This window comes from Coffea arabica, chromosome 2e, assembly GCF_036785885.1.
Source record: "Coffea arabica cultivar ET-39 chromosome 2e, Coffea Arabica ET-39 HiFi, whole genome shotgun sequence".
Lineage (NCBI taxonomy): Eukaryota > Viridiplantae > Streptophyta > Magnoliopsida > Gentianales > Rubiaceae > Coffea > Coffea arabica.
In genome coordinates, this window is record NC_092313.1 from 4,732,345 (window position 1) to 4,991,622 (window position 259,278).

The 259,278-nt window shown below is 37.4% G+C and overlaps 38 protein-coding genes, 1 long non-coding RNA gene and 1 pseudogene across 83 annotated transcripts; 23 read left to right on the forward strand and 17 right to left on the reverse strand.

The window, feature by feature from the left end:
• Positions 1–379: 379 nt before the first annotated feature.
• On the reverse strand, positions 380–2,735 carry LOC113730266 (adenine/guanine permease AZG1-like). Its single transcript, XM_027254847.2, has one exon. The coding sequence runs from the start codon at positions 2,355–2,357 to the stop codon at positions 579–581; it is 1,779 nt and encodes a 592-aa protein (XP_027110648.1). The 5' UTR covers positions 2,358–2,735; the 3' UTR covers positions 380–578.
• A 15,995-nt stretch (positions 2,736–18,730) lies between these two features.
• LOC140036524 (CBL-interacting protein kinase 2-like) lies at positions 18,731–19,615 on the reverse strand (the record flags this gene model as incomplete). Its single annotated transcript, XM_072078310.1, has 1 exon — positions 18,731–19,615. A coding segment is annotated over one exon (729 nt), but the record flags the coding sequence as incomplete, so codon positions are not given.
• A 48-nt stretch (positions 19,616–19,663) lies between these two features.
• Positions 19,664–23,535, reverse strand: LOC113730268 (uroporphyrinogen decarboxylase, chloroplastic-like). 2 transcript variants are annotated; one of them, XM_027254851.2, is made up of 7 exons: positions 23,380–23,535; positions 23,159–23,253; positions 22,077–22,198; positions 21,727–21,837; positions 21,310–21,498; positions 20,677–20,802; positions 19,664–20,319 (listed from the first exon to the last, which is right to left on the reverse strand). In XM_027254851.2, exons 3-7 carry the CDS (start codon positions 22,101–22,103, stop codon positions 19,804–19,806), a joined length of 969 nt encoding a protein of 322 aa, XP_027110652.1. In that variant the 5' UTR covers positions 22,104–22,198; positions 23,159–23,253; positions 23,380–23,535; the 3' UTR covers positions 19,664–19,803. The 2 variants fall into 2 exon arrangements, with proteins under 2 accessions (XP_027110652.1, XP_027110651.1); XM_027254850.2 differs by having other exon boundaries at positions 23,159–23,477.
• A 799-nt stretch (positions 23,536–24,334) lies between these two features.
• LOC113730270 (5-amino-6-(5-phospho-D-ribitylamino)uracil phosphatase, chloroplastic) lies at positions 24,335–28,413 on the reverse strand. The gene is made up of 11 exons (XM_027254852.2): positions 28,186–28,413; positions 27,963–28,082; positions 27,606–27,674; positions 27,361–27,465; positions 27,224–27,278; positions 26,477–26,550; positions 25,983–26,066; positions 25,751–25,891; positions 25,212–25,277; positions 25,010–25,119; positions 24,335–24,702 (listed from the first exon to the last, which is right to left on the reverse strand). The coding sequence occupies exons 1-11, from the start codon at positions 28,291–28,293 to the stop codon at positions 24,534–24,536; spliced, it is 1,101 nt and encodes a 366-aa protein (XP_027110653.1). The 5' UTR covers positions 28,294–28,413; the 3' UTR covers positions 24,335–24,533.
• Positions 28,414–29,079: 666 nt separating this feature from the next.
• Positions 29,080–32,193, reverse strand: LOC113730271 (uncharacterized). 2 transcript variants are annotated; one of them, XM_027254855.2, is made up of 6 exons: positions 31,678–32,193; positions 30,869–30,956; positions 30,663–30,749; positions 29,991–30,035; positions 29,654–29,772; positions 29,080–29,543 (listed from the first exon to the last, which is right to left on the reverse strand). In XM_027254855.2, the coding sequence occupies exons 1-6, from the start codon at positions 31,758–31,760 to the stop codon at positions 29,507–29,509; spliced, it is 459 nt and encodes a 152-aa protein (XP_027110656.1). In that variant the 5' UTR covers positions 31,761–32,193; the 3' UTR covers positions 29,080–29,506. The 2 variants fall into 2 exon arrangements, with proteins under 2 accessions (XP_027110656.1, XP_027110655.2); XM_027254854.2 differs by lacking the exon at positions 31,678–32,193 and adding an exon at positions 31,402–31,662.
• A 1,554-nt stretch (positions 32,194–33,747) lies between these two features.
• On the reverse strand, positions 33,748–36,783 carry LOC113730272 (WEB family protein At2g38370-like). 2 transcript variants are annotated; one of them, XM_027254857.2, is made up of 2 exons: positions 36,313–36,783; positions 33,748–35,390 (listed from the first exon to the last, which is right to left on the reverse strand). In XM_027254857.2, exons 1-2 carry the CDS (start codon positions 36,478–36,480, stop codon positions 33,963–33,965), a joined length of 1,596 nt encoding a protein of 531 aa, XP_027110658.1. In that variant the 5' UTR covers positions 36,481–36,783; the 3' UTR covers positions 33,748–33,962. The 2 variants fall into 2 exon arrangements, with proteins under 2 accessions (XP_027110658.1, XP_027110659.1); XM_027254858.2 differs by having other exon boundaries at positions 33,748–35,387; positions 36,313–36,781.
• Positions 36,784–44,699: 7,916 nt separating this feature from the next.
• Positions 44,700–45,305, forward strand: LOC113730274 (uncharacterized). The gene has a single exon (XM_027254860.2). The coding sequence runs from the start codon at positions 44,700–44,702 to the stop codon at positions 45,303–45,305; it is 606 nt and encodes a 201-aa protein (XP_027110661.1).
• A 3,397-nt stretch (positions 45,306–48,702) lies between these two features.
• Positions 48,703–50,275, forward strand: LOC113730273 (LOB domain-containing protein 3). The gene is made up of 3 exons (XM_072081362.1): positions 48,703–48,835; positions 49,125–49,377; positions 49,573–50,275. The coding sequence occupies exons 1-3, from the start codon at positions 48,822–48,824 to the stop codon at positions 49,981–49,983; spliced, it is 678 nt and encodes a 225-aa protein (XP_071937463.1). The 5' UTR covers positions 48,703–48,821; the 3' UTR covers positions 49,984–50,275.
• A 5,797-nt stretch (positions 50,276–56,072) lies between these two features.
• LOC113733466 (LOB domain-containing protein 15) lies at positions 56,073–57,384 on the forward strand. 2 transcript variants are annotated; one of them, XM_027259831.2, is made up of 3 exons: positions 56,073–56,284; positions 56,433–56,694; positions 56,813–57,384. In XM_027259831.2, exons 1-3 carry the CDS (start codon positions 56,271–56,273, stop codon positions 57,227–57,229), a joined length of 693 nt encoding a protein of 230 aa, XP_027115632.1. In that variant the 5' UTR covers positions 56,073–56,270; the 3' UTR covers positions 57,230–57,384. The 2 variants fall into 2 exon arrangements, with proteins under 2 accessions (XP_027115632.1, XP_027115633.1); XM_027259832.2 differs by having other exon boundaries at positions 56,075–56,284; positions 56,436–56,694.
• A 4,388-nt stretch (positions 57,385–61,772) lies between these two features.
• LOC113730275 (peroxidase P7-like) lies at positions 61,773–64,066 on the reverse strand. Its single transcript, XM_027254861.2, has 4 exons — positions 63,804–64,066; positions 63,136–63,327; positions 62,591–62,756; positions 61,773–62,410 (listed from the first exon to the last, which is right to left on the reverse strand). The coding sequence occupies exons 1-4, from the start codon at positions 64,014–64,016 to the stop codon at positions 62,016–62,018; spliced, it is 966 nt and encodes a 321-aa protein (XP_027110662.1). The 5' UTR covers positions 64,017–64,066; the 3' UTR covers positions 61,773–62,015.
• Positions 64,067–69,408: 5,342 nt separating this feature from the next.
• LOC113730276 (protein NRT1/ PTR FAMILY 5.1-like) lies at positions 69,409–74,266 on the reverse strand. The gene is made up of 4 exons (XM_027254862.2): positions 74,007–74,266; positions 73,292–73,509; positions 71,814–72,370; positions 69,409–70,405 (listed from the first exon to the last, which is right to left on the reverse strand). The coding sequence occupies exons 1-4, from the start codon at positions 74,107–74,109 to the stop codon at positions 69,526–69,528; spliced, it is 1,758 nt and encodes a 585-aa protein (XP_027110663.1). The 5' UTR covers positions 74,110–74,266; the 3' UTR covers positions 69,409–69,525.
• A 9,541-nt stretch (positions 74,267–83,807) lies between these two features.
• LOC113729276 (uncharacterized) lies at positions 83,808–84,471 on the reverse strand. The gene is made up of 2 exons (XR_003458123.2): positions 84,172–84,471; positions 83,808–84,055 (listed from the first exon to the last, which is right to left on the reverse strand). It is a non-coding gene; the product is annotated as an uncharacterized lncRNA (long non-coding RNA).
• A 3,892-nt stretch (positions 84,472–88,363) lies between these two features.
• Positions 88,364–92,695, reverse strand: LOC113733443 (uncharacterized). Of its 5 annotated transcripts, none has more exons than XR_011840106.1 (5): positions 92,023–92,693; positions 90,705–91,263; positions 89,899–89,971; positions 89,027–89,300; positions 88,364–88,709 (listed from the first exon to the last, which is right to left on the reverse strand). XR_011840106.1 is itself a non-coding variant. In XM_072078312.1 (4 exons), the coding sequence occupies exons 1-4, from the start codon at positions 92,671–92,673 to the stop codon at positions 89,163–89,165; spliced, it is 885 nt and encodes a 294-aa protein (XP_071934413.1). In that variant the 5' UTR covers positions 92,674–92,695; the 3' UTR covers positions 88,910–89,162. The 5 variants fall into 5 exon arrangements, 2 of the variants coding, with proteins under 2 accessions (XP_071934413.1, XP_071934412.1); XR_011840104.1 differs by having other exon boundaries at positions 88,364–88,712; XR_011840105.1 differs by lacking the exon at positions 88,364–88,709 and adding an exon at positions 88,736–88,866.
• Positions 92,696–99,210: 6,515 nt separating this feature from the next.
• Positions 99,211–101,695, forward strand: LOC113733494 (BTB/POZ domain-containing protein At3g56230-like). Of its 2 annotated transcripts, none has more exons than XM_027259866.2 (3): positions 99,211–99,528; positions 100,727–100,903; positions 101,035–101,695. In XM_027259866.2, the coding sequence occupies exons 1-3, from the start codon at positions 99,349–99,351 to the stop codon at positions 101,491–101,493; spliced, it is 816 nt and encodes a 271-aa protein (XP_027115667.1). In that variant the 5' UTR covers positions 99,211–99,348; the 3' UTR covers positions 101,494–101,695. The 2 variants fall into 2 exon arrangements, with proteins under 2 accessions (XP_027115667.1, XP_027115669.1); XM_027259868.2 differs by lacking the exon at positions 99,211–99,528 and adding an exon at positions 99,539–99,959.
• Positions 101,696–102,559: 864 nt separating this feature from the next.
• On the forward strand, positions 102,560–103,587 carry LOC113733444 (BTB/POZ domain-containing protein At3g56230-like). Its single transcript, XM_027259812.1, has 3 exons — positions 102,560–102,742; positions 102,832–103,008; positions 103,129–103,587. The coding sequence occupies exons 1-3, from the start codon at positions 102,560–102,562 to the stop codon at positions 103,585–103,587; spliced, it is 819 nt and encodes a 272-aa protein (XP_027115613.1).
• A 3,269-nt stretch (positions 103,588–106,856) lies between these two features.
• Positions 106,857–108,794, reverse strand: LOC113725305 (transcription factor bHLH61-like). Of its 2 annotated transcripts, none has more exons than XM_072078314.1 (4): positions 108,637–108,794; positions 107,927–108,052; positions 107,578–107,751; positions 106,857–107,411 (listed from the first exon to the last, which is right to left on the reverse strand). In XM_072078314.1, the coding sequence occupies exons 2-4, from the start codon at positions 108,050–108,052 to the stop codon at positions 107,313–107,315; spliced, it is 399 nt and encodes a 132-aa protein (XP_071934415.1). In that variant the 5' UTR covers positions 108,637–108,794; the 3' UTR covers positions 106,857–107,312. The 2 variants fall into 2 exon arrangements, with proteins under 2 accessions (XP_071934415.1, XP_071934414.1); XM_072078313.1 differs by having other exon boundaries at positions 108,553–108,794.
• A 6,593-nt stretch (positions 108,795–115,387) lies between these two features.
• Positions 115,388–120,218, forward strand: LOC113730279 (ribosome biogenesis protein NOP53-like). Of its 2 annotated transcripts, none has more exons than XM_072078315.1 (12): positions 115,388–115,747; positions 116,392–116,564; positions 116,646–116,694; positions 116,795–116,820; positions 117,056–117,136; positions 117,224–117,334; positions 117,460–117,548; positions 118,620–118,739; positions 118,888–119,010; positions 119,247–119,313; positions 119,398–119,524; positions 119,928–120,218. In XM_072078315.1, the coding sequence occupies exons 1-11, from the start codon at positions 115,579–115,581 to the stop codon at positions 119,500–119,502; spliced, it is 1,113 nt and encodes a 370-aa protein (XP_071934416.1). In that variant the 5' UTR covers positions 115,388–115,578; the 3' UTR covers positions 119,503–119,524; positions 119,928–120,218. The 2 variants fall into 2 exon arrangements, with proteins under 2 accessions (XP_071934416.1, XP_027110666.1); XM_027254865.2 differs by having other exon boundaries at positions 115,394–115,747; positions 119,445–119,524.
• Positions 120,219–120,877: 659 nt separating this feature from the next.
• Positions 120,878–124,394, forward strand: LOC113730280 (uncharacterized). Of its 2 annotated transcripts, XM_027254866.2 has the most exons (6): positions 120,909–121,199; positions 121,330–121,393; positions 121,949–122,056; positions 122,160–122,258; positions 122,697–122,822; positions 124,002–124,394. In XM_027254866.2, exons 1-6 carry the CDS (start codon positions 121,170–121,172, stop codon positions 124,139–124,141), a joined length of 567 nt encoding a protein of 188 aa, XP_027110667.2. In that variant the 5' UTR covers positions 120,909–121,169; the 3' UTR covers positions 124,142–124,394. The 2 variants fall into 2 exon arrangements, with proteins under 2 accessions (XP_071934417.1, XP_027110667.2); XM_072078316.1 differs by lacking the exon at positions 122,160–122,258 and having other exon boundaries at positions 120,878–121,199.
• A 1,651-nt stretch (positions 124,395–126,045) lies between these two features.
• Positions 126,046–132,744, reverse strand: LOC113730281 (sister chromatid cohesion 1 protein 1-like). 4 transcript variants are annotated; one of them, XM_027254871.2, is made up of 20 exons: positions 132,613–132,744; positions 131,902–131,970; positions 131,723–131,781; positions 131,571–131,615; positions 131,445–131,464; positions 131,235–131,311; positions 130,516–130,633; positions 129,585–129,657; positions 129,397–129,475; positions 129,120–129,232; positions 128,270–128,343; positions 128,013–128,165; positions 127,725–127,893; positions 127,571–127,653; positions 127,284–127,491; positions 127,112–127,190; positions 126,868–127,001; positions 126,678–126,765; positions 126,460–126,572; positions 126,046–126,357 (listed from the first exon to the last, which is right to left on the reverse strand). In XM_027254871.2, the coding sequence occupies exons 2-20, from the start codon at positions 131,967–131,969 to the stop codon at positions 126,275–126,277; spliced, it is 1,836 nt and encodes a 611-aa protein (XP_027110672.2). In that variant the 5' UTR covers position 131,970; positions 132,613–132,744; the 3' UTR covers positions 126,046–126,274. The 4 variants fall into 4 exon arrangements, with proteins under 4 accessions (XP_027110672.2, XP_071934420.1, XP_071934419.1 ...); XM_072078319.1 differs by lacking the exon at positions 132,613–132,744 and adding an exon at positions 132,194–132,409 and having other exon boundaries at positions 128,013–128,162; XM_072078318.1 differs by lacking the exon at positions 132,613–132,744 and adding an exon at positions 132,194–132,409 and having other exon boundaries at positions 127,725–127,890.
• A 311-nt stretch (positions 132,745–133,055) lies between these two features.
• LOC113730282 (protein VAPYRIN-LIKE-like) lies at positions 133,056–134,836 on the forward strand (annotated as a pseudogene).
• A 1,194-nt stretch (positions 134,837–136,030) lies between these two features.
• On the reverse strand, positions 136,031–138,492 carry LOC113730283 (amino acid transporter AVT6C). 2 transcript variants are annotated; one of them, XM_027254874.2, is made up of 5 exons: positions 137,716–138,483; positions 137,324–137,467; positions 136,960–137,163; positions 136,372–136,837; positions 136,031–136,240 (listed from the first exon to the last, which is right to left on the reverse strand). In XM_027254874.2, the coding sequence occupies exons 1-5, from the start codon at positions 138,092–138,094 to the stop codon at positions 136,114–136,116; spliced, it is 1,320 nt and encodes a 439-aa protein (XP_027110675.2). In that variant the 5' UTR covers positions 138,095–138,483; the 3' UTR covers positions 136,031–136,113. The 2 variants fall into 2 exon arrangements, with proteins under 2 accessions (XP_027110675.2, XP_027110676.2); XM_027254875.2 differs by lacking the exon at positions 137,324–137,467 and having other exon boundaries at positions 137,716–138,492.
• Positions 138,493–139,447: 955 nt separating this feature from the next.
• Positions 139,448–144,764, reverse strand: LOC113730284 (amino acid transporter AVT6C-like). 5 transcript variants are annotated; one of them, XM_027254879.2, is made up of 7 exons: positions 143,667–144,764; positions 142,988–143,572; positions 142,254–142,406; positions 141,740–141,943; positions 140,398–140,577; positions 140,112–140,284; positions 139,448–140,017 (listed from the first exon to the last, which is right to left on the reverse strand). In XM_027254879.2, the coding sequence occupies exons 2-6, from the start codon at positions 143,385–143,387 to the stop codon at positions 140,112–140,114; spliced, it is 1,110 nt and encodes a 369-aa protein (XP_027110680.1). In that variant the 5' UTR covers positions 143,388–143,572; positions 143,667–144,764; the 3' UTR covers positions 139,448–140,017. The 5 variants fall into 5 exon arrangements, with proteins under 5 accessions (XP_027110680.1, XP_027110677.1, XP_071934421.1 ...); XM_027254876.2 differs by having other exon boundaries at positions 140,112–140,577; positions 143,667–144,762; XM_072078320.1 differs by having other exon boundaries at positions 140,112–140,577; positions 143,652–144,762.
• Positions 144,765–146,037: 1,273 nt separating this feature from the next.
• Positions 146,038–150,372, forward strand: LOC113730285 (alpha-soluble NSF attachment protein). The gene is made up of 9 exons (XM_027254880.2): positions 146,038–146,292; positions 147,047–147,096; positions 147,210–147,282; positions 147,823–147,902; positions 148,250–148,401; positions 148,867–149,026; positions 149,107–149,154; positions 149,453–149,533; positions 150,036–150,372. The coding sequence occupies exons 1-9, from the start codon at positions 146,148–146,150 to the stop codon at positions 150,114–150,116; spliced, it is 870 nt and encodes a 289-aa protein (XP_027110681.1). The 5' UTR covers positions 146,038–146,147; the 3' UTR covers positions 150,117–150,372.
• Positions 150,373–152,545: 2,173 nt separating this feature from the next.
• On the forward strand, positions 152,546–155,360 carry LOC113730286 (uncharacterized). Of its 5 annotated transcripts, none has more exons than XR_011840107.1 (2): positions 152,546–152,801; positions 153,315–153,513. XR_011840107.1 is itself a non-coding variant. In XM_027254883.2 (2 exons), exon 2 carries the CDS (start codon positions 153,515–153,517, stop codon positions 155,210–155,212), a length of 1,698 nt encoding a protein of 565 aa, XP_027110684.1. In that variant the 5' UTR covers positions 152,546–152,801; positions 153,324–153,514; the 3' UTR covers positions 155,213–155,360. The 5 variants fall into 5 exon arrangements, 4 of the variants coding, with proteins under 4 accessions (XP_027110684.1, XP_027110686.1, XP_027110688.1 ...); XM_027254883.2 differs by having other exon boundaries at positions 153,324–155,360; XM_027254885.2 differs by having other exon boundaries at positions 153,335–155,360.
• An 8,047-nt stretch (positions 155,361–163,407) lies between these two features.
• LOC113730287 (wound-induced protein 1) lies at positions 163,408–164,392 on the forward strand. The gene has a single exon (XM_027254888.2). It carries the CDS (start codon positions 163,643–163,645, stop codon positions 163,973–163,975), a length of 333 nt encoding a protein of 110 aa, XP_027110689.1. The 5' UTR covers positions 163,408–163,642; the 3' UTR covers positions 163,976–164,392.
• Positions 164,393–175,608: 11,216 nt separating this feature from the next.
• Positions 175,609–178,357, forward strand: LOC113730289 (uncharacterized). 9 transcript variants are annotated; one of them, XR_003458305.2, is made up of 6 exons: positions 175,615–176,248; positions 176,758–176,827; positions 176,931–177,022; positions 177,150–177,199; positions 177,280–177,329; positions 177,953–178,357. XR_003458305.2 is itself a non-coding variant. In XM_027254893.2 (5 exons), the coding sequence occupies exons 2-4, from the start codon at positions 176,039–176,041 to the stop codon at positions 176,981–176,983; spliced, it is 333 nt and encodes a 110-aa protein (XP_027110694.1). In that variant the 5' UTR covers positions 175,609–175,692; positions 175,841–176,038; the 3' UTR covers positions 176,984–177,022; positions 177,280–177,599. The 9 variants fall into 9 exon arrangements, 5 of the variants coding, with proteins under 5 accessions (XP_027110694.1, XP_027110692.1, XP_071934424.1 ...); XM_027254893.2 differs by lacking the exons at positions 177,150–177,199; positions 177,953–178,357 and having other exon boundaries at positions 175,609–175,692; positions 175,841–176,248; positions 177,280–177,599; XR_003458304.2 differs by lacking the exon at positions 177,150–177,199.
• Positions 178,358–178,990: 633 nt separating this feature from the next.
• LOC113730288 (staphylococcal-like nuclease CAN2) lies at positions 178,991–181,377 on the reverse strand. Its single transcript, XM_027254889.2, has 9 exons — positions 180,939–181,377; positions 180,625–180,680; positions 180,404–180,518; positions 180,197–180,307; positions 179,909–180,096; positions 179,761–179,817; positions 179,526–179,685; positions 179,363–179,431; positions 178,991–179,270 (listed from the first exon to the last, which is right to left on the reverse strand). The coding sequence occupies exons 1-9, from the start codon at positions 181,056–181,058 to the stop codon at positions 179,172–179,174; spliced, it is 975 nt and encodes a 324-aa protein (XP_027110690.2). The 5' UTR covers positions 181,059–181,377; the 3' UTR covers positions 178,991–179,171.
• Positions 181,378–185,270: 3,893 nt separating this feature from the next.
• Positions 185,271–186,262, forward strand: LOC113730291 (copper transport protein CCH-like). Its single transcript, XM_027254894.2, has 3 exons — positions 185,271–185,458; positions 185,538–185,613; positions 185,781–186,262. The coding sequence occupies exons 1-3, from the start codon at positions 185,450–185,452 to the stop codon at positions 185,936–185,938; spliced, it is 243 nt and encodes an 80-aa protein (XP_027110695.2). The 5' UTR covers positions 185,271–185,449; the 3' UTR covers positions 185,939–186,262.
• A 2,126-nt stretch (positions 186,263–188,388) lies between these two features.
• On the forward strand, positions 188,389–192,657 carry LOC140036525 (cation/H(+) antiporter 3-like). The gene is made up of 3 exons (XM_072078324.1): positions 188,389–189,032; positions 189,541–190,557; positions 191,227–192,657. Exons 1-3 carry the CDS (start codon positions 188,832–188,834, stop codon positions 192,331–192,333), a joined length of 2,325 nt encoding a protein of 774 aa, XP_071934425.1. The 5' UTR covers positions 188,389–188,831; the 3' UTR covers positions 192,334–192,657.
• A 2,088-nt stretch (positions 192,658–194,745) lies between these two features.
• On the forward strand, positions 194,746–195,465 carry LOC113729077 (uncharacterized). Its single transcript, XM_027253407.2, has one exon. The coding sequence runs from the start codon at positions 194,859–194,861 to the stop codon at positions 195,300–195,302; it is 444 nt and encodes a 147-aa protein (XP_027109208.2). The 5' UTR covers positions 194,746–194,858; the 3' UTR covers positions 195,303–195,465.
• A 1,063-nt stretch (positions 195,466–196,528) lies between these two features.
• LOC140036527 (cation/H(+) antiporter 4-like) lies at positions 196,529–200,928 on the forward strand. The gene is made up of 5 exons (XM_072078329.1): positions 196,529–196,537; positions 196,660–196,718; positions 196,863–196,899; positions 197,959–198,951; positions 199,738–200,928. Exons 4-5 carry the CDS (start codon positions 197,986–197,988, stop codon positions 200,848–200,850), a joined length of 2,079 nt encoding a protein of 692 aa, XP_071934430.1. The 5' UTR covers positions 196,529–196,537; positions 196,660–196,718; positions 196,863–196,899; positions 197,959–197,985; the 3' UTR covers positions 200,851–200,928.
• Positions 200,929–202,310: 1,382 nt separating this feature from the next.
• Positions 202,311–204,983, forward strand: LOC140036526 (cation/H(+) antiporter 15-like). Of its 2 annotated transcripts, XM_072078326.1 has the most exons (3): positions 202,311–202,778; positions 203,229–203,362; positions 203,493–204,983. In XM_072078326.1, exons 1-3 carry the CDS (start codon positions 202,472–202,474, stop codon positions 204,654–204,656), a joined length of 1,605 nt encoding a protein of 534 aa, XP_071934427.1. In that variant the 5' UTR covers positions 202,311–202,471; the 3' UTR covers positions 204,657–204,983. The 2 variants fall into 2 exon arrangements, with proteins under 2 accessions (XP_071934427.1, XP_071934426.1); XM_072078325.1 differs by having other exon boundaries at positions 202,311–203,362.
• A 1,383-nt stretch (positions 204,984–206,366) lies between these two features.
• On the forward strand, positions 206,367–208,306 carry LOC140004304 (arogenate dehydrogenase 1, chloroplastic-like). 3 transcript variants are annotated; one of them, XR_011840110.1, is made up of 7 exons: positions 206,367–206,759; positions 206,889–207,057; positions 207,159–207,314; positions 207,459–207,556; positions 207,649–207,718; positions 207,797–207,891; positions 207,977–208,306. XR_011840110.1 is itself a non-coding variant. In XM_072078330.1 (7 exons), the coding sequence occupies exons 1-7, from the start codon at positions 206,506–206,508 to the stop codon at positions 208,040–208,042; spliced, it is 888 nt and encodes a 295-aa protein (XP_071934431.1). In that variant the 5' UTR covers positions 206,371–206,505; the 3' UTR covers positions 208,043–208,306. The 3 variants fall into 3 exon arrangements, 2 of the variants coding, with proteins under 2 accessions (XP_071934431.1, XP_071934432.1); XM_072078330.1 differs by having other exon boundaries at positions 206,371–206,759; positions 207,817–207,891; XM_072078331.1 differs by having other exon boundaries at positions 206,379–206,759; positions 207,474–207,556; positions 207,817–207,891.
• A 147-nt stretch (positions 208,307–208,453) lies between these two features.
• LOC113730295 (protein RETICULATA-RELATED 6, chloroplastic-like) lies at positions 208,454–214,488 on the reverse strand. Of its 2 annotated transcripts, none has more exons than XM_027254900.2 (7): positions 213,591–214,488; positions 212,967–213,096; positions 211,894–212,424; positions 211,207–211,314; positions 210,551–211,099; positions 209,522–209,635; positions 208,454–208,982 (listed from the first exon to the last, which is right to left on the reverse strand). In XM_027254900.2, the coding sequence occupies exons 1-7, from the start codon at positions 214,232–214,234 to the stop codon at positions 208,836–208,838; spliced, it is 2,223 nt and encodes a 740-aa protein (XP_027110701.2). In that variant the 5' UTR covers positions 214,235–214,488; the 3' UTR covers positions 208,454–208,835. The 2 variants fall into 2 exon arrangements, with proteins under 2 accessions (XP_027110701.2, XP_027110702.2); XM_027254901.2 differs by having other exon boundaries at positions 213,321–214,482.
• Positions 214,489–217,191: 2,703 nt separating this feature from the next.
• Positions 217,192–224,547, forward strand: LOC113730298 (uncharacterized). Its single transcript, XM_072078332.1, has 12 exons — positions 217,192–217,425; positions 217,534–217,579; positions 218,813–218,985; positions 219,088–219,269; positions 219,393–220,418; positions 220,526–220,603; positions 220,819–221,143; positions 221,228–221,427; positions 222,080–222,156; positions 223,006–223,107; positions 223,987–224,173; positions 224,265–224,547. Exons 3-12 carry the CDS (start codon positions 218,814–218,816, stop codon positions 224,352–224,354), a joined length of 2,439 nt encoding a protein of 812 aa, XP_071934433.1. The 5' UTR covers positions 217,192–217,425; positions 217,534–217,579; position 218,813; the 3' UTR covers positions 224,355–224,547.
• Positions 224,548–226,482: 1,935 nt separating this feature from the next.
• On the forward strand, positions 226,483–228,696 carry LOC113730299 (uncharacterized). Of its 2 annotated transcripts, none has more exons than XM_072078334.1 (2): positions 226,483–227,594; positions 227,695–228,696. In XM_072078334.1, exons 1-2 carry the CDS (start codon positions 226,576–226,578, stop codon positions 228,317–228,319), a joined length of 1,644 nt encoding a protein of 547 aa, XP_071934435.1. In that variant the 5' UTR covers positions 226,483–226,575; the 3' UTR covers positions 228,320–228,696. The 2 variants fall into 2 exon arrangements, with proteins under 2 accessions (XP_071934435.1, XP_071934434.1); XM_072078333.1 differs by having other exon boundaries at positions 226,493–227,594; positions 227,680–228,654.
• Positions 228,697–229,477: 781 nt separating this feature from the next.
• LOC140003853 (uncharacterized) lies at positions 229,478–235,280 on the forward strand. 5 transcript variants are annotated; one of them, XM_027254915.2, is made up of 9 exons: positions 229,478–229,787; positions 230,576–230,731; positions 231,108–231,208; positions 232,087–232,140; positions 232,645–232,896; positions 232,995–233,057; positions 233,669–233,737; positions 233,895–233,940; positions 234,882–235,280. In XM_027254915.2, exons 1-9 carry the CDS (start codon positions 229,754–229,756, stop codon positions 234,941–234,943), a joined length of 837 nt encoding a protein of 278 aa, XP_027110716.1. In that variant the 5' UTR covers positions 229,478–229,753; the 3' UTR covers positions 234,944–235,280. The 5 variants fall into 5 exon arrangements, with proteins under 5 accessions (XP_027110716.1, XP_071934436.1, XP_071934439.1 ...); XM_072078335.1 differs by having other exon boundaries at positions 229,479–229,787; positions 230,531–230,731; XM_072078338.1 differs by having other exon boundaries at positions 229,479–229,711; positions 230,531–230,731.
• A 4,101-nt stretch (positions 235,281–239,381) lies between these two features.
• On the forward strand, positions 239,382–242,089 carry LOC140003854 (PRA1 family protein B1-like). Of its 3 annotated transcripts, XM_072078341.1 has the most exons (3): positions 239,382–240,256; positions 240,725–240,754; positions 241,534–242,089. In XM_072078341.1, exon 1 carries the CDS (start codon positions 239,552–239,554, stop codon positions 240,203–240,205), a length of 654 nt encoding a protein of 217 aa, XP_071934442.1. In that variant the 5' UTR covers positions 239,382–239,551; the 3' UTR covers positions 240,206–240,256; positions 240,725–240,754; positions 241,534–242,089. The 3 variants fall into 3 exon arrangements, with proteins under 3 accessions (XP_071934442.1, XP_071934441.1, XP_071934440.1); XM_072078340.1 differs by lacking the exon at positions 240,725–240,754; XM_072078339.1 differs by lacking the exon at positions 241,534–242,089 and having other exon boundaries at positions 240,725–241,486.
• A 3,012-nt stretch (positions 242,090–245,101) lies between these two features.
• Positions 245,102–248,458, forward strand: LOC113730301 (probable leucine-rich repeat receptor-like protein kinase IMK3). The gene is made up of 2 exons (XM_027254917.2): positions 245,102–247,513; positions 247,600–248,458. The coding sequence occupies exons 1-2, from the start codon at positions 245,542–245,544 to the stop codon at positions 248,217–248,219; spliced, it is 2,592 nt and encodes an 863-aa protein (XP_027110718.2). The 5' UTR covers positions 245,102–245,541; the 3' UTR covers positions 248,220–248,458.
• Positions 248,459–252,141: 3,683 nt separating this feature from the next.
• On the reverse strand, positions 252,142–256,463 carry LOC140036529 (sorting nexin 2B-like). 2 transcript variants are annotated; one of them, XM_072078342.1, is made up of 5 exons: positions 254,509–256,460; positions 253,764–253,973; positions 253,428–253,688; positions 252,947–253,033; positions 252,142–252,523 (listed from the first exon to the last, which is right to left on the reverse strand). In XM_072078342.1, exons 1-5 carry the CDS (start codon positions 255,547–255,549, stop codon positions 252,443–252,445), a joined length of 1,680 nt encoding a protein of 559 aa, XP_071934443.1. In that variant the 5' UTR covers positions 255,550–256,460; the 3' UTR covers positions 252,142–252,442. The 2 variants fall into 2 exon arrangements, with proteins under 2 accessions (XP_071934443.1, XP_071934444.1); XM_072078343.1 differs by lacking the exon at positions 252,947–253,033 and having other exon boundaries at positions 254,509–256,463.
• Positions 256,464–259,278: the final 2,815 nt, after the last annotated feature.

Genomic DNA, 259,278 nt, shown 5'->3' on the forward strand with positions numbered 1-259,278 from the left:
ATTATAAAACGAAATTGAAATCGAAAATTTCGATTTCAAAAACTCTATTACCGAATTCGAACCAAATTCGCATAATTCGAAATCGAAAATTCCGATTTCAGTGCCGAATTTCGAATTATTGATTTCAAAAATTCCGAATTCAATTCGAATTCGATCGATAAATCAGAATTTTTCGATTTTACACACCCCTCGAAGGCATGACATTTTGACCATTTAGTTCCTGATTTCAAGAGGCCAGGACGTAAAAAATCTATACAATTCTATAAACTGAAAGGGTGAAAGGTGAATTAATCCTATATCTGTCTAGAGGATCGCAATATCACCGGCAGATTAAAAAAATTTAAAAAAAAAAAACCAAAAGAGCATATGATAAAGATGATTCATTCAAGAATCTAAGTAGTACTGTATTAACACTACTGTACACCATGAATTAAGAGCTTATCAACTAAAATGTCCTCTCTCCCTTTTTGCTTTTTTGTCCCCTCCAAAATTTAAAGAAAATTGATCACGTTAACCAAAAGAAATTTGGGAAAAAAAAATCCCTAATACTACTACATACGACGTGTATAATCACCCCGTTAAACATCAGTCGTACTTTTATTACTTCCATCCACAGGGGCGGCAACAGGAGGAGGAGGAGTGATTCCATTATTATTCGTAGCTCCACCATTACTGCTGCTGCGTCGTCCCTCCTTAATCACCCCAAATTTCCTCAAACAACTCTCACCCCAGTCCCACAAATGCAATACCACGTAAGTACCGATCCCACCAATCAGACCGTAGGCAATCGAATACGTCAACGGCATCAGTAGCAACGTCATAAACGCCGGTATTGCCTGCCGCATGTCATCCCACTCCACCTCCACTACAGCCCTCATCATCAACACTCCCACCAGTATTAGCGGCGGCCCCACCGCCCACGCCGGAATCGAAGCCAACAACGGCGTGAAGAAAAACGACAACAGGAAATACCCAGCCACTGTTAGCGCCGTCAGCCCCGTCCGTCCCCCCTCCCTTATCCCGGTAGACGACTCAATGAACGCCGTCACCGGGGACGTACCTAACAAGGACCCCACAACTATAGACGAGGCGTCCGACATGAACGCGAAATATTGCCCCTCGAAATCACCGTTACTGTCTGTAAAACCTGCAAACCGCGCCATTGAATATAAAGTTCCGGTCGTGTCCAATATATCGACGTACAGAAAAGTAACTAGGGATTCCCAAAAATGACCTTTCCCAATACTTTTGAAACTTAACGCCCCAGCCGTGCTCTCTATCTTATGAACGTCGACGACTTTCTTGAAGTATTTGTAGGCGGAATTCCCAGTAGCCGTGTCGGGAAATGCCGTTACTCTGGTGTTGCGAAACCAAGAAACGGCGGTTACGAAAACGATGCCGTATATCATGGCGCCTTTAATGTTCTTCACCAAACAGTAACCGATGATAACGAAACCCACAACTCCAAGCCAAAATGTAGGGCTCTCCATGCGCCCATGCAAGCATAAAATGTCGCCGGACACTGTCCCACCTGGGAGAAGCGACACCGTTCCATTCGATGACGTGATCACCGGCGCCACCGATGCGCGGGACGACCGCGGACATGCTGCTAGGGTCACCAGCGTCGACGAGCTGTATCCTACGAGTCCAAGCCCTTGATTGTTTTGTAGTCCGATGAAAGCCAGAAAAAGGCCTATCCCAGCGGAGGATGAGATCCTCACGGGCTTGGGGACAAGTTTGGCGAGCCTGGCGCGTAAACCGACAGCGGAGATGAATAAGAATATGAGGCCTTCGATGAAAACTGCGGCTAACGCGCTTTGGTAAGATACGTTGCCGGAGCCGTGGAAGCCGACGACTGTGTAGGCGAAGTATGCGTTGGTTCCCATTCCTGGGGCTAACGCTAAGGGCAAGTTGGCGAATAAGCCCATGATGACACAGCCGATTAGGGAGGAAGCGACTGTGGCGACGATCAAGTCCTTCCGAGTTTTCTCGAGACAAGCGGCGTAGCCGGGGTTGACGGGGTCGAATTTGCAGGAGTCGTCAGGGGTGAGGAGACGGAGGTTCGGGTTGTTGGTGCAGTCTGCGGGGGAAACGGTGGGGTCGGAGCAAAGGGGAACGCAGTCAGAGACGGAACAGGTGCCGCCGGAGTCGGAGAGAATGGAGGCGTTTACGGCCAAGATGTAGGCCATGGTGAGAAAAGTGGCGGTGCCTGCTCGGAGCTCGGTGGTAAAGGAGGTGTTGCGCTCGTTGAGTTTGAAGCGTTTTCCGAGTCGGCTCTTGGCGACGGCTGCGTTCAGCCGAGTTATCGCCGAGGGCTGGGGGGCTGTGGGAGGGGGTATCCCAGACTCCACGTCCATCTGGGGGATTGATTGTCTGGGCTAGTGCCAATCAGTAGCCTAGTTAAATAGGGATCTCCGTGTTAAATGAATTAAAGGGTTATCTTTCTTGCTTCAAACTCTTTACTACTACTACTACTAGTAACAGTAGAAGTAGTAGTAGTAGTAGAACTGGTAGTAGTAGTAGTATTTGTTAATGATAACTTGATGCGATACCCCCGGGGCGGGCGGTGGGGATGGGGATTTTTATTGGGGTTTTTGTTTTTTCGTGCGGGGAGTTGATTGGAGTTGGTACAGTAGGAACTAAGGAATTAGTACTAGGCAGCAAATGGTTCAAGAAGAATTAAAGAGAGAGAGAGAGAGAGAGAGAGAGAGGCACTTAAAATATATTCTAGTAGCGAAAAATAAAAAACTATGGGACAATTCTAAGTGGGAAAAATCTTTACTAAGAATTTAATATACCATGATAGGTAAAGAACTTCCTCTGGAGCTCAATGCTACATGGTCGACTCGAGCATTGGTTGGCTTTGAATTTAGGTTACGTTTCAAAATTTGCGAAAACATAACATGTTGAGCACTAAGACTACATACGTACTAGTTTTCATGTCAGGCGGCTTCTTCACGTACACCAGCGGGGAGGACTGCTACACATCTTAATTATAGTATTTAATTTTCATCAATCCACCGTCGTCTCAATCATGAATTGTATTGCTGAGTGAGAAATACTCCCGTAGTAGTATGGTATTTACTATTACGGGAATATTAAAAAGAAAAAAGAATATTGACAACTTCTCGTTTCGCGGATGTGGTGGTGATCATGGAACGAGGAGATATAAATAGCAACAATAAGAAGCGGCCAAAAGTGTCTTTGGTATCCTCAAAACAATACTGTGAATGTGATGATGATGATGGTCTTCGCATCTGGAGGAAAATGAAAGGACTAAAAAAAATAATATTAACGAGGACATATATCATCAACCCAATTATCTTTAATTCTTCTTTTTCAAGTAAGCGATATCATATCATCCTAGTTACAATTCATCTCAGCTTACCAGTCAATTCAATCCTTTTTTTTACTATCTTTCAATTTTCGGAGACATGATTAGATACTTCAACCCAACTTGCATCTATCAAGAAAAAATAGTCTTCGTAGTTGGTATTGAACATTCATGAGCAAACCAATTGCAGTTCACGTTTACAATAAAAAAACTGAATCAAGCTGAAGCCAGCTAAGTAGCAAATCCAAGTTTGAAATTTTGAAGGCAGTTCACATAGGGCCTATGTGTGTGGGTCTATATATATATATATAGTTGACAAATGCAGTTTGTTAGATTCGATTAGCAATTTGGCTGTTCCGCACGGCAACTTGAAGATTACGTGCATGGACCTTGGACAGCATGCTACGTTATTCAGGTCGGAGGAGGATGTAAAATTCTCCTCCTCCTCCATCCTACTCTCAGTATTTATGTAAACTTGGGGTTGGTCAAACACCCCCCCACAAACACCACAAAGAAAAGAAAAAAAGACCGGCTTAAAATTATGGAATGGATTCGTTTCCCATGTTCTGGAAAAAAAGGTATTTAGTCAACGAAGAAAATGCCGACTCCATAGATGTAGTCCACAAAACTCGCGGCTTTATCTGTATCATCAAATCAGCAACACATGTACACACTGCCCATTCATATTGGAAGATTCCGCTTCTGCTGAATATACCCACAGATTCTCCCGGCTTCGGCACCTTAAGTTGGACCTGACTAGAGGATATACAATGGTGTATGTAAATATCTTGAAGACTAGAGCTATGGAGTTTCCTTGTACTTTCCTTAACTGATAATGATGTCTAAAACTATGCTCTTAATTCCTAAGCAACGCAAAGAGGGAGGAGAAAAAAAAAATACTAATGCCGTGAAAATTGGTTACGATACAAACCTATTACGCTTGTAAGTTGAACTTAAAAAAGATTTTTTTTTGGTTTCCCTCTAGTACCCAGCAATAGGTGATATAGCCTCACTTTGAGAGGAAAGTGGCTCCTACCCTTCAATCACAAGGTGTGGTTGAATTCCAACTGGCTTTGGACAAAAGCAATTACTATTAGAAAGTTCATCAAATGATGCCAGCATAAGACTAAGAGAAGTTACATAAATACGTTAATACTATAGCTAGTAAAGTTCGCACGCATGTATAGATATATATATGCTTTCATTTGAAATGACTATCAATGGTCCTCAAGTAGTAGTGTGTAGTGAGGGGATTAGTTCTTTTTTTTTTTTTTTAACTAGAAAGCAGAAAGAGGCTCCTCCCTCCTGTCTTCTTTTGTCTAGTGAGAAATGACGTGAGATTTAAGTACAACTTGCCATAAGTTGCAAGACAACCAAAAGTTTGATTTTTTGGGGCTGCGGGAAGAAAAATCTCTCCCTCGAACTCGACAAGATCCCCTGTGGGGTTTCTATCCCACATCGGTTCGGGGGGGTTTGGGGTTTGGGTTTATTAAGGTCTGCGGGAGCCTTCAAAAGTTGCCGGCTTTTGAAGGTTTCTCGCAGGTCAACTTTAGTAACGAAAAAGTCTGAGTTTCTCAGTCATCGGAAAAAGACAGAAACCTCGGGGAGGTGATCTCTCCATTTCAGTGGGTGTCTGGGGGGTCTTTACTTCTTAGCAGCGGGGCACCCCTGTGGGGTTTCTATCCCACATCGGTTCGGGGGGGTTTGGGGTTTGGGTTTATTAAGGTCTGCGGGAGCCTTCAAAAGTTGCCGGCTTTTGAAGGTTTCTCGCAGGTCAACTTTAGTAACGAAAAAGTCTGAGTTTCTCAGTCATCGGAAAAAAAAAAAAGAACTCGACAAGATCCCTCCATCTGCATCAACTCATGACTTTAGACGATTAAAAAATTGGACGTTAATCATGCGACGTTTCTTTCAGGATCCAAACTAGAATTGTAGGCCAAAAAGGGTGATTTCTGCACTAGCAGCACAATTATGCCATTTAAAATCTTATTTCCATATGGGATTTTTGTTGTTACGAACATTGGTTGTGTACATAAGACAATTAGCTTATTGTTTTCCTATACTCATAGTTCGACTTAATCACTTTAACACCCACTTAAAAGAAGATAGAAGAGATCGAAGGAGCAATTCTGCATAACGAGAAAGATGCACGGGTGAAAGAGTAGATAATGTCGCGTTTTCTTAGGTAGAAATTTCCCTTTACATGAGTTGCATGAATGGATAGAAGCTGGATAAATTAAGCTCTCAATTCAAAAGCAGAACAAGAAATGATGGTAGGGGAATTTTTAGTTCGCGTCTGATCAGGCCTCTCTGTTAGTCTTGTGTAATGTAAACTTAGAAACGAAATCAAGAAATACGGTACAAGTGAAAAATATGGTGGCAGGTTAAATGTCAACAGTGTTCAAGAAAGTACGATACTGTGTAGCCAGCACTCAATCCCCAATAATTGGTCAGCCTCTTTAGTCTTTATGGAAAGTAAAAGCTGGCACAAATATTTTGCATTTCCCTGAACGCAACGGAAGGATGGATAATGTAGATTGTAGACGCCCCAATTCAGTTTGGACATTCTTGAATTTTTTATATATAAATAAATAAAAACATATGAAGGGGTCAGAGGATGGCCTTTGCCGGTTGCCAGAGTTGGCTGTGATAATTAATGGGTGGTAGAAGAGACATTACTAAGAAAAATGGACATCTCTCTTTATTTGGGTACACTTGGCTTTGTTTGGATAGAGTATTATTTCAAATAATTATTTGGAATAATTACTGTAACACTTTTTGTGATGTGATGTTTGTTAAATAAAAGAGTAGTTGAAAATATCAAAAGCTGAATTGAAAAATGTGTTTACGATGCAAGCGAAAAATTTTTTAAAAAAAATTTGCTATCCAATCATTTTTCAACTTTGAAGTTTTTCAGACACGCTGCAGAAGCTAAAAAGTTATAATCGTCATATTGAAATTAATTAGGGAATCATTATGCTATCTTCTCTCTCGTAATATCATTTTTTATTGTTGGTTACATGGTTACACCTTTGCCAGTTGTCAGAGTTGGCTGTGATAATTAATGGGTGATAGAAGAGGCGATAATTAATGGGTGATAGAAGAGGCAGTACTAAGAGAAATGGACGTCTCACTTTATTTGGGTACACTTCATTTTCATTTATCAATTTTGAAGTTTTTTAGAGACGTTGCAGAAGCTAAAAAGTTAATTAATTAGGAAATCATTATGAAATTAATTAGAAAATCATTATGCTATCTTCTCTCTCGTAATATCATTTTTAATTATTGGTGTTATAAAACTAATAAAATAAGGTACTATAATATCAAGTGAAATATTGGAGAAAGAAGTAGAGAAAGAAGTGGAGCAATGGAGAGTGATATTATTATTATTCCAACTAATACAAAAGTTCATTCCAAAGGGTGTCAATGTACCTCTATATATAGGTACTACAAGATTAAAGGAACAATCAATCCTATTAAACACCCAATATTACAAGAATATGAAGAAACTTATGAAACGGTTCTTCCACTACATGAATAGATTTATGGATTGTAACTTCTATACATAATGTAATCATAAATCAAGAATTAATCCTCTTGGGAATACAAAGGGACATCCATACTTTTAATTGTTTCATAACACTCCCCCTTGGATGTCCATTACACAAAGAATATGCCTCGTTAAAATCTTACTAGGGAAAAACCCGTCGGGATAAAAATCCTAGTGAAGGAAAAAGAGTACACTATTCTTGTGTATTAATTTCTCCCCCTGATGCAAACATCATTTGAGATCTTTTAATCGTCGCATTCCAATATTCTTCGCCAATTGTACTGAGATATGGTACTTCAGGACCAAATATCTCTTCATCTTTCTCTCACGATCTAAAAGAATCTTTATTAGGATCTAATGATCTGACAACCATTGGAGTACTTAATATATGTGCCTTGTCCATATAAAACCGCTTTAATACCTTCCGAGTATATGCAGTTTGGTGAACAAAAATTTTACTTTTTAAATGCTCAATTTGTAAATCAAGATAGAATTTTGTTTTTCCAAAATTCTTGATCTCAAAATCTTTCTTCAAATATTCAACATTATTTTGAATCTCTTCAGGAGTTCCAATCAAATTTAGATCATCAATATATATAACAATGATCACAAAATTTGATCCATTTTTCTTGGTAAAAACATATGAACATATTGGATCATTGGTATAACCTTCTTTAGTCAGACATTCATTGAGGCGATTATACCACATACGTCCAGATTGTTTTAGATCATACAAAGACCTTTGTAATTTAATAGAATAAATATTTTTAGAATTTGATTTGCATGCTTCAGGCATGTTGAATCTTTCGGAAATTCTCATATAAATATCATTTTCAAGATTCCCATATAAATATGCAGTAACGACGTCCATTAGAAGCATATCTAATTTTTCATTTACTGCAAAACTCACAAGATATCTAAATGTGATAACATCCACTATAGGTGAATACATTTCATCATAATCAAATCCAGGCCTTTGTGAAAATCTTGGACTACAAGTCTTGCTTTATACCTCACAATTTCCTTTTTCTCATTTCTCATTATCACAAATACCCATTTATATTCTATTGATTTTACACCTTCAAGTGTTTGGACTACAGGTCCAAAAACTTTTCTTTTAACCAATAAATCCAATTTAGATTGGATCGTATCTTTCCACTTTGAACAATCATTTCTATACCGACATTCATCAACCGATTTAGATTCATGATTCTCATCAACTTCTATAATATCAAGTGCTACATTTCATTAGGCTCCAATTAAATTTTTTATGATTTCATTCTCTTCAGGAGTTGGCTCTTCAGGAGCAACCTTTTCAAGAGGTTGAATTTTGTCATGACATTTAATCTCCAGAGATATTTCAAATCAATTTATACTTTGTTTAGGTAGGCCGGCCTTAAATTTATTTGTAGCACTCGTGCATGTCCTTCAGGGACATCAATTTTAGCTAGAGTATTTCCTGCAGGAATAGTTGATTTAATGACTCTTCTGGAGTCGATAAATATAACTTTCTACAAATGAAGAATTTCTTGAACTTCTAGTTCACATTATTTTGTATGAGGATCGAGGAAATTCAATTTTTCAGGTGATTTCCTTTCGGTTGATTTTTTCCTCCCCCTAATGTCGGGAATCGTAGTTCATTAAAATAAATAAATCATTCAATAGATCACCCATCAATATTTTACGATATTTAATCGTAAAAGGTGATTCATACCCGACATAAAAATTAAAAATTTTTTTTTGGAGCCATATATAATATAAAGGGGGTATGTATAAATATTTGTCGACTCTCAAATATTTTCACTTTCGTCAAATCATGTATTCATTGGGATCAGTAAATTTCTTATTTACTGCAGGTGATGATTATAAATCAAATGAGAATGAAGACAACTATATCGATAACCATTTCTCTCTCGAATGGTTATTATGATATAATTAACCTTTATCTCATTTGATTTCTAAACATGATCTCTATTATTGTCTCATTTAGTGTCTCAATTTGATATCCATTTCAACGGATATTCAAATTCAATAAATTTTTCGAGACATGATAAAAAATAGTACTTTATTCATAATAAACTTTTCTCCTACAGGGAGAAATATAGTAGTGGCTCTTCTGGAGCTTTCAATCATTTATACACTACAACTGATTGTATTTGTCTCTCTCATTGGAATATAGTGTATATAGTAGCACTTATTAATGAGACACATATCATTGTCACCATAATTCTTATGGGACAAATATCATCACCATAATTTTTTTTTTATCCCAAATATTTAACATTCATTTCTTCTTCAGGAAGAAAAGCTAATTACTATTATAAATTAAATCAAACATCATACACCTTCAGGGTGTTTAAAGAAATTGGCCATGTGAATATGCGATTATAATTTTAATTTGTCAAATGTACTTCAGGACATTTATCTTTAGGATCCTTATTTTCTTGTTCTCATCATTATTATCCCACTTCAAGTGGTAATATTTTCTCTTGTCATGGTAAAATATATATTTACCAAAAGTATAGTCATAGCAACAAACATAACTAATAAATTGAAATTTAGTCGCATTCACTTCTGGGAATGGACTAGAACTAGCATGCAATAAGTACATAATACTTCTCAAAATTTCTCTCAACATTGCTACTACAGGAGCATATTCGAGAAATCAATTGTGGAGAGTATTATTTTTAATATATCTTATGAGTAAAATTTTCTCAACACAATTTCAACTGGGAAGTAATTCTGAAAATTGCATAATTATGTTCTTGTAGCCATAGGTAAATTTATCATACCAGGCTTTTGAAATAATGACCATCTTCTGGTAGTCAAATCTTTTCGTTAAAGAACGACCATCTTCAGGTGATCGAATCTTTTTCTTTAAATATTTCAAAGGACAAGTAGATCCTCAAATATAATTGATTTTTTATAATAACATCTCCAAAACTCAATGCATCAGAATATAATTATTTATAACAAATAATTATAAAGATAAATAAGTAAAATTAAAAGGAGAAATATTACCTCAAAGATATCAAATAATATATGTTTGTGTTTAGTGGTTGCTCAACAGTAGGTACTTGTATTTTGCGATAATTCAAATATTAGCCATAAGAAATTGAAATAAGTTTGTGGGTCAGAAATTTACCTCAGAAGTTACTTGAAGAAATGCAGGCAGAATTTTGGCAAAATCTCCTGTTTCACTTTTGTTCAAGGTAGAGCCTCCGTTTTCACCTTTTGCTCAAAAGTAGAGATTCGTGCTGATAACATGTTATAAAACTAATAAAATAAGGTACTATAATATCAAGTGAAATATTGGAGAAAGAAGTAGAGAAAGAAGTGGAGCAATGGAGAGTGATATTCTTATTATTCCAACTAATACAAAAGTTCATTCCAAAGGGTGTCAATGTACCTCTATATATAGGTACTACAAGATTAAAGGAACAATCAATCCTATTAAACACCCAATATTACAAGAATATGAAGAAACCTATGAAACGGTTCTTCTACTACATGAATAGATTTATGGATTGTAACTTCTATACATAATGTAATCATAAATCAAGAATTAATCCTCCTGAGAATACAAAGGGACATCCATACTTTTAATTGTTTCATAACAGTTGCGCCTTTACTAGTTGCCAAAGTTGACTGTGATAATTAATGGGTGATAGAAGAGGCAGTACTAAGAGAAATTGACGTCTCCCTTTATTTGGGTACACTTCATTTTCATTTTTCAATTTTGAAGTTTTTTAAAGACGTTGCAGAAGTTAAAAAGTTATAATCGTCATATTGAAATTAATTAGGGAATCATTATGCTATCTTCTCTCTCGTAATATCATTTTTAATTATTAGTTGCGCCTTTGCCAGTTGCCAGAGTTGACTGTGATAATTAATGGGTGATAGAAGAGGTAGTACTAAGAGAAATGGACGTCTCCCTTTATTTCGGTACACTTCATTTTCATTTTTCAATTTTGAAGTTTTTCAGAGACGTTGCATGAGCTAAAAATTTATAATCGTCTTGTGATAATTAATGGGTGATAGAAGAGGCAGTACTAAGAGAAATGGATATCTCCCTTTATTTGGGTACACTTCATTTTCATTTTTCAACTTTGAAGTTTTTCAGAGACGTTGCATAAGCTAAAAAGTTATAATCATCATATTGAAATTAATTAGGGAATCATTATGCTATCTTCTCTCTCGCAATATCATTTTTAACTGTTGGTTACGCCTTTGCCAGTTGCCAGAGTTGGCTGTAATAATTAATGGGTGATAGAAGAGGCAGTACTAAGAGAAATGGACGTCTCCCATTATTTGGGTACACTTCATTTTCATTTTTCAATTTTGAAGTTTTTCAGAGACGTTGCAGAAGTTAAAAGTTATAATCGTAATATTGAAATTAATTAGGAAAACATTATGCTATCTTCTCTCTCGTAATAACATTTTTAATTATTAGTTGCGCTATTGCCAGTTGGCAGAGTTGACTGTGATAATTAATGGGTGATAGAAGAGGTAGTACTAAGAGAAATGGACGTCTCCCTTTATTTCGGTACACTTCATTTTCATTTTTCAATTTTGAAGTTTTTCAGAGACGTTGCATAAGCTAAAAAATTATAATCATCTTGTGATAATTAATGGGTGATAGAAGAGGCAGTATTAAGAGAAATGGACGTCTCCCTTTATTTGGATACACTTCATTATCATTTTTCAACTTTGAAGTTATTCAGAGACGTTGCAGAAGCTAAAAAGTTATAATCGTCATATTGAAATTAATTAGGGAATCATTATGCTATCTTCTCTCTCGCAATATCATTTTTAATTGTTGGTTACGTCTTTGCCAGTTGCCAGAGTTGGCTGTAATAATTATTGGGTGATAGAAGAGGCAGTATTATGAGAAATGTACGTCTCCTTTTATTTGAGTACACTTCATTTTCATTTTCCAATTTTAAAGTTTTTCAAAGACGTTGCAGAAACTAAAAAGTTAATTAATTATGGAATCATTATGAAATTAATTAGGGAATCATTATGAAATTAATTAGGAAATCATTATGCTATCTTCTCTCTAATAATATCATTTTTAATTATTGGTTGCGCCTTTGCTAGTTGCCAGAGTTGACTGTGATAATTAAAGGGTGATATAAGAGGCAGTACTAAGAGAAATTGACGTCTCCCTTTATTCGGGTACACTTCATTTTCATTTTTCAATTTTGAAGTTTTTTAAAGACGTTGCAGAAGTTAAAAAGTTATAATCGTCATATTGAAATTAATTAGGGAATCATTATGCTAACTTCTCTCTCGTAATATCATTTTTAATTATTAGTTGCGCTTTTGTTAGTTGCCAGAGTTGACTGTGATAATTAATGGGTGATAGAAGAGGTAGTACTAAGAGATATGGAAGTCTTCCTTTATTTCGGTACACTTCATTTTCATTTTTCAATTTTGAAGTTTTTCAGAGACGTTGCATGAGTTAAAAAGTTATAATCGTCTTATGATAATTAATGGGTGATAGAAGAGGCAGTATTAAGAGAAATGGACGTCTCCCTTTATTTGGGTACACTTCATTTTCATTTTTCAACTTTGAAGTTTTTCAGAGACGTTGCAGAAGTTAAAAAGTTATAATCGTCATATTGAAATTAATTAGGGAATCATTATGCTATCTTCTCTCTCGCAATATCATTTTTAATTGTTGGTTACGCCTTTGCTAGTTGCCAGAGTTGGCTGTGATAATTAATGGGTGATAGAAGGGGCAGTACTAGGAGAAATGAGAGTCTCCCTTTATTTCGGTATACTTCATTTTCATTTTTCAATTTTGAAGTTTTTCAGAGACGTTGCAGAAGCTAAAAAGTTAATTAATTAGGGAATCATTATGAAATTAATTAGGGAATCATTATGTTATTTTCTCTCTAGTAATATCATTTTTAATTATTGGTTGCGCCTTTGCTAATTGCCAGAGTTGACTGTGATAATTAATGGGTGATAGAAGAGGCAGTACTAAGAGAAATGGACGTCTCCCTTTATTTGGGTACACTTCATTTTCATTTTTCAATTTTGAAGTTTTTCAGAGATATTGCAGAAGTTAAAAAGTTATAATCGTCATATTGAAATTAATTAGGGAAACATTATGCTATCTTCTCTCTCGTAATATCATTTTTAATTATTAGTTGTGTCTTTGCCAGTTGCCAGTGTTGACTGTGATAATTAATGGGTGATAGAAGAGGTAGTACTAAGAGAAATGGACGTCTCCCTTTATTTCGTTACACTTCATTTTCATTTTTCAATTTTGAAGTTTTTCAGAGACGTTGCATGAGCTAAAAAGTTATAATCGTCTTGTGATAATTAATGGGTGATGGAAGAGGCAGTATTAAGAGAAATGGACGTCTCCCTTTATTTGGGTACACTTCATTTTCATTTTTCAATTTTGAAGTTATTCAGAGACGTTGCAGAAGCTAAAAAGTTATAATCGTCATATTGAAATTAATTAGGGAATCATTATGCTATCTTCTCTCTCGCAATATCATTTTTAATTGTTGGTTACGCCTTTGCCAGTTGCTAGAGTTGGCTGTAATAATTAATGGGTGATAGAAGAGGCAGTACTAAGAGAAATGGACGTCTCCCTTTATTTGGGTACACTTCATTTTCATTTTTCAATTTTGAAGTTTTTCAGAGATGTTGCAGAAGTTAAAAAGTTATAATCGTCATATTGAAATTAATTAGGGAAACATTATGCTATCTTCTCTCTCGTAATATCATTTTTAATTATTAGTTGCGCATTTGTCAGTTGCTAGAGTTGACTGTGATAATTAATTGGCGATAGAAGAGGCTGTACTAAGAGAAATGGACGTCTCCCTTTATTTGGGTACACTTCATTTTCATTTTTCAATTTTGAAGTTTTTCAGAGACGTTGCATAAGCTAAAAAGTTATAATCATCCTGTGATAATTAATGGGTGATAGAAGAGGCAGTATTAAGAGAAATGGACGTCTCCCTTTATTTGGGTACACTTCATTTTGATTTTTCAACTTTGAAGCTTTTCAGAGACGTTGCATAAGCTAAAAAGTTATAATCGTCATATTGAAATTAATTGGGGAATCATTATACTATCTTCTCTCTCGGAATATCATTTTTAATTGTTTGTTACACCTTTGCCAGTTGCCAGAGTTGGCTGTGATAATTAATGGGTAATAGAAGAGGCAGTACTAAGAGAAATGGACGTCTCCCTTTATTTGGGTACATTTCGTTTTCATTTTTCAACTTTGAAGTTTTTCAGAGACGTTGCAGAAGTTAAAAAGTTATAATCGTTATATTGAAATTAATTAGGGAGTCATTATGCTATCTTATCTCTCGTAATATCATTTTTAATTGTTGGTTGGATCTAGATATTACTTTATAAAATGATAAACTTTAAGAGAAATTAGTATAATTTTTAAAAATGAAAAAGAAGTCAATAAAATAGTCAAAAATCTCATGAAAGTTTCTAAAATTATACATCTTACATCTGCAGTGGGACTTGGGTAGAAACGAAGAACAACCAAGCAATTATTATCATATGTACATCACTAGACAAAAAGGATATATTATATATATATATATGTATATATATATATATAGAGAGAGAGAGCAATGCTCATCCTGATTAAGTCTTTCAATTAAGACATATCATATGACATATCTTTGAAATAATGGCACAACAAAGCGCAACTCAAAAAAATATGTCACCTTTAGCGCCACAATTATCAAACAGAAACAAATATATATATGTGTATGTGTGTGTGTGTGTGTGTGTGTGATTAATAGAAAATGAAATCCTTCTTCATCTATAAATTTTGATAAACTCCGACGCTGTTTTAACATATTATATGTGTTTCTTTGTCACATTTTTTCTGTAATGCTTAAATATAGTAATCGCTAAACATCATTATCCACCTTATATACTACAAAACTAGTGTGAACACCCGTGCTACGCACGATGCTGACATTATTGAAAAAAATGAAAATAAAAGGGTGAATTAAAAAAGATTAAAAAATTATATCAACACAATTAAAATATAATATCTGTCTAACAATAGTTTGAAATATGATAGAATGTGTATATTATTCAAAAATTACCTTTTTTCAGAAGATAGATCCTAAAAAAATAATAGAATTTTATATTAGAAAATGAATTATATATGAATAAAAATGAATGTAATTAAATGTTGTTAAAATGAAATACTTACAAATATTATGCATTCGATTTGATAATCTTGCATGAAGGTGTGAAAACTGTTCACACCAATCAATTTTTAGTACGAAAGCCAAAATTGGTGATTTAATTAATTCTGTTGAATTTTGTGGAATGTGTACTACAAATGAAAATGCACGATCTTTGCATGAATTGATTCGTTGGTTGAACAACCTATCACCATTGTCCTGAGAGTTAAGTACGTGCGAAATTCAAAATTAGTGTAATTGTTTTTACATAGTTTATAAATAGTGTTATAAAAAATAAACATATATAAAAAAATTCTACATTCTTTTGTAATTCTCTGAGATAAGAAGTATCACAACCAAATACGAATCGTGCATGTCTGTCCTGTAAATTAAGATGCATGTTACTACTGGAATCTTTGATTTATATATTAACATTATACCTGTTTGACAAATAAAATGTTATATACAATATAGAAAAATTTGTTGAAATTAAAGGTACATGAAATTAATTACCTAACAACAGTGTCGACTACGTCATTACAATGCATACATACTGTTTTTGAAAAAATGACCTTCACATAGTTGTACACAATTTTTGCATAACTTATAGAACATGTTTTCTCTGTTAATACTCTGAATATAAGCAAGTATTCGAAAATATTTAACCTAATAAGAATGAAAGAAAGTATAGATTATGATTATAAAATTAAAAAATTTGTGCAGTTATTAAATTAAATAGAGTAAGTTTACTGTATGCATGATTGTATATTCAGATATCCATATTCTCTTTGAATTTGCTATCAACAATGCCTGTGATGTTGCAAAATTGCTTGACCTCAACCACGTAACTAACTTTCGAGTACATGTATCATTTTCAAACCTATGATTTTTTGAAATACATGTTGATAAGAGTATGAAATAACATTAAAAGTTTGATGTAGTGTTATTGATGGAACTCACCAACTGTGCAGGTATCGAGCAAAATCTAAATTGTAATTGATATACAATTTGCTAGTTCCAATTGTACAAAGTAATGGTCCTGCATAGCATGGTTATATTCGCTAAAAAACTATTCAAATTATATAGAGTATAAGTAAAAGCATTTGATTTACCTCTGAAATTTCATACGCAAATACCACATGCTAGTAAAATATTAATTTTTATAGCAGACTAATATTATAGGATTTGTAGTATATTCAATAACTTGATACTCAAATCACCGATGAGACAAAGTTTGCCTAAATAAGCTTTACAGTGTCCTAACTCTTTGCAAAAAAAAAAAAGAGGCTAAATAGTCCTAATTGGCATCGCAAGTAACGGCAACGTGCCAGTGGCATCTAGACCTAATTGTGTTTTTGGTCAAAATCTGGTCCTAATTGATTCTGCTGTTTCTTGATCATGTTGTATCCTTTCGAATTAAAATTATATTAAAATAGCATGTGAATGAGCATTTGTCTTTAATGAAGGAGTAAAAAAGATTTAAAGTATAAATAACAAACTATAAACGGTTTATGAAATATATTAGGGGAAAGTTTTAAATTTTAAATTTGACTGGTGATAGGGTATTAAAATAGCATGTGAATGAGCATTTGTCTTTAATGAAAGAGTAAAAAGGATTTAAAATATAAATAACAAATTATAAACGGTTTATGAAATAGATTATGGAAAAGTTTTAAATTTTAAATTTGACTGGTGATAGGGTTGGTTATAATCCATTACTTTTTATGTATTAAAATAAATACAAAAATTTAGAAAAAAGAATGAGAAGTTTGGGAGTCATTGAGAGGGTCTATGTTAAAAACTCCTTCTGCAATACATATAGATATATAGATTTTAAGCAAACTCCCGCACGCCATTGCCTCGCTCATGAAAAATGATGTACAGCGGTCGGCCTCTACGAGCATATTGTTCAAACTCGATTATGGAACACCACGAAACATTTGGAATTGATCGTTGAAGTATCTTCTTCTCTCTCTCTATATATATTTTTTAACAATAGCTTTTATGTAATAGGAAAATGACAAATTGCGAAAGCTGAACTTCAAAAAGAAAGTGAGTCGTAAAAGATTGCAGAAAAGTGATTGATTGGTAGCAACTCCCCAATGGGAAAGCGCCGAATTGAGAAAATTTTTTTTTTTTTTTGCGGGGAAGAGTTAGAGGAGTGGTAAGAAGGGATAAAAGTGATTTAGGTGCAACTGCAAGAAAGAGCATTGTCAAAATCATTCAAATTGTGGCTTTCTCAGTCCAGTGGATGGTCTAAGCATGAAAAGTTAAACAGCTGTGACGCTACGGGTCACTCCCGTCATTGGGTACAATTTCATACTAATTCGAAAAGGAAAATGAAGATCGGAGAAATAGACACGTAGATTGGAAGGTCTTTATTCCCGGATTGCTGCAGCAATTAATAGCACCCAATTGAAGGATAATGGAAAGAACCAGAACCAAAACCAAACAAATTTTATAGATTCACACACCCAATCATCATCGCCATGTGTACGGGAACATGCTTTCCCAAATTATACACGCAATTATATAATCTTCTTGATTGAAAGTTTTATGCGACACACTTTGCATAGGCGTCGTCGACTGTGTGGCGTGGATGACAATTGAATTGAGATGCAACACGCATGGAATTTGCCAGGGCAGGATAGGTTCGAGGGAAATTTCTGCATCCTTGTTTGGATTGGATTCTGATTTTTCGTAGAAAAATTTCCACGTTCAATTGAACAGAATAAAAGTCAAGTGGCACCCTGCTAGAGCGAGCTTCTATCTGAGTGTAATAAATTTCCATGTTTTGCCGGTTTGGTCATTGCATTTCATCAAAATATAAATGCATTTGTTTAAAATGTAAATCAACTTGAATACAATAATAATGTAAATGTAGTTCGATTTTGTGAACCTCAAACGTATCATATAATTAACGTACATCTTACAATTTTTTCGACCAATTCAAACCATGAACCGTTTAGGCGACAGTAACAAGTCTCGGCCCTATCCTGAAAGCCTACTTCCTGCGCCTTTCAACTAAATGGAAAGGAAATATATATACATTTTTTGGTAATGATTGCGCATTGGGCCAAAACGTGCAACTTTTACTGTTGGAAGTAAGGGGCTACTTGATTGATGTAGAATCCAGTCTTTCTTCCCAACCGAATATAGAATTGAACACAGGTTTTCATTGAATTGGACATCATTTGGCAATAATTAGTCATCTTCAACCAATCGTAAGAAGGAAAGAAATAAAATTTGATGCTTTGTTCTTTATCGTAGTTTAATCAATGTACGTACGGTGCCATACAGCTCGCCATCACAAAATTGTACTAAGTTGTTTTAGTGATTGATGTCTCGAGCTTTTCTTCTTTGTTGGTCTCCTCTCCTGAGAATATGAACCTCTGGGGTTCTAAACAGGGCCGCCAAAATTCTACGGATTGAGAAGAAAATGAAAACCTTGAAAGCTGACCCAAAACTTTCTAGTAGTATTAATTTCTAGATATGGCCACCTCGGATCACAGCAAATTCATTCACCGATTACTTCCATATTATGGCCAATGGATCTAGTGTTGAAAGTCCATTCAATTAGACAGTTCAATTAGAAATGCTGTATAATGAATCCACACAAAAGGAAAGTTACAGAAAATGAATATGGCGGCGATGGGACAATTTCCAGGAAACAGTCACAAAAGGTTCATATAAGTTGAAAATCATTTGCAACACGCATTCAGACAGCAAAACATACACACATGGAAATCATTTGAACTGAGTTGCTGCTATTGTTGTTTCTCCTATCTCACATGTTTCTCGTCGTCATCATCACTGCTATTGTTGCTGCTCGCCTTGCCAAGCCCAGACAATTTCTGTCAAAGCCGGTTTTAGATTCTGTTGCAACACCTTCAGATAATCCAATGCATCTCCGCTTGACTTTCTAACCTCCACCAAGTGAAAGGACGAAGTGATTTCGAAAATTTCAACATCGATGGACACAGTCCCATTTCTACAATCGTTCGGTTGCTCCAATTTCATCACCCCTCCTTCCTTCTTCATGACTTTCAGCTTTAGACGTCTAGCAATTTCTTCAATTTTGGATATGAGAGAGGGTGCGGACGTTTTTGATATAAATTGCACTTCTTCCTTCTGATCATTCCTCACAAACAAACCAGACAAGTCGAAACCCGTTGAAAGGGAGATTATGTCAAATGCATTGAAGTTAGTTGGCTTTGGTACTTCTAGCTTTGTCTCGGTAGAAGGACCGCTGCAACACTCATTAAGATCAAATGCAATATCAGCATTTAAGGGATTCTTTCCCTTGTCCTCTATACTTGCTCTTAAATCTCTCTGATCCAGCCCTTTCCTGAACCAAGTGTTTTCCATAATTTTGGCTATGGAAATCCTAGTGTGTGGACTTGGGTCGAGGATCCTTGATAGCAGTCTGCGCACTTCTGGAGGAACCCAATTTGGGCATTTGTACTCAGCCTTGCTTATCTTTCTATACATATCCATAAGATTCGATGCATAAGCCATGTGGCCAAAATTTTTATTTTTTACATCTTACAGCCTGTAGGACCTATGCAGGTGACAGAGATAGACTCTCAAAAGTTTTAGCGCAGATAGGTTGTTTTACATTCCACTCAAAAGTTTTACATCCTTGAGCCGCAACTTGCCAAAAAAATTGACTAGTGCTATAACTTGGCTAGCAATACAAGTCAGTTCAAAATCAACTATCTCTACACAGGAATCTAGTATCTAAGTCCTTTGGCAACTTCAAAGAAATGAGCAACGTTCTCCTCCGGCGTTCCTACGATTATGCCGTGTCCAAGATTCAAAATATGTTTACCTTTTCCAGCTTTCCTGACAGTATCGTTGATACGGTTGGTGATGAACTCTTTTGAACCGAACAGAACACCAGGGTCCACATTACCCTGCACTGCTACGTCAGGGCCTAAGCGCCTTCGACCTTCAGCCATATCAACAGTCCAGTCCAAGCTGATCACATCCACACCCGTCAAAGGTAGTCTCTCGAGCAAGCCTCCTGAACCACTCGCATATAAAATCAATGGAAGTTCTGGATGACTTTGTTTCACGGAATCCACTATCAGTCTTAAATAAGGCAGACTAAACTCCTCAAAGTCAACCGGACTCAGCTCTGTTGCCCATGAGTCAAAGATCTGAACAGCTTGAGCTCCCTTGTCAGCTTGATACCGAATATACTTTGCCATAGAGGTTGCAAATTTTTGAAGCAGCGCATGAAGAATCTGCATTTAACCCCAAAAAAAAAAAGGATTTAATTACAATGTCAATTTGTGACATGTCATGCAGGGTCAATGTTTTCCTATAATGTTTTCCAACAGTACAAACAATCACTGAGACCTCTTTCTGAGCCTTCTTAATTGTGCTTTAAAAATTATTGCGGTAGGTGAAAATGAGCTAAAAGTATTTCAAGGGATTTTTATATTCTATTTACTGCAGAATATAAAGTACGGAAGACAAACCAAGTGGACTGTTAGATAGATCCACATACATCGCAACTTCATCTACAAATTTTGGTAAAATAGATGTTTATATGTTTTCAATCCAAGAAATGATCGCAGAGAAGGGTACACTCAGTTTACCTTGGGCTGTGAGAAAGCTAGCCTTTTGATTTTTGTAAAGTGCTTGGATGAACCACCTTCAACCACATATGATGCTAGGGTGAAAGGGGCCCCAACAAATCCAAGCACTGCTGCTTCATTGTTAACCTGACCAAAGAAAAGACATGTCAGCGACCAATTAAGTTAACCTCACATTGTTAATTCCATTAGATATCTGTGGCAACCTATATCCTACATTAGGAATGTTGGAGAGCTGGGATATGCTTGGCGAATGTGATCTTATAAGATGCAAGTAGACTCGTGTTCGACTATGTAAAAAACAATAGTAATCGATAGTTCCGTTTCTTTAGATGCAGATCCATTGCAGTTGAAGTGAAGAAAGTATCAAACTAGAGAACAGTATCATGGGAAAGTACCACAAATGTCCAAGAAAAATCTGATTTTCCAAATCTCAATGTTTCAACTTAGTTTTTCAAATGTAAAAGAAACACAATGTTTTCAGTTTTGAGAAACATCTCAAACTGCACAATTATCTTATAGTATACAGTAGGAAGGTCAAAGTAATTGAGCATATAAGATTAACTAGTTCCAATGTGCAGAATTATTTCCTGCCTCAAATGCTCATTGAAACAACAGAAGGAAGTGGAGCCAAACCTCCTTCCGCAAGATTGTTAAAGCTTCACCAACATATGGAACTGACTCTTCTGGAATGAATTCTCTAACTTTCTCAACATCAGCAGCTGTGCTCAGAGGATCAAATATGACTGGGCCTTTTCCTTTTACTATGTCAAATGGGATATTCATGCCAGAAAGTGGGGTAAGAATGTCTGAGAACAGAATGACCTGCAATAATGAGCAATAACAGAAGAAGCTTGTGAGAGGAAATTGTCATTTGCAGTACATTAATCAGCAGTGCAGCATACATCCTAAAGGTAAATGTAGATTTGCAAGGAAAACCTAACTCATCCACAAACAAGCACTAAGAATGATGCTTTTGTAGGTAAACAAAAAGGATTTTTCAGTTGCAATATGCTCCACAAAAATTACAAGGTGCTATGTACACATACATACCCCATCAGGCCGAAACACTTGCCACGGCTGTAGGGAAATTTCCACCACAAGGTCGACATTTTCTGATCTTTCACGGAAAGATGGATACTTCTCGCATATAGCTTGATAGCTCTATTAAAGAAATGCAAAACCACTCAGCCCTCAGTTGAATGATACACTGACACTTAGAGAAACAGTGTAGAAAATGACTTGAATGTAAACAATTTTAGCTGTAAAATTCCAGGCACACTCAAACCACAGGACTGCAATCACTTTCCTTCATGCAAACTCTCTTGGGTATATAAACAAAATGACATTGTATTGACATGAATAAGAGAAACATCATCCAAACAGTAGACGTATAAACCTGCCTTCATGTACCTCCCAGCTTGTCTCATCAGCCAAACCGGTGGTCTGTCCACTACTTTTCCTCGAGCAGCATTAAGCAACAAAGGCTCAGTGACACTGATGGTTTTTGGTTCGGCAACAGTCCCTGGAAAATGGTAGGGCCGTATTTAGAAATTCCAAGTCAAGTCATCACCCAACATAGGACCTTAAAGGCAGACTTAATTCCTAATGTCTGTCTGGAGAGTAGTACTATTTGGATTTGATTTGACCAAATTTTTTCTTCAGAGAATCATTTCCAGAACTTGGATTCTCCTTGCATTACTGGCAAAAACATCTTAGGCTGCATGTCCTGTTTACTACACCAACTAGCACATCCAGTATGCCACAAACATGTGTTTCCAAAGAGATGCACACAAACTAGCACCAGAGATGTCTACGTATATTTTTCACCCATAGTTAAACTTTACAGAGTGATTGACCATGTGAAATGCATCTAAATACCTTTGAACATTTTCCAAACAGATAATTTTTGAGCTGTACATCCAAATGGTAAAATGAAGTTTGATATGATATCATCCGAAGGCTGTAAACCCTAACTACACAGCACAGACAGAAAACACGCAACTGATCCAGGAATTTGCATAAAAATATAAGCCGGTATCTTAATTCAGAAAACAATGAGTGCAACATAATCATAAATAGAATTTAGCCTCCGAATCTTCCATGTTTTCAAATTATGTTTCAGAGCATTGAGCAACAGAATTAAAAAATTCAATTGGGGTCCCCAATTTTTCTAAGGTTTAACATCATATTTTAAACCACCGAACGACAGGATCATGTAAACAATTGAGCTCTAATTGAAAATTAGTTTCTCTACCTCAACAAAGATCTAATCCTTCAACGGTAGAATCCAATGGCCAGGAAAAATTACATAAGCAAACACGAACAGAATTGGACCCCACTAAAATTAACTTTAGAAAGATCCGAAACGCGTTGACAATTGCAGTCACAAGTGAAAACCCCAGTTAAAAAGCTTCAGATTATGCATCAAGATTAAACTCGTACAGGGCAAAAAAATTGATAAGTTTCTAGCTTCAAATTATACCTCCAACGGCGCAGCATATGCTGGGACTGGGCTTGGAATTCAAACGCCAGGAACTGAAGTTTGAATTTGAGGAGATTGAGAAAGAAGAAACCGAGCTGTAAATGCAAGACATTATTCTATCTAATTGAAAATTTTGTCAGCAGAAACAATCAGATAAAATTGGGCCTGAAACTGTTCTCGAGTCTCCCCCAAAGAAGAACTTGTATGGGATTTTGATTTACCTTTATTGCATGGGGTGGACGAAAGAGCTTGGATAAACAGATAAGGGGACGAAATCTATCTTCCTTAGACTTCAGACCACTTCCCATCTCCGAATGCAAGTCCACGGGGTCCACTTTCGTGGCTTTAACTTTTTGGTTTTCTTGTTTACCCATTATTTTTTTTTAGTATAAGTGAAATGATTTATATTTGAAAACTCTCGTTTACATTCTCTTATTTCATATCATCCGATCTGTCTTTCAACAGTTTTCCCTATGTTGCTTTTTCTGTTAATAAAAATTTAATTTTTCTATGGACTTTTGGGTTAACAAAAAAATAATTTAAGAGGCGAAATTATCTCACCCGCATGTCAGTCACACAGGTCATCAAATTTTTTTTTTTTATGTTTTAATGATAAACACATCAAAAGAAGTGGGTGAATTAGCACTAAAAGTTTTAAAATTACCAGCACTGATCCCCGAATTGCTATACTTATAGAGAAAAAATTGACATCAAGGATGCATAAAATATTCAACACTATTTGAGTGGAATATGAAAACACTTGTGCGAAATGACAAAATGAATTTACTCTTAATTTTTGGCTAAAATAATGCGAAATTGGTTAAATTTATCACGATTGCCTAACAAAATTTAAACTGGTTTTTAAAAATAAATTACCCTTTATTGGCTTTGATCTTGAATTCTTGATGCATCTTGAAGGTCCACAGGCATTAATGCACTAGCACTAATGGGGCACCTGACCTGTTGCGAGAATTGCAGATAGAAGAAGGAACGCAGGTTTAGGCGCTACTTTCAACAATTAATGGCCTTTTAAGAGTTGGATTTATTGTGCTAGTTTATTCATTCCTTTCTTCGTTATTATTGGGTAAAAAAATAAAATAGTTTCATCCTTTTCACCCACACCATCGAAAATTCAGGCCCATTAAGGAAGTTTTCATTTCTCTACAAAGAAGGAAGTAACGAAGAAATAATCTGCTTTCCTATGATTTTTAACAATGAATGTTGTGTTCTGTACAAGTGAAACATATCACACTATCGATTTCAAGAGAGAGTAGCAGTATATCAATTTTGACGGAAAAGAATCAGGACATAAGCGTCACTTGATTTCAAATTGATACGAGCATGGAAATGGAGAACAGGACGATTCCCTCTGTAGTTAGAAAATTGTGTCAATAGTAAGCTTCCTTCTAGGAGGAGATTTCTCGATTATTTGCTTCTGCATGTCCATGAAAGAGGAACCTTTATGCGCAAACAATCTTCGAAGGTTGATAACAGAGAGCTCAGTAAAGCTAGCGACCGCAAGGTCAGCCTGCTGTAGCTCATACCTGCAATGTTGAGGCACCAAAATCAAGTTAGCTTTGCCGGGTTAAAAAAGAAGCTGAAAGACGAGCAAATCTACAATGAGAAAATGGCAAAGACAAGAGGTTGATACTCCAAACTGCTTGTATCCAAGTACTGAACGGGAAAACCTCTTCACCATCCCAATATGGTGATTATGCACATGCAAAGAAATCAAGTCCATAAAGAAGGATAAAATTGAGTAGCATATTGCAATTCGCTCGACCTTGAAACTTCACTACATCTTTCTGAAATAAAAGACAAGCACATACAATCATCAACATGAACACTTACGCTGGGTGAGCACCAATTAGTGCTACAGCCATCATTGTACAGTTATGAGCAGCAGTTATCCCCCTAGGATCATCTTCAAAAACCACACACTTCGATGGCTTCCTGTCCAACTGCAATATATTCTCAAGCAGATAAGCACACCCAGAAAATTAAACCAGTGTCAAACAAAAATTCTAGCTTTTTCATTTCCACCATCTTATACCTTCACTGCAGCAGAAAGAAACCTGTGCGCAATGGACTCCATACCATCTTCCTCGGCCACAACTGCCTGCACCAGATAGGTCATGAATTCAGACAACGTGCAAAAAAAATAAAGGAGAGAGACAAACAGGCACGGAGAGAAAAAGATGATCACATTAGATTCATTTTATAGATATCCAAGAGCATCAGGCTTGCTCTTTCAACCTATCACTGTTAGAGATTTAAACTGGTTCTGTAAGAGAGGTTTCAGGCAAGTACATGCAATAAATATGTCATTTAGTACACGTGCAATCAGACTGAATGTATGTTACCTTTGGGATTAGTGAAGGTCCCACTACCAGTGAGCACATAGTAAAAAACAAGGCAAGTGTGTGGACTAAGAGATAAACAAAGTTCACCAGACATAAATGGAAAATCAACACTTCGCTAAATAATATTTACGAGATAAGACTTGTTACAAGACACATTACTATACTATGGTTGTCATAACAAAAGGCAAAGCCTATATATTTATCTTGATGAAATAAAATAACATGCAACCTGAAAATACTTTATAAGACCCATCCTTTCCAACGCCTCAATCATACTTCTCCGATCAAGACTTGAGACGACAGCACAAGGGATGCGTGCAGTTGACACTGCATCTAACCAATCTTTTAGTCCTTCGACTGGTTTTGAAAGCTGATGATTGAGCAGATAAACTAGAGAATATTAATGATACTGATATGTTACATTTGTAACAGAAAAAAGAATGGTGCTGAAAGGTGTGGACCTTGAGAAGATTGTCATAATATAACTGCGAAAGTCTCAGTTTTAATCTGTCCATATCATTCTCTGCCTTCTCCCAGAGCAAAACCTTCAATTTTGCAGAAGATATTATGAATCAGACAGTAAGGAATGAAACTTGACTATTGCAGCTTCCTGCAGACTCCAAACAAACAGAAGAAGAATATCCCCACCCTAAAAATGAGAAGCATAAGACTATCCAGACAGGAAAAAATGAATGTTAATAGGAGGAATAATACATAGAAGTGCTTGTGCTTGACAATAGATGCCACTGGATATTACTACCTTATTCTTTGTACATAACAGAATGATATGAAGAACTAAAACAAATCATACTGGTGAAAACCAAGGCTCACAAGCTACTACTACCAATAAGCAAATAATAGTACATTCTGAAAAGAAATAATCATCAAATATGACAGAGAAAGTTTGGGATTCATTGTCCATTTGTTCAGCACTAAGGAAGCCAGAATTTGAAACCTTATGTAAAACATGTTCAGCACCAGCGTACAGCATGAGTCTTTGTATTTCATCGTCTTCAGGAAACTCCTTTCCTGCACAAAAGCCACATAAAAATGCACTTATGAAGTCGTAAAGGACAAAAGAATAAATTATGTTGTTGTTTAAAAGTCTATAGGAACTTTCATCTCCAAGCAGGAAACTAAAGACAAACAATTGAACAAGAAAGTAATCATGGGAAAATTGTGTGCACAGCAATGATTTAAGAGGCTGAACAGACAATTTAAAATAAGAGAAGAAGCTTCACCAAGTTCCTAAAAGTTTCTACGGGACCACATAATCAGAACTTTCAGGATTTGATCATCAATGCGAAGATTGCTACTAAGGGGGGGAAGGGGACTTTAGCCAACTACTTGCTTGATTACTGGATGTAGCTTTAACCACATGCACACACATGACCAATACTTTCATTCCTTTCCAGAATAATAATAGCAGATAAAATATCATCTTGATTCCATAAATTAGCAAACTTTTACTCCAAAAAAAAAGAAAAAGAAGAGGATATGGATTTTAGCTGTGGGAAAGGAGAAGGATAACCAAATCTTGTGCTCCTTATATTAAATACACATGGACAATTATACGTCAAAAGGCTCTTGTAACTTCTGTAAACAAGATAAAATTTCTTCCGTTGCTTTGCAACAAAACCAAGGTAAAGCTAAAATTCTGCTCCACAAGTCATGAAGCCATTGCAAGAAAAAGCAAATTCACCTTCCTCTGAGGCAAGTTTTTTCCAGGCATTTAACTTCAAACCTCGAGTATCAGCCTGAAATCCATCCAAATGAACATTTTGTTAATAAAAAAAAATTCTCGAATAAAAAGAGATGGTGGTGAGGTTGAAACTGTACCACCACATTGTCCCAAGAGAAGATAAGGCCATATGCTTCATCAGGTTTCATGGCATAACGAATTCTCTGAAGAAAACCTTCTTGCAGCCTATCATTCAAGAAATCCTGGACAAAGCAAAGACGTTACTCTTAAGTTGTAAGTGATAAGACGGTGCCATTGCAGCAGGAGCGGCGCATACACAATCCAAACAAAGCCAAATCGACAAAGAGTGCATCTAATCCAAGTAGCGCTTTCTGTAGCTTACCACATCGATTTTGAGGGGCCCATCTGGTCTAAAAGTCTCAAATCCCTCTCCATATTCAGCTCCAATTGCCTTCCCAAGAGAAGAAAAGGACAAAAAGAAAACAAATGACAGAACAAAAACGAACTTGATTAATATTGCTCTTCCAAGACACAAACTTAGTCCAAGGAACGAAAATCAGACCCAACTTCTACGTCATCACTACAGCTAAACAAAGATTATCTTCAGGAAGAAAAAGAGAGCCAGAGTCATAGAACTTATCTTTTTAGTAAATCTTTCAAAGAAAGACAGTTAAATTACTACCTGTGCGTAATCAATGAAGAAAGAAAACAAAATAAAGGAGCGGAAAACCGAAAGTACCTCTTCGATGAAAATCCTGGTGGGGATAATTGGGAACCCATTTCCTTGGGGCCCACAAGCCTTGCTTATGACCAGGGAACGATTCCGATGCTGGCCTACTGAGTTTGAACGTTTAAGTCTCTGTTAATTTAGGAAATTTATTTTAAAAGAACAAATGGTGATATGCTTGCTAATCATCGAATTAATACAGAAATAAAAGCAATAAGGCGAAAGAGAGACGAACCGATAGTCGGAGCTGTGAAGAAAACTGAGGAGTGAACGACGCCGAAGAGAGAGGGTGGTGGAGAATAGGCGCGGAGGAGGAGCTGGTGCAGCTCAGAGCATTTTCCATGTTCAATTCAACCACTCACCAGAAAAGAATGGTGAGTAGAAGCCTCGGGGGGTCCGGAATATGAATCCAGGACACGAGGCCGGGGCGGCTTTCAACACTATCAGCCTTGTAATCTCTTCCAGAGAAGAGATGTTGTAGAACATCTTGGGCCTTTATTATTGTTCGGTTTCAAAGAACGTTGACTTGGGCCTTTTGAAGTCGAAGCGGATGTGGGCTTTTATCCATGAGTTAGCAATGGAGCAAATTTTCATTTGTTTCACCAAGTTAGTTAGCAAGTGGTACATTTTATCCATAGTAATTTTTCCCCTCACTAGCTATGTCACAATTTGATCATCAAATCAAAGTTCTAATTTCATTTATAATTCGGAAGTCAAAGAAGTATCATTTGTTATTATCTACTGTGTGATCTTTTTTTTTTTTTTTTCGACACAGGGGTGTCCGGGTCAATTCTTACGGGGCCCGACTAATCCCCTGCGCCCCGGGCCTTGGCGCCCCAACCCGACCCAAGCACGGTAAGTGCGCGGAGGAATCTTCTGTGTGATCATACGGGCAAGCTTTCACTCTTTCTGCAAATATTTCTTTTGTTGTTCTACTTCTAAGTCAAGTGCAATGTTTATCCCCAAAAAAAAAAAAAGAAAAGAAAAAAGGTAATGAAGTGCAATGAAATGTAACCTGCCTTTAGTCGCGTAGTCTTCTTCATTTTAAAATTAAAAATGATGTGAACACACATTTTAGGGGAGAGTTTTTTTTTTACACTTTTTAATTTAGAAAATGGCTGGAAAGAAATTGCGCATCAACGGAGGAAGACGTACTGTATATACAAACATAATGGCCACAAAATAAATAAATAAATAAAACCAGTCATAGTGGAAGACAAAACGCAGCCTTCAAGTGGAGGACAAAACGCCCCAGTGATCAAATATATGTTCTCCCAATCCAAAGGCCGAAAGGGGCTCCACTCCTCATCTCCTCTTAGGACAATCATCAGATCACAAATATAAATAATCACGGTTGCTTTTTTACATCTTTTGGGCGTAGTAAAATTCCTAAACTTAGTATGTACAATAGCCAAAGTGACTTGCCTCGCTTTATGTAAGCAATGGCCCAATTTTCCAATGTCTGCCACTGCCCGAAGGTTGTTTTTTTCTCAGTCATTCAAGTCAAGACTCCAAACATCGTCAACAAAACCATGCAACCGATCCAAAAATGGAATTCAAGTCCTCAGCGGATTCGGGGACCACTTCTTTGCCCTGTTTCATCAGATGAACCAGTTAAAAAAGTGCCCATCTCTTGACTCTTGATGCTGCAGAAACAGAAGCACCTATAATATAATAGAGGCAAAAAAGAGTAGAAAGTATACCAATTTTTGCTGTCAAAGCTGTCGCTGATCTCAGACCAGAAAAGAAAGCTATCTGAATCGTGGGGATCATCACAGATATCGTCTTCAAAACCATCAAAGTATCCATCTTCTGCATAGTTCTGTGACCAAATAGGATTATTTGGAATACAGCTATTAAGTTAGAAAACCACAGAAGCACGAAGATAGGTAAAATCTTTTATCTCTTCCTATCTCCCTGAGGAGGACAAACAGGAAAGGTGTAATCTGGTTGAAGTACAGTCGGAAATCCGAGGATCCACCAAGGTTAATTATATTTCTGATAAAAAACAGGCACAAGGATTAGATGAAACAGACACACCTCGTCGTACTTCCCCACTTCTGCTGAGTCCGCTTCATCATCCACCTACAGATAAACAATACGAGGACCCCAAAATTAGATAAAGCTCTTATCTTGGAGTGAGGAGAGGCAAGGTATTTTCTTTTGATTTTAACATAAGAAGCTAAACCAGATATGACCACCATAATACAAGACGTGAAACGTAACCTCCTGTGTAAGATCATTTTGATTTGACTTGCACATAATTTGGCGGAAATGCTAGGACCAATTACTGTCAATACATTTTTCAGTTTTCTAAGGAATTCCTGGAGTTAAAAGCAGCACCAACATACATAGGCTTACAAGCAACTTTAGTAGGAGTACAAGATTTTTGCTGACTGGTGCAAAAACATGTGTCAGGATATAAATATCACTTGTTTCTTGCTATTCATTCAGCGTCTTGTGAACTGCCACATTACTACATACGATACAACTGCTACACAGATGTTTATGAAAATCTAACAGAATCGAAAAGAATTGGCATATTAAGACCCAAAAAGAACTGGTCACCCTTGCTAACTGTATCGAGAAGTACTCACAAAAATCAGTAGTGGTTTTAGAGATCTCTTTTTTTTTGGTTGAACCGTGAATACATGTTTAAAGAATTAAATAATGCCCAAAAAAAAATCATAAACCAAGATTTGGTCACTTCACCCATGACATATCATTTTCCTCTTCGAGCAGAGCTTTTGTGTGAGCCGAGTTCACCTTTTCCGCTTTCACGAGATATGGTTGCCTCTCCTAAGAACACCAACAAATGAACAGACAGAGTAAATAGCAATAAGCAAAGAGAAGGCCGAAGCTTATTCCGCCTGTGATATTAAACCTCCTTCCATATTAGTGAAGCATACCGTATTTACCTGTTTAGACATTTTCTTCCACATCTCAAAGCCCTTGCTATCAATTGCAATCTCATTTTCCTCCTTGTGAATGTCCAACAATTCTTCCCTGAAAAATCAATCAATTTGTAAACTTATTTTGTCCTGTCTAATTCTACTCTTGCAGTCTTGCTTCATAGCTGAAAGGGGGGCGATGAATATAAATAGCTACCTACTCGGGTAAAAGCATCAACCAAGAATTAAAAAAAAAAATGGAATATAATTGGCAGTTTGCATCTTTACGCAGACTATTGAATTGCACATGCTCCGTAACTGTCCGACACCCTTCCAATGACTAAAATTTAAGAATCCATAGTCTAGTGTTTTATTCTCGCTTTGCCTCCTAGAGAACAAAAATTACAAACTAGAGCTACTCAACAGGAAAAAGGGAAAAAGAGAAAAAGGGTTAAATTGCAATAAACAATAATAATGCAAGCATTCCCAAAAAAAAAAAAAGGAAATGTGCTCAAGAATCAGACCCAATATATGAAGCAATGTAATGTGCAATGTAGTACATGAAAAAGCGGAATGCTGATCTGGGTTGATCTTCAATGTTCTGCGATTTAACATTTCCGCTCTGCCGCTGCCCTTTCAGTTTCTTCAGGCTATTATTTGACTCACACTCATGCATATCAGCCAAAGCAATTGCTACAGAACGACCACACCTTTCACCGCAATATACCTCAAAACCATACACTTTCACATAAAGATTTATGATTTCGATTTTTTTTTCGTAAAGAAAAAAAAAAGAACAAAGTTAGAAGACAAAAGATACAGGAGGAGAAAAGGACCATTTCTGGAAAGCACTTCCATCAGGACCACGGCGAATTGGGTATGCATTGACCCTTTTTCTCATTCTTGGCTGGTACACCATCCCCGGACTCTGATTGCCCTCCTCTCCTTAAATAACCTTATACAACTTCTGGATATAAATGCCGATTACTGCATCTAAAAAGCAGGTGAACAGTGTTGGCCAACCAGACTTGATGATGGGTTACACATTTGGGCTCATTTTTTGCGCGAGCGGGAAGCAATTGCGTAATTGAATCGCTGTTCTTTTTTCACTTTATAATAGTGAAAAGATTACCCTTTTCCCGCGGTGACTCAAAAGTTGGATTTTTTTTTTTAACAGACGATTGCTTAATAGACACGTGAAAGCCGTGAGGAAACACTCGTCAGCATAGCATTGGGCGGAGAAGAGAATAATCACGCCACGTGGCGCAGGAGGGACAAATTCTTCATCGCAGTTGTGAAGCACAGCTCCGGCCTTCTCCATAAAATAAGGTAAAAGATTTCTTTCCGGGGCACAAAGGAAGCTGAAAGGGCAAGTGAGCAACGTAAAGCTGAGCTGATGTATCATGCACTAGGATTCTTCTCTACTAGTCTCTGTATTTTACTATTTTATGAAACCATCCGATTATATCATTACTTTTCTTTTTGATCGCTAAATTAACATACTAGAGAAGAATGATATATATATATATTTTTAGAATATTTGGACATTTGGCCTTATTTGGATTGCCGGTTTCCGTCGAAAAATTGCGTCGTTTTCCGTGATCATATTTTCCTATTACCTTTTTTTCTCACATACATCAAATCGCTACAGTAATTTTTTCATGAAAAATCACGAAAAATACAATCCAAACACAATCTTAATATTTGATGAAATACAGTGGCCAAATATTTGATCATGATAACTGTGAGATACAGTGGCCAAAATGATAGGCCATCAACGCCGCTGTAGTAGCCCACAGGCCATAAATGACAAGTGATTTGATAATTGGGCCTTTGTGAGCCTATTTTGGAAAGGTGGGGATGGTCACATTAAATCTTGGACTTTGACCGCGCACCCCTTTTGATTGCTTTCTTGGGATCATTAAATTTGGGGTTTGACGAATGGGTGCTTGAGGCACTCCTTAAGATAGAGACGTTAATCTTTTGGAAAGAGGGAAATTAACTTAGCAATGTGTTTAAATGTGTATAATAATTGTGAGTTGTATGTGTATTCATATGTTAATCATATACTGTATTAAGTAAAGTATTAACAACCATTAGAAAATAACTTCATTTAGTCAACTAATATTAATTAGTACTCTTAAAAAAGGTTTTTGGCACCCCATCTATGCTAAATTAATTAATGAATGAAACTACCCTCCACTTCTTTCTTTTTCGTTCTCTCTCTTTTTTTGGGCACAAACATTTGGAGGTAATTGTGCGTTTTTTTGTTCTTTTCCTTTGAAATTTATGGCCAATTAAAGATTTGAATATGTTCTATATACCGTAAGATTGCTTTTTGTTAAGTTTGGTGATGATTGCTTGCAAGAATTATAGTTTGTACTACTATAATTGGAGGTTATCTTTATCATAGTTGGATACATCTCAGGCAGTGATTGATTTAGATTTTCAACGACATTATGAAGTCATAATGAATAAGAAAATGATTGATGTAGAAAACTATGTTGAGTTGATTGAAAAAAAAAGAAGATGATTTTGATTTAGAGGAGCAACAAGCATGAGTTGGGGACATGATGAACAAGGAGGTAGATGAAATGCCATGAGTAACAATAGATGATACAGGGTATTTTCGAAGCTCAAGAACATAGACCAATGCTTGGAATGCCAGAAGCTTTTATTAGAGCACAAATATCATTTGTCTAGATTTAAAGTGGTGATTAAAGAGGTTGGCATCCTTCCTATCTAGAAAGTCCCCCGCCAGAAGGCAGAACGACAGTGGCTCTCCAATTCTGAAATGCGCAGGAACACCAGCATCCCCATACATATCATAAGCTGATATGAGCAGTTTACTAGCTTAACACTGATAGAATTGAAAAGTACCATGAATTCACAGATAATCAGCAGTATACATCCGAAATTGGCCTATATAAACCATTGCATTAAAACTTCTATACAGAAGATACACTCAACACCTTAGCAAATAACTTATAGGAGACAACCTCTCAAAATCCACACAAATTAAGCAAGCCTAACACGCAACAAATTATCTGGGAACTGAGAAAGGGGGCAAGTTATTAGCATGGGGAATAAAGCAATTCCTCTATAAACCAAGATATAATCATTAGACCTGTGCTTTTTTCTTGCTGTGCCTGGGAATACTTACATGAATAAATCCAAATTTCTTCCTCTGAGTATAGAATTGCTTGTCCAGAGTCCCATCCTTCATAGATTTTGTAGGGTGCAACAGAAGTCCGCTTTGTTCACGAAGCATTTGGCTCAAAGACACCTCTTGCCTTTCAGCGTGGCTGTCAACATGATTTCCCACTACAATATCATCTTGCAGAATCAACTTCCTGCTTAGTATATCGCCAATGGAAATGGTAGACCTATAAACTTTGTCTTTAACAACATTTGGTTCATTTTCATTCACTGCCTCAGACCCTCTCTGGGCAGAAGCTGGACGGGAGTTTCTAAACCTGAATTTTGCAGAATTATGCCCCGAGTATCCCATTTGATCCACTTCGGTAGCACCCTTACCACCGTCGTCGTCAAATCCCAACCTTTTCCTATCACAACCGTCTTCACTGCCCAAAGCCTCTTCAAGGGATTTTTTACAGCGTCTAGTTTCTTGTTTTGTTGTTTCTAGCTTCTTCAAGATGGTTACTTCTGATTGATTTGCGCAATCAGTCTGGCGCAAGGTATTCATATCTACAAACTTGGTCTTACACAGCTCTTCAGCTTGTTGGGCCTTGTGAGTAAGGGAGTTGTACTCCTCAATGGACAGAGTTATTCCACCAGGCTTATGCAAGAATATATCTGGTGAATTGTTGCCATCTAATAGAGCACTCCTTTCGGCAAGAGCAATAGCCTCCACAGCCTTAGCTGCTTCTTCCATTTTTCTGGCAGCTGTTAACCTCATTTCAGCCATCTTGATGCTGGTCTTTGTTCGTTCAATTTCGGACATTGCCTTCATAACCTCATATCTGGAAGCCTCTGTCATTTTCTTGAATTGCTCAGCCTCAAAATTTACTTCTTTGACATCCCTCAAGATGTCTATTGAGGTTTCGGGGTTCTTGGGAGTTGGCAAATTTCGGTCTTCATCTGGCATTACTCTGCATCTATCACAATCCTCCTGAGCTGATAGTAATTTAGAAGAATTTGGGATTTTCCTATCGCTGTTCTTTTCAAGCAAAACATTTTCTCCCTTCATTTTATTATTCAGAGTCTCAACAGAAGCTCGAATCACCGCAAGATTTGTGGTTGTCTTACAGAGGTTCATCTTAGCTTGGTTCAATTCCATTGAGATTAAACCAGGGGAGACAACAGGACACAAGTTTAATCTCCCAGCTGAATCCTGGCTTTCTGGACTTTCCATGAAAGCAGTCATTTCTTGAATTAAGTTCAACTTTAGGCCTTCAACAAATCTTTTTGTAGCTTCCACTTCCTTCAATACATTAAGCGTTTCCTGCTCTTTCATGATGAGGTCCCTCTCCAATTGTGCAGCTTGCTCCTCCACTTTATCAATGTCAAAGACCTCAGTGCCATGCTGCTAAATGTTAAAAAACAAGATAAAATACAAACAAAAAACAATCATTTGTCATACATAACAAAGTAAAAATGTCAGAAACACTTTCAATTGTGGAAATGTGACTTAGTTATCAAGTAATTCTGGCAAGTCAGGGTGGAAAGTCTGTGTTTATGTCACAATTAAATCCACAAAATGTAATCCAGAGCCTTGAATTCATTTGCTTTTTGCAAGTTCCATAATGATCATGGGGCATATTATCGTGTTTATCTTAAGCCCACCACAGTTTCTTTAGTTGAAGACTGTTTAGTGTGTGACTTTCTAGAAACGAGTGTAGAATAGAGTCTGATGCTCCCTGGGAGCAGGAGGAGTGTTTAAATACGGAGTTGTTTCCAAAAAGAAAGAAAAAATAGCGTGAATAACAGAAGTGGGATCTTAGTGCAAAGAATTAGCTACTGCTACTAGTTGTGGAAGGAAGACAGGCATATTGCTGCAACAGGAAATAAAATATAAGCCCAAACAGAGAATTGTAAGGTGAAGGCATCCAACTGAAACCTAGGGACGAGTAGCAAAGTTAAGTAAATTGGGCTATGACTAGGTGAAATTCATCAGCTAAATCAGAAGTTAACAGCATTGTTTCGTGCTCATTTGATGCAAACATCGTTCAATATTGAAGAAGATCATGTAAACTGTAACAGAGTTACAGAAAATTAATTCCTTCAATACCTCACCGAGTAAACAAAATGTAACTTCCGGTCCCCCTCCTAGTTATGAAAGAAGAAAACATTAAGATTTTTGACGGTGCTACCCATTGCAACAATCGACTGTACGAGATTCAGAATCACCAATGATATTCATTGCAGCAAAAATGAGTCCCAACGGTAGCACCATCTTCGAGTGGTAACTTGCGAAACCAAATAGAGCGGAAGTAGAAAATTTTACTTACATGGTGAGCAGCCAAACCAAGCAAGTGATGGGGCATCCAAGGACCACCCCCTCCAAAACGGTCTACAGCCTCCTTAACCGACTCAAAGGGCGGTGAAGTATCGATTTCAACTCTGGGATTGATCACCTTCTTGGTCTCTGTCATTGCAGATTCTGTGGCTTCCGCCATAACATCACCTGCCAAGTGTCCCCCCTGTATGTATGTATATTTCAGAGGTCAGCAGTCAGCAGTCAAGAAGTCTGTTTTTTGTCAAGAAGTCTGTTGAGGCAGTAGAATTGGAGAATCCCACGAATTGACTGCCGGCAATTTATAAGTAGAAAGAAGGATGAATTGGTGACACTGTTGGTGTTAGTGACGGGGAAGGTGACGGGTAATAATGATGTTTTGGGAGTGTAAACGGGGACCAGGTAAAGATGGCAGTTTTTCTGGCTCACCACTGCACCACAACTCCCTTGATGAGTGTGTGAGCGTACTGTCAAGCTGTGTGTGTGTGTGTGTGAGTGCAATGACGGGATGGCATGCACAGTTGATAGACACGGAAAGAAAAGGTAGAAAAATTAGAAGTTAATGTGAGTGGTCCAATAATTTACTAGTAGTAATTTAGTACAGTAACTAGTTACAAAAGAAGGAAAAAAAAAAAAGGAAATTCTAAAGTTGAATGGAGAGTATTAAAGTAGTATAGTAAAATTAAAGTAGTATAGACGAGGAAGGGAAAAGTGAGAAAACAAGAAACAGACACAACAGATTATCTTTGTTTAGTACCAGTATCATCTTTTATTTCCCCTCCTTTATGGCGCAAAACATGGATTTTTTCCTGGAAAGAGTTCAGTCAAGAACATATCTTCTGAGATTGAGATGCATAGATAAACAATCTTTGAATCTTTTTTGATTCATCGATAATGCATGTAGCATTGATCTATACCCTGTAAATCTGCAATCATACCAACGATTGAGTATTTCTTAAAGCTTATTTAAATCTCCAGACAAGAAATATAACCCTCCTAAATGGGGACTGGGGCGAGTTGGTTTTAACTGTCCATCCCTTTTTTTTTTCCCCCTTGACTCTTCAGACTTTCGGTCTGTAAATGGCCAGGTTTTAATGTCAATTCAGAGCAGTTGGTTCCCAGTCATTTTCTTGAGCTTGTACTCCTCCTCACTCGTGCTACTCTCTCTCCTTTTTTTAAAAAAAAATTTTTGGTTGGGTTGGGTGCTCCTCAGCTCTTGCTTTTCATCCAACCTGAAGAAGGTTGGTAACTTGGCATGGTGAGGACGATCACGCTATAAAAGCCGGAGGACAGGATTAGGGGATGGTTCACACAATCGCACAAGGAAGATTTGACTAAAGAAAAAGAAAAGCAGCCCACAAAAGCAGGTCATGGAAGAATGGAACCCTTTACTTTGCCAAAAGCCATATTATTAATCAGGCACACAAATGAATGGAAAGGTCATTCACGGCGAAAACCTTTTGCGTGATTGCAGGAACCAAATTAAAAGTAGTGTTACCCCGAGCATAGGATAGGACGCCTTCCCCTTCCCTCTCCCCACTTGCCTTTGAGTCACCAACTTGCCTTACCGTTGCCTGCCTACAACTCAGGATGTCGCATCTTTCACCTTATCTTCAATCATTACTTTCTTCTTACGACCAAAACCCCATTTAGCAAATCAGTAGAAAAGCCTCGGTGGGCTGGGGTGGGGTGGAGTTTAAACTTTATTTTTTATTAATGTGTCACTATATGTGATTTTTCTGGTCCGATAATTGTTCAATTCTCGTCAATTTCTCTAAATTTTATTGGACCTCTCTCCCCGCTGATGCAGATTAGAATAGAAGTAACAGGCTAATTGTTGCCGTCTGATAAAAAAAAAAAACCAGTAAAAGATCTCCCCATAATTGCCACTTCGACTGCAAAGTATTGTAATAATTCTATGCAAGCTAAGGTCGTAAACCCATCATCCTATCCACGTTTGGTGAGGTTTTGAAATAAAAATGCATTTGCAACCCCGTGATAATACTACTATAATAGTGGTGTAATAGGAAGTTTATACAAGTAGTATAGTACAAAAGTGATCCTTATCATTATATGTATGGTACCACGAAAAGTTTCCAGCATAAAGCTTTTGCCTGGCGAGTGGTGACCTCTCTTTTCACCTATTCCCACGTAGAATCTTTTGGTGACTGATTGTGTGAAGCGTTGGATTTGTCAAGATTGACGCGAAAAGTTTTTAGTAGTTGCTTTCATAACTGATGTTGCTTAAGCATTTCCAACTCGACACCTTTATCGAATCTTTTTGAGCTTTGCATTTTTCGCCAAATATTTTAAAAAAAATGTTGGAAGACAGAAGATTAGATTTCAATACTAGTCGCCAATTTGTTTCCAGACCGGATTGGAGTGAAGCCAAAATGCATTGCCGATCGAGTTTAACAGAAGTCCATATATCGCTATTATTACCTCTTGACATCATTATATATTCAAAGAAAAAGAAAAAGAAAAAGATTCGTCATCATGTACGTAAAAGAAGTGGATGTCATGTTGTAACTACTCCGAGATAAGTCCTAATATTTACCATTTCACTTTCTACAAGCAATTCATTTGCTCAATTAGTTGAAGAGTTTTGTTTACTCTATCCATTATATTATATCTATCCATTTTCCGTTCAATGCAAAACTACGTAATTCCATTACTAATTCAGGGGTGTTTAGTAAATAGGTTTCAAATTCAATTATATCCATAAATGATTTTTATTTATGCCCAATTGTACCCATAGTCTTCTAATTTGGAATTTCACGCCGCATGATTCAGATGAGATTAGGTAAGCATTTAAGGATGAGATCCTTGAGTTTGTCAGAGTTGCAGTTACGTGTAATTATGTTGATTCAGAAATTAGGCCATCCATACTAAAATTGAATTGAAACTCATTTACCAAACATCCCCTAAATATGCATTCAATGTATTGTGCCACATCAGCAATATTAGTAAATGAAACTACGTAGTTTTGCATTGGACATGAAAGTGGATAGATATAATGGACAGAGGATCCCATCTGGAGCTGCATTTCACGTTTAAAATACACGAAAATCATCAAGATTTTAAGAGAGTTAATGGGATGAATTATGCTGAACGGTACTAATGGTAGATGAAATAGGAAAAAACGATAATGCTGAAAGGAGGTCTCAATTTTCTGTCTCAAAGCAGATGATGGAGGAATATGGGTTCATCATAGTTTTGTTGAAGGATGCTGACACATGAACTACCATAATATAGGATTCATTCATATGATTCATCCAATTGCCCTCTTTCATGAGAATTGAGAAGCCAGACCCTCCCCTCCCGCAATGTCATTTTCCTAAAATTGAACATAATTATAACGCTATCCCCCATGCACCACAATAGCGTGTGAAATGAAATTATTCATTATCAATCCAGGGGGACCCGAACCATCGATTTCCTCTGCCCTGTGTAGCAAATTTTCATTTCTCTTCTCGGATCTTCCCTCTCTTCTTCAATTCTCTAGTGTGAGCTTGTAATTTGATGATTTTTCTTAGCCTACTTTTCAGGATGAGATATTTTACCAAAAGTGGTTTTTTTTAATAATTTATTTCACGAATTATACGTTTTACGAGTTCCAGCTAAAAAGCAGTGAAAAGAAAGAATTTTCGGGCCGTGGAGGAGATGCTTCGGATGCCCTCTTTAAATAAGTGGTCCAAAGTCCGAAAGTGAACTGGGTCAGTGCGTGCGAGTAGTCATTCTCTTAAATCTGTAAGTTCTGAGGTGGCCCAATGATATTGGATGTTGATCTGTAGCTCAGAAACGGGTGACTTGAATTGGGGATTCATAATTGGATTGTTAGCAGCCTGCATTTATCTTAAACCCGATTTGGCTCGGCACGAAACAAATAAAGGCCTTTACATCTCCAATTATTAAGCACAAGATTCAAATCCTAAACTAATATCCTCAACTGTCAAGTAAGCACACAATTCAAATCCTAAACCTGACGGTGAATAAGGTTCTAAGAGGTCTCTCCTGCCCAGGGAGCCAACCCTAGTAGTTAAACAGACAAAGGCTGTAGTGCACTATGCATCCACAGTTGGCACTTTTCAGCATGGCTACTAATGTCTGGCTTTTCGACCTCGCAATGACATCAGTTGATGAATAGAGTCCATTGCTATTGTCCCTCTAAAATATCATTCCTCTTAGATGGATGAATCCAAGCCTACGGCCCGGCTGTAACTACAAATGCGGCCCACGGGAAGCCCTTGAAGTTGGAAGTAGTAAGTAACCTTGTATTGATTACTAGAGTGTATGATTAGAAGATTGATTTGGCTAACAGATGTTTAATGGACACCCGTCAAGAAACATTTCAAACGTTATTTTTTTTTAAAAAAAAAAGGTGCCTAAATATAGAGAGGAAATAAATATATTTATACGATAAATTAAGTGTAATTTAAACGTATTAACAAGTGTTCCATTAGAAAAATCCTCACAAGAATCATATGGAGTAATCAATAATGTCATCGAGCATTAATCTGATGACAATAGTCAAGAGCAGTGCATTTCGCTGTATAAAAGGTAAGGTCGAAATTTCATTCCTTGAAATCTTGTTTTGAGTAGCTCATATTTTGGTTATATGACAGAGGCGCAGTCTTGTGATTAATCAGTTATCAGTCAAAAAGTATTCAAGTGTGGCGCAAATCTTCCACCGCAGAAAATCTGGTGTCATGAATGCTACAACGACTATTTGTACACCCCTTCATAATTACTGCTATAGATGGATGAATGATGCATCAATTTGCAAAATCTCTTGTTCTCATTACTGGAATGTGAACGTTCTCGAGAAAGAATTGCCGTGTCTTATACTCTTATCATTCACAATCAAAGGTATCACTACGTTTTAATTCATACTGGTTTGGGTAAAAGTTTTGCATTTATTAAGATTGGCGGCACGAGAAGCAATGAACGGAATTACGAGGGAAAGAAATAAACAAGTGATTGACCAAACTATGAGCTTATAAAGATAAAAAAAAAAAAAAAAAAATCCTCCCACCCCTTCCTACATTTTTCGTACCCTCAATTGTCAAGCAAAGGAAACTTGAACCTACCTCCAATTCTCATACAAAGGATTGAAACGCGGAAACTAATAGTGGAGAATGTTTTAGAAGTCCTCCCTTGATCACTGGGCTAACCTCAGTGATTAAAAAAAAAAACAATTGAGCTTATTAAATAATTCTAGTATCCTAGAAAAAAAAAAATAAAACCATTATGATAAAGTCAAAAGAAAAACAAGATTTAAAGGAAAAATGCGCTCAAGAATTAGTACTATCAGTAAGGGGTGTTCATGGATTGGATAATCAATCCATTTGCAATTTCGCTGATCCTAGCCACAAGTAGCAGTTCAGTAAAATTGCATTCCACACCTTAACCCTATTCAATCGGTTAACTGCTAACCGGTTAACTTGTAGGATAAGTTCGGGTATAATATAGAGTAATCTAATCCTTTTGTACTTATAGCGAAAAATAAAAAACAGAATTAGATTAATAAATAAAACAATACAATAGTTATCTAAATGAATAAGAGTGGTTAATTCTCCAACTCTAAAAACGATTAACAAAATCAAAAATCAAAACGCAATAGATAATTAAAGCATAAATATTTTCAACATTTGTTTTTGTTTTTTTCTATTTCTTGAAAACTATTAATTCATTTTTTATTAAGGATGACAGGTTATTTCACAACCAAACATGTAAGCTCTATAAATTGAAGACAAAATAAGTAGAGTGGTAAAATGGATAGAATTTATGAGAAAGGAAAAAAATTTAGAAGAAAGACAACAAATAGAGTAGTTGAATAAATGAAATCAGTAGCGACGAACGTGGGAAATGGAAAAAATAAATAAAAAATAAGGTTAAATATACAAGTTTATAAGTTGTGAAAAATAAAATGTATAATGGTTTGGATGCTAGTTATCTTAACTAACCTTACACATATGGGATAGTTTCGCGTAACCACAGTTTTTTAAATTTAAAAAGCATACACTAACCTAATTTGTCAAGTACCATCAAATAATCTAACCATTTTTTAAAACTATGGGTTGATTACCCAGTTTTTTTGGATTTGACCGATTCGCTTTTTCGGTTCTTTATGAACACCCCTAACTATGTATCAGTTCAAGCATCCTAATTGTTGAAATAAGTCTTATTTTGGGCTTTGACTTGCACTGATTACATGGTTTTAAAAGTAAACAAGAGCAGCACGAAAATAAAAAACCATGTGGAAACCGACTGTCACGTGGCGTGAGGAATTAGCATGTGGATTAAAATGGTCTGCACCTTTGAACCCGCAAGGAGACCCGCTCACTTGATCTGTTTTTTTTCATCCCCACCACTGTTTCTTCTTTCAGTCGTAGGAATTTGTAAGCATATGTCACCTGACAACAAATGATTAACGCCAATCATAAATTTCGGCGTACCTCACCGCCCGGGGGTAGGTTTAGCCGCTCAGGGGGTGCTTTTGGGAGCCGAGAACGTGGAAAATTGCATGGATGATGGATGAAATTTTGCTTTCGTCATCGTATAAATTGCTTTAAAATTTCTTTTGAGAGATTAAACTTATTTCGTATGCTGCTGTGTAAGATACACCTTCCTTTTAGAGTATGCAAGGGTTTATGAAGTCGGATGCACGGCATGATTTATGACGCGTTTATAGAAGGTAAGAACGCAATTATTAAAGCTGATTATTACTGCTGTGATTTGTTTTTCATTGTTAATGTACGATCAGTTTTAGTTTGGATTAAATATGATTCTACAAATTATGGTGTTAATTAATTCTTAAGCGGTAGACAACAGGCTATCTGTGCTTGATTTTTTTTTTTTTTTTGGGGGGTCGAAAATTGATGGTTCAGCTAGAGAAGTAAATGCTATATGTAACCTGATATCATGATATCCAACAATATGCATTAGTTTTTATTTGATGATTGTTGATAGACAGAGGCATTTCATAATAATAATATGACTGGGATCCATTATGTTAATTACTAATTGCTTAAATGCTCGTACCAAACATAAATATCTTTGTGCCCAAACACCCTTGGTTTGCCTGCTACAGATTGAACTCCAGCATACGGAGTTCTGCATGGTTTTAGTAACAGGACCATGAATTAATTAGACCTCATAACACGGGGGGAAAAGTCTTGTTATGTGATCGATGGCATGAAACTTCTTCTTCATCTTCAGTTTGTAGATTTGCATGGTTTTAGGATGGTATTGCAATTTGCAAGCCGTAAAGATTGAGCTCAGAGAGCAGATTCCGATGGTCAAGACTTCTTTATATTTCCAACTCCGATCGGAAGGAGCTTCTATCATTTCAACGAGGATTTTAAGTACAGAACCATCATCAATTAACAATCATTTCACGCCTGGTATTCAAGACTTAAATGCACGTTTTTGGTCGTCCCATCACAAGTCAATTTCTATTCTACTAATTGTATCATGATTCATGATGAACAAAACTTCTTTTAACCCATTCCATATTTCCAGTGCTAGTTAAACTACTGCATCAGAACAAATTCTTTAGCAGCAATAATTGCTCCAGAAACTTATTGCAGCCACTGGCCAACCGATTCTAGATTTGTCTGAGCAGCAGCTCAAAATCGTACTGATCATGCCTTCATTACCGTATATTATCGCTCGTGGCATAAATAATAATATGCTATGCGCACGCCATTTTCAGCAATATATATAGAGCTCTTCTTCAGTGTGAACTGAATGTCAACAACTTGTTTTACCTCCTCTCACCAGCCACTGCAACAACTTCCCGCAAACAGACATGGACCACTTTAAGGCTTCTCATTTATTGCCTTAAATTCATCTTCGCACTTCTAACTATACATATCCTTTTCTAAGTGCTTTTATCATCAAAGATCAATACAGACGGTGGTCCAAATTCAAACCAAAAAAGAAAAAAAAAATTAATTAACGTAGTAATTAATCCCCCCGATTACTCACTTCTATTTATGGGCGCACATGGATGATCTGACTCAAACTAAATATTACTACAAAACCTTTCTAGAACTAGTATCCCTTTGATAACAAAATAATTCTCTGCAGATTTAAAATCGGGGTTTCTTGATTCAGAGCCCAATGATCAATGTGCATGGTCTGCCCTCACTGTTTTAAATACTCGTAGCAAAGTTTTTAATGTCAAACATCTTTTAAAGTAGAGTAGTAGTAATAATATAGAGAGAGAGAGAGAGAGGGTCCAAATGCCACAACAAGTCTACTAGATAAGTCATCTTTACTTCTCATCGACTCCATCTTTGCCTTGGATCTTGAACTAGTGAGACGCAGCAGCTCAGAAGTAAGAACCAACAAGGAGACAGCTCAAGAAAAGAAATTATGCACAACAGAGGCCAAGATCTCCCACCTCCCAGATTCCTTCAAATTAAGCAGGATGACAAATTTTTCTCAAGGCTGTTGTCCAAAGAAAGCTCTAAAGGTGAAGAAGCCTCTTTCAGGGTCCTGTACTACGGAGGAAACACAGGTTCGATCCCCTTCACGTGGGAATCTCAGCCAGGCACCCCAAAACACACATTTTCTGATAATTCTCTCCCTCCTCTCACACCACCTCCCTCTTACCAGCTTAGCACCCCTAGGAGGAAAACCATGCAGAAGCACTCCAAGCCCAATTTCTTCAACTCCATTTTCCCCCGAGCTTCTTCGAAAAAATCAGCCTCGTTTTCACCACCATCTTCCTTATCATACTCATCATCGTCGCACTCCTCGTCATGTTCGCTGCCATCCACCCCAAAAAATACTTCCGCCATCCACTTTGGGCTAGATGAGGATGATGATCATGACCACATGCCCACTTCACCGACTTCAACTTTGTGCTTTGGTGCCGGAATCAAATGCGCCGGCCAGTCTGGAAGCGGTCACCAACCAATGAAGAATGTGATGAAGAAGGCGTTCCTGTCCATTGTTGGCCATGGTACTAGGGCTTAGATGATACACATGGAAATTGGAAGTCTGTCCATTTTCAACACCATATAGAGGGAGTGCCGATTTATTTAGGTGCATCTTTGTCAAAATCTAGGGTGTTAAGAATGTATTGTGACATATTTGGTTCATGATTAAATGAGTGAAATATATTCACTATACCAATTCGGAGTAGATTAGCGTTGGTCTTTTTTTTTTTTTTTTAAATTTTTGGGGATGATGTATTTGGTCCATGATTACGTGAGTGAAATCTATTCACTCTTCCAAACGGGATAAGTTTAGCGTTCGCCTTTTTTTTTTTTCCCCTTCCTCTTTTTTTTTTTTTATTTATATTTTTGCGAATTATATGAAAGCAGATGTATCTAGAACTTGTCACCGGAAATAAATGTTACCTTTCACCTTTGTTGCTTCATTAATCAAGGGCATCTCATTGACATCGTTGGGGAATTAGGTCTTTGAGAATTCTTAAAGACCTAATTAATTGGCAATAGAAGCATTGGGCATTTCATTTTTATCTTTTTTGGAAAATTTTTTCCCTTTTTTTTTTGTAATTTGCTCTATCCGCACCTTGAAATTATTTTAATGCCGCTCAACTTTAACGGACGCGAGAGCTGGCAAAAATCGGTAACAAACAAACAAAGGGGAAAAGTGAAGCCCTGTAAAACCGTGGAAAACGTAACCGATGGAAACGGAAATTAATTATTGTGGTCTACAAATCCGCACTGTTTTTGACGGAAGAAGGAAGGCATATGCCACGAAACTAGCTGCCACATGCGCTGTCCCCAGCAAACTGTTACGCCTCTTAAAGGCGTATAATATATTGCGCTCTGAATCTCTTGCACAAAGAAATGGAACATTAAAGAAAACAAAGAAAAGAAAAGAAAAGAAAGGAGAAGAAAACCAGTTCGAAAACAAGGTGAGGGTTTATACTTTGGCCTCAAAGGTTATTGATATTTAACAAATCCCGTGTGCAAAGCAGTTCGAATCTCTTCGGTGTCAATATTTGATGCCAAATTCAATGTTAATTTCATTTATCACGTGAGAGTAAAGGAAACTTGAGATATATTAAACCAAATTGAGTTATTAAAAATTTTTTAAAAAAATATAACATTTGGTATAAATATAAAAGTAGTACTGAGTTGCTAATCAAATTTAGATTTAAGTGAAAAAATTTGCTACAAAATTTATGGGGGCATCAAGGATTGCTATACGGACAATGATGATTGGCGAAACTTTAGAGATGAATTTGATTAAAAACAAACTTGGTGCCAATGGAAATTCTCACGACGACTCTGAAGATATTATTATGATTTTGAAAGTTACAGATATATTTAAAATTTCTTCTATCGTTATGTCTATCCAAAGTCCGATTATGAGGTACAAACTACCTTTGGCACTGATATATTATTAGTCGACCTTGATATTTATAGCATTTATAGCATTTCTTTTCAGGGTTGTTGATCAACATCACTTTCTCCTCCATTGGACATAATTTATTTGAGTTCTTCCTTGATACTGCATTGGTTTGTTTTCTTCTTCTTTTCTTTCTTTTTTTTTACATCCCAAACACTCATTATATGTCACCAGCATAGTTTAGATCATACAGTATATGTGTGGGCACTACTGCACTCTTACTTAGGACCAGAGAAACAAATTAATTAGCGTTTGGTGGGGATTCTGATGCGTAGATTTGAATTATGTCTCTATTATCATTTACTGAGGCTGTGTAATAATAAATAGGAGTATGTTTTAGAGTATACGTTTTCCAAAAGCCAAGGCCTGTGTAGTCGCTATCTCTGTCGAATGTGGGCTTTTTCTGGAAGAGCCTGTTGGTTGGGGCGTCCAGAAGGCAGTCCGATATTACGAGGCCCAGTACAATTTTCTTAGTTTTACCATAGCCTAAGATAGTGTGACAGAATACCAATCGGCAGGCCAATACACTGAGGCCCATACATCTATGGCGCAATCAACTCGAATTTTACCAAGGAGAAAAGAGCAGAAGAAGGCAATAAATAAAAAAATATTGAAGAGAACTTAGTTACAACAATATTTTTCTTGGAAAATAAAAAGATGTTTTTCTAGGGTAAGTTATAAAACTTTCTAGCTTTCAATGTCTTGTTTAACTTTATAAATTCATCATTCATTGATATATCAACATCCTCGAGTTTATCTTACATAACGTATTTAGAGTCTGTCTAATAGGTGCCAATTGGACACTCCTATTAAGATAAAGATGTATTTCAAGTGTGAAATTTTTGAAAATATAAACTCGTCTCTTTTATCACTTAGTACTAACTTATAGGATTATCGTTTTAGGTGCATACTCTATTAAACATCAATGCTGATTGAGAAGGTAAAAGAAAAAAAAAAAGAGTTTCATCCTGCAGCTTCATTTATTTTACAAACTCCGCACTCCTGGCAGGTACCCTGATTTTATTTTTGCACTGTCAATTGATAAAGTCGAAGTTATTTTTGCACTCCCGCCAAACTCCTTCCTCTTTAATTAAGCTAGCAGGAACTCAAAAAAAAAAAAAAAAAAAGAGAGAGAGAGAAAGAAATAGAAACTCCCCACCACCTTAAAACTACGAGATCAACGAGAATTTTCAAATATATTATTCAAAAGAACTGGCACAATACAATACGCCTAATTCATCAGAACTGAAAAACTTCCGTCCCCATTGTTACAAGCATGTGGCGCAACAGCATAGAGCAAAAGGATGTAGCACTTGAAGCTAAACAGTATTTAGATATGTAAAAAAGTTCATAACTATAAACATTGCATGAACCCACAGTGTTAATTATGATAATTTCTCATTTTACCAAAAAAAAAAAAGAAAAAAGGATCATGGAACCTCGTTGATCATCGATCACTACGTTCAAAATAAACGTAGGTCTTGGATTGAACGATCAATTTTTGAGTGATCAATATTTGTTGGCACAATTGGGGAATTAGTTGTGTTACTAAATAGTTTTTTTTTTTTTCTTTTTTTGGGGGTGATGGGATTTGTTGAGGCTCGTTCGTCCGTCCGTCCTTCCTGGAAGATGCCTTTCGTTTCTGCACACACACACACACACAGAGAGTAGTGGGAGGATGGTTTGTGAAATAGTTTGTGAATCCGTCTCCTCGTGCAATACATTGATCAACACAAAAAGATCATCCTTCATTGATGACCCTCATAAAACCAAAAGGGACTCAACCCACTAACTTTTCAGTTTTCAGACTCCCCCCGTTCCATTCCACTCCACTCCACTCCACTCCACTCTCTATTACAACTATGATTTTGTCACTTTCTTACAAATCCTTTTATCCTCTCTTTCTCTTTCTCTCTCTCTCTCTCTCATTTTTTTTTTGTTTTTTTCCCCTTTTTTTTCCAGCATATCTTGCCTCTCAAGCGTTCTTTTTAACTCCGCCTCCTCCTTTTCTTCTTGCTCTTTCTCTCTCCCACTCGATCGTGTTCGTGTGAGGCAACAACAAAGACCATTTGCTTACCAGCTTTGCCTGCAGCCCAAGTTGATGCCTCAATGTCTGCGCAAAGGTATTAGTCTCCTCCCCTCTCACCAGTCACTGATAATATTTGCTACTATCATTTTAATGATCAATTTTAGACCCAAAAAAAGAGAGAGAGAGCTAATAAAGTCTTGGTTTGGCTATTCTAATATGTATTTGGGACGTGATTGTGTGCGAGCCTCAGCACTAATTAATGATCATCGCCGTTTAAATTAGTACGTATAATTAAGGTGGGCTGAAAGGGATAAAATTAAAATCAAGTAACGAGTAATTCCTCAGTTTCGGTGCACTAGTAATTTTTATATATCTATTGAAAGTTTTTGCAGGGAAAAGGTTGAGAAGGTAAAGATAGAGCCGGATTATGGGCTTAAGGGATTGAATCAAATAGGAGGAGGAGGAGGAGGTGAAGGCGGGAGAGTTATTAGACCTTGCGCCGCCTGTAAGCAAATGAGACGACACTGTTCAGCAAAAAAATGTCCCTTTTCTCCATATTTTCCCCCTAACGAACCTCTCAGATTTGCTTCCGTTCACAGAGTCTTTGGTGCAAGCAATGTGTCAAAGATGCTCGCGGTATGTGGTAAATTGATCAATAAAACCCTATTCATTTTTACACAACATATAAACTTGATCCGGGTGTTTCTGTATGATGATTTTTCCTTCATTACGTTGTTTCTTACTTGCCCCCCCCCCCCCCCCCCTTTTTTTTTTCTGTCCTCTTAATGAATATACTTAAACATCTAAAAATAACTAGATAAAATGTTGCAGGAGGTCCCGGAGAGTCTAAGAGCAGAGGTAGCAATTAGTCTTGTATACGAGGCAGATGCGAGGCTAAGAGATCCTGTGTACGGATGCACCGCAGAAATTTCTGCTTTACAACGGCGAGTCGAATCATTGCAACAACAACTCAATTCAGCATGGGATGAACTGCTCAAATACAAGAATCCCCATCATGAAGCCGATATCTTTAACGCAGAGCCCCCACCTTCCCATGATGTAGCCTTGCTTCCTTCCGTTGCCACCACCGCTGCTTTCCCTCCTCCCCCTTCTCCAACAGTACTGCTAGTGCCACCGCCCCCTCCCACCACCTCAGGTTCACTTCTCCTTTCATCCTCTGCTTCGTCCAACCAGTACTGCCCACTATCTGCTGCCGCTGATTTCAGCACCATATCAAATTAAACGACAGTGATTAAATGAAAAATAGTAGTAGTACTAGACTAGCCCTTGTTATTAAATCGTCTCGTTATCCTTTTGCACAGAAATTACTTAGAATGTTGTCGGTACAGCATGTTGTTGAAGCGTTAGTCTCTGGTTGGTAGCCATATATGGGCATTAATTTTCCTTATGAATGCCCTATACAGTGAGGAGGGTGCATGGATTGTTTCTTTGTGTTAAGGTTTTGTGAATGTTTCCTTCAATATTCCATACAAAATTACATGCATGCAAGTACTGGTCCGTTGATGTGGCTTTTAATTTGCTGATACTACTAATTAACTTTGGAATCACTTTTATATGATTAATGTCCCCCTTTTTATCTGTTTTAACTTATGCTTTTGAATTTTTAACGTGTCTAGCTGGCATTTCTGCTTCAGTCAATTCGAGTTGACAATCATCACAATTTCAGTTTTTCTCTCAGTGAATATATAGTCTAAAAAACCACTAGGGCTGCTTTCCTCTTCTTTTTTTTCTTTCTTGGTAGTTTGGTTTCGAGTTGAGATAATTTGAATTGTTGAACACGATGCTAATAGTAATAGTCGTCAGTTAATGGGTAACTTTGGTCTTAATCCATAAGGAGAAACTATTTGCATGCATGCTTGTGATGTACTACTGCTACTTACTAGCCAAATTTACGTCACCAAGTTTCTAGCTCTCGATTCTCCTTACCTTTTTTTTTTTTTTTGCCTTAGACTGGATTAAGTATCATAAAATGTGAAAAAAAGACTAGTTTGTTCCCTTCGCGTTTCTTCAAGTATACCTCAAATTTAACCCAAGGTATTTGGCTAAGATGTTGAATTACCATCTGAAGGTCCAGGCAAGTCTTTACGGGCGGAGGCCATGATCTTCCCAGCTCCTCCCAAATTCCTTCACTGATTAAACGGAGGATGGACTATTCCCCTGGCTTTTGCAAGTTTGTTCATGAACATCACTCTTTTTTTAAAAAAAAAAAATATTTCCAAGAAAAAACAATAAACATTACCTTAATCGTGGAACATATTAATTTCTTGCCTTTATGATGTTCACAGATGCTGTTTAATGCGAATAACAAAACAAATTTTCCAAACACATACGTGTCATCTATATTCCATTAGATCATAAAATGGCAATACAATCTAATCCCTAGGCGTAGAACCAAACCAAACCAGAGACAACAAATAAGTACTGTGTGTCTGGATAGGAGTTTATTTGAAATATTACTCGAAATAATTATTATAACATTTTTTTTATGTGATGTATCTAAAATAAAGCGGTGTATTTAAAAATGTATCTGAGATACAAGTAAATATTTTTTTTTGTGCAAATAATGCTTATTTAAACACATTATCACCTTTCTTATTTAAACACAATATCACAAATAATGCTTGTACAAAAAAATGAGTGCAACTTTCTAAGCTTTTGACTACACTTGGCAATTGGGCGGGTGTTGGGGGTTGATATTGGGTTTCACTTAAATGTGTTATATCCAACTCGCCTAATTTTAGACTGGGTTAATTGTGGTTTGGGTCATATTGGGTCATCTTAAAAGATCCAATCACGCATTAATTAAACTGAAATTTTGATGAGAGAGATACAATTCTCAACCAATTAGTTCAAATATCACTATCCAATTCATTTGAAAATTCTTGGAAAAATTAACGCAACATTAAAACGTGTCCAATAACAGCTTAACCATCCACCAGTTACCAATACAGCACATTCTAATCCTTCAACAACTCACTGAGGAAAGATAAACAATTACTGAACATCCCGAAAATGCTAGAATTCAAAGCTGAAACTAATTTGCTTTATGGCACTTGGGCAGCATTCAACTCCAATGATATAACAAATGGACAAGTACTGCATCACACGTAATTCAACCGGCAAATGTCATCCAACACATAAAAGCTACTGAGGGGTGGGCATCAAATGGAACATCTCAAATTGACACGTAATTTCTTTATTTGTTTTCTAAATTTAAGTTGGATAATGGGTGTCCAACATAAATATCCAAATCATCCAAAATATATTTGAATTTTTATTACCCAACTCAAAATTGACCCAACACCCAAATTATCCAGTCCAACCTCTGAAATTAATGTGTGGGTTGGATGGATTGTTGGGTTTTGGATATAATTGCCAGGTCTACTTTTGACCTGCAAGACCAAGTCCCGATTTAATGGGCCTTTTCCGTATTCTGGTAGGAGCCTGTGCAGTCTGATCCTGATTTTTGACCTGTGGACTGAGGCTGAATGAATTTGGATCCAACATTGTTTCATATGGTTAAGTTGGCCCTTGTAAAGGCCCGTATACTGCACAAAAATGCTCTTGTCTCAAAGTCCATATCGACCTCCGCCAATATCACCTTAAAATAATGGAAAACCATAAAAATCAGACGCCAAAGTTACCAAACTCTATAGCTGCTTATTTTTTTAAATATTACTTAATTAATGAGTATTAAATAGATAATTTTTCTGTTCTCCAAATAGAATTCATTTATCATGACTCACTATCCTTTATTATTAATTTTTTTTTTGGGTCATACCCACCCCAAGTAAAATATAAAAACATAAACTTGTGTGAATAAATGGGCTTGGATTGGATTATTTTCCATTTATCTTGTGTATTAATTTTTTTTTGAGCGGTCAAAACTTATTGTCTTGTGTATTCGGCAGTCAGCCTTTTTGTGTAATTCTCCCGCACTAGTTAGAAAAGAGGCAATGGGCGCCACAAACGGCCTATGCCATATCGCAAATTCACAATGAAGGAAGGCCATCTTGTAACCGTGGGGAGGGAATTGGAAGGGGCAACCTGTCCTCATAGGTAGAGAGCCGATATCATGAGGACTAAGCTAATAATAATCAGTAATCAGGCAACTTGACTTAATGATAATGATAATGAGGGGTTTGTAGCCTGGGGCAGAGTGAAGATAAGGGCGACCTGTTTGCCTTAAGATAAGGGTCAAACAAGAATCCATGGCGTCACTGCCTTACACTTTAAGCAAAATTTTATGCATTTAAGAAATAATAATAATCAAACCCCGTCCCCCCCCCCCCCCCCCCCAAATTTTTGTTATTCCCCCCTTCAAACCCCTCCCCATCATCACCCACTTTGAAATAACATCTCATGACTCCACAGCCAATCATGTCTTCTTCTCTCTTCATCTGTCCTTCGCCTACCCAGTTTCTGAGTAGAGTTTTACTGTTTCCTACATCACTGGGTCTGGGGTTTATCGCTTTCATTGGCTTTATCAAAATGGACCATATGGCTTGAATTGCAGCCAGGCTAGTGATGAAGTGATTCTCAAAATCAAGGCCCTTTTGATGTTTGCGGCCTTTGTTTATTAAATCAAAGATTTACTGGAATGCTCTGCGTATCTTCTGTGCTTGTGTCTGGTTTCTGCCTGATCTGCTGTAAAAAACAAATAGTAATTAATCACAGCAAATACTTCATTTGGTCTATTAATCACTCCGAGCTCACGAGAGAGAGACGAGGCATCAAAATTCATGCGTCTGCTTTTCTTTTTTATTGTGCTAGTATTTCGTGGGATCATCAATAAATGGTCAAGTGATAAGGGTTATATAACCTCCAATCCATGCATGGACATAGCGGACACAAGTTGTTTTGTAATAGCTCATCCTATGACTTTCACAGTTTTTTTTTTTTTGGGCGTCTCAAACCATTCAAATACGAAAGATTCAATGGCAAATGGTATGATGCATGGACGGAGCTGGAGACCGGAGAGGGCAACCTCATCTAAATTCCAAGAAAGTTAACCTTTTCTCCCTCTAAACGTGGAAGATTTTCAAAAAATTTTCCATATAAATTTCAGCTGTTACCCCACAAAACTTGAAAATTTTTCTTGTTATGTATCCGAGTTTTTAAAATGATAAAATTAGCTCTTTCAAAATAATTTTTCTCATTCAGTGTATGATCTGATGGATGATACCGCAACATATTGTTAACAGTAGTATATGCATATATGTTGGTAGGAAATGTAACTGATCACATGTTCATAAAAATCGAGATTAGGACTTTTTACTTCCTCTTAAAGTCTCAATCTTCATTATTTCAAATGGACCTAAGCTAGGCTGCAGAGGTGCTTTCTCAATAATCCATTGATCCTAATTAAATGGTCATTTTGTGTTCCGAGCTAGTTATCCCAATTAAACAGGATAGTTTGATCTACCCAAATTAACTGCAGAAATAATAATCATAATAAGGATATGCTTTGCGATTTGACCAAATTTTTCTATACTTCTATATGCTGAATTCGCATAATCTTGCTAGTATATTAATTGCTTTGCAATTAGTTATCAAAGTTTATCAATGCAATCCTTAAAAACATGGAACAAAATCACTGAGAATGAACCTCGAGATAGATGATACGCTTGAGCTAAACCATGCCACATTTAGACTTCCAAACACATTAATTAGATCCTATCATCCTAACAATGTCAATTATTTCTGATGATTATGTAATTGGAAGTATGCTTCACTCCAGTGACAAAACAATCCTCAACCAAAAAAAGAAGGGAAAAAAAAAATCAAAAGATTTGTCTTTTCAAAAAAGAAACAAACAATCCTTGTATATGTTGACGGAATGTTTCAGCAATTAAAGATTTTTCTTTTTGGTGGTAGTCACTGAGGTCTCAAGCGACCACTTAAGATTATGAGCCTTCTCGACTCTGCATGCAAAAAATCGTATAGCAAAAGCACTAAATGAAGAATTTGTACCAAATTATGCATTTCATCATTTAGAACTTCAATTTAGCAGCTTCCCAGATGTTTGCATCGTTCTCGTGCTGTCATGGATCATTCAACACTCTCTAATCTCTATACTAAGTACAAACTCATCGTCTACAATTCAAATTGGTTGCCGCTAATCCAACAACTTACCGTCTCCAATCTTCCATCACGTTCAGAAATCAAGAAGCTTTATTTTTTCCGTTTAATGGTTGAGAAGAGAGGTGTTATAATTGCTTCTACTTCGACTTTGCTTCCAGTTGTTAAATAGCGGTACCAATGAAAATGACGCCATAAGTTAAATCGATCGATGGCATGGACTTTAACCACTTCTCAATTGAATCAGGTCTTCGTCGCTCAATTGAATCAGGTTTTTTCGTCCCACCCCTTTTTGCACATTGTCGATTCCATGTACATAGTTAAAAGGAGGAAACGGCAGAACCCAATGAATCTTCAAGATGATGCTGCCTAAAGTATATTATTAATTTTTTTTGAAGCAAGAGAGATGAAAATGAAATTAGAAATGGTCAATTTAATGAAAGCAAGTTACTGACAATGACAAAAAAACCAACAATCCCCAGACTAGTGACTTGGGGAAGTATCTATCGCAAGTTCACAACACAAGCTCGTCTTCTCTATCACTTTACCAAGAATGGAATAATTTTAGGTGCATTAATAACGATCAAACATTAATTAAAAGAAAAAAAATCTCCAATGCGACCATTCATTTACTAGTATTTATAGGGTTATCCGAAGATGGAAGCAATTTCACATGCACCAATATTCTAGTTTTAACAGCAATCAATCAAAATTAAAGTGGGGGGAGAATTGGATTGAATGATAAGTAGGAGATCCTAAATTATACTTTCTACTTACCAAAAAAAAATGCAAAATTGAATAAAATAGGAGAAATTGTTAGAAGGAGATTTTTGGTTCAAAAACCTCTCACTTACCAAAACAAAAAAAAATAGAAAAACAAAGAAAAGAATTGAAGCAAAGCTAATCCCTAGTGGATGCTACATAGCTTGAAGAAGTCAACACTCTCCACGTGAGGAATTCCTGAGCATATATGCAAATTCAAAGAGTAAACTCGAAAGAAGTCCATGCTCTATAGTTTCGACTATATAGTATACCTCGCAGGTTTTTTTTTTTAATTATTTTTTTTTTATAAAATCTTCCTGCAGACTTGCTAGTAGTGTAATTTGTACAAGTGATTCGAATTCTCGTTCAGCCGCAAGATGATTAGCTTAATAAATAAAGGGGACTCAACCTCATTTCAGTCCCTATTCATCGAATTTTGTCAGTTTCTATAATAAAACTCTGGACCATCTTTTTCCTGTATGTCTTGCCTTTTAAGCACTCTCTTCTAATTTCAAAGCCCTCTTCCGATTTTTATTGTCTTCTTCCTTTTTTTTTTTTTTCCTTTTAACTTTATTCTTAATTTTCAGACCCTCCTTTGCCTTTTCCTCCCCCGTGTGGGCACAAACACATCCGCTGCCAGCTCCGTACAATTATAGCATGCCTGAATGTCTAGAGAAAGGTAATCCATGATACCTCTGATCATCACTAGCGTTTACGGTGTACAACATAACATGTTCAAGAAAAAGACCCGAGTACCCGATGTTGGAGGGTACTCGTGCGCCTGAATAAATCATAATCAATTTATTGTTTTGTGATTTTAATTTTAGCAGGGAGAGGCTTGAGGAGATTGGGAAGAAGATCAAGAGAGAATCCGATGTGTTCAGCAGTCAGTTGGGAAGGAGACATATGTTGGGAGGAGATGGAGGAGGAACCCTTAACACTATTACACCTTGTGCGGCTTGTAAACTTTTGAGACGACGCTGTGCTCAAGAGTGCCCTTTTTCTCCATATTTTTCTCCTCACGAGCCCCAAAAATTTGCTTCAGTCCACAGAGTTTTTGGGGCAAGTAATGTTTCCAAGATGCTCATGGTGATTAAATCCAAACCCTCTTCCTCCTTGACTCGCGAGTCAATAATCTTTAACTTTCTGATCAAATGGTATATTAATTACTTGCGTTGCATGCTGTTTTTGTTGTCAACAACCGCAGGAAGTTCCAGAAAGTCAAAGAGCAGATGCAGCAAATAGTCTAGTTTACGAGGCAAATGTAAGGCTAAGAGATCCAGTGTACGGATGCATGGGAGCAATTTCCACTTTACAACAAGAAGTTCAATCTTTGCAAGCAGAACTCAACGCAGTAAGGGCTGAAATTTTGCAATACAGATTTAGGGAAACCTCCAACATTAATATTCATGTGCCCTCTAATTCTAATTTGGCCTTGCTTTCTTCTGGGGCTGTTTCTATTGCTGCACTGCCACCTACTCCCCCTCCTCCTCCGCCGCATCTGCCCCCTCCGCCCCCTTCACTTCCTCATACATCTCCCTCTTCTTCCATGTACTCCCCACCCTCTAGTACTGCCGCCGATTTTAGCACCATCTCCAACGAGAATATTTCTTTTTTTGGCTAAATTGATTTTCTTAGTTTAAAAACCCGTTATTGATCAAAGCCACGAACAAGGGGGGCACACAAGTATATGATAAATTATTAGTATTTTATGTTCTTGAACAAAAGTGGTAAATTTATTTCTCATTTATTATGATCTTATATTTCCTTTTCCTCTGACGTCAAATAGCAAGGTGAATTCGTTTTTGATACACATATAGATTAGGGTCTTCATGAAATCCAAATGGAGACCATTTGTTTCGTGAATATGATTATCTCTGGACTGGGAAGAGTAAGGGAAGGGCTGTAATGATTTCCCCTCATGTATATTTCTAAATTATGATTGATCAGCCTGCTAATTAGGAGCTTAAAAACCTTAACAGTGTCTCTATTCGGTTTTTCTGCATGTCGGTGAATGAGACTATTAAGTTTGGCTCTAATTTGTTAGGTGATAATATTGCCTCGTTTTCTCCAGCTCGATTTCTTTTTCCGATCTAATTGAAATTTAGCTGAAATTGAGTTTACATTACATTAATTTCAGAGTCTCTTTTGACGGTCAGTTTAAGGAATGACTGGGGTCGTCTCTTCCTTTTTGTCATTCTGAGCAGAATATTTGATAAAAGATTTGAAATCCTCTCAAATTCCCCTCTAGTTGTTTATAATATTATTTAAGAGGTATTTAGATTTGTAAATTATCAACTATTCTAATATTTAAAACATATTTTAATAGTTGTTATGTATTACAAAGTCAAATGCCTATTAAGTAATTCAAACAATTAGAGTTATTTGAATGGATTTCAAATCCTTCATCAAATTCCTCAATCCAAGCATAAGAGTTGATATTGAAATGCTAGAAATTTAATCTTGGGCGGTCACCGTAGGCTTAGATGAGCAGGTATACTGTAAATGCCGGTGACGTACTTGCGTTTAGAATAATCACAAAGAATTCCAGCGCCAATGTCCTTTACCTGAATTCCACTGTTTCTTTTCCTTTTTATTCCCTTAGACTGATTTACAGTTTGATAGTTTAATCTCTTTGCATAATTTACTGATTATATCCCACGATGTTGAAACTCCGTATTAAGTGCGGGGATAAGCTGGCTGCAAAGAAAGAATCTAACACGTTATTAAACAAAGCCCAGTCGGCAAACTTTCATGATAAATTTGCGTGATGTGATTAGATCAACAATGAAACCGGATTTTGTATGTATTCTCAAAAAACAAATACTAATAATGCTACTAATTAATGACGTTGTGAAGTTACCGGATGAACAGCTAATACGCTAATGTTCGATCGAAATCATGAATGCTTTTTTTTTTTTTCCCCAAAAGAAAAGCTAAATTTAGGCATTATTATTTCTGGAATACTAAGTAAAGTATGTCATTGGAGTACGAGGTTCATTGTTGTGCAGCTAAATTGCCTTGAACTAAATAAAATAGCCATCTTATTTGAATAGAGCAAATGATTTGTAAACCTTTGATTTGTACTCGTGGTGTATGATTGAAATTGCAATCTTTGGAAGCTACGAGTCTTGCTTCCAATTATATATATGGGATCGTGTATTGTTACACGGTCAGCAATCCTTGCCAGCTATACATATATATGCGTATGCTGTATTGGCTTTGGGTTATCTTGGCGTGTAGATTTCACCCAAGGAAATGAAATACTCAGTGAACAAACTAGAATTCGATGAAGGCCATCATCACAAGTTTAATTCTATCCGACTCAAATCGATTTACGTAATTTTTATTACATTTGGGATTTGGCACAAATCTAGATAATTTTGGTATAATAAGCCATCAAATTAGGCGTACGAACTGACAAATTCAAATTTATATCCAACTACGCGAATTTATATCAAAAGCTGTAAAATTTATACGATACGAACCTATTTGAATCGGACAGGACAGAATCTAGGAGATCTTTTCCTTCTACGGTCAGAAAAATTAATGAATGGTGAATTCAGGAGTCTCTTTCCTTTCAAGTCAGATTCAAAAGTCTGTGTCTAGAAGCAGTAATATATATAGAGAATATAGATGTGATGGGAATTTGGTTGGAAGTCGCGGTTGCTTCTGATGGTGGCATCTTAACTTGTCCATACACTAATTAATCTTTTTGCCAATAATAGTGCATCTCCAACGTGACACTCCTAATTCGAAGTACTACCCTTACGTTAAAATAATAAGGTTATGGTAGTATCATATGGATTATTGGCCAAAATTCATGTGAACATGAGCACGTGAATTCAGAGATCCAATGTTTGTAGTTGCCAATGTTTGTTTCATAATTGGCACGAATTTGTTGCTAACAGTATGAGATTTCGAGCTACTTACTTGCTGGTTTAGTAATCAGTAATAACGACAATATGCTTTCTTATTCAGACTAGCTTTAGATCACATAGTGGGATTCTTATATATATGCATTCCCTTGTCGCTATGTTATTCACCTTGTTCCGATCTTCATATTGGACAAAAGTAAGGCTGCGTTGCGATCTGTTTTGGATTACTATTTTTTGGAGTTTTTATGAAGAAAAAATGTAACGTAGATGAGATAAAAAAGAATTCCAGCTATTTGAATACAATACTACAATCCGAACGTTACCTGAGATTTTCACTTCTTGATCTTTGTCGTCATTAATTTGGACCTTCTTTCCCAACAAGGCAACGATGAAGCCTATTCCATCAGTTTTATGTAATAAATTCTCTTTTTCAAATGATAAATAGAAAAAAGAAAATGATTGAACAAGGATAACTCGATCTCCTCGTTACTTCCCTAGCTATGAGAAGAAACTTTAAAGTTAGGAAAAGGGTTGCCCTTGACCTCATTCGAAGCTGCATCTTGCCTTCACTAGTGTCTATAAGTAACTGTTCCCGTTGGGATTCCTATTTGCAAAAAATATTTCTTACTTTGTTAACATAGAAGAGAGTTTCTGATCATTTATAGATTCCTGGACTAACATTGCATCTTTCTAATATTCTTTAAAATATTTGAAGACGTTAAAAAGATCATCGAAGGTTTTAAATGAACTGTATTGACACTTTCAAAATTTCTAACCAACTGGACGATGAATGACATTCAAATATCGAACAACATTTAACCCTCTTAAATGGTTTGGAACATTTGATTGAAGGCTAGATTTCTGATTTTTCTTAAGCATAATATTTTGCCCCTTACATGTTTTTTTTTTTAAAAACAAGGGAAAAATTGTAATGCAGTCTCTTTCACTTATTCAGCAATGAATACTTTCTCAAATGAAAAATGTTATGTCCGCCCATAATAAGCATGGTTGCAAAACTCATTGTAATGAAAAACGTCCTGAGGCAAGAAACTTGACTACAACAAGGATTAACTTCATGCTTGACAAGATTAATCTCTAAAAGAGACACATGGGGTAGCTTGTAACATTGGTGCAAGTTAGTCGGATCATCACATGATTTAGATTTCGAATAAGTAAATACAAAATGAAGGAAAAATTAAAGAAATAATGGGGCAGGGATTTTCTCTTAGGGCCACGTCAAATAGGTAATCTCCTATGTTACCAAATGGGCTTCAAGCTCCGTGTATATGTGCATTGAACTTAGAAGTTCAGCCCAAAAACATAAAGCTTAAAATATAAAAGGCGAAGGTGTGTTTTTGTGTTTTTGGAAAGGGGACGGGGGGTGTCTGGTGAAGAGGAAGAAATAATATATGGTGAATTATTGCAGACAAAACGTGCATTATTTGTCCTAGAAGATTAGAGAGGCTTTAGCTTTGGGCCTGATGCCATAAATGACGATTGTGTTCGAAATGTTGGTCCAATGAATTGGAAAGCACACGACACGAACTCTGGGGTAGGGCTATCAATTGCTGTTAACCATTATGCCGATCCAGGTGCAGTTGGGCACTACGTGGCGATGAACAAGTGTCTGCCTGCTAAATGTAAATCAATGTTCGTCTAAAGGCCCATTAGGTTTAATTCCTCGTCTTTCTTTAACCCCGTTCTCTTTTGATCTTTGGTTTTGTTTTCTGTTGCTAGAGTGAAATCTTTTTTGAGCTATTTAGGTTAATCTCTTAAGAGAAAAATGCAGTTTTGGTATCCAAATTTTGATATACGAGCAACTTTAGTTTCCAAACTTTGGACAAAAGTAAATTTAGTACCCAATCTTTCAACTTTTAAGCACATTTAGTACCCTTGATAAATTTTTCTTAAATTACTACCGGAAAGAGTCACATAACAGTCACATATCCCGCAGTTAGTGTATAAAAAAATGTCAAAAAATGTAAAATTTAGTCCTTAAGCCTATTACTTTGTGTCAGAAAGATATTTAACTTTTTTTAGATTTTTTTTAATACAATAGTTGCTAGATATGTAACTATCACGTGACTCTTTCCCGTAGTAATTTGGGGAAAAAATCGTCAAGGGTACTAAATATGCTCAAAAGTTGAAAAATTAGATACCAAATTTGTTTTTATCCAAGGTTTGGGGACTAAACCGCTCATGTGTCAAGTTTGAATACCAAAATTGCATTTTTCTCATCTCTTAATTGACAAAAAAGGGGTGCAAAAAAAAAAGAAGAGGAAAAGAGGGGAAGACGAAAGAGTAATTTAATAAGCATAAAAATGTGGTTATTTTAGGATTTTCAAAGAAAATCTGAAAGTACACTCGTACCTTTATGATTAAAAGCATTCGTCTAACTATAATGGTGTCTTAGACAATACTAGTAGGGAACGAAGAAGCATGACAACCCGCAAAAAAAAAAAAAAAACTGCTGACATATTAAGCACACAAATCTTTTTCTTGAATGTAGTCCAAAGACAAGAAAATGCTGGTCTAGTTAACTCTCCTGCAATTCTTCCTAATCTCGCCCTTGGATCCAGTGAGAGGCTTAATATCACCCATCTTGATCATGGCTGCTGCAAAATCAGAGGCAAAGGAGCCTGGGTTGTTGCTATATGCTCTAACGGCTGAATCAGTTGACCCGCCATTAAATAGCTGTTGATCCGAGTGAAGCAGCCCTCTTCGGTTAACAAGGTTCTTGAAATAGTTATTGTCAAAATTTGTGGGAGTCTGGAGGTCCAGAGGTGCCAAATTGTTGTCCCCTGATCCGCTAACACTTGGGCAGTTGCTTTGCCTTGTTCGAGCCAAGGAACTGTCCAAATTGTTGGTCTCATTGTAGATGCGTGCTCTGAAATTTGTGCATCTTGCTAGTCCAATCGTGTGAGATCCTGAAATCATTGCCAAGTTTAGCGATCTTGCAATTTGATTTTCAGCTGTGATTTTGCGTGCCAGTTCAATGAAAGAACTTAATTCAACTTGAATATCTTGCAAGAAATCATGTTTAAGCAAGGTATTTATTGAATTTTGTTACGAGGAATAACTAGTCTGAAAAGAGAGAGTAGTTCAACCAGATAAAGCAACGAGGTCCTTGCTAGAGAGTCCAACTGCACTGAATCTGGAAATTAGAGCGTTAAGATTGGTGGTTGGCGGAGGAATGCTATTATTTGCAGCAGCTTGACTTGCAGTCCTAGCATCTCTTCTTCCAAGTTTTACATCCCAGCGGGGGCCACCAAGCTGCGGATTACAAACCATAATTAATTTAATCGCATGAACTTACTAATTGGTTGACCAGTTTATCAACACTAATTAGGTGATGATTCGATTAATAAAAGATAAGTAATACAGTACTCTTGGGACAGCATGCATGAGATTATTGCAATCATACACTTGATTCACTTTCAATAAACTATAAACGCGTCATATTAAGTACTTAAAAGCAAAGGGCTATTGGTTGGCGCTAATCACTAAACACAACCAATTTTTAGTTAAAGTTACTTGCAAGGCATGGATTCTTGCATCAGAATGCAATGGATGGATGCAACTAAAATTTAGTAGGTCGAATGAGTTGGGGGGCTTATCTGCAGTAGTAAAATAGGGGGACACAGCAACTTACGATCTCAACAGAGTCACGAGCAGCAATGGCCAAAACGTCAGCACAAGAGACCACACCGGGACATGCCCTCTCCACAGCTGACTTTATATTGTCGACCACCTCAAATCCCCTGGCAGAATTGAAATTAGGAGCTGCCCTCTTCTCCCCTGTGAAGGAGGAAGTGTCGTCAAGCAGGACTGAACCATCGCATCCCTGCAATGCAAATTCCAGCATATACTGGGTTATTAACATGTAGATTTTGGCAGATATTATAATCTGCAACTACGTCAACATGTTTCAGCTAAAACATTAAAAAAAAGGGTTAAGATCAATAATCAGTTTCTTGATTAATTTGCTGTCTCTTAAAGCTGTTAGATGTCGGGCCATTGTGTGGGACCTGTCGCCCAACGTCGTACTTCTGCATGCCATTTGCAGGGTCCCTAAAAGTTGCCCGAAAGCTCGACAAGACGCTATAGGAACAAATTTAACATGCTATTCTTTACACTTAAACTCTAAAAGCAAACAATACTGAGCCATGCATGTCAACAAAATCAATGTAGACCAAAATAGTTTAAGCTAGGTGCTTAGAAGAAATGTGAAGCTTAGAAGTAAGTTTGTAGCCATATATAGTACATATATAGGAGTATGCAGGTTGTCAAGCTTTAAGCAAAGATGTCAAGGTGAATTACGTTAACAAAGCAATCATGGAAAAATAAGCGGAGGAGAGAGGCTCCCATTCGGGCTTCCTTTGATATTGCAGATTGCACTGTGGATTTGACCGTGCTAAAAAGATTCGGACAAGAGTGGTAGTAGAAATTAGTTGAAAGTTGAGCTGAAGTGCTTCCTATAACTAGGAAGAGCATGCAGATAGTTAAGCTCGAAGAGACCGGGAATGAAGCCATTCGTGGATCTGGAAAATAACAATAACTAGGAAGCTTGATTATGAAAATTAACGGAGATGTTTGTTATGCAAAAATACTGATGAAAGCTGAAGTTTATATAAAGGGTCATGAGTACCGGTGTGGACTACTTTTTCGTCTTGTGTTGGCCACGGCAGGTTACCTAACTCGAAGACTCGCTTGCATGGCATTTCTCCCCTACGTCTGAAAGGAACCACTTGAAAGGAACCCATGCAAGAAATTGACACCAATACTAGAAGGGAACTGGTAAACTTAAAGTTAAAAAAGCAGCTTAATTGTTTTTTAAGCACAAAAAAGATGGAGAATGCTTCAGTTTTTGTCAAAAAGGGGGTCCAATAAAGCAACATTAATCTTTTGATTTGGTGAAGACTCGAGAGATAGTGAGAATAAAAGCACAAGTGGACTTTTCCGACAAGAACAACTAAAATTTTGACTAGACTTCTTAACTAATAAAGATCTAAGGTACACAGAATTCAGATAAAGCCGCTGCCAGGTTGCATGTAGTAACTATTCATTCAGCAATGGCTTTGAGACGTGATCTCACTTTCCTAAAGGTATTTGATATCTCCAAGATATAATTAATAAAACTCTTTTAAACAAGTATGTGAAAAGTATCCCTCAATTACGTATTGATTGAAATCTTATAAAGTCTATTGTCACAATAATGAAGGGAGAAAGTCTGTTAACAATGGAAAGTAACAGATCTCTTTCGATTAGAGTCATAAATATGATAAATTTCTCCTTTATGAAGAGCCACAATGACCGAATCAACCTATAGATTTTAAGTAACCGTCTTATTAAATTAAATTTCTCTATTGTAATAAAATCTCTAAATACGATAAATTAGTGACAAACTACTAACAATCCCCCACAAGTTAGTTTGTCACTAGTTTGGATTTTCTTTTCAACAAGTATTATGCGTAAAGAAGGTGTCTTTTGATTTGAACTATTCCCTGGTGCACAAGACTATAAAGTTGATAGTATCCAAAGATTGAACTCCAACTCTCTGTATAGTACACAGCACACATTACATTTATCTTACTTTCCAAGAGGTTTTAACTGCCTTAGCATGTTGATGGCCATGTATTAATCCTGTTTATTCAAGAATTTTTATGAGAGACTACCCAACTCTCTCGGCGAAGTGGCACCACTTCTAAATTCATATGGGTGGAGTTTTTTATAATGTCCCAGCTACTCAAGACATTTAAACCAATATGCTGTATTAAGAGTTTATACTCACTCTTTCTAAACGTAACAGGACTTTTGAAATGGAAATTCTAGTGCTTACATATCAACAACTTGTTTTATCCATTAAACTTCAAGTCTTAATTTTTACTAAGAAGAAGTTGAGTATCCCATTGTTGGTGCTTAATAAGGGTTTTAATTCCAATCCACATAAAAGTACTTTGTACTAAATTTATAGGAAAAGCTTTTGCAAGAGCATTAATTAAATTATTCCCAGATTTCACATAGACTATAATAATCACCATTTGAAATTAAATCTCTTACATACTTGTGTCTAAGGCTGATATGTCTAGATTTTCAATTGTATATCGTATAAGCATTAGACATAGCCACCTCACAGTCATAATACAATGAAATAGATGGCATTGGTTGTAAATCAGGACTTGAGACATAGAAGACGTTCATGGTGATAACAAGAAACTTGTCCGTCCGTCTGGTGTAGTTTGACCTGTCCAAATTGATAACTTCTTGATCTTGAATATGAACTTGCACGCTAAAATTTGTCTCAATTGCCATTATCAAATACCTTTAAATTGTTAGCATCTCTTCTGATAAGAGTCACAAACCTGTTAAACTTCTCTTTTATGAAGAGATACAGTGATAGAAAAGCAACCTATAGATTTTAAATAATTGCCTTATTAACTTAAAAAAAATCCATAGTAATAAAATTTCTATAGATGTAAATTAGTGCCAAACTACTAACAATAACCGGAGTAAGAAAATGTCAGAATAAGTCGCCAAGGGTAGATTTATTTGATAAGAAAGAGGTGACTTTTTGAAGTTTTCTGAAATTACACTTGACCACCTAAGGCGTGGCGTTTTGCTTTCTTCAAAAAAATGAATGATATAAGGAATTAATTTTAGAAGCTTCCATGGCGGTGGCGGGCACAATCCCACAAACTAGACGTTCCCTCTTCCCAGCAACCTTGTGCAAAAGCAATATGCACTTGTCCTGGGAGGTTAAGACTGTCATTCTACTTGATGACAGTGAATATTTGTCAATCATCAACTCTTGCACTATCAATCTTATTCCTAATTCTACTCTAATCTATCTAGGGGAAGGCTTTGCTGGACAAAGAAAGGTTAGAGGGAGTGATTCCCACCTTTAGATCAAAGAGGTGTATTACCACGCATTCTTTGAATTTTAGTGTGGGTACGGAAATTGAAACTCTTGACTTATAGTTATGCTTTATACTTCACTTAATAGCCAACTCACCAAATGCAAGTTGGTTATGATCGTGAAATTATAAGTTGGTCAAAAACTTGGGGGAAGATGAATATCATTAACCCTACTCTATTGGGAAGGAAGAATAATGGATTGAATGGTACAGAACGAGAAATTGTAAGTAAAAGATCTCGAAATCGAGACCTCCTATTTACACTAAAAAAAATATTAAAGAAAAAACTTACTATATCAACAACTAATGAAGATTTTACGAAAACTTTAAGAATGGTCATTGCCATTTTGGACCTTAACCAAGGCAAGTCATGGCCGCCCCTTGTACTCGAAGGCAATACAAGAAGTTTAAGACGTACAAGTCATTGAATTGGGACATGGGTGATGTGACAAATAGAAATTAGAAGCATCCACTGTAGTGCGCTATATACTCACTACTGCTTTTTGCCCCACTTAAAATTTTAAAAACTTAAGAATAGAAGAAGATGAGATTGTATTAAAGCCAAAATATACTTCATGGGAGAGTGATTTTCAAAAGGATATCACCTAAATCTTTTCCAGTATCGTGAAAGGTCAACCTTTACGGCTGGTCTTTACTTTAGAAGACCCGTAGATGGTATCTGAAATATGCAGGATGTGTTAGTAGATGATTGTCTTTGCATTTTACGTAATTTACTCGGTCAACTGAAATTGCTTCGCTGTTTACAATAATTAATCAAATGATTAATTGTGATTAATATTATAATTTATCCTAGTTGAAATGGGTCTGGTTGAAATTGTCAGCCTTCCAAGTCGTTATCTGGTCAATTATCCGGAGAAATTTAATAGCTTCCTGTCATCTTCTTTTTTTTTATATAAAGAAGCTAAGAAAATGTTCATCATCAAAGGGAGTTTTTTTTTTTTTTTTTTTTTTTAACCCTCCCATCTCGGTCTACAACATAACAGGACGAAAGGATGTCAAATTCTTCATAAATAAGAAGGTAATTACGAAGAGCAAAATTTCATCTTAATTTGGCCTGTGCAAGCTCCAAGAGTCCAAGTTAAAACTTGACATTTTGATTTCAGTACTACTACTACTTTTTAACACAGCTTTTGACTATTTCCGTGTAAAGCCTTTCGAGCACTGCCACCTATGGCTATGCACAACGCAAGTTTGACCGCGAAAATGTACAGCTTGCCGAATGAAAGCATAATTTTGCCAAAAATTTAGGCAGGTGAACAATGTCGAAATCATGGACACGAATGACAGTTTCATGTCATTATCCAATTAATTTTATTGACTACTTTGATTGAAAGTATACCAAAAATAAAAATTTAAAAAAAGGGTGCTCCATAACGCAGAAAATCAATACTTGGATTGCTTGTTTCGTCGGAAAATATTGTCGTTTTCCGTGATCACATTTCCTTATCACCTTTTTCCCTCACATATATCAAATCGCTACAGTAATTTTTCCATGAAAAATGACGGAAAATGCAATCCAAACACAACCCAAGTGTTCGAGCACCATCCCTTCTTGAAACCAGTACAAGGCAGAACAGAAGTTCTAAAATTAGTAGTATCAGAAAACTCTTTTTTTTTTTTTTTAGCCCCCCGGGGTTAGATCACCCGGTCTGCGGCTGGAAAACCACTCGCAAGGTCGTGGGATCGAACCTCACCTAACGCCTGGGTGTGGTTGGGGTGGCGCTGTACTCCAGGCGCAGGGGATTAGTCGGGCCGCCTTCGAGTCTTGACCCGGACACCCCTGTGTTGACAAAAAAAAAAAAAAAAACTTTTTTTTTTAAGTACTAAAAGTGGCACATTTCGTCATGGTGTGCGCTGCAAAAGAACAAAGAAGACAGATTTATGCAGTGAGAAAATTTGACATAAATCTCCTTGTTTTGATATTTGATTTAGTCGTTCCAATTGTATATGCTTCCCTCCATTGGATCGCTGTTAAGGTAAATAAAACAAAGCAGCTCAATTGGATTTTAGTGTCTAGTGATGGCAATGCCTGGCCATATATTACGCTGCCGAGTTCAGTTCATGATATAAAATTCCTACTTGTCCTTTTGACTTCGTCCTCCTCAAATTAAATGCAAAGTTGTGCGGGGTTGGCTGGCTTGAGAGTGAGACCGCCATAGCGTAGAAATTTCGGAGCTTTGTTTGGGCGCATCGACGTCGCTTTTGGAGCATATCATTCTCTGGCTCTCCTCCTTTCTATTTGTCATGGGAAAACAGAAACCAGACTGCAATAGTTACGCGCACATATAATAATGCAATTAAGTGTTGGGACGGCTAAGACTCTTTTTCAACACGGAAACAGTTGTTTAAACTTTAATCTTGAGTGTTTCAATATTCCCATATGGTACCTGTGGAAAAAATAATAATTCGGTTTTGCACCATAAACATTTCGGAACGATTGGATCGTGCATCTTTAGTTCTTTCTTTTTTGAAGATTCGCACAATACTACTTTTTTTTTTTGGGCAACAAAGTCATACGAATCATACCTAACTGCGCTGAAATGTCTGAAGTGCATTGAAGATGATGAGAATAAAAGAGATATAATCAAATCATCGAATTTATTATACTATATTGAGCATTTGTTTATCCTAATTCATTCACAGCAAATTAGATTTTTTTTTTCCGGTGGAAACCATGACCAAAGTCTTAGGCTATGCTTGGATTGCTTGTTTCCGTCGGAAAATATTATTGTCGTTTTCCGTAATCACATTTTTCTATCACCTTTTTCTCTCATATATATCAAATCGCTACAGTAATTTTTCCATGAAAAATGATGGAAAATGCAATCCAAACACAACCTTAGCGTGTAATGAAGAGAACAATCGAGCAAGAATGGCTTTTCATTTTAATTTTTTTTTGGGGGTGTCATGACCGAATTAATAGCTTACAATCATGGTAAAGGTAGCTCCCTTATTGCGAAAAGTAGTAGTAGATAAAAAGCAGTAATAGGTAAGCAGAAAGTGGGGGAAAAATAAAAATAAAAACACCGATACAAAGCAAGATACGTTTAGCTATTTCAAGTTTAAACGGATCTTGATTCTCTCACCATTTATCTAATACACCCAAATTACACAGGCAGTCCCAGCGGAGACGGGTCCAAGGCTTTGCTCTCCAATTCCAGACACCCAACCTTCAATTCGATAGATTCCCTCTTGTAAACATACTTTCTTGATGCCCACAAAAAGATTCCCATGTTTATGGTACATATGACAAGAAGGAAGCTGTAATAGTAATCCAAATGGGAATCATTCAGGTTTTTCCCGATCCAACTCTTCCCCCCATGGCTTCCCGAAATTTTATCCACCATTGTCACTAAGAAGCTGTTCAAGAAATTCCCAATGCCAATCCCACTCGTGAAATACGTAGTCCCAAGGCTTCTCATGTCGTCTGGCGATTGATCGTAGAAAAATTCCAGCAATCCGATGGCATTGAAAACATCAGCAATCCCCAATAGAACATATTGTGGAAGTAAAGCTAGAATAGTCATTGGCACAATTTCCTCAGGCCCCTTAATGTGGTGCAATCTAATGACGTGCATTCGCCTTACTTCCACTGCGCATGCAACCGCGATTGCAAAGATTTGAATCAAAATTCCAATTCCAAGCCTCTGCAGTAACGTGATCCCCCTTGGGTTTCCTGTTTTCTTACGCATCAGAGGCACAAAATAACGGTCATACATGGGTACGGTGAGTAGCATCGAGAGTGTGACAAAACTCCCTAGGGATGCAGCAGGAATCTGAAAGGTGCTGCCCAAGTGTCTATCCAAAGTGGTGCCTTGCTTGACAAAAAGAGTATTGACTTGTGCCCAGATGGTGCTGGGGATTAAGGTTGCAAGCCATATCATGGCCATTCCCAGGATTAGTTTTGATTCCTCCACTTGAGTCACCGTGCACGGTTGCCTCCATGACCTGTCCCCATCTTGCTTAATTGCAGCCTTGTCTAAGAACCTGAATATAGAATTTAGTTCATTAGTATGATTCTAAAACGTCATTTGATCCATACATTTCTTCAAATAGTGTCCCACTAGCTTAGTCCAAACAAAACACTCTGCTTTTCGCAAGTGAGACCCGTTCAATCATTATCGTTACTAGCGTCATATCTTCCACAATGTTTTTTGGACGTCTTGTACAAACTACAAACTGCTCAAAAGCAGCTCAAACTTGTAATGGAGTATTATAACCCGGAGCTATTACTTTCAGGGGACAAGCGTGTAAAGGGATAAACCCGAGAAAATTGGCTTATGCTACTGAAAAACAAAACATATCCTCGAGTTTATGTCTGTGTGATCACTTAGTCACCCTAAGCAGATAAATATCAAAGCAATGGCCACCTAGGGGGCCCTTTATGCAACACTTTCAAGGAATGTTGCTGCATTTTAAACTTGAATTAACAAATGATGCTGCAAATTGAAATAAAAGGAGAAAGGATTAGATAAGATTTTGCATGACAGCTCAAGGGCAATAGATTTGAACTTTATGGTGTGCAAATTGCAATGAAGAAGATACTAGGATGTAAAATTCGTGGTTCAGCTTGCATTCCTCTATCCTTTTTCTGGGCACTTGATGTGATGGAAACGAAGCAAATAACAGGGGAATCATCCAGTAATGGTCACAAATTTTCCCGCATTAACTTCAAATGAGAAGTACGATGTAAACTATTCATGTTGGTACTGTAGATTCAATATCAATTAGTGAGTGCTATTGTTTTAGTGCCCTCATTGGCAAGGCGACTCAGCGTTGTAGCCACTACCAGTACGTTTTGCCTATTGCTTATGGAGTTTTCTTTAAATAACAGACTGGCGGCTACGGGGCAGGCGCAGTTAGTGACGTCCCCATTTTCAGGACCAGCTTGACAAAGACACCATGCATGAAGCTATAATAAGACTGCACATGGCAAATATTTATTGCTACATTACATGCAACAATCTACCAGTTTTTCCAGAGGATAGTTGTAATGCACACTATTGGCAGGTCCCCTCACCTTGTTTCTAACAAAAATGTACAGATTTTTGGACCTGAACGCTAAGAAAGCATGAATACTTCATGATGCCTCGTATTACTTGTCCAGAAACCTCAGCCAGCCATTTTAATTCAGCCCTTAAGCTAATTATTTTGTGTCTTCTATGTAGATAACATTTAAACTCAGGTGATTCTAGTTGCACCGAAGTGATCACTGAAGACTCAAGTAATGTCCATCAGATGACATCTTTCATATTAGCAATTTATCGAACAAATTTGTAAATCATTGCAGATATTCTAGGTAACTATATGCAGCTTGTAATATTTAGGCAACACCGAAACAGCAAAACAAACGAAACTTTAATGTACGTGATTAATCATGTTGAAGCACTCTCACCTGAACAATGAAGTATGATGGATTTGGCGTTTTCCTGTATTAAGGTAATACTGCTGGTCAAGCTCATAAAGCTGAGATGGGTGGATGGGGAGCTCAAGCTTTCTATTTTTAATTACAGTGACAAGGACTCGTAATAGGTCGCCCGCAGGACTCTCGGCCTTCTTAACTTTGTGCCTGTAATATGGGGTGCCAATGTAGAATATAATCAAGGATAATATAAGTCCAGCAGTAGGGATACAGTATCCTAATCCCCAACCCAAGTTCTCTTGAATGTACACAAGGCCAAGTGTTGCACATAGAGCACCAGTGAAGGTACTGAACATCCACCAATTAAAGAATGAAGCCTTGAGCTGTTTCTCACTCGGATTGAAATCATCAAACTGGTCAGCGCCGAAGGTTGATATATTCGGTTTAGTGCCACCAGCCCCAATGGCAATTATGTAGAGAGAAGCATAGATGAATGCTACTTGCGAAGTAGAAGCCTTTTTGCAGATTCCGTTTATGCAAGTTCGTTTGAAATGCTTGATGGAAACCGCCATTGTTAAAAGTACCATGCCCTGTTAAAAACATTTTGGCAGTAAAATTTAGTACTTGGAGATCAATGGCACCAGTACTGCACCAGTGAAACAACTTAGGGGGCTAGACTAAGTAACGAAAATACAACTTCGATCCCAATGTCACAAATTCAGAAGTGCATATGCAATTTAATGATCACAAGAAGCAAAATTTTTCTACATGTTCCTCCATGCGTTAATACCATGGAATATTCTTTTTCTGGTACATGTACCAGTACCAACTATACCAACTAAATGGCACCACTAAAAGTTAATCCTATAACATTTATTCAACGGATCTGATAATATTTCCCCCAAATATGTAACACTAGCATGTGGCATGGAGATTGACAAAAGACTGAAGCAGATAACATTTGATGGGTAATTAACAGGTCCCACGACAGAAAATCATGAACATTATTGGCCTCCGAAAACAGGTGATCATGCAAGTGGTGAACGCAAATACAAACCAGACGAGTGGTCTGCTTAAAACCACTGGGCCAATGGCTCAATGGCCACCAGGGAGGGACTTAGTCCCTCCTTGGGCTGTTGGTGAGGGTTCAAGCCTCACCAGCAGTGAAAAAAATCTAAGGGTTGTGTCATGACACTCCAACTTAGTTTAGTTGGGTCTGTATACCCACTAGCCCCTACAACGGCCTCCTTAGACTCCCCTCCCCCTAGATTAGGATAAAATAGGTTATACAAATGTATTGTTGCTGACAAAAAAAAAAAGAGTGGTCTGCTTAAAGATAGTGCATAAAGACGGAATCACGAAAAGGTGTAGCCGGTGGAGCCATGGAAAAGAAATCCCAGGTTGGAATCACAATCTTTATCTGGAAGATTCTTAGTGCGTTAATGTGGAAAAGACATGAGATAAGATAAGAAAATATTTTAACTAACATTTAAAAAAATAATAATAATTACCATGACATAGATCAAAGATGAGATGGTGAAGGTCCAAAAGCGACCCAAGTAAGAATCAGCAATATAGGCGCCCAGAATTGGTGTCATCCACACTGCGCCGGACCAATTGTTAACGTTCCTAACCGAAGGAACTGTGTCTTCGTGAAGTTGGGTCGTCAAGTAAACCACTAAATTGGAAGCTATTCCATAGAAAGCCATCCTCTCAAATGCTTCGTACCCTGCATCATCAATTAAACCAAGGAAAAGACACTACTGAGTAACAAACTTGCTTCACACTTGATGCTTTCCTATGGTTTTTTGTTCGTAATACCCTGCCCTTTTGATATTCTACGAGGTTAGCTTCCTCTTAGGAAAACTATCATGGCACCAATCGCCTTTAAGGGATAATTTGGAGCATCCTGTAGACAGCAAATAATTTGAAGAATATTGGATGACCTATTAAGTACAGTTACTCGTGTTCCACAAGAAGTTCACTGATTCTGAGACATAAATATTTGTCAAATGGCAATATGCATAAGAAAAAAAAAACAACAAAAATTTCGAGCCCTACACAAACAAGTTCACGGAAACTCCTTGAAAAAGAACTAAGCAATAAAGAAGCTTTTGGTGATATGTTTTACTCCATGTGATAGTACAAAGTGTTAAATTACTTCTACAACAGCTTGAGCTAAGTCGTTGGCAAGAGAGAATTAGTAATATCGAGGAAGATGCATACCAACGAGAAAAGCACAAGCTTTCCATTTGCCAGTCCTATGGGCGAGCACTGGATGTCCCCGGAGATCAACAGTGCCATCTTGTGTGTAACCTTTACTTTCCATTTTATTCAAAGTAAAACTTCGGGAAATTGGGCGGGAAATCGAAGATAAAAGCTTAGAACGAAGGCTTTGGCTGAATTGCGTGGATGGACTTTGGCAGGCGAGGTTGGGTGGTGTTGACGGTTTTGTCGGAGAGCAGTGGAGTGGGAAGCTGGGAGCGTTGGGAAGTCAGCTATAAATAGGCGGCGATGCCTTTTGCTTTTGGACGCAAGTGTTAAGCACCGTCGCTCCCACTTTCTTTGTTTCTTTTTTTTTTTGGGTATTTTATATGTAGAATTAATCTTATATACACTGTCACGTTTAGATACATGATATATGTATAAAATTTGAATCTAAAATTTAAAATTTGCTCTTATATTATACATTCAATCGTGATAGTGTATACAGTAACAGTACATATAAAAATTACTTATATATATAATTTTATAACGGTACAAATTTTAGTTCTAAACCAAAATTTTCTTGAAATGGCATATTCACTCCTTCCAAGTAAACACAAATATACATTGTGACGAATTGGGTGTATTTGAATAAATCATTATTTGCAAATATTATTAATTTGCTTGTATAGTAACACATATATTTCAATCACTTTTTATCTTTCTAATCACTTTTTTAATTCACACATATTACATCATCAAAAATTATACAGTATTGTGTTATTCGAAATAATTTTCTACTCAAATGATGTTTAATATTGTAATGCATAAAAAGGTGCCTTTTGAACCATCCTTACCTGCTGTATATTTGTCTTCTTGTGGGAGGGAGTATGGAATGTGGGGGTTAGCGGTATGGGATGGACAAAGATCTTCTGCGATCACAAGAGTAACTGCAGAGGACAGTTTTTGGTGTAGATGCAATGGTTTGAATTTTGATGATTGGGGGCAGAAATATTAACAAGTGAAAAATTATTGTAATTTTGCATATTATTATCTTAATGTCTATGTTGAGTAGTTTAAGGTTGTGTTTGGATTGCATTTTCCGTCATTTTTCATGAAAAATTACTGTTGCGATTTGATATATGTGAGGGAAAAAGGTGATAGGGAAATGTGATCACCGAAAACGACAATATTTTCCGATGGAAATAAGCAATCCAAGCATGGCCTTAATCTTTTTGACAAGAAGTTCATAAACAACACTAAAAATAACCCCACAAGATACAACCAAAAGACAATTGCTGACTTTTGGATGCACCCATGGACCTTAAATACTACTTACGCACACACTCAACAAACGATGTGGGACACAGGGAGCCTCTATTAAGCACTAAAGAGCACTCACTCACTCTGGTCTTTCAACCAGAGCCTCTATTAAGCACTAAAGAGCTCTCACTCACTCTGGTCTTTCAACCTCACCAACAGGTCTTTTTTTTTTTTCTTTTTGACAAGAAGTTCATAAACAACACTTAAAGTAATCCTACGCCAAAAGACAATTCCTGACTTTTGGGTTCACCTATGGACCTTAAGTACTAATCAATGTCCTTATTTATTGTATTGTACCCCAGTCTGGAGTGTATGGTGCAGCATTAACTGCAGAAGACTTGGAAGTTGGATCCATATGGAACTAACTAAGCTCCAACGCAATTTGATCCCATGCATGCGTACCATTATAACATAATAAAAGGAGCATCTGAATTTTGTGATTTGTGCATTACTGTTATTATATCCACCATCTGCGTTTTTGGGTGTGCAACGCTACTTGCGAGTAGTTTTAATCCCCTTACGATTGTTTGAGGCAATAATCCATAACTATTTGCAAGATTTTCAGGGGTTACGTCTCAAACTTGGATGTTTAATTAGGGTAACCATGATTGGACTTGAGCCGTTGCTTCTCGGAATCGTCTTCCGAGGTGAATCTTGAAATGACACTAGATTCCTAACATGCACTTGCTGCTAATGCTGATAAAATTTTTGAAGGGATAATTTGAGTAACCTCCCCGAAATACCCTCTTGAACAAAATCACTAACTTCCCTCAAAACTGATTTTCTTATAATAATTTAGCTCAATTCAAAAATAACAACTATAAAAAATAATATCATGTGTGAGAAGATTTATACATTCCAAAAAATGCTCCCCAGCTATTGTACTAGTTAGTTTAATTATTTGATTTAAGTTATGGGCCATTACTACGCGTGATCAATGAAAAATTTCTATCTTTTGCAACCAAAAATAAAAAACTTTCAAAATTTAACAAAACAAAACTTTTTGTTCCTCGTACCTTAAGATTCTTGTTATCACCACAATCATAAGAAGAATCAGAAGAACTAACACTTACTCATATTTTATTCCTTTATTTGTCAAGCACTTGAATCGAAAAAAGGGTGCCCAGTATTGGAGCCTTTTTAGATGCCAAATTAGAATTTTTTGTTTTAACATTACAACTTATGGTTATTTTAATTTGTAAACAACTTAATTGTTTCTCATGTCAGAATTTTTTTATTTGTTAGGTGCATTATGCCTAATACCTTTTATTTGTCAAGTATATGAATAAGAAAAGATACAACAAGTATTGGCTCATTTTTTAGATGGTAAATTAATTAATTTTTTTTACATTCCAAGTTATGGTTGATATAGTTAGCAAACATTTAACTATCTCTCTCTCCGCATATCTGTATAAGACAATCTAAGTTGTAAGAATCACTGGGCCAATGGCTCAGTGGCCACCAGGGAGGAGCTTAAGTCATTCCTTGGGCTGTAGGTGAGGGTTCAAAACTCACCTGCAGTGAAAAAAATCTAAGGGTTGTGCCAGAGCACTCCCTTGATCTAGTTAGGTTTGTAACTTTGTATATCCACTAGCTCCCTACCACAGCCTAAAAAAAAAAAAACAATCTAAGTTGTAAGGATAGTAAAGTAATTTTGCATTACTGATGTGAGAATTTGTTCCCAATGGCTGAAAAGGGAGGTAAATTAAATTTTTAAAACTTTAAAGAAGGGCAGTAAAACCTTAAGAAACCTCAAGGAAGATTTCTGAAATTATCCCATTTCTAAAGTCTAAAAACTTGTTACAGTAACGTGCAGCTGCAGCGAAATTAACTATTTAGATTTTTGCTGCGAAATTAACTATTTGATCTAGTTAGGTTTGTAACTTTGTATATCCACTAGCTCCCTACCACAGCCTAAAAAAAAAAAACAATCTAAGTTGTAAGGATAGTAAAGTAATTTTGCATTACTGATGTGAGAATTTGTTCCCAATGGCTGAAAAGGGAGGTAAATTAAATTTTTAAAACTTTAAAGAAGGGCAGTAAAACCTTAAGAAACCTCAAGGAAGATTTCTGAAATTATCCCATTTCTAAAGTCTAAAAACTTGTTACAGTAACGTGCAGCTGCAGCGAAATTAACTATTTAGATTTTTGCTGTTCGGAAATCTTCTGGAAGTGTGTTAAAGTGCCCGGTCCCCACTAACCCAACCCAACTCAACCGCCAAAATAACTAGAAGTTCAGAGATGGCCACGATTGAATGAATGCAAGTGTATACCAAAAAAGATAAGAGACAGTCCTGATCATTGTTTTTTCAAAAACAGCTTCTTTCTTTCGAAGCCCAAACAGCTTACATTAATTTTTACAAACCTAAACCCCGAGAGAACTCCAAAAGCGGTATCCTTTGAGGTCCCACAGGAGACTTATAACTACCAATCCAAACCCTCCCAACCCCGATGTGAGATACATCTAAGAGGACGACACCCCAAACCTCCACCTCAAAAACAGCTTCTTAGTTATTGGTTTTCTTTTTCCCAGAAAGGGAGAGTTATAGACGATCGAGGAGCAAGAACAGAAGCCATAAGAACTTTCCCTGTCCACTGTTGGTTTCTATCTATCAACGACTTATCTTTTAATATCACAGTCACAGGTAGTGTTTAGTTTTTACGTTTGACAGTCTTAAGTCGACTGGGCATCAAAACCACGTAAAGCGTCCCCGCAGCTTGTCAAATATATGTGTTGCAGCCTTGCAGGTAACGATAGACCCAATCCAACTCTGGTTCTATCTGCAAAGTTCATCACCTGAATGCTGGACCAATCTTCCAACACGTCAACGCCAAAACTTCAACCATGCATGCATGAGGCTTTTTGCATGGTCTCATTTACATCATGGGGAATCTTCAATTTTATGTTCACCCCACAATGACGGGAAAAAAAAGGCTTTCGAAGCTTTTGGAGGTTGGACCATTCTTGACTTCACATCATGGAGGTTTTCGACTAGTGGTGATCATACATAAACGAAGACTCGTCCAATTGCATTCAACCTTCGATTTTTTGGGGCATATATTCTTTACAGGCTTATTTTAATTTGGTTTCAAAATTCAAACCCTTTTTATGTGTAAAACTTTAAATATCTGATAAATTAACTTAACGAAGCTTGTTGGTGTTGCATGCATAAATAATTCTATGTTTGATGCTATTTGATTATAACACGAATGGTCCTAGAGCACGGAGCTTGCTTGCCCCATCCCATGTTCTGAGAGCAACCGGTGAAGTTCATCACCGTACATACACTCAGAAAATCGCATCAGAGATTTACTGGTTCATCGATACATGGACTTTGGCCACTTGAGCAATGGATGGTCTCAGCAGGCTATCAATCACAAAGTTGAACAAAAAGGGATTCTTTCAGTATCTTGTCACACCTATCTTTTCAATTATCGCAAGCAAATCAATGCGACTAAGAACTTAGAAGACAAGAGGAACTACTTAGAGTTGATTAAGTACCATGTCACTCACTCTCTTTTATATATAGATTCCCCTATCAAAATACTACAAACCGCATACCATCGAAAACTGTTTCGCTTATAATTGTAGCAACTTGTCTTCCTTTGCCGAGTGTCATGTCTCCCTCACATATTCTGTTCAAAAAGTTATAATGGCCAAATACTGGGGCTTAGGCTTATTAACTGGTTAGAGATCATAAACCGTAATCTACATGCATGGATATTCTCACATGAATGAATTGTAGGCCTTACAAATGGAATTCACTTGAGGTTCACATCTTCTCTGAGTCTGGGAGACATCTATGCAGATTCGGTCTACATACAGAAGTCCTTACCAGCAATATGTCCAAGATCTTTTCCAGAGAGGGGATCACCGAACGTCTGAAATGATGATGCTCCAAAATTAGTGATGGCCTCAACTAAGGCCTATGAGGTCTCCCACACTTTTAGCTACCACAGTCTCACTGCACAAAGGACAAGTATATTCACACACACAACAGAACAGAGATGCTGTTTGTATCAAATTTTCAACAAAATGAACCATATTTCATTACAGGACATTGGGTAATGGCTCTCTCTCTCTCTCTTTTGGCTTTTTTAGTTGAACCGTATATTACGTATTTTGTCCTGGGTTTCCTTTGCCACCGTCCAGGCGTCTACGTGATGCAAAGGGTGTGAAAGAAAGCCCCTTTCACGGTGAATAAGTATCACGAACTTCCTGGAGTTTATTTATTTTCTGTAGTGACATGGTAAGCCGATTTAGATCCCAATCAGTGGTGGGATTGATATGGACAAATCATAACATTAATCCTCATATAACCGTCCAAAAATTTTCATGTCTGGTTATAATGTCTGGCCCGAGAACGAAACCTGGGGTTACAAATTAAATAGACCAGCCGAAAAGCTATATCATATCATGATTCCTCCACTTAGTTTTGTTGTTTTTCATATCAGAGGAGTATATAAATAGTGGCACATACCGTTTGTGTCGACTCCACAACTATTTGGTCCTCAAGTTGACCTAACACACACAGACCACAATTACACAGATCACTCAATTTTCAATAACAGATAACGAGAAGATATTAAGAGTACTGATGACATTGGCACTCCATTTCCCAAACATTGGGTCAATAGTCAAGGACCAGAGGTAGTTTCTCCAAAAGTTGTTAAATGAAGAAGCAGTTCGTGAGTTTAGTCTGACTCGAATCGAATAAGTTCAAGTTCGACTCGTTGTTTAATTACATGATCTGAGGTCAAACAGTAAATGAGACTCGTTTATAAACCAGCCGAGCTTGCTCGACTCACGAATAGTTAGTGTAAGCTCGTTCCTACATTTATTTAAAACCAATATTACTAATTGTTCATAGTAGATTTATCTTGGCTCGATTGTTTAGAATTTTATTTTGTTTAAATATTGGTAATCTTCTTATATTTGGTGAAACTTTTCTCATTCAATATGAAAATTAAGTTGGTTATAGTTTTTTAATTGCAAAGTTGAACAATATATACAAGCACATTTTAGTTTTTTAGAACACGAATTTGTTCGAGTTCGGCTTCAATACGAGTCGAGCTTAAACTTGAATTTGAACCGATATAGCTATAATGAACCAAGTTTAAACACAATTTTCGACTCGTTACATTAACGAGTTCGAGTTTAGCTCGATAACTTAATGGATCGAGTTTGAAAACCAAAAGCCCGCCTCATTCAGTACTCTAGTTTCTCCAAAGAATTTTAAAAAGAATATTGTAAAAATTTTAAAAATAATTAAATCGAAAATTGATAAAGAAGAGGTAGACACAGGGGAAAGAGATTCCGAAAAAACAAAGGAGAGAGAGAAGGAAATAAGTATCTGGATTTGGAGAACCTAGAATTGTACTTCTCTGGTTTGTGTTTCGATAACTTGGGCTTCTGGGGATCGTCATTGTACGGTACGGGAGACTTTTTTTTTTGGGAGTGATGCATCAGTTTTGACAAAGTCAAATGTCTCCAATCTGCTTCAAAATAGTTGACACAAGTCAATGACCAGGAAATACTTGGGAATTGGCCAGAAATCGAGGTTGATCCTGTCGAACCAGTTGCCCTTTCTTCTGCAGCCGACTTGAACCCGCGTGATCCGATCGTATGGGCTTGCTTGAGTGGGGAATTGGCAGAGCCATACGTATTTGCGAGCGAGGGTGACGACTTGTGAGAAGAAAAGATAACAAAACTGGGGATTCATCCATGAAGAGCTGCGACGTTCAAAAAGTTATTCATATGTCAAGATTAATAACAAAATGGTAGCAAACAAAAGTCTTTTCTATCATGATTAGTACCGAGAAAAAAAATAAAAAATTGAAAATAGTACATATTTTGTTAGTTGATTTTCAGGTTTGTAAGGAAATGTGAAGGAAAATTAGTGTCAGGATTTGCAGGCTGCTTTTGTTTTGTTTTGGAATTAAATGTTTTTTTAATTCACAAACAGGAGAATAAAGAAATTTATAGTTTCTAGAATCTAGAGACAAAGAATAAAGTAATAAAACTACGAAAAAAATTATGGCGCAAGTGAGTGTTAAGGGAAAATGGATGGTCCACTCACCCTCAAAATAAAGTAAAAAGGGAGAACCACAAGAATTTAAAACAAAATGGTTGCCTATTTAATTAGGCAGAGAAATTGGATAGGAAGCTTGGACATTGAATGCCATTCGAATAATTTTTGCCTTATCAAATATGTATAATGTTGATTTGGAGTTGGGATGACTTATTAAAAAGTACCTCACATAATAGAACTTATAATAAAAGTATGGAAGTACTTATTAAGTACTTAAGAATGTTGTTCAAATGCATACTTCCACAAGTGCTTATTAATTATATTTATCTCTTTATTAATTCATTGTATAAGATAAAATAATTAAATTTTATGTGGTATTTTTTAAAACGCAAAACTATTCTAAAACATACTAAAATTGAACTTTTGCTACAAGTGTTTTTAAAACCAAAAATCCTACTCTGAAGTTTATGGAATGATACTCACCAAACATGCCAAAGCTACTTTTATCAATCAAAAGTTTGTTTTTTAGTAAAAGTATTACACATCCAAACAGCTTCAAAGTATTTAAAGAAATGTTTGATTTACCTTATAACTAACTCTTGATGCGCTTCGCTTCCCGGTTCAGAATAGTGTTCAATACTTTGCCGAGTGCCGGAGCTAGTAATTATCAAGAAAAAGGAAAGGACACAAGGATGAATGCGTTCAATAAATTTCCCATGTCAAATAATCAACTATTTTGCAGAAGTTGTAATTAACCAATTAATCAGTTTCGAAACCCTTTTTTTTTTTTTTTTTGCCTAAAAGCAGTATACTTCTTCTTACTGCATCAAATGAGATTTGAACACATAACTTGACGCACGAGAGAGCTTTTCTATGCACGCCTAACTTAATTCACGAGAGAGTGCCCCCAGGGCATATGGCGCAGCGGTTGAAAGGTCGGTCTTGAATTGCTGGCTTCCTCACTGATCGGGGTTCGATTCGTGCCCGCTGCGCTACACATCCTGACTCGCCCGGGAAAGCTATATGGGGCTATCGTCTTCCCTCCGGTTTGGTGTGTCAGCTCGGGTCGGGGCATGTTCCGAGTTACTAAAAATAAAAAAAAATTTCATGAGAGAGCTTAGAGCTCTCTTGCTCTCTCTAACCACTAGAGCAAAGTCGAATGGTTGTGTTATTTTCGAACCACTAGAGCAAAGTCGAAACGGTTGCAGGTGCAACCGTTTGTGGCGGTTTGTGCATTTTCCAACAGTGCGTAACATTTTTTGCACGTCGCGTAACTTTCTTTACACACGGAGTAGCTTTAGAACAAATTTTTGTGGACCCCGCACATGGCGTGAAAATCGAGTTACATGCTGTAATCTGAGCCGCACAAATTTCTGAGGCCACATCGTGGCCGTGAACCTTCAGGAACCCATTTCCACGCAGGTATCCCAATTCCCAAACCTGGCCATTGTAATTATTGCTACTCTAGCTGATAATAGTGACATTTCACAATGACATGCATAAAGAAATTATAAAAGATCGTTAGTTTTTTTGTGGATGACAGAGGAGATTCTTATATAGACCATGATCGACTTTCTTAGATTCTTTAAAATGTTCAAGTCTTGATGCACGTTATGCAAGCATAAGATGATAAATGTCCCTCTTTAATTCATGCCTCCTTTTGACCATAATAAAACTAACCAATTGCCATTTTGCTTCCCTTTAAACTCTCTCTCTCTCTCTCTCAAAAGGATAGCCAACATTGGTGATCGGCAATTGACCAAAGGTTTCCCGAGTTAAGAAGCTACATTTGTAGAGGCGTAGTGGGGAATATGTCCAATGGGAGTGTCTTATATAGACCACAATGATATTGGCTCGGAAAGCTTCCCATCGGCCTTGTGGCCGAGATTAAGAGCAACCATATCCACGAAGGCCGGTTGCTTACCCACCTTCGCACATACAAAGGAACAGTGGGTGCATATGAAAAACAGGATATGGCTGTGGGTGTGGGCAAATTGTTATTCTCTTGCTAGCCTGCATCAATTGGTTGAAACAGGCACTGGGAAATTGAAGAATAAAGGATAGACATCTGGACCGAGGCACGGACCGCAGTACAGCGCCGCTTGACGCGATGTTAATGTCCAAAGTTGCCGCGGACAATGATTCGATTCAGGATAAGCATGACTAGCCCAAATGTACCCAACATTCTTTTCCAACGTTAGCCCCGTAAAAGTTTTTTCGTTTCAGCCTCCATGCATTTTTCGCAACCATAGACTTAGATGTAACGTGTTTGAAAAATATGTTCACGAAAATGTGCCTGATTAGTCTAGCGATTGTTGCAGACGTCTCAATGATTCATTGGGAGAAACCCGTTTCTTGTGAATATTCAACTTCCTATTTCTGTCGACCAAAAAAAAAAGGCTTGAGTTCTTCTTTTTTTGTATGGTGCAACTGCAAATTCTCGTTGAATTCTAATTCTATGAGAGAATCAAACAAGAGGAATCAACTTAAACTAGCAAAATTCACAAGCGATCGGTGACCATTTTTACCGAATATGGAATACCACATGTTTGTTTATGGAAAGAAAAAACAAACATGGTTGGTCGATTGTAACCGACCATTGCAGCGCAAATTTGACAAAAGATTCTAGATACGTTAAGCATCTGTCATGAATCAACTTATCAAGATATTCACCATCTCTGGATCCAACAAAGAAACCGAATGCTGCTGTCCAATCTGAAAGGAACTAACAATTTCAGTCATATGCATTGCAAAGAAAATGGGACACTCTGGAGCAAAAGAACAACTTTTGATTCTGTCAAGCGTGGGTGGATGAATAGCTGGATGCGCACCTTGAGATATTTGCTGCCGGTGAGAGAAAAACGGAGAGATTCTTTAAGATAGGAGGGTCACTGGAAACAGTGGCAGGGGTTTCTCTATGAGAGAAGACCGGTAACTTTTATTCGTCCTCCTCCTCCGGGCAATTGATAGGCACAGGAATTGTCTATTTGTCTTTCCCTTATCCCTTGTCTCCTCAACATTGGATGATCTAAAAGGTGCATGCATTTCCTTCCCTTATCCATATTCCAGGTGTAGTGGAATAGAAAAGGCTCAGCAATTGCCTTCCTTGTACCATGTTATCTGCAAGTTTTATGGAGGTCATTCAACAACTACCAGATATGTCTGGTAGATAGACTAACTAGTCATACCTAACCAGCTACATGATCAAATTCATTTGTTAAAGTTGACGTAAACTCCGCCACTAACATTTGTTAGTTTTTTTTTCTTTTTTGGAATAAGCGAGAGATTTTGAATCCGAAATCTACTATCATATATAATTCTTTCTACTTTAACACCCAATCCGGACCTTCCCCTGCTAACATTTGTTAGTTAGCACATTTATTAAGCCTAATTTTTTTAATAAAAACTTTTTTTTTTCACAAAATTTTCTTTCGTTATCCACCCCTTTAAACTTCCATTATATTCCAAAACCTCCATATATGATTCTTCATCAATTCAAGATTCCAAAAATTATCCCCATAAATGATTCTTCCTCAGTTCAACAATACTCTCCAACGAGAACAAATATACCAATTAATATTTACATTTTTTTTAACTTACAGCTTTCTTATTATCGTGCACATCTAATGGTGTGCATCACGTTCTCCATAAGCAGCATAGGAGTCGACCTAATACAGAATCACCATCCCTCTAGTCTCAAACAAGATAGGCAAAAAAAAAAAATATCAAAACAAACGCAGAACAAGAAATAATCTCTTTCTTTTAGGGTTTGTTTGTTTGGACTGAAAATCTTTTCCAGAAAATATTTTCTTCAATTTCTGGTGTTTGGCAGCAAAAGAGGTCAGGAAAATTTTTTCCCGTAGAAAATCTTTTACATAACTTGGTGTAAAATGACTTCCGGAATTAAGATACGGAAGTTAATTTCTGACAACTATCGTGACTTACTAGTCTCCTTGGTGCTTGGCTATTGTACAAAACCATCAAGTACTACATCACAGAGATCAAATCAAGAGCAACATCCCTGCACTTGCTTCTGCAAATTCCACAACTTTCCACCTCTTCGAGCTCCCCTCTTTCTTATGTTCCTCCCTACTATTCATTTTCACTTGCTCCACACAAACACATTTATGGATTATACAATTCTAGATCTAGATTGGGCTTTACATTGAGAAGCTTTGGAGAAGGAAAAAAAAAGTGAAGCCAATGGAGGCAGGAGGAATACTTTTAGAAGAAGAGTTAATACAATAAACATCAAGTTACAATTTCTAATTTCTTATAATGGTTCAATCAATAATTTAAACTTTTTATTACAATGACACTCAACTGGGCTTGGGAGATTGTGAGTTCTTGGTTCTGGTCTTTAATTTATTTTTTGGGACTTGAAAGGATTTGGATTGGGGATTGTTTGTGGTGGCTGATGAGGTGGGTAGAGGTAATGATAATTAGTAGTAGCAATTACCGAAAGAGAAATCCGAGGACAATATTATTGTTGGAGGATTTTAATTTTTTTGGAACATTTTCTTAAAATTGCACCAAACACCAGAAAATGAAGGGAAAATTAGATATTTTCCAGGAAAGCATTTTCATTGAAAATGTTTTCTTAAGGAAAATATTCTACATTGAAACAAACAAACCCTTACTGGGTTTCTTTTTCCATGACTTTCTATACCCCTTAGACAACCCCTCAATTGCAGTTTGGAACAAAGTTGTTAGAATATTTTTGGTAATGAAAATTTGAAGAAAAAGAAAAAGAAAATTGAGGCAAGTTCCAGAAAGAAAACGAGTGGAAAGAGAAAGTTCCAGACAAGGGATTCTATAGCGGAAGAAAAGAAGATGGAGATTCGCTTGACTGATGTTTTTGTCTGTAAGTTAACGGGAAGATGCATCTTACGTGGAATCAATAGGCCTAAAATATTATTTGGAGTTGGGAAATTTGCCAAAGTGGTCCCTAACATTTACCAAAAACACTTTTTTAGTCTTTTACATATAAAATCAGCCAGAATGGTCCTTCACATTTAAATTGTGAGCCAATGTGGTCCTATTGCTCGTTTTTGCTCATTTCTCCAGCTAAAAATAGCACACCCCTCTCACATGGTCATATTTTTAGGGGCAAAACCGGAAACACATTTCATTACCCGTTGAAAGTAAAAGGAATGGACAACCACCAAAATACACATTTCACCTTTGGCTCTCAAAGTTTCAAGAAACCCTAAATTGCATCCCCGAATTAACAAGCATTACTTGGAAATGTACTGCTGATGATGACGACGACAAACCTGTAAGGTGTGAATGAGAAATAATCGAAAATTTGGCCAGAAATTCGTGAAGAAAATAAAAAAGATGCAGAACGAATCGGGAAAATGGGACTTCACAATGGGTTTCTTGAAACTGTTGTTGGCTGTTGAATAAGTAGTGTGTATTTAGCTCGAATCTCATTTTTCAGCATTCCACTGCTGTTGGCGTTTGCTAAATTCTGATTTTTTTTCGAAGGATCTTTTAGTTTCATGCCCTTTTATATATATATATATATATCTAGCAGCAGAAGAGATGTCTGTGGTGGCTTCAGCTGCTGCTGCTGCTGTTGGGGCTGGGGCGGTCGACTTGTTTAGACTAAACAGGTTGCCTTCTTCCCCCTCTACCTCCTCCTGCTCTTGTCTTCTTCTCAAATGACTCCGAGCTTTTGCACCATTTCCATACCGATACCACTTCGCTTCTTATTCTACTTCTATTTTGCTTTCACAAGAAGTAGCAGCTGCTGCTTCCCATCTTCCACGCTCACATGCCGCCAATACCTCCTCCAGTGTGGTGGAAATTCTTGAACAGAGGGGCCTGCTGGAATCTCTCACCAGCGATAGTCTCAGGTCCATCTGCTCCTTCTTTGCCCCTAACCAACCACCTCTTCGAGTCTACTGTGGTTTCAACCCTACCGTCGACAGCCTCCACCTCGGCAATCTCCTTGGCATTATTGTTCTCTCTTGGTTCCTCCGCTGCGGTCACCGTGCTGTTGCCCTCATTGGGGGAGCCACCGGCCGCATAGGTGACCCTTCAGGCAAGAGTTCCGAAAGGCCTGAGCTTGACCTTGAAACCCTCCAGAAGAACATTTCTGGGATTTTCACCACCATTCGGGGATGCAATTTAGGGTTTCTTGAAACTTTGAGAGCCAAAGGTGAAATGTGTATTTTGGTGGTTGTCCATTCCTTTTACTTTCAACGGGTAATGAAATGTGTTTCCGGTTTTGCCCCTAAAAATATGACCATGTGAGAGGAGCATGCTATTTTTAGCCGGAGAAATGAACAAAAACGAGCAATAGGACCACATTGGCTCATAATTTAAATGTGAAGGACCATTCTGGCTGATTTTATATGTAAAGGACTAAAAAAGTGTTTTTGATAAATGTTAGGGACCAATTTGACAAATTTCCCTTTGGAGTTTTATTTTCTATGTATGAAGCATGAGACTTGTGTTAAAATTTTTTGTCATCATTTATTATTTCAATTTTACTCTCAAATAAGTAAGAATTTATTCTATTCAGTTTCAACATCTTCTCGTAACTCCTTTCATTTTAACTTCCAATAACCTCCTTCTAAAAAAAACTTTCAATAACTTTTTTTTTTTTTCAAATCAAACTTCTAATAACTTCTACCTTTGTCATAAAAAAAAAAACCTCGTCACCGAGAAAAACTTTTTCTGATTTGCACTCTCACAAGGTGTGCCTTTCCCACTAGTTGGTTGTCGAGCAAAAAGGTGCCATAATTACTTAATGACAGGCAAAGTGGAACTAATAAGTAGCTCCGGTTCCCTAATTCTTCGTTACACCATCTCACACGGTCACACCTACCAATTATTAGATTTCTGTCGTCGTCATGTTCAGAAAAATTAGATGGTGCTTGTTTGTCAGGAAAAGTGAAGGAAATTAATTAGATAGTGCTTGTTTGTCAATCCCAGTCCCAGGCCTACACCAACAGAGGTCCTTTTTTCGGGGTAGCTTAAAACGAAAAGGGCACAAGAAGCTCATAGTATCAGTTTAGCTGTTAACCTGCCATGATTATAAAAGATCAAGCAGGGAAATTAAGAAAGAGAGCGATCAAGCGAGTCAACTTATAAGAGAAAAAGAAACAATTTTTGTCACTATCTGGGCCGTGAGGCCTGCCGGTCTGGGACCAGGGGCCCTTAAAACGCCAAGTTTGAGTTGTCACGCCAGTCTCTGTCTCTTTCTCTTTCTCTTTCTCTGTTGGGCCGCTCCAATGCCCGCTCACAAATGCAGAATAAATAAAAAGTGGTCCATTTCTACTTTAGTACGAGTTGCCAGCTCTGGAATTTAAACGTAAACCGGCTCAGCAACACACCGTGCTTGTCTAGTGACGTTCGCCTTCTAAAAAAAAAAAAAAATGCTCAGCCAACTCGTTACGCCTTCTGAGGCAGTGCGTGGGTGCCTCTGAATGAATGCAATGGGCACAGGAGGGTCTCTGACTCTCAAAAGAACCTTCTACTCAGCAGTGCGCGGGTGTTTGTGGCGTAGAGGGTGCCTGTTAACGGCGTGCCAAGTATAAAAACATGCCAGTAAAATAGTTTACTGCAGAATCTAGCTGACTCGTTGATTGAAACATTCATTATACAGCGGGAGCATCTCTTTTGAGTTTACTACTATGATGACACCGATATACACCCAAGGTTAAGAAAAATCACCTGAGACTAATGTAATTCGCATGCAACTGGCCAAAGTTTCAAGAGCCTGTGCGATTCTATGTAAGTGTGACTATACAAACAACATCAGCGGACCGGGGTAGAGCTCTTATGTATCTGCTATCACTTTCCCCCCTCCTCATTCCAGATCATGGTCCGAAACTTCCTCAACTGGCAGTTCAAATGCATCAACCTCTTCAAAGTAAGCCTTCATCTTCTTAACAAATTCTGGTGATAAGGAACCTTCAGAAGCAGATTGCTTTCCGGGGCACTTTCTCTGCATGAACATCATTTTGTAGACAACATTACAGCAAGGCAGACACTTACAACAAAACTAAAAGTGGCATCAAAGAGTTCTGTATACAAATTTACAAATGACTTCCACTATATTCGACATTTCCCTTTCACCTTCCGTACAAAAGTTTCATCTTAGCATTTCCCAAGGCTGGGAAGGAGGAAGACTAACAGTTCTGTGTCCAAAATAAAAAGCCCCGTCCATTCAGACTAGCTAGAGTATTCTGGAAATAGATTTAGAACTATGAAGTTAAATGGTCTAATGCTTGGCATTTAAAAATGGGCCAATATAATACAGACGGTCAATGCAATTGACATCAGCAAAAATCAATATCACTCTGTCTACAGCAAAATTCCCCCATTCGTATGAAATGGATAAAGATTAGGAGCACCAGTCTGATATGTCAATTAACATCATACAGCATAGCATGAAGAAAATAGAAGAACGGGATAATGACTAAGGTCAAGGTCAGCAAAAATAGAAATTGACAGTTGAATCAGTAGATTAATTTTTTATTTGTAAGCGAGCCAATGAGGCTGGGGGAATTCAATCAAAATGATGATAGAATTGTCTAACAAACCTTTTTGTGCTTTCCTTGAAGACCTGTCCACGACTTTGATAGCATATCATCTCCCGCTTGATTTAATTCATTCCTATTAAGACAACCACCAATATGAGGGGTATCAGCCAAAGTAATAGACGTGGGCAGAGAACTTGAGACTGATCACCAATTCACTCCAGGCTTAAGTGATGGAGTTAACAATATAGGTGCATTGCAAGCTAATGTACAATTGAATTCAATACAGGCATCAGGCAGAAGATGTGGTTGTAATCATTCTCCAGAATCAAACCTGAACTATACATTAGAAAACTTTACGTTTTGTTGCAACTAGAAAAATCAAAGTCGCCAAAAAAAGCCACAAACTGTACTAAGTAATCCACGTGAAGCCTGAATACTGCAAATTACAAGAATTTCAATTTCCAACGCACTAATATCTCCTTACAGTCTTAGAAAGTAAAAATCAAAGCAATAACACAAGCATTAAACCCAAGCTGTGGGTCCTGCATAAGGGATCTTTAGTCAAGCATGAAATGACAAACTTTTCCACTTAAACAGATTGGTTCAAACAACATAAACAATTGTTGCAAAAGTTTGACAAAAGATAAACCACTGGTTTATGGGATTCAATAACAGCAGATATTCCTACCCTTTCTCAATGATCTCAGTCATCTGAAACTCCACAATTCTAAGGTACTTAACACTTTCAACAGCATATTGCACAAGTATTTCTCTAACTAGTAAAAGTACAAGTCTCTGTTAGGTCAAGTGTGAGTGGATGGACGCATGGATGAGTAATGTGTCAGCGCAAGAGAAGAGAGATATACCCAAATTTGCCAGATTTTAACAAGGGAGGACAACTCTGAACCATAGCATCTGCTAGTCTTTTCTCCCTTTGTTTCGTCAACTGTTCGCTGTTAATAAGCACAGCGGTAGACCTTCTTCTGTCCTCCATTTCTTCAAGAGTGCAATTGACAGGCACAGCAATTGCCTTCCCTTTGTCCCTCATCTTCTCTACAGGAGTGGAATTAGAAGGCACATAAAAATCCTTCCCCTTATCCCTTGTCTTCTCAACATTGGAAGGTCTAAAAGATGCAGATATTCCCTTCTCTTTATCCCTTGAATTCCCAGCAGGAATAGAATCAACGGGCACAGTAACCAATTTCCCTTGATCCTTTGATTTCTCAGCAGCAATGGAATCAAAAGGCATAGCAATTGCCTTCCCTTTATTCTTTGCCTTCTCAGCAGGGGTAGAACTTAAAGGAACAGACGCTGCTTTTTCCTCATTCTTCTTTTTCTCAAAGGGGGTCGAAGTTTTGGGTAATACATCGTGCTTCCTTTCTCCCCGCCTTCGACTATAGATTACAAGTTCACTGCCCTCATCACCTGCGGAAAAGTCAAAACAGTGCTACGCATATCAGGACAGAATATTGGCATAGGACGTCCGTTTTGGTTAAGACATGCCTTGAAACAGAAAACACATTGAGAAATGAACAAGAGGCAAGGTGAAAAGCATCTTAAGCGGTAGCTTGATACCAACTCTGTGCCATACAAGAGCTAAGAAGTCAAAAGTAGATATACTAGAGAACAAATACATTAGAAGAGTACCAGTACATAATATGAATAGTAATGACCAATTATAAGCACCAAAAACCTGGAAGTTAAGATCCACGATTTGATAACTAAAACAATTCTGTTGCTAGAAATTACATAACAGAAGATTGGTAACAAAATTCTGGTTCTGAAAACAAAATCATTCTCATCTTAATTACCTATATATATTTTTTTATTTGTTGAAAGCAGAACAATCAAATCAATGCCCATTAAAACTATAAGAAAACCAAGAACCTAATCAAAAGGCACAAGCACAATTGAATTTAAAAAAAAAAAAAAAAAAAAAACCAGTAGAAGGCATTCGAGGGGAAAAAAATGTCAGAAGGAGGATTTATCCATGCACAACCCATGGATTTGAATTGAAAATATGCGCATAATAATGCATTACAACTAGGTAATTACAGGCAGAAATTCAATAACTGATATATAATATCCAGTAACCATATATCAAACCCAGGATATTGGAATTTAATTAAGATTAACCAGAAACGAAAGATACAAGTAAACATCCATAAATGCGCGTTTACATACTAGGATTTGTGGAAGAACGAGGGGGAAGCTGATGACGAACAGGAGTAGGGTTTTGAGGTTTAGTCTTAGGATCATTGCCGAAGTTGGATGAGCCGACGCTGGTTCCAGACCTAGTGTCGGACTTGGGATTGTCGTTGTGTTTGTGGGAACCCGAAATTAGGGGTTTTTGAGAAATAGGGAAAATAGAAGTCTGGGATTTGAGCAAGAGAGAATGGGTTTCGGAATTGGAAACAGAATTAGAAGAAACCAGCTTGCGAAGAGTATCAGTAGGGATGAGATTGAAATTACTAAGGTCCGATAATGGCTTCCTCACAGTAGCATTACTATTGGCGCTGCAACTGATTTCGTTGTTGTTGACGGATTTACTGCTCCTGCTAGCAGCAGCAGAAGGGATTTTGGTTGTGTGGCGTTTAATCCTCTGCATTTCTTCCCATTCGACAATTAGCTACCCAAAATGGTGCGGCTTCACTAAATATACTGCATCTGAGTCGGTTAGTTAGTATGGCAATTGGCGGGAAAAACTGGTAAATTTCAACCTGATTTTAGAAGAAGAAAACGTTCACAAGAAGTTTGTCCAATGCCCACGAGAGAGAAAGCTGTAGCCTGTAGGAGCAGTAGCCTCGAAGCGTTTTCTTCTGCTTTCTTCGACATTTGGGTTGCAATTTTTCGTAAAAAAAAAAAAATTATGTTTTTCATCAAATATATTTTTGAATTATTTTTTTATTTTATATGTATCAAATCGTTACAATATATTTTTCAACAAAAATTTCTAAAAATAACAATTCAGAAAACCCATCACTATTCCTTTGTGTTATAGGTTTTTCTTTTCATAAATCTGCAGTAAATTGTTAAAAGGACAAAGTTTCCTTAGCTTTTTAACTAAAACCTCTACATAATCTATTGGTTTGCAAGAGAGGGACTAGAGAGCACTCACGGCACAGTGCCCACCCTTTAATTGTCTTTTTAATTTACAAGGTGCTGGTTTTAAATTCTCAACCTATAATCCAGTTTGAAGATGTAAGTTGACTTTTTGGAAAGTTGATTAATTGGTTAAGGAGGTATTACAGTTTGTTAGGGAACCAAAAAAAAAATGAAGATACATATGTTTTAAAAAAAACATAATTAGAACTAGATATTAAAGGAAGAGAGTGTAAAAAACTAGTTTGACATATAAAAATTGAACGAGATTTCAAAGGACGGATAATTAATCAGTCAATTATCATTTTGTCCTAGTGAAATTCTTACAGAATCCCTCACATTTGTAAAGGTTTGATCCTCAATCTCAAAAACCATCATAGGTTTTAGCTAATTAGAACTACTATTAATCTTTGGCAAACCATCATGATCATGCCTCAAGGAATTGAATATATATATATATATATATATATATATATATATTGGTCAAAGGTCAACTTCAAGGAATTGAGAATATTTTGATGTTCCAATATTTGTCGTTGGGAACGAGGATGACACTGGTGTTCTCTTTTTTCCTTTTCTGCTGGCCGAAGGGAATCAACTATCCAGTGAACCGGCCCCTCATGGTGAAATCGCTATCTTGGATGGAATGGCAGTTTAGTAGGCCGCAGCATGCCCAATGGGCTTTTTTTTTCTGCATATCCCAATGGGCTTTTAAAAAACCGCAATCTTGTTCCCCCTTGCTGTTGCTGGTAGAACTTGAGCAGTGATACAATTGATAAGTACCTAACTATCCAAGACCATGACAAACTCACGTTAATTTGACCTCCTTCATGCAATTGGAAAAATTGGTCTAAACCCAAGTCAAACTGGCAGCAAATGAGTTAGGTAATTTTGATTCTGACTATTAAGCTTTTTCTTTTTGCCTTTTTCTTTCGTGAGATTGGGAGTCTGTCTAGGACCAAAAGAGAAAGAAAATTATTATTCAAGCAAAGGTAAACTTATCGCTGAGCTTATCTAGAAAAAAATAATTTTTATTTTTAATCATGGAAAACATTACTAACGTCTGATAATTGAATGACATGAGCAGAAATGAGGATTATCATTATTGTTTTCTTGTTGGCTACAAAAAAATTTGTGACGGTCTACCACTTAAGTTACTTAATTCATTTTGCTTAGGGAAGATTCCTTTTGAAGATTTAGTACTAAATAGACCTACTCAAAGAGCTAAAAGCTTGTTTTGATCGCTACTTAAAAAAACTTTTTTTTTGCAAATATTTTCTTGGCACATTGTTTAATTCATTTTTTTTATTTTTAATGGATTACTATTTTCTGAAGTTTCTGTAAAAAAAATATACTGTAATAATTTGATATGTGTAAGTTAAAAAAATAATTGAAAAATATGCTCACAAAAAAACGAAAAACTTTTTTAGAGGAGAATGACAATAAAAACAAAACTTTACTTCTCTCACATACATTACATTATTTCTGTCACTTAATTTTGCCTGCGTACCATACTGTGTGATGATATTTTTCTTCCAACTCCTAAAAACACTTGAAACTGCAACCAAAATAGAACCTAAAATTTTTTTCTTAACTAAAACCAGCGGTTTGCGCACTAATGTCGGCAGGTTTTCTTTTGTTAAACGGTTGAACCAGTGTTTTACACGTTAAATTGTCACGTGATCTCGGGGCATGTTTACCGAGTTATGATAAAAAAATATGCGCACTTTTATATTTTCAATAGAGAAAAACTATGAATCCTAACGCAAAATAAACAGTAAAATAATTGTACGAAAAATTTGGAAGTTGGATAAAGTTAAATAACAAGGTTCAAGCAACACCCCATGTCTGCGTTCGGGGTTTTACAGGTTCATCTGGCTTGTTCCTTTTTCTCTGCCAAAAAAAGAATTTGGTTATACTAACTGATGTACCAAATTATCCCGTCCTTTAACAGGATTGTAATAATATTTCTAGGATTGCATATGAATCTAATCGTTTGCGAGCAGTTTGAATCAAGTTCAAACTATTCAAATCAAATTCAAGTTGAAAAATACTCAACTCGTTAACTTGTGAGTCAACTCGATTATATATATATATATACTTATTTATTTACAATAGTGAAATTACATATATATCCAATTTTTTTAAAGAAAAGTTACTATTTTATTCACTTTGTAATCATTTTTAAAAAATAAAATAATAATTTTTTTTTTAAACTCGAGCTCAAACTCGACTTTTGTATTGAGAGCTTGCTGAGTTCGAGATTAGTAAAATTTAGTAAGAATTAGATTCTATTAGATCAAAGTTTGACTCGACTCAGCTCGTTTGTGCGTCTTAAATCTTGATCCAAAAAGGGAAAGGGAGAAGGAAAACCACCCAAATGTAAAATGCTATACACTAGATTAAAATGCAAAATTGTAAGGAAGTGCAGAAGAAAAGGCGATGAAAAACTTGTCCAAACTTCACCGCAACTAATAGTTTCAAGCAGACAAGTAACCAGACATTCGATGCAAAGCAACAGTTGGGTCATCTGGGAAGTTCTCAAAAAGTCGGATGGGGGCCGTTGGATGAGATTTAAAAACTGAGGGCTCAAATAGCCAGGGAACAAATTAAATGATTGTACTCCGGAAATAATGACAGAGCATAAAAAACCAGGGCAAGTGTAGCCAGTGGTTTCATCGAACTCCACCGCTAGGCGCTAACAACTCAAGAACATTTGTCCTCGCGGTCCAAGAAAAGAGAGATCAAAACCAAGGGCTGCCCTGACTATCATCACCGGATTCACCACCCCCCCACCAAACTAAAAGGGCACCTCTCCCAATATCCACCGCCTGTAATACTACTAATTCTGGTCTATAAATATTCAACCCTTTCCATATCTTTTCTTCCATCTAGAGTAGGTGAACTTGATAGTCTCTCGCTCAGATAGAGCAGGAGGGCACCAGAAACCATTTTATTTTGACAACTACCTAGCAATATGGAGGCTGTCCGATCTTGGGTTGCTGAACACAAACTCACCAGCATTGGTCAGTTTTCTGTATCAAAACTCAACCCCTTTCCGTCGATTGTATTATCCTTAATGGTTCTGAATGGTGATCAAGAAACTGGAAACAAATTAGACCCGCTTCTAAGTTGTGTATTTTCTGCAGGAACGCTGTGGGCATCGGCAATGGGTGCTTCACTGGCTTATTCACGTGCTAGATCGACTCCATTCAAGCCCAGCGTTAGGCTCATTCATGCTAGGTACTAATAATTCTCTTCTTCTTCTTCTAGATAATTTAACTCTTTAATGGCTTATTTGAGCATTACCTCGCCATATGGAGGCTGTCCGATCTTGGGAACTCACCATTATTTGACTGATTGGACTTATTTGCACGATTATTTGATAGGATGCATGCTCAAGCCTTAACCCTGGCAGTGCTGTCGGGTGCAGCGATGTACCATTACTACGAGAAGCAAGCTGAAAATTCATCCGTGCCCAAATAGAAGCAGCTCCCACAAACTATCTGGACCAAAAGCAAGAAAAAAAAAATGGGGATATATCCATTGGACTAGTTACTCAAATTATTAGTACTCTGCTTTGTAAATATTTGTCTGAGACGTTGTCGACAGGGCTCCGGTGTTGTATAAGTTAATCGGTGAACTAAAGATTTTCAATGTTCTACCATTAAAGATGTTTGCATCTATCAGGTGAATTTTGTCTACGCATGTGCGATTTGCCTGTTAAAAGATGTTGCCCAGTCCACAAGCTTCTTGTGGGTGGAGTTTTGATTATTACTGCCAAATATAACAGCGGGGCGTCAGCGGCAGTTCACTGGGTGTGGGCTACTGGGCCTTGTCCAGCCCATTAAGGAGATAATGTGTCGGTCGTTTTCGTAATGGAAGCATTGGTCTGGGACAAAATGTTTTAGCAATGGATTGATGCTCATGTGCTAGTCCAGTAACCACTATCGCGCGTATTTAACTACTATGGGCTGAAAAAATTAACGCTTGAACGTTGAAGCACTTAATTTTTAGCTTGTGCATTCAAGCTTCAACAACAAAAATCAAGCAAATATTTTTATATGGTTAGAAAAATTTTTTTTTTTTTTGGACACAAGGGTGTCCGGGTCAATTCTTACGGGGCCTGACTAATCCTCTGCGGCCCGGGAGAGGAGGTCCCACTCCACTCCGGACACGGTAACTCCAGGCAGACTCGAACCTTGGTTGCCCAAGGCCAGACATTATATGGTTAGAATTCATAATAAAACAAGTGCAGCTTCCACCAAGGGCTCTTTTACTACACTAATATAGTAACTAATTTTACAATTTTTACGTTTCTTCTTCTAATTTTTCTTCCTTCAATTTTACTTTTTGTGGTCTAGGTTCATAACCAAACTTTATTACTTGTTGATTTTTACCGATTATGGGCAACATTTGCCTGTTTTACCATTTGAATTGCAAAGTCATACTTCTTTTGATTACCCTTATTGCATAATGTTAAAAAAATAAAAGCATCATTTTACTGGGGGAAGGTGTTGGGGGGGGGGGGGAGGTTAATTTTATTCAGTTGGCAATATATATATATGATCATCATAAACCTGAAAAAACAAAAAAGAAATTAGTGTACTTGATCCTGCAAAATGAGAAAAGACCTTGGAAAAGGTTTCATGGTATCATTGTAAAATACGTTTAAAAATTAGGAGTTCGCCTCATAGTTACGCTTATGAATTGGATTGGATAGGAGGTCATTGACATTGAAATATAGCGGACAAAAACAGCATAACATAACTTGAAAAAACTCACTAGGGAAGTTAAGTCATCATTTCATATCGAAAATCTGAAGATAAATCTTTGCAATGAATACCAACCCGGGGATACCAGTGTGATTAAGACTTTCAGTATATGGTATAAGTTAACAGATGGTAGAAAGTGTCCTTTACCGAAATTCCAGGATTGTGGATGAAGTTAAAACATTTGCAGTCAGCAGGCCAAAAGAAAATTAAGGGATGAGATAAATTAAGACTTAAAGAAATGAAAGAAAATTTTCCAAGCCCAAAAGCAACCAAGCAATCACAAAAGCATGGTTTCTTTTTTTTTAAAAAAAAAAAAAAAAAAATTTAGCAAGGGATGGATGGATTTTAAAAAAGGGGAAGGGGATAGAGGGATTAGAACCCAGAATCTCTATTTTCTTAAATCAGAGACAACGAAATAATAGAAACTTCTCCATAATCACTGCCTGTAAGCAATTACGATAAATGTGAATCAATTTTTTTTTTTTCTCTTTCTCTTTTCCTTTTGGGTAAATTAACTAAACTTCTAAACCAAAAAGAATTAGTCACACTAACAAATGTGGAAAATAATAATTATAATATGAAGGTTTCGGTGTCCTGATCAATGATCACTGCATAAGTGTTCGGACAGGTTGGACAAAAGAAAGACCAATGTCTTCGTGGTTGGTCTCAAGTTCCTAATATTGAATTGAGATAGCCATTGGGTAGTCTCTGCTACTGGGAGTTAGGAGTAAGAAGACGTGCATGCCTTACCACATTTTTGCTGTCGTAAGGTTGGAAAGTCCCTTTCCACTTCCTAACTTTATTCGGCCCCTAACGAGTAATGACCCAGTCGTTTAATATTAATACTCAATGATTTTTTTTAATTAAAAATTATACTGCCACAAACAAATAGAGGCCATCACTTAACAATATTTTGCTTTCTAACCTCGACCTTTTTCACTTACCCTATTGGATTGTTTCCTGCAAATCGAAGGCAATGCATGAATTTGATGATATTGATATGTTACCTGAATACATCGCCAGAGCTACTACTTGTATAATGTGTACCCTCTAATTTGGAGTACATTCGAAAGGTGTTAAACCTACCAACCAGGGGAATTAAAGGATGAAGCAAAACCAAATTCAGAAAAAATTTTCACGCAGCACTTTTTTTGTCGTGCGATGTGTGTGAGATAAAATGATAATAAAGAAATACGTTAAAGAGAATTTTCAATTTTTTTTCTAATTAAAGTCCCAATGCCTTTACTCCTTATGTAATTATTAGGAAAAAAAAAATCCTCAACACAAGCTCTTTTGGAGAATATTGTTGTGTACCCTATGCAGAACCAAGTATCCACTCATGTTGTTCCTTATTTCTTACTAAATTAATCATTGATTGTATATTTATTATCAAGACCATCATCAAGTGCCTACAAGGAAAGTAATTAAGGCTGCTTCCGCTCTATATCTCTTTAGCTGGGAGTAAAGTCTAAGAACTTAAATAAACAGGCCACCAAAGTGAAGGTAAAGTTGAGTTGCAAACAAGAAAGGCCCTCCTTTAAATTCTTCATATCTTCCTCTCTGCCTTGGTGGTATACTGGTATCCCATCTACAAGTTGTTAGTAATTTGTATGCAACGGCCAAGAGACAGAAGATGGATTGTTCAATCTGCAGCGCGATGCCATTCATTTTAAGGCCTCCAAGAAATACAATATGTGGAGCCTGCTATGAGGGAGCTAAAAGCATAATCACCTTAACCAACAAACTTGATAATGACAAGGGATTATTGGATAAACAACCCAACAACCCTGTTTCTTCGTATAATTCTGCAAAGGTACGTTCTTTAATTCTCAGCCTGTTTATTCTTCTTCTTCTGGAATATGACATGGTTGATCAACCACCTGGCTGAATAAGGGCTCAAGTCAGTTGCAGGATAGAATGGGGCATACAATTATATACCTTGCAAACGTCATCCATATGAATGAAAAACTACTAGCATAAAGCTTAAGCTCGTTTGTATGTGCCCAGTTGATCATTTTTGTAGTGAAAAGTCCGGGAATGAGGATAACCAATTGTCGGTCCAGCAATAATGTCAAGGAAAGCCAAATTAATGGAGAACTGGGGATGTAGTTCTTGCGAAGAATCAACATTGACATTCATAAAACGTAGTCTACTAGAAGACTCTTCCATGATAATTGATCACTGGGCTCTCGTGATTTATGATCACGCAGGACCTGATGGTCCAATTCTAGCAGACTAGACCAGGTACCCTATATATTTATATAGTTCGTTTTACCTTCTTTTCTTTAGATTGAGGTGTTTTCTTGGCTATTGTTCTTTTCTTCGGGGTGGGCGGCGGATGGAGGGCAAGGCTTAAATTGCTAGTGTGCTAAGTTCGGACCCTACATCAACTATGCCCCTTTGATGGGCCAAAGTTCACGCCAGGGTAGGCGCAAAACTACGGAAAACAGAGTCCTGCTGCAGTGGCTGTGGCATTATTAATGATCCTAAGGAATATTTGTAGGGTGACTAGAAACTAGCTTCCACGATTCGGGCTTTTACTAGAGTACGAAGCAAAGCAGAATGTTCTTCTGAAACAGTTTACTTTCTCCATCCTTCCTTGATGATGAAAAGCAAAAGTATATGTAATAACAATTCGTCAAGTCACAACTCTGTAAATCGTTCCTCTGCATGTGCCAAAATTGTCGTAACGATCGTGCATGTCAAATATGTGCTATAGGGGAAAGAAATTTATGTATCGAAATGACATTTGAGTACTTGTCTCAGGTAGATATAGACAGCCTTTCATCATTCAGAAATTTGAAGAAGTAGAGACTTGGGGGCTCTTAGAGATGGATATTTCGTATTCAATTGGATGAATCAAACAATCTACTTAGTTTTGCAAGCCTAGAACAGTTGATAATTTTCATCGATCTGTTGGTGATTATTCTCATGAGTTCAGAGAATGGTAGGTTTGTCAACAAGAAATTTTGATGTCCAAATGCTCAAAGAGTGTAGTTTTGCCTCTCCAGGGACTCGCAAATGCGTTGAAATGGGTGAAGGAAATGAAGGAGGCCGAAGAGGAACTAAATGAAAAACTAAACTTTCTGAGTGGATTTGTTACTGCATTTAGGCATCAGATGCACCCTGATATTCTCATCAAGCCTGGAAATGATGGACCCTCTTTGCCAGCACATAGAGCTCTTCTGGTGACGCTTTTTTTTTAAAAAAAATTTATTTTTTCCTTTCCTTTTACCATTAAAGCAAACTAATCACAGCATCGTAGCAATAAAGCGTTGTGGTGGCAATTATAACTTCATCTCTTCATCACATTATGCAGGCAGCAAGGTCTGATATATTCAAAAATATGCTAGATTCAGATGGATGCAAAGCTCCTCCAAGCGACACCATAACATTTCCAGAATTGAATCATGAGGAGCTTGAATCGCTATTGGAGTTCCTCTACGGAGGAGACTTGCCTAAAGAAAAGGCGGACAAACATGTTTACTCACTATCAATGGCTGCAGATAAATATGAGATCCCATTTCTGCAGAAGTTTTGTGAGCATCGAATGCTCGGATCTTTAAGCTCATCAAATGTTCTTGATGTTTTAGAAATAGCTGACACTTGCTCCAATCCTAGTTTGAAGGAGACTGCCCTCAACTTCATTGTAAAGAATATGGAGGATGTAGTCTTTTCAGATAGGTTTGACGCATTTGCACTTAAAAATCCTCATTTAACTGTACAGATAACGAGGGCATCCTTCATGGAGATTAGAAACAGAAGGACTGCAATTTGAAGGAGTAAAAGAATACATGTTTCATGTACAAAGAGCTGGATCTTCCCCGACTGATATATGAATCCTCATTGTCATTTTTGCAGCCAAGATGATCACTCTAGTTTTTGTCGAATGAAAACTCATTCAGAATGGATATATTGTCACAATTGCTTTGTATATCAGTTCAATTACTTTGCATATTAAGAAATTCGTATTTTTCCAATATTCTTTCATTTCTCCATAGTGAACATGTTCTCATGTACTATTCATCAATTTTCTCTATTATTATTCATTTTACTTTTGTAACCAATCTAATTAAATGAATTTCTTTTATCTCTTTCCTATGAAGAAATTAAGATTTTCATAGCAAGACAATGCTCCATTTTGTCTAATATCGACAACTATAGTCTTATAACATGGAACCTCATTTCCAACAAACAAAAATTTTAGAAAAACACTTAAAGGTCGTACATTTGTTTGGAAAAAGGTTGACGGTTGTATATTCATTTACATTTGTTTGGAAAAAAGGTATTATTCATTTACACTTAAAGGTCTATAAAGTTTTGGAAAAAATAAATTTGGATCCTCAATATTTGACGGTTGTATTATTTTAATTCCTAGAGTTTCGAAAAAAACAAATTTGATCCTCAATATTTCTTATTTGAAGCAAAACGGAATCTAGTCACTTTAAGTCACACGTTAGATCACACCGTTGCAAACTTCAGTCCTGATGCTGCAATGTCTTGCTTGTGTTGTAAGTGCATCTTTAGATACGAGGAAGACATGGTTATCCTTGAGTTTCTCGCCGATGACTTCGATGAAACAACATAGCTCCGCATGGATGATCTGTCCTGGCAAAATATTTTCTGCTTACTTGGCTCCCTAATTTCCTCCAAATTCAACACATGGAGATAACTTCATCCACATTTCTGAAATTTCAGCGACGACATTTCTACCAGGATGGAGCATTAATTATGTGATTCTAGCTATACAGGTCACAGTGTAACCAAGAAGCAAACTTCATCTACTTCGTCTTCATTCCTTGAGTCAAGAAATTGTTTCTGTATTTAAAATCTGAGATCAGAACATGGATTGCCCTGTCTGTAACTGCATGTCGAGTCCGATTCTCGTAAGACCTCTCAAGTACACAATATGTGGATCTTGCTTTGAAGGAGCCAGAAGCGTAATGGCCTTGATGAACAAGCTGGACCATAATGCGGGTGCCAATAAGTCAGCTGCCAACAAAGTCCCTCTCCCAAATCCATCGAAGGCAAGCTCTTATCGTATTCAGCAAATTCAAATAATATCCGTAACAGAAAATATATTCATGTTCGCTTTTCTGTTGGCTTCTTTCACCAGGGATTTGCAAATGCTCTGAGATGGGTGAAGGAAATGAAGGAAACAGAAGATGAATTGAGAGATAGACTATCCTATCTTGCTGGATTTGTTTCTGCCTTTAAAGACCAAATTCACACTGATATTCAGGTTAAGCCTGGCGGTGGTGGTCCTTGTATACCAGCACACAGAGCATTACTGGTGATTCTCAATCTCTTTCATTTCCTTTAAGAATATTTTACTGATCAAAGAAGCAGAGAGTGTAGTTTCTACAATCTGGCAATGAGATATTTGATCAACTATGCTGTTTGCGTGGGGCAGGCTGCAAGATCAACAATCTTCAGAAACATGCTGGATTTTGATGGATGCATGGCTCCGTCGCAGGACATTGTGAAGCTCCCCGAATTGAACTATGAGGAGCTAGAGGCATTTCTGGAGTTTCTGTACAGCGGAAACTTGCCAAGAGAAAAGATAGAACAGCATGTCTACTCGCTGTCAGTGGCTGCAGACAAGTATGAAGTTCCATTCTTGCAGAAGTTTTGCGAACAACATATGCTTAGAACTCTGAACTCGTCCAATGCACTCGATGTGCTAGAGATCTCGGACACTTGCTCTAGTCAGAGTTTGAAGGAGGCTACCTTGAGATTCATCGTTCAAAGCATGGAGGACATAGTTTTCTCATCTAAATTTGATGCTTTTGCTCTCAAGAACCCACATTTAAGTGTACAGATCACAAGGACATCATGTATAGATTCCAAAACTAGAAGAAACGGGATCTGAGTGAGAAGGAAACAGGAATGATTGAGTCTTGTGCATGGCCCTTTTTTTATATTAAAAAAAAAAAAAAATTTCGCATCCATCTGGTGTTTTTAATTTTCAGAAGTCATCAGGAATGGTTTATAGATATACATACCAACAGAGCGACTGGATAATTAAAATAAAAATGTGCAAATACTCATCTATAAATTAAGAAGGTTCCACTCCGAATCGTTTTAATCTTCAGGTCATGACTTTTGAATTGATAGATGAATTTTCCCAAACTGAAAGATAAGTTGGCATAGGTTACCTGACACAGAGGATGGGAGAGTGAAGACTCCAAGAACTGAGGAGGTGGTTGTTCAGAGGGTGAGTGATCTTATAAATAATGGCAAGTGGGATAGGGAACTGATTGCACAGGTTTTTGATGAGAAGGAAGGGAAGGAGATACTGAGAATACCTTTAAGTGTATGTAGTATGAAAGATAGGTTATACTGGAGCAAGTCAAATACGGGGGAATATACAGTTAAGTCAGGTTATAAACTGGCTAAATGCATTAAAAAGAGGAGGGCTCCTGTTGGGAGGAATATTGAATCTAGCAGTAACAGGAGATGCTCAGATCAGAGTTGGAGCTTTCTTTGGGGGTTGAATATAAAACAGAAGCTGAAACACTTCCTTTGGAAGTGTCTACAAGATATCCTGCCAGTGAACGCAACTGTAAAGGCAAGGTGCTCAAAGGGGGATCATATGTGCAGATGTTGTGGGGAACATACAGAGACTTTAGAGCACTTGCTGTTTTTTTGTGACCATGCAAAGGCCATCTGGGAAGTGGCGCCAGTTAGTTGGGAGGGGCTGGAGACATATAGGTATAAATTCTGGCATTGGTGGGAGGAGCTGAAGGATGCAGTGAAGGGGAAGATGGGACAGGAGCGTATTGGTGTGACTGTGAACTTGTTATGGCAGATATGGAAGTCAAGGAATGCGAGACAGTTTGAAGCAAAAGCCAGGGATCCCATGGGAGTGGTCCAAAAAGCTATTGGGGAATGGAGAGAGTTCCAGGAGGTGCAGATGGAGGAAAAAGATTTAGTCAGAGTTAGAGGGGAGGGGAAGGTGGAACCAGGTGCATGGCAGGAACCAGGTGAGGCATGGGTGAAAATAAATTCTGATGCAGCAGTTCAACAAGACAAGGAGAAAGCAGGATGGGGGTTGGTGGCAAGGGACTGGCAGAAGGAAGTAGTGGGAGCTTGGGCAGTGCCGGGCTCAAGTTGTTCAACCCCAAAGATGGAGGAAGCATTAGCATTAAGAGCAGCAATGCTGGTGGCCAAACAACAAGGGTGGAGGAGGGTGGAGTTCGAATCTGATTGTAAGTATGTTATTGATAGGATAAATAGTGAAGAAGATGATGTAGAGATTGCAACTGTGCTTTCAGATATTAAAAGGCTGAAGCTCAGTTTTTATGAATGTTGCTTTTCCTTCACTAGAAGGGAGAGCAACTCTGTTAGTCACCATATAGCAAAGTTTGCTATAAATTTGGAAAAAACAGCTGAATGGAAGTTTGACTTCCCAGCGTGGTTGCTTGATTTGGTTCAGGCAGATTGTAGGAGCAGTTGCTCCAAAGATTGTACTCTGGTTTAGTTTAATGAATGATGAGTTGCCATTTTGATAAAAAAAAAAAAAAAAAAAAAAGATAAGTTGGCATAAGAAAATGACAAAAAGTTTCATAAGAAATGAGAAATAAACAGTTCTTGTACCCCTATACTGATCTAAAAAAGCCCTTTTGTTATTTTTGTTTTCTTTTTGGCTATATACTATCCTTTTTTTGGGTGAAGAGCTCTATAGTATTTAGGACCTCGTTTAATTTCAGTTTTCATTATCATAACCACAATTCAAGCATACAAGAGGTGCAATATCTATACATTCATATATATGAATGGAAAGGGGAGGGGTCGAGGGTTTGGTGTAAACATTATTTGTCACTTTATGAATTTTCATTTGTATCTTTTATAGAAAACATGTTTTGCTTTAACTATTTACTTTTCAACATAACTAGTTCTGAACATTATAATTACCAATTTAACAATTATTATGTTAAAAAAAACTTAAACAGATCAAAGTTTGTTAGCAATAAAAAATTCATATAAAATACCATAAATATTTATATTTATTTTTTTTTATTACACACACATCAAGTGTGCAAAAAGCACAGTTGTATGTAAATTTTCAAGGTCAGTTTGTACTCTTTAGATAAAGTAGCGTTAAGTTCGGCTTTTAAATCCAAACCGAACTAGGCCCATTTTTGCAGGCATCCAACTGGGACGTCTTGTCATCATTATCTGATGATGATGATGATGAGTCAATACTAGAGCTAGCCTATTTGGATATGAATTTTTTATCAAAATATTTATACACACATCTTTCAAAGAATTACTTATATTTTTAAATACTATTTCATCTCACATGTATCATATTACAAAAAAAACGTATTATAGTAATGTTATTCTAAATAATTTCATAGCCAAATACACCGGATCTTATTTCCTGAAAACATTTTCTGGACAATTCTTATCATGGCTAAGTGAATGAAGCTTTGTTCATCCAAAATTATAAATAAAAAAAGCCCTAAAACGTTACTTTTTTTTTTTTTTTTGGCTTTTTCCTATGATTGTGAATTCTTTTGAAGAGATGCAAAATTTTCTTAAACAGTTCAAGATTAACGTTACGTTGTTTATATCCATGTTAGTTTATTATTTATTCATAAATTCTCACTTTTAGTTCCACTCCCAACACTGCGTCGCTTGTCACCTTGAATATTTTGTCATTATGCTTAGCCAATTCAGCTGATTTAATAACTATACCCTAACGTAGCTATCGTTTGGATTGCAATTTTCTAGAGTTTTTATAGAAAAATATACAGTAACAATTAGACGTATATGAGCTACAAAAATAATTAAGAGATGTGATCAGAGAGAACGCAATTTTTTTTTAAAGAAAATTGCAAAACAAGACCTTAATTATCATCGGGTTGTGATAACTATGCATTAACAAAATTTTATGTCGTGCCATACAATGTCGCCCACTGCATCAAAAATACTTGTATATATATATATTGTTGTCAGTAATAAAAACGTACAGAAGATAGAGTTTGGGAAAATATAACTTATGGTCCAAACATCAAAAAAAAAATTTGGAAAAAGCCTTTTATATATAGTATATGTCACCAAAAAACAGATAAGGTTCAGCATAGAACATCTTATATCCAATCAAACCTAAAACAAAGCCAAGAAAGGCTGCTGTTGGCAGAAAAGTTATCGAGGTTCATGACATTTTTTATTGTGGCTTCATTCGGGATAGTGCTAATAATACTCTAGTTAAAGTAATTGGAAAGCACGGATTGAATTTCCAGATTCCTGCAGGGCACAACCTATCTTATATCCAATCAAACCTAAAACAAAGCCAGGAAGGCAGCTGTTGGCAGAAGTGCTAATAATACTCTAGTTAAAGTAGTTGGAAAGCACGGATTGAATTTCCAGATTCCTGCAGGGCACAACCTTCTTTGTGTCCTGCAACTCGATCAAAATTAGTGATCTTCGATCATCATCTATAACTCCGTTGTAAGGGAATACCTGATTCTTACACTAACAGTGCCATCTAAATATATCACTATCAGGAAGATCTACAGAACCGAATATGGAACATGAGAGAACACGTCACATTTATTTTCTTGAACTTCATTCTCTTCATCATATTTCTCATTGCTCGTTAGTGTCACTTTCTTCCCAGTTTCTGATAGCATCTGCGACTGCTCTTTTCACCACCTGAGCATCGATAATTTCCTCGTTGTCTTCATTCTGAGAGAGAACATCATCAGTACCATATTAATTTGAGGAAACCCTACACGTTGAACACTTTTTTACTGTGTACCAGCACTTTTCCAAGAGTCGTTAGAGAATGCAGATTAATTTAGTGAAAAGGGGCATGATGAATGCAAGAAAATTTTCAACAGAAATTTCTTACCTCTCCTCCAACTGCTTGTAAGTGAAAGCTGTCGGCACAAGAAACCCTAGCTTCAAGCACGTTAAGGCCCAGATTTTCAAAAGCTTCCAATATGGAGACGAGCAGGCCAGGGCAACTTTTTCCTGAATATACATTTACCAAGACACCTTTTTCTAGGGTTTTTACCGAGACTTTCTGCACAACATAGAAAGGGAAGAAAAATTATCATCGTCCATAATCACTTTGATGGAGTAATAGCTAGCTACCCTCCGACCAAAAAACACGTGTAACCGGGGAAGTCCAGGGAACAACAAAACATATCAAACAAAGAGGAGAAATTAATAAGCTACAGTATATATGTAAATAGTACAGGCCATGAAGATGACTCGTCGCTTGAGCTTCGTGGGCTTGAAATGTCTTCCTTTAACCTTTCTACCTTCTGTTTTAGCTCTTCGATATAATTGGAAGCATCCACTACTATCGAGGTTTTATTCATCTGCCAATCATCAGCATGGTATTCAGATCATCCACAACCACAAACCATATGATGTTCAAGTTTCACGGTGAACTTTGATACTTATTGCAAATACTCTTTAGGAACAAACAGTTTGAATTGATTAAATATTTACAATCTGAATTCAACTTATTTGTGTCACCTTGGTCAGTACATATGTGTGTGTAACCATACAAAGAGCATAAAAAAAAAAGCGATTGAAATTTGCGAGTTATTCCCGCTGGTCTATCCTAGATATATAGGCTTATAGCGATAGTGCTATTTCGAGGTCAACTACTAATAGAATTGTGAGATTGCCGTCGCCTCACAGAGAGTGAAACAAGTGAACAGAAGGATTAGATAGAGCAACTGGAGACATATGAGATGAGTAATTCAACAAAAAGGAATAGAAGGATTATAATATATACGCTCGAAGCGTGGAAATTAAAAAAAATCATACCAAAAAAGAAAAAGGGAAAGGAGGAGATATGAAGGGAAATTACTGCATGAGAATTGGTGAGAGAACGAAGAAGTTGCAGCTTCTCATGCAGATTGGCTCTCTTGTGCCCTCTAGGAACCATTCTCACCTTAATTTCTACCTTACAGCTGATTTCTCCCCTTCTATCCTTCTCTGGCTGTTTGGTTCTTCTTCTACGCTACCATAAGTCCTCCAGTTCTGAAGATGACTCTTTAAAAAGACAACGCGTTCTCGAATATCAATAACATCTCTTGTTTTCTTCCCACATGACATGACTGCCACAGTTTGGCTGCCTAAAATATCAAGCGGAAAAAAAAAATAAATTATGCAACAGCGTACCAGAAGTACTAATTGGTACTATTTGTTCAACATAAAAGTACAATTTTGCCCCTGGCCAACAAGGAAATTGACAAATTATTAGCAGTCCTGAGCATATGGCACGAATCTTTATTGCTTGCACTAGCCAGAAATTGACAAACAATTGATACGCATATGCACGCCTTAGTAATATGAGAAGGTTTCTTTCTAGCCCACAAATTAAAGCAATGGTTTTCAGAAAACTTGAATCTCCATTTAAGGATGTCTGGCCAAAGAGGTGTGGATCATCTACAAGTGCTACAATTCCACATTCCCTCTAGCTAGCCTAATTGCTTTAACCACTTCTTCATTTACGTAGGATGAAAAATTCCTGAGGGCGAAACGATGATGATTCAGAAAAGCTAGCATATGCTGTGATGGGTACATTAGTAAATTCATCTTGAAGAACGTAAGCTGATGGATTGCGAACACAATAAATAATGGATACTGGTATAATTAATTTAGAACAATTATATAATGTAATAATGAGATGAAGTGAATATATATATACATATATATATATATATGGCAGGCACTGTTTGTGTGGGTGATGTGCAGGTGGGTGACGGATCAAATGAACGTATGTACGTTATCGAAAGCTGTGAAGGGGAAGCGTCAATATTGGATGGTTTTATTCGTGATTTTTGGATGCCTCCAAACACTCCTCACGGGAAATTTGGAGCTCCTCTTTCTCTCTATCTCAAAACAGCCGTCACCTTTGTCCTCTCCCCTTCTCTCTCTCACTCTCTCTTTCCACACGTGTTATTCCACCCTCATCCTCAATCATATGTTCTAATGCTCTCATTAATTTCCACAATTTTGAAAATTCCGCCTCCTAAATTTATCTGTGCACGGGAAAAAGGGTTAGGATGACTTGCAATGGCAATCCTTTTAGAAGACAAGATAGTTGATACTGACTCTCCCTTGTTTCTTCTCCTAGTCCTTTTCAATTTGTATATTCGCCTAACATATATATATATATATATATATATATATATATATATATATATATATCTCATAAGTTTGTGAAAACCTTTTTTTTTATATATATATATATAAAAGAAAGAAAAAAAAAAGAAGATGAAAGAAAGCCTAATTAATGCCACATACTTGCTTTTCCTAGCTTCTAGCTTCTGGCTGGCTGCCACATGTACTAATTCATCTATGCTGATCGATCGATCAGTCAAATTGCTATAAAAGCCCCGTCAACCTCAATTGATTAATCTGAGCCGTTTAATTGAGTAGCTCTGGAATTCGCTTAGGTTCACCTAATATTTTCCCTGCAATAATGATCCCCCATCTGCCATGTTCGTGAACTACCATCTTTGGATTCAAATGAGCATTGCAGAATTCATGCAGAGAAATGCTTATAATATCCCTTTCCAGCCACGAAATCACGAGATGTTATCAGTATATATGTAGAGAGCAGTTCATAATATGGAAGTTGGTATTTGCTTCTTGCTTCCTGCATTGTCTCCATTCCACAATGACAAATCTCGTACCCACCTATTCACATGTGCGCCCATTAATCATTACAACAAAACAATCCTCTCCATACACCCACGCTGATTGATTCTTGCTTGGCTCTTACCCCCTTTCCATATTGTGTTCCTCTCCCTGCGCTAATGAGGTTTTCTCTGTGAATTGATTAGTAAATACCAACCATTTGTCCATCTCTGCATCCGTCCACGCCTGCACGCTGAAACCAATGCCATAATTGCGATCTTGCACTGCTATTTTCAGTATTATCTTATACATAACCCGGCCCATCACAATGCTTTTTTCTTCTTCTTCTTCTTCTTTCGCCGTAACTCATAATGTTAGTAGGATCCCTATCCCGACCATAAACAACAGCTCAACGAGATTATATTAATTAAACCCACAAATAGTACGTAGGATAAACAAACAGCGATTAATATACACAGTTATTGAATTTTGATTCTAGAACTTCCAAATTTTGTGATGAATAAGTATCATCATTCTAATTTACTAGTGAAACAGTTTATCGGAATATATTAAGGTCTGGCCACTGCATTGCACTGTGATGGTCTCTACATATGGCAGCAGCAGGCCGCGAATGAATGAATATTAGAAGGAGAGCATTGAGCCGAATGAAATGCACCGAGGAATGAGATCGATTTACATAGCTTTCTCGATCGCCTGAAAAGGCCGCACCAACAATCGCAAGAGGTGGTTCTGATGATCCTTTGGCGATCATCCGGAACAGTTAAAAGGGCCACTGTACGAGCCAAAAGCTTGAATTTTAATAGACAAAAAAAAAAAAAAATAAAGTGTGGATCACAGTGATATGGTACGTCTTTCTTTAGGTAAGGTACAGGGCGATTAATAGGGTAATGTTAGGCTTCGTTGGGAAAAATGTACAATGATAAATTCATGATGTACAAGTCGTGCACATATTCACCTTTCATCGTTTTACAATGAGTGTGAGTTGATGCTCATCGTTTTACAAGGCAATATTAATACAGGAGGTTCATAGAAATGGAGCATCAATGATACAAGGTATATTCACAAAAAGTGAAAGGCGAAAGCTCGTCTCAAGTCTTACCTTGACAGCATGCAGGCCCTATTTTGCCGACTGGTCACTCTTCATCCGCTCCTGCCAGTTTGATTGGTTTCTGTTTGTCATGTTTCTGTGTCATTATCCAATCAAAACCCTTCATGGCTGCAGTTGAAAGAAATCATAAAACAACAAAAATTCCTGTGGATGAACAGAAAATTCAGTGCTGCAGTATTCTCAAATTTTTTGTCATCCACAAAATTAATTTGGTTAAAAAATTTCAGGAGTCAGTGGCCTTGGTGGGATGATTAAAGAGAATATTATACGTCTTTTAAGAGCTTGAGAATGAAAGATAAGTAATCAATATTCACGTAATTAAACAACTCCAGTATGACCTTCAAGTAGTAATAACTGGCAGAGAGACGACAGATATGTTTTGAGCACTAGACTACTCCATAGATTATAAAGTTTGCGTCTTAGGTCGCATGGCAATGAAAAGATTTGGCATGGAAATATATTCATTGTTCATAATCCTGATGAATAACTCTGCAATTTGCATGCACTATATTCATTGTGCATGCACGCACTATAAAAACGGTATCTTTGATGATTAGCAAGTTGTCTGATAAAATTACAAAGTTTAACCATATATAGCTTGATCCATGATCACCCCGGTAAGCAATCAAATGCAGCAGATCATATTCTGGAAACAATACAAACGAATGTACAGATCAATGCATTTCAGAATTAGGAATTGTATTTGTATCTCGTGACATCCTGATGAACATGCCAAAACTCAGCGCTGTTTTCAGGGAATTTATATTTGTCCAGGACGCCAAAAATCACGAGCAACATTAGTATATTTGTGGATCCATCATCCTCACTAATACTGCATTCTTGTGTTCATTCTTCTGGCTTAAGGCCCTTACTAAACTCCAGGGCACTTATTACTATAGACTATAATAAGTGCTTAATTAAATCAATTGCCTCAGTATGCTCTGTCCTCCGAGCCTGGGATTAGCCTGTAGCATATATTCTAGGATTAATCTTAATTCTTTAAGCTTGCACTTACCCAAAAAAAAAAAAATTGATGAAAGAAATATTGTTGAAGGAAAACATACAATTCTTGCATTGGAAGGGAGGGGCATAGCTCACGTGAGGCTGAACGTCGGGAAAGTACGTTCACATGCAAACTTGACAAATCAAAACAAATTTATTCAAACCACAAAGTTGGGGGACAAACGAATTTTGTTTTGCATATCGTACCATATGATAAACAAATGCTATATTTGATAGGCAAAATGCAACAAATCTATCCCTGCTTGAACCCAACAGAGAGAGAAAAAGGTAAAAGGGAAGTAAAATGATGAATCGGTTCTTGAATATAAAAAATTAATTAAGTAGTCTTAAGTTCATAAAACGTGTATAGTTTTGGTCCACATATGACGCGTTTTTTCAAATAAAAAAAACTGTTTTTTTTCTCTAAACTTTTCTTTCTCGTTTAAAAATGGAGTGACGTGCAGTTGTCCTTCTTGTAAATCTGATGGCACCTAGCAGAAACGCGCATTTGAGCAGGAGTTTGTTTTTTTTAACCTATAAAACTAAGGGTAATATATGTGAAGGTTTAGACTGGTTAAACAGCAGAAGGAAAATATTAAACTAGATCCAATCGTATGATTGCAGTTGGCAGATTCAGGTTTCGAATCCTGTGCCTGAGAGTGGAAGGCGGAAAAGGGGTAAAAAAAAAAAAATCCTAGAGATCAATGATCTCGTTATATCTCGCTCCAAGCGTATTCTTTAACTTAGAAAATAATATCATTTTGGGTTTATAAATAAAGAAAATAATTATTGTTTGGATAAAGTATTATTTGAAATAATTACTGTAATATTTTTTGTGATGTGACGTATATAAGATAAAAAGATAGTTGATAATATGAAAAAGTGGGTTAGGAAATGTGTTTTAGTTTGATATCCACCCATAACTCGTGACCTTGAATCTCTTGTTTTAAAACGAACTAAATTTTTTTTTTTTTTTGGTCCTTACGATAGAATTTCTATAACCTAATCTATGGGAAGGGAGAAAAGGGACTCGATGTGAATAGAAACTATATCGAAAAAAATCAATTAAAACCGCCACATGCAATGACAAATTGGTGGGAAGCAAGAGTTGATCTCCCGTACCACCAAAACTTAAGTCTTTGGTGGTGACCACCATGCCAAATGCCTAGTGGCACAACGAGCTAATAGATAAGGTTCAAATATACCAACAAGACCTAAAAGTTTGAAGAACCAATTGAATTGTTTTAACGTTTAGGCAGCAATTTGTGTACCTCAGACTGATGAAAGTATGATCCAACATCATTTCTGCCGACGTCATCACATGTGCATCAGAAGTTGATTTGCGTCACTCTCGCTCAAGTTCGCTCCTCCGAGCGCTGTCTCTTTTGTTAATCTAAGCATTTGTTTCCCTTGTTATCAATTTCGATACGCTTGGTTGCTTAATTTTTTGTTCTTAGCCCAATAAACTTATTTTTTGAGCCCTTCAATTTATACTATTAAAAAAAAGTACAAAAAACTTTAAAGAAAATATTTTTTTTTTAATTCTTCGCCAGATTTAGTCCCTCATGTTATTTATTCGCTTGACATATTTCTGGTCCACTTATTGAGTTGGAATAAGTTGTGTATTGTCTGTTGTTTTGAAACAATAGTGTGTTTGGACAGTAGATTATTTGAAATAAATTTTTTAAAAAATACTATAATACTTTTTTTATGTGATATATGTGAAATAAAAAGATGATTAAAAATGTGTTGATAACGTAAACAAATAAAATTATACAAATAATTTACAATCCAACAAATTATCATAAAAATTAAGGACCAATTATATAACCATTAAAACACGAGGGAGAAAAGTAAAATGAATGCGAAACCATGAACACAAAAAATGCCACCGCTGAAACGGTAGGAACTAAATTTTTATTAAGTAGTCAAAATAAGTAAAAGCGTATGCCCAAGAAATTATTCCATTTTATTGAAGGGCACTCTAAAGCCTTGAAGGGAATCACTGGGGCTAGCTTAATGGCCAAGAGATGGTCTTTAGAGGCCTTACACTGTTAGATTTAAGATTTGAATCCATATATGATAGTTAGGGGTGGAAAGTGTGAAAGGGTTTTTTTTTTTTTTTTACAGGGAGTTGGGGAGTACGAAATTACGTTTCCGTTTGGATTGGTCTATTTTTCAAAACTAGTTTTTTAAATATAATATTACAATAATATATAAACAAAAATAACTCTAAAAACATCTCATCCATATAATATATAAAAAAACAACTCAAAAGTATATTTTTAAAATATTTAAAAAATAAATTTTACAAAATTTTCCAACTATCACCACCACCACAACTATTTCCACTCAACACTACCACCATCCCCTTTCTCCTCCCTTCTTCCTCCTCCTCTCTCCATTTCCTTCTTCCTCCTCCCTTCCCTTTTCTCGCCACCCCCGGTCCTTCCCTTTCCCTCTCTTCCCCGATCTAGTTGTGACTAGATTGCCGCCTTTGGTCGATCGGGAGGGAGAGGAGGAGCGAGAGGTGGCGGGGAAAAGGAGGGAAGAATGAAAAGGGAAGGTGAAGATGGGAGGAGGAGAAAGAGTGAAGGAGAGGGAGAAGGAGGAAGAGAGAGAGGGAGGAAAAAGGAAGAAGGACGAGATAGTAGTAGTTATGGATGGTAATATTAATTTTCAGTACTCTAAAATTTTTTTTAATTTTGAAGGTACACTAAAATATATTAAACTTCTCAAAAAATCACAAAAAAATCTACAATAAAAGTTTTTTCCTATATACTATTACAGTAAAATATTTCAAAAATACTAAAAAAAAAATAGCTAATTCAAACTTAGCATACATTTTTGGGTTCAAGGAACAAAGAAATAAGAAATTGCTACACATGAAAACGTGATAAGTCAATGGATTAATGTTCGGCCCAAATTTTCTAAAAGATATGTCTCTGGGTTTATCTAAGTCGACTTTTTCAAGAACAGATTTAAAGCCCAATATTGACCCGCTAATACCTAAGCAAAAGCTTGGCGAATTTTGTCGTTCCGCACTGCTTTGCACCGCACCTTGTTTTCATTCACTAAAGAGTGAGAATCTGCAGAAGGCGAAGAAGAGAAAAGAAGATGGGGAAGAAAGCAAAGAGCTCAAGGAAAGGGAAGAAGGCATGGAGGGCCAACATAAGCACCCAAGATATCGAAGACTTCTTCGAGAAGTCAACCAAAGACGCTCTCTCCGGCGGCTCACTCGCCGACGTCCCCAGCGACTCCCTCTTCTATGTCGATAAGTCCAGAGGTACCAAAACCCGATCCCCTTCTTCTGACATCATTTATTTCAAGCTTCATATAGAGGGGTTCTTTTCTTTCTCCCCGTTTTTTCAATTATTCGAAGCAGGAGGACAAATTTAATGCATTCTTAACTTTTTGTTAAAGCCTATTGGTTTAGTTGTTTGTTGATTAATAAGTTGTAATGGTTGTATTATTTACGTCGATTAAAAAGGCTTGGGACGTTAAGTGAGTTAAGCTATCGTGAGTTTTCCCGGGTGTAAATTTCTTCAAGTATTTGTTAAGTCTTTTTCCTCCCTTTATGATTCTGAGCTGCAGAATGTTGTTTTAGTAATTAGTTCATACGTGAAAATCATGTGTGTACTGAAGAAAAGCTGTAGGATTAATCTGAATTTGAAATGATAATGTACATTACTTGCAAAGTGAATGATCATTTGGAGCAGCTTTGGGATGACTTGGGTAGGGTAAAGATTGTCTTTTCATACATTGATTAAAGTTGTCAAACTGCTTCTTTTAGTTTTAGGGCCCGCTGGATCCAGAATAATCGTTGATAAATTAGCTAAAAGATGGTTTTGTGCTTCCCTCTATTCATTAACCGTATTCTGGTTGAGCAAGTCTGTGTAATGAGTCATAACATGTATTATATGGATTCAGATCTTTCCGTCAAGCGAAAGATTGAAAAACACAGGGAGAAAGTACTCCATTCTGATAGTTTACTGCAAAGGAATCCCTTTGTCCAAACGATACCATCTTCAAAACAGAAAAAGTCCAAGAAGAAGAATAAAGAGATCCAAACAGCAAAAGCTGCTGCTCAAGATTGTGAAAAGGTGAGCCTTGTCTGTTGTGGCGATCAAATAAAAGAGTATGGATGATACTTTGTTAGCTTACTGTCATCTACATTTTGCCAGGATAGTGGTGTCTCAGAATCTGGCATGGTGGATATATGGGATGATAAAGGTCCTGCTCCTTATTGACAAACTCTCTTAGTTCCTATGGTCCTTTTCCTTTTGATTGAGAGTAGAATATATTATTTACATAAGTTCATGCAATTTTGCAGGTGAAAGCAATGGCAGAATTAAAAAGGTACAAATCTCTTGCTGGTTGAAATATTCTAAAAAAGTGTTACTAGAAGTAATATTCTTCCTTTTTTATCTCTCAAGGACACGGGCATATATTTGTCTCTGTTGTGCTGTATAAAATTAAGGTTATAAGTCGTTTTCTGTTCTATAGAAATGAGTTTCACTCCATGCGTGCCATTTATAACAGTTCTATTAAAATATCTTATGGTATTGTGGCTTATCATATACCGCCATGACAGAAGCCCAAGCCTTCCATTATACCTGCTGTTGAAGTTGAGGCTCCTGGATGCTCATTCAATCCCTCCTTTGAAAGTCACCAGGTGGTTCTAAATTTCAATCTCTATATGTTGTTTGTATGTTGATCTACTGCTGCAAACCTGCTACTTACAACTGTCTTTTGGATCCAGGATTCATTAGCTTGTGCCGTTGCAGATGAAATGCAGAAAGTCTACCGAAATGAATTGGGGCCTGCACCTGTCCCTCTAACTGTTACTGGAGAAGTTCTTAATGAAGAAGATGTGAGTATAAATTTTGTCAATTGTCAGCTAGTTTGCTTGTGGTTGATTACCCTTTTTTGGTTTGTCTTTTTGTCTAATCTCCCATATTCCTGAGAAGATTATGTCACTTAAATTCCACTGTCCAGATGCTTTTTCTTGAGGCTGACACTGGATCTGATGAAGAGAATCAAAGTGAGAGCGTAATCGAGGATGGAGATATGGATCCTGATAAGAGGTCTGGTTCTTTTCTTCTGTTTTAACTGTAAAGTCCCTATGGTTGCTTTATATTTTCTTTAGCATAAATGTCCAACCCTTTTTTTTGGGGGTCCAAACCGTTTTACCATTGTTAGTTTCTTTTTATTTGTCTATCATCAGAATTTTGGGTGGTCTCAAGTCCTTTGTTGTTAATTTTCTATGGTTTTGTTATCAGTTTCTTCCCGATGCTCGTTATTCTTATCTAGTTTACCATACAGTGCAAGCATAGTAATTAAATGCAGTACTGATTTGGGAAGGTTTGCAGGTTCCTGATGTAGTAATCCTTGTTTTCTTGGCCATGTTGTTGGTGTCTTGTTTTGAATTTGGTTGCATGTGCTTGGTTAAGAAAGGGCTCTAAAGTTTGGTTGGATACTGTTTGGTGTATTTTGGGCCTTGTTTAGAGTCATAAACATTGAAGTGAATCATTAGATGTGATGACCAAGAGACTGGAATGATACCTGAACAACTCAAACATAACATGACAGAGCTTCTACTCCTAAGTCTGTGGATTTGGTAGGATGGCTTATAAATGAATGCGATATTTCTGTTGTCACACCATTCAAGGGTTGCTAAAGTTGAGCATGCAACCAGACATACAGCCTATTGGATGAATTCTTTGAAAGAAAAGTTTCAGATGGTAGTTTCTGAATCATATTTTGAGCATACTTGTTAAACAACAGTCAGTAGTCTGAATGGTCATGTAAACACATTGATGTCATAATGAAGCTTTGGTCATTGTGGTAAAACAGATCTGCATCCCATGCCTCATATCTAGTTGGCTGATCAGAATGGGTCACTATACCATTTTGTACATGTTTTCTACATTACCCTAACAATAATCTTGGTTGAGTAGATATTTAATTAGCTTTTGTGATGGGTTGATACTATTGTTAGAATATGGTGTTGTATTTATTTCAAATCAAACACACACTGAAGTATAAATCTTGTCTGGCATGTGTTTTCTTGTTAAGAAACCTCATCTTGTTGACTCAGCTCAGAAGACTTTAGCTTCACTCAACATCAATCTCATTAAAGATTTGAAAATCTGCAGGGCTCTTAAAGCTAAACGGGTGACAAGAGTTGAGCTAAACAGGAGGGCTAGGCGCAAAGAGCAGCTGAGAGCAGAAGCAGAAGCCAAAAAAGTGGAGAAACTCTCATCTGAAATTGATAGGTAGCTTAACTTGTTAACATCTGAAAATTTTCTTTAAAAAATGATAATTTGTTCCCCCCCCCCCTCCCTTCTCTTCTCCAGGGTCTTTTGCTATGACTATTTACCATTCAGGATACTGTTGCGCTAACGAGGCTCATTTATTCTGCAGTTTGCCAGACATTATAGAAGAAATAGAGAAAGAGGATGCAGAAAAACAGAAAAGACATCTCCGTCGTGCAGTTGCTAAACAAGAAAGACTAAAATCTTGTCCACCACGCTTGGGAAAGCATAAGTATGATGATTTTCATATACGCTATATGACCTTGTGAACGTCACTTGTATTTTTTCCTTTAGACATTTTGTGGTTTGAATGCTGAACTGGAAAGTTCAGATAAGTGCACTGGTCCTGGACGCTGCTTAGTGTCCTTGGAAATGCCAATGCATCATTCTGACATGAAATTGATTTGAACTTTTTGCTACTTTAACTTGTAGCTTAGATGAAGACTCACTAGCATTATTCTTTCTCAGATTTGAGCCAGCTCCAGTTCAAGTGCTATTATCTGAAGAAATCACTGGTTCTCTTCGAAAGCTCAAGGTTTTGCATTTGACTTGATTATTCTAGTGAATGGTTTCTTTGGTTAAGTTTTCTGTCAAATAAGTTTTGGATTTTATTCCTTAGGACTTGACCATTCTATGTGGTTTTACTCATCTCTTTGTGGCAAATAGGCCTGTTGCACTCTTGCACGAGATCGGTTTAAGAGCCTTGAGAAAAGAGGACTCATAGTCCCAAGCAAGAAGAGCAGCAGGTAGGCAACTCCAGTCGATTATGTTTTGCATCACTAGTTATGAATTAACTATAAGAAGAAAACATTTGATCCTTTCAAAAATTTTCTCGTGTTTTCCTCATAATTTTCTCAGTCATCAACTCTACTTCTGCATCCAATAAATTGCTTTCCCGAATTCTTGGAAACAAGTTGACTGATATATTTTTTAAAAAAACATCATGCAATCCCAATTGCAATTCTAAAATTACTTTCACATTCCATACTGTTGAAACTAATTTCCTGGTTGGTTATTGGATATTTTCATCTGCAACTGCACTGTTTTAGCTGTCCTGCCATCTGCGTCAGAAAAGAAAAAGAAGGGAAGAAAATGTGTGCCTATAGTTTATATTGTTAATGGTGATAGAACTTTGTACGTCTCGTGCAGGAAATAGGATGGCCTTCTAGGCGGACCTGGAAAGCTTCACTTTGGTGGCTGAATTTGGATTGCCTTTCAGCGAAGCGATAGTTAAGTCAGTACAGAGAAGCGGAAGGGAAGTGCCGTTCCGACATGCCCTCATGTGCTTGCTTATTTCCGAGTGGTTTTCAGTTCTTAGTTTTACGGATATGTGAAATTCTTTTCTATTTAGATGTAACCGAGTCCCGTGTCAGTTCCATTGGATCGTTGTTCATCTTTGATTCAGATGAAATCTAGTAGTACCATCTCCTTCTCATTCAAGGCCTTCCATTAAGCAAATGCAATGTATTAAGTTTCTGAATTCTATACCAAGCTAACGGGTGTCAGTTGTAAGTCTATCAATCGAGCTTTGGAGATGAGAATATTAGCGATTACAATGATGAGTCTATTCATCAATTCCTAAAGAAGCAAGAAACAATTTTGGTGAGAGTTCGCAAATTTGCACCGTTGCTGCATTAATAACTTCTAATATTAGGACTGAAACTGTACGAGGTGTGGATTTAAGGAAGAAGATTATCAGCATTGAGAGTGTGCAGGGGATCTAAGGAAGAAAAGGCATGGATTTATCATTTATCGACATTTTCAAGCTACGAAATTCCACTAAACCTCGTACCGTAAATACTTCACCTACGGGATTTTCTTTCTTTGCCACTGTACATCTTCTTCTCCAAATGCAAAAACACAACAATTGTCTCCCTAAGAATGAGGAATGAGGACCGATGTAATTCTTCGTTTAAATTTTTCATGACAATCGAATATTAAGTTGGGTCTTTGTGGGATGAGAATGATAAAATGGAAGGGAGTGTAAATGAAAAATCTTGAGTTCAAAATTTTTTAATTATCTAAAAAAAAAAATAGAGTTTGGATTGTGTAAATATTCCCACGGTCCTTGATGGTAAACAGAAAATTCTAAGCGGGTAGTAATAAAATCGAATAAATTTTCCTGTTTAGGACTTATATCGTGTTAGGAGTTAGGACTCGATTAAATTTTCGACTACTTATTAGTGCAGAGGGTCAAAGTGAGGCTAGCCTTCCAGCCTGACACCAACACTGGATAGCCCGGCTGAGTTCTTTCTCAATCACTAGTTACAAGAAAATCTTTGATTTAGAAAGAAACAAAGTTGTAAATAGTCAATTTGTTGTTTTCCTCCAAGAACCACGAAATTTCAGGAACATTACACAGTAAAACTCGATAGATTGTTGGGCATCAGGATGCGTATTTTAGCAGCGAGGCTCAGCACTGTAAGCCTCCTTCCCCTTCTCTATAATCTACTACTCAATTACTCTACTTTTTTTTTTTCATAATCGTGTGAGTACATATTTCATGTGATTGAATATTTTTCTTTGATCTTTCGGGTGAATTTTAATGCAGTACCTATGTAGAAGAAACCCGTTAAGTGCTCAATCTCGCAATTTGTCTTCATTTCACGGAAGAGGTAAACTTTCTTTCGTCTTGCTTTCTGGGTATTTTTGGTTTTTTCATTTCCCGTGGCTGATTGCCTGATGATGCAGTTGTTGTATTGAAAACCCTGACATAAAAAAGCAGCTTTTAATTATTCTCTTACCTTACAATTTGCATATGATTTGATTGAAGATTTTTTTTTAAGTAGCATTTCACGATTATATAAAATGACAGCCTCTAATTCTCGTGTAGAAGTAGAACTCTGCCGTACAAGCCTCTAAAGCATCATGTTTTTGTAGATAGTTCCTTTTCAGATTGCATTGAAAGAAAAATGCAAACAGTGGCTCCTGTCTTTGTTTGCCCGAATATTGCGTTTTAATGTGTCTACTGCCGACATACAATTTTCGAAAGCATGTATTACCAAATCCCCAGTCAACATTAATCATCTTATTTGGCAGCAACAGTCATTTGCTATATCGATTTATGCATACATAAGAAAAGAAGGGGATAAGGTTTGGCTTGTAGAGCTTGGCTGTATCGGCCTCTAATTGCTTTGGCTACCCTTTATTAATCCACCCTGTGGAATCAGATGAAAGATCAATTGAAGAGGAAGCAGAACGGAAAATAGGATGGTTTTTGAAACTTATCTTTGCTGGCACTGCAACCGTTGTGGCTTATCAGTTCCTCCCATACATGGGTATGTGTAGATTGAATGATCCAAGTTCTAAAAGTGAACATCCATGATATCATACTTTAATTGGCTTCCAAGGTTATGATGTTTGAATATTAAATTGTTCTAGGTGATAATCTGATGCTGCAGTCTGTGTCACTTTTACAAGTCAAGGATCCCCTATTTAAGAGAATGGGAGCTTCCAGATTAGCTCATTTTGCAATAGATGGTAACGTTTGGAGCAACTGCAAATTGTTTAGCAATGAGTTGCTGATTTACTGCCATGCTTCTGTTGCCTGTTTAGTGCCTGTTAATGCTCTTGATGGTGGTCAAACTTCTTCATCAACCTATACTCCACTTAGGCATCTTCTATTTGATTCCTTGGATCCTTGTTGTCAAAATTTTAGGTCAAGATTTTCCAGTGACGGACTGCTGCCATATATAAAGGTTTTATGTTGCTTGATAAATTATCTTGACTAGTAGTTATTTACCTCAAATCTCTAAATTCAATGTAACCTCATTTTGTTTGGGTGGCCTATGTTGTAAACAATAGATGTCTTGTTCTTTCCTTCTTGGCCTAAGTTGCACTATCAAAAGAAATTGATCATTTGCAACGGGAATAACTATTAGGGTGGTTAATTAAATGTTTTGATCTTTGGATTTCCAGATGAAAGAAGGATGAAGATAGTTGAGATTGGTGGGGCTCAAGAGCTTCTGAACATGTTGGGAACTGCTAAAGATGACCGTACACGAAAGGAAGCATTGAGGGCACTTGATGCCATATCAAAATCAGGTTAGCCGAGTAAGATACCTGTAATTTGTTATGTTTCCAGTATGGGAAGTGTTTGAGGTTGTGTTTTTGGAAATTCTCGAATGCCTTTTGAGAACTCTGGTTATTGGAAGTGTTTTGGCTTGTGTTTTTGGAAATTCCCGAATGCCTTTTGAAAACTCTGTTCTGGACCTTGAATTCTGAACACTCTGTATTGATTTAAGAAACTAATGGATTCATGAATGTTAGTTGGAGAAACCGTAAGAATGTATTGTAGCTAGAGTATGTCTAATTGGCTTGTTAGTTAAATATAGTAGTGATGAATGGTTTGGTTTAATTTATCTTGTATAAAGCTGTGAGGTCCATTCCTCCAAGTGGTGTATTAAATATTTCATTTTGCAAATTGGCTGAGTTTTTAGACTGCGGGTCATGTATGGAACCTTAGTTACAGTTCCTGATGATTGACATTCAAGAGTACTATTTCTCGGTAAGACCTTATCACGAATAGCTTTTCATGACACATTTTTGTACGTTGTTAAAGACGTTGGAAAAAGAAATGGGTGTGTAAGATGTAAAAGTTGTAGAGTAAGATTTTATATTGAAAGTAACACCAAGAGCACCCACCTAATTTGGTATCCATAGTCTTAAGAGATGCAGAGGACTCTTGGCTGTAAGTGAAGTTGTTGGAGGATAAGTTCCATCTAAAAAGTTTGAGGAGAGTGTTTGCTGATGACAGTAAATTATGAGGTCCGTGACTGCAGAGCGGAATAAGTTCCTCTTGGCATCCATATGGCCTTCTATACTAGAACTATGCATTAGCATAAAGATGAGCCATTCACTGAGTTCCTGCCAGCATTTTCTGTGATTTGTTTCTCAATTTATTGCTTTCAGGTGTTCACATAGACATTAGCATGTAATGACAATAATGGTATTTGTCTGTTACTATGAGATTAGATATGAATGACATTTAGATATGAGAAGTTCATCTTTATGGTATATCTGGTACAGGCTTAAGGAAAGCTTTCGTGTGTAGTCCTCAATTTTTAACTTCCAACTTCTGAATAAGTTCTTTCATGTCTAACTTTGCATATATCTATTGTGGAAAAGCATTTCAGATGTCTTTTAGTTACCATGGAAAAGCATTTCAGACGTCTTTGTACCATGTGGGGTTATTATAACAGCAATTGGACTGCTCTACTGCAGATGAAGCTCGTGGCTCTTTACAAAAAGCTGGAGCCATCTCTGTCATCAGGTCCATCCCTGATTCTGCTGAAGATGCAGAGGTCAAGAAATTCAAGCTGAGCTTGTTGGATAGATTCAAAAATCTGAGTTATGAGGATTGATTTCAAGATTTGAAGCAGGACTTCTCTCTCTCTCTCTCTCTCTCTCTTTTTTCATCAGCCCCAAGTTTTGATCAGTTTACTTGTCGGATATCATGTTTAATATAGCGGAGGGAAGTGGACTGGATGTTTCTTGTTTAGCTGATGATAGAGTTACACTCTCTCAGCTTCTTATAAAAAATTAGAACTGTTCTAATGTCAGAGGAGGTGCTGGATTAATACGTCTCAATCTGACATCAAGATTTTCAGGGTGAAATTTCCTCTTGTTCTCCTCGCACTTGCAGTGTAGTGGTTGAATATCTTGCAGGTAATTCTAAATTATAGATTAAGAAACTGTTCTTGCAATGTCTCTGGGCATTTCTTTTATGCTGCGTTTGAGGTATTTGACAAAGAATGTAAAATTTTCTCACATCCTTCTAGGTTGTATAGATTAGGGCCGCAAACGAATCGAACCGCTCTCAAGTAGTTTGAATCCGAACTCGACTCGAGTTCGGTTAACATCGCGTGTTGAGTTTGAACTGATTAAGTTAAATTCGAGTTTAAAAATATTTAGTTCGTTAGCTCGCGAGTTGTTTCGATTATATATATATATATATATATATATATATATATATATATATATATATATATATATATATATAAAATATTTTATTATTTATTAAGACAAATTATTATTTTATTTAATTTTTAAAAATAAAATAATAAATTTTTTAAGCTCGAGTTCAAACTTTACATTTTGAACTTGTCGAGTTCAAATTTGAGTTTGAACTTCATAAAAATAAGTTGAAATTCGATTCGATTAGATCAAATTTAAACTCGATTCGATTCGTTTGCATCTTATTAAGTATTTTTAGGTTACAGCTTTAATTTTGCACGCAAGATCGAATTATTGCTAGTGACGTGACAAATTGAAGTTGGCCACAGGCCCACAGTAGTGATGGACCAATATTTCAACTGAAACCATTGCGTGGGGATGGCTGGAGCGAGCGTCTTTCATGTTGCTGCATAGAAATGAGTCACCCGATGCTCCGCAAAATCCAGATCCAGAAGTGTACGATGGTACACACGTTTGACTCTCTCTACCTCCTCAAATGGTTTAGTTGAGCTTCCCCATTTCCCCTTACTGTAGCCTCCAGGTCTCAAAATGGTCTAGTTGGGCTTCAGCATTCCCCTTTAGTACACGAGTCCCGTATGTTGCACTATGGGTTTCGCTTTCCAAATTGATCCATGGGATTTATTGTTCTTGTAATTTAACTTATTAAAGGAGCAAGTGAACAGGGATTTGATTTTTTTCACTTCAGAATTTGAATCCTGTGCCTAACAATTGAGAATAAAAAGGAGGTAGGGAAGGGTGGAAATATAAAAAAAAAAATGAATAAGGATTTATTTTTCGGCACAAGTCATAAAAAAATAATTTTTTTTGTTAGAAAAGGGTGTAATCAAATCTATTTATGTTTAATCCTTGTATCTCCTCCATGAAGATCCAACATATCACAAGTTCTTTTGTCCTTGATAAGATTACATACTAAAATTGACACACAATGATGGGATGAGTATAAACAAATTACTTTTTTTTTTGAAAAAATAAACAAATTAAATGTAATACAAATAATTCAACAATAATCCACACAACTAATAGAATAACAATCATATACCGTTGGCGAAAATATTAACCAACCTGTCAAGGTCCAGATTTCAAACCCCAACCTTGGTCACTCAGATATCCTGCCCTTGTACATGTTGGGCCTTTTTTGTTATTTGATTCTCAAATCATCTGGATTGTAAGTAATTTTCAAAAACTCCGGCGTCCATCAAAAAAAAAAAAAAACACTCCGGTGTCATGAGGTTATGTAGACAATATCAGCATAAGAGGATTTTGAAACAGCTAAAGCTACCCGTGGCTAAAATCATTACAAAGTGAGAGAAATTGGCATTGGAAGTGAAAGACGGCTAAACGTATGCACCTCGTAAAAAGGTACATCATCAATAATTACTACTCCTCTCCAATCATAAAAGACATAACTTGAACCGAAAAAGAAAAAGAGTGTGCAGCTCTTGACCGAACACACGTCAAATAATTAGAACTTGCTAATAGCAAAAGTATAATAAACCAGCAAATGGCTTTCTTTTACTTCCTCACATCTTTGGGCCTCTTGAGATGAGTATATCCCCATATGGCTTCTTCTGCTGAACTCTGATGACGTCTTGGGTAGCTAGAACTGCCAGCAGAATTCCCTCGTCTTATTTTCGAGTAGACAAGATGCGTTACAAATTGAATACTTCAAAAGGATGACAAGTAACATGCGATCAATGAAACATACCACAAGTCCGTAAGAAAAGAGCTGCTGCCCTTTTCTTATCCATTCCTCTAGCCAGCTGGTTCAAAGATTCTGCTTCAGAAGATCCTGGTGTTTCAAAATGAGCCTTCAGCTGCCTGTAGACGCCGTGTTCCAAAAGAGAATGAATTACACAAACTATATACTCAAAGTCACGAGTAAAGAGAAGAAGATTATTCAAAAATATGATTGCAAAGTCTTGCATTTGAATCGAACGAGTGATCTGATCATTAGTTTGACCAGCAATTGGATGTTTCTGGGTTTGCGTTTGTCCAGTTTCCACCATAAGTTCTGCAAAGATAGACAGCAACATCATACAACACGCATGCAAAAAACAACGGCTTAAACCACCAAAATTAGCCAATTAGGAAGGAACTCTTGATAATCGATCACCATTATCTGGTATAAGACCATTTTCAGATAGTCTAGACAACTTGAAGTTTGGATGCGGCGAGTTCTCCTCTGCCACCGGTTCAAGGCCATAAACTCTGTGCCTAGGTGAAGAGTGTGGTCTTTTCATGTTGGACCTGAACATTAGTTTAGCTATATCAGTCCCCTTTTAAGCCGCACTGCATCCCAAACATTTTGTGCTTTTATCTTGCAATTTTAATTTACAGTCTGCCTTAATACTACTGACCTTGCCAAATTGACTTCTGAATCATTTGACAGGAAACCATGACCAGACCCAGAGCTCGGGATCGATCTTACTTCATCACCTGCATATTCCAGTGAAACAACATCGCGTTTGTCAGGAGTGAAAACAAATCATCCCATAGGCACGAGAAATAAGAACTTGGATGCAAATATACTGGAATCTCCCGGTGTTGCCATCAGGTTGCTCTGACTGAGGCCCCCTATGTAAGCCCCAGAAAATGGCACTTTGGTATTTGCAGTATCGGTTCCTATCTCCTCCATAAGAATTTCAGGTTGCATGCTTATGTCATGATTTGTCCTCTGCTTCTCGATGGAAATTTCCTCAGTTTGAGAGCCAACACCACTATGAAAATCTTCAATGGGCTTCACATTCAAACACTTTGTTAGATGCAATCACATAATTCTTTTCCTAGAAGTTTAATATATAAAAGCAGTGGCTTACATAACCAAGTGGATCCCGTTTATGTATTCGTTCTGGTTGAGATGACGATGATGGATCAGGGGGTTGATGTGTCCAAGTCCCACCTGTTTGCAAGAGAATGTTAGGTTCAAGCTTTTGGAGGGAGATCTTACATAATCATGTGAAAAAAACTCACCGGAAGCTGAATCATGAGCTGGCTGGGTACATTTTTTCCATAGTTCAAGAAGAGGAGCAGGAAAATGCACTTCTCTGTTCCCATAAGTGAATAATCCTTCATGTAGAACGGTAAGAGGAAGTTCCGTGATATTTGCTATCTTCCTTTTGGACATGGCACCTGATCGCTGCTAGAAACATAAAATGCTAATTTTATTTCTAGTAAACTTCAAAAATAGAGAAATCAGGAACCCACTAATTTTAAAATTCCAGTTATTTCCTATTGAAAGGAAGCATTGTGTTTCTTTACACTATTCTTTCTTCTTCTTGAGGTAATGTCGGAGGTGTTCTGAAGCCAAGATTGATATACGTGACCAGGGATAATGGTTTGCTCACAGTCCATTGCCATGGCAGCAGGCTGCCTTGCTCTCTTTCGAGTTGGACCTTGCCTTAACTGATCCTGCTGATGTATAAATATATTCATGTCTCAGATTGATAAAATTCATGTTCAGCTTCATCATCTATTATATTCATGAAGCAAATTACACCACTCAAAATGCCAAACACCTGAAGAACTTTCTTGTCTTTAGCAACCTGCTGATTTACTTGGGCCTCAGGATTGTGATCCTGTACTTCATCAGCTGCAAGAAGCTAGTGATCAGTATACTGAACATCTTGTCTGATTCTTTTCATCAATATACAATTTAGCATTGGAATTGTTTTCTATTTTCATTCTTAGAACTTCACTTCCTCTCGGCATATATAGTTCTCTATCCGAAGAAAATGTTAAGGATCAAGACAATTGGGTTCTATAATTCTTTAATGTTTAGAATAGACAGTTAGAAAATGTTTTAATTTCAGGAACAACTATGCTACAAACCAATCTATTGAAATCCTTAGCAAATATTGTTATTTTCTAAAAATACTTTCAGTTTTCCTTTCCTTGCTCTTTTTAATTTCAGAATATCTCTTTGAAATGCGCTACAGCCATACCGCTAATTTTTACTCTTGCCCTTGATAGCTATTTCAAGAAATGGAGTTAGGAGACTGCAAGTTCTCCAGTAGCATTGTCAAATGGAATTGAAGATTATTATGTGCAACCATAGGTAATAGCTGTTTAGGTTACATAATGATTGCAAAATCAAAATGAAGCCTGTTTATGTAGCACATTTTCCTGTTACCTATATCAAAATGATTAACTCTAATATAGGGGAAAAAAACAACAACAACAACAACATTCTGCCCACTTTCCATGGTGGTACGAGAACCTCAATTTTATATCCTTAAGGATACGTGCAGTTGCAAATGCATTACAAATTAAGATGGAGAAAGAAAAACACAAAGATGAAATGATGAAGTTATTCTGTATGCAGATGCTAGCATTAGAAAGCAAACAGAAGCATTTGCTGTTGCTTACATGGATAGGGTTTGTCTTGAGGAGGTGGAGAAGGTACAAGAGTACTAGGAATAGTAGCATGTTCTGAAGCTGCAAAGTTCAATTGTGTGTCCTCATCTCCTTCAATATCAAACCTGTACTTCCGTGCAAGGAAATGAAGAAAAGCAATAATTCAGTGGTGAAGTTATCAAGCAGCCATTGATCAGGCTGAAAACTGCAATATATAAACTCAACTATGGAAGAGGGCATTTTTAATTGAGAACCAAATGAAACAGCTCAACTTGGAACTAAAGTTTACCTTTCAAAGCGGTTATACATGATTGTGTCCGCCAGAGATGGATCATGGCTATCAAATAAAGTGATATCAGCTGGATTAGCTGAGAAAGAAAAGGCCAACCGACCCACCATTAATTGGAAATTGGACGTCAGTTCAACAGAAAAATGGTTACTATATGCCAATGACAAATTGTAATGGATCAAAGATACCTTGATGGTCATCCTGCGGAAGATCCTCCTCCGGATTTGGATTGATGTAGGAATCATCCATGTTATCCAGCCTCTGCAGACAAAGTTTTAAGAGTTCAGCTCCACATCTGAGCTAGATGAATTACACTAACGCACCACATAATAAAAGTTACTTGCACTTCCTGGTTATGTTTTGTCATTAAAGACACCTCACTTCACATGTCCGAACAAGATAAGCGATGGTTAATCAGGCTGGACATTAGCCCCTCGAAACAGAAAACTGAATGATGGGATGTGGATTTCTTAAAAGGAAGGAGAACAATGAAGCTTTTCTTGGTCCACAAAATTACAATTGCTGGTCTTTTAGGGGTACAAACTAAAAGAGGAAGAACAACAAAAAAATTCAAACACAAAGAGCAAATGGAAGGATATTAATACAATCTTCCAGGACAGTCTAACTAGCAAACTACTAACACTGCCTCAGGAATTCATAAATGACTTCAGACAAGCAGTAAAAAGGAAAAAGAATCATGCAGCTGGATTAACAGTTTCTGAAAAGAAACAAAAACTACAGTTATTATATAATTCCAGTATCTTGACCGCCAAGCTTTATAATGGACTAGAGTTGGAAATCATAAAGCTGCTAAACAGGCTAGCATTTTGCTAATGCCTAACTAGGTGTACGTAAATGATAGATACTGTATTTCTCAACTTCACCCATTTCTATTCCAAGGATTGCATAAAATGTTGGTGAAGGCATGTCCATCCAATCTCCACATAATAATTCGTGTTGATAACTTCACTAGAGAATTTTATCAACGTATAGTCTGCTAATATTTTTTTCCCCTAAATTGAAACAATTAACTTAAATTCCAGATAAAGAAGCATAAACAAATTCCCAAAAAAACTCAATGAGGTCTGTAAAGCAGATATGCTTTAATCTGTGCTCTACCATTGAAAAATAGGCAGTTTGTGTAAACCCCATTGTTGTGGGCGCATTAGACTGTTGAAGAGTTTCCATTTCTTCAATATCCTCCTCCCTAATGGCTGGTAGAGTAATGGATTCATATCTGCACATATAAACCAAATCACTAAAGATCAGACCAAAAGAAAGGAGGAGGAGCAGATAAACAGGGAAGTGTAGCCTGCCAATTTCAGCTATGCATCTGCTAAAGTGTCCCATCCAAACGTTCTTTAACAAATTAACATTAAACTGTGCTTTTCTGTTAAGCTTCGTTTGGATTGAGGAGTTCGATGAAAGATTTGAAATCCATCCACATCAATCTAGTTGTCTGAATTGATTAAAAGGCAGTTGCATTTGTAACTCACCAATTATCAAATATTATACACACTACGATAATTGGTCATTTACAAATTCAAGTACCTCCTAAGTAATATAAACAACTACAGGGATTTGAGAGGATTTCACATCATTCAACAAATCCCTTGATCCAAATGCAGCCTTGTTGTATTTTGCAAATCAAATTTTGTTCGAGAGCTCTCGTTCATGTAGAATCACTACGCACTAGAATTAGTTAACCGATCAGAAGTAAAAGGTTTCCTGTAAAACGAGACATTAATTCTTATAGACGCTGGAGAAATGAACTCCTCTGAGCAAATGCTTTAATTACTGATGTATGGGAGACAATGACAGACAGAAATGGTGCTAACTTGGCTTGAGCTTTGCCCTTAGGCAATACGGTTGGATCTGATACTAATTGAACTTTCCAAGCTTGGTTTAATTCCACCTGAGAAAAATATCCAGATTACCGGAAAAACACCTATTTAGACAAACATAAATAACACAACGGCAGTGAATACGATAGAGCTATAATATCATAGTTTAAATTCGTAACAAGCAGTGGAGGATTGCTACTTTACCAGGAGACGATTTACATCATCTGCAACTCAAACCAAAAACAACAGAGAAAACATGAATCACTGTTCTCGTAAAGAGGAGGAAAGAAAAGAGTTTATGAAAAATATAATCAACTACAGAGATTTTACCGTAGAGGAGTTTCACTTTGCGTTCGTAGACGATGACGACTCCACCTGAGAAAATCGATCAACACAGAACGAGGCTCTGTTGTTAAGGCTGAAATTTGAAAACAGAGCTCGAGAAAGTGAAGCCAGTCTAATATTCAGGTAAGTTCATCTACCCATGAGAATACTGGAGAGTCTGAGAGCCATTGGAACCGATGGATTCAAAATCTCTTCGCTGCATTTAATAAAAAAAAATTTTAAAAATAAAATGCACATAATCAGCTACTAGTAATAAGATTAAAATCAATCGAGTGGAAGAACACTAAGTAGGAAGTGGGAGAAATAAGAGAGTAACCAGATTTTGATGATGTCGAGCTTGTCCAGTCTTTTACGGGTAATCTTCTCTTTAGTCGTAGCTGCCATCCTTCAAATCAAAGCAGAAAAAAGGGAGGAAACGAGATTAAGATAATCCATGGACATGAATTCACTGATATAAATGGAAGTCCAAATAAACGCCAAAACAGAGTGTAAACAAGGAACGCAGGACTGCGTAAATTATGTGGAAATTTGCGAATTATGCAAAGCATAATTTCATGATTGAAATTAAGCAGTGGAATGAAGAGAAAGACGAAGTTGAAATACTGTACCATATTTGGCCGAGCGGAGCTTTGCGAGCAAGGAGCTGCCTAGAGTAAAACATTTTTGCTCCACTGCTTAAAACTTTTTAATTTTTTTGTTAAATATAAATTCACAGAACTTGAGAAGAGTTTTAAAACTGAGCTTTCGTACATATAGTTGATGGAAGATTGCTTGGTGAGAAGGTTTCTCTAATCTGCGTGCGTATGCTTTGTGTGTGTGTGTGTGTGTGTGTGGAGACTGAGAGAGAGAGAGATCATGTCATGTGGAATGCAACGCCATGCAAAAAGAAATCCACTCTCATATCATAAACGGAATTTCGCGCCAACGGCATCAAAATAGAGACTCGCTGCAAACATACAGCATTGCAATTTGCATTGCATCCATGTGATTTGTGGAGATTTTATTAGTATTGAGTATATCGAATCACCTTTACACGTGTTAGTTACACTATAAGATCTTCTTCAATTTCTACACCACAACATTTTTTTTCCGTCCGTCTTGAGAGTTCTGGATTTGCCGAATTTGAGCGCCAACGTACGCCGATGCGAGGAAGGAATGCTCCTCCGAGGGATAGGGTTACTCTTGAAAACAAGCAAGGTTTCATACCACCTGCCTTCCTGCCTCACACGTGTCCCCTCTTTTTAATTGTTTAATGTACAAGCAAGTGTCCACTTCACTCTTATCAGTTATCTCCCCTGTAAATTCAGTCTTCTCTTTTTTTTCTCCATTGGATTTAAATCCAAGACATCACCCTCAGACACCATCAAGGATTCAGACTATGAACAAAGGAATTGTAATTGTACCCCTACTGGTGATACAAACAATTCAAGCATTTGTTCATTAGTTGAGGGAGGACCGGAGGGGCTCAGGATGGAGAAATTAGTTGAGGTATCCGACCAAGAAATTCGCATAGATTTTGCTCTGGGCTGCAAATGCCGAGTCAATCTCACTCTCACCTAAGTCATTCCCGCCGCCCCCGTGGCCTTCAAGGTCCAGACCTCCGCTCCCCACAAGTTCCTGGTCAACCCACCCGCTGGACTCCTCCCTCCCTTATCCACCGCTCCCTTACAAATCATCCTCAAGCCCCAATCCCTCCTCCCTCCCACCTTCCCCCGTTGTCCTTCCGACCGTTTCCTCATCAAGACCGCCCTTGCACCCGACCTCACTCCCGATTCAACTCACCCCGACTTCCTTACCTCCTGGTTCAACTCCGTCCCCCACCGCCCCACTCGCGACCTCAAGCTCAAGGTTGCTTTTGTGGGCCCGTTGCTTCTCCACCATGCCTCCGGCATCGGAGATATCGAGGCCGTCAGGAGCATTATCAAGCGCCAAAGGTCTGTGGTTGCTGATCTCTCAACTCGGGATGCTGAGTCCTTGTATCGAGCCGCCACTCAGGCCAGGGAAAACTCGGATGAAATGGTTAGTCTGCTCGTGGAAGCTGGGCTGAAGGTTGGCGCCCTTGCGGGCTTGGATGACGCGAGGTTGGCGTCGAAGGGGTGGACGGAGTTACACGTGGCTGCGGCCTTTGATCGGACGGACCAGGTTGAGAGGATTGTGAGAATGAAGGACCTTGGTTCGCTGGATGGTAGAGATAAGGAGGGAAGGACGCCGCTGCATTTGGCGGCAAGCAGGGGACACTTGGGCTGCGCTAAGCTGTTATTAGGTGCAGGGGCGAGCGTGGACGCGAGATGCAGAGATGGTCGGACGGCTTTGTTTAGGGCCGCGGCGACTGGACATCGTCAGATGGTGGACATGTTAATTGAAATGCAAGCCAACCCAAATATAGCAGAAAAAGATCTGGGCCGTTCAGCTATTGATGTTGCACGAGATAAAGGACACGTAAGCGATGAATTGTCTACAGTCTACCACTTCATTTTGCAAGGGCATAGCCATTGATGCTTTTTTTTTTTTTTTCCCTCTTGCTTCCTTTGTTACTAAAATTGTAGCACGATATAAAGTCCGAAGTCCCAACTCATAATATGATGAATTTGCTGAAAATGCAGTTTGAGGTAGCGAGAGTGCTTGAGCGAGGCGAGGCAGTGCTTCATGCTGCGAGACGTGGAGAATTGAAGCTGCTTGAGTCACTGCTAGAGACGGGTGCATCCATGAACTTCTGTGATCAGTATGGTTTGACGGCAATACATATGGCTGCTATCAAAGGGCACAAAGATGCAGTTATGACACTGGTTGAATTTGGGGCTGAGTTGGAATGCCAGGATGCTGAAGGCCACACCCCGTTGCATTTGGCTGTTGAAGGTGGATGCTTCGAGACCGTGGAGGTGCTGATTAATCGAGGAGCCAATGTTAATGCCAAGAGCAAGAAAGGTGCTACTCCTCTTTACATTTCAAGAATGATGGGGTATGAAGATGTATCACGCCTTCTCAGTGACAAAGGGGCTGCTTCTTCGGTTTCCTCAACTTCACCCTCTTCCGTACTGTTTTGACAATGTAGCTGTGCGATGGTACCATTGATTATCTTGATTCTGTGTCGGATGCTCAATCTCTCTAGTTTTATCTCCCACACTTGCTAAAAATCATGAGTAAGCGTATGCAGATTGCAGAGCCTCCTCCCTTTGTAGGATATTAACTTACCTGCCTTGAATCTTACTGCTTACTATCATTTCAAAATGCCTATTCATCGTTCTACGCAATTTTGTGAGATCAACGAGGTAGCATAATACTGATAATAGCCATAAATAAGTCCCCCGCCCCCCCCCCCCCCCCTCCCACCGCAAAGTTAGCTATTAGGATATAAGTATACGGGGGTTCTCACGGGAATTAGGGTTTGTCAAAATATCAAAAGTCCTTTGGGCTTGGAAAAAAGGATATAAGTATATGGGCAAATTACTTATTACCTCCTGTGATTTTATAGAATGCTAGATGACCCCCTTAAAATTTTAAAATAACCACATAACCCACTTGTGATTTTATGTAAAGTTAAAAATAGACGGAATGCATAATCGGTTAAGGCATTCGAGGCCGCATGTGATAAAATTTTGATATTCATGCAACTCGCTTATGATTTATATAAATATCTACTTTACTGTTTCCCTACACTTTATACAAGATGGTTAAACCATCTATTAATTTAGCATTTAAGTAAGGGTATTGTTGATATTTCAATTAACGACGTTACATAGATATTTTTGGTCAAATTTCAACTTTATATAAAACTATAAGGGATGAAGTGAACATTTTAAAACGTTAGGGGATAATGTGACAATAAATGAAACCACCTCAGATTACACATGTAATTTACCCAAGGTATATTGAAGAAGCTGAGACAGAAATATACTACTACTTGAATTAGATAAGCAGATTGAAGGAGAAGAGAGAGGCTAGTACTTGGTTTTAATTCGTTATCTTGATCTAAGTAGTGTCGATCTTTTGGCTGAGACGGAACATTGGTGGCTTCCTATCAGAAGACGAAAAGGTACTTGGCAAAATGCTATGCTGTGTCGAATATTACGCTGCTATCTTTGAACTGTTGGTTTAAGCTGGTAGTTGTAGATTTATCATTATTCTTTCAAGCCAGCTTTAAAGGTGATTGTGCCTTTAGAATCTTAGTAGAACCTCTTGTAAAGGCTTGGATGGTTTGTTCCGTAACGGTGTCCTAGCTTCTGGACGAACTTACAGTAGCAAATAGAGTCGAGAAGATCTGGAGAGTGGAAGCATCCCTTATTCTTATGTCCATCGATCAACTGAAGGATACTAATATTGCATTAGTGCTAATCTCAAGTTAAAAAGTGTGCTGTGTTAGTAATAATTGATTCAAGAAGTTAGCAAAGTGTTAGTGAGTCATGTTCTCAACGCTCAGGTTGAAAGCTCTTGAACAAAAGTCCACCTGATAGAAACAATACAATCCACATTTGCTATTATACAGGAAAACATACAACTCAACCACAACAAAGCTGAAAAAGAGAAAGACCTATGACTTGTTTCCAACTAACTTGTATACATTCGTAGAAATAGCTATGGTGCTTGTCACAACAGCTAGAATGACCATTGCTGCTGCTATTATTCTGTCCCTTCTTGTTGAAATGCCGTGGATATCTCTGCCAAAGGGGTAAAAAAAAACAAATGGTTCAATTTAACAGCGAAATCAGAAACCAAGAAAACAAGGGCAATTTCAGTTAATCTTTTGCTTTTTCCCCTTACTATCAGCATAAGGTGGGTTCGGCAATACCTTAAAGCAATTACGCCTGGGAAGATGAAGGCAAGGCAGACAGCAGAAGTTGATCCCATGAACTGAAAGAAGTACCATATACTGGGAATGGCTATTGTTGCAACGTAGGAGAAGCCTAACAAGACTAGAGTAAGAATGACAAATCTCTTGTTATCTGTTGCCAAAACAGCCCTCTTAGGGAACAGAAGTTCATCGATGTTGGCCCTCAAAGAGAAGTTGACAAGTGGAAACACCAGCATCAAATGGAGTGCATAGCTTAGTCTAACTATGTCATTGAGTAATGAGCTAATTGTTGAACCAGAACCTTGATCAAAATTCACCAGTATGTCATCCATGACCGAATCCCCAAAAAGGAGGTACCCGAAAATGCCAATGGTGAAGTAGAGAGCACCACAGAGTACTAATGAGATTCTGACGGCCGAGATCATAGCAGCAGGTTTACCAAGCTCAACTCCAATAGGATGAACTACCAAGCCATTCGCCAACAAAATTTGTTCGAATATGAGACAGAGTGGACAAGCACATTGTTAACATTTTTTTTTAAATGCCACAAAAAAGTCAAGCACTTGAAGCATGCTTTTTTCTTACCATTGAAGTGAAATGTAAAGGCTGTAATAATAACAGGAAAAGCTGTGAAAAGGTTGAAGAAGGACGCTCCATTATCAAGCTCTGGTACTACCCTTATACTCCTAGTTTCTCCACGCGCAAGTGCATATATTGCCATCACTGAGCATATTCCAACGAATACAACTGCTAGAAATACGGATACGGCTGAACTAAGCCATAAAGATTCTGCAATGAAAAGCCAAGTGAGACAGACACTAATTCATAAGCAATATGTAATCATATCTTATACCGTGTAAAAGATCATTGTCGATAGTGTTAGACTTTGCATGAACATGTTAAGAAGTAAAGGAACGGCTCAGAAGAAGACTTGGTGGTTGTCACTCACCTACTCTGCGATACAAGACTAGCGGTAGCATGACAAACAAAACTATGAAGAGGATTGCAACCGCACGCGCATTCCACCAGTGGACGCCAAACCATTCTTGTAAAACACCCAAGTGCTCTGCCCCTTTCCCAGAGAGGACATCTCCTAATAAACATTGTATAAGCGGTAAACAACCACTTAATTGCAATTATGTAAACGATCCCGACAAAATCATGCACAGATAGCGCCAGAGTCACTTTTACGAGGTTTATAACCATCACTTAATACGACGTTATCAACCCCGTCCGATTACTAGTAGGTAATCAGAACTTGGACACAAGAAAACATGCTGAGCTTATTTTAGCAGGTAGACTTGCAGTAAATGGTAAACTTAAAACCAAGATGTTGCTTACCGATGATTATTAGATAAATGATCAAGCAACCAAGATTGGTGAGCATGACACAAATTTGAACCGCCACGGAACCAACCCGACCAAAAGATTCATACATTAATCCGGCATACGTCCTAGACTCGCCGTTGTACGTAAACCTTAACAAGAACTCGACCGATATATCTACTATCACCCCGATCACCACTATCATCACAAAAGCTGGTACAACGCCTAAGACTTTAAGGGTCGCAGGGATGGACATAATCCCTGCACCAATAATACTCGTGGAGACATTGAACACAGCTCCGGGAATCGATGGTCCTTTCTCCGGTGGCGAGTCGAGGTCCGGCAACAGAGGAACGCGTGCTCCGGCGTCATCCTTTACAGCCGGAGCCATCATCCCTCGCTGGAAGTTGGTTGGGACTCGGGCTTTGGATATGCTTTATATTTGCGCCTGATGTTTGTCAGCTGTTGCTCTTTCTTGCCTTCTACTTCATGAATCATATGAATGTTTCAAAATTTACGGACCAGTTCGTGCATTGACCAACGTGACCTTTCTAAAGCAGCAGAGTCAAAATTTCGGCAGGTGGGTGAAACGATATTATATTACAGAAATTCTTTTCTTTGGACATGAGATGAAATTCGAATTGTCTTATATTGCACCGAAAGGGGAAAAAGAAATTGTTGTTGGCTATCACCATTTCCCCCCCAGAGGCAAGGAAATCAAGGGTAAAGAGGGAATTTAGTGGTAAAAATTGTGTAGCATGGGCGGCTGGGATGGTGGGACGTAAGTGGAGTACTTGTGGTTCTGGCTGGCAGGAAAAGTGTACATGGACGTGGAAATAGGAGTTGAATTAAGAATATGACAATGTATGTGGTCGGAATTGTGGGTGATATGAGGTTGTCTGAGTCCTGTACATGATAATTATTATTATTGTCTGCCTGTCATTCATCAAAAAGTGCTGTTGGATCTACGATGCGGATCCCTTTCAGGGTTACGTAGGCTTGTAGAAATTTCAGCCGACGACAAATCTTTGATGGACGAGGGGTCCCGACGGATGGAGCAACCAGCATTTGCTACTAATGATTAAAGCATATCATATGCACGGCCCAATAAAATTATAAAATACTACACCGTGGGTTGTTGATAATTAGCCACAGCCAAACCGGGTTGTTGGCTAGGCGATGGATGAAGAAGAGAAGAGTTGCTACAAAGTATGCTGGCTTGTTGTGTAGGGCAATTAATGCAATATCACAATCAATCGCTGCCAGGGATCTCCATCGCGTCACGTGCAAATCATTTCCAACCTTCTTTCAAGAATGGAAAACCCTTGATTTGAGACTTTGAATGCATTGAACTCGTCCATGGAGAGGTTGCCTGCTTTGACTATTTTATTTTTCTGATCTTTTTCAACTGAGACAAAGTGTTACCAGGTTTTCCATACACATTTAAGTCGTGCGTTTCCTTGAATGGATTATTGATCATGCCAAAAGCACTTTTTTGCTTGTAGTAAAGAATTAAGGCAGTCTACTAACAGCCTTTTTTTTTTTTCTTTTTTTGAAGGGATACAGGTTTTAAAAAAAAAAAAAAATTATTCCAGTCAGGGCAAGGAGAGCGTAGTTTTATCTATGTTGATCATGATTCAATCTCTTGGGATCCAACAGGACCACCGCCTATTAATTAGGTTTCAAAAAAACGGGGAAGCTGGTGGGAGCTTAAGGCACCAAAACTACAAGTGCAGGAAATCCAACCTAAGAGCAAATGCAGCTAGCAGGGCTTTCCAGGTGCTTCATTTCTTTATTAAAATTCTCCTTCACCATCTATCATAACATTTTCCAGGAATGCTGACACACGATTCCTATATATATATATATATATATTTTTTTTTAATAACACTTTATGGACACACTTGTTGCTCAGTTCACAGTGAGTAACAAGAAGTCAATAAAAGAAACATCTTGCGAGTGACGGAGATTCTCAAGTCAATGCCTGAAAAATCCCACGGTTAACCTGTGAATTAACCGCGGCGGCGACCTCTAGGAGGCCCTTTACCCATTTCCCCTGCCTCTGGAAAAGCCAAAGCGGAGAGATTCAAAGGCAGTATAAAGGAGTTATTGTCTCAGGATGTATGGTTACCTCCGCATTCTCATCACTTTCCTCCATACCCGTACAGGATCAATTCTGCTACGTCACTTTTATCATTTCTATCCAATGTAGTTGTATATATTAGAGGAAATGGCAATCAAACTAGTCCCTACCGCAAGGACGATCACCAGTATGGCCAGAATCCTATCACGGCAGGTGGATATGCAATGAACATCTCTGCAGGAAATTTGCAAAAAACGAATACTCCACAAGGTAAGAAGCACATTCATTACATTTAGATTAAACAGAAAGAGACAACAGAATTTCATACCTAAGAATAAGCGAGCTTGGGAAAATGAACATGAGGCACACGACTGTGGTTGTTCCCATAAACTGGAAGAAGTACCATATATTTGGGACGGCCACAGCAGCCACATAAGTAAATGCAAGCAGAACGCAGGTAAGAGATAAAAATCTGATAGAATCTGTCGTCAACAAAGGTCTCTTTGAAAAGAGAAGTTCGTCCACATTAGCTCTTAAGGAAAAGTTCATCACAGGAAAAACCAGCATGAGGTGAATTGCATAACTCAACCGAATAGTGTCATTGAGTAATTTACCAATGACGGAATCTGAAACAGCATCAAAGTTGACGAGCATGTCGGCCATAATTGAGTCGCCAAATAGTACGTAACCGAAGAAGCCAACTGCAAAGTAAATGGCGATACAGAGTACCAGAGAAATCCGAACTGCCAAGCTCATTTGAGAAGGTCTTCCTAGCTCTGCTCTTATGGGATGAACTGCAGAATTGAGGAGCCCAGAGAATAATAGTACATTTAACAGAAGAAGTGCTACTGCACCAGATATAAACAGATTTCCCACTATACCGGTCGTAATTGGCATTAGTCAATCAGCGAAAATACCTAAAAAGGATTACATTGGCAGCTTTCCAATGAAAGACTAGAAAGTAAATGTGCTCAAACTAAAAGTATAGGGACACGGGTGGATTGCAGGATCTCAAAGCTTTCAGAATACAAATAATTTAGCTTAACACATTTGCTTTAACTTATAAAACCAGGGGTGACCCACAAACAAGTTCAGCAATTGATAGATTCCACAGTGAAAATAATGTCAGAATGAACAAGTTTCAAATAAACATTGTTGCTTTCCAGGAAAGGAGAAAACAACTAACAAAAGAAAGGAACGAGCAACATCTGCAAGCAACTCAAAGAGGCACTTCTCGGTTTCAGGTTAAGCGAGAAATCTTAAAAACGACCATATTAGACTGGACAAAAAGTTTACCCAGTGACAAAACTAACTGTAATAACTGATGGTAGGGATAGAGAGAGCAGCTGTAACTGGTGATGTTGCTAGAATTAGTCATCCTACCAGAGAAATTTTTGATAAAAAGACAATATTTACTAAGCAATTTGAAATGCTGAAATTCTAGTTTAAAAGTTCAATATATTTCCATATCTCATGAGAGTCGAGAACCGAATATCAAATGTGACTCCAAGAAGGCATGTTTGGCTTATTAAAAAAGTTGCTACGCCAGGATAAAAAAGTAGGTCTGTCAATATTGCTAACCCACGATCACTAAATGAAGTAAAAGAAACAGCACGGTAGCAACTTAAGCTATCCACAATTAAAAAAAACAAAAAAAAAAAAGGCTCTAAGCAAGACTTGAGTGAACGGCTTTAAGGATGCAGACAATATGATATAGAGCAAGCATTGTGGGAATTTAGTAGTTCAATTCCTAATCATTATTAATGCTTTTCCACTTATCTTTTGCTGGCACTGTCACATGGAAAATTAAGTATAATGACGCAGAAAAAATAGAATAGTATGTCCCATAAAAGAATAAACTCGCTCCTGAGTAGAGCATCAAGGTCCCAGAAAAACATGCTAAATAAAGAAGTAATACTTTGCTAACTATTCAAGACATCCTATATGATCTCTTACCGTTAACATGGCATCCAAAGGCTGTAGCAATGACCGGAATTGTGGTGAAAAGATCAAAGAACGACATCCCATGCGCAAAGTCTGGTACAAGTCTTGCTTTTTGTGTTTTACCTTCCCACATTGCTTGTATGGCCATTCCTGAACAGAGCACAACAAAGAGCACCGCCAGTAGAATAGATGCTGCTGAAGCATGTCGCAAAGAGTCTGCAGAGGCAAGCTATAAAAGACTTAGTTATCACAGTGTTATAATGTTTACCAAGTTCCAACAATTTTCTGTTTCTTATTTAGCCCCGAAAATCATCAAATAACATCACAAATCCCTTTAAAAGTCAGATTTCTGATATCTAAGGGTGATCAAATCCCTATGCCAAAGAAAACGAAGAATGATATAAGATGTCCCTCAAATCAAGTTTTTGTTGCACATGTACGTAATTCTTGAAATTCAATCAGGATAGTAATCACTAGGATCACCACGCGTTGGTTGAAAACACATACTTTAACATTTTCTACTCACCAATTCTCCGTAAAATAACCAATGGAAGCATAATAAAGAGCACGACAAACAAAAGCGCATATGCACGCGAATTCCACCAATGGGTGCCAAACCATTCCTGAAGTACACCCGTGTGAATTGACCCTCCAGAACAATTTCCTGAGAGCACGTCTCCTACATACATGAATTTGAATGAGTCCTGAACCACGATGATGAAAAGCATCTCTGTGCAGGTGATGTCACAATCATGTCACAATCCTATACTTAATTGGACAATGTCAGTTTCAATTCACCTACATAATTACATAGAATTCAAGAGTACACTTCAACTAATTACGAACGTATTGCTCTTTGTTGGCATTTGTCGTTTTTGAACTTGTAGGTGGACATCCAGCTGATCCCTCAGTTTCTGGCTCAACCATGGGAGACTAACTGAGCTAACTAACAAAGTAATAAAGCTAGTAAAGGACAACAAACTGGTGCAAGCATGTACACGGCAAATTGTAACCATCTGTGACTGAAGTAGGCAACTATATCAATTTTACTATCAAATTCAAGCCCCCGAACGCTGGCAATTCCAAACAAAAGAAAGTACTAGTACATGTCGTAATTGAACTGATAAAATCATATCTTCCTTCTTCTGAGACATAGAGGTGACATACAAAAGAAATGCATATTGCAGACCAAACAAAAGTAATCAAAGTCGCTAGATAGGTAGTCCTATGTAAATAATAATCAAACTATCAGAAACGTACCAATAATAATCAAATAAATAATCATGGCACCGAGGTTAGTGACCAAGACACAAACTTGAAGAGCAACAGCTCCAGGCTTGCCAAATGACTCGGCCATCAGAGCACCATAAGAATCCAACTCTCCCGTATGACGGGTGTACTTCAACAAGAATTCCACCGTGACCTCAACAAAGAAGGCAACAATCAAGATTACTACGAAACTGGGGATTATTCCCAGAACCTTAAAAGTTGCCGGAATAGACATGATGCCTGCACCAACCATGCTGGTTGACACATTAAAAATGGCACTATACATTGATGCCCCCTCTGATATTCCCACCCCGTCTGACTGAACCACCACCTCCGGTAAAAGAGGAGCACTTGCTCCGGCATCTCTCTGCTGTTGTTGTTGTTGTTTCATTGTTCCTTCGTCCTCCGGAACAAAAGTCTGTCATGTCATGCCCTCAGCCTCAGAGTACTACGGGCTTATTAATATACATACCTGTAGAGAGAGGTGAAATTTCAGCAGCAGTCGCAGCTGAAAAAGAAAGCGACAACCGCCCCCAACAAACTCCACGCGGTGGGCCGTTCGCTCTGCACAAAAAACTGGGGGAGACGAGGGGTTAAAAATCATTCGGGGTTTCATGAATCATGGGGCAGAACAGAATGTTAAATCGACAAATACTTGCATCAGCCGGACCTGGGATTACTCCACCTACATACAATGCGAGATGGCAGTAGAAAAGTTGATGACGATTTAATGGGCCGAATCAATTATGAAATCAGATAAGGACGTAGATAGGATGCCCAGAAACCATTTCGGGACATTTTTGGATCTGACTTTTGTGGTTTTTAACATGGTTGCATTGCAGCAGAGTCGTCTGTCCTAGTCCTGAATGTTGTGCTACTAGATTTATTGCCTGTCCATTTTTTATAGGGCAAATTATCCAATTGACCCTTGAACTCTTTGTCTAAGTAAAAATAAGTCCCTTATCTATTTTTTGCTGACTTTAAGCCCTCGAACTTGTAAAATTGGACACCCGTGACCCTTTTAGCCAGTTTCTCCGGTTTTGCAACCGAAAAGTGAATTCACACGAATGCCAGTATGCTTTTAAGAAGGGCATTTTTGTCAAAAGATTCAAAACTCGCTTGTCCAGTATTCTCTACCTTCCCACATCACCTCTTTCCTCTTCGATTCCAATTCCAACTCCCTCGCCCTTCACCATTCCGACACCTCTTTGTCTCTTTACCCTTCTCTCTCCCCTCTCTTCCTTCCCTTCTCCCTCCACTCTCGTCCCTTCTCCCACCTCCTCCGCTGCCTTCCTCCACCTCCTCTCTAACCCTAACCCTCGTTCTATTTTCATCACCTCCTCACCTTTCCTCGGCAGCACAGTTGTTCTCTTCCGCTTCTTTACTTTTCATCCTACCCGGAAGGCGTTTGTGAAGCTCAAGGTTCGATCTAACCATAGGGATTTGAGGTTCGATGATAACAAGTATGGCATTGTTTTCGCGGTTTCTCATGGCGTTTCGGTGAAATTGGCGGGTGGGAGTAATTTTTTCAACATGTATTCTGTTTCGAATTCGAAGATTTGGGTTTTTGCTATCAAATTGGAGGCAGATTTTGAAGAGGTGAAGTTGATGAAGTGTGCTGTGATTGATTGTGTCTTGCCGGTTTTTTCCATGAGTGTCTTGTCTGGGCATTTGATTTTGGGAGAAGAGAATGGGGTTAGGTTTTTCCATGGGGGAGGAGATGAATAGGAGGGAGAGGGAGAGGTTGCGGGAGAGAGGAGAGGAGAGAGAGACAGCATCGGTGAAGAAGTCAATGAGGAGAGAGGAGTTATTCCTTTTTTGCTTAGAATATGCGGACAAAAATGCCCTTCTTAAAAGCATACTGGCATTCGTGTGAATTCACTTTCCGATTACAAAACCGGAAAAACTGGCTAAAAGGGTCACGGGTGTCCAATTTTACAAGTTCGAGGGTTTAAAGTCAGCAAAAAATAGATGAGGGACTTATTTTTACTTAGACAAAGAGTTCAAGGGCCAATTGAATAATTTGCCCTTTTTTATATAGAAACCAGCCGCCCTGGACGATGTAGGACCGTGTTAAATTGTCTTATTCATTAGAGTGCCGAATTGGAATGACGTGTTTATTGTCCATTTACTAATAATTACGTGTGGTCCATAAATAATGGAGAAGAGTTCATGGGCAGCAAAACAAGATCCGCTCTGTTTGGATTGTAAATTATTTGAGATATTTTTACTGTAGTACTTTTTTGTGATGTGATGTATGTGAGATAAAAAATTAATTGAAAAGATAAAAGGGTGTGTTGAAAATTGTAATGATGATGTAAGCAAATAAATTTTGATAAAATAATCCTCAATCCAAACAAATCCGATGTCTATCTGAAACTAACCCTAATAGTAAACATCTACAGCCGAAATTTTGAGATACATGTGTGATTACAAGGCTTTTTTGGTTCAAATCGAACTTGGAAGCAAAATCATATAGTTTTTGTTTATTTTTTCTTACTTGTTTTGGTTTTGGCTATGGGATGTATATATGCTATTGATTAATTAATTGGTTGGAATCTAATAAGTTATGATTGAAAAAGATAGAGAGCAAGATATAACAATGTCTTTCTTATTGAGTAATTTCCATAACAGTATACTAAACGATAGAAAAGAGTATCATTTACTGTAATACCAATTCATGTCCCTCATACCCATTACTAAATACCCTTTTTAATCGAATAGATTCCATCAATGAAATAAAAATGAAAACAAAAAACCAATGAAAACTTTAAAAAAAAAAAAAGAACTGGAAAAACTCAGCATGACGGGACGGAGGGTCGTCAATTTGCAAGTTCCATTGGCCCACTCCATTCTTTTTCCAAAGGCCATCGGAATCGAATCCAAGAATTGTTGTACGGGCCTGGGGAGGGATGTCAACGAGGTTTGATCAGAGGAATGGACTATGGACGGCCGAGGCCCAAACCAAACCGTTTCCGTTTTAGCTGGGCTTTTTGCTGGGCGAAGAAGAATAGGTAAAATGGTACGTGGCATTACCGCATTAGCAAAAAGCGTACGGTGCCCTGTCGCGTTTCTTTACCTTTTCCTATTTGAGTAGCCATTTTCTCCATTAAATCAAAAGTTCCTCTGCTCTACGAAGAAATATCGAAGAATGGGGGACCAGATTGCTCGAGCCGAAGAATTTGAGAAGAAAGCCGAGAAGAAGCTCGGCGGATGGGGATTCTTCGGCTCCAAACATGAAGACGCTGCCGATTTATTTGACAAGGCTGCCAACGCCTACAAACTCGCCAAATCCTGTACTTTTTCTAAGCTTTTATGGTTTCCTGATCGATCTTCTTTTTTATCGCCAGTTATAATGGGATTCATTTTTACAATTTTGTTCTCCTTTTCCTGCTTTGATATTGAGCTGGTTTAGGGTTTAATTGTGAATTAGAGGTAAATGCGATTGGTTAATTGATTTGACGGATTAAAATGATCCAGTTATCGATCGGACACGTTGACCAGGAAAGGTTTTGACTTTTGTACTTCGCAGTTCAAAAGGTAGGCTTATGATTATAGCTAATTGGTGCTTGTTGGGGATGTTTAATTATCTAAAGAATAGGGAAGTGCAAATTCAAGGGCATCCTAGAACGCACAAATATCTGTTTTGGGAAGTTTTAGATATAACGTTGTAACATTAGTTAATGATTTCTAATTTTTAGAAATAATATCAGAAACACTGCATAAGCGCAACTGTTATTTCTAATTTATTAGTTCAAGAATCTAGATTTATTGAAGAAAAAAGAAGCTGTTGCCTTGTGGTATTGGTAATTAAGTTGATTTAAAAATAAATAAATTTCAGCGTTCGTCTTTTCGCTTGTTAAGAAATACGCATTCTTCTCTTTGTATTCATATTTGGTAAATGGGAATCGAGCCTTTCAGTTTCTTGAAGTGGCTGATAATTGATTATTTGTAGTTCCTGACTGACATTTATTTACTCAGTCTCTGTAAGTTTGTTAAGCTGAATTCTGCTGCTGTTTGCCATTAATTTAGACTTTTGGGGTCTTTCAGGGGATCAAGCTGGAGCTGTGTATGTCAAGTTGGCAAGCTGTCATCTGAAGGTAAGTATTTGAAAGTTGTTGATTGCTTGGATCTATCTACCTCCTATTTTTCTGTATCAATTCCGTAGCTGTTCTCTTTTGCTGTACTAAATTTCGTAATTTTGATATCACAGTTGGATAGCAAACATGAAGCTGCAAATGCTTATGCTGATGCTGCTCATTGCTATAAGAAGACAAACATTAAAGGTTTGGTCTCTTGCCAGTTTTGACACACTGTTTGAGCTCAGACTATGGCTGTCGGTTATCACTCAATACAATCATTTGTCTGGTGGCTGGTTGTTTCAGCTTAAATTGGAGATTAGTCTTAGTTTTTAGTTATTGATTACATGATGTTTTTAGGAACTTGTCCATATTTCAACGCCAAAAATGTAGATTAAATATTGTCTTAAACTTTATTTCCTTTGCTTGCTTTGTTTCTCATGTTATCAGTTGGCTTCTTCAGCAGCCAATTTTACCCCATCTTTTTTTGCCAATAAGCGCTACTAAAATTCCAGTAGTTTATTGAGGTGCTTCTTTGCAAATTGAACCGCACTGGAAGAAATGCAATGAAATTTCTTTTTAATCCTAATTTCCAGCCTAGCTTTTATCTGTTTTGATATTCTTGTTCCTTTCTTCCTCTGATCTTCATCCAATCCCATTTTGGGATTTAAGCCATCATCTTTTCACTTAGATTATAGAGCTTTTATTTTAGGAACTGTTGATGGCTGATAATTTGATTCTTCACAGAGTCTATATCTTGCTTGGAGCAGTCCGTGAATTTGTTCTTGGAAATTGGAAGGCTCAATATGTCCGCAAGATACTACAAGGTGCAATCTCTGTCACTTCACCTAAATAAAATATCTTTTGCCCGTGTAGTTATCTTCCATCTTATTCTTGAAGCTCCTTTCTTTTTTCTGAAAGAACAGAATGTCTTTTAGGTAGATTTGATACTTTTGTGATTCATATGTAAAGTTTTCATGTCTCATCTAAAGTATTTCCTGATACTGTAACATCAATACGTACAGACTATTGGTCAACTTATCAGAACTCGTAACCTACGATGCTATATATTTACTGTCTATCATGCCATGATGGCTGTGATATCTGCTTTATCCCTTAATCTATGTTTCCTTACTTTTGAGTGTCAGCTATTGATTCCTTTATTTGAATCTAGGAAATTGCTGAACTACATGAGCAAGAACAGAATTTGGAGCAGGCTATTGTCTACTATGAGAGAGCAGCTGATCTTTTCCAAAGTGAAGATGTCAACACCACTGCAAATCAGTGCAGGCAGAAAATTGCCCAATTTGCTTCTCAATTGGAACAGTAAGCCTGTCTTCAATACAGATGTTATGTTTTTCCTCATTATTTAGAGTTTAAGCATAGCGTGTGTGAAGAAAACTAAAATACCAGCCATTTGTCTTATCATACGTAGTTTTATGCAAAATGGTCATGAACAGTCAATGCAGAAATGGGAAGATGGTACTAAAGTTTTAAGGTTAAGAAGCCTGAGTGCCAGCTTGCATATGGTAGTTACTCCCAGGTAGCATGTAAATGATGTTTTAGCTGATACAAGTTTGGAAACTACGGTAAGATGCAAGAAAGAGCAAGGAATTGGTCATAAGACTTTTGGTTTTTGCCTTAAAATGCTCTGATAGCAGAAGGCCATTTAACCTCATTAACTTCTCAATTTTAGGGTCACAAAATGATTCCCATAGCTTCATCTCTTTTTTTTGGGTATTAAGTTTTTTGGAATTTTCACAGTTTACTGATAATCATAATGCCCTGCAGATATCCAAAGGCAATTGAGATTTATGAAGACATAGCCCGACAATCACTTAACAATAACTTGTTGAAGTACGGAGTCAAGGGGCATCTTCTTAATGCTGGCATATGCCAACTGTGTAAAGGTGATGTTGTGGCAATCAATAATGCACTGGAGCGGTATCAGGTACTACTGATATGGGTACTTTTGGTTAGGCTCTGGAGAGTTTCGCTTTTGTTCTCTCTGTCTGACATTGGTATGTACAGGAACTTGATCCAACGTTCTCGGGAACACGGGAGTACAGACTTTTAGCGGTATGTAATATCTTCTGAATATCCTCTGGTTTAGCATTTAAGAGTCTTTTTTCTGGCTAGAAATGGGGAGCTTCTGCTGTCTAGTCCTTCATATAGTTTTATTAGTTGTCTGAACTTCTTTAGCCACTCCATTCTTGTCTCACCAGATTCATGCTTATTTTGCTTTCAACAGTTGCCAAAGATATGCCCATTTTCTCTTTAATAATTTATATAGTCTCAGATTGTCACTTTCCTGTTTCCACTCTTCAGCAAAAAAACACGATATAAAGGCTTCATGTGTTTGCTGTTGTAATGACAGGATTTGGCTGCTGCAATTGATGATGAAGATGTGGCAAAGTTTACTGATGCTGTGAAGGAATATGATAGCATGACTCAGCTGGTAAATTGAGACTTGTTGTTTGATGCTGTGTTCTCCTATTTTTAGAATTGAAATCTTAAAATTCTGCCTTTGTTCTGATAAAGCTTTTTTCTGGTTCGTGTATTTTATATTGACATGAACTGGGTACCAACAGATGAAGCGAAAAGATAAACATGTTACGTGCAAATGAGATCTTCTTAGTATAATTACAGAAGTTTAAGTATGTGATTCGTATTGGTATGGTGTTACTTAAAAAGGGATGGATGCAATTGCTAAAATGTTATCAGAATTGAAAAGTTATATATGTTCTATTGAAGGATTTAGATGTGTTTTCTGAAGTGGTGAAAAGGCTTTAAAGGACAGCCTGCTCCACACTCTTTGTCTGATGTTGCCCTGCCTGCGCAAGCTAGATATGTTTTTGCTGTGATATTTGCTAAATCAACGTGATCACTATTGAATTTGTACCAATAATCCTAACATTGTATGTGGTGACTAAGCATTGTCTTTATAATATTTGTTTCAGGATGCATGGAAAACTACTCTTCTCTTGAGAGTGAAGGAAGCATTGAAGGCCAAAGAGCTGGAGGAAGATGATCTTACTTGATTATTTTTTTTAACTGACACCTTTGACCCATTATGTTTTGATTGGTTTGTACGGTGTGGTCGTGTGTGTCTCCTGTATGCTCGTGTTCTGCTCTTATAATCTTGGGTTCCTTTACTGCGTGTACAATTGATTTAGTATGTTTCTTATATTGAATATAGTGTCACATTTCCTACATTGTCATCTTAAAATGTACTACACTAATGTATTTCTATCTTAAAATGGCCCAATAAAGTGCCGACGCTGTGTGTTCTTTGTATGTTTTTCTTTTTGGTATTTGGTACAATTGTACTGATTTCAAGTATTTGATAGTAGCAATCAGATTATAAAAGCCCTTAGATAATTTTAATTCATGATGCTACTGCTCGGAATCATGTGTAGGCTGCAGAAATATTTTTAGTTCGCCAAACTTCTGCTTGTGTAGCACGGATTCATGCCCATCGTTCTTTGATTTTGGTATTGGCGATGAGTCTGGTATTCCATCAGTCGCTTTAAGCACTCTTTGGTTCCGTGCCTGAATTACAACCCCATACCAAAAGGTGGCAAAGACCAAGATGTTTAATGCAGAAGGAAAACAAGAGGAGCATCTCTTGTGGTAAATTGTACTATAGGTTTTCGTATATTTTCAAATCCCATCGGAGTTCTCCATCACTTGCCGGTTTTCTTTTTTTCCCCATTTAAAAATTTTTTTAGTGGCGGGGCTTGTGAATGGGATGGGGATCATTTCTTACCTTAGCATGCAAGTTGAGAATGCAGGGTAGTGATTGGTTGTTTAATGAGCAGACGTGGTTATATGGTAGTCAGTCGTGGGTAGGGGTGTTCATGGATCGCGGCTCGAGTACGAGCTCGACTCGAGCTCGGTCAATATCGAGCTCGAGCTCGAGCTAATTAGGTCGAACTCAAGTTCGAGCTCGAGTTCAAAACTTTGAACTCGTTGGCTCGCGAGCTCAATTATATATATTTTTTATTTTTTATTTTTTATTTTTTATTTTAATAGTAAAATTACACATATATCCCTTATATTTTATTATTTGTTAAAAAATTATTAGTTTATTCATTTTTTAAAATAAATTTATTATTATTATTTTTTTATTTTTTAAGCTCGAGCTCGAGCTTGACATTTTGAGTTCGTCGAGCTCGAGCGCTCGAGCTTGACATTTTGAGTTCGTCGAGCTCGAGCTCGAATTTTACAAAATTAACTGGAAGCTCGACTCGATTAGGTCAGAGTTCAACTCGATTCAACTCGACTCATTTGCACCCCTAGCCGTGGGTAAGACGGGAATTATGGGCCGCTTGACGAAGTATTGTTGGCTTGTGTGAGGTCCATGCCATAAACCCGCCAACACTTGTCACTCTGCCGATGATTAGATAGGCCTGTTACGCCTGTGAAATTTCTTTTCCCGTCTCGCTATCTTTCCCTGGAGTTAGTGGTTTATCTACTACCATTGCAAGTCTCTACTGCATGCGTAATATGATCATATATATTCATATTGATTCCAGATGGATCATCAAGACAACAAGAGCAATTATTATTTGCTGCTGATTTGGTGCCTATAGCTATAATAATAATAATAAATCTCTAAAAATTCTTTCCTTCCTTGTCTGCTCTTTCTACCAGAAATTAAGAAGGGAATTCTTTGCCTGGTAGCCACGCTACATCCTCCGCACTGAGTCCGCGCTCTTTACAACCCGTTCCCGTTGATAAAAGTAGGGCAACGACGTCGTCGTGTTGATGTCAACCCAACATTAGCCGCCATCGTGACTAATTATCTCAAGTCTTTGGTGGTGCGGAAGGTTTCATCAATTTGTCATTATATTGTCATTATATGTGGCGGCCTTATTGGCTTTTTTCGATGGAATTTTTACTTACATTGAGTCCCCCTCCCCCCTCGCCTTGGATTAGGCTAAATTAGATTTTAGGAATTTATCGCTGCGACAAAAAAAAAGTGACTAATTATCTTACACTAGAGGCGTTAGAATTGTTGACTTGAATGGGTTTGAGCAGATTTTCATTGGGTAATGGATCCATTTATACCCGTTTAAATAAGTTATTATAAATGGATATCCATTTATACTTATTTAATAAATGAGTATGGATATATTCAATTATTCATTTATGAATCAATTAAAGTTCTACTTTTTTTTCATGTTATTTGAGAAGAAATAATGGTATTTTAATTATTATTAAATTAGTAAAAAAATTAATTTTATTTATTTAACACTGATTAAAATTTGAGTTTAAATATATAATTATTTTTAAATAAATATAAATGAGTGAGTCGAATCAATTGATTCACTATTCATCAATTAAATTAGTTTAATTAAATATATATTTAAACTCATTCAAAATTAATAGGTGGGTTTGGAAAGCGTGGGTCAAAGTGATGTATTTACACTTAAAAGCCTGTTGACTAGTCCCAGTTGCACGCTTGCACCCAATTGAAGTTTTGGAGAAACCAACAAAATGTTAGAAGGCGTTCCAAATTTTTTTTTTTTTTTAAAAAAAAGAAATTAAAAGAATCAAAGTTGCTTTAACTTTTATTATTCTGTCCTCTCTTTTAAAATTTTGAACGGCTCTTACTCCTGGCTGCCATGGTTCTCCGATGAAGCAATCAACCACCCTCAATCTTCTTCCTGTGAAGATGGTTTATCTCATCCACTCGCTTCCCATCTGTTCCTAAACAAATGGTTTGTTTTTACTATCTCTACTTCTGGATTACCTTGTTCTTTTCTTTTTTCTTTTTTCCAATTTTAGTACTTTTTCTTGCTGGGCTCAATTATTTGTTTCTTTCTGCTTTTATCTTACATATTCCAGTATGAGCTTGTAGATCTTTCCGCTGTTATCATTCCTTACCCTGGAGCATCAGCTGATGTTTTGGTTTATGGGTTTTAACTTGTGGTTGAAATATTGACTGTAGTCCACAACCTTTTGCAAGCCAGAATTTTTTGCTTGTTGATCTGATTCCCAGAACTTATAGCTGTGACTTCTCGTTTGTTCTTTGGTAGTTGGGCTTCTATTTATAAATTTGTTATTGTAGGCCTGTTTCTTATCCCCTTATTCTGAGTAGCAAACTGGAACTAATGCTTTCTTGCGTATCCTTTTCTTTTATCCCCGATTTCCTGACAAGAAAATGGAACTAATCTTCGGGTGATCCTATGTGCTTTTGGATTTTGGGTTTTACTTAGGGTGTGATTTACCAGTATTTTCAGGTTTTATCTAGGTTGTGTTTTTCAAATGTGTTTACTGCAATGGAGCATAGTGCCCGGCCTGATGTGCATTAATGCTTTAAATTTACGGCTGTCTGAAGCTAAGTTTGTTGACTAGGGAGGAACAAATTGACCGTGAGCCACAGATGGGGATTGTGACTTTTTAGGGGCCTGAAAACTTCATAGAAGAAAATATGGTGTCTACCAATAATGGTGAAAAGAATGGTGGAATTGAGGAAAGCAACAATGGTAAAGTCGGGAGTCGTGTTGCTCTGCACATTTCAACATCACAGAGGGGGTTGATAAGTGATGAAGACTCTCAAAATAATTTTCAGAATAACTTCTCTGCGCTTCACAATAGACTGAGGTTCTTTAAAATTGGTAACTTGTCATCCCCTTCAGCAAAATTTTATCAGATTGCCCACGAAAGGGATGAAATTTCTCGTGCTGTACCTTCCAGCAGTCTTCACATTCGTGAGCAAGTTAGTAAGTTATTTTCCCGGAAAATTGATTGGAATGCTTTATGGAAAATTTCCAAAGAATGGTTCCGGAATCCTATGAATCTCGCTCTTTTCATCTGGATTACATGTGTTGCTGTATCTGGTGCAATTCTTTTCTTGGTCATGACTGGAATGCTAAACCATGCTTTGCCAAAGAAGTCCCAAAGAGATGCTTGGTTTGAAGTGAATAACCAAATTCTCAATGCATTGTTTACATTAATGTGTCTATATCAACATCCACAACGTTGCTATCATCTTGTGCTTCTGGTACGATGGAGACCAGAAGACATTTCAAAGCTTAGGAAGATTTATTGCAAGAATGGTACTTACAAGCCTCATGAATGGGCACACATGATGGTAGTGGTTAGTTTACTCCAGTTGAACTGTTTCGCTCAGTATGCATTATGTGGCCTTAACTTGGGATACAGGAGATCAGAGCGACCTGCTATAGGAGTTGGAATAACTATATCTGTTGCAATTGGTGCACCTGCTGCTGCCGCTCTGTACTCCATGCTTAGCCCTCTTGGAAGAGACTATGAATCTGATTTGGATGAGGAGGCACAATTTCAGGCTACCACTGCTGAGAGTAGCAGAGCGAGCCAGTTGAGGAGAAAATCACTTGAGAAGCGATTCTCATTTGCATATAGGGATGATGATGGGAGAATTCTTGAGACGAGACCACAGTGGAGTGGGGGTATTTTTGATTTTTGGGATGATATATCTTTAGCTTATCTTTCTCTGTTCTGTTCTTTTTGCGTGTTTGGTTGGAACATGGAAAGACTTGGATTCGGCAACATGTATGTGCACATTGCGACATTTCTTCTGTTTTGTATGGCTCCTTTTTGGATTTTCAATTTGGCTGCAATTAACATCAACAATGAGGCTGTCAGGGAGGCCTTGGGGGTTACTGGTATTTTCCTTTGTGTTTTTGGGTTACTATACGGTGGCTTTTGGAGGATTCAGATGCGGAAGAGGTTTAATTTGCCACCATATAACTTGTGTTGTTCCAGACCAGCTATTGCTGATTGTGCGGTATGGCTTTTCTGCTGCTGGTGCTCTCTTGCTCAGGAAGCAAGGACAGGGAATTCCTATGACATTGTGGAGGATAAATTTTATAAGAAACAAGTTGATGACGGTGGCCAATTGCCAATTTCACCTTTGCCTCGGGAAGATGGGGAGTTTCAGGTTAGGTCCAGCCCAAGTTCTCCTGGAATGAGCTCCTCCCCTCCAGCGGGTTTCAGAGCTAACTCACCTAGTCCCACTAGATTTTCAAAGGAATATTTTAGCCCTGGTAGGCACCTTCCTCCTCTGGAAGAAGAATATCATACAGGACGTAAGGATGGGATTACGACCCCACCGTCGCCTTCATCTATGACCCGAGAAGACAATTAGCACAAGATTTTGAATTGTACTTATGATTTGAATAGTAAATTTGCACTATCCACATGTCTATAACCCTATACTTTATATGCATTTCATGCTAAAGATTTGTTCTTTTGTGGTTTCACCATTTGTAAAGTCTTTTGGGGTATTACGACCAGCTGAAGTTGGGAATTTTGATATTTATTTGAATTGTAGAATCTAGTTGAGAAGGGGATAAATAACTTCTCAAGATTTTAGCTAAAGAATTTGTCCAGCCTGCATTATTTTATATGTTGAAATCGTCCCATCATTTTTCTTCTTCTTTTTACTTTTTAATTTGTTTGGTCCTTTTGATGGTTTCTCTAAGGTTAGCTTGACTTTGAGCTTGAGCTTGTCTTCTCTTATTTCTGCATATTATTTTTCCTCTTTGCGGATGTTAGGGATAAAACTTGAACTCTCTCTTCTATGTGAGATGGAAAATCTTTTACATTGCAAATTAACTGGTAGCTACAGAATTCCCATTCATATTTTGCCATTTCAAATTCATAAAGAAGAATAGGCAATACTAAGCCATTACTTCCTCTTTCCTCTTTTACTGACAAGCAACTTTCTGTGCTTACCTTCTCGTAGAATTGGCGAGGATAGACATAGCCTCCGATCCTTTTCCTGTGTCGGCATAAAAAACTGTAACGGCTTTTGACATGGTATTTGCAGCTTATATTTGGATCCTCGAGCATTTTCCTTGTGATTATTCTGCTCTTTCGTCGACTGAGTAAGTCAAATTGGTGTCGACAAAACATCGAAGAAGCAACGAGGAGAATGTGCCTCTCAGTGTTCACAACATATTTAATACTCTATTTTCTGTTTATTGCGGTTCCATTGAATCAATATAAGCAAATCGTTGTCTCATCAGCCGAATGTCTGATCGAATATTGGTGTTGAATCACCAATGGTCTGTGAAGGTGGTGATATATATATTGGAATGAAAAGATGAAACTTGGAAATTGAGGATTGAATATCAGAATCACTTGTATGGTCGTGAATATCTGGGAGGTTTTGTTTCTTTCTCTCGAGTTCTCCAGTCTTTGATGCAATGTTTTGCTTGTATGTTCTTGGTTGCTTCGATAGCTGATCCTATGAAGTTTGATCAAAGAATTAAGTTTCTCAATTTTCTTTAGTCTGCTGATTTTGAATTATGTTGACAAGTGTTAAAGAAAGTTATCTAGTTTGCCTAACGAAAAATTTTCATTCCAAAACATCTGCTGTTCTTTCTTAGACCAGGCATGTACGTACGTTGCTGGACTTGTCTGATCTGATGAAAGTTGCAGTACGGACATTATGCGTTCCTGAAATGTGAAAAAAATCCCAGAAATCATGTCTAAATTACAGCAACCTGTCTAAATATGTTATTCATCTTTGGAGTTCTTTCTGACAACTGACAAGCATGCTAAGAACTGATCCTATGCGAATGCTCCGAAGGGAACTGATCCTATGCTAATGCTCTGTTAGTCATGGAAGAAGGTAAAAAGTTGGTTTCTAACAGCAGTATTCCGCTGCTGATTTCGCGGAGAATGGGTTGCAGTGGAAATTACCGGATCAGGACGCTTAGAGGTCTTCCTCAATGTGCGTCACCATGTTTATGAGAAAAGCTTCCACTATTGTCTGGGTATCTTTGCCACTTCGATCATACTCCTTCTTGGTAACTGACACGTCAATGTTTAATTTGTTTTCTTGAAGAGGTAAGAATTGTAGTAAACATTAACCTATACTAAATGGCACAAACGTCAAATTGTAAACGGAGGTGCGCCTTTTTGGTAACGAGGACGACAGAATAGTAGGTAAATAAGCAACTAAACAACTAGCCATACTTGCAATTGCGCCAACATCCCTACTTTGGATTGTGATTTTTTTTTTTGGGTAGAAAAATTGATATATTTTTCGTGAATACATTTCCAACCACCTTTTTACCTCACGTACATCAAATCGATATAGTACATTTTTCTACAAAAACTCTTAAAAATAGCAACCCAAACCGGCATGATCAACGTTTTTTGAATGTGCGTATTCCAAAAGCGAGCACCGTCCAAGTAGTCTAATTATTGCTTTAATATTTTCTTTCGGCCTTGAATTTTGGTAGTAATTACCGGTGAATATGTGATATCCAAGCGGACGGCAAATATAACCCAAGGCAATAGTAAGTTTTTTTTTTTCTCCCCCTTTTTAGTATGGAAAGTGTGGAATTTAATAAATGAGGAGAAGAAAGGAAAATTTGAATCTCGAACCTCTAATTCGTAAGATTTCAGTTAGATCAAAACCTTCTGAGCAATCCAATGTTATAAAGTTAATAGTCTTTGTATTTTTTTTATTTTTTTATTTATATTTTGGCTTTAAGTCGAGAATAGATTTGCACAGTTAGACAAGGGTGTCTTCTTAGAGATTTATTGGCCGCTTAGGGGAATGAAGGGTCGATTTTAGCTAAGCTACACGATGGCTCCTGAGGGAACTTTCTAAGCATTTGTTTAAAGTTGCGGCAATGAATTTGGCATTCCTTACGATGGACACCGATTGAGCATCATCATCATCAATTCCATCGAAAGGCATTAGGGCCATCCGTAAGTGCATGCATCACTAACACTACAGGCAAAGCAAAAAGCCCTAGAAGAAACCAACAAAAAATGCACGTCCAATGTTTTTTACTAGAGAATTATTGCATGCTTCAGTGTCATTTACTCCAATTTTTAAACCCCAATAATTGTCCAAGAAGGCATAGCAACAAGAAGTAACTCCACTGTGCTTTGTCACAATGCTGTCGAAGACACCACTCTTCTTGCTCTCCATTGTTGGGTAATTGAAGGTGATTAAATTACTACTTTGAAGGTTGATCAGCCCTCAGAGTCAAGGCATGATCAAGATACAAAATTCGTGATGCGTGTGAAACGTTATGCATGAGAACCTTCATTCCTGTACATTAGTGTTCGTGTGTATGCTTCTTGTTTCTTGCATTAATTCGGGGACAGTGAAGATGTGAATTGAAAAATGTAGTAGCGGCGTGAAAAGAGATGAGCCCTCTTACACACCGCCATGATGGGCAAATTGGTTTTCACCAGCCAAACAATCAGAAATGGATTTCGGCTCAACAATTTTCCTTGTTTTGCAAGTTATAGAATGACTCTCTGTCTGTTCATTCGCTTTCCCTCTCTAACTTCATCATCTGCTCTGACGTTTGGTATTGACTCTTCTATGAATCAATCAATGTTTATGGTTTTTTTTTCTTATTACATTTAAGCAAAATGAAAGAGAACACAGGTACTTCTAACTTTGATCACGTATCTCTGTTGCAATTTCTCTTATACCCGAACAAAAACTCAAAGTAAAAAAGAAAAAGAGGAAAAAAAAGAAACAGGACTTCCACCTCCGAGTTTCCGACATAACATCGATGAAACTCCGTTTTGCGCCCGGAATATTTGTTATCGGAGCAAAGAATATATAGTAGCAGCATCATGAATGAAAGGATGGGGATGAAACCCAAATGCACCTGACGTCTTTACAACCGACTTTGTAAATTTTTCTAGCAAAGGAAAGGATACGACAAACGGGAGGGAGACCGGAGATGGTGGGACGGTAGAAAGAAAGATGCGGGAGCCTCCCATATATGTGTATGTACGCAAATGGTAGTCACTACTCACGACTCGTTACGAGGTAGCTGATAGACACGTGTCGCCGGGAAAGCCCCTCATTTGGATAGCCAAACTAGTCAATTAACTCCTAAAAGCCATATATTCATCCAAATATGGCAGCGGCAGTCACTGAATCAAGAAGTTTTTTTGGGACGACTGAATCAAGAAGTTGAATATTACTCCATCATTTAATAAGTAAAGTTGTTTATGGTCGGAGAATATAATGTTTGAAGAAGCCACCCTCGAAAGGAGTCAGATCACAATCAAGCATAATTTAATTAGTAAAACGCTTCATTTATAATCATCGATAAATTATCGAGCCATCAAAGAAACAAAAAATTTAAAATTACAGTTGATCCTTTTACACATTATATACATTTAAAAAAAAAATATATGGCAGCATCAAAACTGCGTAATTAATGAGGGCCGGGGACACACCTCTCGCTTAATACTTCAAGTTCTTCTTCGCTTACGGCTTACTACTAGCACACGCAAGGTCAGGGACAGCGGAAACGGCCATCGTATTCGGTTGATTTATTCTTGCGAGTTGTGCAATAATAAGAAGAAGATTAAAACGATACTGGTCCGGTGCTATTCAGTTTTGCTAGCTACCTCTGAGGAAGGCTTATCCAAGTTTTGGATTTAGCAGGCGTAGAACGCAGCCCGCCCTGAATGCTTGCATCATTCCTGGGGGATATCTCACAAACAAATACTACTACTATATCTCACGGCTTACGAGAGTGAGGAAAAAAGGGGGCCAGATTAATGGTCCTTTTTTTTTTCCGTTTCTATGGACGACCACCTCTTAGAAAAGAAAAAGAAAGAGTCAAATGCGGGTTCATTCGCACAACTCCAGTTTGTCCTCTAGCCTCTAGGCCAGGGCGATTTGACTCCGACTCTGACTCGTATTTTGATTTTTCTTCTCCGAAAGCGATGCACAGCGCTTGCCAGTGTGGCATTGTGAATGATACACCTGCACCTCTTTTATTTTTTCAATTATTTTTCTGTCGCTCGTGCATGCACGCTGGAGCTGGACCATATACACACACATATATATACTAGTTTATTTGTGCCTCATGCATCGCATGAGGGTGCCCAGTTTTTGGTGAAATTGTTAGTTGTGCATGTAGAGTTAAAAGTGGATGTGTGCGATTATTTGATGATGGAAGAGTGGTAGTTTAATATATGTAGGTACATTGTTTTGTAACAGTATATACATTACCAAAAGCTGGTCATTACAGGACAGAAAACTCATACAAAGAGTTGTAGACAAAAGCACTATTTACATTGACAAAAGTAGGTGGTTGCATGATAGAAAACTAATGTCAACAGCTAGTGCAAAACTATAGGTGGCAAATAAACCTATTTAACTAAATTTACCCATACCCGCTTATGAATAGATGGATATATGTAACTTAAATTTTTGCATATGGACATAAATAGGTTATCCAATAATACCCATTTAATTTTGTTGGGTAACCCATTAAATCCAATTAACTCATTTAGAATAGTCTTCTCTCAATCCTCCTCTCTTCCCCCACCCATTTTTTTTCAGATTCTTCATTTTATCAGGATATTAACTACTTTTGTTTTATTATTATTATTATTATTTATTGATTTTATCTTATCATTTTATTTTCTCTTAATTTGTTAACTTGTTCATTTTTTAGCATTACCAATTTATGACAAGTTCTAGCCTATTTTCCTACCTTTTCAAAATGAAATTTTAAATTTACACACGAAAAAAATGCTAGGGGTTCAAAATTTTTGAATTAAGTTTTATAGTACTTAGTTCAAATTTTTATATTCTTATTGTTCAATTATTAAATAGTATGTAATTTTACGACATAGAGTATGGATGGAAAAAAAATTGGTAATTAGGTTTATTGAACATTATAAGTAAATATTTAAAACTAATAATGGGTGCAAGGGATGGTATAAATTAATAACTTAGTTTACAAAAATGAATTGAAATAAAGAGTAATTCTTTCCTATACTGACGGTGTATACACTATCATCGTTGGGTTCATGATATATGTGCAAAAATTAAATTTTAATTCAAATTTTACATAATTATTATTCATCCAATGCTGAGTCTCCAATTGCTTCCACGTAATCAGGCAACAAAAGCAATGTACCACTAACCCACGGAGTCATGGTGCCCATAGGGACCATGACTGGTGGTCATATTCAGAAGCCAACCTTATTACTGGCGAAATTTCAAAATTGTCCACACACTAATGGTGTTGATAGGGGACCAAATTCACTGTTCACAAGCGAAGTCCCCTTTTTATACTACTTAAGATATATATACACACACAGAATTACTTTTACCAAAAAGAGGAAAGAAAATGGATTACGGCTTACTTAGTGGTGTATCATTTGGGGCATTGGCTGATTTATTAGCCACAGATTTAATCTTTATATTTACATATCTCCGCCACTAATATTGCATATTATTCACCATACTGACAAAAAAAAAAAAAGACAAAATTGTTGTGGGGTGGGCGTCGCACTCGTCACTCCTTTTACTCTCGGACGGTGTTGAATTGAGAGGTTGCATTATCTTTAATAACGATTCTCTTTGAGGAAGTGAGCTTATTAGGAAGTAAACATGCGTCTCGTTGTCAAGATGCAAATACTTAGGAAAGTAAATTAATTTTCTAGCATTGCCGATCCATGGTTGAAATAACATCAGACTTTCTCTTTGCCTTTGGGGCCGTCAAACTTTGCTAACATTTTGTGTGTGCATTGCTGAATTATTTCACTTAATATTTCATTTATATCATAAACACATTTTTTAAATTATTTTTTTTATATTTTTAACTATTTTTTTAAATTTCACATGCATCGACGTCCTGGTACAGTACAGCTTTCCCAGCCAGCTTGTAACGTGTTGGACTAGTTGCTGCTAACTGGGTCTACATTACAACTTTGCTTTTGCGTGGTGTCATGAAATGGATGTCTGGTCGGGATGAGCCTTTTAAATCTCATTCATGTTCCTGTTTCTCGCAGCTATGTTAGGGGGAAATTAATAAAGGGGGCATGGACAGAATTACAAGAAATGTCAATGCTGAAGTGAAGATTTTGCATCTCCTTCCTTCCTTAACAGCGAAAATGACTTTACATATTCCTTTCGTGCTTCTTTTGTTTGTTTCCTTCATCCCTTCTCTTTGGAATTCGTAAAGCCACAATCTTAAACTTCAATGGACGGCAACAAATCACTTTGACCCGAATGCAAAAGCCGGACAGTACTCACCCGAACCTCTCTACAAGAATTCATTCCCTTGAAAAAAAAAAAAAGAAAAAGAAAATCTCATCAATTGCTTACATTTAATAAGTTTTCTTATTAGGGAGTAATATAAATATTGGATCGATAACACGCAAAGTGCGGATGCCATGATTTACAAACAAGCTTCCTTTGTTTAGACTCACGCGGCAATGCACAAATACGCTCTGACATCATACATGTCGCGAATATTCCTCCTAGCCAGAGTACCCGCCGTATAGCATCAAACCGGACATAATACGGCATCTGTCTTGACTCGGATCAAAATTCTAAAACTTAGATTAGACCACTTCTAAAACTCGACTCTTCGTGTTCGTCAGCGAAGAACAAGTAATCAAATAGATTCAGTTGAAATAAGGGCTGCATCACACTTCTTCATCAATAAATATGAGTTTTTTTTAAAAAAAAAAAAAAAAAAAATTGGTGAGCTTTATATAATAAAAATAAAAATTTACATTATAATTGTCAGCTTTCCTCTCTCATCTTCCTCATTCAATCGTCACTAATCATATCGAGGGAAAACTAAAACTTGTAAATTTTAGAATTTTTGTAAAAAAATATATGATATTAAAGTGATGTACATGAGTAAAAAAATAATTTAAAAATGTGCCGATTTTTTTTTTTTTTTTACAAAAACTAACCATAATGCATCTATTGTTGCTTCTAGCGTTGTCACATCAAAACAACACACATGATTAAACACAGGTGTAGTAGTAGTAGCATATTTTCATTTATACGCACCTTTGTACAACATTTTTGTGGTCAATAGGACACCTAAAATAGGAGAAATATAAGAAAAAATCTAAAAAGTATTATACGGTGGAGAAGGGTTGGATTGAATTGAATGGTAAAATGGAAGAAGAACTCTTATTTATAAAAAAAAAATTAACAAAAAAATGTTTTCCACAAGTAACTGAAATTTGGCATGAATTAAATTAACGCTGGGCCGAGGCGCTCGCTGTATCTATCTCTTTTTTTATTTGATTATTTCCCCTCCTTCTGGCTGGGTCCTGAATGTCGTGGGGCCGGGGGCGGGTATTGGGGGCTTTCAATAAAGTTGGCTTGACAACTGCTCCAAACCTTACAACGTGGGCCCAACCAGATAATGAAAAACGAGCCCCACAATCATTACCCAACCAAAAACAGCCACGTCACACCAAAAACAGAATCCTAGTATTCAAAACAATCACCCTCCGACTTTACACTGAATAACGAAAACGCCCTTCCCTCTCCCTATATATTGTCCCCCAATCCCCTCCATTGCAATCCTCATCACCGTCTTTCCTCAGCCTCTTTTATATATCGAATACAAAAAAACCTCTCCTTCTTCGTTCGGAACTGGCAAACACTCAAACTCTGGAGGAAACTCAAAACAAAGGGCTGGTGCTCGCCCTGTATGAAGCCTTGAGTGCACGTGACGTGGACAAGGTCCAGCGGCTCGTAGCTCCCGACCTGGAGTGGTGGTTCCATGGTCCGCCTTCCCACCAGTTTCTGATGCGCCTCCTCACCGGCAATACTGACAAAGACTCCTCCTTCAATTTCGTCCCACAATCAGTCGCCGCCTTTGGATCCACCGTCCTCGTAGAAGGGTGCGATCAGGCCCGCAACATCACCTGGGTTCACGCCTGGACCGTCACTGATGGGATAATTACCCAAGTCCGCGAGTACTTCAACACTTCCCTGACGGTGACCCGATTCGGGGCCGCAGATAATCCCTCCTCCTCGAATTTTGCCCAGATTACCTCTCTCCATTGCCCATCCGTTTGGGAGAGCAGTCTCGCTAGCCAAGTCGGGAAATCCGTGCCCGGTCTCGTCCTGGCTATTTGATTAAATTTGGATTGGGTTGTGATCTCCTGCTGCTGCACTACTAATTTATTAGTAGTATTATCGTAATAATTAAATAAAAAAAGGAGTAGTACGAGGTGCAACCACGCTTATTGTGGTTTGAGTCAGTCCCATATGGGCTGAAGTGGTGGCGGTAACCGGTTAAGTTGTGCCTTACGTCTGCGAAGATGTAGGATCGACGGTCGGGATCGCTTTTCACTTTTCAGCGCGTCGTTTTTAGTCCCTTTAAAGTGCGTGTTTGCTTTTGTTCTGTTCTGTTATGTCCTGTTCAAGGGCGTATATTATGTTTGAGTCCATCATGACTGGGAAGGGTTCCTGGTATTTGGTCTCCGATGACGTCACTCCTATATGGTTTGTTTGCCTTTGCAATAAATGTTGTCGGATTTGTTTGCTTGATAATCTCATGCCACCTACTTGTTATAGTAGCATCTGTGTTGATTTTTTTGGGCATAAACTTAAAAACAACACTTTAGTGTTAAAAAAAAAATCTTATAAGAGACTTGTATTGAAGGTAAAAAATGAGCTTTTGTTCTGCATTCATCAACGCACTATTTATAGTGATTACATGAAACAAATTAGCAAAATATCCAACTAACAATTATCCTAAAAATCTCAACAATATATTGAAAATTGTTTGACAATCCAATTCAACACTTAAATTTAAATGTATTTGGACAGCCAAATAATGACCAGAAATTATTTGCTTACATCATCAATACAATTTTTAACACATATTTTTATCTTCCCAATTATTTTCTTATCTCACATACATCATATCACAAAAAGTGTTACTGTAATTATTTCAAATAATCTCCTATCCAAACTCTAATATAGTTGATAATTATTTGATAATTAAAAATTAAATATTTAAATGAATTAAGTGGTATTTGTTATAAGTTATTCACTTATCATAAAATGTGATATGCACTCAAGTATATTAAATTTAATACTTAATAATTTAATAGATTTAGAATTCAGTAATTTAATAATTTAATTAATTCAGGTTTCAAATTTCAGTTTTATCATACGCACTCTAACTTAAACTAGTCTTTCAACATACAAGGAGAAATCACCGAGCATAAGTTTGTTCGTGATGATTCCACTAATTCGCTAACCAACTGCTTAATGCGGTTAGTGATGGCTAATTAATCTTGCATCTATTTGTCAACAAAAAAAATTTAAGTTTTTTTATGAATTTATTTTTCAATCACCTTTTTATCATTCTTTTTTTTTAAGGGGTATCCCGTAGGGAGTGGATCCCGCAGATTATTCCCCACCCTCCACAACTTGCTGGCAACATGGTTCAAATCAGGAACCTAAGACTCCATCTTCAGCAACCTCAACCACTAGACCAAGCCCCCGAGGGCAATCACCTTTTTATCATTCATTTCTATTTTTTAATCATCTGACATACATTGAATTGCTATTGGACATTTTTACACACAAAAACTTCAAAAAATAGCAATTCGAAATGGCTAACAATTTTACATTAGGTAAGATCACAATACACACTTCATTAACCACTGTGTAGTCATTCTTAACATTTATCTAGTATGATCTTATGGAATTCCCTTTGATAAATCACTATTTTGAACTAGTGCTTATTTTTCCTAATTTTGGTTCATCTTCTTAGAATCTCTTAGATGCAATCAATCAAAATTAGGAATGTTAACGCAGAAAACCTGGTCCAATATGATATGTTGCGTCCGATACTGGCATATGTTCTGCATAATTGATAAACTCCATCATTCATAAACAAATATATGTCGCTATCGAAGAAATTAAGGGTAAGAAAAATACCACAAAACTGACGAGGCTATGTTGTTAGGATCCTATCCTGAATAATTGCAAGGATTGAACCGTTAATTTGACAGAATAATTCAACATCAGCCGACGAAAGCTTTGCTTTGTCTGTCACATCGAGAAGAAATTCATATGAAAACCTGGAATAAGAAGAAATGTCAAACGTCTTATCTTATGGTACATAATTAAATTACCAAGTGGATTTGGCAGCGCATTTCGTTCAATTAGTTTGTTTGTCGAATGTCACTCGATTTGTAGATAAGAGCGAAGAAACGCATCATCTTGGCATAAGTTCAACGCAAATATTATTGAATTATACCAACCAAATGGACCAATTCAAGTGCCAACAAGTTATTCGAGACATATAGATGATTCATTGGCTATAGGTATCTGCTAGATAGATAAGATAGGCATTGGAGGAACAGGAGGAGGAGTGTTTGCAGGGGAAGAAAACAAAAAGTTTATTATTCATGAGTACTGATCAATTGATCGATGCGTTAGATTCTACTTATACAAGTTGACAATTGATCAGTAAAGTAAGAAATGACCGTTGGATGGCAAGCAAACAACAATTAGTTGCCTTTGGGCTTTTTTTTTCAGAAAATTTTGGGCCGGGGGGGGGGGGGGAGCTGCTTTTGGAATTAAATTACCTGTTATTTTGAAATTTGAAATTTAATTAAACTTCTCCGGTCAATTTCTAGAAGTTACTAGTCCTTGCTGTTGCCTTGGTATTTGATTGCCAACCACGTCGCCTCTAGGACTTTCATATGGCGATTTTCCGAACTCAACTTAAAAGTAGGGGTGGGTACAGATCGGATACCCGTCCTCATCCACAATTTGACTAACTCAATTCGTATCTTATGGTTCGGTTAGTTTTTGACTCTTACCTATTCTGCATATCAACAGGTACCCGGTTATAAAGTATCCGTCGAGATAGATTCGGATCAACAAATACCCGCTCTATCCCATTTATCATTTATTTTTTTTAAAAAAATAATTTATATTAATTTAATTTTATATTTTATACATTCATCTAAAATTTAATAAAGATTTTTTCTCAAAAAAAGTCTCACACCAAGAAACAACACATGCGAAGAGAATACAAGATAAAAGAAAAAAATTTAACAGAATTCAAAATCAATAAATGTTTGAAATAAATAGCACGTTTTTTAAAATATACGTTTCACATTAATTAAACTCTTTTCTATAAAATATAAGATTATGACCTCTACAAATGAATATGATAAATAAACTATAGTCTCTCATATTTGTAATGCAATTTGTTAAATGAAATTACTTATTTAACTCTAAATTAATTTTTTATAGTATGTGTATAAAAGCAAAAAAATAAAAATATATATGCAGGGCAGATCGAATATATCCGTCGATTTTTTATTATGTGATCATAAGTCGTCCCGCATTTTAGCGGATACCTGACTCTTTTTTGACCTGATCAAATGATATAAATCGGGTATTCTAATTTTTGAATCGAATCGGATCGGATACGTTGGATTAACGGCTAATTTTGCCCACTTCTGTTCAAAAGGAAAATTTAGGAATTTGGGAACGTGCGAAGGAGAGAATCAGAGCACGTGATACTGCCAGCTGGAGGATGTCTTTTGAGACCTTCTAGCTAACCAATCCGACGGTCAAACTTTTGCATAGAGTCATGATTGTGTAACATCCTCCCGTTCATGCACGTTTCATTATCGTCCTTCACTCGTGCTGTCCTGTCATTAGCTGACACTTATAGCCGGATCAATCAGGACAAAAATGTCAATTTCCTGTTGCATGCATTTTTTGCCTCTTTTTTTTTTTTTTTGCTAGCAACGATACATTTGTATAACCTACTCTATCCTAATCTAGGGGGAAGAGGAGCCTAAAGAGACTGTGATAGGGGGTTAGTGGCTATGTTTTCAGAACCGGACCGGATATCGACTCGGCCGAGGTCAGGGGTCAGGGGTCAATGGGTTCGACCGGGGGTCGATAGGGGTCGAACCGGATGACGTCATAAATGAAAATTATTTAAAAATTAAATTATTGTATATAAAATATCCAATAACATATTGATATTAATAAAGATATATTCATATATATTTGATGTTTCAAATATATTTAACAAGAAAATACAAAGAAATTAGAACAATCAAGTAACAATTTATATTATTTAATAAATATTAACAAGTTTAGAATTAAAATTATGGATTTAATTGAAAAATAACATCAAATTTTAGGATAATATTTATAAAATATGAAATATTTGAGGTATATTAATAAGTTTTCACAATTTAGGGGGTCAAAACATAATATTAAAAAAATTTAAATTTTTTTTACAAATTCTCCTGTTGGACCGGTTTTTTTCCGGTTTTGTACCGGTCAAACCCGGTTTTTGACCGGAGTTGACCGGGTTTTGAATCTCCCGGTTCTAATGATCAACTCGGACCGGACACTTGGCCGGTTCCCGGTTCAACCGGTCGAACCGGCCGGTCCGGTCCGAATTTGAAAACACAGGTTAGTGGGTATACAAACCCAACTAGACTAAGGAAATGCTCTGACACAACCCTTAAATTTTTTTCGCTGTAGGTGAGTTTTGAACCCTCACCTACAACCCAATGAGAGATTTAAGCCCCTCTCTGGTGACCACTGAACCATTGGCCCAGTGGTTACATGCATTTTTTGCCTCATTTTGGCAGAAAATTATTTCAACCCCAAGCCCCAAAAAAAAAAAAGGAATATCTTAGGAAATAGTAGTGTAATGTTTTTTCCCCAAATTAGTTGAAACTAGTTGTTGTACATTTTTACTGTATAATTTTTTTTAATTACATCCAAGCACGGTGGATTCGTTCAGTCACTAATCAAACTTATCGAGTTGAAAGTTTCCTTGGTCATTTTGGGTCCGTTTGTTTCGGGTGAAAATGTTTTTCAGGAAAATATTTTCCTAATTTCTCGTGTTTGGTTGCACAAAAGTTATTGAAAATATTTTACATATTTTCTTATGTAAAATATTTTCACTCATCTTATGGAAAACAACTTCCCTTCCAAACTTACTGAAGTTGTTTTCCGAAATGCATGCATCTTGCCTGTAGTATGTTCCAAACTTACTGAAATCATCATGTAGTATGTTCTTTTTTTTTTTTAGTGTAAACAGGAGGACTCGAACCCAATACCTCTTCCTTACACTCCCTCCCCCGTACCACCCAACCCAACCCAACCCCCCTAGTATATTCAAAATAAAAAAAAACCTCATCCTGCTCATCCTATGCTAGTAATTAATTATGTATAATAGGGACATTCTTTTCTAGATAAACTTTCAGCAGTGAGAGTGCAAGATATATGTCATAATAAGCATTGCATGTGATTGATATTTGACACTAAATGGCCAGCAATTTATTTATTGTTTAAGGAGATATTTTTTATTCATATATACATTTCTCCAAGATTTTTTAAAGTTAAACAATGAGATAAATTTTCTTATTTAGCATGGGAAGAAGTATGTAGTTATAATGTGTAGAAAGTAAAGATAGAAATAAAAGTGAAAATATTTCAAAAGTTAAACAAACACCAGAAAAATGAAGTAAGAAAATATTTTCAATAAGCTAACCAAACACCTGAAAATTATGAAAGGAAAATGATTTTCATGGAAAATTACTTCCACGGAAAATATTTTCCAAAGGAAAACATTTTACTTCCAACCAAACAGACCCTTTATGATTTTAATTCTCCTCAACTTGAATTGTTAAACACATGTATGTACAAAATCAAATGACACTAGAGGTTGCTCAAATCTCACATGAAGTACTGATTATCTTTGTTTCCATTACGAATTTCTTGGAGAAGGTCTCATCACTAAAAGAATGAGCTTACACAGTTTGTTGTTTAATTAGCCAAAGACTCGCGCGTGACTTGCAACAATAAAGCATGGTTGAATAGAAATTCGTGTTCATTTGTTGGAAAAAAAGAAGAGAAATTCGTGTTCGCTTCCGGAACCTAGGTAGCAAGCATATTCTTTTCACATTATCCACCAGCATGGACAAGACAGAGAACGTAAACATGACGAAGTAAAAAGGATAAGGAAATGTTATCTGTACTCTTTTTTTTTTTGGGTTAGTATTTGGAATCCCACCTTTTGTTTTATGATATGGTCTAATAAATGAACGTTATATGATTAAAATAATAGTGAAAGTGCGATTAACAAAAATGGAAGTAAAAATAACATGTTCCTAAATGATAAAACAAATAAGCTACCAACTTGGATTGCATCTAGCAAAAAAGCAATGTACTTTTTTTTTTGACAACATCGAATACGATCCAATGTTCTCCTTGATACCTTTTTCTTTCTTTGTATCAAAAGGAATAAAAACTTAAAAAGAAATAGTTTAAAACTACTACTAAACTATGATAGTTCAAACAAATAAAAAATCCACAAATTCTAAAAAAATTATGACATTACTTTCTTGTCCAACTTAGAAGGAATATGTATCACAAGTAAAGCACCGTGTTCAGTAACCTATCACAATGATAAAACAATTATAATAATTGCTTATTAAATAATAAATATAGATACAAGTAGATGCTTTTTTTTGTTATATACTTTATTTGACAACTGTTCAAGAAAGTAATATAAACTTTGTAAATTGAGGGCATTTTAGCGTGTTCATTTAAATTTTCTTTCAAATTTAAGATTTGGTTATCAAAAGTGTCAAATTGGAGATGATAGGTGTAATTTTTCAAAGCCAAAAAGCTCGATAAAATTGTTATAAACCTCGGGAAGGTTTATGAAATTATCCCTCGCGAAAATGAATTTTTACACGTAGTTTATTCCTAGTCTCAAAAAAGAAGACGGTAGACCGTACCCATCATCATCCGCTGCGTTTTTTCTTCTTTTTTTTTTCGATTGGGTGGGGACTAATATTCCCATTAGAATCCGCATCATTCTACAACTTGATGTGATACACATACAATAACGTTTTTGTCCTTCAGCAGTGCTCAAATTACATAAATGCTTCAAGAGGAACAAAGGGGAATAACTGCCCAACTGGCCTTTCAAGAAAGAAAAAAAAAAAAAAAAACTGCCCAACTTGGGATTAAATTTGTCACGTGCCAAAAATGCAACTAAAACGACACAAATTGAAATTAATCCATGATCCTATTCTGGACGTTAGATTCCTCTTCTTTTTTTTTTTTGGTACATAAACTGGATGTAGCGACATATACTAGTGAGTAGTGACCCCTAGAATCATTTAGTGTCACCAGAGCTGCAGGAGAATTGGTCATTGATGTCAAGATTATGGGAGCATAAAGAATAGATATAACACATAGGAGCACTATTATTCCAAGCTTCCCCGTTATCCCCTCCACGCACACATGTTCCATTCCATCCCATCCCAAAAGTGTATGTGATTCTTATCTATTACAAGAACATCGACTTGTATGGTTGATTTACCAATCTCTCGTACGATTTTCGCCAAAAATATTCTGTATTAGTAGTATATAAGCTAATAGTAGTAATTGTTACCAAAAATAATTTCAATAAGCACACAAAATTCTAAATGTACACGTTGAACCAGCAATTTGTCAATTGAATTTGGAGTGAGATTTGACGTCAGAATAAGGGACTAAACACGGAAGAGGGGCACCAACGGTCTGATGGTACACGGCTAAGATTTGACCAAAAAAAAAATATATATATATATATATATATATATAAGGTCCAGATTTTATCTTGTATCTCGTTTTTCACATTATATGTGAAATTTTACAAAATTTTATTCTATAGTTACAATTTATTGAAAGTGAGTTATGTCATATGCAGACAGAGTTACGCCATGTACATTTTGTATAAAATCGCCCCGAATGATTTTCCTGATAACGGTTGGGACCTTTTGTCCACTAAACACACTTTTGGAATCAACCAACGGTACTTCCTTTGTAATGCCACTATACCTTTAATTAGTTGGACAAGGTGCAGAATTAGATAGGCAATTCAAGCGCGAAAGGAACTCGAATCACGAGCGGGCTTTCTGATAAGAAGACCAACATGCAACAGAGAATATATATAAGACAGAGAGTCTGTATTCAGCATACTACTCCTGCTAGGAAGTGGGAACCCTTTTATCTTCGCTTTTCTGCGTGGAAAATTGACCCTGATGTTATCCCACAACTTTACCATTGCCCTCGTTTTTTTTCTATAAAAATTTGCCTACTTTTCTCTGAAGTCGGCGAGTGGCCTAAGGAAACTCCATTCATTAAGTCCTAAGTGGGGCGTGACAATAAATAAAGATTGATTGTGATTTAGATTTCAAAAGTTGCGACTGTATTCATATTAAGACTAAACCACAAAGAAAAAAAGTTACACTCAACTGTTATGCTAAACACGTGATTCGAACTCCTAAAGTCAACAATTAGGTAGACCCTAATAACCCTGGAAATTTCTTTCATTTCATTTTGGTACAAGTGTCATAAATCCAATAATCGAGAGAGAGAGGCATGTTGTTTGACTTTGATACTAACGTTGTTATGATCGCTGATGTCCAGTAATTCATCCAAACGGCTTGGGTGTGGACAAAAGAAGACGGTGGCAGACTATTACATTTCTAACTCTATTGGCCTTTCTATTCTACATTTCAATTTCTGCAAATCTGTCGTCGATTCAATAACTAGTTACATGAAATAAGTCAATATCTTTCTCCAATATCTCATGAACAGCGATATAAATCATAGTTTATTAGATTAACTTTGGTCGACGTCTGAAGCTATGCTGGGTTCACAAAATCTTCTTAAAATTATAATCAACTGAATTATGGGATGATGCAATACAGGTGAACTTACTGAAAAACAAATTATAAGGCTCTCATTGAATAGGACAAACGTCAGATATGCAGTAACAGCAGGAAAGATAAGCATGGAAAAAATGTAAAATAATTTCATATACATTAACAGTATATATGTTATTATGATTAGATGCACGATATATATGTAAAATTTAAATTTTAAATTTAAATTTATATTTTATGTCACGCGTCTAATGATGAATGTGTATGCACCATTAGCGTATAAAATATTAATCCCAATAAATAACAATGTAATACTATTCATCGCCCCGCTTGCGGTTTGAAGTCTGATGCTTTAACAAATAACTTGAAGGAAGGGAACCCAACGTAAAGAAAAAAAGAGGGCGGACAGGTTATAGTAATTTAATTTAACTACAGCGGGCCAAAGTCTGAATTCAGCTGAATTATTAATTAGTTGGTGGCTTGGTGCTACGCAACCCCGACAACAAGATGAGGATTCTGACATTTTGGAGTGTCTTTGCTTTTCTTGCTTTTGTCCTGCCGGAGGAAGGCCGTAATTGATTGAGTATTATTTGAAATATTATTTGAAATAATTATTGTAATATTTTTTGTGATGTGATGTAATGTATGTGAGATAAAAAAATAATTGAGAATATAAAAAGGTGAGTTGGAAAATGTGTTTATGATGCAAACGAAATATTATTTGAGATATTTGTGCTATCCAAACACTCCCATTATCCTATTTCTCTTGTCATATAACGAACATAAAAACAGGGAAATCTTTATGTTTTGATGATCCAAAATCCAGAGCGAAGGCTCGGATCTGTCAGATTTATTATTATTTTTTTTGGTTCTGCCTTTTATCAATTACTACTTATGAGGAAATCATGTTTAGTAGCACTTACAATATGGTTTAGGTTCACATGACAGGCAATTTACTAGATTAGGTTGCCGTATTCATTTTTTTTTTCAGAGACGATGATTGTTGTATAACCTAATTTATTCTATATTAAAGGAAGGTAGCAGACCTAAGGAGGTTCAGGAGTAATCCGGAGGGAAAATGAGTGCACTACGCACCCGCCTAAATTTTTTAAACAAACTCACCTTTTAACGTGATAATTGGTGGGAGTAAAAGTTTGACGCTTTACTAGGAGACAAGGTTTAAGCAATGCCACTTTTTAATGCCCATCCCACCAAATTTTAATGTTTTAGTGGTAGCCTCCAGTCCAAAGGCTGGTGATTAGATTAGGTTGCAATATTCAAGCTGACAAATATTCATTCTTTTCAATTATGTAATGTGTGATATCATCTTTGTTTGAAGCCAGTTTTCGATTATTAGGTTCACAACAATAGTTGTTAAAAACAATATGTTCAACACTGGTGGAGAAGCATTACTAACAAATAATCATGGAGACGAGCCTAATCTTAATGCATCGAAAAAAAAAAACCCTGTAGCTAGCATCCCTTTCATTTTCGAAGTTCCAACCGACACTGCAGAGTTCCAAGCAGTTTTGACCGTCGTTCACTTGGTTTATTCAGCTCAGGCTAAAGCCAAAAAATGCAGAGTGATTAGGAAAGCAACAGCTCATCTCGTTTTGTTTTTTTCGAACAACGGATACAACAATTTCCGATATAACTGCTGTGTAATTGCGTGATGAATTCTATTAGTACAATTTACCGACCCATTTGCCGTAATTCTATTATAAAATCTTTTTCCTAATACCAATCTAATGTCAAAGGAGAAGCTTAAGAATGTATATGTCATACGCTGTGGAGTTTAATAATAATATATGGAAATTAGGTGAAAACATGTATGACTATTACATTTAGGATGCGTTTGACAAAACCGAAATTTGAATCTGTTAACTTATTGAATTGTTAAGTATTAAATCTAATACATTTAAATACATATCACATTTAGTAATAAGTGAATAATTTATCACTTAATTTTGAGATCAAGTTTTGCCTAAGAAATTCAGTGCTACTTAATTTGTTCAATTTTTGGTTATTAAATGGTTTGAATATGTTAAGATTTGAATCCATTAAATTTAAGCGCTGAATTGGGTTATCAAATAGGACCTTAGTCTTGTCGATATAACCTAAAATATATGGAAATTGGGTGAAAACATGTATGACTATTACATTTAGGATGCATTTGATAAAATTGAACTCTGAAATTTGAAATTTGAAATATGAATCCATTAAATTATTGAATTGTTAAGTATTACACATTCAATGATAAGTGAATAGTTTATCACTTATTTTTGTAAGCAAGTTTTGCATAAAAGAATTCAATGTCACTTTAATTAGTTCAAATATTTAATTTTTGGTTATCAAACGGTCTCAATATGTTAAGATCTGAATATATTAATTTTAAGTGTTAAATTGAATTATTAAACAGGGCCTTCGTCTCGTCGATATAACCTATAATCAGAACGTTTGGATGTCAATAATTTTTTTTTAACTTTTTTTTTCCGCGGACTTGGATAGGTATACAGTAACTAGGAAACAATAATGAATTTTTTTTTTGGGGCTGCACTGGCTTGGGGGGAATTTTTTTGGGGGGTGGGGAGGGGGGGGGGTGATGATGGTGGTGGATGGGCACCTGGTGAGTGTGGGAATAAAAGTAGGAGGTGAATTTTGTGGGCATTGAGTGCAAAACTTCTCCTGGGCTTTGGTGCGGGTTGAAGGTTAAGAGTCAAGGTCCATGTTGTTTGGCGACAGAAAGCCCAGCAATTCTAATTCTTTATTTTGCATGGTTCGTTGGTAATTGTTTTCTTGACATTCGACTTGCGTTTAGGTACTTCCGAAAAATATCAAAACGGTGAATAATTTTTGGTCTTGTAAACGGGGAAAATCTTTTAGATATGTGAAACTGTAGGTATCAAAACAGAGCGGATAGGTGAATTTCGATATATGGGTACTTTTTTGTTTTGTGCTTTATGCCTTAATTTTTCTTTTTTTTTTTTAATTTATATATATATATTCAAAGTCCTCAACTAATACTTTCAAACACCTTTGTTTAAGACCTTGGAATCCTCTGCTCCGGTTCTGTCCAGTACCGCCACATCATTAGAAAGCAAAAGATGAGCCGGTTCTACTAAGGTTAGCCTGTCCAAATAATCCAGTCACACTTCGCCCTCTCACAAAAACAAAAAGAAAAAAAAAAAGACATTTTTGTAATCTTTCTTCGATCTTTCTCTGATTGAGTTTCATTGTTCTTCTATGTGTTGTTCTCTTTATTATGGGAAAGTCACTTCCATCTCCAGCTGCACTCCAAGAATTGTCCAGGGTTATCTCCACCAACAGACTTCACCGCCGCCAAATCCCCAAATCCCCCCGACCCACCACCGTGTCCTCTGCCCAGCCCCCCGCCGCCAACCTTAGTGGGTCCCGGCGACTTGCATCAAAGGACCAGCAATTGCCGCAGCTTAGACTTGAAAATAAGGGGATGGAGCGGAAGAAATCGACTTCCAACGACAACTCCACGTCGGCGTCCGAGCAGGGCCGCCGGATTCCTCTGGCGGAGGCCGTGGCTGATTGTGTCAAGCGGTGGTTTCAGGACACCCTCAAAGAAGCCAAGGCTGGTGATACCGCCATGCAGGTCCTTGTCAGCCAGATGTATTATAGTGGTTATGGTATCCCCAGAGACGCCCAAAAGGTCCTTCCACTTTTACTCCACACCCCCTTTTCTCATACTTCCTCTGCTTTTGGATTTGGCCAGGTGCAAGTGTGCATATGTTTGGAACTCCAGTTTTAACTTTAAGTTGATTACAACTGTGAGCAATTTTAAAAAAAAAATGAAAAAAATCAGGAATAGGGAATTGAAAAGTTCTGGCAGAAGACTCGACCTTTTTCTTTCCTGTTCTTTTTATCATGCCAAAGAGGGGAGGTCAAACAAAGTATAATTGAAATAGAGAGGTTTAAAATTCTGGAATTTAATTCCAGTCAGCATTTTTCTCCAATCCCGCTTTAGTATACGAGATGAAATGCAGTTTGAATTTCTTGCTCATTCCTGTCTCCTCTTTCATTTTTAAAATTGTTTTAGAAGGGCAGGCGTTGGATGTATATTTTTGAACGTTGGACGTGGGGTTCTACTCTTCGCTAGTGATGTCTATTTTTTCTTACCCGAATTTGTAGTCGTCTGATTTTGAAATATTTTGGGTTTAGGGAAAGACTTGGATGAATAGAGCTTCGAGGGCTCGGTCTTCAGTATGGAAAGTTAGCGATAAGCATCCAGGTTTTTGTTCTGTGTCTATTTGTGTCCAAATCCATTTTGGTTGCTTGGTTTGTTGTTTAGGTAGTAACTTTGTCAACTTATAAATTTGTTTCTTTTTTGAAAGGGTACAATGCAAGTGACTCGGATTCTGAGGATACAAAAGATGAAGCCAAATAAGATGGAAGAAGTCTCTATTGGTTGAAAGAAAAGAAGAATGTGAGTTGAATCATCCTACATTCTTCTTGTTTTATCCCAATGGTTTTTCTACGAACTTTATTTTCTTCTACTGCATTATATCACTTTTGGCCTGTTATTTGTGAAGCTTATTTCTATTTTGTAACAGCATGTGTTTTAGAGCGTCTCAACTTCAATTAGATGTTAAACACTAGAATGGTATATCATACATGCCTTTACTTGAGTCATTTGGTGGGAATCTTTTACATTCAACCTGCTCATACCTCAAATTTGGTTAGGTACAATAATTTGTTCTATGCTCTCCCATTTTGGCTGGCCTCCTTAACAAGTACGTTACTCATCTTACTTTAATTTGTTGCTATAAATTCCCTTGCTTGCAGAGCCCTGGATTAAGGAGCAAATTCATGTTATTATAGTTACTGTTCTCTCTGCATGTTGTCTAGCATAGCAGATTAGTTATGGACTGCTGCAAAGAGATTAAAACTCAGTGTAGCAGAAACGATTAAATCCTCTTGTCTACTTGAAGAACTTCTTGTTCTTTGCAGTGTATTTTTTTTTTGGTGCTCCAGTGTATGTATTTGTTGGGTTTTGAGCCGAAGTTGGGCTGCAGATTTTACTTGCTTCTTTTATTCCCCCCCCCCCCCCCCCCCCTCTATTTCCTCCTAGGAACTAATTGTCCAGTGTATCAGTGAATCAAGTTCGTAATTTTCTGGACAGATACTTTTTTAGTTTCTGTTGGTTTCTTTGCAACTTTGATGTGTCAATCATGTACTTTCTGCCTATTGGAATGAGAGATCATCCTTCTTTTATTCTTTGTTGAGTTTGTTTAGAAAGGTGGTGCAAATTTGAACCTGTTATTGCCTAGTGTTCCAGTTTTGAGCTTTGATCATCAATTCTTTCTGCATCTAAAAGCTCATTACGCTGATCTTTACATTTGATATTTGATATCAGCTTCTCTGCAGAAAGATGAATGCTGTTACTGCAAGTCTCCTGGACATGATCTTTACTGCTTCTCTATAAATTATTGGAGGGGCAATTGCAATACAAGTACATTTGCAATTAAAATTTATAGCTGAAAGTTTTGCCAGATGCGAATAATGGGGCTCCACAGCCGTGAGAGTGGGGGACAAGGAGATTGGAGATAAGGGGGAAGGGGAAAATGTTGGCACTTAGGGTCTATTTGTTTGGACTGAAAATATTTTCCAGAAAATATTTTCAGGAAATTCTGGTGTTTGGCAGCCAAAAAGATTGGGAAAATTTTTTCCCGTGGAAAATCTTTTACGCAATCAGGAGTAAAATGACTTCTGCATCTGTTGTACTAAAGTTATTTTCCAATAAACTCTCAGAGTTCATCAACCTCACGATCCCTTTAATAGGAAAAAAAATTTGAGAGCTCATCATTCTCATGATCTTTTACTAAACCGAAAATTTTCAGATCATGACAGAAAATTATCTATCGTGCCTAACCTAGACCTACAGCCACCTCCCCCACCACCACCACAAAGGCGCCTCTCCATCTTCCTTATCTTTCTTAGTACTATTTGTAAGCATCAGTGAAGTGCTTCATCTGATAGAACTCTATCAATCATAAGGATTTCATTCTTGATGCAATTTCCATTGACATAGCGATTAGGTAATTCGTATGATCTGTAATGGTAATGGGTTTGCGATACAATGGGTTTCCTGAGTATGATCTAATTTTTTGGAATTTGAAGTATTTGGATTGGGGTGATGAATTGATATAGGTGTGAATGGGAGTTCTGGTCGTTGGCAGAAGGAAACTGACGAATCTTTGAGGGGAACATTCTTTGTGGGTTTTTGGCTTCAAGGACTATTTTTCGAAAGTGCACCAAACACCTGATAAAGAAGGGAAATAGTTTTTTTTTCCTATGAAGATGATTTTCACTAAAAATATTTTCCTTGGGAAAAAAATTTTGCACTCCTTAAATGTGGCCACCAAGAATGCTGGTTTCTGTTTTAGAAACTTCCTTTGCCATCAAGCATCAATTAGATATGTCATTATAACATTTGCGAATTCCAAATGGCAAGCGTGTGCTGTATCTCGTTGCCAGTTGCTTTACACCTCTATATGTTATGCACTGTAGGTACTCTAAACGTCACGGGGTTATATAAGCAGGCATGTAGAACAGTTTCTTTGCCTTTGAAACAACTATCTTTCTTCACGTCTGTCTTTCCTCCATTCCCATGGCTTCTCAGGGTTTGACGAAGCCCACAGTCCAAGTCGCTTGGCTCGAGCATCTTTCTCCCACTGAAATGAGGCAAGCAAAACATTATTTTTTGATGACATCGACACAACACTACAGGTAGTAGACGAGGGCCAAATCATAAACGCAAAGTTACCTTGTCTAGCTCTGGGCGTCTGTCATAGGCAGTGTAATGCCAGGCTAGACCTTTCTTAAGCATTGATTCCTAAAGATCACAATGGAGAAAAAACTCATTATGCACGGACTTAAGAAGGAATGTAACTAGGGCAGCCAAGATTGATCTTTCTCAAATTTGTTACCTGTACAAATATGCCGTTGCAGTATATATCTCCTACACTGCGCCCATAACGATCCTGATCAAATACAAGAACCCTCAAGCACTTTCCCTGAACTATTCTAGTCAGCTCTTCCTTGGCTTCTTTCCCGTATGGCATAGCGCTCTCTGGCGCATCTATTCCCCTGTTTCTCATCTAGCGTCATTCTCAAGAAATGCATTGTAGTATGAAAAGACCTATCATCAGCAGTTTCACGTACCTTAATCTGATCCTATATTTTCGAGCTAGAATTTCCACATTTTGAATCATCAGTACCCTGAAGTAGAACCTCACATTAATCAGTTGAACAGTCAAGTAAAATAACATCTAGATGGAAGATCTGGGAGAACTTGCGAGGTATGACTAACCGGTATCCTGCATCCACGATTTGCTTATGCAATGCATCTGCTTTTGCATAATTTTTGACTGCACGCGCTTTTGATCTTTGAACAGCAGCAACTTGTACATCCCTGGGAACAGATGACGACTCCCTAGGATCCGTGGTACTAACGTAGACAGTTATTGTATCTCCATCTGCTACTGCCTTTGCGTCTACCTATAGACAGTTTACAGTATAGTGTGAACTCATTGACACTTGACCTTGCATTAGAAATGACCAAATATGTCTGAGAAGATAATTTATTTATTTTTTTAACTGGAAGTGTTTGCAATTCGAACTGGAGTCCTTGCGGGTGTGGAGGAGGAGTGCCATCAGTCAGCTCAACCAGAGTATGTGGCAGAGGAAGACGATAAAAAACCAATAAACCCTGCAGTTTAATATGCACAAATGAATTAAATCAGACAGCCAGCACTCATTTATTTGAGCTTTGTGCATACAATTGAAGAAATCCCGCAAAGATTACCTCAACATCAGCCTTCTGGTGCCTTTTTAAGGTCTGGATTATAAGCCTCGAGGCTTCTTCCGGTGTTTTAGGTGGAGGTTTCGATTCTCGCCATGCAGCGGAAAGCTTTTTGTACCTTGATATTTATCGAAATTCACAACAACGTAGGAATGTCAAGGTTAAAATCAGTGAGATGCATAGCATTGTTACAAAGACATTTGGTCAAGTATTCAGTCAATTACCAATTAGCTTGAGCCTTTTTCGATGACACAACATGCTCACTCAGTCCTTCAGGAACCTTGATATGAACAAAAGAACAAGAAGTAAAACAATTCCGATCATGCAAGAACAGAACTAATGCCCACCCTCTATCACCAAATCAAGTTTTATTGTGCTCTAAGCTAGTCAACGTTTTGATTAGCAACCAAAGACAAAAAAAGGGGGCATAAAACTCTTGAATTCAAGCAAGAACCCTGTGACATAGCAACCAAAGACAACCAAAAAAGGGGTATAAAACTCTTGAATTCAAGCAAGAACCCTGTGACATGACCCTTACCTGGGAGGTAATTTCGAAGTTATAAAGATCATGAGCTAGAGCTGAAAGGCCACCCGGGGAATCCGATTCTGATGTAGGCTTGCAACAATATCCACAGAATAACCTCAGAGCGTTTCCCATTTTCTCTTCTTTTTTTTTCTTTTAATTTTTCTTCAAGATTTTCAGAATCGGCTTGGAGATGAGATTTAACAAGGGGAGGTAGACAGGGGGGGCCTTAGATTTGCTTTATGGTGACTGCTGCGGAATCTTTTTCGTTTGATTGGTGTTTATGAGAAGTTTTGTGTTGAGGATGGAGTCGGGAAAGAATTATTGGCAAAGGAATAGCAGGTGGCATCTTTTAATAGGTTGGCGTCCGAGAACTCAAATCGATGAGGATCTCATCCAGCTGGGCCGCGAAGCTCTGGGGTCAACGCCTCAACGTTCGTTTCCTTCACTCTGGTCTTTGGATGACTATTTTGCCCAGCTGGAAATAAAGAAACAAAGGAACCCGTGACTAGGGATGGCAATGGGGGCGGGTGCCCGCGGGGGGCTCTCGGGGCGGGGGTTGGGGCGCCCCCCGCTTAGAAACGGGGCGGGGGGCGGGGGAGTATACCCCCGCCCCATCCCCCGCCCCGCCACCCGCAAAACAAAAAAAAAAAATATATATATATATATATATATATATATAATTATATATAAGCCAAGCAAAGCAGTAGTTGAGCAGAAAAGAATTGATTACCCACAACCTTATCAATCTGCTTGGTATATGATACATAGCTACTTGTGCCTAATACACTATGATCTTTTGTTACAGGATTGTACGATCATTACCGCATTGTAAATGTTCTAGGTGGGTTCTAGGTTCTTTTACTACAGTCCAGTAATCTTAAATTGCATCATCCTTTCAAAATTAGTGAGTTAAAGCAGGACCAAAACCACATACTTGCAAAGCATATTCATCAATTGATTCGCCTCTGATTGGCTTCTCACTCGAGGGCCAGCCTCATATTTCCAGGAACTTTGGAGTTTGCTATGAGCTCTTAAAGCAGCTTCAAAACTAGGAATTCGCACTGGATACTATCATGAAAATATTTGATCAAAGTCACAAATTTGATTCTTGGACAAAATGTTGTTAGCTTCAACACGAACTCTGGGATGCAAAATCCTATGAGCAGAACTACCATTTCCGATTGGAAAAGCTCCTTGACCCAAAATTCTCAATTTATTCATGTGTTTGGGGTAATGATCATGAAGATTTGGGAATCTACGTTATTCTCAATATAAAATTTTATTAACCCCGCGGGGGCACCCGCGGGGGAAGCGGGGCAAGGTGGGGCGGGGCGGGGGGAGCGGGAGGCGGGGGACGGGGCGGGGGACGGGGGGAACTAATAGGCAACGGGGCGGGGGGCGGGGGAGGGGTCCCCCGCCCCAACCCCGCCCCGTTGCCATCCCTACCCGTGACTGGATATTTGTTCCTTTTTTTTGCCCTTTAATCCTGTTTGGGCAGGCAGAGCTGAGGGAAGAAAAATTGGATAGTTAGGAAGAAAAAAAATAATTAAAAGCCTTTTCCTTTTTTTTTTTTTGGAGAATTTTAGGTTTTTATTTTAAGACAAGGATACAAATAATGCTTGATAAACTCATCTATATGTCATATAAGACAAGGAGATATATTTTGCACACTAGTAAGAGACAACTAAATTAATTTTTTTTTTTGGCTGGCATTCTAAATTTTGGCACTATCTTTTCATATCGAATAGAGTGTCTTTGGATAGGAGATTAATTGGGATAATTTTTTGAAAAAAAATATTGTAGCACTTTTTGATGTAATGTACATAAAATAAAAAAGGTGATTGAAAATGTATTTATACTGCAATCAAATAAATTTGTGCAAATAATAAGTTATCCAAATGGTTTCTTTTTATTTATTTCCATATTATACAATTAGCACTTTTATTCCATATTGATAAACGTAGCTTCTTGTTACTCTTTCCATATCATACAAGTAGAACTGTTGAAACCTGGGATTTATTGATCGGCCATAGACCATAATTCCCAATGTTGGGAGAGAAATATGTCGCCCATTTTCGCCAAGTTCCCCATAAACTTTTTAGATCAAGTAAATCACAATGAATACTCTTGTATTTGGATAGATTATTATTATTTAAAATTATTATTGTAGTAATTTTTTTGATATGGTGTATGTAAAATAAAAAAATAGCTAAAAATATAAAAAAGTGATATAAAACGTGTTTATGATACAAGTAAAATAATATTTGAAATTTTTTTTATATCCAAACATTTGTCTATACTATTTACTAAAGTGAATTGGTAGTATATTATCTACATTCACATGCGAAAACATTAATTATAAGTTCATAATCGCAAGCAAAAATTCAAAGTTAGTTGGTGAAATAAATATTAGTGACCCATGGATTATAATAATTTCAAAATTTTATGTGTAACCTATCATCTTGAGTAAGAAATATAAGTTCAGGGGATGGTATCATGAAATGAGCATAGAATTTTCTTATAAGATATTCAGCCATTTTTCTTTAATCACTTCCGCTTCCATAAGTTATCTATTTATTAATCAACGATCCTAATACGATTCTATTATTTTCAATAAATTAAATAACAATTTTAGTATTTTGACTATATTTTTTGTGTAGAAAACTCAAAATTGAGTGTCGTTTGTTGCGTTGTAAACTATATTCAGAGTGCTTTAAATCCATGTAAATAATTAAGCCTAATTCCAAACCTAGAAAATTTGATGAATCTTTAAATTTGACTCATATAATTCACTAAAGTGAATAAATGATATCTGTTATAGGTTATCACATGGAGCTAGTGTTTTGTGTCTTTATTATAATAAATTAATATGGTTTAGAGCCTTTAGAAATGAATTAACCTTAATTAACAATATAATTATATTGATTGCACATGAATTACATTATTTGTTACTATATTTATGAATTGCAAACTTAAAAATTATTAATATGGCAATTTATTACATTTTTTGTAGGATCTACCGATTTTACGATCCGATCCTACGATTCGATCTTGCAAACCAAAAAACGATCCTAGATAGGATCCCGATTTTGAAAACCTTGAGTCGTGGTTAACGATTTGCGTGTGTGGCCTAATAAATTGGAGGAAAGGCCGGAGTCACTTGCTCTACACGAACGAGAACATCTTTGAAAGTTGGAAATCAGCTAAATATTTGGGTAATTAATTCCAGCAATGCTTATATATTGGTTCAAGTCCACCGTCCCATTACTGCCTGTTTAAGAGGCTTGATGGGGGGTATAATATTTAAAAGGATTTTCTTTTTCAACCGCGTATATTTTTTAACTATTTTTTTATTTCACATATATTATATCACAAAATATGTTATAGTATAATTTCAAATAATTTTTTGCAACTAATCTCATATCCAAACATGCTCGTTGTTATTGTATATAAGATTTAACCCATATGTTTTAAGAAGACTTTAAACATTGCAAGGGATAAAGTAAAAAGAGGAGGAGAAGAGTGAAACTAAGAACCTTATAGCTAGGTATCTTGTCAAATGCATTTACTAGCTGAATTGGGCTTTGGGACAAACAATGGTGTGACAAATTAGTCCAGATATATCTCCATCCATTTATCCTGGGCCTCAATGATAGGAATTGGGCCAATAAGACGTGATATCGAAAGTTCTGGTGCCCGAGAAAGTATGGCCCACCCAGCAGATCCCCTGGTTTGTCACCGGAACGGTCCTCCACTCCCTGGTAACCCGTTTTCCTTGTTCACATTAGCCGGAGCCCAAAATCCAGTCGCCCTTTTTTTTTTTTTTGGGGGGGGGGGGGTTTGGTGACGTGCGGCTGGCTGCACACGGGATTCTCGGTGCCATTTTTTCAGTGTCACTTCTATATTTATGCCAAATATCTTATTTATTTAATTTGTCATGTGCTGTTTATTTGAATTTTTCCTACCATCACGTGATAAGTGGGATTGATACTGGATTTGGCACCGAATAATGGCAAGAGGATTCCAACTGGGCTGGTTGGAGCTGGTGTTCAAGAAGTGGAGAATGTGAAATCAAAACGCTTCATTTTCTTGAAGATTATGGAACCTTGATTCTCACAAATCCTAGTGGAGTTCTTCTGATTACACACGAAAAAAAAAAGGAACAGGCGTAAATCCATTCTTCCATTCCAACCAAACAAAAGCGTCAACTTTGGCCGCCCCAGAGCATGGAGGTGGTTTTGCGTTGTCCGCTTAAGAGTCAAAAGACAGCCTTAAAGAAGCTTTTTGAAAAAGCTTTAAATTCCATCAAGTAAAGATGAAAAGAATCATCATGTGCTCCCACTTAACCATTTGTTTTTTGAAAAAACTGCTCAAGCAGTTCATTATTCCTTACAAGAACTTCTCCTCCTCCTCCTCCGACTACCAAAGATTGAAGTGGCGATTCCATTTTTATCACTACAGCTCGATCTGATTCCACTGTTTGATCGAACCAGTTATCAGAGTTCATCCGCAATCAGTAATCTATGGCCAATGTAAGTATCTTAAAGCTGTAATTACTTTCACCGGTTGGATCATTTTCCTCCAATTGATAATTTGTGATGTTGTTGGTAGGTGGTGGAGTTGAAGGTAGGTCTGCACTGTGACGAATGCATTAAGAAAATATTGAGGGCCATCAAGAAGATTGAAGGTACTCACTCTACTATTTCTGCTTCACAAAACTCCTGCCCCTTCATTTCTCATCCTTTCTTGAGTTCCTCAATTCACAATATATGTCGCAATCATACAGCTTATTATTATTATTTTTTAAATAAATATCAATATTTTCTTTGCCTTTCTTTGTTTGGGGAGTGGCAGATATTGAAACTTATGACATCGACAAACAGCTAAGTAAGGTGACGGTAACGGGCAACGTCACGACTGAAGAGGTCATTAAGGTTATTCATAAAGTTGGAAAGCAAGCCAGCAATTGGGGTCAGCAAGAACCTTCCGCAGATAATTGTTACTCCTACTAGTACTCTACTCAGTCGAGCATAGTGCTTTTCTTTGTCCGATTAATCGTTCGTTCCATATCCATTTACTAATAAGCCAGAGCATGTCGTGGACCATGATAAGAGTAGAGCATTTTAAGCTGGGGTGGAAATAATTACTAATATACAGAACTAGCAAATTTATAAGTAGCTGCGCAATGCCTTGTCATTTTCAATTCTTGGTAGCGGGAAATTGCAAGGTTCGAAGCCGAATCAGTCAGCTTAGTATCTTGTTTTGGTCAAAAGTCACTTTATATTTCATTGCTAACTTGATATTATAAGATCAGCTATAAACGGGTTACTATCCAACAGGTCCTTTTGTGCGCTCTCTTTGAGCCACATGGGAAAATTTTCTTCCCAAACTACATCTCTAACAAGTTTAACAGCAAACTTTGCTAGATTGTGTGCACAACTATTACCTATTTTATTAACAAAAGAAAAAGTACATTGATCAAACAAGTCTTTCATTTTTTTGTATATCCTCTAGTAAGACTGCAACTCTTGATTCCTTGACGTTCCCTTCTCTAATCATGTCTATTATGGCTTTGTAGTCTGATTGGAATTCCGCTGCTTTCCACTTAGCTTCCTGCGCCATCTTCATTCCCATTCTAATGGCTGCAGCTTCTTCCACCAGTGGTTCACTAGACTTTTCAGCAGATTTTGCCCATGCCTTTTGTATCCTTCCCTTCTAGTTTTTAGCTATCCCTCCCAGTCCACACTTCTGCATTTCTTTTGAAAATGCAGTGTCCATGTTGATCAGGACCACTCCTTTGCTTGGTGGTTTCCAATTTACTGAAGGCTGTGTGTGATTTGTTTGTTCCATGTACTCCCCTCCTCTACTACTTTGGACTTCCATGAATTCTACCCACTCCATATATGCTTTTTGTACACTATGACCTGCATCTACTACCTCATCAGAGAATACCCTTCTGTCCCTAACTTTTCATATCTGCCACATAATATTTACAGTCAGAGCAATATGTTCCTGGCCCCTATCTCTCTTGTTTGCTTCTAATATTCCTTCCCACCTCCTCACGAAGTTGCTCCTCATGTCATTTAAACCATCCCATTGGATTGGAGCTATCCTCCAAGTGAGTTCTGCATTTTTACAAAAGAAAAGCATATGTTCTATTGTTTCCACTTCCTCCCCACAGCAGTCACAGATTTCATTCCTTTTCCCAGATCTTTTCTGTATTTGTTCATTGACTGGTAGACTATTTAGTAGACATCTTCATACAAAATGTTTGAGCTTGTGCTTCAGCAGCAATGACCATAGGCTCTTCCACATTTTTGACCCCCGTTGGGGGTAACTAATTCCTTCCCTTCTTTCCATTTTTCCATGCTTTCCAGGTCCTTCTCTTTCTGCTGCATAAGCTGATTTGACAGTAAATTGTCCAGATTTTGTATGTTGCCAGTACATTATATCCTTTCCTCCTGTCAAGCTTAGTGGAATGGCTAGAATTTGTCTGACATCTTCCTAATCAAACCATCTGTTTGGCTGCCTCAGGTCTCATTCCCCTTCTGTGATTGGTTCCTCCACCCTCTCTATACTGCAACCCTCCTTCCTTGCTGATTTGACCGTCCCCTCCTCATAGCCTGGGATCCACTTATCTTTCCAGACCTGTATGGTTTTGCCATCCCCCACTCTATGTCTCATCCCTTTGTCTATCAGTTCCTTCCCTCCCCATATGCTTTTCCACACCCAAGAAGCAGATTCTAGTCCAGCTGACCCAGTGCAGTTTCCTAATAAATAGTGTAGTATTGTAAATGAAAAGCTGCCAAGAATAATCCTATGCTGTAAATTTAGCAGACCCTTGAGGAGTCGTCGTCGTCAATTAGCAGTCTACTGTCTACTGCAGAATGACACCACCAATCCTATGTTCCTTTGTCTCCCACGAGTCCTTCGAAAATGCCAAAACTTACTTGGTTGTGATATGGGTGAATGAAGTACATTGAACTACATTTTCCATTGTGGAGGTATCCCTGAAAGGGTGGTGCCGGAATTCAGAAGTTGTCGCAGCACATAGCCCACGGCCACAGGTTAAAGCCATGGCTTCTCGCACATGGAGTCTACTCTCGCGAGTCGTGTCCATCGTGCCATAGCTAGTCTGTTGAATAAGGAATTTCTCCTTGCCTAGCCAATCCAAAAAATTGGTCCGGTCTGTAACTCGAGTTACCAGCTGTATGGGTTCCATTTCAACTGAGGCACTAATTATATCCGATAAATAAGCAGGGTAATAATACCCCAAAATTACATTTCTGAAGAATTCTTATAGACCTACCTTTGTCTCCAACAATCCTGAGGGAAAATTAATATCAACTTTCTACTCTCTCTCTCTACCTATATATATATATATATATATATATATATATATATATTTTGAAACCCAAAAAAACCTGCAAAATTGTAGGGGTTGTAGTTATTGAAACAATCACATGACTATAATCAAAGCCCAGAAAGGGTCGCTGACTGGCTGGCTGCAACCATTTGTTAAATCCTTTCTGTCATAAAAGATGTCAGCATAATCTCATTTTTAGTCAGCAATGACAAAAGAAAATAGCTTTGAGCGAAGAAAACAAAAGGCTACGAGCATTTTTGGGTAATTGTACGTCACCTGATCCATCCATTTTGCCAGAATTGAATTCAGATTGACCAGCTAATTCTGGATAGCGAGCCACCCTGCCAGCGGACATCTGTCGATAATAATTTCGAAATTCTCGTAAAACTCCAGCAATATTTTTCATCACAATTCACAAACCCAACTCTCATAGTAGTAGTACTTGAGGGTAGGGAGTCAAAAAGATGGCCCGGTATTGGTAGTATTTTCGGATGTGAACGTCAGAAGCGTCCCTGAAAACCCAGATAGAAGTCGTGATCATGGCGGTTAACGACACCTGCTTCGTCGACCCAAGCGCCATAAATATTCATACAAATGGGGGCGTCTGGAACCAAGGAAACATTCTTTCTAGTGCATTGCCGCGTCTTCAATTGCAATTGGCTATCATCTTCGTCCTTACTCAGTCTCTCCATGTTTTGCTCATGCGAATGCATTTACCCCGCATTTGCTCTGAAATCTTGGTACTTTCAAAGAAAATTTTGCACTTTTTTTTTTTTTTATTGTTGTTATCAACAATTCAGCATACCATCTCTTCTTTTTGTGTTCTGCGTTCAGAAGTAAAATATAGAGATGCATATATTAACCCAAAAAAAAAAAAAAAAGGAAAAGGGGGCCAGCTTGTTTCTGTGATTGTCTCTTCAACTGTTTTAACATTTACATTATTTCTACTTGTTTATGCTGAGGTACAATTGTTCTGTAGATTAAAACAAAATTAAAAAAAAAAAACAAAGAGAAGAAAAAAAGAGAACCAATTCCTTTTCGCTCTTTAACATCTTTTAACTTGGGAGAGGGAGGGAGGGAGAATGATGGAGCACTTGGGGTAGAAGAACGGCGGTGAACCTGATTGCCAAGGGAAGTAGATTAGTTGTGATAACTGAACAGAGAAGATAAAGTTAGCAGCTCTTTCTATGAGTACTTTGTCTGAATCATCTTCTTAACTTCTCAATCCGTGTTTCTTGTGTGAATCAGGCTGGTATCATACTGGGACCAACTGTCCTTGGAAACATACCGAATTTTACAGAGACATTGTTCCCTCGAGAGGGAGATATATACATTGATATATTGTCAAAAATCGGTTATAGTTTCTTTATATTCCTGAGTGGAGTGAAAATGGACCCCAGACTGGTATGGACAGGAAGTGCTAGTCTGACCGCCTGGAGCGTAGGAATTCTGGCACCCTTAATTCCATTTGCTGGAGGCTCTGCCATAGTTTTAATGTGCAAGACAAATGCTTCCCTCAATGTCCACCGCTATCACATACCAGCTGTTCGAAGCATAATATCCACCAACATACTCTTCCCCTTTCCTGTGATTGCTTCCCTTCTCATCGACCTGAAAATCATGAACTCAGAGCTTGGCCGCCTCACTTTGGCGTCCACATTAATCAGCGACTTGATTAGCAATTTTTTGGCGACCATAGCTTCCAATATAAAGATGGGCTCAGGCTGGAGGGACGGGATAACAGCATCTTCCGTCATCTTATTAGTTGCATGGTGTTTTCTTATCGTGGCCTCAGCAGAGCCATTTGCACATTGGATCATCAAGCAGACACCAGAAGGAAAGCCAGTACACAGAGTTTACATCATTATCATATCCGGTGCAGTCCTCCTGGCCGTAATACTCACCGACAATGCTGGGGTCAACTTCCTTTATGGTCCTTTTTTGCTAGGCTTGGCATTGCCGGATGGCCCGCCTTTAGGATCAACGCTTGTTGACAAGTTGGAAACTCTCGCATGTGGAATGCTTACTCCGCTGTTGGTGACCTACTGTAGCATGAAAGTGAATTTGACTGTTTTGTATGACCTGGAATGGGTATGGAGGGTGTGGGCTCTCATTGCTGTTTGTCTCACAATGAAGTTCGCAGCCATTCTCTTTCCGGCATTGGTGTGCAAAGTGCCGATTAAAGATGCTTTAGCTCTTTCCTTCGTCATGTGTACGCAAGGAGTTGTCCAGATGGCTTTCTATTTTACCTTCGCTATTGCCCAGGTACTTTTTACCTTGATTTAGGAGCTCCAGTTGATTTATTATCACCCATGGGCTCTGTAATAGCTCAGTTGTGTTTGGACCAGGACGCTGAACTTTTAATCCTGATTTCTGTGTAATTTGGATTCTTTAACTAACATTTGAACAGGAGCTTCATCCTCAACTGAGTTTAAAACTGGCTAGGCAAAATAAAGTGAACTTGCTCGTTTCTTTTGTTTAGTCACTCCTTTCAGGTGCTCAATCATGAGCTAGCTTCAGACCACAGTTAGGATATATGAATGCAGCATTATTACATTTTGATATGCACTGGCGGTGGCATTTGAGTCGGTCTGCATTAGGTTAAGCACGATGTCATGTTTCTGCTATAACTTTATCTAGGCTACTTAGTATCTTTAAAAAAAAAAAAGTTGCTTTACATGAAACATTGGTTGAAAAGGTGCTGAGTTGAAATTGACCACCTCTTTTTCGGTACCTAGAATTCTCTCCATTTTTCTTCTACTTCGTGCCCTTTGGGAGGGAGGTTTATGTATATCATCCTGTTTATTTTGTGAAATAAACGAGCACAACAATTCCTGTTCGACGAATTTGTAAATGCTGCATTCATCTTTCACTTGAAGATGTAGTACTGCATTGAACAGGACATTTGATATTCTGTTTCATGCTGAAATGCAGATATTTGATGGAGAAACACTTACCACGGTGACTGCATCAGTCCTTTTAATAGCAGCAGGCACACAACTCTCTGCGATGTCATTATATGATTACTCGAGGATCTATACAGGTTATCATAAGAGAGATATCGAGCACATCCCTTACAATGCTGAGCTGCGAGTGCTTACATGTACCCATCGGCTGGATGATGTCCTCGCCGTGAGAAGGATACTGGAATCTTCCTTCCCTAACAAAGAAAGTCCTCTTGCTGTGTATGCACTCAATTTGGTGGAGCTTGTAGGCAGGGCCAGTCCGCTACTAATAGATCATCAATTAGGACAAAAAGCTTCTTCAGGTGGCTCTCGTTCGCAAAAGATTATTGAGTTCTTCCGTTCCTTCCAACAGCAATACTCGGGGTTGGTTAGCGTGCAACTGTTTACTGCAATGTCATTGCCCAGGTTCATGCACCACGATGTTTGTTCTCTTGCCTTTGACAAGTTGGCATCGCTTATTATACTTCCATTTCATAGAAAATGGAATCAACAGGGCAAACTGATCTTAGACAACAGTAGTTTGAGGATAATAAACTGTAGTGTGTATGACATGGCTCCTTGCTCGGTGGGGATTCTTGTTGATCGTCACAAGATAAAGCGCCCTTCACCTCTTTCATTAATTTACAGTGTTGCTGTAATCTTTATTGGTGGTGCTGATGATCGCGAGGCACTGGCATATGGCAAGCGTATGGCAAGATCACCAGGGATCCATTTGACTGTCATCAGATTTATTCCTTGGGATCCTATGAGCGAGATCCAGTGGGATGCTGTTTTAGATGCAGAACTCCTAAAGGACACAAGGCTGCAAGGCACTCACCAGGATAACATAGTGTACAGGGAGGAAAAGGTGAAAGATGGTGCTGAAACGGCTCTGCAGGTACATGCGATGGAGGAAGCCTTTGATCTTATCATGGTTGGACGTCGCCACAGGGAGGAATCACCTCAGTTATTAGGCCTTAATGAATGGATTGAATTGCCAGAACTGGGGCCTATTGGAGACATGCTTGCAGCATCAGATATTAATAGACCAGTTTCAGTACTGGTGGTGCAACAGCAAATTGTGAGGAAAAGATGAGAACTTGAGAAGTAGCTGCACATCGTTCTCGCTGATAGGTTGCCGCTTCTCATTGAGCAGCAACATGGCCGAGGCCTTTTTTAGCAGTTTCCTCGGGTCCATTTAGTTGATCATCAGATTTACATGACTCAACTACTGTCTAGAACTAGAAAATTTGTTTTTCCTTCTCTGGTTTTGGTCGGGGAGTAGAGTTCTGAATCCTCTAGCAATGAATTTGGATGCTGATTATATATGTCATCCGTTGAACTCTACTCAATCACATTGTAATCGCACTTTCAGTGATCAATTTTAAAAAAGCAGATAATAGGATGAGCTTTTAGCTTCGCCTTTTCCTCAAACGAAAGAACAGTCTGAAAAAAGTCAGAATTTCATCAATCGTTGTTTATTTGTTGAATTGCACCTAAAGAGAATTAGAAGCTTGACAATATAACCCTTTCAACTCCGAATGAAGCTCCTCCAAAAATCCAAGAGGATAAAGAAGGGCAAAAATATAATGGAGAGCATAAAGGATTAAAATATAAAGGCATGCATGCAAGACTGGTAGAGCAATATGGACATTATTAAAATTGGCTATAAAGTCATAAATGAATTTATTGTTGCCAAATTCAAATGTAACCCATAGATGAAATGCGCTCAATCGGCTTAAATGTATATAACCAGCTCACCCCAGTTGAGTTGGTCAATGCGAAGAGAGGCTTAAAGCTTTTCTTGGATATAGGTCAATGAATCAAATTTCACGATTTGCATTCTTCTCTAAGCTTTCTTGCAATTTTATCAACGAACCTGCATCGGTTTGGACTGCTGGTCCGATGTCGATTTAGTTCCTTCCAAGATAGAATAGAAATAACTGTGTGTCGACGCGAATAGGAGTGTGGTGGTAGCATCACGTAACCTAGTATTTCATGACTTTCTCATGTCTGGCCTAAAAAGAAGTCGATGCAGAATTTACACGCGGAGCTGGGCTTGCACTGGAGGCATGATATAAGCTCTCACTTTAAAGAAAATCGGGGGTTTAAGTTGAAAATCAAATTTTCAGCTTATTTCGGGCTTGGTTTGCAACCTCACTTTTAAGCTTTAAGTTTTACCTCTCATTGTTAGAGTTTATTGCCAAAATAACTCTTCTTCTCGAATATATACTCAAAGTAACTTAATTTTAAAACTTATTACCTTTGTGATCCTTTTTTGCCACTTAATTTTAAAACTTATTACTTTTGTGATCCTTTTTTTGCCACTTAAGCTGCATATGTGTCAGGATAGAGATAAAGATGTCCTCTATTTCTCTTTCTCATCTAATATTTTCTTCAATTTTCTCTATAAAGCTTCCCACATTTTTTTCTTTCGTTATCTTTCCCTTGTCAAACATAATCTAAGAAGCCAATCTTTATATTAACAACATCTAAAAATTATGTTTCGCAAGTCGATAATCTTAAGGTAGATGAAGATTATTTTCGTCCTTTCAAAGAGTAGGAAGGATAACATAAACAAATATGATAACCTTGAAATTTTTGTAATTAATTACAATTTTCGTTGCAATTTTTGGTGCAATTTTTGTATTTTTAAAATTATTTTTTGAAAAAATATATATGCAATAGGTTTGATACATTTTAAAAAATTCGGAGACCAATAATAGTAAGGTCAATAATGGTAAAATTTATTTTAGATTATTATAAGGAAATTATAAAAGTTATGTAATTTTTTTGTGCCTCTATAATAAAAAAAAGGGTAAAAAACAAAAAAGCCCCCTGTGATAAACCTAATACACAGAAAAGCCCCCCATGGTTTCAAAATATACAACACGACCCCTCATGCTTTGAACTAAATTGTAAAGGTGACGGAATCCGTTAAACTTAACGGAAATGGTCAAAATGACCAAAATACCCTGATATAATTCAACAAAAAAACAGCTCAAAAAATCATTTATTTTATTTTGTAAGTAAAGAGAATTGAGAGTTAAGGGGTAGAATAGGTATATTTGATAAAAATTAGGTATAAAAATTTTTTTTTAGGTTCCAATATGTCATTTCCGTTAAGTTTAACGGATTCCGTCACCTTTACAATTTAGTTCAAAGCATGAGGGGTCGTGTTGTATATTTTGAAACCATGGGGGGCTTTTCTGTGTATTAGGTTTATTACAGGGGGCTTTTTTGTTTTTAACCCTAAAAAAAATTAAAATTTTAGTTAATGTTAGAAACTATAAACTGGATTAGAATTTTCCTTTCTTGTTATTTTACATGGCAATCAGGATAATTAGATGAGAACAATAATATTTGGATAAGAGTTTGTTTGGATGATTTATTTGAGATATTTACTGTAGCACTTTTTGTGATGTGATGTATGTGAGATAAAAAGGTGATTGGGAAGATAAAAAGGTGGTTGGGATTTGTGAGAATAAATTTTGCAAACCAAATAAACTCAGTCATAATAAAATTTGAAAGTCAATCGACCTCCGCTTCCCCAAAAATTCATCTCCCTGTTCTTTCCGTTATTCCTTCGCATTTCCGTGCAATTTCTCACTAAGCCGGAAAATGTCATCCCAACAACTAGTTGAAACACACAAGGAAAACGCCCAGATATACACCGACCCATCTCTCTGCAAGGTAAAATCAAAGGAACTTCTAGAGAAAATCAATCTTCCGAGGGGACTACTCCCCTTAGACGACGTCGTTGAGGTTGGCTACAATGAATCAACCGGGTTTGTTTGGCTGAAGCAGAAGAAACAGAAGCAGCACAGATTCAGTGCGATAAGCCGCAACGTAAGTTACGACACGAACATCACGGCTTTTATTGAGGACCGTCGTATGAAACGGTTGACAGGCGTCAAGAGTAAGGAGCTTTTCATCTGGGTAACAATTTCTGAGATTTCTATTCAGGACCCCAGTTCGCAGAAAATTACTTTTGCTACCCCAACTGGGATTTCCAGAAGCTTTCCGGTTTCTGCATTTGAGGAGGAAGAAGAGGACAAGAATTAAATTTTAGAATGGTGCAAGGGCTGGGAGGGGTTGGAAGTGTTATTTGGGAATAATTAATTTTGTTTGTGATAAATTGATAATATGTGTTTGTTTAGTGGTGTAATTTCTATTTTGACTTTGTGGTATCCAGTTATCAAAAAAAAAACTTTGTGGTATCCACAAATTACTTTGCCTTTACTCTTAAATCTTTGCAGGTTTGCTTATAGTTTAAGCTAAAATTTTAAAAAAAAAATGATGGGCTTAAACTGTTTCTTGTTTATCAATTTCTCCATCTTTAATTAATTGACCATTGAAATTGCTCCAAATGGACAATTTTTCTACAAACTCAGCAGTCCAACCAGTTGTTTCTTCCTTGGTAACCGAAGAATTCTATAAAGAGGATTAAATTTATCATTTATTGAAGAATGCTCAGTTTTCGGAACCAACAGAGAACAAGTAGGCGATAATAAAATATGGGTTATTTTTGTTTAATTTTTTACTAGCAAAGAAGTGGTAGGATTTTTTCTTTTTTCTTTTTTTTTTGATGGAAAGCGATAAGATTTAAAAAATAGAAAACGGCAGGACATTAAGTAATTATAAAATATGTGGTTTTAGATACATTAAATTTGAATTTTTTTAAATTTTATACCATCATGTCTAATGTTATTCACATTCGAAATGCATCTTGACGAAAGGTTCACAAACAAAAGATGGAAGATTAAGGGGAGACATGAAATCCACACATTATTAGTTTCTTATTTCATACCGATTACATCTTGGTTAATTCGCATTTTTTTTTTTTTGGTCATAAGTTCAAATCTTAAATTCATTGCGTCGTACTATATTTGGCCTGTAAAGGAAGGATCCAATGACAGCAGTAAAAAAGGCAACTCGGAGTGGAGGGAGTTCCAGGAGGCTCAGGAATTGGAAGAGGAACCGGTAGTTATAAGAACAAAGGAAAGGAGGGAAGGGGGAACTGGTAGCTATAGGAACAAAGGAAAGGAAAGTGAATCACATTGGAAATATTTTTTAGTAAGAGTGTTATTTTGGCAAAAAACTCCTCCTTGTTATCGTGCCAGAGAATCCTATTGTGGTTTTCTCTCCAATAATGACACTTGTAATAAATAGCTTTCATAAATCCCTCCGAAATGATCGTCGCTAACTAGCTACTTCCAGCCTGCTGGGTTTCTGTTAAATATTCATTTCCTTGATTTCATCATGTTTGTTCAAAGTAAAGGTCTTTGGCCTTTCTTTATGTGCGTTTTTGTTCCAGCAAATATTCATCCCAATTTCTTTATAAAACTTAACACGTACATATTATGATGGTGGTGTTGTAATAAAAGGTGGAAGAGAATAAGCCCCTTCTTCACTGATGCAGGTCGGACAGTCGATCCCGCATGGGGAACTGCCTAGGGAAACTGATGGCCAACAACATGAGTGCGTTCTCAATGAACCGATTCATTATCCAGGAATATGGACTCCAGAGGGAGCCCATGATTTTCTACATCATGCTTTGCCTCGTCTTGAATTTCAATTATCTGCTATTTTCCTGATCACTCAGTTTCTCCATTTTCTGTTCAGGCCCTTCAAATTTCAAAGACTAGTCTCCGAAATCCTGGTATTTTGTCTCTCTGCTTTCTCGTGCTTTTTAAACTGATCTTTTTAATCAAGGTGTATTCTTCAAATCATTTGTTCTCTGCCACCCTGACCTGTTTCTTCAATTGTTAATTTCACCCTTGACTACCCATATTAGCAACAATTGTGACAGAATTGATCAGAGAACGGGGACATTGAGCTGGTGATGTGTTCTTTTTATCTGTCAATTCTTTTAGCGAGACTATGATTTATTGCTTAAAATTTAAAAGAGTCGAAACAAGAAGTATTTGAATGCTTCATTTTCTAACACCAATATACGTAATGTCCTGTATTAGAGCATTAGTGCTAACCCCTTACTGATTGCTATTGAGTGAGTGATGGGACTCTCAAGAAATTTCCTAAATATATGACTAAGCAAGACCAGTACATCTGCTTTGGTTTATATAATTTTTGCCCCCCTCCCACACAGCCTCATTTGATTATAGTGTTCCTAGCCCCGTAACTTGAAAATATTTCTTCTCCTCCTTCTTTTTTAAAGAACCTTGAAGGTATTTCCCTACCTCTATGTTTCGTCTATTGGTTATGAATCATGAGGCAGCAATTTTTCACCCGTTTGTTGGATCACATAGCCCCCATTTAACTATCTGGTTGACCTGTCATTTGAGGAGCTTCTTCAATTCTCTGACAATTTTATACACATAAAGGTAGTATGCATGTCAGTATGTTGCTTTTCCTATCAGCAGTCATGTCTAATCTGGTAGTGTTCTGTTGCTGGAACTGGTAAATATGTTGCACTTTGACAAGCATAAGTCCTGGTTCTAGCTTTATCACAAGGAATGCAAGAGAAAACTAACCCCATCTCAACGGGATGACTTGCTAGAAGCATCGGAAAAAATGTTTTGATCAATGGGACGTTTAGCATTTATGCAGTTCCGTTGCACATAATTTTAGTTACTGTTGGTTTAGATATTAATCCATGTACTTATTTCGAACAATACCAATATTTGTAACATGAAGAATTAGCATGAAAGAATGTACTAGTGTCTGCATTTAATTTTGCAGATAATTTCCTGTCATCCAGGCTGGTGTGATTCTTGGACCAAGTTGCATGGGAAAGATCTCAAAGTTTTCAGAAATTGTCTTCCCTGCAGAAGATGAAATGTTCCTTGACATCTTGTCGAAAGTTGGCTATGTCTTTTTCATGTTTCTTGCTGGAGTACACATGGACATTAGCACGATCACAAGAAGTGGGAAAAAGGCATGGACAATAGGACTAGTATCGGTTGCAATCACAATGATTGTGGTCACTGGCTTCAATTCAGCACTTTATAAGATTCTGCACCAATATCATGTGCCAGCGGCTAAAGCTATTGTTGGAATACAAACTTTGACTCCCTTTGCTGTTGTTGCTTCTCTCCTCATTGACCTAAAAATTATTAACAGCGAGATTGGCCGCCTTGCTTTGGCTTGCACGTTGATTAGTGATTTGATAACTTCTCCTTTCACAGCATGGATGAGATTTGCATATGCAGATATGGATAAATTCATGAGTGCAAAAACTACAATAATAAGTATTATTATCATCTTAGCTGCTATTCTGGTCTTGCGACCACTATTTATGTGGATAATTAAGCAAACACCTGAAGGACAGGCAGTTAGGGGGTTTTACATTGTTCTGGTATCACTAAGTGTCCTGTTGTCTGCCGTTGTCAGTGATTCTATTGGACTCCAGTATCATTTTGGTCCTTTCATAGTTGGCTTGACAGTTCCATCTGGGCCACCTTTAGGTTCAACACTGGCGGAGAAGCTGGAGACACTAATATCAGGGCTATTTGCCCCATTAATAATCAGTACCTGTGGACTAAAGTTTGATATACTCAAGGTATATGATGCTGGATTTCTGCGGATTGTATGGATCATTATCTTTGTTTTTTCTGTTGTAAAATTCATATCAGTCATATTGCCGGCATTGATGTGCAAATTGCCAATGAGAGATGCTACAGTTCTTTCTGCCATCATGAGTTCACAAGGGATCGTTGAACTGGCTTTATGTCAGAACTATTTCATGAATCAGGTAAAAGTTTTGTGTTTCTTTTATTTGTGCAGCACTGTATATCCCATTTTCTCATGTTACCGAACAAGTTGTGGGAACGTAATTTAATTTTATGCATCTGTGAAATTACTGTGAATGGTAACAAGTTGGTAAGCATATGCCAATGTTATTACACCAAGTTGAATAAATATATATTTTGGTCCATAAGATGATAACCTTCTCTGTCAAAATTAACACATTGAATTCCTAAAGTTATGTTATGCTTGACGATGTTTTGACATGATCAGTGTATTAAGCAGTTTTTGGAAAGTCAAGCAGTGACAAGGTTTCCACCAAACCCCAATGCTTTATCATACGGGAAGCTTAAGTTTCATGGATACTATGTTATTAATGTGTTAAAAACGTGATCCTGGTAGGGGTTTCATTCTTCAGAAGTCTTAAATTCAGCTACTGAAACTAGTGGTCTAAGTAAAGGCATTGTATGAATGCTATTAAGAATTGACCTTGTCAGGAGTTCACAGTAGAGGTTCAGCAAGTTTTAGTCTGTGTATGATCCACTCCTTTGGCATCAATTATCACCCCTCTTGTTAATTAAGAATCTTTTCTTTCTCTTCCTCTAAAGCTTTTGGTTGGAAGTTGAAATCTTTTTCACTTAGTGGTTTTTCCATGCAATGATACAGTTCAAGAGGTAAGAACAAGATAATGTTTGTGTTGGCTGATGCAGTTTCAAACACACTCTTTCTGTGATTGGTTGACTTTATTAGTCGATTGTACAAGAAAAATAACCTGTTTCTTTCTTAATTACAGACAATAGACCGGGAGACTTTTGCCTCAGTAACTAGTTCAGTTCTGCTTGTGGATATAGTAACATCTCTCACAATCAGATTGTTGTATGACGACTCAAGAAAATATACTGGATATCAGAAGAGAGACATTCAGCACTTGGCTTCCAATTCAGAATTTCGCATACTTCTTTGCACCCATCGGCAAGATGATGCACTGGCTGCAATAAAGCTCCTACATATGTCTAATCCTACCAGGGGAAGTCCAATTGGCGTCTGTGCACTACATCTGGAGAAGCTTGTAGGCAAAGCTGCACCAGTTCTAATTAACCATGAACTGGGCCAAAAGTCTTCTTCAGTGGGCTTTCGTTCGACTAAAGTAATTGACATATTTCGTTTCCAAGGGGATCTTCACCCAGGATTCATCAGCGTGCAATGCTTCACGTCTGTGTCACTACCTCAATTCATGCAAGAGGACATTTGTTCCCTTGCATTTGACAAAGTGACATCCATCTTGATTCTCCCATTTCACAGGAAATGGAACCATCAGGGAAGGCTCATACATGACAGCAAGGTCACAAGGACGATAAACTGCTCTGTGCTGGACATGGCACCTTGTTCTGTCGGCATTCTCATTGATCGCAAGAAAATGAGCAATCCATCATGTGTTCCATCAGTACTGCACCGTGTCGCTGTGCTTTTCTTGGGAGGCAATGATGATCGCGAGGCACTGGCCTATGGCCTTCGCATGGCAAAATCTCCAGGAGTTCACCTGTCTGTCGTTAGGCTTATATCACGAGAAGATGTAGTAGAGGACGAGTGGGAGAAGGTTCTTGACGCAGAAAGCTTGAGGGAGTTTAAGCTCCGTTTTTCACGCCAGGATAATGTTGCATTTAAGGAGGAGATGGTGAATGATGAATCTGACACTGCTTTGCTAGTTCATCAGGTGGCGGAAGTTTTTGATTTGATCATGGTAGGCCGGCGTCATAGAGAGGACTCACCCTTGTTGTCAGGACTAATAAGGTGGACTGAATTGCCAGAGCTCGGTCCTCTAGGGGACATGCTTGCTGCTGCAGATTTCCAAAAGCCTGTTTCAGTCTTGGTGGTGCAACAACAAATGAACAAAATCAAAGGTTGATATCACGGATGGAACCAATGTTTACAAAGAAAAATAGAATGCAAAAACTAATATATAGCGCTTGTTTCTTTGCCCGCAGTGGAGCTTGTTCCTTTCCTTAATTTATATCACAAGAAGAAGAATGAAAAGTTAAAAGGGCAAAAAGAATCAACTCAAGATCAAGCCTTGGTTAATTATCAAGTAAAATCAGAGCCATTGTTCATCTTAACGAGCTTCACATAGCCTTTAAAATGGATACAAAAATGGCCAATGTCATTCCTCTGTTCATAATGAAAGATCGTTTATGATCTGATGGAAAGAGCCGGCCTTAAAAAACTTAAACTGTCAATGGTCAAAAGAACATTGAAATTCATATTTGCAGGACACGAGCTTATCTGAATTTGAATGAAAAAAGGGACCGCCTCCTGCTAAAATGCTCACCCTATGACCCATTCATTCAAGCTAATTATGTGGCATGAATACAACTCGGACGCTGTAATTTTTTGAGAAATCTTAAGCCACTTATACTTACATGACAGGCACAAACTAAATTAAATCATGACAGGCATCTCTTTGATTTTAGGGATTTTTATGTATGATTTTTAGTACAACTTTGCAGGTGAACTCAATTTTTTCTTTAATAATGAAGCGTAATCTCGATTTATCAAAAATTGACGCATAAAATATGCTATCAAATTATTAGATGATAAAACAAGAAGTTCTACTAAAAAAAAAAGATCATTTCTTTTCCTGAACAAGACATCAACTAAAAGAAAAGAAATATCTAGGAGCACCAAGTATATTCTAAAAAAAAAGCTCTACCCAAAAAAAAAAAAAAAAGGAAAAAAAAACGGTGCATGGTAGTTGGCATCCCTGACAGATACGTGTGTGGTAATAATAATATCTTTCATAAGCAGTGGTAAACCATGTCCAGGCACAACAGACGTGGTCAAATTTGCCAAAATTGGAGGTGAACCGTACCACTCTTTACTCGCTCAGTTTGCGTATGTTGGGTATTCTGTGTGTTTCTCTAACTAAGGCCAAGAAAGTGTTTCCTTCTTTCCGTTCTTCTGTTTCTCCCCTGCAGCTCCAATTACTTGCTGCTACACACTGAAGATGATTTAAACTCCTATTGCTTAAAAGAAAAGAAAAGAAAAGAAAAATGGCCTCCCAGACAATGAAAGCATCGGCTAATATAGTACTTGACTCGGTAGGAAACAGGACACTTGTGTGCCATGACCCTCACAAGATCTCTTCCAATGGTTTGTGGACCAATGAGAACCCGCTGAATTATTCTACACCTCTTTTGCTAATGCAACTTTCCCTCGTCTCTTTAACATCTATGCTTATTGATGTCATCATCAAGCCTCTTGGTCAATCCACTATTGTTTCACAAATTTTTGTAAGCATGCGACACCATGACATGCGTTATGTATACGAATCTTTTCAATGTCTGATTGTAAGTTTGGCAAGCATTTTTAGCTAGTACCATTTCTCTGGTTTCTCATCTTGAACGTTTTTTGTCAACCAGGGCGGTATAATCTTTGGCCCATCACTTTTAGGACATGTAGCATCTGTAGGAGCGGTATTCTTTCCTCCAAGAGGCCAGATCATATTCGAAACCTTTTCAACATTTGGCCTAATGTTCTTCCTTTTTTCAGTAGCAGTGAAGATGGACCCTAAGATGATGATCCGCCCAGGGTGGAAGCCCGCGATTCTAGGTCTCTCTGCAGTGTTCACAACCCTGGTTTTTTCTCTACTTTTAGCCTTTGCCTTGAAGCGCTATGCTTCTTTGGATCCTAGCGTTGCCAAACCGTTGCCTGTAATAGCGGCAGCCCAGTGTCTGTTATCCTTCCAAAATGTTGCCAGCGTCCTGACTGAGCTCAAGATGATTCAAACCGACTTGGGTCGCCTTGCAGTCTCATCAGCAATGTTCTGTGATCTGATTGGTATTTGCTTCATGGCATCCGCATTTGCAGTTTTACAAACTTCAGGGGACTATCCAATGATTTCAGTGTTAGCTATCTTAGTCTTTGTCATTTTTGTACTTGTTTCAGTATATATCATTCGACCACTAATATTGAAAAGTTTGAGTCTAGTACCTGAAGGAAGATCCATAGGGGAGTCGCATATTACTGCTATTTTTACTGTTCTTCTTGTAGTCGGGTTTATAAGCGAGATGATTGGCCAGCACTTTATGTTTGGACCCATGGTTATTGGTTTGGTGGTGCCTGAAGGTCCACCTCTGGGCGCCGCATTAACTGCAAAACTTGATATTCCTGTTGGAAAGATCCTGTATCCAGCATTTCTAACTGCTAGTGGCCTCAAAACAGACATCTTCTGCATCCACTTTCAAGGTGCTTGGACAGTGGCATTGATAGTTTTTTTGTCTTGCGTAGTCAAGGTCGGAGCAGTAATGTTGCCCGCTTGTTACATGGACTTGAAAATTCAAGAATCTTTTGTGCTCGGTTTGATGATGAATGTCAGAGGCCTTTCTGAACTCGTCTTGTACAATCTGTTTCTGGACGTAGAGGTGCCAACTTTCTGATCCTACTATGTTTTCCTGGCTAGTAACTTACTTCTCAAACATGCGATCACAATCCGTGATACAGCTCTTTTCTTCTTTTTTTTTTCATTATTATCATTTTTATTTGAAATGACAGGTTTTGAAACCTGAAGCATTTGCTTTATGTGTTGTGTCAGTGATTCTAGTCACGGCAATCACAACACTACTAATCAAACTTCTCTATGACCCATCTTCGCGACTTACTCCGGTGAGACGGAGAACCATTCAGTATTGCAAGCGCGGCACAGAGTTGAGAATATTAGTCTGCATCCATAACCAAGAGAATGTCCCCGCAATGGTGAATCTGCTTGAAGCTTCCAATGCAACGGAAGAAAGCCCAGTTACAGTCATAGCCGTCCTGCTCATTGAGCTGGTAGGTCGGGCAAACCCCATGCTCATTGCTCATCAGTCCCACAGATTGCTGCAGCCTAGTTCCTCCAGATCAGGCCGCATTATCAATGCCTTGCGGCAATATGAGCTCTGCAATGAGGCTTGTGTCACCTTTCAGTCATTCAGTTCTATCTCACAATTTGACACAATGCACGAAGATGTTTGTCGCGTGGCACTTGATCAAAATACCAACATCATCATTCTACCATTTCATAAGCAATGGGAAATTGATGGCTCGATTGGATCAGTAAACCGTGCCATACAAAACATGAATGCCCAGGTCATAGAAAAGTCACCTTGCTCCGTTGCTGTTTTAGTGGATCGGACAACTCTGCGTGGCTCCAGAACCATTTTGAACGGTCAATCTTCATATCATGTTGCAGTAATCTTCATTGGTGGTGCAGATGATGCAGAGTCACTATCTTATGCTGCTCGCATGGTGATGCATCCCCATGTCAGCCTTACAGTTTTCCGTTTCCTCCTCCTAGGAAGTGATAATATGAGGGAGAGGAAGATCGATAATAATCTGATAGATGAAATCCGACATGTCAACATAGGGAATGAGCGTTTTGCGTACCAAGAAGAGATCGTCAGAGATAGTGTAGGACTAGCTGCATCTGCAACAAGATTAGGAGGTAGTTTTGATTTGATTCTTGTAGGAAGAAATCACCAAGAATCTCCTCTCTTGGAAGGCCTTGGTGCTTGGATAGGTTGTCCAGAACTTGGTGTGATAGGGGACATGCTTGCTGAGCCTGATTTTGAACGGACAGCATCCATATTAGTGGTGCAACAGCAGAGGCTAAAAGGGAAAGTGATGAAGAGGATTTCAAAACCAGTAGTCATTGATCAAGAGCCCTTCCATGCTACATGATGATTCCTGATTCTATAGAGCAACATAATCAGCGGAAGCATCCAATAAATTAGAAGACTGCAAAAGCTAGAGTAGATGAAGTCCATTACTTTATACATGGAGGCCCCTCGCACTGTTTAGTTTATGAACAAGCTGTAATCATAATCCTTAGAGTTAGTATAGTTCCAATAGATGTTTGATACCGTGAAAATGCACCGCTCCAGAGTAGCATTGACATCATCACTAGAAGAACGTACAATGAACGAGACAAATGCACACAGCAGAACTGTTCAACTTCTTCGTGGAGTAAATCAACAAGTCTTACTATTCGTTAGTGGCTTTGACGCATTTTCTGGAGCCCAAGTTAATCTGCACTAAAACAGTGACGCAAATATGTTAAAGGAATTACCCATGAATAACTAAGTGAGGGTAACATTTGCTTTAGCAAAGTTTACAATGTGAATCCAGCAACAGCTCTGGCATCATAAAGAAAACAAAGTAAAGATAATAGCTCGATCAGGAATCAGAAATGGAGCATTGCTTGCCAGCAACAACACACTGTCAGAACTCAGAAGGGTTCATCATGATCTGTTTGCTAGCGACCATTAGACCCGTTATTTGAATTTCATGCCTATCATTAATGTTCATCAACAACCGCCAGCCGAAATTGGTATCTTGTTGCCGGTGGTAATATCTATAACCTCTATGATTTGGCAATTAATTAGGGCCAAACGGAAAATGGATAAATGCTGTCAGGGTCAACCTCAAAGCTGGATGCCGCCCAGAAAAGTCATTCTAACAACCTCAAAGTGTTGTTTAGATCCGGAACGGATCGATCAGTTCCATTGATCCGACCGTTAACCGACCTTTTTCTCGAGTTAATTTGTAGCACAAAATCCATTTTGGTCAAAAATCAGTAAAAATCGTAAAAAATTGACTAAATCAGTGATCCGGTTTAAATGGTTGACTCGGTTCTCAAATTTTTCTTTCTTATTTTTTCCAAATATAATTTGAGTTATCTAAATTGTAACACTTTCATTTATTAATAGGAATAAAAAAACAACATCCACTTAATGTAAATACCAAAATCACTCATTTTTCTGAATGATCTCTAAATCAAATATGTTTTCATCCCTATCATCTTATCAATTTTGCATCAGTGATTCCAACTTACATTAATTTGTTTTAATTTAGTATTTCATGTAGTTTTGGAGAATATATATATTTTAGCCATGAATTTATATTTTTAAATATAATTATTTGGTGTATATTTGATTAAAAGTCTAATATTTTTGGAACATTCTATATGATTTGCTGAATATAACTAACAACTTAATTTTAATATTTCTAAAATTTATATAATTATAACATCATGCAGACGTTAACGAATTTTTGAAAATGATCCGATCGATTCGATCAATTGACCCTAACTTAGTAGTTTAGTCGAATCGCTATTCAATCCGAATTTAACGACATTGGATATGAACGCCCAATCCAACCCTACAGTGAGTCATCAGGACATGAACAAAAAAACAAGATAAAAGAGCCCAATCCAACCCTACAGTGAGTCATCAGGACATGAACAAAAAAACAAGATAAAAGACAGCGCCTCCACATGGGACCATGCATATCCACCAGAAAGGCAGAAACGTGTCCAATGTGCCTAGATGTCCATGCCGCCTACTTGGAGTGTTAGGTTGTGTTTGGATTGCATTTTCCGTCATTTTTCATGGAAAAATTACTGTAGCGATTTGATATATGTGAGGGAAAAAGGTGATAGGGAAATGTGATCACGGAAAACGATAATATTTTCCGACGAAAACCTTCAATCCAAGCAAGGCCTAAGGTTTCCGCTAACAGTTAAATTAAGATGGACCCAGTCAAATACGTTTACAATAGATTCTCTAGAAAACTTCACCTTCTTCGGGATCACAGGGTGGCAGCCCCCATGTCTTCCCTTACATCCTCTGCTCCCGTAAGAGGTCTGAAGATCGGTATCATTGGTTTTGGACCATTTGCACAGTTCCTAACGCAAACCATGATAAAACAAGGGCATTCCATAAGGGCAACTTCAAGATCCGACTACTCTGAGCATTGCGCTCGTCTGGGCATCCCCTTCATCAGGTAGGTATATAACCCCATTAAAATAAGCTTTTTCTGCATTTCAAAACCGAGGAAAATCTGTTGTTGTACTGTATCATCTTTCGCATGAACAAATACCCATATGTGTACGCATAGTAACTAGTGGTGCAGGGACATGGACGAATTTCTCCAATCAGACAATGAAGTTGTACTGCTGTGCACCTCAATCCTCTCTCTTTCAGATGTCGTCAAGTCCATGCCGTTTCAATGCTTGAAACGGCCGACTCTTTTTGCTGATGTACTCTCGGTGAAAGAATATCCCAGAGATGTTCTACTTCAAGTATGCTCTTAAAAGAATTTTGATTAGCCAAAACAAGATTGATGTGTTAAAACAGGACACCGTTTCATTTACTATGCGCTCTTTTTGGTCCCTTGAAAAAGGCTCTGCCTCCAGAATCGGATTTGATTTGCACCCATCCCATGTTTGGGCCAGAAAGTGGAAGAGATGGGTGGCACGGCCTGACTCTGATGTATGAGAAAGTCCGCATCAGGAATGAAGCTGTGTGCTCTGGTTTCCTCCATATCTTTGCAAGTGAGGTGAGTCTATTAGATCTTCATCGGCTGCCTATACTTCTTGACACCAGTTAAATATATATATATATATATATATATGACCTTATTTTTCATCTGGACATGTTAAGCTATATCTTCGTTTAGACTGTTTTTCACATATCTATGAAGCTGATAATTGCACAGGGATGCAAAATGCTGGAAATGACATGCGAAGAGCACGATAAATTGGCTGCCAAAAGTCAATTCCTCACTCATACCATTGGCAGGTACAAAGTTCAACGCAGTTCAACCATAGATGACTTAATTAGGCTAGAGATACCAGAGACATAACAAGCTGACATAGCTTATTTTTCAACAGGGTCTTGGCAGAAATGCAGATTGAACCCACGCCTATTGACACGAAAGGATTTGAAAAGCTTTTTGAAGTGGTAAGTCAATCACTATGAGAGCACTGATCTCCAGCATTAGAGACGTCTCAATTTCTAACCACAGTAGTCCTTTAAAAGACGTGTCATTCCACTTGCAGAAGGAAAGCGTAGCAAATGATAGTTTTGATCTATTCAACGGGCTGTACGTGCATAATAGGTTTGCTAGACAACAGGTAGAGAAATTCTTCCATTTTCACCATATGCTTTTCATAGCCAAGACACAGGGCATCAAAACTTCATATGATATTTTTGGTACAGCTGAAGAACTTTGAAGTTGCCTTCGATGGTGTCAAACATAAGCTGCTAGACCGGATGAATGAATAGACGGATCGAAATCCATCCAATGTATTGATCATCAATCCAGGCGACCGAGTGATTTTTTTGAATTTGAATTCTCTACCTGATAGCAGAAAGAGCTTTTCCTAAGAGCTATCCTAAAAGCTTTTCCTTAAATCCCTTCTTGAACTGTACGTGGGAGTTTAAACTCTACTTGCAGTTAAAAAAATTCAAACGTGATGCCATACTATCCTCTTAGTCAAGTCAAGTCTGCATACTTACTAGTTCCTAATACACAAACCTCCTTAGGCATCTCTTCCCTGTAAATTAGAATAGAATAAATTATATAATTGTTATTGTTGTCGAAAAAACATAAAAAATAAAAGCTATCCCCTAGTCACTGGGTCCAATGATTGCGCGACTGAGTGATTGAAACTATGTTCACTAAGCTTACTGAAATGGACTTAAACAAATGTATATCATTCACCAAATTGTATCACTCATCCAGTTGCATTTTATACACAGGATGTTGTGAACAGTAAAAAATTGTGATATAAAGGTTGCCCTATATATTATAAGTAAAATTATAGTTTCAATCCTCCCACTTTTCTCTGGCTTTTTCTTTTTTTTGCGGGTATTTTCAACAATGGAGCACCAATAAACAGCACAATCCATGAAAAGAAGTTCTTCCCACTCGCCCTATATTGAATTTTATGAAGTGCAAAACTCTAATAGATGCGCCAGATACTCTTGGTCTGGAAGCAAAACGATGGAAATATTGAAACTCATTTCTTTAAGGTTGTATAAGAAGCCCATGCAGTGGGCTGTTGTGGGTTTCCATCTATTGCTCGTTGATTTCATCAATGTTGGCATCTTCTGGAGCATTACATTCCAATGCAGCAGGTTCAGGAGAATCTGATGTCTCAGATGAAACCTTTTCATTCTTCTGAGCCTGAAGTCCCGTGAATCTAGCTAGATCAACCCATTGCTGAAGCATGTTAAAGAAATATCAGTAAATATCAGTATCGTTCCCAACACAGTAAGGGCTACAACTCAAAATGATTACTGCTATGCATATCATATATCTAAAACAACATAACTGAAATCCTATTTATAACAACCAAATTGTCAAATAGAGACCACCTCTTTGTGTGCAACAGACCCAGCAATGAAACCAACTTTCCATTAAGCACCATAAAGGTAGTATAGTCAACAAAAGGCACAAAGCAATTACTCCATGGCATACAAAGAGTTAGAATTCAAGATGATCAAGGCTGTGCAAACTGCAAAAACTAAAAGCCTATTCATGATAGCCAGAGTAACAGACTTTATTTCTTTCTTTTCATCGTTCCAAGTATGCAATCGTGCCGACCCCTTTATCTAGGTAGAAAAGCAAAAGATAAAACCCCTATTTTTCTGAATGTTGACGTTTATGAATAAATTTGTCTATCCTTATTAGCTTGAGATTTATGTTGTGAAGTATAAATTAAAAAAGCTAGAGTTCCCAAAAAATAGAATATCTCTAACCTGGGTTCCCCAGTAGGAGTTGATCGTTCGAACAACAAAAGATAGCATATTTACAAGAAATGCTTGATCACTAAATTTGTCTGAAATCCGATGCTCCACTAGCCCTGCAATAACCTACAATGAATCACCAGTCAGTTTCAACAAATACCATACAATAAAACCACCACCCACCCAACTTCCGACTGAAACACACAATTTAGAAGAAGAAAAAGAGGATTTGCCAAATCAATAACTTTGGAGTCTTTGATTCAGTAATTTTAACATTGTAACACAGGAGATAAGCACATATGACAAGCTCAAACTCTGCAGTTGTTTCACAAGCATCTTATACAATCAAAGACTACTTCGAGATTGTTGCATGAGTATCAGTCCATGTGACACGTTAAAGGTGCAGTTCAGGCTTCGAAATGCATGTGTCAGATAACCTTTTTTCCTGTGTCTATTTGGTTTAGCATATTAAATTGGCCTCACTACACACACTTCTATTCTTGAGGGTTCACCGGCCTTCACCTATAAAGAGAATTGGCTCTCATGTCAACCATTTGCTCTATATCATGGGGTTACACCAAGTGACATGAAAAAGAATGTGGCAAATGGATATGTTGGATTAAAGTTTTCTTAGTTGCAGGAAGTTTATAACCCTAAGATGCCCATGTATAATCTCTCTCTCTCTCTCTCTCTCTCCCGCAGATGCAGAACACACAAATAAAACTGCATTTATCGTTATCTTGTAAAAATCAATGTCTCCTCATATAAACATGCAGAACACACATACACACAAAAGAAAACTGTATTTATCATTATCATGTAAAAATCAATGTCAACAGTTATGGAGTTTCCGTCAAGGTACAGCATATGACGTAACAATACCAAAGAAGCCATGCTCTCTGGTTACCTGATTCCAATGCTCATGATAGCTTTTTAGACGAGTTTATATGTATTTACTGGATAATCAAGATAATTATCAGCACTTGAAAAGATTAATAACTCTAGCTAATGTCAAACTTGAAAAACACATATCCAACCTACCTGATATCGGAGATTCGCTGATGTTCCAAGAAAGCATGCATATACAACTGCTGTTTTCAGTATTGGTGAGCGTTTAATTGGATGTTTGACAGCAAGGGCAGGATTTAGTACTTTCCGCATTGCATATACAACGTTCGATGAAGCTACAGCTCCTATGCTAGATATGAATCCAACTCCTGCTAGTTTCAGACCACCAATAAGTACTGAAGCAACTCTATGAATCAAATTCCAGTCCTTCCCAGCTGGACTTCTCTGAAAAGCATTATCTGGGATAGAACCAAGAAGACCTTTTAATGCTTCCATGCGATCAGGTCCACTAAAACCATCAGAAACTGAAAGGAATGAGAGTGTCGGGGCAGGAAGCCACACTGTGAAAAAGTCGACAACCGATCCCCTCAGTGTGTCCGTGATGACATAATCAAGCTCATAAAAAAAATTTTCTTTACGCCTTTCATACTGTGCCAGGAGTGTGGTTGTTATCGATATAGCTTCTTCTATAGCTAATCTATGCAGAAATTTGGGGTCTGCTAATAATCTCTCTCTAAAGCCCTGCACAAGATAAGTTGTTACCACCACCAACTTAACCATATCAACAACTGGAAGCAACTGCTTGCAACGAGTCATTTATTATTATGTGTGAGTAGACTGTAGAGTACCTGGAAACGATGACTCAAGTCTGAAATAACAGGATATTTCTCTAGATCAAAAAAGTTCTGTAGCACTTCTGGAGATACCAGACCAAGATCAAGTCCTTTCTGAAGGTCCTATAAAATTTCCATGAGATTCAATTGATGAGATGATGCAACAGTACAAATACTCAGTAAGGTGAAGTCTGTTGCAGGATACACATCTACATATATTCAAAACAGGTAAAAAGGTATTTCAAACTTAAACCCAAGGCTGTGCATCTTAACAACTTCCTTGCTTCCAAAAACAATTACCAAAACACGTTGAACTAAATATAGGACAAAGCCAACAATCCATCAAAAATCAAAATGATACACTACCATAAACTTGGACTTATTTTCTTTATAAACAAAATGCCACAAACAGACTAGAGCGACTTCTGAATTAGGAAAAAGGAAAAAATTTGTAGAGATAGAGCCCAAATTGTTTCCAAAGCTAGACATAAACCACAAGAAAGGTTGCTTTGGTAAAAATTTAAAAACTTCTAAGACTTTCAAGTTCAGAAGATAAGTTCTTGTCTGTTCAATTGGGGAGGGAGGGAGTCCCGTGGGTTCCAAATTAAGTGCCCCTGTATATGGAGAATGATTCGCATGATAAAGCATGTTATGAGAAAAAGACTCTTCCCATTCGTGGGAGTACAGACAGATGGAACTAACCTGGGGTAATGCATCCCGCTTTCTACCAGCAGCATTCATCACTCGGGCTATTTCTGCACGATCAAAGCAATTCCGACTGCAAGGTCTCGCAGCAGAATACCACAAGAAATCAGCAATAGGAACTTCTCCCTCTCTCCGTATCTGCTGTCTTTCAGGGTCAAGCAGAATGACAACTTGATTTTTCTTTGGCATCTTCCTTGAAATCCTAGCAGGTAGTCCAGTCCCTCTTGATCCGTATGTAACGTGGCTTGCACCTGTCACTACAACTAGCATATCCGTTGCTCCACCATCTGTCACAGCTTGCGAGATAATTTGAGACATGGTATAATCCTCAACCACTTTTGCCTGTAGCGATAAATATGAACTTGGCCCAAAAGGAGTAGATTGATATGCATAATTTGTATCCATTGGTGATCTGCGTGAGAATGAAGAAAACCCCGAGATAAAGCCTGAACCGGCTGGTGGCGCAAACTTTTTCCGATCAGCTTTAGAAAGTCCATGAATTCCTTCAGCTTGAACTGTTCTTAAGATCTGGAAAACGAATTTCATAAGAGAGACAAGAATTTCACCAATTCTCTATAATAGAAAATTATCCCATTTAGCAGTCTATTTTGGCCAGTAGATGAAGAAAAACAACCAGAGATTACTTCACTTTCTGAGATCTTGTGTAGCTGAAATGTGAATTCTATGATATTGGAATATGTGACATTGATACTCAACAGCCAAAAAGATTTAGTATACTATCTGACAAAATATATCACTGTTTTGGAAACAAATTAATATTTCTGAATGCCAGTAACAGTACATTTTGATACTAAAAAACAATATTGACCTGAAATCTGAATCTTATCTAAAGATCAACAATTAAAACCAACTCACCACCAAATACTAGCAAGTTTGATTTGTTTTCCTCAAGTCTTATATGAGAATTTGACTTCTAGGAACAAGTTTGCTTGTGAGCATCAGCAAATATTTAGATCAACTAAGCCTTACTAGCTGTACATAGCCCTGAAATGTTTGTAGCAGACATAACACGAGAAGTATTTCTTATGCCCGATAAAACTGTGGAATACCTCAAGTGGAATGCCACACGCAACCAGCTGAATTCCATTAGCTCGGCAGTAACTGATCAGAGGTTCATATTCCTGCCAGCGCTCAGGAGGCCAGTGTCTAAGAAAAGATTTGAGGGTTTCTCCATCAATCCTGTCATAGGGATAATTTTCATAAGAGAAGTGCAACATAATTCGTCTCCAAGTACACCTTCATGGATCACTAGAGGCTAATCTATGATAGCAACCTGTATCCTTTCTCACTCTTTGTCCTCCTCTGGGTACAAGTTAACTTGTAGGAATCTCAATGTCGAAAATCATAACAGATCACTTACTAATCTGTAATTCATCAAATTATTCAAAACATGCTATACTCACATAACGCGTACAGGAGAGTTAACAAACCAAGCATACTTCACAAAGAGCGCACGAGTTAGGCATTTTATATTCTCAAAGGATGAACGACGCAGGCTAGTAGCTAAAACAGGTGTAATTGATCCACTCTCTCCCGTCATAACAAACCTTCAAAGCAAATGTACGGATCTCAAACACAAATGATTTACAGCACTTCCGCACGGTGCAGAGTTTCATACCTAGTAGACTAACAAAAGTCAGTAAGACAGACTGATTGAAAGATGGAAATAGTACTTTTTATCCAAATATTCATTGAGCAGAGCTTGTAGGTTAGAAGGAAATGCATCCAAAGCCAGAGAAATCCGCCGCTCTGCCTCGTCACATCTTTTCTTCAAATTCTTCACAATCTCCAGCTCCAATTCCCTATCGTCGTGAACAGGCACCTGCTCAGCTTCACCTAAATAAACTATCCTAGCATTCATCACCTTTTCCCATACCTTCGTCTTATCTTTCCCAACCGCCAACGGCTCTCCCATCACTGTCGCATCGTAAATCCTCGAATTAATCACCTCCTCCACGGGCGCCTCCAGCTGCGCTTCTGGCGTAACAGTCGCAGTGGGAGCTACCTCCGGAGGCTTCTCATCCGCTCTGGCCACTGCCGACCGTAGAACGCAGGCGCCAACAGCCAGGAGAGGCGCGACAAGAACATCACGCCTTCTAGGCCCAGAATATTCGCCATGGTCCACCGGAACTTGACGACAACGGACGGAGACTCCGACGTGGCCATGCTCCAGCCTGAAAGTGCGAAGCTGGCGGCTGTTGAATGAAATTTCATCAGGGAAGACGCAACGACGGGGTACAGGACGACTCCTCTGAGTATTAAAGTGGAGAAGTGGTCTTGAGCTGAAGTCAGTGGAACGGTGAATGTGGGGCTTCATTTTTACACTGCTCAGTGGCCCAGGATTTCAGTAGCAGTGCTCCCTCCTTTTGATGCTCTTAGTCTTGCAAACACCACATGGTCCGCGCATCGGAGGATTGTTGAAGTGCACTTTTTTGGATGGGTTGGGGATGGGGTTGAGGGTTGGTGGTGGGATTCACGTTGAGGCTTAAAGCGTTGAACGTATTTGTCGCTTAAAAATTGTACAAGTGGACGGACTCCCTCCCTGTCTCTCTCTCTCTATCTCTTTCTTTTTGTACCTTTTGTACTAGAGGAATAGCACATGCCACGTAATTTTATGGAAAGAATTGCTGATTTTGCGATTTTCCTTACGTGGCAGATAGAGTATTAAGATATGGATAGCTTCAATGGTAGGGCAGCGTTCTGGCACGTTGCTCTCTTACATCTTCATTTCCTCGTCCAATTTCTGCTTTTATGGTTCTGTATTTCATAATAATAGTTGGAGTTGATTTTCATTCTCTCTCCCAATTTTACGTTTTCTTCTTGTATATTTCATAATAACGGTTGAAGTAAATTGGAAGAACCAATTAGAAAGAACACAATAACTGATTACAATTTCTTGACATTTGATGATAATAATTAAAGCAAATGATCGCATTATGGGTGTGTTTGATAAAATTAAAATTTAAAATTTGAATTTATTAAGTTATTAAATTATTAAATATTTAACTATTATTACGGGCAGTTAGGATCTTATCAAGAGGTTGGGTGCTTAAATTGTGCTTTTCATCTTTAAGTAGTAGATGGGACCCGTCCCAAGGAAAGCGGCCCAGTCCAAATCACTATTCATATCCTAGTGAGTTTGCGACACGTCATGTTGGATTACTATTACTTCCTGTGTTGTCTGGCTCTGGCAGGAACTAATAATCGACTAATTTGTCTCAACTCTTAAAGACTCTTGAGAGCAGTGCCTGCTGCGAGAAATTTGGCTTTTGCTCTGCAGGTCAATTTAATGGGGATTCTGTCTCTGAAATCCTCGTAAGATGACAAAGCAAACGCTGGCCCGGCTTGGTTACCGGCTAGTGGCTAGTGGCTAGGAAGCTTTCACTTTTCAGTTGCTTTTTCTGGACAGCGCCTGCTTAAAGGCTCACTTGTTCGGCATCATGTGGGCTCAGTATTCTTCAACAGGATGGCAAATTGGCAATACTGCTGCGCCAACACTGCCGTGTAACTTTGCAAATTACCACAAGGTCTTGTAATTGTCTAAATACTGCAGCGTCTCTCAGTTGTTTACATACTATATTAAGTTTCTTTGCTTATACATTTTGGATAAACTACTTAAAGAATTTCTAAAATATTTCATCTATTAACTTTTAATCTCTCATCTATTCCACTCCTCAAATTGTTCCCTCGATAATAGAAGAGTTTAATCCTTCAATAAGATGCCAATAAGGTGGTTCTCTGAATACTTATCTAGTCTAAAATACTTCCTCCGTCCCACTTTGATAGTCCTGTTTTCTTTTTTTGTCTGTCCCAAATTGTAGTTCACTTTTCAATTGAAAAATATAGTTGTATTTTAATTTTTCTAAAATACCTTTATTAAATGTAAGTTATTGTTACTATAAACCTACCTCATTTAATGAGAGTTGATTCTTTTTTTACCATCAATTCAAGTTCCCATAGAATTGTACTCTAATTAATGTGAGGGTATTTTAGAAAAATAGCTACCTAAATGGATTGTTCCAACAAAGTTAACTACTTTTTTTTAAAACTGTGTGAAAAAAAAATCAGAACTATCAAAGTGGGACAAAAGGAGTAACACATAATAAGTTTTTTTTTTTATCAACAATCGAGAAAAAAAGATGTTGAAAGCATTTATGAGATGCAAAACAACTAATTTGAACCAACCAACAAATTTTTTCCTTTTTTATCCATAAACTATAAATAAAATACGTAAAAAATAGTTAGCATTTACAACTTACAAGGTAATTAAAAGCGCATTCAAAAATGCGACGGTCAAACTAGTCTGTATCATTTACGCTAATTTTGTAGGCTGCAGCGACAGCCAGTGGCCGTCTACTTAATTGCATAACATACACTCACTATTTTTAGCTTTAGCACATTCGATACATGTTAGTAGTACTGCTACAAAGGGAAAAGTACATTTCCAAGTTTCGCTTTTCGGAGCCTCCGCGTAAATGGTCCAGCGACAGCACCTTTCACTGGTGATCACTTGATCCCAAGATCGAGTATCTGTTCTGCTGGATTTCTCCGTGCACTTATCGTGCTTGGGTCGGGTTGGGACGTCGGGCCCGGACTGCAGGGGATTAGTCGGGCTCCGTAAGGATTGACCGGACACCTCTGTGTTGACAAAAAAAAAAAAAAAAAAGTTACGCTTTCCAGACAGTAGACAATTTGGTAAAAACCAGAACATTTCAATGGAACTTTCTCAAATGCACCATGGGAATGTAAATTTGATCTCGCGATCAATGGACAACGAAAATTCAAGAGCTGGTCAAACGGTTCACCCCAGAATTCAAGTCCCCTTCCCAAATTTAAGAACATTTTTACATAGTCAAGAAGTTCCTAAAAAACTTGTGAGAATAAATTGTACTTAATATAGATTTTTACTGGGCAGGGAAAAAGGTACAAGTAGGACAAACAAACATGGAAATATATTTTTGATTCTGTTGTTGCAAATTCCTCTTTTTGGTTTGCCTTCCCACTAGCCCTCCCTAACCCATCAAATTCCAATTTCGTTTACTTGTAAGTATAATTCCCCTAAACAAAAAACGAAATTTCAAGACGGTTGCAGATAGACGATTTTAGTACAATGTCCAATTTAGTGCGGCAAACACCTTGCAAGCAATTAAATGGCTTTGTTTCGCTAAAATTAAAAACCAACTAAAGGCGTGTCATAGCAACACGCTTCCAGCTCGTAATACTAAACTAAACCACAGGAAGGAGGCCCTTGGTCACAGCACAGCACAGCACAGCACAAGTTGGTGGATCAGTGGTGAATTGGAACGACGATACGGTTCATGCATTTTCTCTTGATCACGATTCATATCCCGGGGCACTGCGCAATCACACATTGCACTAGCTAAACCCCCGTGCACTCATTTAGTTCAATTCCAGGATCAAAATACAAGAAAAACCTCCTACAACTTTGTGGATTCTATTGAATCTTTTATTTTCTCTCTTTTCTCCGACACTTTTCTCCTCATTTCGGTCCTCTCTCTCTCTCTCTCTCTATATATATATATATAAATATCCCACTGTGTCTCTCTTTCATTTCTTCTTCCTCACTCATTTCTTCTCAACTCTTGTATTTCTCAGTTATGGAACTGCTGCTGCTCTGAAATTGTAGTACGGAACAAGCAATGTACTTTCTCTCTCTTTATTTATTACAAGTTGGTTCTTTTTTTTTTTTCTGAGATAATATTCACATGCTCCTTAAAGCCGGGGCGTTTTCTTTTTCCTGTTCGATTTTTTGGGCTGATGTTCTGTGAGAACCGTGGCTGCATGCTTAGTTTCCTTTCGTAAGTGGAAAACACAGTGTGTTTCTGTGAAAAAAATTTATGTGTTTTCTCATGAAATTTTGTTAAAGGAGGGTTTGATGATCAACAGGTTGATATGTGATCATAGGAGGGATTTATTTATTTATTTATTTTAGAGTTACAACTTTGCAAATTTTCCATTTTCCCTTTCAACTTCTGAAATTTATAGGTGAGCATAAAATTTTGTTAGTCTTTTTGGAAAGAGCACTGTTTGCTAACCTTGAAGAAATTGATTAATATAGCTGGCATGCAGTAAGAAACTCTGGTAGTTATGTCTATGTCATTTAATGTTGCAATTGCTTAGTATATCATTTCTTGGTGAAATCTCTGCTAAGGATTTTTTTTTCCTTTTTTCTTTTTTAACCCGATGGCTGAAGTTTGATATTTTTGGAACTTCATTTACTGTCATGTGCTGGCAAGGACTATAATTATGGTCTTGCTTTGACTATAGTTGTCTGCTTTTGCCCTTCTGTTCTACCGTTTCCCATCTTATTTAGCCAGAAGATGTTTGTGTCTTGTTGGCATTTTCTATTCTTTGCTATGATCGCTGAGCCTCTTAACATAAACTAATCTGGCTGAGGATTTATTATTACTCTAACATCTAATGCAATGTTTGATGAGTTATGGCTCGTGAAGCATGGTTGAGAATTTTGGTAATTGTTAGAAAAAAAAAACTACTCCTTTTTGAGCATTATTGGTCAAGCACAAGGGAAAAACGAAGGTTTTGTGTTCGAACTTCGTTTATGTGCAATACTAGATCAAGCACAATATTGAGAACCATACATGTCGGGTACCTTTACTTGCTCTCTGGGTCAAGTTTAGCACATGCTATGTAGAATGCTTAAAACTTGCGACATTTAAAATGAAAAGGAGATCCTAGTGGTAAGTTTATTTTATCTATCAACTTGCCTCTGTTTCTGAAAATGTGCTTCTCGTTTGAATTGTTTTTACATGTGAGATAGGTTCTTGGGGGATAATATTCTAGTTATTCAGATACTTTTCTCACTACGCGGCTTTAATTTCTACTTGTTTCTGACTTCAATGGACTTTTATATCAGCATGGGAGCAGGGAGAAAGACAAAGACGCTTCCATTAAAGGAAAAGCCTGAAGATAAATGGACAGTTAATTGCAGTGTTTCTGCTCGAAATCTAAGGAAAGCTGACCTAGGTGCAGTTATATTCGGATGCAAACATTATACAATTAAGGAATGCCAGTTGAAGCAATTGTTTGGTCAGTTGGTCCTGTCTTATGGCATACTTATTTTCTCGAATTGACCATATTGTGTAGATGTTTTGGTTCTGATGATTAATTACCTTCTAACGATGTGAACAGGATTGCCGTCAGCACATTTTTCCTATGTGAAGAACGTTACTCCTGGCTTAACACTATTCCTATTCAACTATAGCGATAGGAAGCTTCATGGCATATTTGAAGCTGCAAGTGCAGGCCAATTGAATATCAACCCGTATGGGTGGACTGATGAAGGCACAGACCACACACCTTACCCTGCACAGGTAAAGAGATGAAGATTCCTGCTCTCTTTGTCATTTTTCCAGCTTCTGCTATGGCAATTTAGGCTATTTCTCTTGTAGAGGAAGAACAAGTACTTAATTCTTGCATGTCTTTTCTCTTTCAAGGTGCAAGTGCGCGTTCGAAAGCAGTGTCGGCCATTGCTTGAAGAAGAATTTGCTCCAATAATTGCTGATAACTATTATGAATCAATGCATTTCTGGTTTGAGCTCGACCGGACTCAAACGAGCAAACTGACGGACTTATTTTTATCTTCAGCACCTCGCCCTCCTAGGAATGCTCTTCGATCGCAGAATACAGCTAAATGGAGCACACTTTTCAATGGTTTACCAAGTTCTGATGCTAGGGAGGTAGATAATGGAGTTAGAGCTCCAATTTCAGAAGAAACAGCCTATAATTCGCATGAGGTGCGTACAGAATGCAACTCATGGGAATCAACTGTTGTAGACCCAAAACTAGAAAGTGAGCGATCATATGCATCTGTTCTGAGTAGTAAAAGTACTACCCTTGAACAGAAACCATGGATATCTTTGTTTAAACCTTCTGCAGCTTCAAGTGGGCTACACAAAAAGGAAAGCTTTCCAGCACAATCTTCAAAAACTTTGCCTCCATCAGATAATTCCAATATGGAATGGGAGCTTTCATGCGTCTCATCTTCTCTTCACAGAGAATACCAGCATTTGGAAACTTGTTCTAATGATTGGGGTTCAGAAGGATACGAAGAGCCTTTGGACTTGAAACCAAGCTCCATGGACTCTAATCTGCTGTCAAAAGTAACCGATTCAATCACTCTTAGCACTTCAAACATTTCGTTAGCTACTGTTGGTTTAAGGGAGGAAATCGGGCATATGAAGTCAATTGCTTCAGGATTGCACCTTCATAAGCCTGATGAGCCAGATGCAGAGTGGGAGTCATGTGTTCCCCGTGTTTTAATTCGAGATGGCACTGCATTAAAAACTTCTATTGCCAATGATGCAAAAGGCATGCACAATTATTCCGTGGATCCAGTCGAAATTCATGGCCAAGATCCTGACCAGTTGTTTCCGACTGGTGGGGAATATCCAGGGGAAGGTGAGGCTTCAGTAGCATGTACAGAGCTTAAGTCCTGTGATGTTCCCTCTGCTGTAGCTCAGGTAACTTATTGACTGTTTCCTTTTTTTTTTGGTTTCCTTTTTTTTTTTGTTTATTAGTATTTCCCTTTTAGAAACTTATTATGATACTTCGACCTTTCTCTTTGAAGCTAATGCGAGAAATTGAAGAGTTGAAGGGGTCTCATTTGAAACAAAACCTCAAAATTAACTCTCTGGAGCAGGAACTGGTAAATTGTCTTCGCTTTTTTTTTTAGACCTGAAATTGATTTAGTGTATTTTATGTTTTGTTTCCCATCTTATCCTGTCCCTTTTATTTGTTCAATAGAGTTAAAGGATTATTCACTTGACAGTATCTCTATTAAACCCCCACCCCCCCCCTCCCCCAGTTCTTGGAATATGTGTTGATTCTGTGGATTAATTCCTGTTTCTATTTTCCTTCAAGGTTCAGTCAAGGATAGAGATTCAACAATTAAGAAGCCAATGTAAAATGTTGGCTTCTAGTTCAACTTCCTGTTCAAGGGGGCATTTGGAGGGAGTAGACACTGAAGCATCCAAACCTTTTCAGGGATTTGACAACTCTCTACTTATAGTAGGAGGATACAATGGTTCTTCTTGGATATCAGATTTGAGCCTCTATTCACCTACACACGATATTGTAAAATCTCTTAGTCCAATGACCTTTATGCGCTCTTATGCCTCAGCAGCACAGTTGAATGGTGAACTTTATCTAGTTGGTGGGGTACATGGAAATCATTGGTATGATACAGGTATGCGGTTTAAACTTTGTCTTTCTGCCTTATTTATTGTCTATGACTTCTTCTGACAAGCTTAAGTAATCTACTTGTTTCTAGTTGAATCATACAATCTGAAACACAATCAATGGGCTAAACGTCCTTCTCTAAATCAGAGAAAAGGGAGTTTGGCTGGGGTTTCTGTATTGGAAAAGTTGTTTGCAATCGGTGGAGGAAATGGAGTTGAGTGTTACTCAGAGGTTGAAATGTTTGACGCGAACATAGGAAAGTGGATCTTCACACAGCCAATGCAACAAAAGGTATTTCATTACATTTTACCCAGAAAAGTTCAATTTGAAGAAAGTTTTTATCATGAGACATAGAATATGTGTGATGATGTAGTCTTTCAAAAGTTTTTGCCTAATCAACTGAAATGGTAGTCAAATGTCATCCAAAGAAGTACTTTATGCACTTTAGCTCTTATCAGATGAAGGTTAAGATACAGAGAATTTATTGAGAATCGTCAATGCTCATGTATCAGAGATGCTATTTTCTGGATGATCTTTTAGTTTTAAAAAAAATATAATCAAAGGAACTCAGATTTCATAGCATGTACATTGAATTTGTACTTATCCAATTAGGCAGATTGTTAAAGCCCTTCTAAATCGAAGTAAGGTCAAAAATGCAAAATTTGTTTACCCCCAGATGTCTATTATAATACTGTTGGAAGGAACTCAGATTAAGGAACAAGTACATCAAATTTTTACTTTATCAAGTTTAGGCAGATTTTTAAAGCCTTTCCAAGTCGTCAGTTTGGTCTAAAATGAGAAATTTGTTTACCTCAGATGTCTACCATATTACTCTTTCTTGGTTAGTTCATGTTGATGTTAGAGAACAATAATAGTTCATCTTGCTGCATCACATGACTGACTTCATTTCTTCATTCTACTGTTTCTCATTTGATCCTTCCAGCGATTTGCTCCAGCAGTTGCAGATATAAATGGTGCAGTCTATGTTGTTGGGGGATATGATGGAGCACAGTACCTGAAGTAAGAGATCATTACAGTGTTAATTTATGCATCATGTTTTCTTTTGATTGTGTACTAAACATTTTGATGGCAAATTGTCATGATCATTGACTCCGTTCATCATGTCTTAATGTTCAAGTTTTACTGAGATTTGTTGAAATTCCACCTGCTATTAATTTATCTTTGGTGTATGTATGTATTCTGGTCACGCCATTGTGCTACTATTACTCATTTTTGTAGAGGATTAGAAGCTTTGTTATTGTGTGTGAGGGACAATTGATGCACATAAACTTGTAATCTTTTTTTTTGTCTTTTGAGGCTTGATATTATTAAAGTAAGTTTTGATGTGGTTAGCATGCTTCCTATCCCTGTACCTTACTAATTTATGTCCTATATTTATGATGGCCTATCATTAGGTAAATGTGGGTCAACCTTCCTCTGTAGTTTATCCTGGCCCTTTTGTAATTTCAAGCTGATTATTTTTCCTTCAAAATTTTTAATGAAGCCATTGTTGGTGGCAGTAATTTTATTGATTTATGTAGGCACTCTTCGAGAGGTTTGTATTCCTGAAACATGGATTGTCCCTTTTTAACTTTATAGTTGGTGGGGGTCTAAGGACTAAAGTTTATAGAGCACCAGTGCAGTCTGAAATATCTGTATAATCTGCAATCTTGGCTAAAAAGATTGACAAACAGAATCTTGTTCCATTTTTTGGAACTGAGGAGTAGACTGAGCTTCTTATACAAGTCATTATGTTGGATTCTTATAAATGACTCCTGTCTGTCAAAGTTTGTAGAGCAAACAGTTCTTTTTGTTTTAATTTTAAGTTTTTTTCCTTTTCTTTTCCTGACAAAGTTTTCCACGTTTCAGATCTCTTGAAAGATTTGATCCTAGAGAACCTAAATGGACTTTACTGAGCAGCATGAGCACAAAGAGGGGATGCCACTCTGCAGTCGCATTGGATGAGAAACTGTAAGTTTCAAGTTTTTTTAGCTATGGATTATTTCTCATGATCATCTTAAGGTTAATGGGTACAATTTTGAACAAATATTTAATAAGCTTTTCAATTGTCTAAGGCTGCAAATGCTGACTATTTAATAATAATAATAAAGAAATTCTCTTAGGTGTAGGCCAAGTACAAAGCATTCTAAAATTTTCACCTTATAGCATGTTCCAATGTAGTTCATTTTTGTTGTACTTCACCGAATTATATGCACTGAAATATTCAAGTAGCACTGTGTTAGACGAAAAATAAAGCACTTAAACACACTTTCAGCTGTGTACTAGCTTGGCAACTATAACAGATTGTAAAATTTGAGCTTAATATCAAGTGACTTCTAGAAAACTAGTGATGTTGCTTGCAATGTCCATATCCAATCATTTCTAGGAGACTCATTCTTGTAGGCTTGCTAATTTAGAGAGCTTTCTCACACTCCCAAAAAAAAAAAAAAATCCACACACACACACACATAGGTAAGTGCCCGGACATAATTACAACAGCAGTAGCTTTGGTGTGTTCTTTCTCAATAATAAAGCACTATTTATATCATGCATCTTGCGTTGCAGCAACGTTTAGTTAGGATATATAACTTGTAATTACAGCCTGTATTTTGTAGCTTAAAATGTGGATACCTAGAACCGCTGGGAATCTGTCTTCATAGCAATAATGCCTGTAAAGGTGTAGCAATAATTATAAATTGAGGAAACGTGTTAAACTTGTCAAGTATAAAACAACTACTTTCACATATCAAGAACAACGATAATGGTGGTGGATGTTTTGATAATTGGTAGAATCTGATTATCTTGATAGCTTTGTGTTTTAGTTTTGAAACTTGTACTGGTGTCTTATAGGTATGCTTTTGGTGGTTATAATGGAGAGAAAATGGTGTCCACTGTTGAGGTTTTTGACCCTCGTGTTTGTTCATGGATGATGAGAGAACCCATGAAACATGCAAGGGGATATTTTGGGGCTGTGGTGATTGGAGGAAAGATATACGCCATAGGGGGGTTGAAGGACAAAGAGGAGATTTTAGACACGGTAAGTTAAAGTTTTGGGATCATAAATGCTAATGGGTGTTGAATCTATTCTGGGTTAGTTTCTCATTTTTTTTCTGTACTCATTACTACAGATAGAGCTGTTCGAGGAGGGTTATGGCTGGCAAGTAATGAAACTAAAAGCTTTGGGGAAAAGATGCTTCATCTCTGCTCTTGTTTTGTGAATGCTCGTTGTATTCCGTGTCTCGCTGTCAATAGGTATACCTACGGGAACCGGCAGTCAGCAAGGCTCCCCATGTTTGCTGCATGGAATGTGTCTTCGCTGGTTGTGTCTTATAACGAGCTTTTGACTCTCTTTGTGGTTTTGTGACATTAGAACTACTCTACAACTATAATCACTTTAAACATCTTGACTTATATTTGCGCTTGACTCATTCCACTTTTAATTATCTTCTCTTGTTTTCTCGTAAAGGTATAATTTATAATTGGAATTGCTTTCTTGTAGCCTGTCCAAATCCAGAACTAGCTTAGCTTACTCATGGTGGTTGCATACTACGAATTCTATTTTGCTGATGAAGGTTTTCCAGGAAAAAACTCTTTTTACTTCGCTTAAATAGAATAACTCTGTGGGGGTTGATTACTACGAATTCTATTTTGCTGTTGAAGGTTTTCCAGGAGTTGCAATCTGAGGTGGGTGATTAAAAGAATCACTCTTTATAAAGCTGAACACCGAAAATTCTTGCGTCTTCTTACCTAATTATTCTTAAATTAGGACTGTCAATGGGGCAAAATTAGCGGCACAAAAAAAAGCCCGATGAATCGGATCTTTCAATAGACTTGTGTGGGTTTGGGCCTAGAAATGAGGTTCGAATTAAATATGAGTCGAGTTTGGGCCTCATTAGACTCAAACTTGATATAAGTCCGGCCCTTTATTTACATATATATGCATATATATATTTGTGATTTGTATATACATATATATACACACACGCACATATGAAGACTCTTCTATTAATTTTTTTGAGAGCCAATATAGATAATGCATAACTGAAGTTAATTTTTTTTTATTGGTTGAGTAAAATTTTGTGTTGGTATAATATTGGTTGATTTTTTTTTTTTTGGCCTAGAAACCCAAATCATCAAGTATGTTTGAATTCAAGTCACACAGTTATGAAGAAATTCCAACCATTGAAGATGTATTGGCTTACTATCGCATGTTTTATTACTATTTTTCATATACTTTGAATGAATTAGACATAAATATTGTTGAAAAATTCTTGATTTATGTACTTTTTAAGGGCTATTACTTGTTCATGTTTAGTTTTAATATTGTAATCTTGTGAATGTTAAATTAGTTTTACAACTTAATAATTATATAAGTGAGTTTGGACTAAAACCGAACATGGTTCAAAATTTGAATATTTTGTGAGTTGAGTATGATCTTTACATCTATTAACCTCGAAACTCATGATCCGAAGCCCGCAAGTGTTACAAATTAAATGAGTTAAATCTGAACTCATGAAAGCTCGGCTTATATATTGTCTGATTGGCAGGCCTAGCTTAAATAGAACCCTTGTCGAGCATTAGGATTTACAATATCAGTAGTAAGTGTAGGTAGGCTCTGGACGTGCTTGAATTTTTACGATACATTTGCATGCAAGTAAAATGGCTTTATCGAAAAGCATTAGGGAACTAGGAAAACACTTACGATGGAATCCATCGGCCGAAACTAATCTCATGTTTTGCCCCACGCAGTGATTTGCGTAACCGTGTCATTTAATCAGGTAAGATCGAGCTGGATGAGTGCAAAGTTGATTCAGATTCCGGACGCTGCTATTTCATTACTTTTAGATGTTTGCTTCCTGATAAATCAGGAAAACTAAAAGTACGAAGTTTTGACTTACTTACTTATGAAAAAGAAAAAACTTAAAATAAAAATATCCACAGTTCCATACTATGGGCTAAGGAATACTTACGAGTGTTCGTTTGTCAAAGGTTAGCAATACTTGAAAAGACGGGAACAAGATTCTCTCTACTTGCTCTTTTAGAAATCTGGGCAAAGGGAAGAATCTTTGGCTTGGTAAAAGCCATCGTGTACATCTCTATCTTCTCTTCATGAACTCTTACAAAAACAGGGAAACAAGGAATAACGGTGGATAAGACTTCCATCATTATGATATTGAATTAGGCACATTGGACCCATATTCTCAACATAGCTTGACAATTACAAAAGGCTTCGTAATGCAAGAATCACCAATTTACAAAGACTTTCTACAGGAATCAAAATACATAAAGCTTTTGGTTAGCCCTCTCTTTAACTTTGGTTCGGCAGAGAGTGATTAAGAAACTTCAGTGGACGAAAGTTTATAGACGCTTCTAATTCCGTCAGGAAACTTGAGGCAGCCAACTGCTTGCCTTGATGCTTTTATTTTTGTTGGCTACTTTATGCTAGTATATCTTGTAATAACTTTTGACCTTCCAGTTCGTCAAAAATCTTTTGCTTCTGTAAAGTTTAATCCGCATCAGTTTCTTTATAATCTCTCCTGCCTGTGGAGTTTGATTCGTAGAAACAAACTACTTGGAAGCTTTACAAGCCTTGTTCCAAGCCTGCCTTGCTCGAAATTTCAAATGGCTTCTTTTTCCTTCCTGGATGTATGGACCTGGATTCAAAACCTTCCACCAATCACTCAATGGAAATCGAATTCCATGTCCATATGCGTATGTTCTTCAAGGTCTTCCCGGGCTCATCTAAAACTATCGATAACCAAATCTCTCCAGTCATCTGTCTCCCTCTCAATTCTTGCAGATTATAATGTTCCCGTCAACCTTTGGACCTCTAAACCTTTCAAACTGAAGTCTACATTACAAGACAAGGAAACCGTCTCAAATCTCTTGCTTAACTTCATTGAAGATATCCTTGGCTACTCTCCAAATAGATGCCCCTCGTTGCTGAAGCTCCCTTCAATAGATTCGAGTCTCAACTTGAAAGACATCTTCAACTTCTCGTTTCTCTCCCTGACTTTCCTCATTTGCATCTATGAAGCCCCTTCCGATATCCGCTCTGAGTGTCTTAGTACTCTGAAAAATCAGTTCTCATGCCCGCGATCAAGAGAAGTATCAAGAATGCTCATGAGAGTCTTAGGATCAAACGTAGAAGAGCAATGGATGCGTTCCATAAACCTTGCGATTACAAATTGGATTGTTGAACTCCAAGCATCGAGTCATAGCCTAAAAGCTCCCTCCCCCCTGTATTCTTACTCAAATTCAGCGTTTGGTTTGTGGAAAGTTCAGTTGTACTGTCCTATAATAGCCATGGATGTCGAAACCACTAGCAATCCTTCACCGGATGATCGCTTACTTTTCTCTCTCAACTATCATCAACTTGAGGGCGTGATTCAACTGAATTACAGCGTTATAGTTAGGGAGAAGTGGATTGAAGTGTTGGTGAACACAGACAATATAAGGTACGTTGATTTTCCGGGTGAAGTCATCAATTCATGTCCATTATCGTGACTCACTGGACTCTAAACAATATTTTCTCATGACCAGGTGTGATGTTATCAGGGTGGTTAACGAAGCACTGATGAACGAAAGGGGAGCTGGAACAGCTGAAAAGCACTTTCCTTCACGGATATCGCTGCATATTACTCCAACCGTGCAGACAAACATCATAAGCATATCGGTAAGCAAATCCTCTGAGAATCCCACAAGAGAAATTGGCCTAGAAAGGGCCATCGAAGCTTCATTGGAACCAACAAATCCTTTTGTTGGTATCAATTTTTCGGCAGGAGAAACGATGACAATGAGCTTGCGACCATGGAAATTCGAGCAGTCCGTCTACGGCAATAGTGCAATCCTCAACTGGTTTCTCCATGATAGTGCTGATGGTAAAGAGGTTTTCTCTTCAAAGCCTTCCAAGTTTGCGTTACTTCAGCCCAAGGCTTGGTTCAAGAACCGCTATGCCACTGCTTATCGGCCATTTAACAAGGATGGAGGGGTTATTTTTGCTGGTGACGAGTATGGAGATAAAGTGTGCTGGAAAGTGGACAGAGGTGCCATGGGGAAATTGATGGAATGGGAGATCAGAGGATGGATTTGGTTAACTTATTGGCCTAATAAACATAGAACACTTTACTCGGAGACACGGAGGGCAGAGTTTAGAGAAGTCCTTAATCTTATGCTTGCTTGACTAGACGAAACGGGGTGATTGCTGTGCGTGTGTAGCCAACCAGCTTACTGATTCTACGATTGTTCCAGAAATGTAGCCGTGCGTATGCTTCAACAGCTTGCTCGTTTGATCGGCCTGTTAACTTTTGTTATTTATGGAATATACAACAATAGTTTGAACTCGCAATGGAGAAGGAAAAATGACAAGAATCAACATGTAATGAAATGGCAAATTATGTGATAGTATTGTACTATAGCATGAACTCTTTTTTTTTTTTTCCTTCTTATTCATGCCTTATAAGGTATGCGATAGATGCAAAAATTAAAATAAACAGTCGAGGAATATTTTCTTATGTATCTCATGGTCCAAGTTATTGGTACAAGGCGTATTACAACCTTTGTTATTTTGCAATAAATTCAAGTAATCATATAACCACTATTTTACTGAATTCCGTTCTTTATTAGAATTCCAATTAAGGAAATTTTTGAAGTTGCAAGCATATTTGCTTGTTGCTGAAATCCTAATTTCTAGCCACTTCATAAGTTTTTTTTTGTTGATAATATATCATAATTTCATTAAAATTTGTATTAATGACAAAAATTACATCAACAAACATACACAGATATCAAAGAACATATATGAAGAAAGGATACTCCAGATCTGAAGAATAATAAAAATTACATTATAAATCTCCAAATTAAAAAAATGAGATAAAATAATTGTAACTCCACAGGTATCTGTGCATGCTGGCAGATCTGCTAACTAACTGCTTCAACTCCAGATATTATAGTGAGATTTGTCGAATCGATCAAAAAAATTTCAAATCTGATAATCAAAATCTGAAAAAATTTAGATCTAATAAAAAAATGAAAAAATTATCAAAAACTCCCATTAGGAATCCCTATGAGAGAACAACATGAAAAGAGATTCACAATCCAAAAGAGAATGTTTGTAATTAGGAGAAATCATGGGGGACGATAGAGCAATTTAACCCTTTTTTTTAACGGTAATTCGTTTTCTAGGTTGATTAAGAAAGGAGAAAAAAAAAAGAAGAAGAAAATGTCGGATAATTAAGAAAGGAGGCGCAGGATAAGACGAAGATCCGGGTAGGCCAACGAGAAGCGCACATTAGGAAATGGAAAGCGGAAAATATACACAAAAGCTGCTTGCTCAGTAGCAGTGGGTGAAGAAACTGATGCGAGGGGGCGGACATTTCAAAGCTAATTAATCAGCCCACACCCAAAAGTGACAAACCGCTCCTCTAAGACCCCTCCTGCTCCACGCAGTAAATCCTTCTCAAGCACCCCCCCCCCCCCCCTCTCTTCTCTCCGCTTTTTCCCATCAACAAAAAAAAAAAAAATTCTCTAATTATAAATTCCTCTCCATTTTGTATCCCTCGAAGCCTTGTTGCTGGTAAGCTATCCATCTTCTCAGATATCTCCGCTTCTTCTCCTGATGGAGTCCGCCGCTGTTCTCCGCTCCTTCCACTGTAATATAACCTCCTCTTTCTTTCGATTTTTACTATTCACGTGTCTAACGATGAAATGCTGCATTTCTGCTAATGTAATGATTATAGATTCCTGCACGATATTCTATGCTGGATTAAAGCCTAGATTTAGCTTGCTTATCTGATTATAATTTGTTTCGATTACTGGTTATAAATCATTTAATCACATTTTGTATTGCGTTGTTTTGGCTGTAGATCCGATGAACCTCGATTTATTTAGCTTAACATTATGTGTATCACATGTACGTTAGTAGTCTGGTATATAAGTGCGATTCGTATTTGAGATTGAATTTTGAGCTTCCTTTATCCATGAAGCGAAGCAAAGAGCTTGTGTAGATTATGCATGGTTTATCCTACTGCTCAAGTTCATAACGTTGTGGAGACAGCATGTGTCTTCAACTATAGACTGTCAATTTGTGTCGACCAGAACTAATACTATGAAGAATGGTAGCGTGTACTAGGCTTTATTTGGACTTGATTCAGCTATCTCCCATTTTGATGTCTATCCACAGCTCGTTTTACATCCCCGGTCTGGATTTTATATGCTTGTGCCCCAAATTATAAAAAGAGCTCATTGGATTCTTAACTAAGATGATTGGACTTGGAATCTTCTCTTTCTTCTTTCTTCCTTTGCCTTTATCTTGTGCTACGATTCTTTTGTTCTTATATATATCCTTGCTTGAATTTATTTCTCATATTTATAGTAAATTTTTTATACTCCATAGGCATCACATCTCCGCTTAAGTCCATAATCGATAAACCTGGTGCAGTTCCCATGACTACTGTTGGCTTCTCTGGCCTTGCCAAGTGCCATATCCAAGGATTGGCATACAACGGGAAGCTTATCTCTTCCACAAGTAAGATGGGAGGAGTGATAGTATCATGTGTGAAGACTTCTGAAGTCCCTGTGACAGCAAAATCTGATGGTGAGTTGCCTACTTGTGATTTAGTTGTGCCATAATTTTCTTTGTAACAAATTTCTCTCAAGTTCCCAAGTTCTGGTACGAAATGGTGTTCCAAGTTCGTTTCATGGTATTTGGTGTGAAATTTTAATCTCCACTTCTTTTGATAGTCATTTAAAAGTGGGAAAAAGGACACCAATGGATTAGTGTAGTTTAACTTCTTTGGTTTTTTTTTGGGAGTTTATAGACATTGATATTTTCCTTTTTAGTGCTGATTATCTGCCTTGGAATATGAGAAATGACAGCTGAAAGATCTGGGGGTTTGACTTTCTTTCTTTTTCATTCTTCAAGGATTTGTTAAATGCTTCTGTTTAGCATTTTTTTAAACCTTTAATCCCAGATTTAGGCAAGTCTAATGGAGCTGTTATGTCAGATAGTTCCCAAAAAGAGTCAGGTCCCAAGAATTCAATCCGGAGAGCAACATTTCCCAATGGTTTCAAGGTATGCTGTCCTCATAGAGAATATTGCTTTCTGCATTTGAGCTCTTGAGTGAGTAGTGTCTTTGCTTTGTTAAAAGAATGAGTTAAAATAAAAGTAATCAACAGCATGGAGACAATGCTTTCCTTGGTGGTTGGTGCACTATAGTAAGCTTTAACTTTGAATACAAGTAAAGTACACTAGAGATAGTGCATAAAGCATCAAAACTATTGTCATGCTTCCCGATTTTTGCATGAGTTATTCTTTGATCATTTGCAAATGATTGGATGAAGACTCCAGAATTGTTTGCCCGAAGTTTATGCTTGACTTCTCCATATTTCTCATTCATTGATTCCTAATAAGGTGAAGAAAATTCGTGAGTGAACACTATGCATTCAGTGTTGCAAGAAAGTGATAGACTGAGGGATTATTGCAATTAAGAGTTATTATTTGATCTTTTTTTTTCTTTGGCCCAAGTGATAGCATATTCTTTTTTCAATTACCAAAGAATTTTATCCACGTTTGTTTAACTTACAGATGATAATTGCATTTACTGCCATATCACACCTGTCAGGTTTTACTTTCATGTGTTTGTAGCCTTAGCCTTCTTCTTTATATATATCTCTCTCTCTAAGCCGTAGTCTTTATAAGCTCGTGGATGCCCATATTCTTGTATAAGTGCATCAACCGAAGATCCACTTATGTGAAAGCTCTGAAGTTAATCATACTTGATATTTTGTAAAGAAAATCAACTTGGATTCTATCTATACTTGCAAAAGCTTCTCTTTTCAACTCTTCTTGTTTGAACTTGCCTCTCATGTTCGTACAGTGATGTATAAACATGTTCCAACATTTCCTTTATTTGACAACACATGATGAGAATCTTTTCGTTTCTATATCAGGCACTTCTCACAGAAGTCTGTGATGACACTGAAATTGCAGAGCTGAGAGTTAAGGTAATTGTATTTGTGTTTTTGAGAATTTTCGTTAGATTTATATTGGGAGAAATGATCATTTTCTGATCATCAGCCTTAGAAGAAAGCAGGGTTACTTGGCGAAGGCATTTATTTTCTGTGTCTAGAAAGCAGGTTTACTTGGTGAAGGCATTTATTTTCAATTATTTTCCTTAACCAGGAAATGGCGATGGAATTGTCTACTGTATTCCTGGTTTCTTTATTTTCTGTTATAAGGGATTTAGTACCAATGAGTCAGTGGGAATTGATGTTTCATGACCATAAACTTGTGTCTCGAATAAATATTAAATGTCAATGCATAAGATTGTGATTGCAAGTCTTCATGCAATGTGGGCACGTCTATGTGTTGAAATTGAATATGTTGCGCAAGTCATGCATTTCATACATTGAAAATAATCATATAGAGTTGTTGGGTGCTGGGTTTCAATGGGTAGCTGCATGTTGGAAAACTATGGTGGCTAGTGAGATGTTCATTTTTGTCCGTAGGTTGGGGACTTCGAGATGCATTTGAAGCGAAATATTCAACCTCCCATAGCTCCAGCACCTGTTGAGTCACCTACCGTAGCACCACCTATTCCAAGTGAACCGATGAATCAATCAGTTCCTCCTCCTGCTCCACCTAAACCTTCTACAGAAAAAATGAGCCCATTTACAAATGTCCCTGCAGAGAAGTCAGCCAAGTTAGCGGCACTAGAGGCTTCAGGGGCTAGTGGCTATGTTCTAGCAGCATCTCCAACAGTATGTATCACATAACCGACCATTGAACCATTAATTACAAATATTTACCTGTTATCTGGTCATGAATACTTATCTGTTCTCTTTTATTTCTTTATTAGGTCGGTTCATTCCGAAGAGGCAGGACTTTGAAAGGAAAGAGGCAACCTCCTATCCTGAAAGAGGTACGAACAGGAAATGTGTCTTTATTCCATTATCTTCAAGGTGCTATGGTGGAATGGAGTGGTTTTGTAGGCAATAGGAAGCTGCATGATGTAAAGACAACATCTCCTGTTGTTCCTGCATTTGTTTGTTTGTTTTTTTGTTTTTTCTGCATTTGCTGCTACTTAGCTGTGACAGTGATGACATATCTGGTAAGTTCACTCTATTCTTTGGGTCCGGAAAGGACTTAGAAGCTCTAGGTAAAATATTTGTGTTTGCAAAAACCTTAGTAATTTTGTATGGCAGAATTTATCCAATTGTAAAGTCCTCCAGAAACTCTTTATTTTTCTGCACTTAAAAATTGCTCCTGAAATTCCAAGTTTGGGAAGGGAATGGTTTGAAGTACAACATCATATCTATATTGGCAATTTATGGTTGTTCGGCAAGTGGCTCATCTGTGGATTGCTCATCTACTTTTCTATTTTTTATGCGGCATAGTTTCAGAATTGGTAAAACTATTCTCCTTATATATGTTTTTTGGTATGACCATGTTTTTGTAATTTTGCCGAAATCAACTCAACAATTTGTGATTTGCTTTTTAGTGCATATTCAATGATTTCCTTCTCATGTGCAGGGAGATTTGATCAAAGAAGGACAAACCATAGGCTATCTGGATCAGTTTGGCACTGAACTTCCTGTTAAAGTAAGCCTTCTGTTTGTGTATGCACCTCCGCACAGCAATACATATATATGTTTTGAATGGTGCTTTGCTTTCACCATGATGGCTTATGATCATTAATTTATACTTTTGTTTTTTCCCCCTTTCCTTTCATCTCGTCCGTGGGAAAATGACCGAGCAGTCAGACGTGGCTGGAGAAGTTCTGAAGATTCTTTACAATGATGGCGGTAAGATATCATTGCCCCTTTACGTGCATATTCTGTTTCACTTTAAGTCTTGTGTCATATGGGGCCTGGCAGGTTTTGGGGGTTTAATTTGGTAGTTAGAATTATAGTTTTCACTTTTCATACTCCAAAATAATCTGATAGGAAAGAAGGTTTTTACCAAATAATCTTAATTTATGGGTGATTTCGTGGTCTGCTTTAGGAGAATAAACAACATTGTTCATTCATGTTCATGAATCATACGATGCTGCCTCCAAAAGGTGTTGACCGTGGTTTATATTAGGACATAACGTAGTTAGTCATTTTGGACACTCAAATTTGGTTTCACTTAACCACATAGAAATAGAAAGCCAGTAACTAGTTTCAAAGTAGATATTGACATGATTGTTGGTGCATCTTATCCTGCGGTCCAATTATAAGAGATCTATTTGATTGCTTATAATCAGTAATTTTTTTTTTTGAGAAAAAATTTTCTTGTTCTTAAAGTTTGTTAGCCATTATTGGTATCTGGTGTTGTGTGCTTCCATAATGTGAACTCTGTGGATTATTTCTTGAACGTTTTTATATTGCAAGTAGTTCTTCTTCCATGAATCCCTTGCATCTGCTCCAGTTTCATCATTATTAGACAAAGTATACCATTTGCTTGGATGAACATGTTGTTTAACTTTGGATATTTTAACTAGCAACTATTATTCTCCCAAAGACTGAATACTACTACGAGGATCATCTTTGTTAGGTGACCAAGTGTTAATTTAAGGACTGATAACACATACATGATATTCATGTTGCTAAGCGATGCTGTTATATTCTTCTTTAAAGGTTCCAAAGCTGAATTAGTATGATGTGCATCACAAAGGAAAATTATTGATGCACAAGCCTGTAATTCATTTGAACGAGATAATAATCAATTGGCTTATACTTTCATCTGTACACGACACATGCAGAAGCTGTTGGTTATGGTGATCCGCTTATAGCTGTTCTCCCATCTTTTCATGGTATCAAGTAACTTACTGTCAGAAACACTTTGGCCAAGCACTTTATGGGGACTGCTGTGGTGATTGTTTGTTTTCCTAAGTTCATCAATTCTTTTAAGTTTTGCTCTCGTCTTGTAATTTGAGAGCATAGGCCTAGCTAGTGAAGGTATCTTGTTACTGTTTATCAAGTGAGATGGCAGTAGAACCAGAAAGAACTCATAATGAATTCGGATTCGGAAGCTGTATCGAGCTTAATTTGTTTTTGTATATTAGCATACATTAGCACATATATTGGACTGTACTTCAGTGAGAATCATGCTTTGTACGAAGAGAGAATAAGGAGACCTGAAAATTTGGGTGTTCTGGTAATGGCCTGGAGTGATTTGTGGATGTGTGATTGATTGTTGAGAATTGCCAGCACTCTTGCATGTATCACGTCATCTTTTGGATCTGAGCTTAATAGCTGTTGATGAATATCAGCATTTATCTCTCTCAGTGACGGTGGAAAAAGATGCCAATCCCGATCGTGAACTTGCGGTTTATAGGCAAATCACTGTCTAGTAACTATGGCATCTGCCATGACCTGGAACTTGAAAAAAAAAAAAAAAAAAAAAATCCAGTGTCAACCTTCATTCCTTAAACTTCGCCCACATGGGATTTTACGTGAGGTACATTTGCAGATGCAATCGAACAGTTTACGGCGTAGAATCTGCTTGGAGTTTCATCAACAAAAAAGAAAAATAAAAATAATTGTAAGCGAGGCTTGTAAAAATGATATGGGCAAGAAGATAATAGGAATTATTTTGTATGTGGGAAGAAAATAGGAGGAGCAGGCAGAGGATGTTGGAAGTAGGGGTCGAAACAAATTTTGACCTAATTAAGTCGAGTCTAAATTTAGTTTTATGAAGCTCGTATTCAACGAGGACAAAATGTAAAGCTCGAGTTTGAGTTTAAAAAAATAAAAAATAGTTATTTTATTTTTAAAATAAATAAAATAATAATTTTTATTAATAAATAATAAAATATTAAATATATATATAATTTTATTATTAAAATGATATACATATATATATATATATATATATATATAATGAAACCGATTCACCAGCTAATAAATTGAATGTCTTTAAACTCGAATTCGATTCGATCAGCTCAAACTAGACTCGAATTTGATGTTGACCGAGTTACTCGTGAGTAATTTGATTCAATTCGGCCTAATTGGAAGCCCCATATTAATTTGCAATCCTAAAAACTGCAACTAATTCTGTGCCTGCAACAAGTAGAAGACAGCACGGGTAAAACATTCACGGCCACTAACGCCAAAGTAGGGATGTAAGCGAGTCAAGCTACTCGCGAGTAGCTCGGTCAATGGCTTGGCTTGAACTCGGTTTGACCGAGTTTGAGCTGAGTCTCGAGCTACTCGAGCACACATTCGAGTCCAGAGTCAGAATTTTGCAACTCGTGACTCGACGAGTAGCTCGTCGAGCCATATAATTTAAATAATATATATGTATTATAATTATAAAATGACCGTTATGGGTATAATTTATACTGAATTTACAAGTAAGGTATCGAGTCAAAAAACTTGATTACTCGACTCGATAAGGCTTGATTAAAGGTCGAGTCTCGAGCTTTTAAAGATTTCATCGAGTCAAGCTCGAGTTTGAGATTTTTCGACTTGATCGAGCCAAGTTATTTATAAGTCGAGCAATACTCGAGTTCGACTCAGCTCGATTACATACCTACGCTAAAGGACCTTAATCGTTTGCCTAGCGAGTAGCAACCAAGTTCTCTAGATTGGTGGACATACACAATTTCAACGTCCTGAGTTACATGGTCCATGAGAGTACGAATGCCATGCATCTAATGGGATCTACCAAGAGCCCACATAGAATATGGAAACACCGCCAGCAGCTAGTAAATTGTTTGCACGGATGATTTATTTACTTGCATCATTAATATATTTATTAATTATTTTTTATCTCACATATATTATATTAAAAAGGTGTTACGATATTCTTGTTACACTTTTTTTTTCCACTCATTGCCAATTGGTGAAAAGTGAGAACTTGAGGGTTGAATCAAACCTTGCGATAGTGTAGCTGATGTCCCATAATAGTACTGCTCCCTCCGTCCCACTTTGATAGTCCTGTTTCTTTTTTCACACAGTTTAAGAAAAAGTAGTTAACTTTGTTGGAAAAGTAAATTTAGATTGCTATTTTTCTAAAATACCCTCACATTAAATAGAGTACAACTTTATGGGAACTTGAATTGATGGTAAAAAAAGAATCAATTCTCATTAAATAGGGTAGGTTTATAGTAACAACTACTTACATTGAATAAGTGCATTTTAGAAAAATTAAAATACAACTATCTATATCTATATAAATTTGAGAAGGGATTTTTAGCAACAAGCCTTCACAATCCTTCCCACTCTCAACTCTATTTTTATAGCATTTTACATTTAATTTATTTAGTAAAAACATCATGGCCACATTACACCCCCACGTTTTCCTCAAACAAGAAGTTAACTCCAACTAAACACTCCCACGTTTCCCTCAAACAAGAAGTTAATTCCAACTAACTTTCCTCACACATCTTCCCACTACAATTAAACCTCTTCAAATCCAATTCCAAGATAAGATCGATTGAGTAAGATCTCTTTCCACTTGCTGTTGGTATCCTTATTAGCCCACGCATGTCAGATGGTCGTCATGCCACTACTGTGCAGGACCGTCACTTTATACTATTCGAACAAGCAAATTCTATGTCAATTACTACTTGGATTTTGCTCAATACCTACACAGTTGGTAAGTTTTACAAATACCAAAATATTAAATTATTAATAATATTTCATACTCTTGCGAATATATATTTGAAAAATTTGCAGGTTTGAGAATGATAAATGTGCTCAAAAATTAGTGACGTGGTTGCGGTCATGCAGTTTTACAATGTCCCAAGCATTATTGATATCAAATGCTAAGAGAATATGGATATCCGAATATGCAGTTATACCTACGGTACAATTCCTCTCAATTAATTAAGTAATGAACAAGTATCTACATGTAATTTTGAATTAATAATTGTAATCTATACATTCTTTGGATTATTTTAGATTAAATATTTTCGGATACTTGCTTACATTCAAAGTATCAATATGTTCCATGAGTTATGCAAAAATTGTGGACAACTATGTCAATCTCATTTTGCAAAAATGGTGTGTATCCATTGTAATGACGTAGTCGACACTATTGTCAGGTAATTATTTTCATATATTTTGAATTTTAATATAATTTTTTACATCATACATCACAATTTCTTCTTAACAGATACAATGTTAACATAGAAGTTAGAGATTTCAGTGGTAACCTATACCTCACTCTTCAAGATAGGCATGCACGATTCATGTTTCATTGTGATGCTTTTTATCTTAGAAATTTAAAAACAAATGTATACATTATTTATATGTATATATTTTTATACAATATTATTTACAAACTGTCTAAAACAAAAGATAATTTTGAATTATGTATGCTTTTAATTGTCAGGAAAATGGAGGTGCATTGTTCGACCAACACATTAATTTATGTAAAAATCGTGCATTCTCATTTATAGTACGAACTCCACAAAAATCAACAAAATTAATTAAACCCCCAATACTGGCGTTCGTACTCAGAGTTGATTGGTGTGAAAAATGTTCACGCCTTCGTAGAAGATTATCAAATCGAAGGCAAAATGTTTGTAAGTATTTCATTTATTTATCAAATTAAATATTCAATTATATTTAATTGGACCCTTATGTCGCTCAATTTATGATATAGATTTCTATTTTTTTTCAGGATCCAACCTTCATCAAAGTGATAGTTTATAAATAATGAAGATGTTTTTATCATATATTGAATTATTGTTACAAAGTTTCATTTTTTTAAATATACTTTCATGTGCCCGTGATTATAACATTTTACTATTTTTAAATTCCTCTATAGATTGTAATTTTTTTCAAAAATGTAATCTACTGTGCGTAGCACGGGTATTTATACTAGTATTCTTCAATTGGAAAGTGGACTATAATTTGGGACAGACGAAAAAGGAAAACAGGACTATCAAAGTGGGACGGAGGGAGTAGTATTTTTCAAATGCACACGTCTGGTCTTCCCCGAGTTTCCTCACTTTCTTTCTTGTTTTCTTGTTTCTCTCTCTTTCTTTCTTGATGTCTAGTAAATCTTTATAGTATGAAGCCATCCAGACCCGCCTTGAATTTGTGTTGAGAGCTTAGGGCAACTTCATTCATTCCATTCGTTTACTCGATTTGGTACAAAACTAGACGTGGGGAAACAACTACAAAGTAACGAGAAGGTACTCCGCAAAAACAAAGAGAGACGGCGGCTGTCATCTCACGCGCCATTAGGAAAAGGGTGGGAAATGGGAATGCACCAATACCATTGCCATTATTATTAATTAAGTAATTAATTTACGCGGTGGCCAAGGACTCCCCTCCTCCTGTTATTACAAGTCGCGAAAAGCAAAGCACAGAAACGAAGCCTATTTGCCCCTCCCGGCTTCCCTTTCCCCTATCCCACTTCCCCATTTCCCCTTTCCCTTCCATTGCTTCGCAACCAACCATTAGAAAACAAGAAGGAATGGCATCTCAACCGACGCTCCCCATCTCTAGTCCCCAATCCACCAGCTCCGCCCCCACTGGCGGTCCCCAATCCCAGCCTCCCATCGCCACCCCTGCCTTCCGTTCCTTCATCAACCGCCTCTCCTCCTCCCTCCGCCAGGGCTTCTCCCAGCGTCGCCCCTGGTCCGAACTTGTAGACCGCACCGCCTTTTCCCGCCCCGATAACCTCTCTGATGCCGCCTCCCGCATCCGCAAGAACTTCAACTATTTCCGCGTCAATTACATTTCCCTCCTCGCTTTCGTTCTCGCGCTCTCTCTCCTCTCTCACCCTTTCTCTCTCCTCGTCCTCCTCGCCTTACTCGCTTCCTGGTGCTTCCTTTACCTCTTCAGGCCTTCCGATCAGCCTCTCGTTGTCTTCGGCCGCACTTTTTCCGATCGCGAGACTCTACTGATCTTAGTCGTCTCCACCATAGTTGTGGCGGTCCTCACGTCCGTTGGATCGCTTCTCATCTCCGCTTCCTTAGTTGGATTGGCCATTGTTTGCGCTCATGGAGCTTTTAGAATTCCCGAGGATTTGTTCTTGGACGATCAAGAGCCTGTCAATGCCGGTTTCCTCTCCTTCCTTGGCGGAGCTGCCTCCTCTGCCGCTCCAGCCGTTGCCGCCCGTGTGTAGTAGTCGGATCTGATCCCATCTCTCCCGATTTTGGTGCCTGATTTCAGCAAGGTTGGAGATTCCTGATTCTATATTTGATAATTTTAGATTTTTGGTTTTTTAATTGTAATATTTGTTGGTTAAAATATGAGACATTGCCTCGGGTTTTGCAGACACTTTTTTTTAGTTTCTTGTACCTTAGGTTGGATCTGTAACCTGTAATCAGATTTACACTCGATTTGTTTCCTGGTTTTGTAGTTCTATTCTTTTGCCTTTTACAATCATTTATTTGTTCAATCGAACATTCAATTTGTCTGAAACAAAGCAGGAGTCGAAAACCTCTGTTCCTTTCCGTTTGATTGCATTAGGAGTCGAAAAATGTGAGAGTAGTACAAGGAATTGAATAAATAAGTTTGCGTGTAGTACCGAGTTTGTTGTCTTTTCCACCATATAGAATAGCAACATCCCTATTTCCTTGTTTGGCTAATTTGCTTAGCGGCATAGGCTGATCTTCTGTCGTCTTCCTGTTTGAAATTACAGGTGACGTATGCCCTACATATGAAATTACAGGTGCTCAGCCATATACGCATCAATAGTAGAACTTGCAAATAGCTCATGTAAAATTATGTGCTTCTAAACCCCAAAAAACGAAAAAAAGAATAAAGTATGTTCTTCTAGGCTTTTGGCATTTGCAGTTCTAGGTGATATATTGGTCACGAGTCCACTAGACTATCATTTGGTCCAATGATTAATGCTGGTGGTAAACTTCTGATGCATCATTGAAAGGATTTTTGTTAATGTGCCACTTCATCATGAGGAAGGTTTGGATTGTTTGACTGTAAAACATGTTCATTAAGCTGTGACTTGTGTAACTTCTGCTTCAGAGTTGGTAAATATAGGGGAAGGGGGCAATAGAGAAGAAGAATGGATGCTTCACTAGATGTGTGTGTGCGTGTGTGCTCTTTTTTTTTTGGTGGAACCTTCATGGGACAAATTCTGATACTATGATACTTTTGGTTCTGGATGCTGACTGAATCTCGGTTTTGTTGGTTATGTCTTTTAGCGGCATTTATGCAGATTGGAGAACTGTGTTCCCCTCAGTGCCACTTTTATTGTATCATCTCCACTTCACACGCGCACAAGGAAAAGAAATTCTTTGTTCTCTTCCATCTCCTTCTGTTAGTGGTCCAATATATTTTGCGTGGCAGTTGCCTTGCAAGAAGGTCAAGTGTGCTACAGACTCAAGGCTATTTTTTTGCTTGTATGGTTCATTTAAATTATAAGGTCTAAATTCTTATCCAAGAGTGCTTCCATGGTAAAATGTATGTGACAAGACTTGATATGTCAAGGTATAAGAGACGGATATCCATGGAAGGTACCTCAACAGCCTGCGCATGGTTCTAAAGTTGTCCAAGTGACTCCAGAATGCTGATCTAGTTGGACGCTATATGTTCAGCTGGTTTTCACATAAGGAGTTGTGTGGATCTTTGAGATTAATGGGCCTCTGAATTAGTGAAAATGCAAGGCAACATAACCTTGCATTTCCCTTGGCCATCTACTTGCAAACAATTAAGCAGGTGAGTGGGGATTTTGAGATAGTATGCCTGACTAATTTACTAGATATTTTTGTTCTGTAAGCTGCTTGCGTTCTGGTTCCTCTTCTTAGAAAGTGAGAATAAAGAGGTTCCCATTGCTACTAATTTATCTTTTTGATTCGGATGTTAAATGCAATTCTTTATCAAATAGAAGTTGCATTAGTGTTAATGTTGTTCTATAATCTTCTTCTGTAATGCATTGGTATATTATTAAAGCTGCAATCGACTTGCCTAGAGATGAGGACACTGATGCTGCATGCTTTTGCAGCCATGCTGAGTATATAGATCTGATTGCAGTTTTTTTAGCTTATCTTCTTTCAACTTCTTGTTGGTGTGTTTTTTTTTTTTTCAATTGAAAGATACGCCCTCCGTCCTAATATTAGAGTGGTTTTTGGGAATTCAATTTTTTGTGGAGACAGTAGTATAATCATTATATTTCGATAAGGTGATATTGGTAAATTTATTTATGTATACTTTAAATCAAAATGTTTCGATGTTAAACGTGTTGTGAGATTTTAAAAAGTTGTTTTCTTAAATGATAAGATTGGAAAGCATGTGTTAAATTTGAAATGGTGATTCTTATTTTGAAACACTAATAAAGTGAAAACATGAGATTCATAATGGATCGGATGGATTAACAGAGGAAGTTGAATGGTTTATTGTTTATGGAAATGGATGGGCAATGGTTGTAATGTGCCGTGTGCAGTAAAGCCCTAATGATCTCTGGATGATCCAAGGATCATTTCTTCTATTGGGCTACACCATTCGTGCAAATGGTTTCTTCAAACAAAAAGATTTTTTTTTTTATTCGGTAGTCAAAACGATAATCGTTTCATTACGAACTTTCCCTGAACGACCTTTGTGTATATACAAACTGGACCAAAAAGCTCAACATTGCGAGAAACTTTCACTGCAACTATGCTAGCCATAGGGAGAAACTATTAAGCCAAAAAACTGGTTTTTTTTTTCTTAAGCAGATTTTCTAATACACTGCAAACTAGCTAATTTTGTCGGTAATATACTATCTTCTTTCTTGCTACTGCGTTACTACATTCAAACATGGTGAGCAGGGCAAGATCATCTTCTAGCACCGTTGCCATCATCGGATCCTTTGTATTTCTAGTTGCAATCTTGTTCGCCATAGCATGTAGTCCTATTGTTGAATTAAACTTCTTTTAAAAGAATGCAAAAAGAGTGAGTAATCTTAAATGATAAGAATACTTGACGTGATGGCACGTTAATAACTAATTAAACAAGAAACAAAAAAAAGGGCCACTTAGGCTTGGTGGTGCGGGAGGTCAAGGATTCGAACCTTGCCTCCCACAAAATTTGTCACAATATGTGACGGTCTTCATTGACCAGTTTCGATGGAGTTTCTACTCACATCGAATCGACAAAAAAAAAGGAAAAGAAATTTGTTAATCTGTACGAAAAATTATCCGTTTGGATTGGCCATTTTTTCAAAAACAAGTTTTTTTTAAATATTTGATATATTGTATGAATAAAATTTTTTTGAGTTATTTTTATTTGTGTATTACTGTAATATTGTATTTCAAAAACAAGTTTTTCAAATACAATATTACAGTAATACACAAATAAAAATAACTCAAAAAAATTTTATTCATACAATATATCAAATATTTAAAAAACTATTTATAGTAAAAGTTTTTTATATACAGTGTTACAGTAAAATTTTTCAAAAACACCCCCAAAAATAACTAATTCAAACGGAGACTTATTATGATTTTTTGCTTGAGGGCCATTGAAATAGAAAGTGAAAATAAGTTTTGGATAGGTGAATTGATTTTTTGATAGTTTTAGTTTTTAAATTGAAATTTTTTTCTTAAGATTACAAATTTATCCTCCTATCCAAGTGGATGATTTTGAAATCAGTTAGGAACGTAGAAATGAAGGTTATGGTATGTGAATTATAATATCTACGGTACATGAGATTTTAGATGATTGGTGAATAAAAATACTGCATGCATTGCATAGTAGTACTCTATTTTTACATAAAATTGCTAATTATGCTAGCGTTAAAACGATATGTTCCTGGACGAGCCAAAGTTGATAAAGATTGCAGAGCTCTTTGGCCCTTTTTGCATGAATTTGGTGTTTATGTGCAAAATGGGATATGGAAAGTTGATTGCTAATTTTGTAATAACCTGCACGTAATTCATAAATGTTCATTCCACCTTTTTCTTGGAAACCCCATTCTTCACAAAATTCTAAGAAAAGTTCTTCATGTGATTTAATTTGTTGTAAGTATGTAATTACACTATAATTTAAAATTAAAAAATTTATATTAAATATTCATATTTCAAAAATGATAAAATATTATAATCGAATTATTTCAATAAGTACGTAAGTTATTCATCATGCATATTAAAACAAGAGTCAAGTTCCTTGTACAAAGTAGCACGAATAAACAAAACATGTAAAAATATATAATAATAGATTTCAAGGTAATTAAGTAAATTTTATACATATTTTATTTCATTTTGACGTCTAAATATTGATTGATTGTACATGAACATTTCATCCTGACATTCGTACGAAATATTGGAATGAAAATTTTTTCAATAACATTCTAATTGAAAAAACATTTTGGATGGAAAAACCTTTCCATTCTAAGCATTTCGATGTACCAAAGTGTAAAAGAGGAAGTGACATGTATAGAGAGTTTATTATAAATTGTAAGTTGTTAGTTATATATCATGACAAGTCATTGAACTATTTGTTTATTGGTAATAATCTTATGGAACTGGAAATGGGGCCCCACATTTACATTTACAATTTTAGTTCATGAACAAAACTTGGACGAACTTGTCTAAAATTTTGCCACATCATCAATTCAAAGAATTTGTGAGGTGGCGTTACAAAATTTGGATTAGAGTCTGCCCACGTGCTTGCCACTTGTTTATTACTGACCATCGTCAAGCCTAGAAGAGGACAAATCCATGTTGGAAACCTCGTATGACAATAAATAGAAATAGAGACTTCTCCAAAAAGCCACGTGGGTAAAGATACTCATGTAAAGACTATTATGTGCATGGATAACACTCAGATTTTGGCCAACCGTGATGGGGTGTTTGGTCAATTACTCGCCAAGGACAAGTGTTAATGGTGTGACCATCCTAATCCTAAACAAAGCTAGTTTAAAAAGCAGCCATATCTGGGCCCACATGAAAAAGATAGCCGTTGGAATAGAGGAGCGGCCGGTGAAATAAAAACACGGCCTCTGTTTCCCATCCCTAGAGGGCACCAGCCACCAAAAATAGCCGTTAGGCTTTCTTCAGCGCCATGAAAGAAGCGCCTCTGCAGTCTGCAGCAATCTATTCTATTGGCACCTGACAGTTTTCATGCCTCCCACAAACTGTAGATTCTTTCCCTTTGGCTCTTCTCTCTCTCTCTCTCTCTCAGCTTCTTCACTTCTTCACGTGCCTCATCGCAGGAGCCTACATCATCCTCCATCTCTCTCTTGGTAGGGTACTACTACAGTACTACTCACTTAGTTCTCAAGTTCCCACTACAAAGCCTTCGTCCTAAAACTGTTCCTTTTCTTGCTTCAGTTGTACTAGCAAGCGTTCTCTCTTTCTCTAGACCTGCTTAAAGAAAACTTTACAAGGGACGGGAAAGGGAGAGAATCATTCACCAACTAATTACTTTCTAGAAATCTTTCTGAGGAATCTTCAAGTTTATCCCTCTTCATTCTTTACCCTTTACATTCTTTCATGTCCTCATTATTCTTTTAGTTTGGTCATGGACAGTTTCGTAGACAACCCTCAACCATTCTCTCGTTTCTTAATCCAAGGAACCGAGTTGCACGATATTTCTGATAGAAAGAAAGAAAGATGGAAGATTCATTTCTATAGAAAGAAAGAAAGATGGAAGATTCATTTCTATGCTCATTTTTTGCTGTTGTTTCTACTGCTACTGATCTGTTCCTTTCAACCAGCTTCTAGTCAGGCATGGGATGGTATAATTATCACCCAAGCAGACTACGAAGCATTGCAAGCATTCAAACATGAATTGGTTGATCCTAAAGGGTTCCTGAGAAGCTGGAACGACAGTGGTATTGGAGCTTGTTCCGGTGCTTGGGCCGGGATTAAATGTGCTCGGGGACTGGTAATTGTAATCCAGCTTCCCTGGAAAGGTCTAGGTGGTCGAGTAACTGAAAAAATTGGGCAGCTTCAAGCTCTCAGAAAGCTTAGCCTCCACGATAATGCAATTGGTGGTGCAATTCCTTCCTCGTTGGGCCTTCTGCCTAACCTCAGAGGTGTTCAATTATTCAATAATCGGTTTTCTGGTTCAATCCCACCTACACTTGGTTTGAGTCCCCTTCTTCAATCACTAGATTTCAGTAACAACTCCCTCTCTGGAACTATTCCAGATACTCTTGCCAATTCAACCAGGCTCTTTAGGCTTAATTTTAGCTACAACTCTTTGTCTGGTTCAATTCCCGCCAGCCTTACTCAATCGCAATCGCTGATTTTTCTTGCTCTAGAGCACAACAATCTCTCTGGTTCCATTCCCGACTCTTGGGGTGGAAATGTGAAGGCCCTCCATCAACTTCAGTCCCTAACACTTGGTCACAATTCATTTTCTGGGACAATTCCAGCTTCTCTTGGCAACTTAAGTGAGCTCCAAGAGATTTCACTCAGTCATAACAACATGGCTGGATTGATACCCAATGAAATTGGAAGACTATCTAGGCTTAGAACACTTGATTTCTCATATAATGCACTCAATGGCAGCTTACCTGCCGCTCTTTCCAATTTATCAAACCTTGTAGTTTTGAACTTGGAAAGCAACCATCTTGACCACCAAATTCCTGCAGCTGTAAACAAACTACAGAAACTATCTGTTCTCGACTTGAGAAATAACCAATTTGCTGGTCCTATTCCAGCAACAGTTGGGAACATTTCTTTCCTGACACAAGTTGATTTATCTCAAAACAAGTTTAGCGGAGAGATTCCAGCATCTATAGGTGATTTACCTAATCTTAGTTCCTTTAATGTGTCTTACAACAATCTGTCCGGTCCTGTTCCAACTAAGCTTGCTCAAAAGTTCAATGCAAGCGCCTTCGTGGGCAATCTTGAGCTATGCGGATACAGTGCATTAACCCAATGTCGAATACCACCCTCTCCGGGCCCATCAATTCCACCAGAATCTCCAGCAAAGAAACATCATAGACTGAGCACCAAAGACATTATTCTCATCGCAGCTGGGGCTCTCCTCATCGTTCTGCTTGTCCTTTGCTGCATTTTGATATGCTTGCTGATCAGGAGGAAAGCTGCTACGAAATCCAAGGATGGTCAGGTTGCAGGAAGGGCGGCTGCTGCTGGTACCAGGGCCGGAGAAAAAGGCGCTCCTCCAACTGCAGGTGAAGTTGAAGCAGCTGGAGAAGCAGGAGGAAAGCTTGTCCACTTTGATGGACCCATGGTTTTTACAGCAGACGATCTGTTGTGTGCCACAGCAGAGATCATGGGTAAGAGCACTTATGGAACAGTATATAAGGCAACACTGGAGGATGGCACTGTTGCTGCAGTGAAGAGATTGAGAGAGAAGATTACTAAAGGACAAAGGGAATTTGAAACTGAGGTTAATATACTGGGGAAGATCAGGCATCCAAACCTTTTAGCGATGAGGGCTTATTATTTAGGTCCGAAAGGTGAAAAGCTTCTCGTATTCGATTACATGCCTAAAGGAAGTCTGGCAACCTTCCTTCATGGTGAGTTCAAATTAGCCCCTATTCTTGCATAGGATTTGACCATTTCGCTGTGCACAAGTAATTTGAACTTTCTTCTTCTCTTGCAGCTCGAGGACCCGATACGCCTATTGATTGGCTAGCAAGAATGAGAATAGCAAAAGGCATGACGAGGGGATTGCTCTATCTTCACACCCAGGCGAACATTATTCATGGGAATCTTACATCAAGCAATGTTTTGCTTGATGAAAACGCAAATGCAAAAATTTCAGATTATGGACTTTCACGTCTGATGACACCGGCTGCAAATGCAAATGTGATTGCAACTGCAGGAGCGCTAGGCTATCGAGCTCCTGAACTTTCGAAGCTCAAGAAAGCAAACGCAAAGACGGATGTTTACAGCCTTGGCGTAATCATGTTGGAACTTCTGACTGGAAAATCTCCAGGAGAGGCGATGAATGGTGTTGATTTGCCTCAGTGGGTCGCTTCAATTGTGAAAGAGGAGTGGACCAATGAAGTTTTTGATTTGGAACTGATGAACGATGCTTCCACAATTGGTGATGAGCTACTGAATACATTGAAACTGGCTTTGCACTGTGTTGATCCCTCGCCATCAGCTCGACCTGAAGTTCAGCAAGTTCTGCAGCAGCTGGAAGAGATCAGACCGGAGACTGCCGCTGCTAGTCCCGGGGATGATGCTGGTGCAGCCCCCTCCTCAGCAAATGATTAAATATCATCCAGGATTTTGGTTAAGTTTTTTTTTTTTTTTTGGGTTCACTATTCTTTCATTCTTGGATCTATAATTTGGTGTGGGATTGGGTAGTTTGTCTAATGGCTATTTCTGTAAATAGGGAAATGGGCTACTTTCTTTGATGCGGATTCAGCGTGTGTACGCTTTGGAATGCTTCTTAATTCCAATTCCCCAAATTTTTGGGATAATTTTGGAAACCTCCCCTAAGGTTTCCAACACTTTCACTGAGCTTCCCTTAGGTTTCAAAAATTTCATTAATTTCCTTTGAACTTAAGGTTTCAAAAACAAAATCAGTCCAAATAAAAAAGGGTACTACTAAAAAAATATTTTGAAGTGTAAGTTGGTAATTTTGTTCCATATATGCCATTTTTGGATTATCCACTAGCTGTACTAGCAGCCCGTAAAAGTGATAGGGAACAACTGAAATTCGAAAAAAGATGAATAGCAGCAACAATTCGAAGTAACAAAAGTCCTTGCAATGATTAGTACAAACTGCAGTGGCCATATTTTCTATTTTTTACAACAGTATATAAAGGGACACAATAAGCTCTATAGAGCTATCAAATTATTAATATAAACATCTAAATTTGGGGTAAAAAATTGATCATAAATTGGTGAAAGTAATGTATTGGTCATAAAGCATACCGGTTTTAGTCAACAAATTAGTAATAAAGGTATGAATTAGTTTTATCTTGATGTAAGGCTCAGCAAAACAAACTGGTTATTTCTCAAAAGCATATTACTTATCTCTTAAACTAAATAAGTTTACAAAAATTGCATAGATCATGAAAACACATAACAAAATGAACATCACATGTACTCTTGAACCAAGATTTAATAGGACACATAATATATTGTTCACCTTCAATATCTAACTATCAAATCTCTATATTATTCAACAAATATTATTGTTTTACCAAATTGTATAAAGTTATCTAGCCTTGTTATTGTCAATTGATGTCAACCACAAAAATGGTGCTATGTTACAATAGCAATTGGTGCCATTTTTTATCGCAATTTTGGTTGCTAATTTGAGATGAAGCAATAGTTATTCTAGTTTAATTAGTTAACCTCATTTATTTAATGCCCTGACCTTATTTTTGGTCAAATATCCATTTGTTATAAAACGTAGTAATGTCTCAAGGTAGAGTAGTACTTTTATCATATCTTGTGTAAGTAATAGGGCTCATATTTCTAATAAGAAAGATCAACGAAAGTCTCAGAAACCTTAGGGTAGGTTCCTAAAATTATCCCTAAATTTTGGAATTGAAGATTATGAAAATATCTCATTCTTTTGCTTTCCTAAAAGGGATAATTTCAAAAACCTCAGGACTTCAAAATTACACCAGTCTTCCTCCAGATTATAAAAATTACACTGACCTCCATCAAGATTAATTATCTTATAACATTTAGACTTAATCAATAATTAAAAAGTAATATTATAAGAGAAAAGATAATATGATTACATCACTATCCCTCATTTACTAAATTATTTAATTAATTTGATACTAACCCACACATTAAAGTAAAATACTAAAATTTGCTGTTTATAATAAGGGATTAAATCACATATAGTATCAAAAAATAATATATCATTTTCTATTTTTCACTTAATATAAGATCCAAATTAATTTTTTCAGTTATATACCTATTATCAAACATGATCAACAACAAATAATAAAAAAGTTTGCAATCAAAATATTATAGAGAACAAATTTTAACATCATCAATATTCTTGTCAACATATTAAAGTTAGTTGCTGAGTTTTTTATGATATTAAAATTCGCACTTTATAATATTTTGGTTACATATTTTTTAAATTATTTATTATTGATCTTGTTTGACAATAAATTTATAACTAAAAAAAGATATTTAGATATTATATTAAATGAAATATATAGAATAATATAATATTTTTCTACCATATGTTAATCTCTAATGATAAATAGTAAATTGTAATTTTTTTAATGTTTGTACTGATATTAAATTAATTAAATAATTTAATTAGTAAGAGACAATGATAAAATTGTATTATCTTCTCTTTTTTAATATCACTTTTTAATTGTTAATTAAATTTAGACGTTACGAGATAATAAATCTCAAAAAAAATTAATATAATTTAAAAAATATAGAGAAACCAGTGACATAGTCAGAAGTCTCAGGAGAAGTTTTGAAATTATTTCCATCCTAAACAGGGCTACGACCATTATGCATGGGAACTGATGCGTGCCGGCGTCAGCCAGCCTTGCCCTTTTCAGTCTTTCAATTCCCAACCTTTTTCTTGGCTTTTCTTTTTGGGTAAAATACAAGGAACCCCTTGTGGTTTTTCGAAAAGACACCTTACCCCCCTATTGTTTAAAAACCTCCACATAAACACCCTAACTTTCATAACTAAAGTGGAAATTACCTTTTGAACCGGCTGAGTTACCGGCAGCAGGTCAAATACCCTCATCTAACCCGTGGCCTGCTAAATTAGCGTGGCCTGCTAAATTAGTGGGAATTGACAATCCAATGCATATCCAGAAACGTAAGCTTGAAAGCTTTGCCTTGGAACTTTGAATCAAATGCCAATGCAAGCATCAAAACTCTGCAGTCCACTGGCATGATAATGATGATGAATATATTGTGGCAATCAAACAAGGTATCATCGGGTGTCAGATACACTATCATCAAGGAACGGAAATGGTCCCATACATGATAATGATTAACCATAGTCTCGATTGCGGACATAGTTGATAGTACATATGCAAATAAATCATTGCAAAAGGAGACATCAAGAAATGGGAGAGAGAGGAGTTGGAATCGGAATGAACTGCTGCTGCTGCTGATCCCTTCGGACTGCATCAAGTAGACATGGTCAAGAGCTTCTTCAACTTCAGCAATCAAGCGCTTGGTTTTTGTTGCACAATCAAGGGCTAATTCGTTTAGGAATTCTTACCATCATTTCTTCATGGAAACGAATAAGTTTCTGGGCAATCTCCTCAGCTATAGCTTCAATCTCGAGGCAGAAGGCCATATTCTTCTCCTCATCTGTAGCGGCATGACCACTCCCCTTATGAGTGGATTCCTAAATTTTTGCCAAAAATCCCCAATCAATAATTGAGTGGGCACTCAATTCTGTGTTTACTACTACTACTACTACTGAAGAAAATTGCTGAAGAAAATTGATCCCTTGTTCTCTGAGATCCGATTCAGCAAATTGCTGAAGAAAATTGCTGAAGAAAATTGATCACCTTATTCTCTGAGATCCGATTTTAGAGTATCAAAATTGCTGAAGAAAATTGATATACGCCTTAGACATTCAGAAGACAGGCAACTCAATCATGGGGTTGTCAGATCTGAACAAGATTCAGCAATGGCCATTGTCTTCTTTTGGAGATCTTGTTTGTTGTCACCTATGAGTTTGTCTACCATTTTGCCATCTCTGAGGAAGAGAATCGTAGGAGTGGCTTTGATTTCCCACGAATTGCTGAGCTCCTGTTCCAAACTATATCAAATTTTACAGTATTAGTTTTTGATGGACGATATCCAGTGTATCAGATAAAATGAAAGAAAACTAATGGCAAAAAAGTTATAATTTATGGGAGAAGCGGCTTTTTCTTTCCCTAAGAATGAAACTCAATATCTTTTCAAAGGAATTTCGCATACCCATCGTCACTAGGTTGCACGGCCGGTTACAGGTCAATTTCCGCTTTAGTTATGAAGTTTAAGTGTTTATGTGGGGGTTTCTAAACGATAGGGGGGTAAGATGTCTTTTCGCGAAACGACAAGGGGGTTCCTTGTATTTTACCCTTTCTTTTTTCTGAATTGGTCCTGTTGGGCTTTTCTGTGTGCCCGTACGCGGTAACCGTAACCGTACCATCGCACCTATGAAGCACTAAAAATTCAAACACGCACCAAAGAAGTAGAAAACAAATATCTTAGGAGAGCCACTATAGAGTGTATACAACCTTCCTCTCCAACACAAAGTAGCACCAGCCAAAAACAAAATTTGTTTCGTCACTTGTTGTGACAACCAGTTTGGTGTACAAGACAGCAAAACTGAATCTCTTAAGCACACTTCCACCGATTTTACATGTAACAATGAAAAGCTGATATAAGTATATAGCTTCCACCATGCGATGAATAAGTGACTCCATTAACTAGTGTACATGACTGAAGTACAAAGGAAGTTAGAAAAGGAAATATTTACAGCCAGCTCTTCAGCTAGTGCGTTTCACATATCCGCTTGTTTCTTCTGCAACCGTCTCCCATACACTGGCCATTTTCTCAGCATATCCTGCCTGCTAAAATTAAACGTGTTACTTGCCCAGAAATTAGGAACGGTAATCAGAAAATGGCAGCCAGACAAGTAAAGATCCTTGAAACATCACAATAGAGGTACGTTAAATCCACAAGTAGTTTTATTTGGTATCTCCAGATATAGATGAAACTGGAGGAGGAAAACGGTGCCACTAGATGAGAAAGTAAGAAACTGAAGGAACAAAATTAGCACAGATATCCACTTGCCAAAAATTAGGCCAAAACTTATCAGATGTATTTTTTATCAATTTGAATTTAAGAAGAAAAGATTGAAACACTGATACAGGCCAAGTTCAGCTATTGAGACCAAACTAATCTTCCAAGGTCATATAGACAATCTTCCTCTCTCCACCAAAACAAACGACAGGGAAGAATTGACACAAGCAGAGAAAAACAATACTTACCTGATTAACAATAAATCCTTTCAACATGCTCAAGAAGTCTTCACGCCTCTCCCTGTCTAATCTGTCAAGCTCATTTCTATTGTTTTCCTGCATAGATCACACCATATACCACACTTGATTCCATACTATTAACCAGCACGTTTAACTGTAAGAAATAAGCTTCTATATTTTGCATCCGAGTTTCATAAAGTTCACCAAATCCTCCCCCTTCACCATTTCAAAGTCTTCTCAGATATTAAGAACCATTAACATGTTGTTTAAGCAAAGAATTGTAGACAATTTATTTTACAAGTTTGCCAGGCTAGTTGGATATTTGAAGTGTCTAGTCGTATCAAAAGACACCAAGTTATGTGAGCTACTTAAGAAGTTGGACAGCAGAAAAAGACCTATCAGGACAAACAAGTGAATAAACAAAAGCATATGCTAAAGACAGATTTACATGTTCTTCAAGCAGTTGTTCATTAAAACGAAATGATCCTACCTTTATTCGTTTATATTCTGCAATAGCACAAGTTTTGGCATCCTCCGTAGCCCTTACAGTTTCCCTTAACTCTTCTATTTTCCGGATTCTAGCCCTGTCTCCACCAAATATCTTAGATGAAGCAACTTCAAGCTTTTCAATTCTTGAATTTAATGATGACAACTCAGATACAAGGGTCTGAACAGTCAATAGAGCATTTGATCGGTCTGAAAATGCATTGTTGACAGCTAACATCACTCCGAGGTATTCATGCAGCTTATCCTGGTAAGTGCATGAGCCATGTGAAAATATGAATTCTAGGTCATGAAAGTCAAGAAATATAAACCAGTGATTTACCAAATGCTTGACAGTCTGTGAATTCAATTCCCGATATAGTCTGCTAGCTTTGACAGCAGCAGTTGCAACATTCTTCATGTCAGCTGCTCGCACTCTTTGGGAATCGTAAACAGCTTCCTCGGTCTCAAACTTAGTTAACTTGACTAGAGCCAGGCCCAATTGCCCAACTGTTTCTCCAATGTCTTGCTGAGCTTTCACAAGCTCTTCAGCCTAAAATAACCAAAAAAAATTAACAATTTTCTAAAATCAAGCAACTCCATTACCTGTCAGAATTTTCCAATAGAAATTGCAACAAGGAAAATTGAATACTTATGTGCTCTAAACTAGAAACAAGAATATGGTATCGTTCAATAAAGAAATGAGTCTAGGCAAGTCAAGTGCATCGAACCCATCCCCACATTCTCTAAGCAAACCTCAGCTTCAACTGAGTTTTAGCAATTATATTAGTGATCTTAATACCCTGAAAGCTAATAATGATTGGAAATGGTATATTTCAGTGCAAACTACATGTAATTGTAAGTGCTAAAAGGTAATGAAGAATCGCAGTAATATGTGAGCCAGTATCAAGTCAAAATTTCCCAGGATCATTTTCTAGATATTAGGATACACGTTCACAACTTGTTAGTAAAGGACGCACCACTCAAGAAAGCAATACGACATATAAAGAGACACAAGCACAATAATTGCAAACTATAAATTCGATTAAATCAAGGAATGCCACAAAATAGTAGGCAAGAAATCGAACCTGCTGAGAGACATTGCTGAGCTGCTGTTCCAATTCCTGCAACTTATCTTTCCTCTCCATAAATTCCTTGTCCTCCTCTACCAAAGCTGGCTTCGTTGCACCCCAATCATTAGTAACGCTTTGCTTCAATTCCTTAAAAAGCCTCAGCAAATCCTTCCCACCTTTTGCAGGCTGGGCCACCTCATTCACATCCACCACTCCCGCAACAACCTCCCCGCCAAACAACTGCTTGGGCAGCTTCACCGCCCCATCCAACATCCTCGACGCAACATCCGTAGGTTTCATCAGCGGCAGCTTTCCTTGCGACTCCAGAAACAACCTCAACTCTTCACTCCTCCGAATGGCCGGATGCTTGGCCAACCTCCTCAAATACTTTTCCAATGCCGCTCTCCTCTGCTCCACAAAATCCTGCGTCTGCATCACCTGACTCTCCACCACGCTCTTATCCGGCCTAATCGGAATAATAAACCCTCGGTAAGCCTCTGACAACCGGTCCGAGAGCGTAACCACATCTCGGAACCTCCTCCGGACGCTAAATTCAGTACCGTTGAACTCCGGTATGTTGGTGCGCGTGATAATTAAGTAAGTAAAATAAGAGGTACCGCCGGGGACAAGTGAAGTGGCGAGGTCCTGCTCCTTCTGAGGATCGGAGACGGATATTTTAAGAAAATCTGAGGAGGAGTATGAGGAAGAGGAGGGGGAGGGGGAGGAGGTGGAGAGGTCATGGCCGTTGATCTCGGAGGAGGCGTCGAAGGATCGGAAGACGGCGTCGGCGTAAGACGGAGGTTCGAGAATGAAGGAGTGAGGGTCAGGGTTTTGAGTTTGGCTCTGAGGGTGCAGGAGGGGGGATGGAGAAGAGCGTAGTGGATCAGTGTCAGAGTCATGGTTGGTGGGGATTTGGGCCAAGGGAGGAGATGAGGAGAGCGGATGGGGTGGAACGGCGGCGGCGGCGTCGTCGTTGAGGACCAAGGACTCCATTTCTTCTTTGGATGCGTAGAGATGGGCCTGTTCCAAGCCCTGGTGGCTCTCATAGCCCATCATTTTTTGCAAATAATATCGATTTACGGATCCTAAATTAATGCACGAAAACACTAAACACTACAAAATGTAGGGAGGGTAGTGAAGGTGGTGATTTTAGGGACAGGTAAGATGAGAAAACGGCGGAAGGTGGAGGAGAATCAGGTGTTGAGGGGGAGGGAGGTGGTTGTCGGTCGCCGTTTCGGAGATTCCACGGCAAGTCTAGTGAGAGAGAGGATGGATATGATGGGTCGCCACGTGATTGCCACGTGTGCGGTTTATCATTTGTACTCACGAGATAAGGACTTTTTTCTTTTTTTTGATAATCACGAGATAGACTTCTTCTTTTTTGGAACTTGCACGGTTTGCTTTTTCTGCAGCTCTTAAAAAAGTCCAGAATCCATCAAACCCCCTGACGATGCTGGGAAGAACAGAACAGAAAGTGAAATTAAGGTGTGTTTGGATTGCATTTTCTGTGATTTTTCATGGGAAAATTACTGTAACGATTTGATGTATGTGAGAGAAAAAGGTAATAGGGAGATGTGATCACGAAAAACAACGTAATTTTTCGACTGAAACCGGCAATCCAAACAAGGCTTTAATAATCCAAATAGGATGGGAGTAAACTAAAGGGCTGAAAGAAATTTGGGAGAGGAACCAGGAGGAGTTACCGTCTCAATTTTGGGACATTGATGCACCGACTTTTATTCTTGTACATAACTCGACTTTTGATGAAAATTTTCTGGAACATCAGCAGTTTTGTACCATTAGAAAGTTAATTAAGGTGAGGATCTATAAATATCCCCGACAAAAAAAAAATCGGTCGATTCATTCACTATTGGAACAAACGCCCAGTTCCTGTATTTTTTTTTTTCTTCATTGAGGGAAAAACAATTAAAGGAGGAGGACAAGTTAGTAGACCATGCCTACTTGCCCTATGTCAATCAAATAGATGGGTTAAATGCATGAGGAAGGTTTTAGATACTACTGTATTTGTTTCGGGCGTGCTTTAAATAATAATTAAAAAAAAAAAGTTGAATGGATCTATGGAGTCTCTTAGGCCCAAAATTACGCAAGTTGTTCTAGTAATTCTCAACGTGAGATATATACGTGAAAGTGGTCCCGGTATTTTAATAGCCCAATGGACCAGTGATGGTTCTGGGTCTAATATATTCAACCCCCATACGGAAAGGTCTTAGCCTCTTAGTTGTTTACAAGGTTCTGGGTCTTAGCCTCTTAGCCTCCTTAAGGTTTCCAACAATTAGAGAGGCTCTCCTTAAGCTTTTAAGGTTTATGTAATATTATGGACCTCATAGCCTATAATTTTACAAACAAAAAAATGCCCCTGCCTCGGTCGGGCAGTTCATGAGGCCAAACTATAATTAGCAGCAATCCAACACCGGAGCAGTACTCGGGGAAGATATGTGATTGGGAAACCCATTAGTAGCTAGTAATCCGTATGTAAACTGCTCAAATGCTTTGATAAGGGACCACCAAGTAGAGTACACGCTATCAAGATGGAGATGGTGATGGATTTAATGGGTGAAGATGAATGTGAGCGGCCCATCTGCTAAGAATTGACTCGGTAATCATGGACTTAGCCATTGGGAATCCGTTCTTCAACTTTCATTACCACTGCTTCAGCAACATGTACTAGCAGCTCATTTATTGTTTGTTATTACTCTACCTTTGGTAATTCATTATGCGGTGACAACAAAACGCATTTATACACTATAGCCGTTACTACTTTCTCTTGCATTTATACACTTTTCCTAATTAATTACCTTGCATTTATACAATTTTTTCTAATTAATTTTATATTTCTAAAAATCTGACACGTGGAATGCATCTTAATGGGTACCCCGGACAGACCGTCCTTAAAATTTTGGACTGAGATGTAGAAGAAATACTTGCACAAATGGTTGTAATAATCACGCTTTTCTCGTTACAACAACTCAATAATGAATTGATACGAGACTAACTTAAGTACCTAAACTTCACACCCACCTATAACTAACTACTTGAGAAATTGAGACAATAGGCATAACTTGGCATAAAATGGAGGAGGAAGATGACAGGTTTGACGGGGCAACTATAGATTAGCTCTTCAATCAATTTTTCGTTTTCCACTATGATGCACCTTCTTTAAAGTCAAAGTTGATTTGATTCAAGCAAAGTCCATCTAATCGGCTAATATTTGCGTCCACTAGTCTAATTAAATAAATAATGCTTCGGTTCAAGTACTGCTCCGGAAAAAATTGCTTGAATTCAAAGAGACTAACGGTTGTTATTTCTCTTAAACATCCGTCCCTCCTTTTCATTGCTCCATTATTAATCAATAGTCTCGTGCCCTTAAAATTAACAAAAAAAAAAAAACTTAAAAATAATCATAAATCAACGATGCCAAAGACAAATCGTTTCGTCAAAGCTTCTAATGATGATGATGGCTCACGTTTCCGGGAAGAAGGCCAGTGGAAATTTCATTCATTAGATGTGATGATAGCCAAATATGTGTATTCATGATGAAACATAGCGTAGGTTGATAGTCTTGGAAATCAAGGCAGTATAATTTAAAATGTTACTCCTAATGTATATATGTTGAGTAAACAAGTCGAATTAATTAACTTTCAGGAAAAGGCCATCAGGAAGTGTATTGTTGAGCCGTCATGGCCGGCCTACCTAAATTGGACACAAAATGAATGAATAGGATACTAACTTCTCATTGGGGGTTTCTCTAACGGAATTTTGTTAGAGTCCATCAGATCCCCGGCAGATCAGTTTTATTAATGGTAATTGGGACCTAATGAATGCGACTTTTTCCAATACGCTTGATGATGTGACTTGGTCAATATCTGCTGTGTCTTTGTCCGGGTTCGACCTCAATTACGAGAAAATTTGATCCCCCTTTATCACATGCCACACAAGATTAGGGGAAGTGAGCCTAAGGTTAGAATAGAGTAGATTATACAATAGTATCGTTACTGACAAAAAAAAAAAAAAAAAAATTTATCACATGCCATCAAAAAGAATCAAATGGAAACTTTTTAAGCCCGAATAACATGTTTAGCTTAAAAAAAATATATATATTGCTTAAATGAGGGTATGTTTGCAATCAGTCCCGTTTGTATTGTTGTTTTTTTAATTTTTTTTTTGTAAAAAAATGTATTATAATAATTTGATATATGTGAAGTAAAAATATATTTACGAAAAATATAATTTTTTTTTAAAGGCTGCAAACCAAACAAGGTTTTGTAATCATTTGAACACTTCATCTCCTATCCAGTTACGTTGCCAACATAAGTTGACTCATTTGATAAGAACAGATTACATTTTTTTTCACAACAGTTCGTGTGTTCAAATTGAGGGATCATGTGTTACAGAGAAATCCATAAGAACCCTTTTTAGCGACTTATAGTCTCGTGGTGGTGACCTATGATCTCGGACAATGTATCCTAACTCGTGATAGTAGTCGTAATGAAACCTACCAATTTTTTTTAACCAAAATATTTTTTTTAAAAAAAAAGGAGTCAGATAACCGGACAGGAGATGATGTATTCAAATGATTACATCTTACACAAACCTTACACTTTTGTAATTGCAAACATATATTGGAACAAAATACAAACGCCAGCCAGGTTACATTATTAATTATTCAGTTGATACGCTAAGCCATATTATTAGAACATTAGACGGTCCATTTTGTCACTTTTTAATTTCTTTGAATTTAACTCACTCAGGATGGTTGGTTTCTCA

Excerpts from the sequence above, each read along its gene's own strand:
- LOC113730301 (XM_027254917.2), top strand. The coding sequence starts at position 245,542 with ATGGACAGTTTCGTAGACAACCCTCAACCATTCTCTCGTTTCTTAATC. Across the intron at positions 247,514-247,599 it reads TCTGGCAACCTTCCTTCATG|CTCGAGGACCCGATACGCCT; the intron begins GTGAGTTCAAAT and ends CTTCTCTTGCAG.
- LOC140036525 (XM_072078324.1), top strand. The coding sequence starts at position 188,832 with ATGGCGGTTAACGACACCTGCTTCGTCGACCCAAGCGCCATAAATATT. Across the intron at positions 189,033-189,540 it reads GCATTTGCTCTGAAATCTTG|GCTGGTATCATACTGGGACC; the intron begins GTACTTTCAAAG and ends TGTGTGAATCAG. Across the intron at positions 190,558-191,226 it reads TTACCTTCGCTATTGCCCAG|ATATTTGATGGAGAAACACT; the intron begins GTACTTTTTACC and ends GCTGAAATGCAG.
- LOC140003853 (XM_072078335.1), top strand. The coding sequence starts at position 229,754 with ATGGAGTCCGCCGCTGTTCTCCGCTCCTTCCACT. Across the intron at positions 231,209-232,086 it reads CATTTCCCAATGGTTTCAAG|GCACTTCTCACAGAAGTCTG; the intron begins GTATGCTGTCCT and ends TTTCTATATCAG. Across the intron at positions 233,058-233,668 it reads AACCTCCTATCCTGAAAGAG|GGAGATTTGATCAAAGAAGG; the intron begins GTACGAACAGGA and ends TCTCATGTGCAG.
- LOC113730295 (XM_027254900.2), bottom strand. The coding sequence starts at position 214,234 with ATGAAGCCCCACATTCACCGTTCCACTGACTTCAGCTCAAGACCACTT. Across the intron at positions 211,100-211,206 it reads ACTTGAGTCATCGTTTCCAG|GGCTTTAGAGAGAGATTATT; the intron begins GTACTCTACAGT and ends TATCTTGTGCAG. Across the intron at positions 209,636-210,550 it reads CAGCGAATCTCCGATATCAG|GTTATTGCAGGGCTAGTGGA; the intron begins GTAGGTTGGATA and ends GATTCATTGTAG.
- LOC113730276 (XM_027254862.2), bottom strand. The coding sequence starts at position 74,109 with ATGGAAAGTAAAGGTTACACACAAGATGGCACTGTTGATCTCCGGGGA. Across the intron at positions 73,510-74,006 it reads AGCTTGTGCTTTTCTCGTTG|GGTACGAAGCATTTGAGAGG; the intron begins GTATGCATCTTC and ends TTGATGATGCAG. Across the intron at positions 72,371-73,291 it reads CATCTTTGATCTATGTCATG|GGCATGGTACTTTTAACAAT; the intron begins GTAATTATTATT and ends TGTTTTTAACAG.
- LOC113730283 (XM_027254874.2), bottom strand. The coding sequence starts at position 138,094 with ATGATGGCTCCGGCTGTAAAGGATGACGCCGGAGCACGCGTTCCTCTG. Across the intron at positions 137,164-137,323 it reads AGTCTTGTATCGCAGAGTAG|AATCTTTATGGCTTAGTTCA; the intron begins GTGAGTGACAAC and ends TTTTCATTGCAG. Across the intron at positions 136,838-136,959 it reads CTTTACATTTCACTTCAATG|TTCATCCTATTGGAGTTGAG; the intron begins GTAAGAAAAAAG and ends ATGGCTTGGTAG.
- LOC113733444 (XM_027259812.1), top strand. The coding sequence starts at position 102,560 with ATGGATTGCCCTGTCTGTAACTGCATGTCGAGTCCGATTCTCGTAAGA. Across the intron at positions 102,743-102,831 it reads CTCTCCCAAATCCATCGAAG|GGATTTGCAAATGCTCTGAG; the intron begins GCAAGCTCTTAT and ends TTCTTTCACCAG. Across the intron at positions 103,009-103,128 it reads CAGCACACAGAGCATTACTG|GCTGCAAGATCAACAATCTT; the intron begins GTGATTCTCAAT and ends TGCGTGGGGCAG.
- LOC113730285 (XM_027254880.2), top strand. The coding sequence starts at position 146,148 with ATGGGGGACCAGATTGCTCGAGCCGAAGAATTTGAGAAGAAAGCCGAG. Across the intron at positions 149,155-149,452 it reads GGGAGTACAGACTTTTAGCG|GATTTGGCTGCTGCAATTGA; the intron begins GTATGTAATATC and ends TTGTAATGACAG. Across the intron at positions 149,534-150,035 it reads ATGATAGCATGACTCAGCTG|GATGCATGGAAAACTACTCT; the intron begins GTAAATTGAGAC and ends TATTTGTTTCAG.
- LOC113730275 (XM_027254861.2), bottom strand. The coding sequence starts at position 64,016 with ATGGCTTCATTCCCGGTCTCTTCGAGCTTAACTATCTGCATGCTCTTC. Across the intron at positions 62,757-63,135 it reads CTCGTGACTCTGTTGAGATC|CTTGGTGGCCCCCGCTGGGA; the intron begins GTAAGTTGCTGT and ends TGTAATCCGCAG. Across the intron at positions 62,411-62,590 it reads GGACCTCGTTGCTTTATCTG|GATCTCACACGATTGGACTA; the intron begins GTTGAACTACTC and ends CAATGATTTCAG.
- LOC113730266 (XM_027254847.2), bottom strand. The coding sequence starts at position 2,357 with ATGGACGTGGAGTCTGGGATACCCCCTCCCACAGCCCCCCAGCCCTCG.
- LOC113730291 (XM_027254894.2), top strand. Across the intron at positions 185,614-185,780 it reads GGCCATCAAGAAGATTGAAG|ATATTGAAACTTATGACATC; the intron begins GTACTCACTCTA and ends GGGGAGTGGCAG.
- LOC113730284 (XM_027254876.2), bottom strand. The coding sequence starts at position 143,387 with ATGAAACAACAACAACAACAGCAGAGAGATGCCGGAGCAAGTGCTCCT. Across the intron at positions 142,407-142,987 it reads TATTTATTTGATTATTATTG|GAGACGTGCTCTCAGGAAAT; the intron begins GTACGTTTCTGA and ends TCATGTATGTAG. Across the intron at positions 141,944-142,253 it reads GGTTATTTTACGGAGAATTG|ACTCTTTGCGACATGCTTCA; the intron begins GTGAGTAGAAAA and ends TTGCCTCTGCAG.
- LOC113730286 (XM_027254883.2), top strand. The coding sequence starts at position 153,515 with ATGGTGTCTACCAATAATGGTGAAAAGAATGGTGGAATTGAGGAAAGC.
- LOC113733494 (XM_027259866.2), top strand. The coding sequence starts at position 99,349 with ATGGATTGTTCAATCTGCAGCGCGATGCCATTCATTTTAAGGCCTCCA. Across the intron at positions 99,529-100,726 it reads CTTCGTATAATTCTGCAAAG|GGACTCGCAAATGCGTTGAA; the intron begins GTACGTTCTTTA and ends TTGCCTCTCCAG. Across the intron at positions 100,904-101,034 it reads CAGCACATAGAGCTCTTCTG|GCAGCAAGGTCTGATATATT; the intron begins GTGACGCTTTTT and ends CACATTATGCAG.
- LOC140036529 (XM_072078342.1), bottom strand. The coding sequence starts at position 255,549 with ATGATGGGCTATGAGAGCCACCAGGGCTTGGAACAGGCCCATCTCTAC. Across the intron at positions 253,034-253,427 it reads CAGAATATAAACGAATAAAG|GAAAACAATAGAAATGAGCT; the intron begins GTAGGATCATTT and ends TGATCTATGCAG. Across the intron at positions 252,524-252,946 it reads AAGGATTTATTGTTAATCAG|GCAGGATATGCTGAGAAAAT; the intron begins GTAAGTATTGTT and ends TAATTTTAGCAG.
- LOC113730288 (XM_027254889.2), bottom strand. The coding sequence starts at position 181,058 with ATGGGAAACGCTCTGAGGTTATTCTGTGGATATTGTTGCAAGCCTACA. Across the intron at positions 180,308-180,403 it reads ACCAGAAGGCTGATGTTGAG|GGTTTATTGGTTTTTTATCG; the intron begins GTAATCTTTGCG and ends ATTAAACTGCAG. Across the intron at positions 179,432-179,525 it reads GCAACGGCATATTTGTACAG|GAATCAATGCTTAAGAAAGG; the intron begins GTAACAAATTTG and ends TGTGATCTTTAG.
- LOC113730289 (XM_027254891.2), top strand. The coding sequence starts at position 175,832 with ATGGGAAAGTCACTTCCATCTCCAGCTGCACTCCAAGAATTGTCCAGG. Across the intron at positions 176,249-176,757 it reads TCCCCAGAGACGCCCAAAAG|GGAAAGACTTGGATGAATAG; the intron begins GTCCTTCCACTT and ends TTTTGGGTTTAG. Across the intron at positions 176,828-176,930 it reads AGTTAGCGATAAGCATCCAG|GGTACAATGCAAGTGACTCG; the intron begins GTTTTTGTTCTG and ends CTTTTTTGAAAG.
- LOC113730280 (XM_027254866.2), top strand. The coding sequence starts at position 121,170 with ATGCGTATTTTAGCAGCGAGGCTCAGCACT. Across the intron at positions 122,057-122,159 it reads TCAGTTCCTCCCATACATGG|GTGATAATCTGATGCTGCAG; the intron begins GTATGTGTAGAT and ends AAATTGTTCTAG. Across the intron at positions 122,259-122,696 it reads AGCTCATTTTGCAATAGATG|ATGAAAGAAGGATGAAGATA; the intron begins GTAACGTTTGGA and ends TTGGATTTCCAG.
- LOC140036527 (XM_072078329.1), top strand. The coding sequence starts at position 197,986 with ATGGGAAAGATCTCAAAGTTTTCAGAAATTGTCTTCCCTGCAGAAGAT. Across the intron at positions 198,952-199,737 it reads AGAACTATTTCATGAATCAG|ACAATAGACCGGGAGACTTT; the intron begins GTAAAAGTTTTG and ends TCTTAATTACAG.
- LOC113730273 (XM_072081362.1), top strand. Across the intron at positions 49,378-49,572 it reads ATGTGTCAAAGATGCTCGCG|GAGGTCCCGGAGAGTCTAAG; the intron begins GTATGTGGTAAA and ends AAAATGTTGCAG.
- LOC113733443 (XM_072078311.1), bottom strand. The coding sequence starts at position 92,446 with ATGCAGAGGATTAAACGCCACACAACCAAAATCCCTTCTGCTGCTGCT. Across the intron at positions 89,972-90,704 it reads TTAAAATCTGGCAAATTTGG|GAATGAATTAAATCAAGCGG; the intron begins GTATATCTCTCT and ends TTGTCTTAATAG. Across the intron at positions 89,301-89,898 it reads TTCAAGGAAAGCACAAAAAG|AGAAAGTGCCCCGGAAAGCA; the intron begins GTTTGTTAGACA and ends ATGTTCATGCAG.
- LOC113730274 (XM_027254860.2), top strand. The coding sequence starts at position 44,700 with ATGCACAACAGAGGCCAAGATCTCCCACCTCCCAGATTCCTTCAAATT.
- LOC113730271 (XM_027254854.2), bottom strand. The coding sequence starts at position 31,517 with ATGCATGAGTGTGAGTCAAATAATAGCCTGAAGAAACTGAAAGGGCAG. Across the intron at positions 30,957-31,401 it reads TCAGCATTCCGCTTTTTCAT|GGAAGAATTGTTGGACATTC; the intron begins GTACTACATTGC and ends TTGATTTTTCAG. Across the intron at positions 29,544-29,653 it reads AGCTTTGACAGCAAAAATTG|GGCAAAGAAGTGGTCCCCGA; the intron begins GTATACTTTCTA and ends CTGATGAAACAG.
- LOC113730281 (XM_072078317.1), bottom strand. The coding sequence starts at position 132,246 with ATGTTTTACTCTAGGCAGCTCCTTGCTCGCAAAGCTCCGCTCGGCCAA. Across the intron at positions 131,971-132,193 it reads GCTCCGCTCGGCCAAATATG|GATGGCAGCTACGACTAAAG; the intron begins GTACAGTATTTC and ends TTTGATTTGAAG. Across the intron at positions 129,476-129,584 it reads TCCGCAGGATGACCATCAAG|CTAATCCAGCTGATATCACT; the intron begins GTATCTTTGATC and ends TTTCTTTCTCAG.
- LOC113730270 (XM_027254852.2), bottom strand. The coding sequence starts at position 28,293 with ATGGAAAATGCTCTGAGCTGCACCAGCTCCTCCTCCGCGCCTATTCTC. Across the intron at positions 28,083-28,185 it reads CTTCACAGCTCCGACTATCG|AGACTTAAACGTTCAAACTC; the intron begins GTTCGTCTCTCT and ends CTAAATTAACAG. Across the intron at positions 27,279-27,360 it reads TCTCTTGGGACAATGTGGTG|GCTGATACTCGAGGTTTGAA; the intron begins GTACAGTTTCAA and ends GATGGATTTCAG.
- LOC113730268 (XM_027254850.2), bottom strand. The coding sequence starts at position 23,270 with ATGTCTTGCATTTACAGCTCGGTTTCTTCTTTCTCAATCTCCTCAAAT. Across the intron at positions 22,199-23,158 it reads CATATGCTGCGCCGTTGGAG|GGACTGTTGCCGAACCAAAA; the intron begins GTATAATTTGAA and ends ACCATTTTCCAG. Across the intron at positions 20,320-20,676 it reads TAGCTTTCTCACAGCCCAAG|ATTCTTCATGCGCTGCTTCA; the intron begins GTAAACTGAGTG and ends GGTTAAATGCAG.
- LOC113733466 (XM_027259831.2), top strand. Across the intron at positions 56,695-56,812 it reads ATGTTTCCAAGATGCTCATG|GAAGTTCCAGAAAGTCAAAG; the intron begins GTGATTAAATCC and ends CAACAACCGCAG.
- LOC113730299 (XM_072078333.1), top strand. The coding sequence starts at position 226,576 with ATGCTAGTATATCTTGTAATAACTTTTGACCTTCCAGTTCGTCAAAAA. Across the intron at positions 227,595-227,679 it reads GTGAACACAGACAATATAAG|GTGTGATGTTATCAGGGTGG; the intron begins GTACGTTGATTT and ends TCTCATGACCAG.
- LOC113730272 (XM_027254857.2), bottom strand. The coding sequence starts at position 36,480 with ATGGCGGAAGCCACAGAATCTGCAATGACAGAGACCAAGAAGGTGATC. Across the intron at positions 35,391-36,312 it reads TTGGTTTGGCTGCTCACCAT|CAGCATGGCACTGAGGTCTT; the intron begins GTAAGTAAAATT and ends TTTAACATTTAG.
- LOC113730287 (XM_027254888.2), top strand. The coding sequence starts at position 163,643 with ATGCGCCTCCTCACCGGCAATACTGACAAAGACTCCTCCTTCAATTTC.
- LOC140003854 (XM_072078341.1), top strand. The coding sequence starts at position 239,552 with ATGGCATCTCAACCGACGCTCCCCATCTCTAGTCCCCAATCCACCAGC.
- LOC113725305 (XM_072078313.1), bottom strand. The coding sequence starts at position 108,630 with ATGGTTCCTAGAGGGCACAAGAGAGCCAATCTGCATGAGAAGCTGCAA. Across the intron at positions 108,053-108,552 it reads CTCTCACCAATTCTCATGCA|ATGAATAAAACCTCGATAGT; the intron begins GTAATTTCCCTT and ends GATGATTGGCAG. Across the intron at positions 107,752-107,926 it reads ACGAGTCATCTTCATGGCCT|AAAGTCTCGGTAAAAACCCT; the intron begins GTACTATTTACA and ends TATGTTGTGCAG.
- LOC140004304 (XM_072078330.1), top strand. The coding sequence starts at position 206,506 with ATGGACCCAGTCAAATACGTTTACAATAGATTCTCTAGAAAACTTCAC. Across the intron at positions 206,760-206,888 it reads CTGGGCATCCCCTTCATCAG|GGACATGGACGAATTTCTCC; the intron begins GTAGGTATATAA and ends CTAGTGGTGCAG. Across the intron at positions 207,557-207,648 it reads CTCACTCATACCATTGGCAG|GGTCTTGGCAGAAATGCAGA; the intron begins GTACAAAGTTCA and ends ATTTTTCAACAG.
- LOC113730279 (XM_072078315.1), top strand. The coding sequence starts at position 115,579 with ATGGGGAAGAAAGCAAAGAGCTCAAGGAAAGGGAAGAAGGCATGGAGG. Across the intron at positions 117,137-117,223 it reads CCTCCTTTGAAAGTCACCAG|GATTCATTAGCTTGTGCCGT; the intron begins GTGGTTCTAAAT and ends TTTTGGATCCAG. Across the intron at positions 119,314-119,397 it reads GTTCTCTTCGAAAGCTCAAG|GACTTGACCATTCTATGTGG; the intron begins GTTTTGCATTTG and ends TTTATTCCTTAG.
- LOC113730298 (XM_072078332.1), top strand. The coding sequence starts at position 218,814 with ATGGGAGCAGGGAGAAAGACAAAGACGCTTCCATTAAAGGAAAAGCCT. Across the intron at positions 219,270-219,392 it reads ACACACCTTACCCTGCACAG|GTGCAAGTGCGCGTTCGAAA; the intron begins GTAAAGAGATGA and ends TTCTCTTTCAAG. Across the intron at positions 220,604-220,818 it reads ACTCTCTGGAGCAGGAACTG|GTTCAGTCAAGGATAGAGAT; the intron begins GTAAATTGTCTT and ends TTTTCCTTCAAG.
- LOC113729077 (XM_027253407.2), top strand. The coding sequence starts at position 194,859 with ATGTCATCCCAACAACTAGTTGAAACACACAAGGAAAACGCCCAGATA.
- LOC140036526 (XM_072078325.1), top strand. The coding sequence starts at position 202,472 with ATGTTCTTCCTTTTTTCAGTAGCAGTGAAGATGGACCCTAAGATGATG. Across the intron at positions 203,363-203,492 it reads ATCTGTTTCTGGACGTAGAG|GTTTTGAAACCTGAAGCATT; the intron begins GTGCCAACTTTC and ends TTGAAATGACAG.